The sequence below is a fragment of the Schistocerca piceifrons genome, chromosome 3 (genome assembly GCF_021461385.2).
Source record: "Schistocerca piceifrons isolate TAMUIC-IGC-003096 chromosome 3, iqSchPice1.1, whole genome shotgun sequence".
Lineage (NCBI taxonomy): Eukaryota > Metazoa > Arthropoda > Insecta > Orthoptera > Acrididae > Schistocerca > Schistocerca piceifrons.
In genome coordinates this window covers 652,650,963-652,939,320 of record NC_060140.1, presented here as the reverse complement: position 1 = coordinate 652,939,320, position 288,358 = coordinate 652,650,963, and positions in this window count along the sequence as shown.

Below are 288,358 nucleotides of genomic sequence, written 5' to 3'. Positions count from 1 at the left end.
GTTAGCCATTAGCTAGATGGCATCGGCATTTCGACAGATAGCACACACTTTCAGCCCCCCCCCCCCCCATGCAATTTATTATTTTTTTAATTCTGTTGCAGCAGTTGCACCATTTACTGCATACATTTTTTAATGAGATGACTTGTATAAAATGCAGCCAGCAGCAGAGATCAATCGGGAAAAAGAAGATTATCAATAGTTAGTACCTCTTTCTCTAGCTATTACTGATATTATTACTGTCACTAATGTGTTTTCTTTATTCTTAGTTATTATTATTATTTTCGATTATTCCCATTTAAGAGAGCGTTTGAACTTGAATTCCTTTATGATGATTGTTTATGTTTTTTCTGAGCCCAAATTTTCTTCATGTGTTCACTGTGTTGTTTCTTTCGCTCCGCTGTCCATCTGCATCCTGGTCTCTTCTGTGTTGTGGTGTAAAATTTATGTTTTTTGATGATGTTCCTGAATTCAGTTCTATTTTCTGCATCGTTTACTGTTATGTGTGCTTGTCCGAGGTCCTCTTCAACTTCTTTTATACATTTTGTTTTTCCCCAGCCTGAGTTGATGACTTTAATAATTCGCTTTGAAATTCTGTTTTCATTCATCCTGTGGATATGTCCGTAGAACTGCATTCTTCTTTTCCTTATTGTATCCGTAATCTTGTGTGTGTATTTACATAATTCTGATGTTGGTCTATTCTTCCAGATTCCTTGCTCTTGTATTGGGCCAAAAATTTTCCTGAAAATTTTCCTTTCTTGTTTCTCTATTTCTTTGATTTTGGTTTGCCCACCTATTTGTGTTGTTTCAGATGCATACAGTGCCTCCGGAAGTACGACAGTGTTGTAGTGCCTCAATTTTGCGTTAATGGATATGGACCTTTTGTTATAATAGTTCCACGTGAGTTTATATGCTGTCTGTAGTTTTTTTATTCTTTCCTCATTGGCCTTTAGGTTGATCCCTGATGGCTGGATGATTTCTCCCAGGTACTTAAAATGTGGTACTTGTACGATTTTCCCATGGGTTGTCACAATAGGCAATTTGTCTTGTGGCACTCTTTGTATGTACTGGGTTTTCTCATATGAGATTTGCAGGCCAGTTGTTTGTGCAATTTCGTGTAACTTCTCTATGGCGTTAGTGGCTTCTTTTCTATTATTTTTTAGGATTGCAAGGTCATCCTCAAAAGCTAAACACTTTACATTGAGTCTGTCATCTTTTCTAAGGCCAATTTGGATTCCTTTGACTTCTTTTTCCCATGTCCTGATAATTGTTTTAAGAATGATATTAAAGAGTAATGGGTGAAAGTCTGTCACCCTGTCGTACTCCAGTTTGGATTTCAAATGGTTCCGAGATATCCCCCATAAATTTAACCTTGGAGACTGTGTCAGTTAATGTTTCCCGAATGATTGCTCTTGTCTTTCTGTCAATGCTGAATGCTTCCAGCGTCTTGCAGAGCGCTACTCTGTCTATTGAGACTTAGGCGTTTTTAAAATCTACAAAAGTAACCATTGTGTTTCGGGTGTTTCTCATCTGGAGAATCATTTTCAGATTCCAGATCTGCTCTATGCCTGATCGTCCCTTGCGAAAACCAGCCTGGTATTCTCCTTTTTATGGGTCAGCTTGTTCTTCTAATCTATTCATGAGAACTTTTGATAGGATTTTATATGTGACCGGTACGAGTGAGATACCCTTGTAATTATTTGGTTCAGTTTTGTCCCCTTTTTTGTGGAGTGGATGGATGAGTGCGCATTTCCCTTCAGAAGGGATCTGTTCTGTTTCCCAAATGTTTAATATGATTTTGTGAATTTTTCTTGTTAATCTTACATCATTTAGTTTCCATAGTTCTGCAATAATTCCATCTTCTCCTGGGGCTCTATTGTTTTTCAGTGTCTTGATAATTTCTACTATTTCGTTGATGGTTGGCGGTTTAGTGTCAGGATTTGGTGTAGACGTCTCGTAGTGAATATCTTCTGTAGGTCTTTCGCAGTTGAGAAGTTTGTTGAAATAGTCTGCGAGGATTTGTCAGTTATTCTTCGTGTTAGTTTCTAGTGAACCATCCGGTTTCTTGAAACAAAGATTGGGTGGCTGGTATCCTGCAATATGTTCTTTGAACGTCTTATAAAAATTCCTGGTGTTGTTCTTCTTAAAATCTTGTTCTATCTCACCTAGTCGCCGTTTGTCATAATTCCTTTTTTCCCTCCGAATTGTTTTCGATGTTTGTTTTCGGATTACTAGAAATTGTTGCCATTTTTCTGATGTTTTGTGACTATTGAAGTTTTTCCAGGCTTTGGTCCTTTCTTCTATTGCTTGGTCACATATTATATTCCACCAACCGTGTTTCCTCCTTCTCGGGGGGTGACTCAATTTCATCGTGGATTTGAGGACGTCCACAAGTTCTGTCCAGTTTGTGGTGTTTGTCTGAATAATTTCGTGTAAGATGTTTTCCTTGTTGAGTTTTATGTATTCGGGATCTGGTCTCAGCACTTTGTTTAGATTTGGCTTTTTTCTGTTGGGTTGTAATCAGGTCTTTATCTGTAGAAGATGGTGGTCTGAGTCAAAAAATCCTCGTTTTCACATTCAGATTTTCGGCTGTGTTACTCTTGGAGATGGCCACACGGTCTATCTGGAATTCACCCAACATTGTGTTGGGTGACTTCCAAGTATACAGTTTCTTGTTGGGTTTTTTGAATTGTGTTGACATAATTACGAGGCCGAAATTTTCGCAAAAACTTATCATTATTTCCCCATTCTTGTTAGTTCTCTTGTGAGCTGTATGGATTCCGGTGATTTTCCTGTATATTTTCTCTTTACCTAATTGTGCGTTAAAGTCGCCTAACAAGATTATTACATGGTGTTTGGCAATTTTGTTTGTCGTCTCATCAAGGTCATTCCAGAAGTCATCCACTTTCTGGCGGTTCTTCTTGTTATGGTTATTTGTAGATGCGTGTGCGTTCATCAAGGTATATGCTTTGTTGGCCGATTTGACGGAGAGCGTTGATATACATTCTGAGGCAGACTGGAAGTCAATGACAGAGTCGCTGATAGATTTGTAGACTGCAAATGCTGTCCCAAACTGTTTCGGTCCTTTCTCATTAGTTTTAGCTGCTGGTTTTCCTTAGTAGTTCCTGTAGTTGTCTGTATCAAAATGGTTTTCGTCCGTAAATCGTGTTTCCTGGATTGCAAGGATTTTGATCTGGAATTTTTGCAGCACGTCTGTAAGTTAATTGATCTTACCCAGTTTGAAATGAGTATTAGTATTAAGTGTACCGATGAAGTGGCTTTGTTTTGTGTGTAATAATCTGGACGTCGTCTGGTTCTCAACCTTAGGCGTAACATGATGCTCCTGGTCCCCCGGAATCCGATGACGAGGTAAAGCCAGCCTTGCGACTGGTGCCTGTGGGAGTGGATTCATTCCTTGTGTTATCATCATGTTTGGTTTTCAAGTTGGTGGTGGTCCTTCCGAGGAAAGATCACGAGGAATACGACTTGATTGTTGAGATCAAGATGGTTGCTGCAGCCGCACCATCTAGGCGAACAGACGCTGACCCCTAACCGCTGGATAGCAGGCAGACGTTGGTGGATTTCGGTTGATAGTTTTGGTCCACCCCGGGTATTTTATTTCCCCGGTACCCTCCATATTTGGAGAGCATTCCCCTATCCACCGCCTGGGGAAACGCCCGATGGGAGACTATCAACTCCACACGGGTTAGTTATTATTATTATCACAGATCATGATATGATGGTGGACGAATACATGCTGGTATTCCATTATGCACTAGTGCCTCAGCAGCAGCAGTCACTATCAACAAAATGTCTTTGACTTATTGGAGCCACTGTCAATCAACTATTCCATAGCACAGCAACAGGAGCATAAATCTGAATATTAGCTAATTGCTGGAAGAATACCGCTATTCACCAATATGTACAGTTTGACTGGAAGTGTTTCTAAATGTGTTTATGTGAGACTAGTACTCTATAGTGACATTTACGTGATGATTGAAACAGACAACTTTAAACATATTGGTACTGAAGTACAATATGCATGGTGTGAATGGAACTCTCTGTGCAGCATGATAGAGACTATAACCACCACATAACTCTATTAACATCATACTGCTTAGAAATTCCGATGGAATGTTATCTATTCTTCTGTCTTATTTGATCTCAAGTCGTAAAAAGCTCTTGTAAATTCTGATTCTATGGATACCCTGTATCATCTATATGGTCTCCTGCTTTTCCTTCCATTACGTCATCACATCAGGTCTTCCCCTTATAGAGGCCTTCACCGTACTCTTTCCTCCTATCTGCTCTCTGTTCAGCATTTAACAGTGGGATTTCCATTGCACTTTGCACTACGCTGAGTCAGTTCTCCCGACAATCATTTCGATATCTTTACACTTTTCATGTAGGCATTTCGCCGTAATTTCTCTTCACTTCCTATATATTGCATTCCTAAGTGACTTGCATTTCAGTATCCTTGAATTTCCTCAATCATTTGTGTATTTGATTCTTTCTTCTGTCATTCGAGGTTTCTTTATAGTTACTTTCTTTGTACCTACGTTTTCTAATCCAACTTCTGTGTTGCCCTTTTTTAGAGTTGTCCATTTCTATTCAGCTGAACTGTCTACTGAGCTATCCATTATATCAGTATCTGCATCCTTAGAGAACTTCAAGCCTATTCTTTATTTCATAATTCTTCCCACTTCTTTGCGCAGTGCTACTTCACGACTAGTCTCTTAAACTTTAGCTTACTCTTCTTCTTCTTACTTTGTATAGGCCAACTAAGGGCCATAACATTCAACTATTGCGTTTGGAGTGGACGTTTTTCCAGTAGTTACGCATCCTCTGGCAGTGTTGTTCCTTCCTCTCCTGTGTTCAGACGGCACCAGTCTTCTTTTCTTGGTAGTCTGTTCTGGAACCTCTTTTGTCTAAGCTTCTTCTTGAGTACTGTCCGATCCTTCAAATTTCCTTCTGTTATTCCCAGTTCCTGAAGATCTTTCTCTACTTTCATCAACCATAGTGACTTTCTCTTCCTCTTCTGCCAGCAACAGAGAAGCTAGTTGGTCAGTCTGTCACGAGGCATCCCGTAAACGTATGCATAAAATGCTAGACGCCTTTTCCTAGCTACATCTGCGATTCTTTCACAGTACCCGTAGAGCTCTCGTTTGGGTCGCCTTTTATAATTGTCGCCTTCCTTGACTGGCCCCAGTATCTTCCTCATTACCTTTCTCTCCTAGATTTCGAGGTTTCCAGTAAGTCCCTTCCTATTAAGTATTAATCATTCTGAAGTATATAAGTCTTCAGGACAGATGACTGTCTGGTAGTTCTTCAGTTTAGTGCTACGGGAGAGACATTTTTTATTATTAGTGTTCTTGGTCAGCTGGTATGCCAGCTGTAGCCTGTTGATTTGAGTTGATAGTGCTGTTCCTTCAGATAGATTAGGTTCCAGCCATTCTCCCAAGTACGTAAACATGTTGGTTTTCTTGATCTCTCCCTGATCTAGACGCAGTGTATTAAGAGATTCACGTATGTTCGTGATGTACTGTGTTGTTTCAAGTGATACATGAAGCCCAACCTTTGTCGCTTGCTGTCTGAGAACGTATAGTTGTTTCACTGAAGTTTCTATTGAATCTGATAGAAGCGCTAGTTCATCGACAAATGCCAAGCCATCAACATTGAGCCCACTGCACTTATGTCCCAAGAGATACCATTTGGAATCGCCACTCGAGCTAACTCTTATGCCACTCTTTTATTACCTTTCCCAGGGTATAGTTGAATTGGAGAGGGGACAGACCATCTCCTTGTCCTACTCCCGAATTGATTTCAAAACTATCTGAGAGGATTTCTCTGAACTTTACTCGTGATCTGGTGTTGCTTAAAGTCTTTTGTATAAGGCTGTGAGTCTTCCCATCTAGCCCTAGTTCTTGCAGGATCTCCATGAGGGTAGGTCTATCAACTGAGTCATATGCCTTCTTTAAGTCAACGAAGGCGACAGCATACTTATTACCAGCCATTTTTACTTGTATCACTGACTTCAGGTTCAGTAACTGTTCAGGGCAAGAGCATCCTCTTCTAAATCCTGCCTGGTATTCCCCTAGCTGTGGGTGCAGTTGAGGTTCGGCTCTGTTTAGTAAGGCCTTGGAGAAAATCTTGTATGTCACAGGTACCAATGTGATTCCTCGATAATTACTGATGTCAGTCAAGTCCCCTTTCTTGTGTAAGGAATGAATCAAGGCACAGGTCCTGACACTAGGTAATGTTTCAGTCTCCCAGATATTTTTTGTTTAGGATTTCCGTCAACTTGGGTACAGTCTTGTCTCCCACATGCTTCCATAGTTCAGCCACTATTGAGTCTCCTCCTGATGCTTTGTTGTTTTTCAAGGACTGGGTGATTTCTATTAGTTCTTCTTTCGTCGGTGGTTGCGAGTTTGGATGCTTGGTGCTCTTCTGGTAATCAAATAATGTGTCAGGTGAGTCACATTCAACAGATTCTGGAAGTACACGGCCAGAAGGCAGTCGTCTGTATCGTTGTCGGCTAGCTTCCCATCTGGTCCTCTGAGGTGAAGATTAGGTGGACAGTAGTGGCTTAGGTTCCGTTTAAAACCTCTGTAGAAATACCTGGTGTTGTTTTACTTGAAGTCGTCATCCAGTTGCGTCAATTGGTCTTTTGCGAACCGCCGTTGTCTGATGGTTCTAGCAGTTACATTTCGTTGTTCTATAAACTTGTCTCTCTTCTCTTGTTTCTTCTGCGAGTTCCACTTCAGCCAGGCCATCTGTCTCAGCATCACTGCTTCCTAACAGGTAGTCGTCCACCTGCCACGTTTCTTTTGTTTCAGTAATGGTGCACTCTCTGTGGCCACTTTCACTATGTTGTTCCTCAATTTATCCCAATATCTACTTTCCAGTGTTTCCAATTTCTCTGCGAATTGGTTGCAAGTTCGAAGTTTCTCTGTATCTCACTTAGTAAGCTTGAGTGACTTGATTCTCTTAGTGTTCCTAGGCGGAATTCTCAGCTTTATTTTGGAGAGGTAGTCGTCAGAGTACAAATTTGCTCCTCTCAACACCTTTACATTGTTGATCTCTCTATGGGATTTCCTGGAGATGGAAAGATCAATCTGAAATTCTCCCAAGAGGTTGTTGTGTGACGTCCAGGTCATCAGCTCCTTTGGTAGTCTCTAGAAGGCCGCTGACTTCATTACCAACTTGAAAGGTTTGCAGAGTGCCACAACATGCTCTCCAGTGCTGTTGGTCTGTTTGTGGGTCGGGCATTCTCCTATGATGCCTCTAAATTTACGCTCTTTCCAGAGCTGCGCGTTGGAATCGCCAACTAGGATAATTGTGTGACGTTTTGGGACCTTGCTGACAGTGTCCTCTAGTTCTTCCCAAAACTTGTCAGTATTCTCCGCGTTACGCCTGTTGTCCACATTGATTGGTGCGTGAGCATTTACTACTGCGTAGATCTTGTTTGTGCACCGTAACGTTATTAGAGACACTTGACTATTGGGCGAGATGAAGTCAATTACTGAACCTAGCATCTTATGGCTTACAATGAACCAGGTCCCCCGGTGTGGAACATTCTCCATTTTCCTGCGTCTTACCTTTCCTTTGAAAATGCGATAGCCCTCTGAATCAAAGGCATGTTCATCTGTGTACCTGATTTCCTGTGTTGCTGTGAACAGTATCTAGTGGTGAGTCAATGTGTCTGTGAAATGTTTCAGTTTGCCTACTTTGAGTAGTGAGTTGATGCTCAATGTGGCAAAGTAGTTCTCTTGCGTTGTCTGATTTTCTTGTTGGTGGTTCCAGGACGCTCCGACTCGTCCTGCAAGCATATTGGTGTGGGCTTCCCAGAATCCAAAGACCCACAGACAGTGCCAAAGGCAGAGTTGGATTTGATACCACTTGGGGTAGTTACTTCCGTGAGGTTGTCCTCCATGCTTTAGTTGTAGATTGTCTTGGGGGACGAGAGGTTGTGGGTTCCGGTAGGTTTACTTAGGGTTTCTTCCAGGTGACTGGTTGACTTCCCAGGCAGAGGAGACCAATCTTCCTACGGTGGTTCTTCTGCCTTCCTTGCCGTTGGGATGATGCCAATCATCTTCGTCCGCCTCAGAAGCCGTTGAACAGTTTTCACATGTACCCTAGCCAGGGGACCTTACAGGAAGCTAACAGACAGGCCAGCTGGACCCTGTTTTTTTTATAAGGAGTAACAGTTACTCCTCCTGCTCCTCCTTGCTCTACTTAGAGGCCCTAGGCTTGCGACCAGAATAGCGGTGTTAGCATACTCTTCATGATTTCTAAATTTTTATCTGAGTCTACATCTGCCCCTGGGTACTCTTTATAATCCAGTATCTTGTATTGGCTTCTCTGATTGACCATTATGTAATCTAACAGAAATCTTCCCATATCTCCCGGTCTTTTCCAAGTATACCTCTTTCTCTCGTGAATTTTGTACAGAATATTCGCTGTTACTAGCTGAAATTTACCGCAGGACTTCCTTGTCTCTGTTTCCTAGTACGAAGCCCATTTCTCCCGCAATCTTTCCTTACACTCTTTGATCTAAAACCGCATTTCAATTCCCCATCACTATTAGGTTTTTCTCTCCCTTTAGGTACTGAATCACCCGTTCTGTATTTTCATATACTCTCTCTCTTTCTTCATCTTATTCTTGCGACGTCAGCCCTCGTTGTCGGTGTTTGTTTGCTGAAAATTCTGAAGAGAATAAAGCTATCACTGAAGAGTTCATAGGAACTCACTCTCTGTCCTACTTTCCTACTCAAAACTAATACTATTCCAGTTATACAATTATCTGCTAGTGTTAATGTTACCCTATACTAGCCGGATCAGAAATCGTTGCCTCCTTCCCACTTTTATTCGCTGACTCTACTATATATTAACTGAGCCTCAGAATTTCCCTTTTCAGATCCTCTAGGTTCCCTATCACGTTAAAACTTCTGACATTCCACGCCACGATTCGTAAAACAGTACCCTTTCTTTGAAAATTCGATCTTTTTCTCATGCTCGCCTTCCCCTTGGCAGTCCCATTCCGGAGATCCGAATGGTGAAATAGAAAGGAAGGATTTTCCTACGGAGATATTATCATGACACTTATTCTGTTAAATACACATTATGCGTATTCAACGCAGTGGTTTCCATTGCCTTTGCATCCTCACGTCGTTGATCATTGCTGATTCTTCCCCCTTGTATATGTAGTTTGCAAAACAAACTATGGTGGTCACACAACCGAGAATGCTCGTGCGTTTTATGCAGAATATGCTTTATCATCTGCAAGTGAGCATCCACCTGTGTCAGGAATTTATATTTTTGACGGTACTGAGCGACCAGCAATCGGTATTAATGGTAAAAGTACCGTGCGAATGCGGGCCTGCCAGTGCAGAGAATGGAGACACAAAAACAAGTACACTTTCCAGATGAAGTGTGTACATCAGTTCCCATGTTAAATCATTGGGACTTTACTGTGTACAAAGAGGTTACATTGGGACATGGCAGAAGGCTGTCGTGGACAACTTCCGCTTCCAACAATCTGCTGATGAAGCATCTAAAATTATTTCTCCGATTCTTCATTAGCTGCAAAGACAACATATGTTAAAGAAATGGATAAATGAATACAAAGTTTTTTTTAATACTTAGTTAAATTTATTATTTAAATTTTCTGTTTATTTATTATATGTTTTTACTATTATTAATTGTTAACTATCTGTTTAAATTGTACCTAGCACTCCTGGAAGAATGGATATTGCGGAGACTTGGCTTAGCCGTAGCCTGTGAGATGTTTTCAGAATGAGATTTTCACTCTGCAGTGCACACTCCGCTGCTAGCAAAAGGCAACGGTCTGGCACACAGTCTTCATCTGTCAGGAAGTTTCATATCAGTGCACACTCCGCTACAGAGCGAAACTCACAGCCCAGGCTGTGGCTAAGCCATCTCTCCGAAATATCCATTCTTCCAGGAGTGCTAGTTCTGCAAGTTTCGCAGGAGAGCTCCTGTGAAGTTTGGAACGGAGGAGACGAGGTACTGCTGAAGTAAAGCTGTGAGGACGAGGAGTGAGTCGTGCTTGGGTGGCTCAGATGGTGGAGCACTTGCCCACGAATGATAAAGGTCCCGGGTTCGACTCTCGGTCCGGCACACACTTTTAATCCATCAGAAAGTTTCATACCCCTATCCTCTCTACCATTCAAGCCACATAATCGACGTGCATGGCTCTACTGGTGCTGACAGAAAATCACTTGGTAGATGGAGGGCATGTCGTGGTCTTCAGTGATGAAAGTGGATTCTGCCCATTAACAAGTGATGGTAATTTTCACTTACAAAGTGGACGTTGTGAGCACTGACTCGTTCGACAGGGGCTGGGCCGCTGGATAGGATGTACGTAAGTCTTCATTTTGTATGCATTATTTATTTAAGCAGTTTGAATTGTCATAGACTGTAGCTCAATCCAGTATGTTCACTATGTGGTCCAGAGTCGGAATGATCTAGTTCACAACACTACCACCAGGGGGTGTTGTCGCGCATCCCTCTCTCCACTCCTGAGATGTTATCCAAGATAGGGGTCTTGAGGAAAATGGTGGAAAAAGGACACAGTGTGTGTCTAGCTGCTGGACTGCGAGGACAGACGTAATTGTTTACTGTGTTAAGCGGATGAGATGTCTGTGCAGGAGAAAGAGAGTTTATTAGCTATAGCCATGCATGTGTGGACTGTGTTGACAGCAATGATACTTTGTGAAGACGAATGACCTTCATGAAATAATGAAGATGTCGTAGGAAGAGGCTAAGTTATGCTTTGGAACTCATACTGATAAAAACGAGTGCTGTACCTGTAGATTATTCGATAGCAGTCAGTCAGTCTTCCGAAGTGAGAGAGACAAGATATTCACCCACTCTGGCATGGGTTGTCTTCCAATGGGTGTGGTTGTAAGGTGGTTATAATTTCGCAACTTACGAGTACTCATCCACATACTTTACCGTGACCTACAAACGCAATTAGGTATCATGTGATAGGTTGTACCTCGTATATATGAATATATAAGGGAGAATGACATCGTAGCATATGTCTTGTAAATAATTGTTAACGCTTAATGCTTGAAAGGTAACGGAGTGACTTTACTATAAAAGCGTAGTAATGAATGATTGCCTATAGAATTTTAGGTTGGATCGCCAGTGGAGATGAAACAGCAGCCAGAACTCAAGCTCTGGGTGGAAGGCCAACACAGGTGTTGGTCCTGCTTAAACACATGAAGTAGCTAGACTGACGCCATGGCACCTGAGCTCTGGAGCACAATAGGGTGATGGCCGGCCACTATTGTAGTAGGGGCCGGAAGGATAAACAGATAATACTTCCGAACGCTGAAAATCTTGGACGCAGGTGAGAGGAACGAAGAAGCGGCGCCTTGGAAATCAAGATGGGTTATTTCCAAGGATTTTTACTCGGAAGCGTACCATTGTATGAGCATAGGTTTTTACCGGCAAACTTACCGCGCTGGACGACATAATATTAAAATATGGTTGGTCGGCGTTTGGAAGAATCTGTAGATAGGGAGAATATTCCGTGGTTTCGGGACTATGATTCGTTTTCTGAATTACGATGGTGGGGAGCCAAGCCTTGCTGGGAAACCAGCGGTGGATAGGTCTTCCGTTATGAATGCCCCTGTGTGACGGTCGCTCGATATCAGCTTTGTTGGAACAGACGGTTTGCTGTCTTTGCTCTCAGGAGAGTTTATAGTTATGAGGGTAGTCCCAAAAGTAAGGTACATAGACCTGTTTATTTCTGCAATGGTTTACATCAGTTTACAGCTTGAACATTTAGCAATTTTTCGACATAATCACAATTTCTGTCGGTGCATTTTTGTAGACGCTGTTTTTGTATGCCCATGTCATGCCAGCTCGCCGCCATCTCCACAACTCTGGCGAAGAAGGATGCCGCCACTGGCGTGATTGTAGCTTGGTCTCAGGGGTAAAGTCGTGTGCCTAGGTTTCGTCACCGGTGACAATTGAGTCCAGAAAGTTGTCCTGTTCGGCTCCAAGGCGGAGATGAAATGCGCGGGAAGCATCAGCTCGTTGCCGCATGTGGTCCTTAGTCAGCATGCGTGGCATCCACCTTGCGCACACCTTCCGGTAGTTCAATGTTTCCGTTAAAATTTTGTGAGCGGTGCTTCGGGAAACTTCAGGAACAACGTGCAGAGATCATCCACGGTAATCCGCCGATCTTAACGCATGCTTTGCTCAACGTTCAACACTGTCTCCTCAGAAATTGATGGTCTCCCGCTCCTTTGTTCGTAGTGAATTTCGGTCCGACCAGCTGCAAACTCTCTACACCACTTAAGAACGTTTTTGACATGCAATCACGACTCACCATACACTATCGTCAATTGGTGATGGATTTCAATCGGCGTAGTGCCCTTTACGTTCAAAAACCGAATAACTGCGCGCATTTCGCACTTATCGGTAACATACAAAGGGAGCTTCTTTCTCAACGGCTGCCAAGCCAAGATTGAGCGCCTCAGTGCGCATGATTACACACAGCGCGTGAAGCACTCTTCATAACAGTGTGACTAACTGCCACACAAACAGAGTTCTGTACTTATAAGAGAGTAGGATACCTTACTTTTGGGATTACCGTCGTAGAACAGTTAGGCACTGCTCTGCTGTGAACTTATAGGATTCTTGACTTTACCTCCGAGTTGAAAGTCGTCGTTGAGTAATCAGCGTTCAGCAATTGAGAGCACTTCCTCTGTCTATACTTCCGTTCAGACGTTATTTGAACTCCGTCCTTATGGTTGGGAGTTTGCGTTTCTCATCTGTAGTAAACAGAGAGGAGGAGACAGTATAAGAGTACATTAGTCACAGGACCGCCTTCTGCCGTCCTAGTGTTTGCAAGAGTTTATTTGTGGCTGGAGATACGAGAAGCATCACTTCGACGCAGCGGACGCAGTACATAAGGTGATATCGCAAATTACTTCGGCTTATTATTGCTATAAAAGCTGAATAGCTGTGATCACTTTAGCTTATTTCCACTGAGGTTCCTCACCACCGTAGATCATCTTTGAATGTAGTGTCTTCTACTGTTTGGTATGTAGATGATGTAAGTCATTTCGTGTTACTGTTATTAGACTGTGCAGTCATAATAAGGGGCAGAGTTGGGCAACTGATCTGTAATTTTACTTAGAAAATGTAAACTTTGTGGTATAAAGTTTTTTTTATCTCAAATAAATTTATAAGCAGTCACAACGTTTACCATTTAGCAGCGTTAGTTGCCGTCATCATTCCTTTATATTTGGATTGTAAGTTATAGAATTAAGAGATCCTAACATCTGCTTCAGGGGGTAGTCGGACAAGGCCACATCTTCACTTTAGCGTTTACTATTTTGCGTTACGCACATTCATTTTTAAACTCGCCTAAAGTCGCATCTTTGAGTCTTGGAGGGAGCGGGCCGGCTCACGGCACGGTCTCGCGGTAGCTGCAGGGCCGCGTGCTCAGCACTTCCTGTTGCGTTGGAAATACCCGCAGCCCTCCTCCTCGTTCCCATCCCTGGCGCATGAATAACATTTGCGTTGAACACGAACTGCTTCAGGAGTTACAGTATTACATCTAGTGTTGCGGAGTATTGTTACATACATAACTTGCAGATGTCAGAGAGAGCGAGAGAGAGAGAGAGAGAGGGAGAGTCAGCTTTGCAGAAGACGCGAGAATATTTAAACAATTACACGTTTTATTCTGAGAAATACCGACACCGCCACACTTGAACACATACTCTAAGAAGATCGCGACACAGATGTGAAACAAATCTTTGAGCACAAGCTGCTTCAGGAGTTACTAAGTCCAACTGAATATGTCTCTAAGTACACTTTCAAAAAGACCGCTGCACAGTAGTTTGCGTCTATTTTTCGATGTACATCGTCGCACCTCAACACAGAATCTGAAAAAAATTGCAGTAGACGTGTGAAACATCTCTACTTCGAAATATTTGCATACATAAGCAAATTAGGTAAAGTGGTTAGCGACTAAATGCATTTCCAGGTGTTGCTTTAAACAATTTATTTCAAATACACTCGCACGCAAAACAGTTCACTGTTTTCCCTGGCGCAAATATAATGGAAATACATTACGGCAAAATACATTCGGAAAAATAAATACGTCGCTAAAATAAATTAGCGCAGATACACCACGTCGAAACTCTGAATATGAGCGTACGTGACGTAAAAACAATATTGCTAAACACGCTATCACAGTAGTTTGACTCACTGGGAACAGTCGTAGCTGGGAGACTCGCAAAGCGGCGGCGCGTTCGTAAGCGGCCGTAGCTCACCACAGAGTGAAGTGCAGACCCAAAGCATGGTTTTTCCGACTGTATCCACGAGGGCGCGATAACTGTAGCCGGCCATACCTGCACCAACTAGCCCTGTGTGCTCAGAGCAGCATTCATCTGCAAGTGACTTCTAAAGATACTATTCAGGACATCCCATCAACTACTCTTCCTGAGTGGTTTCCCACCAAATCAGTCAGTCAATATAAAAACACCCCCCCCCCCCACCCCGATCCCACTCCCAGTTTCATTCAGGCATCGTCAGTTCATCTGTATAGATGTGTGCCTGTATATCTCTCTGTCTCACATCAGTCAATAATGAAGTGCAGCAGCAGCACAACCACCAGCATCGGCGGCAATAGCAAGCGTTGTAGAATGGCTGGAGAAGAGGAGGGAGAATATGAACTACTAAGTAAGTGAATAATTTATTTATATGGTTACGGTGTTTAGGTGGTAAGCGCGGGAGGAAGAGACTGGGCCATCGCAAACTCCTCCTCATGTGGGTAGCCAGCGCCTAGCACAGTCACGTGAGTAGAGAAAAATTGGTTTTCTATTAGAAGTTCAATTTTCTTTCTGTATCGATGTTTTATTTCTTGTTAGCCAAAAGGGTTTTGAGACACTCCTGGAGGCTGGAAAAATACATCAGCTACACACTGTGGAAACGTCTCCAGTAGCAGCACGTATACGCGTCAACACTCGCGTAAGTATCCAAAAAAAAAAAAAAAAATGAAAGGGGAAATTATCTTTGTAGCAGAAGTGTAGTAGTAGTAGTGGTAGTAGCAGCTATATAATTAAAAATATTTATATATTTATGTTTCGTCGTGTTACAGCGACAGTTCTAGAAGTGTTAGACGGCTTACATAGACAGCTGGATGCAATTCGGCATTTGCACCAGTCTCGTGAGCTTAATGAGGCGGCAGAGCAGCCCCGTAAGTGTGAAAAGTATTCAATTTTTTTTAATGTACCTCTAGTAGCGTAAGGATTACTTTTCCACACACACACACACACACACACATATATATATATATGTGTGTGTGTGTGTGTGTGTGTGTGTGTGTGTGTGTGTGTGTGTGTGTGTGTGTGTATTTATTGTAGGTGAGACAGATCAGCAGCATGTCGGTACTCACAAGGATGAAATATATGATTGGGTCAGAGAAATGGCGGTAGGAGAGGTAAAAGGGGAGCATGACCTGGTCCTTTTAGAGGAAGATGACTTACCTGAAGGGCTATTAGAAATACCGGACAACATTGATGAGTTGCTCACACCGTGAACCCAGAGCGGGAAAGGTAATAAGATAATTACTAACTTCGCTTATAGCCATATGATCGTCTGAATTCTTTCTTTCTTTCTTTCTTTCCTTACACCTAATGCACTTAATTTTATTATTTTTTTCTTCTAGAGCGGACGCGTCTCTGCAGCTGCAGCTCAGCATGACGCGCATACAGGTGGTGGCTAAGCCCTCACCCTCGCCAAAGCGGTGTCCGGTAAGGCACGCATCGCCTATAAGGGCACCGCTACACGTAGGGCGAGAGGCCGCCACCGCTGCTCTAGCGCCCCCGCTCTGGCGTTCGTGGGCGAGCAACGAGCTACCATTCCTCAGGTTACTGGCTGAGGCTTGCAGCAGCAGCAACTGCAGCAACAACACTGGGAAGCATTGCCACAGCCAGTCTGCTCCCACTGGCCTGATCTGGCAGCACCGTCTCATCCTCCTCCTCATCCTCGTCAGAATCGTTAGCCAAGAAAGGTACAGGGCGGGTATCATTCAGCACCTTACCGACCCCGACGTTGACACGATGGAGATCAGCCTGTAGTAGTAGTAGCTGTGGTAGTAGTAGTGTCAGCAATAGAGATGATCTTGTGGATAGCGGCAGTCCCTTTTGGTGAAGAACGTCAGGTCAGTGACAAAATATTGAAATGAGAATACTCGGTGATTGTAGACGCCCTTGAGGAGCGAATCTCGTTCACTAGGATCGAAAGTACAGTAGGAAGGTATCACGACCCTGTTGCTTTTCTAAGGGCGCGCTTACTGTCTTGGGAAAGGAGACCCTCCAGGTACTCAACGACCCGCGGTACCGAGCCATTAAATGTAGTGCAGTGCTATGCGTCCAATGGTCGAACCCCTCCCCCCCCTCCCCCCCTCACAAAGTTGATTCTGACATTGAAGAGACAAGACTATATTGTCTTTGCGGGGGAAATAGCGTGATAACGGGGAAAACCTCAATCGCCATCTGGTTTCGTAAATCCACCTTGAGTGCAATACTGGTCCGGTTTTTGAAATGCAAGTGAGAGGGTCAGCTAAAGCACTCAGCATCCACACACGTGTCTATGATCCGGTAAACAGAGGGTGTGGCTACATCAAGCTACCTAAAGATACAGCTAATAAGCGGGTATGCGTTAACGCCGGAAAAAGAAAGGATCGGGCTTGTTTTGCATGGTCAATCGCGGCTAGCGAGAGAAATTACAATCATAGCGATCATCCTGATCGTCCCAGTACATACCATGTAGGTGATATTATTCGTGGGTGTTATAACCTTGATGGTATCGGTTCCCCATCAAGATCCAGAAAACATCTAAATTTGAGGCGTAGAAAACTGGAACATCGGTTCATGTTTAAGGCCTTGAGGAGAAAACAAGTGAAATGAGCAGGGTACCTATTTTGTCGCCGGCTCCCTCCATTTCTCAAAATCTGGCGGTGAGTTTCAGATGCACGTAAACACGCAACTCTTCTCTGAAGGTGATAATTATCATTATGTTTGGATCAAAGAAATGTCCCGACTCCTTTCCGCCCAACTCAGTGAGCATGATGGTAAACAGCATAGTTCGTTTACGTGCCTGAAATATTTTTCCTGAGACAAGTTATTAGTGGCACATCAAGTAGATCGCACTCCCAAGGATCGAATAGGTATTATTATCTCTAGTGAGGAAGACAAATGGATAAAGTTTAAAAATGCTCACCACCAGGTGCGATGACCATTTGTAGTGTACATCGACTCCGAATGGCTCCTCTCACCTGAGATCCGCTGTGAAGAAGACCCCGCGGCCTCACATACCATCTTAACAGAAAAATACGTACCATATGCTGCAGCATACCAAACTGTACCGCCCTATGATTCGAGTCTTAACCGCTACAAATATTTTGAAGGGGACAATCCTGCACTTTGGCTGCTCACTGAGCTCTAAAGGCTTTCATGGGGGATTGATAGGCTTTACAGTGACAACGTTCCATGAATAAACCGAAGCAAAATGAAGATTTCTACAATTACGTGGTTGACTGACATATTTCTGGGCTGCTGTTAGGCAGAGATGCGGAATATCCCCTTGGGGACAACTGTCACCTTACGGCGATCTTTCGTGGCGCAGCTCACAATACGAGGCATTTGAAGTACCAGCTATCAAGTCTCATACCAGTTTTCTTCCATAATTTAAGCGCGTATCACGCTCACTTTCCAGTTGAGCACTTGGCTTTGTTTGGCATGGAGGAAGATCAGCTCAGTTTCGTACCTGAGAGCGTCAGGAAATACATTTCATTCTTCAAATGAATGACGCCAAGAATTGCACTCCACTTCTTTGACACGCTGGTTTTTATGCAAGCGCCACTCCCGAAACTGGATGAAACTACCTCACAGTGGGGGGGGATATGAATTTCACTACAGCTGCATTTCTGGCGAGGAAAAGTTTCAATTTGTGGCTAGGAAGTTGGTTTTCCCATACGAGTATGTGCATAGCATGTCGAAAGTCAATGAAACCAGACTATCCGAGAAAACTGCATTCTCTAGCTACCTCACAGGCGATACCATAACGCACGCAGAGTATGACGATGCTGTCAATGTCTGGCAAGAATTATACACCTCCAGTTTAGGAGATTACATATGGCTTTACATGGATAAAAGCGTGCACTTGCTTGCGAACATTTTCGAGATATCCCGGAGTCTACGCATGACCATATATTCTCTGAATCCTGCATTTTATGAAATGGCACCAGGGTTGTATTGGAACGAAATACTCGAGAAAACGAAGTGCAGCATCGAATTAGTGTCCTATTCTGATATGCTTGTTTTCTTTGCGTGAGGGATACATGGGGACTTTGCCAACGCGTCCCTAGGCATGCAAAGGCAAATCACCCATGGATGGGTGACAGGCCCAACGGATCCCTTGATTCTTGTTACATAATGTACTTCTATGTAAATAACTGATACAGCCATGACAAACAATCACTTCCTATTGGTGAGTTTCAGCGAGTGCCTGAAGACGAATTCAAGGTTCAAATGGTTCAAATGGCTCTGAGCACTATGGGATTTGACTGCTGATGTCTTCAGTCTCCTAGAACTTAGAACTACTTAAACCTAACTAACTTAAGGACTTCACACAATTCCATGCCCGAGGCAGGGTTCGAACCTGCGACCGTAGTGGTAGCGCGGTTCCAGACACGAATTCAAGGGATTACTGGAAAAACCGTTGGGGGAGGGCGTATGGCAGCTGATTCTGATGTAGGGTATGTGGTGGAGGTAGAACTCACAAACCCTATTAGTTCTCACAACACGCACGCCGATTTGCCACTGTGTCCAGAGCAACTAGTTCTGCGAGGAGCCTGCACCCAAAAACAGATGACAACACTGTGGAATGAGCGGAGATACATTACTCTGTTGTGATCTCCGGCAGTGTCTCAACTTGGTGATGGATCTGGTATGATCATCTTGGCTATCTCTTTCAAGTGGTCCCCGTTGCTGAAGAAATATATTGAACTGAGCTTCTGCAACGTGTGACTAAGAGAAAGATTTTTAAGATTTTATCAACACTTTAATTTTCGTTAAAACAATGGAGAATTTTAGGGAACGACGTGAAATTTTGATTAGAACAGAATGGGACAGGCGTTATGTTGTAAGAAAATGCCTTGCCACATCAAATTTTATGCGGGTCACCATATTCAATAAGAACTTTGTTACTGTAGGGAGGGCAAAAACTGCAGTAGACTTTATGAAATTTATTTGTGAGGGATGTGCTTAATAGACCCATCCAAACTGCACATGAACCACCTTCATTATGAGTTTGTGAAAACTCGTTTCGCGAATCCTAAATTACTTTATATGTATGCAGATAGCTTCAGATATTGGGTGAAGAAATGCGAGTCATATGGAGTAATGAGGTAACACGGTAATGAATTCCACAAATCCTCATACATGGCCGATAATCATAATGGGATTGTTCCACAGAACAAGAAGGTTACCTGCCTTACGAAAGACGAGAATTACTGACTGTGGAGTTTGTAGGTCTACGATCAAAACTGTATGCTTACCACACTTTAAGGTGCCACCCAAAGGTGACCTAAGGGTGTGCATCGTATGGCATCGAGAGCCCTCTCTATCGAAGACTATGTGCAGTGTCTGTACAGCAATATTAACGGTGGTGTATCACAGTTGCCACATATGCACATTTGGTTTGGCAAACTAGTATTCAGTGGTTCAATTGAGAGGACACCTCAATCGGCCTGTCAGCTCATGACAAAAAATGGTTATTTATGATGACGGGACTGAAACTCTCCCATACTCACACTACTCTCTTGTAACAAGAGAGGGTGTTGGGGACTCTGAGTGATAGTGAGAGAGAGAGAGAGAGAGAGAGAGAGAGAGAGAGAGAGAGTCTGCAGAGTATTAGTATGAGCCTTTTGTCATAGTGTAAGCAATTTTGTATGTGTATGTGTGTGCATGTGTGTGTGTGTGTGTGTGTGTGTGTGTGTGTGTGTGTGTGTGTGTGTGTGTTTGTGTGTGTGTGTGTGTGTGTGTGTGTGTGTCTGTGTGTGTGCGTGTGGGAGGGACGGTAAGTGTAAATATTTATGTGTACTATGTGCACATGTATATCCACAAACATAGACAATGTGTGGAAAAAAGGAAAAAAAAACATTAAAATATATACACCACATGTGTGAATGAAAAAAGTTGAAAAAAGTTTTAGAAAAGCATAAACAAAGAATATACCTGCCAAAATAACCAGAAACAGAAAAATATTTCTATGTTTATTTATTCACACATGATTTATGTTTGCCCAGTAAATATATATCTAGGCCCCATGTGCATGTTGTTATTAGCATAGTTTCTAATTTTCTCTTCACTTGCCACTAGCCATCTAAGTCAGAACAGTTTTTGAGAATGTATATGTAGCTCACACAATCATTATTACTGAAAAAATCTTCGCTGTTAGGGAATTTCGATTCAAGCCGGCCGGAGTTGCCGTGCGGTTCTAGGCGCTACAGTCTGGAACTGTGTAACTGCTACGGTCGCAGGTTCGAATCCTGCCTCGGGCATGGATGTGAGTGATGTCCTTAGGTTAGTTAGGTTTAAGTAGTTCTAAGTTCTAGGGGACTGATGACCACAGCAGTTGAGTCCCATAGTGCTCAGAGCCATTTGAGCCAAATTAGATTCAAAGTGCAAAATCCATCAGAATTATTGTAAAAGCTTTGCTACTGGGTGAAGTTCAGTTGTAGAAAAGTATCTTTGTAGCAGTTCTTAGCATAGATTTATATATCTGGAAAAATTGTAATCATTCTTATCCGGTGCTACAGGAAGTGAACAAATTATTTTTTAAATTATTCTCAACCATTGTTACTGTTGTAGTAGGTAAGTCAAAATTATCTCTGCATTCGAACAGGTGAGTCAAATTGTAGCTCAAGAATTATATTCTAATATCAGGAACTGACCTGTAATCTCAAAAATAGAACTAAATAAACGAAAAAATTCGTTACCATATGTATGTTGTAATTATTTATGAAAAACCTATTACAGCAAGGAGGTACAAGACCTAGTCCACTTCGGACGACATATAGCAGACATAGCATCTGCACGAAACTAGACTGTCAAAGAGGGAACAGGACGATGATAAATCATACACATATTATGAGGTAATAATTCATGTATTTCTCATCCAGTTTAAAAGTAACTTTAGAGTTTCATAAGCAGGCACAGCAGCATTGCTTTCACACGTTTTCTTCTTGAATCGATAGAGAGCAGGATATCCATAGCATTCTGTCTCGTATAACAGCAAACTTGAACATTCTACACATCCAATAGATCCTCTCCTTCCCCTTCACGTAGATGATGGTATCCATGTGGTCGAATAATCGAAGCGACGTCACCATATCTTTATAGGGTGTTCCAGGATCATCCTGGTGAATTCCATGGTATAAATGTGTTAACCACTTTGCACCCCTCCGTGTTTTAGCGCACTTTACACCCTCCGAAGACCTCAGTGATGCAATATTTGCTGAGAATGTCTCTTTATTCCGGTAGCATCTGTGTACGCTACGAATGCCACATCTTTAAATATGAAGTGTCTACCCTCATCATCATAGAAACTTGATCGTCTGCAGTGATGTTCTCACCTTGATACATCATTGTGGAATGCTCTGGGTATGGCGCACCTGTTGATTTACAGGCCTACAGCTCGTTGCACAACACCAGTGAGAGGGCAGTAGATGATCACTCGGTTATGTAAAACTAGAGCATACACTGTAGTGTGTTCTGGGAAATTTGCTGAAGATTAAAATTCAGTTCGTACATCTATAGGTCCTGACTTAATTATCTTCTTCTGTTTAGAGCCGTCTATTACGATGATCGGTATCTCCTTAAATTTCCGTGACTGGGTAGACACACTCTTCCTTCTCCTTCAGCACATTCGTAGTAAGAAACGAGAAAATTCGCACACATGTTATATGCTAGACTGTATACATTTTCTTCCCACTGCCGATGTAAATTGTCATGTGGGTAGAATTTTGAATTCAGGAAGACTCTGGCATTAGTTAACTTGCAGTTGTCGAATACTGGAGAATCATTTGCTGGATTCCCTGTTCTGTCAATATGAAACGTGAGTATGATGAATCTGGACGTATCTAGATGCGAAGAGTTGTAAATTGCCCATGTTTGTCTGCTTAGAGTTGATAGTACCGGTACTGGAAAACCTACCAAGAGCGAAATGTTAGTGATGGATATGTACCGGAATTGAGGACTTTTAAAAGGCTCAGACGCTCCTCGTCTGATACACTGACGTGAGGCATTTTCAATATTATTTTGATGCTTGTGATCATATTCTCATCTTGAGCTCCTTCAATGTATGAGTTATTCTCCGTCACATTTTGTAGCAGAATAAGTTTCTCTTTAGCTGTCATAATAATCTGCTTCATGTCCTCAACGTAACCCACATGCATATTTAGAACTATGTATACCATTAAATCGTTTGTATACTCCACTGCTCTATCCGCCTGATAGTCTTTGAATCATCCCTCATTTTCTGAACCATCCAAATCCGTGGGTGATGTTGTTGTTGTTGTGGTCTTCAGTCCTGAGACTGGTTTGATGCAGCTGTCCATGCTAGTCTATCCTGTGCAAGTTTCTTCATCTCCCAGTACCTACTGCAATCTGCATCCTTCTGAATCTGCTTAGTGTATTCATCTCTTGGTCTTCCTCTGCGATTTTTACCCTCCACGCTGCCCTCCAATACTAAATTGGTGATCCCTTGATGCCTCAGAACATGTCCTACCAACTGATCCCGTCTTCTGGTCAAGTTGTGCCACAAACCTCCCCAATCCTATTCAATACCTCCTCATTAGTTATGTGATCTACCCACCTAATCTTCAGCATTCTTCTGTAGCACCACATTTCGAAAGCTTCTAAACTGTTCTTGTCCAAACTATTTATCGTCCGTATTTCACTTCCATTCATGGCTACACTCCATACAAATACTTTCATAAATGACTTCCCGACACTTAAATCTATACTCGATGTTAACAAAATTGGGTTGATGTTATGTCGACATTGCATTAACGGTTGATTTCAGACCCTCTGATTCATGGCGTACCTCTTGTAACAGGACTGCTAAGGCGATACGTGTAAGCTTGGATCCCAATGTAGCACCGTCGTCGGTTTTCTTGAATGATCCCTCCAAATATATGAAACTCTTTTGCATGCCAGCGTCAGCGCGTCTTGGTGCTAGAACACAATCCTAAACTCATCATTCCTGTTAAACGAGGTTGAAGCCTAAGGTATATGCAAGAAGTATTCCTGACGTCATTGCGAGGTTTCAAGCCTACTGATTTAAGAAACCGTAGTTTGCATGTGTTATGACCTTACGGTTCGCTAGCGAAGTGACGTGCTGCGGATTGCGTTCCCTATTTTTACACCGTATGCCCATACTGCCTTAGATATAATCGTACAGTCATTTCCTCACCACGAAAATCGACAAGTCTATTCTGGTCCAAAATACGCAACTCGAATGTCTGATCTGTCACAGGAAGGTATGTTACATTGGTGGGAGTCTCAACAAACTTATACCACGTTGCAACTGAGGGGAAGAATCCGCAAACAGTATGAATCAGACTGTTGTTGAGACAGGAGTTCGTTGTAAACGTTACATTACACCCGAATAGTGCCGACGGGCAGTATGTCCACAGTCTGATGTGATCTGAAAAATTTACTACGATCATTCATCCAAACCGGTCCTTTTGTGAAACACAGTAGGCGCCCTACTGAACCTTTCTGGTTAAAGTCAATCGTTGCTTTCACAGTCCTCATTTCAGATTAAAGTATATTGATATTTGTACCTAGCTCAATACCTTTTCCAGACTGTTTTAAGACTGTTTAAATTGTCAGTGTCGTACACACCATGTTCTATTTCCACAATTCCTTTTTCACCATTAGTATCGAGATACAGGTTGTTGTTAGCCACGGTGACATTTGAGGTGCAGTTGTACGTCTCAAGTCCAATCAACGCAATCCATTCATCAATGCTCAAATCAATTGACGGCATGTAATTTGCACGTAATACATATGATCTTTCTTTGAGAGTCAAAGAGTATGACATTGTATCTGAACCTCAACTGATGAAGGAATGTTGAAAGTACTTCGTTATATATTCTTCTTCTTTGCAAATGTCAAGAGAAACACAATACATAAATGTCAGCAGTGCTGTGTATTAACAGAATGATAGCGCCGAAACGTGTAGAACAAAAGTCTTCTGCGAGTGAGATTTCGTCGTAATTCTTCTGGCGGTTGCAAGTCACTAAATGAGTCGAAATAGTGGACTGTATCTGCAACTTTAATTACGTATGACACCCAGTGGTTGCCTGGACTTCCAGCAACATCTAAATACCCTATGCCACATTCATCAGTTTTCTTCATATCCTTCAGTAATGTACCCCGCATAAACACGCCACGAAATCATGGAATGTTTAATTTTTTTTTCTAACAAACTTAAGAATACCGGTATTTGTGAGTGGTCGATCTGATAGACTGCTAATGTTTTCCTTTTCTTTCTTCTTTTTTTATGAATAGACGAAGTCCGTTTCTGTACAGTTTGAAGTATACTCCCTCTTCAATGGCTACGGTTTCCATAATGCGGTTATGTCTTCTTGCTTTTCCTAACTGCGCTTGGCAGTTTTGTGTGTTTTTGACTCTTCGAGCAATAGTGAAGCTCCGCCAGCGAGCAACCCTACCGCTGAGAGAGCGGAAAGGGCTGGGATGATGAATGGAAGAAAACCAGCAGACGTCTTGCGTACTAGTGGAACTCGAAGTGCTTTAATCGATTATCTTCTCCTTCTTGCGTCCTTCTGCCTCCGAGTGATTTCAGCTGCATACATCGCTGTCAGGATACAGTTCTTCAAACACCTCTGCATCCCACACTACTTCTTGTTTAGTGCAAAACGTGTAATATTCATAACTCACTTGGAATTAATCGCTCCTAAACGCTGCTTAATGTTTCCAACTATGGGTTTATCATCTGCAAAATGCCGCAATGCGTTGACCTATACCAATATCCTTTCTTTTGCGTATCGCCCTAGCCTTATCAGCTAAAATCCTATCCGCAATGTGACTACTTGCAGATCTTCGTTTGCAGCGTACGCAATGTCGTGTTCCACACACGCTTCGTCGCGCAGATTGACCCCCTGATCACCGCGTACCAAGCGTTTCTGAAGCTTTGTGCCAGGTCCACAGTAATTGTATCCCGGAGGGTGTAATTCCACTGGCGGTTTGTCTAGAATACCACCACCCCTTCTAATGCGTCTCCGGGCATTCATGTCATCCTACTGCTGTGGCTGTGGACTGCGCAACCTCTAATAGCATCAATTCAAAAGTTTTGTGCTCCAGGAAATTCAAGCCGTGTGACTAGATCTCTATTTCCCCGGCATCTTATGACTCTCTCCACAAGAAACACATCCGGTTCTGAGCTCTTCAACAGCTCCTCGTTGTAGAACCGGAAATTTGTTCACCTTTACTATCATTCAAGATATAAGTTCCAAGATTCGTTCTTGGCACCTTTGAATCTGTAAATATGTGTCTCTGTTGATGCGTTCAGTAGGTATGATATCTCAAATGCTACCTTACGTTTCGAGAAATGTACCAAATTGCCTACATTAAATTTCCGTTTACGTGGATCCAGCATTATAATGCGATAGTACACCATGTCTATGACTTCATTATCACGAATATCAATTGGTCGTATTTTTATAAAGCTATATTTGGTTCTGTTATACAGAGAAACTATTTCTGGGAGTATATCTGTCCATTTTTATGAGCCACTTAAATTAAAAAGCATCCACATTTGACCCTTTATTGTTTCACGATACTCGCATCCAGGTGGGTTAATATTGAAAAATGATGTATTCCGTACCGCTGCATCACGGTCTTGAAATGCATTGTGAAACTCTCCACCGTCATCGGTCTGGAGGTTATGTGGACATCGATTCGTCCCTGTTTGTTGCATACACTGACACACACCCGTATCACTGCTATTTGTTTCTGTTTTAACAGTTTGTAATATGTATCAATATCCATTAAAAAGTATTTGAATCCATTACATCCCTCACATCTACAAGATCAGCCGGCCTTAAGTCATCCAAACCTATAATCATAACATGTCTACAAGGGTATGTTTTTCGTGCTGGTTTGTACAGTTCTCGAACTACTGTCACCATACTTATCCCATGATACCTCTCTGTCTAAGCTCAGAGATTAAGATTACTGAAACAGGCTCATTCGAATGATCTGGATTATTTGCAACAGCTGATGCCATTAGCAGCCGCAGTCGATCCGTGAGCTCGATGGGGTCGTCGTAATTCATCGCTTCCTACTCAACGTCACCAACATCGCCGCCGCTGCTGTTGTTGTTTTCACTATCAAGTATTGGTTTTGTATTTCTTTTGCTCAGGCTTTTTGCGATGTTACGTACATCAGCCAATGCAGTAATTTAAAGTACATTTTCATATTTCATATCATTAACTGAATAACATGTGGATTCTTTCGTGGGCCTTAGGAAAATGAGATTCATATCGACAGGTCTTCTATCAAACCTCCAATCAAGAATGTGTGTTGTGTCATCAGTTACAGTTATGGGCTGCGTGTCCAACACATACGGTCTTCCCCTGTTGACGGTGAATATCCTATCTATCTGGAAAGATTCATGACGGATAATGAATCTGTCAGTGGCAGCAGGCAACACTATAATTATCATGTACTTTTGTCTTTGTTGAGAGCCGCCTGAGATATTCAGTGACGTGCTTAAATGTTTCTCTTAGTGTTTTCTGTCGATCGATATGCCCTAACCTCAGCAACCGTAATTTCTCTCGAGCGGTTTCACTCGCGTGAAAGACATCCTGCTTCGTTGACTTCTCGATGTATGCTAATCAGACGTGTCTGCAGCAATAGGCTTCATATATCTGCTCTTCTTCCTCTTACTATGTGCCTACTCCCACTTCTCAACAACAAGGGCCTCTATATTTTCCCCTCAATAGCCTACAGCTTTTCAGTTAAGTTAGTTACCTTCTCACTGATTTGATTAACTAACTCGTTTAATGAAGTGATCATTCTCATAAAAGTGTCTGGTAACAGGTCTATAGCTCACTGCACTTACCTCCAACTTCATGCACTAAAGCCTGAATTTTCACGTCCATGTACAAGAGAATGTTCTGTCTATGTACACCCATTCCATCGAGTTGAGAGATAGACTAGCATGCGAATTGGTCCATGGCGTAACGTGTACTGATGTTCTCTCTTCTTTTACCGGGCTATATATGTAGACTCTTGGAAGTTTCGCCCATATCTACCATTATTCAGTTTTCTGGTTTTATGAAGAATGAGAAACCCATACTGTGAATGACTCCAGCAATCGGCACATTTCCTTAAAAAATCGTTGAGCTACATGTCAGTTCCTGCATGTGCATTGTAAATATGTTTCAAATTCAGATTGTCTTGTTTGAGGGCTATAATGATGATGTCTGGATTGTGGGGCGCTCACCTGCGAGGTTATCAGCGCCCTTACAAATACCCAATCTTCGCTCAGTCCAATCTCACCACTTGCATAAAGGATGATGAAAAGATAAGGACAACACAAACACCCACTCATCTCGAGGCAGCTGAAAATCCCGGACGCCTCCGGGAATCGAAAGCGGGACCCCTTGCTCGGGAAGCGAGAACGTGACCGCCAGACCACGAGCTGTGGACGGGCTATAATGATGTTTGCATTATCCGTAACCAACTGTTTCGGGATTCGACATAAAAGTTTTCTGGGTTTTGTACCACGTCATAATGTAAAAACTACGAGTACTATCGCTGTAGAAAAGCCAACGTTTCGGCCACGATTGCAGCGGCCTTCTTCTGGGTCTAATGACCATTATACCCAGAAGAAGGCCGCTGCAATCGTGGCCGAAACGTTGGCTTTTCTATAGCAGCAGTAGTTTTTACCTTATGACGCGGTACCAAACCCAGAAAAACTTTTATGTCGACTGACTCTGGCCGCGGAAGCCTACGCAATTATGTTTCGAGATTCTCCAATGTATTTGGCTTAGATGAGATTCATCAACACCCATATGATGACCGAAACAGAAATATTTTCGAGTTTAGTGTTGGTTTTACACAGTAACATCGTCAAATATGAAGACTGGGTATGGCTTAGTTTTTTCAGTTGGCGGGATATAACTGCTTTCATTGAATTTCGGGTATGTAGGGCCTCTTACAGCACTCACTATTTCCTGTAATAGATGATACTTGGGCTGAAACAGTGTTTTTGAGAATGCACAAATATGTTCAAATCGAATTGCATCTACATATGTTGGTACAGTCGTGAGGACATTAGTCTTACTACAGTTGGCTGGACCTACATTAATACCTCGTATATTATCAGGAAGAACTATTCCATTCTTCTTATCCTTCTTCTTCAGGTCTTCATTTGCATCTTCACAGGACCAGTCACTGACAATAAAGTCCTTGTGATGAGGATGTTTCACACTCCCTGCCTTGATACCAACTAGGTCCGTTACTATCCAGTAACTGGCGTATATAAAATGTTCACTTGTAAGGTGGTAATAGTATATATAGCCACTATTGCTCCATCACCTAACCAGTTGAGCTCTATTGGTTGCACAGAGAATTCAGCTATATATTTTATCCATGAAGAGTAACCCCATCATTCATTTTGTCAACAACTAGCGAGGAGATGTTTCAGGCAACTCTCTGCTGCTGAATGATTGTAGGTGCAGCATCGTAGCTAATGGTATTAATAAGTGTAATATTTGGACTATAATGCGAGAGGTAGGAAACAAAACACAAACACAGTTTGAGATTATGTATACACACATTATTTATTCATTATTTGTTTATTATTTCGGACACAGTATTTCAAAAAAATCGTCAGCCCCTTTCTGTATCTTCTTCTTCCCACCTATACAGTATTTCTCAAACAAAGCTTCCTGATATGCAATAAATTCCGTGCATACCTCCTTCAAACCAATGGGTACCTAACAATACTTAGGCTTTTCACGTTCACATTTAACTTGTTTCTCTTTTGTTCAGCGTTCATGTCAAACAAGGGTACTGCTCCAAATCATAAACACGTACACTATGCACATGAAGTAAGTTTGCAACATTACTGTATATTGAGTCTATGCTCAACAACCAATGACTCAGTCTCTTCAATGCAAGGTACAGTGCAATATCCACATCATATAAGTTCATAACTGAGGCATGCTGTACATAAACACATTTGTCACCCAGTTTCACACATAGTGCAGGGTCATCATACACTGTTGTAATAGATGATGTCACTCACGTAAGGATCTTCTCTGGGTTGGGGCAGGTGGTGGGTTACGAGTTGGATAATACTCTGTAGTCATCTGCTGATTGACATAGTGGACTACACGATATATTTTGTCCCAGTAGAACTCAGAAATAGGCACTTTAACACCCATTGCTACATTTTCAGTTTATATTCTCACATGCAAGCCCCAGTCATGATGTGCTCCTATACTCACGTATACATATATCATTCCACTAGGATTTACATTGTACGTAGAACTGAAAAGCATAGGTACACTTAATACCTTCTTATCCACAGCACCTGCGCTCTTTGCCTGCACTAGCAGAGGGATGTTCTGCTGGGATGGGTTGCATGATGGTGACCCGTATTGTCCTCCAATGTCCAGTTTTTTAGGACCAACAGCAGCATTCGGTGTCCTCGTCAGACAAATTATTGAGTGGCACAGACAGTAAGAGTTCTGTGTTCTGCTCTAGCAAGAGGGCTATGTGAGCTGCAGGACCCCTTTGGTCGCTACAGGTTCAGATATGCTGGAGGTTGTTGCTGCCACAGGTCCAGGGGTTAGTTCGCATCTCGACGAGATGGCAGCTGAGGTTCCTGCAGGTCCAGATGCGGCTGAGGTCGACATGTTAACCCTCGCCCCTGCAGGCTTGGATGTATTGAAGGCAATTTCTGAACAAAGAAAAGGAAGTGTTATATATGGACCAAGATACAAAAACAACCAATAACAATAATAATAATAATAATAATAATAATAATAATGCTACCTACAGACGAAGATATGTTAGAGGATATTTACTTTTCCATTTCTTCCTGTTGTACATTGCTGTTCTGGATCATGGCTACTGTTGATGCTGCATGGTTCTTCTTCTTCTTATGTTGCTGCTTTCAGTGTTCCTATTTGATCACACAACTTTTTGTGGACCGCCATCTTGGACTACGTAATGCGGCGGGATTGATGTGGGAAGCGACATTACACTCTGGTGATGGTGTTGTGAACCAGGTCAGTTGGCCTCCTAACCTCAAGGTGAATATCTGTAGTTCATTGTGGAATAGGGGGAAAATGCTATAGAGTACTAGTCAATTTCAAAACAGATAGGCAGTTACAGCACAAGCATCTAACCACCATGAGACTGAGACGCACCATTCCACTCTGTTGCCATTATTTTTAAAAAGTATTTGACACACACTTATCCATTATTTTTTCTGTCCACACATTGTGTAGGAGGCTATGGGTATAGCCCCCAGCTGTGTGCTTGCAAATAGTATGCATATTATATTCATACCAGTTCATCACCAACACTTCCTCCTCCATGGATACTTGTGCCAGAGTGGGTGAACATCTTGCCTCTTGCTCTTTGTAAGACTAACTGGACTTTTATTGAATGATCGACAGTTACGGAAAATGCATTTATCAGTATGAGTTGTGAAGCATATATTGGCCCCATCCTGCGGCATCTTCATTATTTCATGAAGCATATACGTCTTCTCCAGATATCATTGCTATCAACACAGTACTCATATGCATGGCTAAAACTAATATACTCGTCCTTCTCCAACACAGAAATCTCATCTATTGAACTCAGTAAACAATTATGTCTGTCCTCCCAGTCCAACAACTGGATACAAAACTGAGTCCTTCTCCCACCATTTTCACCCCATACTACACTGTTGGATAATGTCACGGGAGGGGAGAGGGCTGGTGGCGGTTTTGTGAACTACCTCAGTTGGACTTCAAACTTCATGGTCAACACACTGGATGGAGAACGCTCTACGGTAACCCAATTTGCTTAAGTAAACAATGCGAAATAAAGACTTATGTGTGTCCTATACAGCAGATCAGCACTGATCGTGTACTTTTCCCACCAGTTTCCAGATAGGGGATTTGGGAGGAGAGGGGAGGTGATGGGGAGGAGAAGGAACGGGGGGAGGGGTGTTATTTCAGTGGAGGTAGCCTAACTGATCCATTTTACCACTAAAATTTGAACTTCCCATCATGACATCACTGTGATGTTGCCACATATATGTCCGCCATCTTGGATCCTATATCTTGAAGAAATCTGGCAACACTGCATCGTGGAGTGATGCTATCTTTGTCCCATTACTCAGGTACTAATATAGATGGTTCAGCATGGGTTGATACAAGGTACCTCAGAACTGCTTGAGTTGTTTATCTGTAAAGGTAATCATTTCATAATCTACATATGCACTATTACATAGATAAATATTCAGTGAATTGGAAACCTGTAAAAGGGTGTACTAATTTATTTATCTCATAGTGTATGTTTCAGGACTGGTGACTGCAATACTCCACTCCTCCTGCTCGGATCGACTGGGAGGAAGCAGGTGATTCTTGATATCGACAAGCACTCTTCAGACGTAAGTGTGTATGATATCACATCTGAACCTCAAGTAACGTAGTGATGTGCATACTGCTTCATTTTATGCTTTAGACAGAATGTCCAGAGGCATATGAACTGAAGTCTTGGTAGTGTCGAAACTTGTAGAACATCTAGTACTTGTCAGTGAAATACTGGTGCATTACTTCAGATGGTCTTAAATCACTATACGAAACAAATAGTACATTGTGCTTCGTTTTCTGTTTTCATTTTTTAACATATACAAGCAGGTCACTGCTGTACCTCCTGCAAAGTCTAGAATAAGAATCCCACATTCATTGAATTTGCACATCGTCCTTGGAAACGCATTCTGAACAAACACTCCACAGAATCTATCAATTTTGAGTTTCTTCACGAATTTAGGTTGGTCTGTATTGGCGTGTATTCTGTCAAGTAGTATAGTTACGCGAATTTTCTGTTATAAGCAGTCCATGTCCTTTCTTGTATGGTTTTAAACAAAATTATTTACCGATAACGACGGCCTCTGCATCATTTTAGGACTTTTACCCTCCTGTAACTGCTTTTCTGCGATTTGTACATTCTTTACATTTGGGGCTATGGCAGTAGCTCCTCCTACCAGTGAGCCAATAGCCAATAACCGAGTCATTGCTGGAATTAGAAACCAAATGAGTTCACAAAGTGTCTTAAGTATTGCTATTACACTATGCAATTTAACACAACTTTTTCTTTCTTCCCGCTTCCGAGGACTGACGATACAATTTATTTTCAAGCACCCTAAGGGTTCAAAGGATTTTTTCTTAGAGTACAGCGAGCTGCGTTCATAAACTGCTTGTTTTTATTTTTATTACTCCTCAGTCTTCTGACTGGCTAAATGCATCCCGCCACCAGTTTCTCTCCTGTGCCAAGATTTTCACCTCAGAGTAACCCTCGCAACCTACGTCCTCAATTATTTGCTGGATGTATTGCAATCCCTGTCTTCATCTACAGTTTTTACCGTCTACAGTTCTCTCTAGTAGGGTGGAAGACATCCTCCGATGTCTTAGGGGGAGGTTTACTATCTTTGGCATGAAAAAAGAGGTCCTTTGAGAATTTTTTTCTACGGATGTGTTGTAGATATCAATATCAAATTTGGTCAAAATGTTTACTGATATTTCCTCTACCAATTGGATGTTTTTCTACCGGAAATGTCGAAGAGCAAAGGCGGAAGTGCCATCGGAAGCGAAACAAAAGTTCGATGTAGACCTCCACGCGCGGTATGTCACAAGTCAGCTGGCTCATCCGAAATCAAAACTGAGTTGACGTTAGCGAAGTGTATAAGATTATTTAGGAGATGTACCTCGCTTCAGTTATTTGGACCATAGGAAACAAAATGGCGGCCATTTGAAGCAAAATAGGGTTTTCTTTATCGATTTTTCGACTTCGTCGCCCAAGTAAAAATATTTATAGTTGATGCATCGGAATAAAAGTGGGACAACTCCTAGACAATTTAGTTAGCTTCGTCCGAAACAAAGAATCATGCCAATCTATTCAGTAGATTCAAAGTTACCATACCGCGCGGAAAAAAAGGAACGTCATTTCGAGAAAAACGCGTTTGATGTTTTGAGTACATATAAATGCAATATTATGCAACTTACGTTCAATCTCCTATTCCGGGTCCATAAAATAGTCCTTCCTCTTCCTCAAAGAGGGCGTTCTGCTGGATCCGGGCCATCCTGCGCTGCTCCGGAGCCGCTCGTACGGTCGGTGTCAAGCGGTTTTCGGCCACTTGAATCCGGTGATCGCCCGAATGCTTGTCGAACTGCGTCGAATAGAGTCCCAGGGTGGCGTCCATAGTTGTCGTGGTCTTCAGATTTGCTGAATACCCTTTGTTGAAGCTGCTCACTCCCAGGAAAGTCGCACCTGAGTGCAAATGCTTGTGGGCTAACTTCCAAACACACGCGGTCAAACTTTCATTTTAATTTTGTGCGTTTCCTCCCAAGCACCGGTACAATAGCCCGTCCTCCGAAAGAAGAAAACTGGTGTGAGAAAAAGAGCGATTTCAGGCTGGTGCATTTTTTTGTTCAACCGCGAATAAGAAACATTTTCGTTCCTTATTCGAAAAAAACATTTTTAGGGGTAGATTCTAAACACTTCCACGTATCCAAAAATGTAATTAAAAAAATGAATTTTTAACCAAAAGATAGTAAACCTCCCCTAAACAGATGCCGTATCATCCTGTCCCTTCTCTTTGTCATTGTTTTCCATACATTCATTTCCCCGCAGATTTTGCGCAGAATCGCCTCACTCATTTCCTCATCATTCCACCTAATTTTCAACATTCTTCCAATCGCCATGTCTCAAATTCGTATATTCCCTCTCGACTGTTTCTCCACAAACCATTTCTCAGTATCATACAATATTGTGCTCTAAACTGTCATTCTCAGAAATTTCTTCTTCAAATTAATACCTATTTTTGATAGAAGTAGACTTCTCTTGACCAGATATGCCATTTTCTCGAGTGGTAGTCTGCTTTTTATGTCCTCCTTATCCCGTCCGTCAGGGATTACTTTGCTGCCGAGGTAGTATAATTCCTTAACTTCATCTACTTCACGATCACCAATCCTCATTAAGTTTCTCACACCATTTCCACTATTACTCTTTACTTTTTCCTTTCTTCTATTTACTCTCAATCCCCATTCTACACTCCATATTTATTCTGTTTAAGAGATTCTGTAATTTTTCCTCACTTTCACTGAGAATAAGTGTTATTAGCTGATATTATATTGATATACTAGCACCATGTATTTTAAATCCAATCTTGAAATAATCTTTTATTTCTGTCGTTGCTGCTTCGATGAACAGAGTGAACACTAGCAGCGAAACATTACGTCCTGAAAAACTACATACCTGTTTTTCACCCTTTTTAATCCAAGAGCTTCGTTCTTGCTCTTCCTTTCTTATCGTTCCTAATTTGCTCTTGTACATATTGTATGTTATACGTCTTTCAATACACCTTACCCTATTTTTTCCTCAGAATTTCGAACGTCTTACACAATCAACATCGTCGAAAGCTTTTTTCCTGTCCAAAGATCCTATGAACGTGTCTTGATTTTTCATTGCTCTTGCTTCCATTATCAACCGCAACGTCAGAACATCCTTTGTGGAGCATTTGCCTTTCCTAACAACATACTGATCGTCATGTAAGACTGCCTCAATTTTATTTTCCTTTCTCGTGCATATTATTGTTGTCAGAATATTGGATGTGTAAGCTATTATGATGATTGTGTGATAATTCCTGCGCGCTCCTGCAAACTTGGCAACTGTATGGCAGTGTTTTTTCCGAAAGTCTGATGTTGTATCACCCGTGTCATTCCTTCTACCTCCTCAATTCCGGTTCAAGTATGGATCCCCTATCTCTGACCAACCGACTCGTGTTTCTTGTAACGCATCACAATGTATTCTTTCTTTCTATCCGCCTTCGCCTCTGCATTTAACAGTGGAATTTCCATTGTCGTGGTTTTTAATTTCACCGAACTAGCTATTCTGTATACTGAGTCAGTCCTTCCAGCAATCACTTCTTTTCCCATTTCTCCAAACTACTCACGCAGCAGTTTCCCTTTAGCTTCCCTGAAGTTTCTTTTATGTCATTTCTGAGAGTCTTTTCTTTTTTTTTTTTTACCCCTGAATTTCCCGGAGCACTTTTGCACTTCCTTCTTTCGTCTCTCAACTGAAAGATTTATTCTCTTATGCATGGTTTGTCCGAACTTAACTTCTTTGTACCTGAGTGTATCTCCCCAACTTCTGTAATTGCCCTTTTTAGAGATGTCTACATAGCTATTCGTTATTGCAGTATCTATAGCCTCAGAGAGCATCAAACGTATCTCTTCATTCCTTAATAATTCCGTATCCCAATTCTTTGCGCAATGATTCTTTCTAACTACCCTTTTCAACTTCATCCTACTCTTCACCATTACTAAATTGTGATCTGAGTCTATATCTACCCCTACGGTACTACTTACAATCCAATATCTGATTACGGGATCTGTCTATGACTTAATCTAATTAAAATCTTCCTATATCACACGGCCTCTTCAAAATATACCTCTCCTCTTGTGATTATTGAACAGTGTAATCGCTATTACCATCATTGCTTTATTAACTACAAATGCTGCAATATGTTGCCAATGTCCAATCTTCCCCGTATTTGCTTGGCTTTAAGGGTTAAAATTTGACCTGCAGCATGACTATCTTTATTTCTACTATAAGCAGTATCTTACCACTGGCAGGCATTGCCTAGTATATCAATTCTCTTATCATCAAGAGCTAGACGTTTTTTCAGCTTCGCTCCATCACCACAATAGTAGTACCCAGGTAAATGCACTTCAACTGGCGAGTTACACGGGATACAACCCCCACCTCGTGATATGCCTTCTTGCATTCATGTCACGCTGTCGTATGATCCGAGCTTTATGTGTTCTGTTTATGCATCAAATCTTGAACGTTCAGCCACCTGGCATTATTTGATAGGAGGCCTAGCCTAATTAAAGCCTTGTTCTTTCTATGTCTTCCAATAAACTCCATGAGATAACACGTGCTTCGGAGCTTTCCTGTGACTCCTCTGTGTAATAATGTCCAGCAGTTTCGTCACCTGCACTGTACTTCAAAATAAAAGTCGGGGAAACGTGCGTTCATCTCTGTTCTGCCGTTAGTTCGGCAAGTAAGACCTCTCCAACGTAGTTATGTATTTCTAAATACGTACCAAATAAGTACATTAAATTCACGCTTGCATGGATTCACCATCATAATACGAGTGTATATTCTACACAGAAGTCCATTATCATGTATATCAGTAGATCTCAGTTTAATCATATAACAACTAGTTATATTATACTACTCTGTTACTTATGGATGAATGTCTAACCATTTTTATGACAATCGAAGACTAAGTTTCATCCACGGTATGCTCTTTATCGTTCAAATGACTCAGTTCACAATTTAATAATGATGAAGTGTAAGCTGAAGTTCAACAGACTTCCCAGGAAGTATAAACGCCTAGGAAATTTGATACAGATGTACTAAGGAATGAAGAGTTGCGTCTGAAATTCTCTGAGGCAACAGATACTGCGTTGAGGTATAGCTCAGTGGGCAGATCATGACAATCACACAAGTTGGAAAGAAAAGAATAGGTACAAAGGAAATAACAGCGAAAGCAATATGCTTAACACAAATAATACTTCAGCTGTTCGATGAAAGAAGGAAGTACAAAAACATTCAATAAAATTCAGGAAGACAAGATTAAAACTAACTTGGGAGTAAAATACGTAGGAAGTTCAGGGAAGCAAGAAGACTAAGTGAAAAATGTGAAGAAATCTAATAAGAAATGATTGTCGAATGGACTGACTCAGTATGCAGAAAAGTCAGAGCAATTTTCTGTGAAATTAACACCAAAGGTGGTAACAATAAGAGCTCTATGAGAACTCTGTTGTTAGATGCAAAGAACAGATTGGTGGAAATAGTATACTGAAGGTCTGTATGAAGCAATTATGGAAATAAAAAAAAAGCTTTAAAGGTGGAATTAAAGTTCAAGGTGACAGGATATCAATGATACGATTCGCTGATGCCATTGCTATCCCCAGTGAAAGTGAAAATGTATTATAGAATCTGATGAATCGAATGAACTGTCTAATGAATGTAGGATGTGGATTGATAATAAATCAAAGACAGACGAAAGTAATCAGTGATAGTGGAAATGAAACCAGTGGAAAATTTAACATTAGGATTATTAAAGTAAATGAAGTTAAGGAATTCTGCTACCTACGCAGCAAATAATATATCATGGACGAAGCAAGAGAGCCTGAAAAAGCACTGGAAAAAGGACATTTCTGCCCAAGAGAAGTCTACAAATACCAAATATTTGCCTTAATTTAAGGAATACATTTCTGAGAATATATGTCCGGCGCTCAGCATTGTTTGGTAGTGCAACGAGGACTGTGGGGAAAACGGAACAGAAGAGAATCGAGGCATTTTAGGTGTGGTACTTTAGAAGAATTTTGAAAATTAGGTGGACCGATAAGGTAAGAAATGAGGAGGTCTTCCACAGAATCGGCGAGGTAAATAATGCATAAACACATTTACAAGAAGAAGGGACGAATGGTGGGACTTCTGTTAAGACACCAAGGAATAACTTCCATGTTACTAGAGAAAGCCCCAGTTTGCAAAAATTGTAGAGAATGACAGAGACAGTAATAACTCGAGGAAATAATTATGTAGATTACAAATGTTAATCAGAAGTTATGAGATTGGAACAAGAGAGAAACTCTTTGCAGGTCAAATCAAACTAGTCAGACTGACTGATGCCCCCCAAAAAATTAAAAAATAAAAATAATAATCATTCAAATACTTCACAATAATGCCGTGAGGATGCTCAGTAGTGTTTTATTCCTTATTCGATATTGTTACGGGCTTCAAACGTTTGTTGTAAAATTCACCTCCATGAAAAGTTTCAGAATTGTCAGGACACTGATCTGTCTCCACCGGCAGAAATTATTCTAACGCTTGTCTAACTTTCTTCCCCACCTTCGTCTTCACAGGCATGGCCAAGAGTCATTTGAAATTCCTGTTTATTATCAATAAAATACTGTACCTCTGAAGCCCTTATTCCAACGTAAATATTAGCTCACATCTGAAGGATCAGGATGCTATTTAACATCTTTATCTCATGTTATGACACATCTATTTGAGAATGTTTTACAAGCAGGCCTGTGACGCCCACAAATGACTGTCGCCATAACAACTTGACGGGGCTGTGCTCCTTGCTGTAGCCGATGTTGTGGTAAAAAATGGAAATGTCGTGTGGCTAGGGCCTCCTGTAGGGTAGACCGGTCGCCTGGTGCAGGTCTTTCGATTTGACGCCACTTCGGCGACCTGCACGTCGATGGGGATGAAATGATGATGATTAGGACAACACAACACCCAGTCCCTGAGCGGAGAAAATTTCCGACCCAGCCGGGAATCGAACCCGGGCCCTTAGGATTGACAGTCTGTCACGCTGACCACTCAGCTACCGGGGCGGACGATGTTGTGGTTAGCCATAATCATTCCTCGCTTTCGTTTGAGTCATTGTAGTACTATATTCCAGAGGTAGATTGTTAGTCTTCTATGTTGGATGTCAATGTCTTCGTCAGTGTTGTACATACCTTTCAAAGCGAGGTCAGTAGTATTAAAAAAGTCTTACTTTTATAGCCACTTATTCGTTCTTTTGTGTTGTTGTCTTTCCTACGTGAATTATACAAACGTAACATTTAATCGTACGTTTGGTCTTCCTTCAACATATGCTTGTCAGGACATAAAGTTTTGAAGAATGTTAGCTTTAACAAACACATTTTTTCTCAAATTTCCTACTCCTGACCTGTTTTCCATCCTCAGTTAAACGTAAATGGAGACCACCTAGCATATATGGCTCATCGTTGCTGATCATATACATGGAACCTAGCTGTCTATAACTGTGTTCGTTAATCTAATTGGCAGTTTTTTCTATACTTTTAATCCGCTTCTTCTTTTTCTTCTTATTTTCCTCTTGTTCTTCTGCTCTTTCTGCTGTCCTTCTGCTCTACCCATAGTTTGTGGGAGTCTCTTCATACTTTCTGTTACTGGTTTAAACGGTTCTCAAAGAGACTGCACTCATTGCAGCTATTCTAAATTTGTCAATCGTAATTTTCATCAAACGATTTCTGCACTTTAGTAACTTGTTCCTTTATCGCTGACACGCTGCTAAGCAAAAGCTCCAGAAAGTTTCGTTTGTATCGCCTTAACACAATTTACTCATTTTATTAATAACCAGGCAGCACTAGCGCATATCATTCAAGCAATCAGCGCAATTGTTAACAATTTCATTGAGCATCGTTGCAACCTGGTAATCAAGGAAGGCAGGACTCGGATACGATTGTGGACGGAGCCATAATCCGTTACTGTTCGTTCATTTTTGAAATTGCACGCATTTATTTTAAAAAGGTAATTCCAGACTCAGCAGTAAATAAAGATATCACACATTATTAATTAAGGAATAAGCAACTATGTAATTAATAGTACTTTCAGTGCGTTACAGTTTACAAAATGACCCTAAAATACAGACACAGCAAATAATGTTTTAAAGACAAGCCAGTGTGATCCCATTTAGAATTTTGAGGAAAGTAACCACAGTCACGGCTGAAGGCCTTTAACGCCAAGAACGGCAATTGTAAAAATATTTAACAAGCATACTGTAAAACAGCGAAGCAATAGCAAGGTTAATTTAAAAAGACAGGCAACTGATCACCAAACGAGTGAGACAAAATGATGGTAAACTAGGTAGCACAACCATTTACACACGATGTAAAGCCAAGAATAGCAATTATATAAAACATTTAAAAATATACAGTAAAACAGCAAATGCAGCAGCAAAGGTTAATTTAAAAGGATAAGCAACTGATCACCAAACAGGTGAGACAAAATGAAGGTAAATTTGGTAGCGCAAACATTTAAACCTGCTCTAGCGTTAAGAATGACAATTATATAAAAAAATTTAGAAACATACAACAAAACAGCAAATACATTAATAAAACACAAGGACCAGTCACAGTCAGTCCACCAGGAATCGACCTCTGAGTAGGTCCGGCAGAAAAACACTTTCACGAGCGATAAGATAGGCAGCCAAGAGCTGCATTCACTTCACAAGATGGTAACTCAGACTAGTGGCAGTCTAACAAATGACAAACGATAATCTTGCTCAGGCTACCTGACGTCCAATAAACCAAATGCAAAGATGTAAAAATTCAATAGAATCGGAACTGGTGGTCTGGACTCCACCAGCATAATATTGTGTTTAGAGCTCACAGAACGAGAAAGGAATCACTACCATCAGAGTAGAAGAATCGCCAAGCATACCTACAACGAAGGAAGCTGTCAAAACTACACGCCTCACTGGACAGCAGCGGCAAGGCGAGGAAATGTATGCTGCCGTTACATACATTAACCCCCAGGGCAGGTAACTGGGGCGTTAGCGGCCACGAGGCAGGAAAAATACCGCTGGTTGATTTTAACAAATAGTAACAAACTGAACGCAATAAATAGTATTAGAAGTCGAGGAAAGCTAATCAGATCCGACTTCCCCAAGCACTCCACTCGCTGCTCTTCGCCTCGGCATCACTACTAGCAGCAACATGAACCCAAGTCACTGGAGAATCGCCAGATTTCACAATGGTGGAGGTTTCTCAACTTGAATCCAAACGCACTCAACTTAAAACTTGCAGGATCTGGTTTACGACGAGGTCGTGCACTCTCGACCCGGCAGTCCATGCGTGCCGCCAGCGGTCCCGGCGTGTGGTCGCACTCTGCAGACTTGGCTCCTCCTGAGTCCCCAACCAAACTCCACACTCACACGACCCGGAAGAACCGCGACGTCACCCGAAAAATAGGGTCACAGTTACTACATATGGATAACCACCGCTGCTGCCACTAGCGGACAGGCAACGCTTGCGAATTCAAGTGGTGCCAGCCAACACGAGAGGAAGACAATCAACCGCAACCATGTCAACTAAACGATACTGTCTGGCCACCAACAGTGGACAGAAACCTACAAACAGCACCAACGCGAGCTGCAGCACGGCTCAATCATGTTAGCTTTTACATGTGCTTGGTGATAATATTTTAAATTCGTGTCGTCGTGTCTGAATTGGATAATGAAGTTATCATTGTCTCTTAACAACTGCTTTGGATTGCTGGAATACGTCTGGCTGAACCAAAAGACATCGTCTTTTTATGATGCCCGAAACGAAAATATTTGTGTGTCCCATCTGGGTTTTCCACGAAAACGTCAACAAATATGAATACATTCTTTGGTTTACAGTGTAATATCACTGCTTTCACTAATTGTCTGGTAGTTATTCCACGAACGCCGTGCAGAATTTGTGGTATTAGTTGATATTTGAGCTGAAAGTGGGTTTGAAAATATAGATAAATACTTCATGCAAATCCTCTCAGGATGTATTAACAGAGACGTAACAAGTTTATTTTTCCTACAGTCAAATGACTCCACAATCAAAGTGTATATTCTATCAGAAAGTATTCTCGTATTATTTTAGGACCAGTAGATTATTACAAGATCGTTGTGATGACATTGTTTCGTCCACTCAGTCATGGTGATGACTGTTCGTATATATTAGTGTATACAAGTTTTTATAAAGGATTCAGCAACACATGTGCAGCTCTTACACATTTCTTAATTTATAATTCTTCACATATTGCACACTACATATAAGTAAGTAAAGAATACCATAATTCTGTGTCTCTATCTACCACAGCTGCTTCACACGCTTCCGCTTGCATTGATGTACAGCAAGATGTCTTTTGGAGTTTAGATGTAGATATATGCTTCAGACTTCTCCATTTGACATATATGAGCGGGAAAACGCTGAGTTCACATGTGGCGATTATTTAGGAAACCATCAAAATGGATACCACTGATTGTCTGGTTTGCAATTTCATGTGACATGTTGCCCTTTACACATGCTAGTTGATTGTTTGATTTTCGCTATTAGTTACCAACACTCAAGGGATGTTGCGAAGAGCAATTGAAGCTGTGCATAGGTAGGTTTTCTGAGTATAAATTTTATACCTTTCTCAGTCCATATGGTGACATTTAAGGGCTGTGGTTACTGGTTTCTGAAAATCTGAGGATAAGAAATACTGTGGCGGGCATTCTTAGGGAAGTCTATGATTATTATTTATAACAATACGGAGATATGAACTGTTCCATAACCTTAATCGTGTGTACCTTACCATGTGCGTGAATTGTGATATTATAGTTCGTTTTGTAATCTGTTAATTTAATGATTTTGCTTTAATTAGATTTTAGTTTGAAGTAGTGTTGATAAGTGGATTTCATCTATTAATGGACATTCATAGTTAAACGCAAAATTATTACTTTTACTCTGATTCAGTCACAAATACCATCCAAATAGGAACTTTGTGAAACACAAATTTCTGTGCTTACAAATCAATATAGTCTGCAACATAAAATTCATTACACTACTTAAAGCCACAATTATAATCACCGATTAGAAACTCTGATAAGTTTCGATTATGTTAATGGAGGGCGTATCGAACTGAGTGAAAAAGATGTGTTGCAGAGATAGCAGAGAGATGTTGCATGAATATGCAGATGTGTACTATGTGAATCCCACTGCTGATTCAAAGAACCTTAAGAAAAGTGGAATACGAAATCAACAGCATAATAAACATTTTGATAAAATGAACTGGAATTATGTGAACATCAACCTACCATTAAAATTTACATTTTACACTGCAGTACAAATTTGTAAATCTACATGTTAAGTCCTCCCCCACGAACCATGGACCTTGCCGTTGGTGGGGAGGCTTGCGTGCCTCAGCGATACAGATGCAACCACAACGGAGGGGTATCTGTTGAGAAGCCAGAAAAACGTGTGTTTCCTGAAGAGGGGCAGCAGCCTTTTCAATAGTTTCAGGAACAACAGTCTAGCTGATTGACTATTCTGACCTTGTAACACTAATCAAAACAGCCTTCCAGTGTTGGTACTGCGAACGGCTCAAAGCAAGGGGAAACTGTAGACGTAATTTTTACGAGGGCATGCAGCTTTACTGTATGGTTAAATGATGATGGCGTCCTCTTGGGTAAAATATTCCTAAGTTAAAATAGTCCCCCTTTCGGATCTCTGTGTGGGGACTACTCAGGAGGATTTCGTTATCAGGGGAAAGAAAAGTGGCGTTCTGCTGATCGGAGCGTGGAATGTCAGATCCTTTAATCGGGCAGGTAGGTTAGAAAATTTGAAAAGGGAAATGGATAGGTTAAAGTTAGATATAGTGGGAATATGCAAATTTTGGTGGCAGGACGAACAAGATTTCTGGTCAGGTGAATACAGGGTTATCAATTCAAAATCAAATAGAGGTAATGCAGGAGTAGGTTTAATAATGAATAGAAAATAGGAATGGTGGTAGGCTACTACTGATAGCATAGTGAACGCTTTACTGTGGCCAAGATAGATACGAAGCTCACGCCTACCACATTACTACAAGTTTAAATGCGAACTAGCTCTGCAGATGAGGAAGAGATTGATGAAATTTATGATGGGCTAAAAGAAATTATTAAGATAGTGAACGGAGACGAACATTTAATTGTCGTGGGTAACTGGAATTCGACAGTAGTATAAGGAAGTGAAGGAAACGTGGTAGGTGAAAATGGAATGGCGGTAAATAATAAAAAAGAAGCTGCCAGGTAGAATTTTGCACAGAGCATATCTTAATCATAGTTAACTCCTCGTTCAAGAATCATGAAAGAAAGTTGTACACATGGAAGATGCCTGGAGGTACTGGAAGGCGTCAGACAGATTATATGATGGTAAGACAAAGATTTACGAACCAGGTTTTAAATTGCAAGACATTTCTATTGGCAGATGTGCACTCTTTCCACAATCTTTTGGTTATGAACTGTAGATTAAAACTGAAGAAACTGCAAAAAGGTCGCCAATTAAGGAGGCGGGACCTGGATAAATTGACAGAACCAGAGGATATAGAGAGATTTAGAGAGAGCATTAGGGAACGATTTACAAGAATGAAGGAAAGAAATACAGTAGAACAAGAATGGGTAGCTTTAAGAGATGAAACACTGAAGGCAGCAGAGGATCAAGTAGGTAAAAAGACGAGGGCTAGCAGATATCCTTGGGTAAGAGAAGATAAATTGAATTTAATTGACGATAGGAGAAAATGTAAAAATGCAGTAAATGAAGCAGGCAAAAAGGAATACAAACGTCTCAAAAATGAGATCGACAGGAAGTGCAAAATGGCTAAGCAGGGATGCCTAGAGGACAAATGTAAGGATGTAGAGGCTTATCTCACTAGGGGTTAGATAGATACTGCCTACAGAAAGATTAAAGAGAGCTTTGGAGAAAAGAGAACCACTTGTATGAATATCCAGAGCTCAGATGGAAACCCAGTTCTGAACAAAGAAGGGAAAGCAGAAAGGTGGAAGCAGTATCCAGGAGGTCTGTACAAGGGCAATGTACTAGAGGACAATACTATGAAATTGGCAGAGCATGTAGGTGAAGATGAAATGGGAGATATGATACTGCGTGAAGAGTTTGACAGCACTGTAAGACCTAAGTCGAAACAAGGCCCCAGGAGTAGAAAACATTACATTACAACTAATTACAGCCTTGGGAGAGCCAGCCCTGAAAAAACTCTACCATCTGGTGAGCAAGATGTATGAGATAGGCGAAATACCCTCAGGCTTCAAGAAAAAATATAATAATTCCAATCCCAAAGAAATCAAGTGTTGACAGATGTGAAAATTTTCGAACTATCAGTTTAATGAGTCATGGCGGCAAAATCCTAACACGAATTCCTTACAGACGAATGGAAAAAGTAGTAGAAGCCGACCTCGGGGATGATGAGTTTGGATTCCGCAGAAATGTTGGAACACGTGAGGCAATACTGACCCTACGACTTATCATAGAAGACAGATTAAGGAAAGGCAAACCTATGTTTCTGGCATTTGTAGATTTAGAGAAAGCTTTTTACGACGTTGACTGGGATACTCACTTTCAAATTCTGAAGGTGGCAGGGGTCAAATACAGGGAGCGAAAGGCTTTTTACAATTTATACAGAAACCTGATGGCAGTTGTAAGAGTCGAGGCACATGAAAGGGAAGCAGTGGTTGAGAAGGGAGGGACGGGGTTGTAGCCTATCCGCGATGTTATTCAATCAGTATATCTAGCAAGCAGTAAAGGAAAAGAAAGAAAAATTCGGAGTAGGAATTAAAATCCACGGAGAAGAAATAAAAACCTTGAGGTTAGCCTAAGGCATTCTAATTCTGTCAGAGACCGCAGATTACTTGGAAGAGCAGTTGAACGGAATGGACAGTGTCTTGAAAGGAGGATATAATATGAACATCAACAAAAGCGAAACGAGGATAATGGAATGTAGTCGAATTAAATCGGATGATGCTGAGGGAATTAGATCAGGAAATGCGACATTTAAGGTAGTAAATAAGTTTCGTTACTTTGGGAACAAAGTAAATGATGATGATCTCAGTAGAGAGGATATAAAATGTAGACTGGCAATGGCAAGGAAAGGCTTTCTGAAGAAGAGAAGTTTGTTCATATCGAGTATACATTTAAGTGTCAGAAGTCGTTTCTGGAAGTATTTGTATGGCGTGTACTCATGTATGGAAGTGAAACATAGACGATAAATAGTTTAGACAAGAAGGGAATAGAAGCTTTCGAAATGTGGTGCTACAGAAGAATGCTGGAGATTAGATGGGTGGATCACATAACTAATGGGGAGGTACTGAATGGAACTGGAGAGAAGAGAATTTTGTGGCACAACTTGACAAGAAGAAGGGACCGGTTGGTAGGACATGTTCTGAGGCATCAAGGGATCACCAATTTAGTATTGGAGGGCAGCGTGGAGGGTAAAAATCATAGAGGGAGACCAAGAGATGAATGCACTAAGCAGATTGAGTAAGGTGTACCTAGGCGCAAATAACCTGTGATAAACATTGCGCAAAGCGGAAGCTCCAGGTTCGAGACTCAATCCTGCTTAGATTTTCACTTGCTACCATTGAATTAATTTTAATGCCCGATTGTGGCTAATGTTTGAATTTTGTAATTTCAGCTTCGTCATATATACCAGGTGTCCCCCCCGCAAGCCGTCGTCTGTAGTTTTGGGTTGCCTCGTTACTGCTGTCCAAAGGCAAAGTGCCTGCGTGCATTTTCCTCGTGGTTTCGCTCTTGTAACGTTTCGTGGCCGTCTGCAGTTCGAGGCAGGTCTTACAGTCGAACAGGTAGCAGCTGCAATGCATTCCAGTGGCGACTGCATCAAAATGATACTGATCTATTGGGAGACGCACTGCAATGCAGCTGAGGCCCAGAGGCCATATTCACAACGTTTCCCCACGCGACGTCTAGCTTCGGTTTTAAGAAGTAAAGAGATGCGTTTAAGAACCAAGGGAGCTATCCCGGTACAACGTGTCGTGGAAAGACCAATCCGCAACGTACCGGATATTGCCCAGTACGTTATCAAATATTTTGGAGAACAGCCCTCGCACGGTAGCGTAGCTTAAATGAAAATAACACTCACGTAAAATGTAATTTTGTGTCATAAGAAGCTAAGTAGCACAGTCACCGTGGTGGAGTGGTTATGATACTAGATTGTTGAATTGAGGTTGTGAGTTCAGAAGTCACCTCCAGCGTAAAATTTTAATTTCTATATTCGGTTCGAGTACATTCTAAAAGTACCATTGTACTGCAATATTCTGCAACTTTATATATACCTATGTGATCTGTCCAGAGACAGTAAGCTCTGTATTCTTGTATGTTCAAGTGCTGAGTAAACATTCGTTAAGTGAATTTAGTGTTCGTCATTCATCTAATTACACCTTCTCCTACGTGACATTATTCTGGTGGAGACGCTGGGTACTGGCACATTATCGACGACACAGTGGCTCCCATCAGGCCACGACAGAGCCGCCGTTTACGTGGAGAGAAACCCCGAGTTTGGGCCATGTTCAACAGATCGCAATCTATCAGAGACAGAAGGAGATGAGGACGTTACGATGACAGCAACTGTGTGCCACCACATGAGACGTCATTTCGGGTTCTCTGGTGACGAAGGCCAAGAACCAAACAAGTGACTGACGGTATGTGAGCGTATAGCCAAATTTAACAAATGGGATGACACCGTGGGTTTGGCTAACACATGTTTCTACTTGGTGGGCACTGCCAAGCAATGGTATGAGAACAACGAGGAGAAGTTCACAAGCTGGGAAGTATTCCAGGCGGAACTGTGAAAGTATTTCGACGACCCACAACGACAGAAGTGCAATGCTGAAGATTAATTGAAGTCCAGGGCACAGCGTCTAGGAGAAACTACAGCATCCTACATTCAAGACGTCTTGGAGCTGTGTAAAATATTGGATCCTAGAATGGAGGAGGAAGATAGGGTTGCACATCTCATGAAGGGTGTTGCTGAGGCCATGCATCAAGCTCTACTCCTGAAGGAGGTTTCAACAGCAGACGACTTCATAAAATAGTGCCAGTATCTCGAGACAATGCATAAAAAAAAAATTACACGCTAGAAGTTCGAACAGCTTCCAAACGGGCCTATCGATGTCTGTGATGGAGGAAGCAACTGACTTCACGGGTGTTCTTCGTCAGATAATGAGAGAGGAAGGTGAGAAATTGGCTCTGAGCACTATGCGACTTAACTTCTGAGGTCATCAGTCGCCTAGAACTGAGAACTAATTAAACCTAACTTAACCTAAGGACATCACACACATCCATGCCCGAGGCAGGATTCGAACCTGCGACCGTAGCGGTCGCTCGGTTCCAGACTGTAGCGCCTAGAACCGCACGGTCACTCCGGCCGGCGAGGAAGTTGAGAAGCCACCTGGATTGCACGTCGAGCAAAATACCGAGACTCTTCGAGAGGTCATGAGGGAGGAGGTGGTACAGACATTGAACCCAATCTCTCGTCCTTCATTTCCATTTAAAACGGTGAAAAAGTAGAGACCCAGGAAACCAACCAGTGTGTTTCTACAGTGCCGCATGAGGAACCTGTTTGGGCACCAAGGAAGACTGACCTCTGGAGGACCCAGGAAACCAACCAGTATGTTTCCAATGTGGACGAACGGGACATGCGGTTCGCTATTGTTGAGAAAAACGGCGGATGTTTCATGACGCCTGCGCCAGAAGATAGCAGACCAATCCCAGCGGACGCCAACTCCGGGACGACGAAGATGACCAAGAAGATGTGGGGTGCAGGACGACGTAGGTCACCATCGCCGCAAGCTAGTCGCTGGAGAGGACGCTCCCAACACGCCGATCAAGGTCTCCACCTATGTTTAGAAGCTCCAGTCGATCACCTAGACGCCGCAACCTGGAAATCTAAAGGGTGCGACCTTCCTTGGAGGTGAGGCAGCCGAAGAGAAAAATCCTCCGCCGTCGATCACTACAAAAATATTAGGAAACTACGTCGATATCCTCATGGATGGCTAACCAGCTCAAGCTCTTGTGGACTCTGGAGCATGATATACAGTCATTTCGGAGAAATACCGTCGCTAGTTGCAGAAAACCGTATTCGTCGACCGCAAAACATCTCTGCAGAAGGTGGCGAATGGGAAGTATGTAAAACCTACTGGAAGATGTGTCATTCCAGTGGGTATAAGTGGACATACGCAGCCCTTAGTGTTCATCGTCTTACAAGAATGTAGTCATGACGTCATTCTCGGATGGGACTTTTGAAAACTTCTCAGGCAATTATAGATCATGGTCCCTCGAAGATTATGCTAGACGAGATGAGATCTGTGGACAGGAAGATGCGCATCCGAGGGTGTGGATTTTATGCGTGCTGGATGAAGTGATCATTCCTACAGTCAGCGCTAGAAAGGTAACTGTAACGTGTCATGCCATGCATCAAACCATGGATCTTGTAGTGGAATGTAAGAGAAGCATACCACTGAAGAATAACTTGGTCATCCCAGCCTCTGTCGTCTCGTTTAAGAACGGATTCAGTAAATTGTGGGTAGTTAACTGTTCGCCGAGAACCGCAGATCTTTCGAAGACGTATGTGCGTAGCAAAAACTGAACCGTTAATTGCCGAATAGCTGAGCGTCATAGAAACCTCCCATACCGAGCCTGTGGGTGAAATTGGCGCTACCACTACGAGACAAGATCTTCTAACTCGACTACCACCAGATCTCACTAAGGAACAACAGAAGAAGATACCAGCCATTCTTCAAGAGTTCTCTGAATGCTTCCAACCACAGGTGATGAGGGAATCAAATAAATTCACGGTGAAGCACTGGATTAGCACTGGAGGCCATCTACCAATAAGCCAGAGAGTATACCGAGTGTCGGCAATGGAACGTCGAATAATTCGTGACGAGGTAGATAAAATGATGAAGAATGCCGTCATTCAGCCTTCGCAGAGCCCATGGTCGTCACAAATGGTCCTCGTCAGGAAGAAGGATGGCAGTGGGCGCTTTTGTGTTGATTACAGGAAGTTTTATAGAATAACTAGAAAGGACATTTATCTCCTTCCATGAATTGACGATACACTAGATTGTCTGAAGGGGGCTAAGTTTTTCTCAACGATGGACATGTACTCGGGATACAGGAAAATCGAAGCAGATGAGGCTGAACGTGGGAAAACTGCATTCGTCACCCCTGAGAGTCTATATGAGTTTAAGGTAATGCTGTTTGGTTTGTGTAAGGCACCAGCAACTTTAGAATGGATGATGGATAATCTTCTAAGTCACCTGAAGTGGACGATGTGTCTTTGTTATTTAGATGACGTTATAGTCTTCGCAGAGACATTTTATTAACACATAAAAGGCCTGAGAGCCGTTCTAAAGTGTCTCCAACAAGCCAGACTGAAACGTAATCCAAGAAAGTGTCTCCTTGGAGCAAGGAAAACAAAATATTTTGGCACCTTGTGTCAAACGAAGGTGTGCGGCCAGACCCAGAAAAGGTGAGATGCATAACGGAATTTCCTATTCCTGAAAGTGTTAGAGATGTGAGAAGCTTCCTCGGATTATGTTATTATTGCCATCCTTTCAAAAAAGAATTTTGTATCAAAACCAGACCACTCCAAGAGTTGTTAAAAGCCGTTGTTAAATTTATCTGGGGTGGTGCTGAACAAGATTCTTTCGATGTGCTGCGAAAATCTCTGTCGACGCACCCTGTACTTGGTCTGTATGATGAGAGAGCACCTACAAAACTACACAAAGATGCCAGAGGGTATGGGATCGGTGCTGTTATAGTGCAAATTTCGGATGGAAAAGAGGTTATAGCCTATGCTTGTAGGACGCTTACATCAGCCAAGAGAAACCATCAACCAAAGAAAGAGAATGTCTTGCTGTGATCTGGACCATGTGCAAATTTCGACAGTATCTCTATGTAAGGCCATTCACAGTTGTTACAGACCATCACTCACTTTGTTGGTTGACGGGTCATAAGGACTCAACAGGACGACTCGCCAGGTGGACACTACGTCTTCAAGAGTAAGACATTACCAAAGTGTACAAAAGTGGAAGAAAACACCAAGATGCCGACTTTCTCTCAAGAAACCCTGTGCAAGACGAACAAGACTTTGATGAAGGTAGTGACTGTTTCGCTGCACTCCAGGATCTCACTGCTAAGCCGAAGAAGGACGCCAAGATATCTCAAATAATGCTTGCCTTAAATCTGTCAGAGGATGTGAAAGAACAATTGAAGGTAGTTAATGGATTACTTTGCAAGAAAAACTTTGATCCGTATGGAAAGAGGTGGCTACCAGTGATTCCTAAACACACGCACTCAGATGTTCTACAGAAATTACATGACACACCTGAGGCCGAACATTTAGAAATTATTAAGACATACGATAGGATCCGCAAGAGATTTTTCTGGTCAGGTTCATTTAGGAGTGTCCGTCACTATGTGTCGTGCTGTCGAATGCCAGAGGACAAATGCAGTTCCTCAGAAACCACCTGGCCAACTCATACACATTACACCAGCCGAAACGCCTATCCAGCGTGTTGGGATTGACCTCCTCGGACGATTTCAACGTCTGCTAGTGGCAATAGATGGATTATTGTTTGAACTGATTCTCTGACACACTATGCCATTACAAAAGCCGTGGAAATAGCCGAAGCATTCGAGGTTTCCAAATTCATCGTGGAAGATATTGTATTAAAACACGGTGCCCCAAGGTCGTTAATTACGGATCGAGATGAACCATCGGTGTAACATTACTCATCACATGACGACTGCCTACCATCCGTAAACTAACGGGTTTACTGAACGCCTTAACAAGACCTTGGTAAGCATGCTATCAGTATTCGTCAATGTCGAGCAGAGCAACTGGGATGAGGTGCTACCTTCCGTGACGTTTGCCTACAACACCGCCAAACAAGACACCACAGGATTTAAGCCATTTTTCCTGGTGCATGGGCGTGAGGCGACTAAGACTTTTCCGTTACATCCTAATGACGTGGACGACGACTACATCGGTCAGGTGCTAACCAGAGCTGAGGAAGCTGTGCAGTTAGCTCGACTCCGCACGATGCAGGCTCAATAAACCGATCGCATAAGGTATGACGCGAGCCACCAGCCTATTGTCTACCAGTCTGGTGACCTCGTCTGGATCTTCACTCCTGTTCGGAAGGTTGGTCTCTCTGAGAAGCTGCTCGGAGTCTACTTTGGACCTTATAAGGTTGTTAAACAGTTGTCTGATATTACTTATGAAGTTGCAGATTTCGACCTCGACGCAAGACGACGAAAGATCAGAGTTACAGTCCAAGTCCTTCGAATGAAACCCTATAAGGATCCTGCAACCCAGAGTAAATACGAAGCTCCAGCGACAGGCAAAGAGCTGAAAGGTTACGAAGAGCATAGCAGCAAAGGAAGTTCTAAGAAGACCACCGCCAGTCCGGAGCTCGTGGTCGTGCGGTAGCGTTCTCGCTTCCCACGCCCGGGTTCCCAGGTTCGATTCCCGGCGGGCTCAGGGATTTTCTCTGCCTCGTGATGACTGGGTGTTGTGTGATGTCCTTAATTTAGTTAGGTTTAAGTAGATCTAAGTTCTAGGGGACTGATGACCTCAGATGTTCAGTCCCACAATGCTCAGAGCCATTTGAAATATTTTGATCGCCGCCAGTGTGAACATCCATCATCGGGACTTGGAGTATGCAGCACTGATGACTCATTCCCGGAGTAGGATGACGCTGTTCTTTTAAGGAGGGAGGAAAGTGGTAAAAGCTCCTGAGGAGCATAGTCCCCGTAGTGTAGTGGTTACGGTACTAAACTGTTGCATAGAGGGACGTGGGTTCAAAAACCCCTTGATGGGTAAAATTTTAGTTTCTATATTTGTTTCGAGTACACTCTAGAAGTATCCATAAATGTCAAGAATCATTGCAATGAGATATTCTGTAACTGTATATATACCGTACATGTTCTGGCTGGAGGCAGTTCGCTCTGCGCTCTTGTATGTGCAAGTGCTGAATAAACCTCCGTTAGGCGAAGTTAGTGTTCGTCTTTCATCTAATTACACCTTATCCTACGTGACAATATAAACGAAAGCGTTATTTCAACTTAGCAGTGGTATTATTTGTTCCTACAAGAATAATTATAAAAATAATAATAATATTGTCATAATTATTAATGTTACGAAAATCTTTATCTCACTCAGTATTACCTGTTTGTCATCGTAATTAAGACAAAGTGTGGTGTGCGTACTGTAAGACCTTCGGTACACACGCCATCAGATTATTTGACTTGTCACTTTAACGAAGTAGGCGAGTGTCAGCAATATGTCTCGTGGTCTTATTGTGGCGTGTTTATCTTCTGCCGTTAGGTCGGACGACAGAAATGCCACTTGCACGCTTAGAGTAGCAGATTGACGGTGACCAACTTTAAACAGAACTTGATAAATTTCCACACACATTTATTAAAATAGTAACAAGCATAAACCTTTCATAACTTGATTCTGGATGCTATTTACAATTGACAATCTGAAGTTCCTTTGGTCTTGGTATATTAATCTTATTCTCACATATCTCTGATACTTGACAAAGTGTCTATACATTTATCGTCATGGCTATGTACGGGAATATGGTAATCTTATCAGGCGCAGACTGAAACTTGTCTATAGACTGGTATAGACTAATGCAGACAAATGCAGACTGACTAAATTGAGGTCAGTACACTCATTATAATACCTTGTGCGTTCATGTATCTCTGCGCGAGTGTGATCCGCGAGGAGAAAAGGTTCAACGTTAGCAGCAATCTCATTGGCTGCCTTACATATTAACATGCGGATCGGCGGAAGCAGAATTTGGTCCGTCTCTAAGACAGCGCCATCTCGTACTGGGGAGACGGACGAGCGCTGTGCCTGCGCTGTTGTACTTAGCGGGGCGCGCTCTAGTGGGAAAGTTGTGTACGCGCTGACTACGTGGAACTATGTACACAACACAAAGGAGAGCTGCAGTGGACATAGGGATATTGAGGTCTTCGATACAATGGAACTGGAGGAAGCAAAATGGCATCCATTTAAGTTGTACCTACACCAACAGCCATATGGAAACGATTTCTAAATTCTTGACTCATTGTGCAGACGTATTGTAAATAAAGTAGCCATAGATACGGAATTAATCAAGCAGATTTTATGGAAGATGCATTTCGCCAATGACACCACTATTAATAGAAACCACCTGCATTACTGGTATCCTGGAAATCCCCACTGGTTACAAGCACATTACATACAAGCGCCCTAGGGTGTTAACGTATGGTGCAGCATTTTAGGAGACCACATCATTGGACTAGTTTATTTGGCTCCCAGAATAACTGGTCGGATGTATTTGGAGTTCCTGCTGACTTTTGGCATCTCCTAGAAGACCTCACACTTCAGTTAGCTGTGAGGCACTCTTTTCAGCACCATGGTGCATCGCCCCATTATTGTAGAAATAATATAAATATCTCAACAATGTGTATTCTGTACGGTGGATAGGCCACAGTGGTAGGATTCGAAGACCAGCGAGATCGCCTGGTTTAATGCTATTGGATTTTTTCTTACGTGATTATATGAAATCCAGGATTTAGGAAACGGAACCAGAAAATCCAAATGTGTTACAAGAACGAATACGTCATACTTGTGTTTCAGTATCTGCAAAAAATGATAAGAGGTGTCCACGCTAAAACTGAGAGGCACTTATGTCAATGGATCCAGTAAGGCAGACATGCATTTGAACACTTGTGTTACGAATAATGCAATTATGAACATCTGTTAATCCATAACGTAGTTTTAAAGGTGCATTGTTATACTTATTGTTCTTTATTGCAGTGAATGATACAATAGCATTTATGTAATAGTGCAAATTGTGAGGCACGAATTAGTCCATTAAGTGTTGTTAATAAATTAACTGTCATATGTTGGTATGCCTTTAAAACAAAATTTATATGCTTTGACGAATATGCGTATTCTTTTGGCAGGGACAATGATTCTTCTACACAGATAACATTCTCGAGCCAAGAATCGAACCTGGCATTCTTCCTATACCAATCAAGTTCTCTAGCGACAAGGTGTAAGACCAATTATAGCTGTAGAGAGTTTGTTTTCAAACGCTGGGCTTACGTTTAGAAGGGTCTTGGTGTGGAGCACCTTTACTGTTCTGCTTAGCCAAATCTTCCGGCGTCTGCGGTTTCCAGGATTAACTAACGTCAAAACAGGATGGCGTGCGTGAGCCACCTGGAAAACATATGTATGTCTGAAGTGATGCGGGATCAGACACGAAATGTGTCTGTTCTTTCAAACATCTCCGAAAGAACAGACACCTTTCTTGTTTCATCCCGCAGCCCCTCAGCATGCTCAGACCGCCAAAGCAGTTAAGCCGAATGATCGCGTAATGCGAGAAATCTGAGTTCGAGTCCCAGTATAGCACAGATTTTGTCTTCTCACCATAGAATTTATTTCAATGCAGCAATTGCTGCTGTTGTCGGGATTTCAATTACGTGATACTACTTTCTGTTTGTGGATTCCGTGTTTGTCTCTTACGCCGTGAGGGCATTTGGTGGTTGCTGTAGGAAGAGGTCTTCTGTCCGCCTTGATGGGCTTTTGTTGTCATAATCCTCCTAAGCTGGCAGTGAATCGAGCTAGGCTGACTTCAAGATCGAGTAATTTTTCCATGTCGAAATATTTTCCAACAGCCCTAGTGGTGAAAATTCTAAAATTCTCCGGAAGAAGCAACATTTTACCGAAGCACTCTAAGCGGGACAAGTAAATGGCTAATGAAAACGCCTGTTTTCTGCTACTTCTTCTGGTTCAAGGTAAACACTAAGTGTAGTCAATTAGGTGGAGCAGTTTGGATCTCGGGCAACCCCAAAGTCGGACAACAGCCCTCACGGATGTATGTGGTCGTCCGTAGTGATCATACAGCCTATTTTTTGTTGTGTACATAGTTCGGCGTAGTCAGCGCGTACACAACTTTCCCACTAGAGCGCGCCCCGCTAAGCACAACAGCGCAGGCGCAGCGCTCGTCCGTCTCCGCACCATGAGATGGCGCTGCCTTAGAGACGAACCAAGTTCTTCTTCCCTCCATCCGCGTATTAATATGTAATGTAGCCAATGAGATTGCTGCTAACGTAGAACCTTTTCTCCTCGCGGATCACACTCGCGCAGTGATACATGAACGCACGAGGTATTATAACGAGTGTACTGACCTCAATTTAGTCAGTCTGCATTTGTCTGCATTAGTCTGTACCCGTCTATAGTCAAGTTTCAGTCTGCGCCTAATAATATTACCATATTCCTGTACTTAGCCATGAAGATAAATGTATAGACACTTTGTCAAGTATCAGAGATATGTGAGAATAAGATTAATATACCAAGACCAAAGGAACTTCAGATTGTCAATTGTAAATAGCATCCAGAATCAAGTTACGAAAGGTTTATGCTTGTTACTATTTTAATAAATGTGTGTGGAAATTTATCAAGTTCTGTTTAAAGTTGGTCACCGTCAATCTGCTACTCTAAGCGTGCAAGTGGCATTTTTATCGTCCGACCTAACGGCAGAAGATAAACACGCCACGATAAGACCACGAGACATATTGCTGACACTCGCCTACTTCGTTAGAGCGACAAGTCAAATAATTTGATGGTGTGTGTACCGAAGGTCGTACAATACGCACACCACGTTGGCGATGAGGTACTAAGGAAACAGACGATTTCAGCACAATTACGGATGACCACGTGTGAGCCTGAAATAAAATAGAATACAGTAGCCTTCTGGAAAATACATACTTGACTGCTAACCTGCTCTCTTGCAGCTAAAATATCATTATTGCAGTAATCTAGTCGCACTTGGAATTTTCAGATAACCATGGACCTCACGGTGATGATCGTAAATCTCATGGCACAAATACTACAGACGCAACAGGCGTTGCTTACAAGAGTGTAACGTTTGGAGTAGCAGCCTGCCGTAGCGTCTCCGCTACAAATTAAACTTCCGCCACCACCTTTGGCAGATTACAACAGCAAGGAAGAAGCGTGGCCGGACTATGCAGCACGCCTGGAACAGCGCTTCCTCACCCACCAGATATCAGGTGATGTAGAAAGAAGATCTTATTTTTTGGCAAATTGCGGCCCAGCTATCTACAACATTCTCTTAAAACTGAGTCCGACTTTTGAACCGACAAATTTGTCATTGCCAGCTATTAAAGACTTGCTCGAAAAATACTTCGACAAGCAAACGCATGTCGCTGCTGCAAGGCATAAATTTTACTTATGCAAGAGAAAGACGCAGCAGACATACACGGAATGGATTACACAGTTGCAATGATTAACTAGGAGCTGCAAATTTATTTGTGAAAACGAAAAGTGTGAGAAGTCCTTTGCAGATTCTTTAATACGTGATATGTTCATAATGCATTCAACAGACGAGAAATTAAGGAAAGAGCTCCTTAGTTTAATCAATGCGACCTTGCAAGATTGTTTACCAATCATTCGAGCACACGAACAAAGCCAAGCTACTGTGAGTGTGGTACAAGACGACGGCTGTGACGTGTTCGCGACACACGCACGCGACACGGGACAACGCGGCCCGCGTACCCAAGACCGTAAACAGAACAGTAAGGCTAGGTTCACGCGATCTAAGAACGGATCTCACACCCAAACTCAAAGACTAAAGTTGAAATCGTGTCTTAAATGTGAAATCAATAGTCACAGAGACAATTGTTACTATCGTAACGCACATTGTGACTTTTGCAAACGAAAAGGGCACAAATCAGAAGCGTGTAATAAGAAAAGTGTACAGTCTAGAAATAAGTTTATCAATAAGAAAGTGCTTAATCTTAAGAAGTATACCTCCAATGCGTGTGACAATGTGAATAGGCAAGACTATCTTCAGGTTTCAAAAGTTAAACACGAAGTTAATGCTATTGTACAAAACAGTAACAAATCTTTGTATGTCACATTACTGGTGAACAAAATACCTATCAAATTCCAGATTGACACAGGATCGTCGATCTCTATCATAAATCTGCATGCGCATAAACGACTAGGTTCTCCTAAATTGCAGAATTTTGAAAGCTCACTGTACAGCTACAATAATGAACAAATTCCAGTCAAAGGTGCACTGACGACGGAAGTAACTTACAAACAGTTTACCAATACAGCTACTTTAGCAGTAGTTACCACCCATAAGGCATCAAACTTGCTGGGTCTGGATCTCTTTAACGAATTAGGCTTCACAATCCATGAAGCGAAACAGGTCACACATGAAGTTCCGAAAGGAAAATTACAAACAGTGTTGCAGAAGTACGAAGATATTTTTTCTTCCGCGACAGGCAGTGTCACAGATTACCAGGCACACATTACGCTGACACCGAATGCAGTGCCGAAGTTATGCAAAGATAGAACTGTCCCTTGCGCAATGAACGAACGCGTAAAACAAGAACTTGACGGTTTAGAAGGCAATGATATTATCTAATCAGTCACATGTAGCGCCTGGGCAACACCAATCGTTGTAATAGAAAAGCCAAATGGATCATTACGTATCTGTGGAGATTTCAAGACTACTGTCAATTCACAGTGCATTATAGATACATACCCGATTCCGAAACCGGAAGAACTGATGTTTAAATTAGCAGGAGGTGTGTATTTCGCCAAACTGGATTTAAAGGAGGCATATCTGCAGATCCCTTTGGACAAAGATACAGAAAAGTTTATGTTAATAAATAATCCATTTGGATTGTACAGATACAAGCGCGTACCATTTGGTATCGCTAGCGCACCAAGCATCTTTCAACGTTACTTGGAACAATTAATTAGAAACCGCCCTAACGCAGTTAATTATCTCGATGACATAATCGTCTCGGGAAAATCTACACATGATTTACTAGATAACCTGGAAGAACTGTTCAAGGTTCTTGGGAAGGCCAATCCCAGGTGCAACAAGAACAAATGTATATTTTTTCTCAATCAAATTCAGTATTTAGGACATATATTGTCAAATAATGGAATCAGTCCGACACCACATCATATAGAAGCAAAACAGAAATTGCCAGCTCCGAAAGACTTAAAGCAACTAAGAGCTTTATTAAACCAAATTAATTATTGCCGGAAATTCATACCGAAGGCAGCTGAAATTTCCGACCGTTGCACAGATTGCTTCGCAAAGGAGTCGCATGATATTGGTCCAAAAAATGCCAGCGCACATTCGACAAACTGAAAGAAAGTTTAGTAGACGCAAAATGTCTTACGACATATGACCCGCAAAAGTTGATCACTATTGCAGCGGACTCGTCAGATTAAGGGATCGGTGCAGTCATGTCCCATAAACATCAAGGAATTGAACGACCGATTGCATACGCGTCGAAAACATTAAACTCAAGTCAACGAAACTATAGCCAAGTAGAAAAAGAGGCACTAGTAATTATCTTTGCAGTGAAGAAGTTTCATGACTATATATACGGAAGAAAATTTGTTCTGCTCACAGACCATAAGCCATTGGTAACAATATTCGGACCACTTAATAGTGTATCCAGTAAGACAGCACAGCGCTTACGACGCTGGGCATTGCTACTGTCTAATTACAACTACGAGATCTTATATAGATCGACGGCAAAACATGCCAACGCCGATGTACTTTCACGTATACCGGCGGGTCAAGATGAACATTTGGACAAATCAGAGGACGTACGTTATCAGATAGACGTAATCAGTGAGGACGTCGTGAAAAAATTCCCTGTCAATACCACCTTAATAGCTAAGTTACTGACCAAAGATCCAGTGTTATCAGAGATAAAGCAGTATATTCTTACGGAATGGCCAACCGATATCAACATGTTAGCTCATCCAGAAGTGAAATCTTACTGGAACATGAGACATGCTCTCACAGTGCACAAAGGCGTCATATCAGTTCACAGTGAAACGGGAAAAACAGGAGTAGTTATACACAAAGCTCTCTGGATTAAAGTGCTAACAATGTTACACCAATGTCATCTGGGCATAGTACGCACGAAACGCATGGCCAGAGAACATTGCTACTGGAAGAACATTGATAAAGATATTGAAACAATGCTTTCTAACAGTAAATCATGTCAGACGCATCAATCAGCTCCTCCAAGACAGTATTTTCCGTGGCTACATGCAACAGAACCTTGGTCAAGATTGCATATTGACTATGCATGTCCTTTTCTTGGAACTTCTTGGTTAATTGTTATAGATGCATTTTCAGAATTCACTTTTATACTACAAATGAGTACAACTTCGTCAGCGACAACAATTCAAGCGTTGTCAAAGATCTTTCCCATTGAAGGATTGCCTCAAACCATAGGTACCGATAACGGCACGCAAATTACATTGCAAAAATTCCAGTCATTCTGTCAGACGAACATTACAGGACGGCATCATTTCACCCTGAGGCTAATGGACTCGCCGAACGATTCGTACGAACGTTCAAGGCACCCATGACAAAGTTGGTGGAACAGTACAACAAAGAGACTTCCTTATTAATTTTTTTGTCGCCACACAGAGCTACTCCGCACGAGGCACAGTCACCAGCAGAAAAACTACATGGGCGACAACACTGGACTTTGATATCTATCCTAAAACCCACAATGGATCGAGAAAATGATCAACGATCGAAAGGACGACGATTCAATGTAAACGACAAAGTCCTCGTAACTGTCTACAGTCGAGGAAAACGTACTTGGACACAAGGAATCATTGTAGAATGCTTTGGAAATGTCATGTATAGAATAAGAATGCAAAGCGGCATAGTTATTCGCCATACTAATCAATTACGGCAGCAAAGACAACAGTCACACATAGGCAGAACTCCTAGGCTGTTTCACTTTGTAGACTCAGAAGAAGATGTCAACCCCGAGATGACGCCGCCGCTGCCGCCGCAGCCAACGCCGACACCGCCGCCGGCGCCGACGCAGCACCTTCATGGGCAGCCGACTACACCAGGCGTCCACAGCCGACATCCCCAGAGAAGATGGACGTCAAAGAGGCATTAGATTTAGGCTATGACCACTGTACCGATGTTGAAATGCAATTGTATAACAAAATTTTTGCTTCTCCGGTTCCCTGTTCCGTAGGTTTTGATTGGATTTTCCTAGCAGACCGCAGGCGAATGCCACGGGGAGCAACATGTGTGCACCCACAGACATACGCACGTCAGAAAGCAAGGAAGCAGAAAAGAAAGGCTTTCGAAGCAAACTTCAAAAGCTTTCTTCCTTTCCCCGGAAGGGAGAGATTTTGTGTACATAGTTCCACGTAGTCAGCACGTACACAACTTTCCCACTAGAGCGCGCCCTGCTAAGCACAACAGCGCAGGCACAGCGCTCGTCCGTATCTGCACTACGAGATGGCGCTGCCTTGGAGACGGACCAAATTCTGCTTCCTCTCATCCGCGTATTAATATGTAACGCAGCCAATGAGATTGCTGCTAACGTAGAACCTTTTCTCTTCGCGGATCACACTCGCGCAGTGATACATGAAAGCACGAGGTATTATAAGGAGTGTACAGACCTCCGATTAGTCAGTCTGCATTAGTCTGTACCAGTCTATAGTCAAATTTCAGTCCGTGCCTAGTAAGATTACCATATTCCTGTACTTAGCCATGAAGATAAATGTATAGACACTTTGTCAAGTATCAGTGATATGTGAGAATAAGATTAACATACCAAGACCAAAAGAACTTCAGATTGTCAATTGTAAATAGCATCCAGAATCAAGTTATGAAAGGTTTATGCTTGTTACTATTTTAATAAATGCGTGTGGAAATTTATCAAGTTCTGTTTAAAGTTGGTCACCGTCAATCTGCTACTATAAGCGTGCAAGTGGCATTTCTATTGTCTGACCTAACGGCAGAAGATAAACACACCACGATAAGACCACGAGACATATTGCTGACACTCTCCTACTTCGTTAGAGTGACAAGTCAAATAATCTGATGGTGTGTGTACCGAAGGTCTTACAGTACGAACACCACTTTTTAAGTACAGAATTATTTTTATGAGGTGTCTTTCTTCTCTGGAATTACTTTAATTGTTTAATTCGCGGTTGAATTTTTTAAGTACTTCGAAATAGAACTGATATGCAAATAATGAATACAGAAGCGGTTCTTCCCTCATCAAAAATTGACGAATCTGTCACTTGGTATAATATCCACTGATTACTTCTCGACTCATCCCTTGTTTTCGGCGTTGCGCGCCCGCCCACGCACTCGTAACGGCACTAGGCGTTCTTTGGAGGGTTCGTTACATGAAGTGTTGCAACTGGATACAAAACAGCGCTCATTTTATTTTCAGTAATATAACGTAGAGAGCAGTTTTTAAATCGCTGTGTGATGCTACTACTATAATTTACATCAGTAATTTGTATTTTTATACAAGTGTTGTTTTTTAGGGACAGTGCGTTTTGATACATCAGCTACTAATCAAAAGCCCTTGTTTGATTTGGATGCTGATTAACACAGTTTTTCAGAGGACATTTGATTAGCTCCCATCGTTACGAAAACCTGTGAACGTTTGTGCTGAACGATAGAGCTCGGCATCCTAGGCTGCATAAACACACTGAAATTGACGGCGCCTCCTTTTTTAGAGAAGGAACTGGCACGATATGTAAAAACTGGTATAATCTCTACGAATCAGGACCTGGTCGGTTTTATTTACTTCACTTGTTTCAACAAAATAAAGCCTTCAGTGTTTTCCAATCGTGGAAAATTCATTAGGAGGTGGCAGAACGCGCTTTATTTAATGCCGTCTACATTTAGTTCCTTATATTAAGATGTTAGACAATGCAGTAAGCTTTTTTCTGAAAGAAGGAGGAAGAAATGTCAAGACGTAACTCCCCGTGAACATCGATGTCGTCAGAGATGGAGCCCATGCTCTGCGTGGGCTAGAAAGAAGAAGCAAACAAAGGAAGTTATTTCGGAGGATTCATCCTAGCCTTCGTTCTAATCATTTACGTAAATCACTGAAAACATGAGTATAGATGGATACTCTTCCTTCTAAACTCTGCGCCTTAAAGATGCGAGTTAGTAACATGAGAAGCAAGCATGTGATTGGAAGAGCCTGAAATGGTTTTAGTGAAACCACGAGAGCTTATTTAGTCATGTCCGTACGTGAGTAAACAGATCACCTACTGATGGGGACGTAGGTACATTATCACTCGTTACGTAGACACTCCTAGCCCCTCCCCCTCTTCACCCCATGAACCATGGACCTTGCCGTTGGTGGGGAGGCTGGCGTGCCTCAGCGACACAGACAGCCGTACCGTAGGAGCAACCACCATTTCGGTAGTTGCAGCGGCAACAGTCTGGATGGTTGAATGATCTGGCCTTGTAACACTGTAAGGTGGCAGAGTAAAGGAAGGTCAGATTCGCACCGTACGTGAAGGCTGTACTGTTTCTGGATCGAGGGAAACCTTAAGTGTAGTTAATTACCTGGAGCAATTTGGATCTCGGGAAACCTCCAAATCGGACAACAGTCCCCACGAATGTATGTGGTGTCGCGCGCCTTCTGGTGTGTTTATGTAATCAGAAACTGCTCGTCCTTAGTGATCATTCAGTCTATTTTTTAAGTGCAGAATCCAGGAAACCATCTAAATTGCGTTACTGCAAGACAGAGTGGAATTCTGGCTAGGTGCATTTCCGTATTCTATCCGACTGTTACCTTTAAGGGAACGTACGTATTACACTGAAGCACAAAAGAAATTGGTTTAGGCATGTGTATTCAAATACAGATATATGTAGAAACGCAGAATACGGAGCAGGGGTCGGCAACGCCTATATCACACAACAAGTGTCTGAAGTAGTTCTTACATCAGTTGCTGCCGCTACAAGGGCAGGTTGTCAAGATTTAAGTGATTAAGAACGTGGTGATTAAGTCGACGCACGAGCGGTGGGACACAGCATCTCCCTGGCAGCGATGAAGTGGGGATTTTCCTCTATGGCCATTTCACGAGTGTACCTTGAATACCAGCAATCCGCTAAAACATCAAATTTCCTACACCGCTGCTGCTGGAAAGAGATCCTACAAGAACTGGACCATCGGCGAATGAAAAGAATCGTTCAACGTGACAGAAGTTCAACCCTTCCACAAATTGCTACAATTTCAATTCTGGGTCATCAGTGTCAGTGCACGAACCATTCAACGAAACATCATCGATATAGGCTTTCGAAACTGAAGGCCCACTCATGTACACTTAATGACTGCCCGACACAAAGCTTTACGAATTGCCTGGGCCCGTCTCCATCTGCATTCGGCTGTTGATTACTGGAAGTAAGTTGCCTGGTCGGACGAGTCTGGTTTCAAATTGTGTCGAGCGGATGGACGTCTACAGGTACGGAGACAACCTCATGAATCCATGAATACAGATGCATGTCAGCAGGGGACTGTTCAAACTGGTGGAGGCTCTGCAATGATATGGGAATGTGCAGTTGGAGTGATATGGGACACCCGATACCTCTAGATACGACTCTGATAGGTGAAAAGTACGTAAGCACTCTGTCGGCTCACCTGCATTCATTCATGTCCATTGAGCATTCCGACGTACTTAGGAAATTCCATCAGGACAATGCAACACCCGACACGTCCAGAAATGATACAGAACAGCTCCAGGAACAATCTTCTGAGTTTAGACACTTCCGCTGACCATCAAACTCCTAAGACAACAACATTACTGAGCGTTTCCGGGATGCCTTGCAACGTGCTGTTCCACTCCCTCATAATCTTACGGATTTATAGACAGCCCTGGGCTCTGCAATGATGTAGGTATGTGCAGTTGGAGTGATATAGGACACCTGATACGTCTAGATACTATTCTGATAGGTGAAAAGTACGTAAGCACTCTGGCGGCTCTCCTGCATCCATTCATGTCCATTGTGCATTTCGACGCATTTAGGCAATTCCATCAGGAGAGCCTAGAAGGTATCAGATAGATTATATACTGGTAAGACAGAGATTTAGGAACCAGGTATTAAATTGTAAGACATATGCACGGGCAGATGTGGACTCTGACCACAATCTATTGGTTATGAACTGTAGATTAAAACTGGAGAAAATGCAAAAAGGTGGGAATTTAAGGAGATGGGATCTGGATAAACTGAAAGAACCAGAGGTTGTACAGAGTTTCAGGGAGAGCATAACGGAACAATTGACAGGAATGGGGGAAACAAATACAGTAGAAGAAGAATGGGTAGCTTTGAGGAATGAAACAGTGAAGGCAGCAGAGGATCAAGAAGGTAAAAAGACTAGGGATAGTAGGAATCCTTGGGTAACAGAAGGGTTACTGAATTTAATTGATGGAAGGAGAAAATAAAATAATGCAGTAAGTGAAGCAGGCAAAAAGGAATACAAACGTCTCAAAAATGAGATCGACAGGGAGTGCAAAATGGCTAAGCATGGATGGCTAGAGGACAAATGTAAGGATGTAGAGACTTATATCACTAGGGGTAAGATAGATACTGCCTACAGGAAAATTAAAGAGACCTTTGGAGAAAAGAGAACCACTTGTATGAATATCCAGAGCTCAGATGGTAACCCAGTTCTAAGCAAAAAAGGGAAAGCAGAAAGGTGGAAGGAGTATATAGAGGGTCTATACGAGGGCAATGTTATTGAGGACAATATAATGGAAATGGAAGTGGAGGTAGAAGAAGATGAAATGGGAGATATGATACTGCATGAAGAGTTTGACAGAGCACTAAAAGACCTGAGTCGAAACAAGGCCGCGGGAGTAGACAACATTCCATTAGAACTACTGACGGCCTTCTGAGAGCCAATTCCTGACAAAACTCAACCATCTGGTGAGCAAGATGTATGAGACAGGCGAAATACCCTCAGACTTCAAGAAGAATATAATAATTCCAATCCCATAGAAAGCAGGTGCTGACAGATGTGAAAATTACTGAACAATCAGTTTATTAAGTCATGGATGCAAAATACTAATGCGAATTCTTTACAGACGAATGGAAAAACTGGTAGAAACCGACCTCGGGGAAGATCAGTTTGGATTCCGTAGAAATATTGGAACACGTGAGGCAATACTGACCCTACGACTAATCTTAGAAGCTAGATTAAGGGAAGGCAAACCTACGTTTCTAGCCTTTGTAGACTTATAGAAAGCTTTTGACAATGTTGACTGGGAGACTCACTTTCAAATTCTGAAGGTGGCAGGGGTCAAATAGAAGGAGCGAAAGGCTATTTACAATTTATACAGAAACCAGATGGCAGTTGTAAGAGTCGAGGGACATGAAAGGAAAGCAGTGGTTGAGAAGGGAGGGACGGGGCTGTAGCCTATCAGCGATGTTATTCAATCAGTATATCTAGCAAGCAGTAAAGGAGAAGAAAGAAAATTTCGGAGTAGGAATTAAAATCCACGGAGAAGAAATAAAAACCATGAGGTTCGCCGAAGGCATTGTAATTCTGTCAGAGACCGCAGATTACTTGGATGAGCAGTTGAACGGAATCGACACTGTCTTGAAAGGAGGATATAATATGAACATCAACAAAAGCGAAACGAGGATAATGGAATGTAGTCGAATTAAATCGGATGATGCTGGGGGAATTGGATTAGGAAATGCGACAATTAAGGTAGTAAATAAGTTTCGTTACTTTGAGAACAAAGTAAATGATGATGATCTCAGTAGAGAGGATATAAAATGTAGACTGGCAATGGCAAGGAAAGGTTTTCTGAAGAATAGAAATTTGTTTACATCGAGTATACATTTAAGTGTCAGGAAGTCGTTTCTGGAAGTATTTGTATGGAGAGTAGGCATGTATGGAAGTGAAACATGGACGATAAATAGTTTACACATGAAGGGAATAGAAGCTTTCGAAATGTGGTGCTACAGAAGAATGCTGAAGATTAGATGGGTAGCTCACATAACTAATGAGGGGGTATTGAATAGAATTGGGGAGGAGTTTGTGGCACAACTTGACAACAAGAAGGGACCGATTGGTAGGACATGTTCTGAGGCATCAGGGGATCACAAATTGAGCAATGGAGGGCAGCGTGGAGGGTAAAAATCTTAGAGGGAGACCAAGAGATGAATACACTAAGCAGATTCAGAAGGATTTAGGTAGCAGTAAGCACTGGGAGATGAAGAGGCTTGCACAGGATAGAGTAGCATGGAGAGCTGAATCAAACCAGTCTCAGGACTGAAGACCACAACAACAACAACAACCTGCACGGTTCATGGTGTTTATGATGTCAGTTCCCTCCAGCACTACTTCAGACATAAGTCGAGTCCATGCCACGTCTTGCTGCGGCCTCGCGGGGGCCCTACACGATATTAGGTTGGTGTTTCAGTTTCTTTGATCCCCCGTGTATAGCACTACCGTATGAAAATCCAGAAAAAATGACTAATTTCGTATTAGTCAGATATAAAGTGCTTAAATGAAGTTAACCGCGAGACATGTATTATTGCGTTCAAAGATGTTTCTTTATGCCTTTTCATATATCTCTTTAATCAAGAATGCATTAGAATTCTTCAATTGTCTCCTGGAGACTCTCTCACGTTCTGCTGTGTCTTTACGTGGGTGGATATAAGGATTCGGCATCTGAGATGTAAATGGTTTATTTAACGATTACCGATTTAATTTATGTAACACTCTTTCATTTAGCGGAAATATTTGAAATACCCATTTTTCAATAAACAAAAATTGGGAGCCATCCACAACGCACTGGCCTGAACATCAAGTGATGAGAGATTGGCAATGAAACCCTTCAATCTTCAAATAACTTTTTCTTACTGAAGATACTCAGAGAAAGTGTAAGAATGAGATATAATCCCATCACAGTTGCATTTTCCTTTGTTGACGTTGTACGTACGCGAATCTTTTGAATTCCGCCCCACTTTAAATTTACTCAGAGAAAGTGTAAGAATGAGATATAATCCCATCGCAGTTGCCATTTGCTTTGTTGACGTTGTACGAACCCGAATCTTTAGAATTCCACGCTACTTTAAATTTCGCTTAACCGGTGTACTTTCTCAGTCTGTAATTTTCTTTAACAAGGTGGCACATTTCAACGTGTCCTTCAAAATAGTCAGCAGAGCCAGCAGTTAACTACATGGTTGTGTTTTAGTGAACGACATGGATTAGGTAAGGTTTAATAGAAGGTAATATATTATATTTAATAGAAGGTAATATATTATATTTAATAGAAGGTAATACGAGTACATTATATTTGTAGTTGTGGACATTTGAGATGACGTTTTTGTCTGAGTTTTCCCACACTGATGTTGAACCGTATTTTATACGCAGTATTCATCAGGTCGGTTTCCTGACTGCCTGTCAGGTCAGTACAATGTTTGGAATTGATTTTCATCTACATCCCGATGAACAGCAGACTTGAAATTTTAAACATAGCTCGAAATTGTATGGCAGTGTGATATTAACTCGGTTCCTTGTCTGGAGTGTGGCGGAGGGTACTTTTGTACCACTTCCATTTCCACCATTTCCTGTTCCAGTCACGAATTGTTCACAGGAGATACGACTGCTGGTAAGCCTGCGTGTGGGCTCGAATCCCTCCAGTTTTTGCCGTCGCGATCCCTTTCGCGAATTGGAAATACACCGATTGAGTGAAGAGAAGGGAAACTGAAATAAAACTGAAAGTTACCTCATGTCTCTGTAGCACTCTCATCAAAACGTTTGAGTCTTATTTGACATGGTTAGAATTGGAGACTGAATCTTGATATTTGGTATGGTCAGAACTGGAGATAATCATTCTGTTGTCAATTTTATTGCCGGCCGGAGTGGCCGAGCGTTTCTAGATGATATCCTTCGGTTAGTTAGGTTTAAGTAGTTCTAAGATCTAGGGGACTGATGAGCTCAGAAGTTAAGTCCCATAGTGCTCAGAGCCATTTGAACCAACAATTTTATTTGATTATTAGTTTTAGCTTACTACAAGCCACCATCAGATCATTCCATAGCAGATTGCTTGGTGTACAATTGAAGAATGGTGGGACACATTTACATAATTTGTGTGAGAAGGTTCATTTGTTATGCAACACAATGGGACAGCGATGTAAATTATCTCAGAATAATAGCTTGTCATATGAAACGCATTAACGGTATCAGATAGTTTCATATGTGGACACTGTCATTATATTTGGTACCGTAATTTATCATAAAGTAACGTCAGAAGTAGTGACTGTTACCGAATCTGTATAACGAGATCCCTGTTCCACACTACAAACTAGTACTTACTCTGTAGCCGCCGAATGTGAACATCAGTATCATGTGCAAGAAATACATTCGCATTTGTGGATACGGACAATCGTCATATGCATAAGAGAATGACGTGAATGAAAATTTGTACCAGACAGGGACTCGAACTCGGATTTCCCGATTCAAGAGAGTGGTCACCTTTTCTGGGTTTGCTATCCGTGTAAGACTGACGGCGAGACCCAGAGTTCCATATGTCGTCGTTTCTGCGTCAGAACCTGTACTCGTACACGCATCACGTACAGGGGAGGACATTTTAAGTGTAAGTCGCTGCCTGGTATTGGAGGATAAATACGACATTTCAATGCCTGTGTCGCCAAGCAGAACGTTGCAACGTTCCTTCGGATATGCACGCATGTCCGAATGAACATCGTATCGTTTTCCTTAACAACACAGGCAATGCTATGTCGTATAAATAGCACGTGACGCTCGTGACAGAATTAATGGATTAGGATTGGCTTGTCCTGCGGCTCACAGAACTACTGTACAAATGACCTCCTTACTATTGCATGAGTCCACCGTTTTTCATTTTGAATCAACACAAGTATTTCCACAGCTATTAGTGCATGTATCCCACGTTTTCCATTTTAAATCTAACAAGAGTATCCATTGTAATTTAAAATTGACAATCACAAATTTTCCATCTACACTCCTGGAAATTGAAATAAGAACACCGTGAATTCATTGTCCCAGGAAGGGGAAACTATATTGACACATTCCTGGGGTCAGATACATCACATGATCACACTGACAGAACCACAGGCACATAGGCACAGGAAACAGAGCATGCACAATGTCGGCACTAGCACAGTGTATATCCACCTTTCGCAGCAATGCAGGCTGCTATTCTCCCATGGAGACGATCGTAGAGATGCTGGATGTAGTCCTGTGGAACGGCTTGCCATGCCATTTCCACCTGGTGCCTCAGTTGGACCAGCGTTCGTGCTGGACGTGCAGACCGCGTGAGACGGCGCTTCATCCAGTCCCAAACATGCTCAATGGGGGACAGATCCGGAGATCTTGCTGGCCAGGGTAGTTGACTTACACCTTCTAGAGCACGTTGGGTGGCACGGGATACATGCGGACGTGCATTGTCCTGTTGGAACAGCAAGTTCCCTTGCCGGTCTAGGAATGGTAGAACGGTGGGTTCGATGAGGGTTTGGATGTACCGTGCACTGTTCAGTGTCCCCTCGACGATCACCAGTGGTGTACGGCCAGTGTAGGAGATCGCTCCCCACACCATGATGCCGGGTGTTGGCCCTGTGTGCCTCGGTCGTATGCAGTCCTGATTGTGGCGCTCACCTGCACGGCGCCAAACACGCATACGACCATCATTGGCACCAAGGCAGAAGCGACTCTCATCGCTGAAGACGACACGTCTCCATTCGTCCCTCCATTCACGCCTGTCGCGACACCACTGGAGGCGGGCTGCACGATGTTGGGGCGTGAGCGGAAGACGGCCTAACGGTGTGCGGGACCGTAGCCCAGCTTCATGGAGACGGTTGCGAATGGTCCTCGCCGATACCCCAGGAGCAACAGTGTCCCTAATTTGCTGGGAAGTGGCGGTGCGGTCCCCTACGGCACTGCGTAGGATCCTACGGTCTTGGCGTGCATCCGTGCGTCGCTGCGGTCCGGTCCCAGGTCGACGGGCACGTGCACCTTCCGCCGACCACTGGCGACAACATCGATGTACTGTGGAGACCTCACGCCCCACGTGTTGAGCAATTCGGCGGTACGTTCACCCGGCCTCCCGCATGCCCACTATACGCCCTCGCTCAAAGTCCGTCAACTGCACATACGGTTCACGTCCACGCTGTCGCGGCATGCTACCAGTGTTAAAGACTGCGATGGAGCTCCGTATGCCACGGCAAACTGGCTGACACTGACGGCGGCGGTGCACAAATGCTGCGCAGCTAGCGCCATTCGACGGCCAACACCGCGGTTCCTGGTGTGTCCGCTGTGCCGTGCGTGTGATCATTGCTTGTACAGCCCTCTCGCAGTGTCCGGAGCAAGTATGGTGGGTCTGACACACCGGTGTCAATGTGTTCTTTTTTCCATTTCCAGGAGTGTATCATTATATGTGTCTAGGAATCATGAGGATAGAAAAAATTATTTCATGCATTCTAATCTGGTTTAAAACATGCTAGATTAAAAACTTATTTTAATTTTAGCAATTGAACTGAGGTGACAAAAATCATGTGAACCTCCTAATATCGTTCCGGACTTTCATTTGTCCGGCATAGTACAGCAACTCGACGTGGTATGGACTCAACAAGCGGTTGGAGGTCCATTGCGGAAATAATGACCCATTCACAACTGCCAAAGAGTGGCCGGTGCAGGATTTTTTGCAAGAGCTCACCTTCAGATTATGCCCCGTAAGAGTTCGATAGGTGGCCACATCAGTCTCTGGAACTGTCCGAAATCTTCTTTGAAACAAATTGTGAACAACTGTAGTACGGTGTCACGGTGCACGTCATCCATAAAAAACCTACTATTTAAAAAAAAACAGTTGTAGGTTGTAGAATAGTTTTTAGATAGTAGCAGGAGGAAGTTTCTGTACCACCACGTCAAAACGGAACGGAATAATTTTCATAAAAGTTCCAGCGTTGTTTTGCGAACGTGAAGTCAATGAATGCCTGCAAATGGTCTCCAAGTAGCTGAATACAACATATCCTTTTCCAGTCCACACCGTGATGACGGCACCACCAGCTTTCTCAGTGCCTTGTTGATGACTCTGGTCGTATTTTCGTGGGATATGCGGCACTTTCGAACCCTGCCATCAGCTCTCACCAACTGAAATTAGGACTCATCTCATCAGGTCACGGCTTTCCAGTCGTCTAAGATCCAAACGATGTGGACACGAGCCCTGAATCAGCACAGCAGACGTCGATCGTCTACTACCAGAGCCCATTACCGCCTAAATTTACTCCACTTTTCTAACGAATACGTTCGTCGAACATTGATTTCTGCTATTATTTTAAGCAGTGTTGCTTGTCTGTTGGCAATAACAACTCTACGGAAACGCCGCTTCTCTTAGTAGTCAAGTTAAGGCCGACTGCCACTGCGTGGTCTCTGGTGAACGACGCTTCTCTCAGTAGTCAAGTTAAGGTCATCGGCCACTGCGTTGTCCCTGGTGATGAATCAAATTTGGTATCTCGGAGTACTGAACGGTCTAACGATGTGCCAAATGGAATGTCCCATACGTCTAGCTCTAACTCCGCGACCGGTCGAGGTGGCGCAGTGGTTAGCACACTGGACTCTCTTCCGGCAAGACGACGGTACAATCCCGCTTCCGGCAATCCTGATTTAAATTTTCCGTGATTTCCCTAAATCACTTCAGGGTAATGCTGGGATGGTTCCTTTGAAAGGGCACGGCCGCTTTCGCTCCCCATCCTTTCCTAATCCGATGACCACGCTGTTTGGTCCCCTTCCCCAAACCAACCAACCAAGTTTAAGGTCTTTTCATTCCGGCCGTAAGGCCACAATTGCGTCTGGCACTGTTTCATATGAATCACCCAAATGCAAATGACAGCTCTGCCAGTGCACTTCCCTTTTCCACCTTGTGTACGCGATACTGTCGCCATTTTTATATGTGCATTTTTATATGACTTTTGTCACCTGAGTGAATTTGTTCCGTGGAGGTAATAGAAAAAAGTGTTTCAGTTGCTGTTGGTGGCAGTGTGGTATGTACTTATTCTCTTCCAGTGTTCGCATCTCGGAATCCTTCTGAAAATGGTTGGATTGATACAGTGCTTTAAATTATTAACTTAGCCTTAGTGACACGTTTATCGCTGCCTCAGTGGTCAAAGTGAGGCAAGCGACACTTACTTAGATCGTTTTTATACGTGTATCACTGCAGAGAATTAAGCCGAGCGCGCCAATAAACGTTTCCGGTTAAGTGTATAGAGCACTACGTAACGTAATTTGCAACACGCGCTGCACATCGCCAACAGTGGGCGTATTTTGGCCGCGGTCGCCAGTCCCACTTCGTGCGAAGCATGGAATAAAGGAAATACGACGTCACAACGCCTTTTCACAACTGCAAGGCACCGAGTGTTACCTACATCACCGTCAACACTACAGTGTCCAACGACTGCTACGCAGCAAGCCTTCGCATGAACTTCTGTGGTTTAGCTCAACTCAACAGGGCACGGGTTTTAGCGCGACATTTCGATAATAGTGTGATACATGAAATGTGATCCCAATTGCGAATATAGACAAACATCAGCTGTGTAATGGAATGACGACAATGAAAATTTTTTGCCGGACAGAGACTCCAAACGTGATATTCCACTTAATGCTAGCAGTCACCTTACCATTTCTTTTCCATTAGGCTAACCCGGGCGCGACCCACGGCCATACCCAAACCTGCGTATTGTCAGCCATTTGTCTATAACCTGCACTCGTACGTTTATCATGTAGTTCCTGTACAGGGAAGACATTTTAACCAAGACGCTTGTGCAGTGTCGGCGGACAAATACTATACTGTAGTGCCCGTGTTGTTAGGTATTGCGATGCACCGTACTTCTGAAAAACAAAGGCACTGCATCGTATTTACTCATCAGCAGTAGGAGAGCCAGATACAGTTAAAATGTCTTCTCTCTACGGGAATATGTGTGATGAAGTACAACTACGGGTTGTAGACACATGGTTGACGACACAGGAATTTTCGGTCTGGCAGTGAGTCGTGCTTTGATAGCCTAAGGTAAGTTGACAACTCACGATATGCAGGCCATCCGGGTTTGAGTCCCAGTCCAGCACAAATTTTCATTGTCGTCATTCCGTTGTACAGCTGATCGTTGTCTATATTCGCAACTGCGCATACATTTCACGTATCTAAACGTCGGCGGATGACCTGCAATAATAACGTATGATGGCCAGCCTCCGACCTGTTGTGGGCGCGGGAAAGAAGGCTACCTTCGATATATATTTCTAGAACGGCGCATTAAGCAACTTCCGGCCGCCGACGGACCACCCGCGTCGCAAACTACGGTGCTATCGGTGACCTACGCCACTGCTCTCGCTTCTCCTTCCTCCTCCCAACGACGCCCGGACGCCACGACTGAACCAGATCATACCCCAACAGAGGGCGCCGCGGTCGTTGACCCCACTATAACGGTGCCGACGCTGCCGGCCGCTGACCCCGCCCTCGGCTACAAGATGGAAATACACTGGCTTATCAACCCTAAAATGATCTTCTTGTCACAACGACGTGACTCCCTGCCGTCCTCGGATGTGAAAGGTTTGTAAGGCAACAATGTACACAAGAACCTCTTAGGAGAAGGCGTCAAACCGTCTATAGCGAAGAGGAGACGTTGTAGGCCGAAGTCGAGACAGATCTCGACCCGAACGACGTCCACGAAACACCGACCACTGAAGGAGACGATGTGAGTGCGGCGAAATACACCTGCTGTCTCTCTCCTCCCACCCCCCAGTCCCACCAGAAAATACCATGAGGATGCCGAACTAGTTAATGGACTAAACCACGAACCAGTTCTCGACCCTCTGAGATCATAAAAGGCGATCACTGCCTCCTCGGCAAGATACGAAACGGACCTCAAGGAGCAGGGACCATTACGGTACCATGCATCGTCAGCGGCTCTCCACTTATCATATACTCTCCCTTGATCCACCTAACGTGGCAGGGTGGGGGGGGGGGGGGTAGGGAACCGGGAGACGGATAGCGTTCCACCTCAATACTCTCGTCTTTCCGTTGATGCTACGGTGGATCAGTGTACAGTGGTTTGCCACCAGGCCATCGGATAGCAACAATCAGCACCAACTACATACGTTCAAGAAGGAAACTCCACCTTTCATGAAGATATTCTGATACTGATTTCACCATCCTGCAGGAAGTACGCTTGGGCAGTTTCCTGAATGTAAATGTCTATACCGCCCACACCTCTGCAGATGGGCTTTCTAGTGTCCACCCATGTCTGCGAAGGGATTCCTGCCACTGATGTCACCTTCCTTGCTTCATCTCGAGGCATGGCATGCACTCCCATGACGACACACTTCATTAATGCCTACGCCCCATCGAGCACTGACCAACGGAGTGAAATGGCCCACTTTTATTCTAAGGAAATTGTTCCCCCTCCACCCCTCACCCCACCCCCCCACCACCACCCCGCACACACGCACACGCACACACACACACACACACACACACACACACACACACACACACACATACACACACACACACACACACTGCTTGTATGGCGATACGAATACTACCTTATAAGAGGTGATTTTAACTGAGCGCTGCTCCCCACTGTCCTGCATTCCAGGAACTACATATAGTGGTGCAAGATCTCCTAATAAGTGCAGTATGGCGACTGTTCTGGCTGTATCTTTCTTACCAGTTATTCTGCAAGCCACCTATACATCTGTGTTACAGAATAGCAAACGCTGGTCACTGTCTTTTTCTAATCATTGCACTTACATCTGCTTATTATTCCTTCCACCCCAGTGTGTATGGCGCAGCCTTGCACCTTGGAAACTGAATACTTCACATTTGCATGACCTAACTTGTCGCCAACAAGTCACTGAGACATGGGCAGCCTGCGAACGATGCCTTCGTAGCTACTGCTCGTCACTGAACTGGTGGATCGACTGCTCCAAACTGGAAATCCGGAGAACACTGGTTAGATACGGTAAGGACTTGGCCGAATGGCATCACAACACCATCAGATTCTACTATGTCATTCTCTAAGATCAGGACGCTCAGCCCCTGACCCCAGAAAACGAGATAGAATGACAAATAACTAAGACGAGGATAATTGCGATGGCATCCCACAAACTGCATAAGATGGTGATACAGACGTGGTGCCATAATCGGGAGGGATTGAAAATTCCGCCCATGCATCACATAGTGTCCGATGAGCTTATCAACAGCATGGTCACGCCTTATCACCTGCAGGTGACCAGTCAGAATTACATCGTTAATGCTGTCGTTGAACACTACTGATTTATCTACAGGGAATAAGTTGCCGATGCCGTTGCCTCTTGAATTACGTCATGTGCGCACCCATGCACACAGAGACAGATACTTTTACATTGGATGTGACACAAGACAAATCTACGATATACTCAACAAGGATGAAATCAACAGATCTCCTGGTACGGCGGCTTCCCAACTGATTTTTACCAAGCCTTCCAAGGGTTCATGTCAATGCAGTGGATGACGATGTTGCAAGAACTGATGACATCTCACCAAGCAGACGCATCCGACTTTGTGCGGACGTCATCATTCCAGCCCAAAAACCAGTCCATGATTCGATGGTCACGAACTACAGACCATTCAAGCTACTCAATGAAATTTACAAGATCTTCATCTGGTTATTGGCGATGCGTCTCCAGACCAGGCTCCATAGAGTCCTCTCACCGCTGCAAACGGCGGCGTGTGGGGGACGGATTCGCATACAGATTGCAGCAGGCAAATGCGACGACTAAATTGCGATGGTGGTGGCTCTGTACAGCGGGGCTGCTTCTATAATCTGTAGCATCACCCTCGATAAAGTGCGCCACCGTTTCGTGTTTTCGGTGGCAGCCCGCATCAGTATCCTACTTTTTTTCATCGACGTCCTCCAAGTCCTTTATGGTGGTGACACTTCAGGAGTCCAAGTCAATGGGCATTTGGCAGGCTAGTATCCAAGTGCTACTCCGGTCGGCAAAGGTGCTCTCTCTCTACCCTCTCGTATGCTATTGCCTTGATGCTTCTCATTGGGGGCCTGACGACGTAGCTCTCTGGACTCAGCCTACGACAACACACCTTTCGCTGACGCTCATACTCTGATGACGTTCTCCTCATCTGCTCAGGCTCTGAGATTCGGGCCGTCCTCGAATAGATTACGCTTCATGGAGCTGCTGCAGGTAGTACCAAATCTTCTGCTATTACATTGAGCTAGGCTTTCAGGATGGCGAAGTGGCATCCCTACCGCTAGTGCGGACGTTCTAGTAACTGGGCATTACGCACAGCCGCGACGAATTTTCGCCGCCTATTACATGTTATCAGCAGCGACGTCCACCAGACATCCTGCGCCACCGGGACGTACTTCAACGCATTAAGTTTCTTAATCGTTAAGTGGCATGAAAAGTGGGGCACGTCAAGCAAGTGCTTTCTGACAGCGATTAGGCGCTAACTTCGGTGGCCATTGGCTATTATCTTACAAATTGTTCACGTTTAAAGTCCGTTATAAGACTGTGCCCCCCGGGAGAACTGCTTTAGCCGCGCGGGATTAGCCGAGTGGTCTTGGGCGCTGCAGTCATGGACTGTGCGGCTGTGCCTCCATCGGGCTTGGGTGTGTGTGTTTGTCCTTAGGATAATTTAGGTTTCGTAGTGAGTAAGCTTATGGACTGATGACCTTAGCAGTTAATTCCCATAAGATTTCACACATATTTGAACGTTTTTGAACTGCTTTAGACTCGTCAACATCAGTATGCGAGCTGCGACCTCATATATGATTGCTATATATGAGTACCTTGTATATGAGTGCAATAGACCGGAGGGAGCATATCCCTAATACACAGCTGACATGAGGCCCTCCTGCCGGTGTCTGTCGGCCATATCGCACCTCGTTTTTCGCACTTTCAGCCCTTTTGTGTCGACTAAGGTTACGCTCATATCAGCCTCCAAGATACGCGCCCACCCAGGGCCAAGAATTTTTACCACCTACTTTTGCGCCATGATCCCTGTAATGTGCTTGATACTGAATACCACTCTAGCCGGTGGCCCGTAGTGTGGAGTACTATCTACCAGCCTTTCCATCCTACAGACGTCCGGATAACATGGTATCACTTCGTCAACAGGAAATTTGCCACAAAACAGCGACTACACAGCATCAGTTTGACGGGTTCCCTCTCTCTCTCCTCTGGTGGCAACTCGACACTCATGACCATGGTCTGACCTCGCTCGACGTCTGGCGACTTATCAGGAAACGACTGCCTGCGGCATCCATGAACCACCAGTTGCGATCATACCGTGAATGTTTCTGTACCCGGAGGACACATAATTTCCCGCCGCCAAATTTCATACGGTGGTTCAAGTGATGGACGGTCATTTTCCTATTTCATGAGGGACCAAATCCCGTCTCCACTTCTGGATCTGTTTATGAACAGCTCTACCCGCAGTGCTGGAACAAATGCCACGTTACCTAATTTTATTTGCCAACTAATTTCGATTGGTCTTTCTTAGGCTCCATTTAGTTCAGGTGCACCGGCAGCTGAGGGCACCTATCATCCATACGACGCTGTCTGAGATTCAGACGACTACAATCGATTCCATCCCCGACCTCCGGGGATGTACAGATTTTTTTTTACCAAGTATTTTCCACGTAATTTGTTCCACTTCACTTCATAATAACAGTAAAAAATTCCTAAAAAATAAAAATTTTTAAATAAGAAGCAGCCTTCCACCTTTGCTAGGCCTCGGGGATTCGATCCCTGATCACTCTGCCCCATGAGTCTCCAACCTCTAAGGAAAAGAAAAAATTCATAAGCTGACCGCTAGCAACAAGCGGGAAATACGGATTCGAGTCCCAGTCCAGCAAAAATTTTTGTTGACATCGTTCCATTATACAGCTGATAATTATTCGTATTCACAAATGCGAACACACAACATGTCTTTCATAGCTGCTGTATTCTAATCTTTATACAGCTGATAATTATCCGTATTCACAAATGCGGACACATAACATGTCTTTCATAGCTGCTGTATTCTAATATTTATACAGCTGATAATTATCCGTATTCACAAATGCGAACACATATCATGTCTTTGATAGCTGCTGTATTCTACTCAGTGCCTGTTCCTCGGAGCATGAACACAGGACTGCGATATCGTAACAGTCAGGATATACACTCCTGGAAATTGAAATAAGAACACCGTGAATTCATTGTCCCAGGAAGGAGAAACTTTATTGACACATTCCTGGGGTCAGATACATCACATGATCACACTGACAGAACCACAGGCACATAGACACAGGCAACAGAGCATGCACAATGTCGGCACTAGTACAGTGTATATCCACCTTTCGCAGCAATGCAGGCTGCTATTCTCCCATGGAGACGATCGTAGAGATGCTGGATGTAGTCCTGTGGAACGGCTTGCCATGCCGCTTCCACCTGGCACCTCAGCTGGACCAGCGTTCGTGCTGGACGTGCAGACCGCGTGAGACGACGCTTAATCCAGTCCCAAACATGCTCAATGGGGGACAGATCCGGAGATCTTGCTGGCCAGGGTAGTTGACTTACACCTTCTAGAGCACGTTGGGTGGCACGGGATACATGCGGACCTGCATTGTCCTGTAGGAACAGCAAGTTCCCTTGCTGGTCTAGGAATGGTAGAACGATGGGTTCAGTGTCCCCTCGACGATCACCAGTGGTGTACGGCCAGTGTAGGAGATCGCTCCCCACACCATGATGCCGGGTGTTGGCCCAGTGTGCCTCGGTCGTATGCAGTCCTGATTGTGGCGCTCACCTGCACGGCGCCAAACACGCATACGACCATCATTGGTACCAAGGCAGAAGCGACTCTCATCGCTGAAGACGACACGTCTCCATTCGTCCCTCCATTCACGCCTGTCGCGACACCACTGGAGGCGGGCTGCACGATGTTGGGGTGTGAGCGGAATACGGCCTAACGGTGTGCGGGACCGTAGCCCAGCTTCATGGAGACGGTTGCGAATGCTCCTCGCCGATACCCCAGGAGCAACAGTGTCCCTAATTTGCTGGGAAGTGGCGGTGCGGTCCCCTACGACACTGCGTAGGATCCTACGGTCTTGGCGTGCACCCGTGCGTCGCTGCGGTCCGATCGCAGGTCGACGGGCACGTGCACCTTCCGCCGACCACTGGCGACAACATCGATGTACTGGGGAGACCTCAGGCCCCACGTGTTGAGCAATTCGGCGTTACGTCCACCCGGCCTCCCGCGTGCCCACTATACGCCCTCGCTCAAAGTCCGTCAACTGCACATACGGTTCACGTCCACGCTGTCGCGGCATGCTACCAGTGTTAAAGACTGCGATGGAGCTCCGTATGCCACGGCAAACTGGCTGACACTGACGGCGGCGGTGCACAAATGCTGCGCAGCTAGCGCCATTCGACGGCCAACACAGCGGTTCCTGGTGTGTCCGCTGTGCCGTGCGTGTGATCATTGCTTGTACAGCCCTCTCGCAGTGTCCGGAGCAAGTATGGTGGGTCTGACACACCGGTGTCAATGTGTTCTTTTTTCCATTTCCAGGAGTGTATATTGCAGGAGATGTTGGAAATTGTAATGTGGCAAAATGAGTAAAAGGAGAAGGAGGGAGTAGAGAGGGTAAAGAAGAAGATGGAGCGAAATGGAAAAAAGCGAAAGAGAAGAAGGAGAGAGAAGAGGAAAATCCTACATAGATGAGAGGAAAAGGAAAGGAAGGATAAAAACGTGATAGAAACGTTCAAGTCATAGAAAATTGTAGGGTTCAGTTTATGTAATTTAGGGAGAAACTGTCCTTAAAAATAAAGAAACCGCTGATGACAATCAGACAGAACTCGAAAGGGTTTACGAATGTATAGAAAGAGGTAGCAGGGAACAAAACTGTATGAGCTAGAGCAGAAATAGTAACAATAGTGTTAAATACCCTTGAAGACAATTACGATGATATGTTCGGTGGCAAGCAGTATGTTCGGTGGCAAGCAGTCAGCCTTTTTAATTTGATAAATTGTCAGGAGAAGGGTGGCGACACCTGATAGAATTTTTTAAACATTTGAATCGTTTCTTCAATACTAACAGTTACTATGATGCGAACTTAAACGGATGCGTGGTACAGCGTCTGACTGGTGAAGCAAAAGTAATAGAGGAACCTTAGAAACTGGTTTCCCGAGTTTCGGAAGAAAATTAGGTAACGGCTGTGGTCGTCGCGTTGTTAGGATTGATGGTGTCGCAGTATTCGCCTGTGGTATCATACCATAATAGATATGAAACGCAAGAATATTTCGTTTTACAATAAGTTGAGAAAGCACGGATATTTGTCGTGCTTTTTGAAGAGAGACATTTAGTACGTATTAGATTAGAAAAGCATCCAATCAGAACGCACGTGTTAGAGGTGGTAATAGAATCTGCGGCATCTGAGAGTGCGTTAAGATATTTACACGAGGTAAGAACGCATCCTGACTGTAATAAATACTCACTAGGGGCCCAGGGACGTAATCTCGGAGAGAGAAACTGTTCAGTTGGCCACGTGCATATGAGAACGACACAAATAGGGAATTAAGTAGTATCTCTCAAAACCAGACACCGCTTCGATAAAGTTACGACTGACGACAATTTTCCCACTCTCATTCTCAACGCGTCCCAGGAATATTTCGAGAAACGAAAAGGTGCTGAAAAAGCCGCAAATGGCAGAGTTTCCTATTGCAGAGTTTCCTGAAATCTTATTAAAACATCAGGGGAGGGGGGGGGGAGGGTGCGGAAACTCGGTAGCATTAGTAGATTGCATTGTATTACACTAAATAATGTGGGCCTTTCCTGTGTTACAAAAACAAACATTTAGAATGCAGTGAGGAAAAACGCAAGGAACTGAGCAAGTCTACTGGCGCGACTTGGAGAATGCAGGATGAATTCAGCAAAGAGGTCTTTGAGCCACGACAAATTGCCAATTCCACTCCTATTAAGAGCGGCTTGGCTAACACAAGAACAGGGATACTTTGAACTTCAAGAACGGGATATCTGTTACCAACAAATTTAAAGTTACTTTCCGGTGCGGGCAGCAAGCAGTATTGACGGAAACCTTAGGAGATAAAGGTTTACTGCGTCCGGAACTACCGGAAAATAAAAAAGAAAAGGAAATGAAGGTCCGCAAGTTACTAACAACGGACTGGTAAGACTGTCGGAACAGACCATAGAGCAGTAGGAGGCAATCGGATGCCAGTGACGCAAAAGGAAAAGGGTAAAGGGCAAAAATGTTCCCGTGTTCTTACGGTCAGACAGAGGACGGGTTTGGCGTGAGAGACGGAAACAGAATTTCGGTGGCTAAACGATCAGTAAACAGAGGATATCGACCGTAGGCCATCACGTATAATCACACGAGACATTATTGACCCACAACCCACTCTCCAGCTTTCCCGGCGTCAGAGCAGATTCCAAAATCACTCTACCTCAGTATACACTTTGTGCGAATGGTTTCTTCACTCTTTGTCATGACCGAGAAAATACAGAAAAAAGTGAAAGGTGTGACCAGATTTTTTGAGGTGTTAGGACTGTGGGCAGTCTGTCAAATACTCCATTTTTAAGAGACTTTTATTGTAGCTCCCTTGCTTTATATATGAAACATTTCGTATGTAGTTATTTCGAGAGTTACGTTTTGTGCCGTGTTTCTGTTCTTCTTATATTTTATTGATGTTATTTGCGAAGAACTATTTCTTTTTCTCCCATTTTGAGTGATAGAGATTCCTCGTTTCCAAACTCCTTTTCCGCGATCATTTTGGATTTTTTTCCTTTAGCTGGGATATACTTCATTACTTGGAGATGTTCATTACTTGGAGTTGTTTGAAGCCAGTATTAGGCAGTGTCATAGTTGTAAGCAGTATACTTATTGCAGCCAAGTGGTCGGATATTGATATATTTCTGGAAGTTGTGGGACTGTTATGTAGATTTAAATTATTAATTTTGGCGTAGTGAGAAGATTATATGTTTCGCTGGTCAACGTGAGACTGTCTACATTATTTATACAGACTTAACTTTTAGGGGAGAGCAGAGAAGTAAATCTTGTTGGTCAGTAAACCATTCTCGTTAAGTGTGTGGAGCAGTACGCTGCGTAGTTTAAAATGTCTCGGAAGCCGCCTATCGCAAACACTTCGTGGATACTGACAGAAACTGTGGGTCAGATTACGCGCGTTGTTAAGAAATCTGTGAAGTACGAATGGAATAACGTTCCATACATCTTAATGCTTTAGGATCTGAATTTTTCATGCAACTCTCAACAAACCTCCATATGAACCATGATTTCTCTGATTTTCTCTTCATGGCAATTTCGTGAGACGTATGTGGGAAGAACAATATGATCTGCGATATTTCTCAGACGGTACGCTCTCTGAATTTCTACAATGAACCTACAAAACGAATCTATTGTAACATTTGCCACTAGTATTTCTAATCTCTGTAATAATCTCGCCTTTGCTAACCGATCCCATGGAAAAACATTTCCCTCTTCATAGGATTTTCTCCAATATTTCTTTTAATCGTAACTGGTAAGAGTCTCTTGCAGATGCGCAACAACACTCATGAACTGATCTTACAAGTGTTTTGTAAGCCGCTTCTTTCGTGCATTAATTACGATTCCTATCTGTACCTCAAGTGAAACTAACTTCTTCAGCTTTTCTGTTATTATTATTAATCAACTTCAAGTTTACGATTACGAGTATTCAGAATAGCTTTTCGTCAGTATCGTAATCGAACAGTAATTGATCTCTTCACGTATTAATCTGCAATACCTTGTTGAAGTTTTACGGTATAGGTCATGTTGTCATGTAGACGCTGAGACCCAATTTATTTCGAAGATTTATTTTATATTTCCATTTGCTCAAGTGTTCGTATTGGCATTCCATGACCTCATTATAACTATTTTATTTTGTGTCTTCAGTTTTATGACTGGTTTGATGCGGCCCGCCACGAATTCCTCTCCCGTGCTAACCTCTTCATATAACAGTAGTACTTGCAGCTTACGTTTTCATTTATGCGCTGGATGTATTCCAGTCTCTGTCTTCCTCTACAATTTTTGCCTTCTGCAGCTTCCTCTAGTACCTTGTAAGTAATCGCCACAAGTCTTAACAGAACAGAAAAGGGAGGTAATGACAGTGGCACGTAAAGTGCCCTCCGCCACACACCGTTGGGTGGCTTGCGGAGTATAAATGTAGATGTAGACTATTATCCTGTCGGTTCTCCTTATCAATGTTTTCCACATATTCCTTTCCTCTCCGACTCTGCACAGAACCACCTCATTCCTTAGCTTATCAGTCCACCTAATTTTCAACAATCGTCTGTAGCACCGCATCTCAAATGCTTCGATTCTCTTCTGTTCCGTTTCTCCCACAGTCCATGTTTCACTACCATACAATGCTGTACTCCAGACGTACATCTTCAGAAATTTGTTCCTCAAATTAAGGCCGATATCTGGTATTAGTAGACTTCTCCTGGCCAGGAATGCCCCTTTTGTTATTGCTAGTCTGCTATGTACGTCCTCCTTGCTCCGTTCGTCACCGGTTATTTTACTACCAAGGTAGAAGAATTCCTTAACTTCATCTACTTCGTGACCATCGATCCTGATATGAAGTTTTTCCCTGTTCTGATTTATATTACTTCTGATTACCTTTGTCTTTCTTCGATTTACTCTCAATCCATACTCTCTACTCAATACACTGTTCATTACATTCAGCAGATCATGTAATTCCTCTTCACTTTCACTCAGGATGGCAATGTCATCAGTGAATCGTATCGCTGATGTCCTTTCACCTTGAATTTCAGTTCAACTCCTGAACATTTCTTTTATTTCCATCATTGCTTCCTCGATGTACAGATTCAACAGTAAGGGTGAAAGACTAAATCCTTGTCTTAGATCCTTTCTAATACGAGCACTTCGTTCTTGATCGTCCACTCTTATTATTCCCTCTTTGCTGTTGTACATACTGTATACGACTCGTCTCTCCCTACTTTCTTCTCCATTCTTCTGTATATTATTGTTATCAGCAACTTGAATGCATGTGCTGTTACGCTGATTGTGCGACAATTTTCGGACTTGTCAGCTTTTGCCGTCTTCGGTATTGTGTGTATGATGCTTTTCCGAAAGTCAGATGGTATCTCGCCAGACTCATACATTCTACACACCAGCGTGAACAGTCTTTTGTTGCCATTTCCCCCAACGATTTTAGAAATTCTAATGGAATGTTACCTATCTCTTCTGCTTTATTTGACCTTAAGTCCTCCAAAGGTGTTTTAACTTTTGATTCTAGTACCGGTTCCACTATCTCTTCTATCACATCATACAAATCTTCCCCCTCATAGAGGCTTTCAATGTATTCTTTCCACCTCTCCGCTCTCTCGTCTGCATTTAATAGTGGTTTCCCGTTGCACTCCTAATGTTATCACCCGGGCTTTTAATGTCACCGAAGATTGTTTTGACTTTCCTGTATGCTGTGTCAGTCCTACCGACAGTAATATTTTTTCGATTCTTTACATTTTTTCATGCAGCCATTTCGTCTTAGCTTCCTTGCTCTTTCTGTTTATTTCATTCCTCAGCGATTTGTTTTTCTGCATTCCTGAAACTCCCATAACAGTTTTGTACTTACTCCTTTCATCACTCAACTGAAGTATTTCTTCCGTCACTCATGGTTTCTGTTACCTTCTTTGTACGTAAGTTTTCCTTCCCAGCTTCTATTAACACCCTTTTTAGGGATTTCCATTTCTCTTCAACTGTATTGCCTACTCAGCTATTCCTTATTGCTGTATCTATACCCTTAGAGAACTTCAAGTGTATCTCGTCATCCCTTAGAACTTCCGTATCCCAGTTTTTTGCGTACTGATTCTTCCTGACTAGTGTCTTAAACTTCAGCCTACTCTTCATCACTACTGTGTTGTGTTCATGGTCAGACAGAGATTCCAAAATAAGATATAGGATTTTGGAATCTCTGTCTGATCATAATGTAACTATTACAAGTTTCCTGCTCCTCTTGTGATTCCTGAACAGAGTATTGTAACTGATTTTGGAATCTCTGTCTGACCATAATGTAACTATTCCAAGTTTCCTGCTCCTCTTGTGATTCCTGAACAGAGTATTCGCTATAACTAGCTGAAGATTATTACAGAACGCAGTTAATCATTCCTCTCTCTCTCATTCCTTGTCCCAAGCCCCTATTCTCCCGTAACCTTTTCTTCAACTCCTTCCCCTACAACTTGTAAGGGATCCGTGATCCCACGACCATAGATGCTAGTATCCGACCCCCAGGTCGATAGTAGACAAGAGTCGATTGTCGAGTGCTGCAGGAGGCAGTGAGACGATTGTTGAGTGGGCAGTAGTACTAGAGAGTGTCGAGTGAGCTGTAGTGCGGGAAAGACGGGCAAGAATGGTGGTCGAGAAGAGTTGTAAACGGTAAAATTCACCGGAGCATGACGAGTGAGCACGTCCCCCTGATCACTAATACCGTTTCGCCAGTGATATGAAACAGAAAGGGACAAGTGCCGAATTACGTGTTTCGCGTCAACCGCGTCGACCAGCAACAACCATGGATTGCAGTGAGAATTGTTGTGAATGTTAACCATCAGCATTGCGTGTGACGAAGTACTGAAAATCAGCAACCACTAAAAAGATGTAACTGTAATTAGACGTGTAAGGTGAAGGTAGCAACTGCCTCAGAATTTGTGTGTTAGTAGGAAATATATATCAGTTGGTACATCGCAACCTTAATGGTCCTTAATAATAGACAAACTTTCAATCATTCCACTATTCAGTTGCAAAACAGCCACACTCGGTTCAAATACCCTCGAAGCCGCAGGAGAAAAACCGATAGCCATTCATCCATTAAGCACACGGTCATATAATCATAATAATTAATTGTTTGGTGGCTTCGATAAATTACACAAAATCCAGTAAAAGAATTTAAACGGGGGTGTTTCAAACTGCATTCCAATCCCCCATGACTATTAGATTTTCATCCCCCTTTACATTCTATATTACCCTTTCAACAACCTCATACACTTTCTCTTTCTCTTCATCTTCAGCTTGCGACGACGGCACGTATACCTAAACTATCGTTGTCGGTGTTGATTTGCTGTCGATTCTGATAAGAATAACTCTATCACTGAACTGTTTACAGCAGCAGAGTCTCTGCCCTACCTTCCTACTCATAACGATCCTACTCCCGTTATACCATTTCTACCGCTGTTGATATTACCCCATACTCATCTGGCCAGAAATCCTCGTCTTCTTTCCACTTCACTTCACTGACCCATACTATATCTAGATTGAGCCTTTGCATTTCCCTTTTCAGATTTTCTAGTTTCCTTACCACGTTGAAACTTCTAACATTCCTCGCCCCGACTCGTAGAATGTTAAAATTTCGTCGATTATTCTATCTTTTTGTCATGGTAACTTCCCCTTGGCAGTCCCCTCCCGGAGATCCAAATCTGGGACTATTTCGTAATCTTTTGCTTACGGAGGGATCATCATGACACTTCTTCAATTACAAGCCATGTGGATACACGTTACGTGTCTTTAAGCAATCGTTTCCATTGCCTTCTGCAGCATGCCGTTGATCTATGTTGATCCTTCCGTCTTCAGGGGCACTTTCCCACCCCAAGAACAATAGAGTGCCCTAAATCTCGCCGGCCGCGGTGGTCTAGTGGTTCTCGGCGCTCAGTCCGGAGCCGCACTACTGCTACGGTCGCAGGTTCGAATCCTGCCTCGGGCATGGATGTGTGTGATGTCCTTAGGTTAGTTAGGTTTAAGTAGTTCTAAGTTCTAGGGGACTGATGACCTGAGATGTTAAGTCCCATAGTGCTCAGAGCCATTTGAACCATTTTGAACCCTAAATCTCAGTCCGCTCTTCCGCTCTCTTTGACAAGGCCGTTGGCAAAATGAGGGCGACTTCTTACGCTGGAAGTCTGGGATCGCCAATGCTCATTATTAATGAAGATGTAAGCAGCGGCGGGATTTGATCCCGGGACCGAAGACGTTTTGATCATGAATTAAAAACAGTACCCTAAGACCACCAGGTCACTGAATAACTGATTCTTATAAAGATACACAACTACTAGATGCATTTGCAGTTGTAAGACGTAGGTAATAAGTGGTCAGGCTAATCGAACTCCAAACGCATCACTTGACAATGGTTCTGATACACCATGTGATCAAAAGTATCCGGACACCTGGCTGAAAATGACTTACAAGTTCGTGGCGCCCTCGATCGGTAATGCTGGAGTTCAGTCTGGTCTTGGCCCACCCTTAGCCCTGATGACAGCCTCCAATCTTGCAGGCACACGTTGAATCAGGTGCTGGAAGCTTTCTTGGGGAATGGCAGCCCATTCTTCACTGAGTGCTGCACTGAGGAGAGATGTCGATGTCGGTCGGTGAGGCCTGGCACGAAGTCGTCGTTTCAAAACATCCGAAATGTGTCCTATAGGGTTACAGGGATGTTATTGTCGTGTAACCACTCCGCCACAGACGTTGCATTATGATCAGGTGCTCGATCGTGATGAAAGATGCAATCGCCATCTGCGAATTGCTATTCAACATTGGGACGCAAGAAAGCATCCATGTAGGTCTGTGCTGTATTAGTGTCACGCAAAACAAGAAGGGGTTCTAGCCCCCTCCATGAAAAGTACGACCACACCATAACACCACCGCTTCAGAATTTTGCATTTGGCACTACACTCCTGGCAGATGGCTTTCACCTGTCATTCGCCATACCCACACCCTGCCATCGAATAAAATAATGGCTCTAATGGCTCTGAGCACTATGGGACTTAATATCTGAGGTCATCAGTCCCCTAGAAATTAGAACTAATTAAACCAAACTAACCTAAGGACATTACACACATCCATGCCCGGGGCAGGATACGAACCTGCGACCGTAGCGGTCGCGCGGTTCCAGACTGAATGGCCTAGAAACGCTCGGCCACGTCGGCCGACGTCATCGAATCGAAACATTGTGTTCCGTGATTCGTCACTCTACACTACGTTTTTCCACTGTTCAGTCATGTAATGTTTACGCTCTTTACACCAAACGAGGCGTCGTTTGGCATTTACCGGCTTGGTGTGTGGCTTATGAGCAGCCGCTCGACCATGGAATCCAAATTTTCTCACCTCCCGTCAATCTGTCATAGTACTTGAAGTTCATCCTGATGCAGTTTGGAATTCCTGCGTGATGGTCTGGATAGATGTCTGCCTATTACACATTACGACCCTCTTTAAATGCCTCGGCGGTCTCTGTCAGTCAACAGGCGAGGTCGGCCTTTACGCTTTTGTGCAGTACATGTCCCTACACGTTTACGTTTCACTATCACAGCGGAAACAGTGGACCTAGGGATGTTTAAGATTGTGAAAAACTCGCGTACAGACGTATTACGTAAGTGACACCCAATGACCTGACCACGTTCGACGTCCATGAGTTCCGCGGAGGGCCCCTTTGTGCTCTCTCACGATGTTTAAAGATTACTGAGGTCGCTGATTTTGAGTACCTGGCATTAGGCGGCAGCGCAGTGTACCTGATATAAAAAAAACGTATGTTTTGGGTGTGTCCGGATACTTTTGATTACATGGTGTTAGTTTACCGCACAGTTTGGGCGCCTTTTCTAATATCAGTGATTGATATGCATTCGGCTCTCAGGCAATATAAGATTATTGTGTCTGTTAAATTTTGCAAGGACTTATTCAGCACTATCACATACTTTTAGAACTAAGACGGACTGTTCACATACTGTGAACGCCAGGTTTGCTGAAGCCAGATCAACACTTTCATTAGATGTAGGTCACGAAATACGTAATGAAGAATTTAGTACGTAGCACAAACGCAACCTTATCTGTTCTAAGAGGTTCTTTGAACGCTATAATCAGTATTCTTAGAATAAACAACCGTATACAGAAGATAACGACGCAACACAACAATACGACAGGAATATCGTACGATCTAATCTGGTTTCGGAAATAACTGTTTTGCTCTGGGGCTATGTTTCTTGTTTTACGTTTCTTAATGTCGATTTTGAAGCAGCTATGGTTTCATCTTACGTGCTTCGGCTCTGTTCTCAACAGATCTGTTCACACCTCAAGCATATGCTGTTAATATGGTCCAGCATCCTGACGTCCAAACGGGTATGATTCGTGGCTTTTGTTCCAAGGGTGGAAGTATTTCCGAAACGGCTATCTGTTTGCGTGCTGCCGTGGTTAAAGCGTGCTGTGCATGGCAAAATGGTACTATCCAAAAACACCGCCGAGGCAGCTGGTGCACCGTGGACCAAAGGTGACAGTGGTGTACGACGGCTGCGTAGATGTTTTCGGGCGAGCAGGCGAGCAGCTATTGGGCAACTGATCACGAAGATGAACCAAGGGATTCAGAAAAATATCTTCTCAAGACAGTTCAACTAACGTTGCTGTTTATGGGCCGCTGCAACAGACGATGGTTCAAATGGCTCTGAGCACTATGGGCCTTAACTGCTGAGGTCATCAGCCCCTAGAACTTAGAACTACTTAAACCTAACTAACCTAAGCACACACATCCACGACCGAGTCAGGATTCGAACCTGCGACCATAGCGGTGGATCGGTTCCAGACTGACGCGCCTAGAACCGCCCGGCCACACCGGCCGGTCGGCTGCAACAGGTTACTGGTTCATGCAACCCTGTTAACGGCTGTTCAGGTTGTAATCTGCACGCCAATAACGCAGTTGGACGTTCACTGACTGCCGATTGGTTGTCTTTCCAGACGAATCGTGTTTTACACTTCATCGGACTGAAAGATAACACTCTGCTACAATTGTCGGAATAGTCCAGACTGGAGGATGGAGCGTTATGATCTGGGAAATGTTATTGTGGAGTGCCTGGACAATCTTTTCAAGATGACTGGCACAATCGATCTATATAAGTATGCAGCTATCGTCGCGTACTCAGTCGACCCCTACAACAAGTTTGTTTTTCCTCGTCATGATGGCACCTACCAGCAGGCACGTAGCTCATCGTGTACGTGTGGAGTTAGAAGAGCACCAGGGTGACTGTACCACATCATCCTCGACACCAAACTGCCAAGATTTAAATGGAATCGAGAATATATGGGACGTCCATAATCAGGATGTAAGCGCCATTGTTCTTTAACAGAGAAAGCTAGTGCCGCTGGCCGCGCCACTGGGGGAACGGCATGTCTCCACGTGACCGTCGATACCTTCTAGACCTCCACCGAATCTCTCTCCCTGCACATCTCGCAGCAGTCCGCGCTGCAAGAGGTGGTCATTCTGGCATTCAGCAGGTGGTCTCCTTAACCCATATAAGCGCAGAAACTTCTTTGTCAAGGAGTGGTATCGTTTTTACTCCCACCGTTTCTTAGTAACTACGAATAACAACCGGAAAAGTTATTTATATTTGTCATTTCCGAAAGGAGGTTTCCACACTGAGCCATCAGTGATCCTACAGGCACGGTATGACATACACTACTATCGAACAAGGATAATCAAAATAAAACGTATCTTACACTAATCCGATGAAATTGAAATTTGATAATCAGACTTAATTATTACGGTTTACGAACTATCAAGCCATCATTTCGCGTAATATAATTTTGCATGGTTGCAGATCATTCGTCATGAGAATATGCGTCACCTTTGTGGCACTATTTGACAGTTTCATTTTTACAAACGGCAAATATTCCTGACACCTGACCTGTCAGAATAATACGTTGAGCTAAGTTTCTACTAACAGAAGGAGGTACAGACCTCCTAATGTGTCGCTATGGCCAAGGCTGAGATTTAGCATTGCAATATTTCTGGAGGCCCGCCAGAATGCTCGATGCTGCCCGCCGGGCACATGTGTTGTGCGAGTCGGCCTGTGTCCAGATGACATCGTCAGGTCTCAACAGGGTCGTTTTCGACCCTTGGTCATAAGTAGGTTAATGTGCCACGACTGTGTAGCTACCTAGACGATGAAATACTCTTGCAAGGTGACGCTCCACAGCCACAATACGTTTAACAGGAAACATCTCTCTTTACATCTTCACCAGCTGAAGGTACGTATGAATACATATTTCGTTAACCACCACAAGATCATGGGGTCTATTAACAGAATATATGAGACGTAATCATAATACATTAATTATCTCCGCCGAAATATCTTTGCCTGACGCACTTGTTATTAGTGTGCAGGTACTTGTTTGTAATCCTAATACACACTGAACTCGACTCGTGGTAGTGCCGTAGAAAACCGCTAGAGGAGCGGAAATAAAACGGCGTGTCCCATTGATACGGTGGAGTATCGAGTGTTGATTCGCTTTCGGCAACAGCAGAAATGTTGCGACGGTCTCAGGCAATTCCAGACGGATGAAGAACTAATAATAGCTCCTCTAGTGGCTAGCTACTGTAAACTGCTCTTGGAATTTCATCTTGAGCCGACTGCAGACTTCTACTTGCAAACTGTAGTGGTTAGCACACACTGGACTCGCAATCGTTAAGATAACGGTTAAAACCAGCGTCCGATCATCATGATATAGGTTTTCCATTAACTCCCTAAAGCGCTTCTCGGAAATGGTAGGTTGGCAGGGCTGATTCCATTCCCAATCCTTCCCTAATCGGTGTGCTCCAAAAAATGGCTCTGAGCACTATAGGACTTAACATCTGAGGCCATCAGTCCCCTAGAACGTAGAACTACTTCAACCTAACTAACCTAAGGACATCACACACATCCATGCCCGAGGCAGGATTCGAACCTGCGACCGTAGACGTCACACGGTTCCAGACTGATGCGCCTAGAAACGCTCGGCCACACCGGCCGGCTTTGTGCTCCATCTATGACCTAGTTGACTATGGGACGTTAAACACTAATCCCTTCCACTCCCTCCTGTAGCTGCACACAAACAAACAATCAATTACGTAACATTCTTTTTATAGAGTGATAATTAAAACTTTACTGTTACTTCTCGTACTTGCAATGGTTTGCCTTTTATCTTAGGTTTTGCCTTTTATCTTATCGATAATAGGGGTAAATGAAGTTGTAGTGATTTAGAAATCGACTGTAAATAATTCAAAATAATAAATGTATGGAAATGGAAGAAAAGCAGTAAGAAAATAGTCTTCGTTCTCCCTAATACAATTTTTCACAACTGACGTCCCCAGGTTCCAGAGCCATGTAAGCAACAGGATATCAACTATGGAAATTAAAAATACGTGGTACGGTACATTGTCAGCCTTTTATAATTAATTAATACATAAATTTATTTTTTTTAAGTGTGAATTATTGGGTGCGTACGCCAGAACTGAATATCACGTGATCCACGGGCGCCGGTTGAGGCGGTTGTACTGGGCGCATCTTGCGGCTGCGGACAGTGCAGCCGTGTGGGAGAGTGCGCATGCGCGGGGCCCGGGGCGCGCCGCGTGCTCAGAAGCCCGCTTCGCCTTCCAGCCGGGCCACGCCAGCGTCATGCGCCAGCGCCGCTGCAATGAACGGGTCCAGCAGCGGCCCTCGCGCCTGTAGCGCAGGCTTCCCGCTCTGCACAGATGTGAAGGAGAGAGCCATGCGGCTGCTGAATAGGTACTGCTGCTGTGGCCGTTCGTTATTCAAGCTTGATTAATGAACTTTTGCTTTGGGTCCACAGATTCACTTTCTGTGGAACATGAAATCTCACTGTTTATCAACCCTTTACACCTCATTTCTTTTCAAGCAAAGTTCGCTACACCTCTCAGGGCCCCGTAACAGGTAGGACGGAAAAAGTTAGGCCCGTCTGTTGGACCTCTGCCAAAACCGATACTGCACAGATGCGTGTTTACTAGGGATTCCCACGACAGGGGTTTGGCCCACTCTATCGACGTGTCAGCGACCAATCTTTTAGCAAAAAGTAAGATGGTGATGCTTCACGTTCTTATCCCTGAACGCAATCTAGATTCGAAACCGCCCCTCTCGGAAGCCGAGTAATCAGACATAAAATTTATCTATACTTCAGCCTATAATCGCAAGTCTGTTTTTTTCAAATGATTACCGCTTTTGTACCAAAAACCAAATCGGCAAATGCTGTACTCTAAGGCATCAATGTAAACATTTGAAATGTTAGGGGAATCGGGAAAAATGTATCTTTGCTTTAAATTCAAACAGTTAAATTGTTAACAAGTGTTTATATTTAACCAATCAAGTAATGATCATTGTTATTAAGAACCTTTAGCCTCCTAGTGTCGAATCGATAAAAATTAATCAGATTTTGAGTAAAGTGAGTAGAGATGGCACTTTGGACATCATCTACATTTTCACACTTTCTGTTACTTAGAAAAATTTTTAATTCTTGGAATACTTGGAAACCAGAGGGCGCAATATCGGGTTAGTATTGTGGCTGAGGCAATACCTCCCATCCGCTTTCATTATTTTTATTTCGGGAATCGTCTTGCTCAGTGTAGTGTTGCATTTTTGTGATTTGAAATAACACTTATTATGTTGACAGCCGCAGGACACTTTTTGATTAAGTATTGATTTACGCCATCCAGTTGTTCACAGAAAAGGTCTGTATTCACGGTTCGTCCAGGTTTCAGCACTTGAGTATGAAGGACCCTGCAAATATTTCAGAACACTCAAAAGATCCTATTTAGGGTGTAAACCTGGCATAGCTGTACTTCGTGGAGAGTAATCCGCTGAGAGCCACTGTTTTTTGCATTTTTGATCATCATAAAGGACCAACCTTTCGTCTCCAGCAATCAAGCGATGAAAAACGCTTCTGTACTGCGCCGCCGATGAGACAGAAGGGTGTATGTGAGGGACCAGTTAGCTCTCGTTGTCTTTACGAGTTCGCTGCAAATATTCTTGGATAGTCGACCAATGTTGGTTATGAGTTTTTGACAGTCCCTCAGTCGTCTGACTCGGATTTGCTTCCGCTTTCGCCTTTAACATGCCATTGTGTAAAGGTGATACTCTTCCTGATCGATACAAATCGGTAAGATGAAAATTGCCGGATTTGTAGAGAACTAGCTTTGGCACTTACGCAAGTCTAATTCACTTGGATAAACATCGCTAATGTTTTTTGTTAGCTACTATTGCATTACCATCGTTGAGAAAATCAAAAAGCACATCATTCGGATAAATACATATTCTGCTATTTATCCATGTAACAAAATTAAAATTAAAATCTTTTACTATCAACCCGTAAGCAGGAAACTCTAAGCTTAAAATATCTTCGGCTTGACTTTGAAGCGTACAGTGAGCTGATACACAACAAAAGAATATCGATATGCGCAGGAACGACATTACTTTCCTGTCCCCACCCACCTCCAAAACTTTTGAAAAGTATTGACCTGTATGACAGAATGTGCAACCGTAAAATGTAGACATTCCATTGCTCCTGCCAAGCAGTCGTCACAATTGCTTGCCCCAATCATTTTCTCACTATGCTAATAAGTAAAGGCGAATGTTACCCATTAAATAGACGTAACTTGCCGCCAAAGGTGACAAGGATACATGCAGTACTTTTTAATAGAGGCGCGTGCAAAAATAAACTAAAAATTAAGTATACAACGTAAAAATATAAATAGTAATAAAACATAATAATGGAAACAATCTTCACTGTAATGAATCATCAATGGCAGAATAATCCTAAGTTACTTTTTTTATAAAAAGGGCAGTCTCTGTTGCAGTTCACAGTTTTAAAGGTGGCATCGTCCATAACCATATTGTTATTTATTAACTAGACAGAGAAATTTGTACTGAAAAGATTACGTAAGTATCAGTTAGCCAATGCATTTAGAGCATCCAAACAGCAATACCTGTAATACCAATTCATATTCGTAAGGATTAGGTTCTACCGGTATTTCGTTTCCTAGCTTTTACGGACTGTCTAACTCTGCCGTTCATAGTAATTTCATGAGTTTTCTACTACCTCACATGTCTGTCGGAAACGGAGATGAACAGATATTTCTTAGTGTTGCAGACATTGCTACTTTCCCTCATGGAGGAGGAGGACTTGAAATCCACTAAGTAACAATGATTTAAAATGTCCTTGGTTTTGCAAATCATTTCAGCGAGTACTTGGACGCTGACTTCAACCAGACAATGACGAATATTCTCCTAGATCATAGTCAAACAGAGATAATGAATCACTTATGAAAGCCATTACATATTTCAAACCTAACCTTACTTTCGTAAAGGGGATGTCCTACTGTGCGGCCAAGCGGTTCTAGGCGCTACAGTCTGGAACCGCGCGACCGCTACGGTCACAGGTTCGAATCCTGCATTGGGCATGGATGTGTGTGATGTCCTTAGGTTAGTTAGGTTTAAGTAGTTCTAAGTTGTAGGGGACTGATGACCACAGCAATTAAGTCTCATAATGCTCAGAGCCATTTGAACCTTTTTCTTTTTGTCCTACTGTGCGCACAGAAACATATACTTTAGTACTGAATAATCTCCTTGGTTGCAGCGTTCTATTATTACCTCAAGTAAGTCCTTAAAATGCTTATTTTCATTTTCGTTTAATTTTGTATTTCCTGTTAATTTAGTGCATACCAGTTGTAGACGAAAACATTAACTTATGCAAAGAACAGGAACAGAAGCGTGGTACACGTGTTACGCAAATGGTTTTGGTGCTATTACCTTCACAATTTAGAAATCTCATAATAAGTCGCTTCACTTGTAATTCGTTTTATTGGTACAATCACTATCTGTTTAGGGCAATTATAAGCTCAACTTCAGCAGAACAACAAACGTGAGGGGCGTGGCCGAAGCAGACTGAACACTAATCTGCTTGCAGCTGACAGTCGCACCTGAGGCGGGGTCCGGTCGTATTGAGACATTTTGCTGTTGATTTACTATTGACTCCAAGATGAAGAGTTCTGGGTGTATTGTTAAGCAAATTCTGTGCTTCACAATTCAATCTCAGTTTATTGCAACAAATTCATTTGAAACTCGTTCTGTGTGTTTGCTGCATTGAAATGAACGATAATGAAAACCCATCCGTGATTCACAAATTATGGTGCACTATTCAGTTAGCACTTTTATGGAGGTCATCATTTAGAAATATCGATATTGAAACAAAAACTCGTACTCCAGTCCGTTTCATTGTTTGGTAATGAATTTTGCTACATATTTTCTTATTTTACTACCTTACACCTACATCTACATTTACATACATACTCCGCTAGCCACCAAGCGGCGTGTGGCGGAGGACACAATTCACGCCAAAGGCATATTTGCCCCCCTGAGTTTCAATCGCGGATCACTCGAGGGAAAAGCGACTGTCTGAACGCCATAGTACGAGCTCTTATTCCCTTTATCTCTGAATAGTGATCATTGCGCCATGTGAAAGTTGGTGGTAATAATATGTGCTCTACATCCTCGGTGAAGATCGGATTTCGGAATTTAGTGAGCAGCCCCTTCTGCTTAGCGCGCCGTATATCTGCAACTGTGTCCCACTTCAATCTTTCTATGAGATTTGTAACGCTCTCGCGATGGCTAAATGTCACGAATCTTGCCGCTCTTCTTTGGATCTTCTCAGTCTCTTGAATCAGACCAAACTGGTGAGGGTCCCATACAGACGAACAATACTCAAAGACTGGTCGAACTAACGTATCGTAAGCTATTTCCTTTGGTGAAGGGCTGATTCTATAATGTGATGCTACAGTATATAAAATTACTTCTTTGCAGTTTCTTTATTCAGTTATGGTATTACTAGTTTCATATCACTATCTTTTTGTGTCATGTAATATTCTCACCACCTCTGAGAAGCAAATTATTATTCTGATTAAAACAGTATAATCTTTAACTGCTTCTACAACATCACCCCTGTGCTGCTACTTCAAAATGAACTGTCTAAACTTTCATTCACTGGTAATATTTCCCGTAATATCTTCCCAGGAACCCTTGTTTTAATAAACAAACAAAAATAAGGCATCCGATCATGGGAGCCCGGTTGCAGCTGGATATCCCTCTCCGATACAAAGTTGACATATGGGGCAATGAGTACGTCACCTACTCTCACAGAAAATTCTGTAGCTTAATCGCCTAGTTTCACCCAACTATACATACACGGAATATGCTCATTACATTTTCTGAATTGAAGGTGCCTATAGTAACATAGTAGTTCTTCCTGAGACTGTTTCACAGACTCAGTATTACTTCCAAGTTCATAAGTTCCTGTTATAAATATGTTTTCGGTCTGGCCAGCCCCATGGAATACGTCATAACATGACCTTTTATAATGAATAACTCCATCTTAATTAGTAATGTATCTCCTTTGCTCCATGCTTGTTTCAGTTGTAGCGCCATTTTCGAGTAAACTTGTAGAAGTCATGTTTGGTGAGTCTACCAATGTTTGTACAATTTGCACATAAAGATCAGTCAGCCCATACACTTACATCTGGTTGGACCACAAGGTCCACATTTAATCAGTAAGTAAACTGTCGACTGTGTATTTTTTGTTAGATTCTTAGAATTACAGAAGTTCTATTTATATAGGATATTGTCGTGAAATACTTTTGGCAGCTTGTTTGACATTATATTCTCGTTGATGCTTTATCCTTACAGTACACTTTTTGATTGCCAGTGATTTTAGTTTGGTTTCGTTGATATTATAATTCTGTAATGATTTGTATCTATGGTAATTTTTTTTTCTTATGTACTGTATTCTTTAATCGTTCTCATTTGGTTGGAATAATGTATACCCAAACATAACATCATACAAACAATATTCGTACATTCTGGAAAAGAGCACGGACTAAACACTCAGGGAACAGAAAACAAAAGATAATCATAGATACAAACCGAAATCGTGTTGAACTTCCACACACTTATGTGTGTGTGTGAGTGTGTGTGTGTGTGTGTGTGTGTGTGAAGTTGATGGGAGTGCACTTGGTAAAGAGAGTTAAAGCGTGGGGAAGTGCGGAAACTGAACCCCATGATCAGCCATGAGAGTGACGTTCTGCCACAGCCTGATCCAAACCACAGCCTAGACATTTCGCTCTGGGATTATCTGCTATTTGGTCCACTTACGTGTCTCTGCTGAACCCGCAACACACTTTGAAGGTGGGTAAATAATGTAATAAAAAAAAACGAGCGCAGGACAAGAGTCTTAACCTACAGAGAATACATGCCCTTATACAACTTTGCCGTAAGTCCGGTGAACGTGATGGAGACCATGGCACATGTGAAAGATATATTGACTGATATCAACAAATTCTAACCAGTAAGAATAAATAAGCAACGCGAGGCAATAGATGTTCGGCATTATGACGGGTATCGTTAGGTTCTAATTATTACCCTTACAAATGTGGTGGGGAGCTGGTATCGATTTTTTGTTGTTAATTATTCTCTACATACTCGACATTTATACATTTTTCCAGCGTTTCGTGACTTTCCGAATGCTTTTACTGTATAAGTCTGAAAATTTTGCGTTGACTCTCTTTCCATTTCTATAATGATGTCATCTTTATTGTGAAATCGCCGACCACGCAAATGATTCTTCATTTCTGGGAACAAGAAAATTCACTTGCTGGAGAATAATGCGGATGCCGAAAGATCTCAAAGCCACGAATTGTCATTTTGTCAGCTGCATTGTCATCCAGAATTGTGTTTCTGTAGGGCATACTATGGTTTTTCTCAGAGTTACTGGTAAACTGCAGTGTCTGCCAGTTATAGTTTGAGCCCTGGCGAGGTAATCTGAGGATGACTCCGCACCAGTCCCATAAAAAGTAAAACAGTGACCTTCACAGCTGAGTTTCGCACTTTTATCTCTCTAGGAGCGCGGCCATGGACATACTTCTAGGTTCAAGGGTATAGTCATTGGTTCATACTGATAGATTCATCATCATTCTCATCATGAATAGTTTTCCATACATTACCATAATTGTGCTGAGTTTTATTCGTGATCGTTTGCGTGGTTGCTCGTCTGTCTTCTATGATTAAACTCACCACTTTCTTCACCGTCACCGTGTAAGTAGGCTGTTTATGTTTTCTTATTGGCAATGTTACGTAGCGCTCAATATGAAAATCACTGGCTGTGCTGTGTGCAGTCTGTGGCTGCTTTGCATTGTTGTAATACTCGCCATTGTAGTGTTAGGCAGCTGGCTGTGAACAGCGCGTAGCGTTGCGCAGTTGGAGGTGAGCCGCCAGCAGTGGTGGATGTGGGGAGAGAGATGGCGGAGGTTTGTAATTTGTCATGAACTGATATATATATTATGACTTGTGATGATATCAAGGTAAATACATTGTTTGTTCTCTATTAATATCTTTCATTTGCTAACTATCCCTATCAGTAGTTAGTGCCTTCCATAGTTTGAATCTTTTATTTAGCTGGCAGTAGTGGCGCTCGCTGTATTGCAGTAGCTTGAGCAGCGAAGATTTTTGTAAGTGATTTGTGAAAGGTATAGTTTAATGTTAGTCTGGGCCATTCTTTTGTAGGGAATTTTGAAAGTCAGATTGCGTTGCGCTAACAAAATATTGTGTGTCAGTTTAAGCACAGTCGTGTAGAATTGTTCAAAGGGGAAGTTTCATAACACAGATTAGAATTTATGTGTTCAAAGGGGACGTTTCAACCGCATCATCTGTCAGACATTGGCTCGTCTGTCAGGGACTTGTGACCACTTTGGAAATTTCTTTAGCGCCTCAAATTTAGCCTCACAAGGCGTGCAGTCATTTTCATAAGCAGCCGACGTCTCTACATTGATTTCTTTGACTCTTTTGGTCTTCAAATGAGGGAACTTTATCACACCATAAGGTCAATGTTCTGCATCTTACATCTCAACCACTTCTGAAACTGCCTGTAAAAACGAAGGGATATTAATTAACTTAAGGTTTTAAACGTTACGCACTGGGACCAGCGATGACAGTGACAAAATATCATCAGTATGGCAAAATAATTGCTGGGCGATAATTAGAACCACACAATACGCCCTCGTATTTGTTGACCAAGACATTTCAAATATGCAATGGATCGCTGCCAGATCTGAAAAAATTGATCCCTTGATAGTCGTGTGGCAAGTTTTTCCCAGCTATCGAATTTCACTTTCCAGTACTCATCAAAAGTCTTTGTTTTATTGTTTTTCAATTAACTATTTCGCGTCAGTGGAAGGCTGGATGACATATCGCAGCGATGTGTAGAGGCGCTGGCGGCAACGTGAAAGAAGCGCGGCGGCGATACAGGCCGGCTTGATTGGCGCGCAGCTGCGGCGGCCGGGAAGGCGGGCCGTGACGTCACGCGGCGTGCCAGTGGCGGCGGCGTCGCGACGCGGCCGTCAGTGGGCCGGCGCACGTGGACGAGCGCGGCTGCGGCGCTGCGCGGCTACAGGGCACACGCTGCGATGGACGCTGCTGCTGCCACTGCCGCCTCCAGCCGTTCGACGCGACGCAGTGGTGCTCTCGCAACTCCGTACGGTTAACACCGTTCCAGACGGGCGCTCGTTGCCTACGGCTCTCTTTACGATGTGCTACCGCGGACTTATTCGGAAGACAAACAAACCTCGAGTGTTGTGATGATACTCGTGTTGCGTGAAGGAACAAGTGTACGAATTTATTCCTAATGTATTCCGTTGATATCCAGTGTCACTTTACCAGAATTCATACCTCACAAATCACTGTAACTAATACGAAAACTGCATAACAACGAGGTGCATACTCCGGTTCTTCAGCCATTAATTTACTCTGAGGCGGGTTAATATTCTTTTTCATACCCCTTGTTAGGTATTGAACGCTGAAACTCCTTACGAGCGGCATATCTGTGCTCATTCTCGTAAAGTCACCGAACTGTGCGCCTGACAACGAGTCCTGTCTCCTGTGACTTCAAGTTGTTTACAACGACACTCATACGTTACATATCTTAGTCATTGATACAAGTAGTCGGTGAAATCAGCCTGAAGTGTACAGTTCAAAAACAAGTGCAAGGTAGCAGATTTTAAGAACAGTGTACAACGCTGCTCTGAAAAACTAGTTCTTTCTTATAAACATCAGTGATCATCTACACAAACACTGTCAGTCTGTAGCGTGTCTGACGAAAGAGATTTAGCAAGTACTTAGAAATTCCTATCGATCCAGTTTTGTAAAGCTGGTGCATTTGGTACATGACAACGAATTTCCGCGTCCTGTGCCTGCTCCTTACTTGTGCTCCGATTACTTGTGAAGTGGATCACGTCCAAGCTGTATATTCCATCGCGCTTGAGGGGAAACGTAGCATTTTTGAGTGTCGATGGATGAACTTTAGTGTACATGCAACAATAGACTCAGCTCATGACAGTAGACGCAAATCTATTGAAGACCTCGTGACGAGAGGGAAGCATCGTGGCGTATAAGCCTGCCGTAGTGCAGGAAGGTCACTCGGATTGTCGTCAAACTCAGGTTGGGCTGTTAGGCTAGCGGAACGAGTCTGAGACCAGGATGCGACCCCAGGTGGGCGTCGCGGCGCTGCTCATGACGCTGCTACTGTGCTCCGCCGCCCCACTGTCTCTGCGCGGCAACTCGTCGTCGGCGTCCCGAGGGGGCGGCGGGGGCGGCATGTCCCGCTCCCGCGAGGGCGGCGGCGGCGTCCGCATCGGCCAGGGCTCCGGCCGGACCCGCCTCCAACTCGGCGGCGGCTCGAGGGCCGCCGCGGGCGTCACGACGCCGACGCCCGCCCCCGCGTCGACGCGCCGCGTGGTCACCGACGCGGGCACCGATTCCGACGCGACCACCTCCCCGCACTCCAAGATTGTTGTCGGTGTGGTGGTGCCGCAAATGGCTTTCGGCATCCGCGAATACACGCGCGCGATCTCGTCGACTCTCAACCAGCTGACTAGAAGCAAGCGCGGTCGCTTCCTCGAGTTCTTCAAGCGCTACGAAGTCTACCCTCAGCTGACGACCATGGCGCTGACGCCGACGCCGACCAGTGAGTACCTGTGCAACAGTTCCCTTTCTCGACAGTTTTCTTGTTATTATGAGACACTAGCATATAGAACTGTTCACTTGGTAATTCTCTCCCTATTTACTTGTAAATGTGCTATTGAAAATTCGGGTTTGTAGCTATTGTGAAGTCACTCTATGGCAGACATGCTTGTTTCAGCGTTAGCATACATTTCAACGTTGCTCTTTATATGTGATACGTGTAAACAGGACGACTCACGTAAGACGTAGCACCCCTCTCATTTTGTGAACAGTTTAAGGGGGGGGGGGGGGGCGGTTGGACGTCAAACGGGTCGACTTGGAGCAGGAGAGGCACCACAGGACATTTTAATTTCCACTGTCTATACTTTTACAAGTAAATTCACAGAACTTTGTCAGTATGAGCAGGAAGGATTCAGGATTCACAGTCGTAGCAGAGCAAGTTCAAAAACATAACAAAATAATTTTTTTACATGTGAAATTTCATAATATTTTCACTTACTATTGGCTGCATTTGTTGCTATAGGTACACTTTTCTTCATACGTAGGAGAGACTGTTCGATGGATTTTGCACAACATACAAACCACACTTACAGGTGTCTCAAACTCTAGAATCTATTTAAGTTATGAAAACATGAATGAGCTGTTACGTTTTAAACTTTATGTTTAGAAAAAAATCTAGTTTTGTCGTTAATTATCTCAATTTTTACCACAGTTTTTAATAGATTTGGAAAATTCTAGAGTTTCATACAACTGTAAGTATGGTTTGTATGCTGTGCAAAGTTCAACGAACAGTCTCTTTTATTTATGAAGAAAAATGTACCTCTAGCAACAAATGCAGCCAACAGTAAGTGAAAAAATGATGAAATTTCACATGTAAAAAAATTATTTAGTTATGTTTCTACACTTCCACTGCTATGAGTGTGAATCCTGAAACCTTCCTCTCATGGTGACAAAGTTTTATGAATTGATTTGCAAAAGTATACATAGTAGAAAATAAAATGTCCTAAGCTGCCTTTCCTGCCCCAAGTCGTCCCGTTTGACGTACTACCCCACTTAAGGTAATGAAAAAAAAAATTCGGCTGTGGTAGAACATAGTGGATCTCTTATTTCCTCCTTTATTTTCATTTAATTCACCCCCACCCCCCACCCCCCCACCCCCCATTTGGGCGGGTATGACATATCAGCGGATGCAAGTCGCCGCTCTTCAGTTTAAAACATAATATAAAATCGTAAATGAATTTTTGACACAGTAAAAGACGTAGATTCAATTGCATAATTTTCAACACAAAAGTTAGAAGGCTGATGCACAGGTGAAAACGCAAATGAAAGTTTCACAAAAGATAAAAGGGTGACGGACAGTTCCATAAGTTACAAAAGATGAGAGCCGGTGTGTCGATAGATTAAGACAGAGACACAGAGACATAAATGACTGAAGCGATGAATGTGACTATACTGCCAGGAAGAGGGGTATCGTGGGAACATAGCAGTTGGGGTAGTACGTAAGAGAGTGTTTGTATGGGCGGAGGTCTGGAGCAGGAAATGAGCCTCGGTATTTTTTTGAATATGTAACACTCGAAGGCCTGGTTTTTAGAAGGAGTGATATGCTATTTTTAACAGCACTCGAAAGCTGTTAAAATATGTGTAAATGTTTTAATAGTAATTAATGTTGGTGCTTAAGTTCCTACACCTCCCCCTGAGGCCCTTCTTTCAGGCTCCGCCGCTGTAACAAACTTTTCAATTGTTTTCTAGATATCTTAAATGACAAGATTCACTACAACTGCAATTTTTTTTTTCCTGAAAGGAAAACAAAACCTGGATTCGGGACCTGTATGTCATCTTCAGTGCATCTGCAAAGCTATAAATAAATAACGACGCTTATCGCAAATGTTAGCATTACAAAACCTACACACAGCTCATACTAAACTCCCTGTATGTAGATAGATTGTGTGTACGTAAAAGCTGAATAAGAGAGATTAAACCAGGCTAAAACACTGCATCGCGAGTACATGGCAGAAAACAGGAGACCCTATTAATTCCTAAGACTACGTGAAAGCCTATCACCGGCAGGACTTAAATAAAATGACATGGTTTCGCTTGTTCTGCAGTTGTGTGAAAATCTGCACATGTCTGAAATAGGTTTCATTAGCCAAATCTGTTATGTTATGAGTTATCATATAGGCTTACAACAACCTTAGGTGACAAATCTTTGTCGTAAAAAGTAGGTTCAAGAAGAGATACGTTTTGTCTTAGCAGCATATGCCTATCTTCTGTAGCACGTAATGACGCAGCATGGCATGTAAGCCCCACTTGGCTGTGTTTACGCCGCAGTAACCGGGTCTCGCCTTTGGCCTACAAACTATGCAAATTTCACGGACATTTTTGTAAAAAGTTTCAGTACCAACACTGGAAAGTGAGACATTGCTCTTGTCGTCCACTCTAGAGCTTTCGAATACCATAACAAAATTTCTCTTCCTTTAAAAATTACCTCTTTGCTTCATTATCACGATTGATGCAGTATTTACAATAATAACTTTGCAACGAATTTTAGTCCCCTATTCGTAAAAACATTTTCTAAAAAATCGTCTGAATATCTTGAACCGTTCACGACATAAAAGGGTCTTACATGTTACGCGGCTCATACTGCATTCTCTATTCCTTTTAAATGAAATACGTTTTTCTAAGATAGAATACAGCTGCATTATTTTCAAGTGATTAGACTATGATATCGGTCTTAACATGTTTGACTTATTTATATTACATTTAATAAAAATTTAAATAATCTTCATTTGCTATTGGTAAAACTATTTCTATGAGTAAAATTCTCACATAAAGTATCCTGTTAACATCTATATTATTTAAAATCTAACTGCCAAAGCTGTACTTCATGTAAGATGTCATTGTACAACTATCTTTGGTCTTTGTGTAAAAGTTCTCTATTGTACTTTCACTTCCTTCTGTGATAAACCACTTAATTTGCATTGATATGGCGATCGCTATATGGTTAAATTAGAAATCGGTTGTTTTTTAACATCTACTGGGACATCAAACCTAACGAATTTCGAAAGGACATTATGGTGTATTAGTTTCACTTATTAACAGTATACTCAGGTCAACTTCGCACAGCACAAACCAAAACGTTATAACAATGCACTAATGCTGAAGTACGTACGTTTATCGTAGAATCATTTAGCAGTGCCGACGAAACGGGAATTCCAGTTGTGATTTCGGAAGGAAATGAGTAAGAGTCTAATCACGAAAGCAAAAGCATTTAGAGTGCATGCCATCGCTTTCTGTTTCACTTTCTTTTCTTGCTGGAATATATATTTCTTTTGGAAATCTGAATAGATGTTTACGACTGTAAGGGACAACAACAACTATATTTCCTTCGGAAATTCGAGTAGATCGTATCTACCAGGGTTGTCCAGAAAGTAAGTTCCGATCGGTCGCGAAATGGAAACCACCGGGAAAGTCCGGTAAGGCTTTGCACAGATATGTTGCCCAGTGTCTCCAGTCTAGGAAGTAATCCAGAGCCAGTGACAGCTTTCGAACAACAAGATCAGACCCCTGAAGTTTAGTAGAATCTGACGAACCGTCTACAAGGTTTGCTATGCAGGTACGCGACTTGTCCAATGTCCCATATCCCAAGTGTTGCAGTGGAGGGGAGGTCCTATTGCACGGCAACCTCACTCCCCTAATCTGATGTTGCTCTTGATTCTTTTTGACATACACAAAACTTTGTTTATATGGCATTAGTTCCCACCGAAGTGCAATACACAACATCCTTGAGTAAACACTACATTATATTTGCTGAATTTATTGCGCGTGTGCACAGGTTGGCCATTCTAAATAAGTAATACGATCAGGATTAATTCCAAGACCATGAATTCATTTACTAAAGTAGTTGCATTTCGTCTCCTCTATTAGCTATTTCAATTTTTGTGGAAACTTTGAATGACTTTGCACTTTCTTAGATACGGAATCAATACACCCTTCGTAGTGGTACATATCGTACAACAGTCTTGTTATGCTGAATGTGAAGGAACTAGAAAGGATATTTTCGCGTGAGGTAAGTATTGTATTTGATTTATTTCACAATTCCATATGTATATAATGCTTCATGACTTCTGGCGTTTGCTTTTCCTTGTCGTCGTGACTTCTCTTCATATCCTCGCATACGAATCTTGTCGCACTCATATCTGGGAAAGAAACTACAGTTCTCACATTTTTCAGAGCATGAATATACCTAGCACGCTGCTCTAAACTGGCTATATGTATTTGCATATATGATTACGAAGAAATTTGCTTGTAGGAAAATCAACAACGAGATCTGATGATGACCAATAATTGCCAAAATTGGCCAGAAAGCTATCCCATATAAACGTAACTTCGATGCAAAACTTTTTGTCAGATCCAGAACGAAATATTCCGTTTCTTCGGCCCTCCATATACGCATTGTTCCTGGAAGATTCAGACTTTTCATGAGAAATGACAGAGTAGACTAATTTGAAGGACATAACTAAATTATTATTTTTTTAGGTGCGGTGATTTAATACTCACTCCATTTGCAGTGCACAAATGAGTGAATGGAAACCCGAAACTTCTGCGGTTAGTAACTGGTATTGCGTCTTTTGAAGTGTTCTCATTTCTTATTGCTCCAGTTAATGTAGGTAAGCTAATTATCTATGTATGCTCTGAGCACAGTTCGGGGAGAGTGTTCGTTTGACAACAAGGAGTGAAATAATCACGACCAGTGACAAATTACAGTAATGAAGTTGATCCCAGATTTTGCATCGATCGCTGAGGGCTAAACGTTGCTATCATGGTCATCCGAAATTTTCTCCCTAGTGCATTGTTCTGACTTCGGTTGAAGACCAGTATCTATAGATAAGGACTGCATTGCTTGTTCGCGTGCTAAATGACTTCGTGCGTATTAACGGAGAAGATAAACGTTAGATGAAATTATCAAAATGAAAACTCTCGGGATGCGTTGGGAAATACGTATAAGTTACAAGTGGCATTTTCATACGCATTTTTTTTCATTTCTTTAAGACTCAGTCAAGAAAAACGTCACACAAAAACTTATGCATTTTGACTTTTTCGGTTTTGAATCGCCCAATATTTGCGTCTGACGTGTCTGCTTCAGAAGCATACTCTCTATTATCGAATGTGACATGGACACTACTAATAAGCCGTCAACCATTCCTTTCAGTCAATGCTTTTTTCAGCTGGTAATACGCAAAGCGTTATGCTAGTTTCAAGAGAAGAGCAATGATCTAGTAAGTGGTTAAATCTAAGGAAGATGTCTACGTATAAGCAGGTATACGTTTCACAAACACTGAGGACAACTTATCGGGTTCAGCAATGTTGCATTTTGTATACGTGGTACCGCCATTGAGGTGCCGAGTTGCTTTTGGACATAGAACATTTTGTTGGCTGTTGAGGAACGACTGGTAAATTAAGTGAAAGAAAACTGTTGTAAATATTTACTACCAGTCGTTCCTCATTGGTTTGGTAATACGTTACTTAACATCACTCACGAAAATCAAAACTAGTCATTCTACGTATTGTCCTTCCATCTCTTCGTTGCTTTCGGTAGGGGATCTGAGAAGCGTAATTTAAGCTTATTATCTCTAAGGCGCAATAATTGCCAATCGTACTTGGCAAGTGGAATGAAAATTACAAACTGTTCTCTCCTTAACAAAAATCAAGTACCATCAGTAATGTCTCTAGTGCCACTGTGTCAAACTAGAAGAACCTTTTTTTTTTTTCTCAACTGGGAAAATCTCACCATGCATCACGTACGATTTTTCCCTTGAAACCAAATGGGTTTCACGCTTTAATGGTGTGTATATTACTTTAATAGCGCTGTCGCATATTTATAAAGCTACGATTCGTTTTATGCCAACTCTGTCTTCTTCTATTGTTGAAAATAAAAGCGATTACCAACCCAGATGGAAAATAAAAGAAAAATGTTAGCTAAGGGTAGTGTAACACGACCGTGTATGATTACACTGCAATTGCTGGTTTGCAGATATTACTCATCCTCCGATAACCTAATCCAGTAACATGTCCAAATACACCAGGTCGCACGCTTTACTGCTGCCTGACAATGCATCTGCTGTTCGTGCAGCGATTTGAAATATCGTATTACGTTACCCGCACTGCCAAACTGCGTCTGCGGGCACCTGTCTAATAAGAGGTGAGTCTACATGAAGACTAGGGTGTGCAAGCTGGTAACAGCATTATAAATCACACACTGCTACGACTGACAATGTTATCATGAAGCAGCCTACGACATCGTCTGTAAATTTCTTATTGATGTAACTCTGTTACTAACATCACTTAAAATGGTAAGCGTGAAAGGTTTGTTGTGCTACCTCTGGTGTATGTGTATGTGTCGTGTAGTCCATTTGTGTTGCATACAGTGGCACTTTTAGAAGATAAAAAGATCTGGCAATCCGCCAGTTATATTCAGACAAGAAAATGAAAATAAATTTGGTATTAACGAACCACCCAAACGAAATTTTCTTCGTATTATATGAACAACATAACGCCGCAATGAAACGAAATATAAGGAAACAATCGTGTCTACAGTAGGGTAATGTAGTGCATTTTGATTTATTTTAATCACTCGACATTTCACGACAAGGAGTGAAAGGATTCATGTCGCGGTGCCATTTTATCAATGACTTTTATTTAGTTGTTTTTTTATGAATACTTGTAAAATGCCGCTGTATGACTCTTTTAACTCAAAGAAACATTAAATAGAAGAGAGAATAAACAGGTATAGTAATGAAATAGTATGCTCGAATCTATAGCTCTGACGTCATTTTTATGAATACTGAGGGAAGTGAGAATTTCAGTGAAAGATCTAAATACAGAACATCGATCTGGTATGAGAAATTTCTATACTACACATACTGAGCGTATATCCTCCACGTATAAGAATACTACAAAAATGCAATGGCTACGTGTTAAACTGTTAGTGAAGTTTCCTCTAGCAGTCCGCAGCGAGCACATCTGCGAAAGCTACTTGGGAATTCTCAGCAAACGTTCTTCCACTGGGCCATACACATGCGACGTTGCCAAGTCTTAGCTGGCCCTCCGCATTGGATGGCAAAACTCCAGGCAAACAAGTCGCGCCTACGCCTCCGTGCCAGCGGCTTCGCAGTGGAATTTTTTATGCGGCTAGCGAACCACTACCCTTACTCGGATCAGAGGTAAATTTCACACATACGGAGAAAATTACAATTTATTTTGTCTGAAGATAACTACATGCATTTTGTTTTATTCGTGAATGAAATTCAAGGCACTAAACGTATTTTATATTTACGACTTAAGAATGTTAATAAACTTCAGGTCAGGTTTATGTTCATTCACCTTCAGTAACTCTAAAGGGACTTAACTTCCTCCTATCAATATACATTGTCTGATCAAAAGTATAATATGAGCTGTGTCCACCCTTGACCTTCATGACAACTTGAACTCTACTGGCTCTGCTGGAGATCTTTCAGTGAAGTTTGCCAATATCTGTGGAGGAATAGCAGAAGATTCTTCCTCAAGAGCCAAAACCAGAGAGGTAGTGACGTTGGGTGATAGAGTACAAAACGCAGTCGATGTTGTATAATTCATTCCAAAGGTGTTCAACAGAGTTCAGGATCAAACTCTTGGTACTCCAGTTCATTTTACACATGTTATTGACCTCAAACCACTGCCTCATTGCTACTGCTTTGTAACAAGAGCATTGTCAGGCTGATACAAAGAATCGTCGTCTCAATCCAGTTCTGTTCAACTACAGAATAAATAGCCAACGCTCCTATTAATTAACTTCTAGATGAATACCAATCTAGTTTCTGGCAAAACCACAGCACGAAAGCTGCTCTTATGACGACTATTATGTGCTTTTTGTATTCTGGGAAAAGATTTTGACGATGTTGACTTCGGCATCCTATTTCTTAAATTCGCAAGCGAGAATTTTTTCTACACGTGTTGCGCAATGCTTCCATTCTTTCCTTACATCCAGCCCATAGTGTGTAATGGTTGGAACTGAAAGTCACAACGGAGAGATGTAGTATCAGGGGTCTCACAAGGATTAGTACTGGGCCGATTACTTTTCCCACTCTATGTTAATGACGTGCCATCTATTCTCTCCCACTGCAAGTATCACCTGTACTACGCATGGGGCAACCTCTGGTGATCCGTGGGCCTGATTCATACACTTACTTAACCATTTCGTGGTTAATGGCATACATGTGCCCGACTAAAGTAACAAGCAGTTTTGAGCGTTGGCACGACTTTATCTCATATCTGTTTTAGTGTTAGCACGTAGCGAAAAGCTTTCGGAACTTGGAGAAAAATGTTACAGGCCATGGGGTAGATACATAGAAAGCTATGAGCAAACAGATGGGCATCGTGTGTTTACGGTGGCACAATGCGTTTGTTTCAAGAAATCACGTCGAATACCATCTTCTCCACTGTAAGAATGTCTGAAGTAACTAATTGCGTTTTCTTATACATCATACACAGTTTTGAAACATTACTACACAACTCAGTAATTCTGACGGTTTGTACATAAATTGCGTTATTCTGACTTATATGCCCCATAAAACTTCATAGAATGTTCGTAACATTCGTGCGTAGTACTGTCAATGTCATCTTCAAATGTTATTTTGAAAATTTGTGTGCGGTATCTCATGTTTTTCGTTGACAAGAGAAGAAATGTGCTTTGGTTCGGATCTGTTATACAATTTTTCATAAACGCCGTCCTGATAACATCATTTTAAGGTTAAAAATCTAACTCTGAAAACTTGGGTTCATATGAGAGCGTGGATCTACTTAAGATCGTGGAACACATGTATACAACTTCACCGACATTCACAATCAGCCAGCCAAATTATTTCCTTCGTAGTGAAAGTCTATTATTTATCACAAAGGAAGACATTTTTGACCTTTTATCTTTCAGAAATATATAAAAATATTTAACCACGAAAGGGTTAAGCTCACGAACCGCCCTGTCACGTAACGCAACAGGACTGCTCCCAAAGCACAAACTCAGAACTATAGTCAGTGACTTTAGTGCTTATGGGGTAACGCGCCGGTGTGAATGACACCCCTTTTCCGAGATGCCACGCCAGCAAATTATGTCTCAAAACATATTTTTGAGAGTACCTTCATTTGATTTTCACCCCATCGTCAGATCTCTTCATTTATTTAAGCTTCGGAAACTTTCTTTCTTTACTTACTACGTTTTACACAAGTTATCTTAAAAACTTCTGTTGCTAAATTCTGCAACGTCGTTGGTAAGGAAACAACATCCAGACCCGTAAATAAATGCAAACATCCGAAAATGGGATGCTAGGCATCTCGAAAGGTCACCATGGAAACGTAAACACCTATAAAAGCAACTGCTTGCCGCTAAAGCACAATAAATTACCTTTAGTTTCAAAAATTGTAGTTTTATAAAACGACCACAACAGGCAAGAATTATTTACTAATGCTAAATGCTTATTGGTAATGCTGAGACCATTTTCGTCGACATCAGTTCTGTTTGTCAACATCTCTAGGACTGAAAATACAATACTCCGATTCACTTGATTACTGTATCGACGTTTGACAATATTATTGAACGAGTGATGGCTCCTTATCTACTGTAGGAGAATTGTACCATAAGAAATGTAGTGGAGGAATCACATGTTGTTATCACTGCACAAAATTGCTGAAACTGCTCAAACGAATGAGAGCAGGATCACTGAACCATTTACAGGCTGTAAGAGTAACAAGAAATCAGTATTCATGTGACTTGGTAGCAGCACCATTAACGTGTTACGTTCGAAGGTACAGCAACCGTCATGTCTACGTTTGTCAGTAATAAAACGCGGCGTTAAGCTTGCCGACATGCCATCGCGATAAACTATACTTCAAATACACGGAATAGGACATTAAGATTATTAGATCTACAACTTTGCTTCCGCTGTTTTGCAATAGACGACAGTAGCGGCAAGTGGGGTTCAGGTGGTTGGTCATAGGTGTAACACAATACGCCTGGGCATCTGTAAACATAATGTCATAAAAATACTAGTCGATTTGTGATTGCATCATATGGTTATTATCGATTAAGTACGTCAACTTACGTACCCATTTCTCGCCATTTCCGAGAAGTTTAAATTTTCTGGTTTAACATGAAGGAACCTGCGGCTGTGGCTCTTAAAATGCTGGGTAATACTAATAGTGAGGGAACTATTAGTGGAAGAACGTGCAGAGAATGTTTTCAACACCTTATGAACGGTGATTTTGATGTCAAAGACTTGCATGGCGATGGAAGACTGAACGTTTTCGTAGCTACTGAAACAGACGAAGACAGTCACACGACACCATTATCGAAAGTTTGATGCGTTCGAGCCCAGCACTGAAACACAAACGGCCACAATACAGCGATAGATACGTAAAGGTGATTTTGCAGCATGTCAGTGCTCGACCCCATGTCGCAAAGCCTGTCAAAATATACATGGAAACGTTGAAATGGGATGTCCTATCCCTCCCGCGGTATTCTCCATACTTTGCTCCCCCGTGACTACCACCTTCTACGATGAGTGGCATACATTCTGGCTGACCATCACTTCCGGTCATATGAAACAGTGCAAAGTTGAATCGATTCATAGATCCCTACAAAAGATGCCCAGTTCTTCCGCCACGGGATTCATATGCTATCCGAAAGATGGGCGGTTGAGGTGGCCAGCGATGGGCAATACTATGAATCGTAATTTTTTTTAAGTTCTCACAGTAAACCGAGGAACTTTGTGAAAAAGGCGGAAGCAAAGTAGCCGACCTAGTATCTCACAGAGAAACTCTAAAAATGAAACACAAGAATACAGGACAACAAAATCGCTCTTTCCCACGGATTGAAACCAATCGCGTGCCGGAACCGCCCCGCTGGTCGCCGGTTGTTCATCCGTGACCTATGCGCTGACAACATTTATTTACGTCTAAGTGCAAGTCCAACATGTGTACACCAATCCAGCACATAAATACTGATTTACTTTTCCTATCAGAGTGCGCGCAGAATATAGGTTTGATACTTAACCTATATCAACTGCAAGCAAACGTAGTCGCCCAATAAATATTTATTACCTCTCGGTTCGGAGAGTCCCTTCCACCCATGATCTTAAATAATATAGAAATAACCTTTACTTCTTCTGGAAAAAACATGGGGATAATTCTGGATAATCACTTACACTGGAGTGAACATAAAACTGCTGTCTGTAAGAATGTGTCTACATCTTTTCATTCACTGCAGATATATAAATGAAGTATATAATTTGGAGCTTAAGAGGAACGTCGTGTAGTCACTAGTATCCCCCATTCTTGACTATTGTGGTTCTATTCCCCAAGGAATGAAGCTCAAGTAGGCTAGCGCTGGCGACGAATGCTTGTACACAATAAATTACTGAGGTTCGTTTTTTGGACCATATCAACTACTTCGAAACAGTTATCATGACTATGTGTCCATTAGCGTGAAGACTTACGGTATGTTTCCTGTAGCATGTTTTCAGTCATTGCATTCCGTCGTACTTACCTTAAACTCTTATACTAAACACGTAATAAGTAAATAAATGAAATACAGCGGCTTCCATAATACACTGAAGAGCAGAAGAAACTGGTGCACCGCGAGCACGCAGAACTGCGGCAACACGACGTGTCGTGGACTCGACTAATATCTGAAGTAGTGCTGGCGGGAACTGACACCATGAATTCTGCAGGGCAGTCCATAAGCAGTAAGAAAACGAGTGGGTGGAGATCTCTTCTGAACAGGACGGTGCAGGGCATCCCGGATATGCTCATTAATGTTCATCTCTGGGGAGTTTGGTGGCCAGCGGAAGTGTTTAAACTCAGAAGAGTGTTTCTGGAATCACTCTGCAGCAATTATGGACGTGTGGTGTGTCGCATTGTCCTGCTGTAATTGCCCAAGTCCGTCGGAATACACAATGGACATGAATGGATGCACGTTATCAGAATGATGCTTACGTACGTGTCACCTGTCGGAGTCGTATCTAGGCGTATCAGGGGTCCCATATCACTCCTACCGCACACGCCCCACACCATTACAGAGCCTGCACCAGCTTGAATAGTCCCCTGCTGACATACAGTGTCCATAGATTCATGAGGTTGTCTCCATACCCGTACATGTCCATTCTGCTCGATACAATTTGAAACGTGACTCGTCCGACCAAGCAACATGTTTCCAGTCGTCAACGGCCCAATGCCGGTGTTGACGGGCCCAGGCTAGGCGTAAAGCTTTGTGTCGTGCAGTACACGAGTGGGGCTTCGTCTCCGAGAGCCTCTATCGATGATTTTTCGATGAATGGTTCGCATGCAGAAACTTGTTGATGGCCCAGCATTGAAATCTGCAGAGATTTGTGGATGGGTTGCCCTTCTGTCACGTTGCACGATTCTTTTGGGTCGCCGTTGGTCCAGTTTCTATAGGATCTCTTTCCGACCACAGCGATATCGAAAATCTTATGTCTTACCGGATTCCTGATATTCACGGTACAATCGTGAAATGGTCTTACAGGAAAATCCCCACTTAATTGCTACCACGGAGACGTTGTATCTCATCGTGCGTGCGCCGACTATAACACAGCGTTGAAACTCACTTAAATCTGGATAACCTGCCATAGTAGCAGCAGTAACCGATCTAACAACTGCGTCACAAACTTGTTGTCTTGTATAGGCGTTGCCGACCGCAGCGCCATATTCTGCCTTGTATTTGAACACGCATATACCACTTTCTTTGCGCTTCAGGGTATGAATTTATTACTGGTTTTTAATTTGTGGTTGATCACATGATGAATGTGATACTGAATTCCAGAGGACACTTCCTGTGGGATTTCTGGAATATTCGTTTTCTGGCGTACGTCAAAGCTAAATGACGGATGCACTTCAATTACTAAGTAATATTTGGTCTGCTCCCACTGTTATGGGTGGTACGACCCAGTTGTCCGTATGATGAATTTTTATTAGTCGAAACTGACTGTCTCATTGACACCAATTACTAAAATCGAATCAGATGCTTCCAAGAGCACGGCGTACGACACCACGTTCTTTGTGTTTCCCTTGTTAGTGAAAGTGGTACGTAAACGAGATACCCCCTTGAACTACGTGGCTACGAATCCATGTACACCACCACGAATATATGTGTCTTCTCATTCAAGGCCAGGAGTTTCGAATTAAGGGGAGGCCTATAATGTTGAGTAAAAGTTAAAACACTGAGTTTGCCTGACGCCCACTCGAAAAACTGAAAGGACGCGATCAGTCTCAGAGGTATTTGTAACACGGAACAAATGCTCTCTTATTACTTGCCTATGGAGTATTTTGAGACAGACATGTACTGACACCTGCTTAGCATTCCGTTGTTCCACCCGTTAATTTCACTTTTTCCAAACAGGAGTCGTTACTGCCGTTTTAAATAGTTCGTTAGTTGTGATAACTAGCATATGTGCACCCTTTTACAAGGCTTGTACTGAATACGACTCACAGGCATTAACAATTCATTATTCGATAAGTCAGAGATATGGATTGGAAAATATTGACGTAATAATGGCTAGCATTCTTCGGCCAAAAAATATCTTCTAGCATTTATAAGATGAGATCAATTAAATATTAGATTACTCTTCCTCTCTAACTATTACAATTACAAAGGGTTATACAAATGTTGGTTAAAATTTGAAAATTCAAAATTTCACAGAATACATTAGGCATAGAATTAAAAATTAATACACACGTTACAAATGATATGATGTTTAATTGAAACAAAAAAAAAAAAAAAAAAAAAAAACGGAGGAAATAGCCAACAAATGGCTGCCCCACTACCATAGCAATTTATTTTCTGCAAAGACGATGATCTTTATATCAAATGATCAGCATGTCGACCGGCGATCGTCAACAATACCAGTATTCGAGCGCCGATGTTGTACGACGTTTCAGTAGGTATGGTGAGAAAGCGCCCTCGGATCTCATAATGAGGTTGGACGATTGCGGTAGACTTGAAGTTTCAGGTGTCGCTACAAACAGTTACCACCAGTATTCATGCCTATGGACCTGGGAGGCCCAGTGTAACGGAAATGGCGGCTCAGCAGGTGGTCATCGTGAAACGATGTACGCAAGACACCTTTCACACGTGTAGCAATATGTGGTGGAACATCATCCTGCATAAAAGTCATCTCTTCGAGCTGGTGTTTATTAGCCATGATAGGATTCTGTAACATTTCGGCATATCCCGCACTCACCACGCTGCAGTACATCACATTTTCTCGACGGAAAGTGGTTCCATCAATTGATGCGATAAATGCACACCACACCGCGACTTTCTCATCATGCAATTATCCACGATAGTTTTAGGATTTTCAGTAGCCCAAATTCTGCAGTTGTGGGTACTGACGGACCCTCGGAGTGTGAAATGGGCTTCGTCAGTTCACAATACTTGAGAGAACCAATAGTCATCTTCGCACCTCCTCTTCCCCCCCCCCAACCGCCCCCCCCCCCCCCCCCCCCGCTTTATTAAAGGTCCCCACACCACTTATGCTGTCCGCATCACCAAACTGGTGGCTAACAGTTCAAGATGACGCTGAGTTTTGTACGGGTAGCTTTGAAAGGTACACCTTAGTGTTCTCCAAATGTGGTGGACGGAATGCCAGTACGATGTGCGACTTCACGAGCGCTGATTTCATCATGCGGATCCGAACCCACTAAAGTCTCCATATCTTCCTGAGCTCTCAGAGCAGCAGCAGCACATGTATCTGAATGCGTAAACAGCCCGTGGCTTCGAACTTGACAGCGACACTCGTTACAGGACATGTACCCATTCGACTACCCTTCTAATGGCTATAGGATCGTAAGGCTGCAGTGGAGGGTTCTCCATTCAAACAGTAAAGTTTCCCTAAAAGTGCCTTTTCTGCTGCGATTGCAGGCGTATCTGACTCCCTCTCTCACTACATGTCTTTCTATACGCCATTCTCATTTTGTGCGACTTACATGTTGCTGTCCTGCACCATCCGTTCGTCAGTTTTTGCACTGGTTTGTGGTTTCAATAAAACGGTACGTCATTACAGGGATGTGTGACAATGTTTACCTCTGTAAATACGTGATTCCACGAATTAGTACATTTCCAAATGTTAACAGAGTTTTGTGTCACCCTGCATTTTAAGAAACTCTTTCTCTTACACTGTCCGGCTCCGCTGCATTATAGTCGCGGCCGGAAAGCCACAGCGGTGGGACGTTTAAGGTGCGTGCATGCTTCAGTTTTCGCCGCATGCCCTCGTTTTCGTCAACGCCTATTGGAATATGCAAGTATTTCTCTACACACGTATAATCGAGTCTAAATATCGGAAGTATAACTTGAAAATTGTATTCCAGTTTCGTTGTGAACGACCAAATGTGTTAAATACTGACGAAAGCCTTTTCGATCATCGAGAAGACGACGTTAAGGGTTCACTCTGCGACTTATTAACATATTCTTCGTATGTTGGTTTGGTTCAAATGGTTCAAATGGCTCTGAGCACTTTGGGACTTAACATCTGTGGTCATCAGTCCCCTAGAACTTTGAACTACTTAAACCTAACTAACCTAAGTACATCACACACATCCATGCCCGAGTCAGGATTCGAACCTGCGACCGTAGCGGTCATGTGGTTCCTGGCTGAAGCACCTAGAACCGCACGGCAACACCGGCCGGCTTAAGTTGGTTTACAAGACGATGAAGCATGTCACAAAATTATGACGAAAACAGGATGCTCGTCTAATTTTCATACATCGAAAAGGGAAATTTCGAATGTCCGCAAAAGTTGTGGTGGATTAGGTTTGCAAACAGTTCGCATATTTAATTTAGCGTTGGAAATGGAATTTGAGCTCAGCAAACGAACTCTTGAATCCTTCGGATCGGTAATTCTGATCTATGGCAAAAAATGCTAGAGTGTGTGACAGTTTAGCCTTGACAATATGTCAGGAACGTCAAGATTTACTTGAACAGACATACACTGTCCTTTATAGTGGTCTGGCGATTTAAGGCATCAGCCGTCTACGAAGGTCAACTGCTAACTTCTGTTACATGTGAGTCCCCTGGGCATATGGAAGCTGGATGTCCACATATAAAACCGCAACATAGAGACCCTCTCCTCTGCGGAAAGTAGCCACTCGGATGGAGTGACGTACGCATAGGGGTATATGTGAAAGCTTATGGGACTTTCCTGCTGAGGTCATCAGTCCCCAAGCTTACACACTACTTAACCTAAATTATCCTAAGGACAAACACACACACCCATGCCTCAGGGAGGACTCGAACCTCTGCCGGGACCAGCCGCACAGTCCATGACTGCAGCGCCTTAGACCGCTCGGCTAATCCGTATGCACAGGTGTTGTTAGATCCGCCTTTACCGAGTCGCAACATGGATCGTCCGACAACACCGACCACACTGGGACTGGGCTTGCTGGTGAACAACACCACGCAACACCCAGCAAGCTCGGCCGGGGTAAACAGGTAAACAGCAAAAGGCAATGGATCACTAGCAACCGGAGCTGGAGCCTTCGGCGGCTGAGTGGCAGCCGGCACGATAGCTCGGCGTGTTCGGTCAGAGAACTGGTTGGCCTCTGTAATAAAATACTGAGTGCAAGGATCAACAACGAACTTGAACGGATGTCATGGGACGTCCACAACGACCAAACACAACGATCAACAACGAACAAAATGAAAAAAAGTGGTCTGCGCGGCAGAATGTCAATTCTAACGACCCGGGTTCGATTCCAGGCTGGTTCGGAGATTTTCTCCGCTCAGGGACTTGGTGTTTAGTTGTCCTAATCATCATCATTTCATCCCTGCAGACGCGCAAGTCGCCGAAGTGGCGTCAAATAGAAAGACTTGCACCCGGCGAACGGTCTACCCGACGGGAGGCCCTAATCACATGACATTTACATTTTACCAGGAGCAGGAAAATCTGCCTGACGATAACACAAAAGGCCAGTTACGAACGCGAGAAGAGATCAACGCTTGCCGGCTCCTTTCTCGGATTCAGTCGGAGAATCTGTTTAGCGTCACAACAAAGTAATGCCCTGCCATTAGTTTTCGTTTCCACCGAGGAAAAAATTCGCTATGCTAGCGCAATACGACATCATTTGGTGTCTCAACGACCAGTGATAAATCCACTCCATCACATTCGACCTGAAAACCTAAAAGAGCATCTCGGAAACGGAACCAAGTAAGAATTCAAGAGCTCGAAAGGAAATTGTTACGCGCGGATAAATTCCTCAAGAGAAACACCCCAGGAGGGGTTGACACTGGAATTAAAGAGAGAAGTCAGAACCAAGCGCCCAAGAACAACACGTCCCCATAAGTGTCGACAGTCCCTCAGACTTAGATGAACCTATGAAAACTACGAAACCGTATGTGCCTGAGGCGACCATTCCATGGTCGGATGACGTTGATCAAGATTTAAAGTTTCTAAGATGACGCAGGCGTACAAGACACTGACAGTCAACATCAACAACACTGAATCTGAAGCAAAGTCCACGTGGTTGCTACAATGCTGCAGACATTCATACAGCCGCCTTACAGGAAGTATTTTTAAATGAAACAGCAGATATCAGGAGATATGAAGCAAATGCGAACCTAGTCTACGAATGTGGGACGGAGGTAACGTATAAAGCTCATATGCGATTTGATGTTGACACTGTATTTGAAAGTGGACGAGGAATCGCGACGAATCTACTTATTTTACTGTTTGTCAAGATATAGGGTTAATCACCTAAACGTTGAACCTTAAATACTGTAGAATTGGAAAGTTCTGTTGGTGTGCGGTTTTAGCAGAATGGGATGGTGATCAGGGGCTCTTATTGTTAGCAGATAAACAAATGGCAAAAATACTTAAATAGCATATTTTTGTACAAACATACACTTTTTTTAAATGGAACCATGACTGTTGACACTAACAAAATAGAGTAGGATAAAAGAGAATACCAGCGATGTTTGTTGCAGGATTCTAGCGCTGGTCGTTTAGGAAATATCGTATTTTGAAAAGCTCTGGCACTGATACTTGCTTTTGCTATTCAACTTGCGTGGTTGTTAGGTACGATATTGTCATGAATGCTTTCAGCGAGCTTGTGTGTTCCCTGAGTGCACTGCGACTCGGTAGCCATTTAGTGTCTAACAGTTCAAGCAGTAGGTCATGAGTGGACGTTGGTATTTACCAATGCAGAGAAAGGCGACATGCTTTCCGTGTATGAAGAATGTAAGAAGAATACAGTTCGTTCTTTTACGATGAATGCAGGAAGACATCCCAATACACCTCAACCATCTCGGAAACTATTTATCAACGTCTTCAACCGTTACGTAGAAGTGGTAGTTTAACACCTAGACAACATAATAGAAGGAAACAAGTGACGACAGAAGAGAGGGAAATTAATCTTCTTGAGGCAGTTGCAGCTGATTCTCACTTTAGTCCCCGCGCAGTCACACGAGGAAGTGGCACAGTCAAAAATGGTTGAAATGGCTCAGAGCACTATGGGACTTAACATCTGTGGTCATCAGTCCCCTAGAACTTAGAACTACTTAAACCTAACTAACCTAAGGACATCACACAGATCCATGCCCGAGGCAGGATTCGAACCTGCGACCGTAGCGGTCACGCGGTTCCAGACTGAAGCGCCTAGAACCGAACGGGCATATACGCCGGCAAAAGAAATGGCACAGTCACTCAAGTGTCCTAAACATTCTCCATAGAGGTAGGTTCCATCCCTATCACATCTCTCTCTCCATCAAGGGCGGCATGGAAACGATTATGAGAATCGTGTTAACTTATGTGCATGGGCATTAAAACAGGATACTCCAAATGTATCATGCATCTTGTTTAGTATTTACCAATCATGGTCAGGTGTACCGCCGAAACATACCCTATTGGTCAGACTAGGACATTAGTCTGGAAAAACTTTCAATTATCCGTCTTATACGAGAAGACGAACATGGTAATCTAGAAATAATCCAGAGCCTTCTAGACGATAATGGTCACGCGTACACAGACCAAAAAGAAATAAGAAATTATGTTGCCACCTACTATGCTAATCTTTATGCGGATCCGGTAACACATCCAACGATAGAAGAAGTCCTTTTCACATCGAACAGGCAGTCGATGCAGAAGACAGTAATGATTTCCTAGAAGTTATAACTAAAAAGAAGTAAAGATTGTAATAAGGAACGCGCAGCGTAACAAAGCAGATGGCTTAGACGGTCCGCCCTAGAATTCTACACGAGATTCTGAGGAATCATTAGCGACGAACTCACTACGGTTACAACGACATTATGCAGAACAGCCACTTTCCAAGAGAATTTAAGTAATGTCTCGTAGTCTTCATCCCCAAGAAACCGCATATCACGTCTTTGCAGGATTTCTGACCACGTCATCGATTTGAACACCGATTTCAAAATATCGATTCGATCGATAAATAGCAGAATGAAATCCTTTCCAACAAAGCTCTTGGGCCTCACCAAACGAGTACAGGACAAGACGATCCATGTCGACCTTTTTACGCGCATACAAAAAACGTTTTGCATTTATCTTTTATCTGTGAGTGTGATATTTCTACTAATATTTTTAGATTCTTACAAGCCTTGGATACGATCAAGCACAAGTCATGCACAGAACGAGGTTTAGTGGTCAGTTTTTACAACCTGATGCAAATATATGTTATTGCAACAACGTCAAGAGTAACGGTGAACTCTTAGCTAACCAATACAGTGCTGACAAATCTATCTGTTCAGCGGGCAAATTAGCAGGTTTTTAGGTGTTAAATGTAAAAACAGTTCTCATGCGTGCGGAGACGATATCAGCATATTTATCAAAAGACTGAAAATGTAGAAAAGGTACGAGATATAACGCAAGATCTTCATGTGTGAAATTAAATGAACGGTATCAAAATTCATACCTATTAGATCGCTCGGTGAACACGTGGAAACATCACGGCAACAAATAACTGACAGGATAAAACAACTAGGAATAGTTTTGCTACGAAGCACATTCGAGGTGACAGAGGGGAATTGGGAACTTAATGTTGGCGATGTCAGAGCGACGCTTCAGGATAACGAGAGCAGATCGCTCAGTCGACTGCGTCACCGATACTGGGCGTTATTGCTCGAAGGTTCCTTGTGGCGTCTTATTGGTATGTGACAAGGGGAAGTATTTTCAGAAACTCTGTTCAAATAATAACATTGCCTCCATAGGCAGGTGGATTAGCAGTGTAGGATGTTTGGAGGCAACATAGGAGCATTGCAAATAATGGAAAGCGATCAGAATGTGATGTCCGAGAGCTTATTCGTCACCTTACAACCCCAGGATGTTAGGGCATCAATCAATGTCTGCCACAGCAATGTTCATTAGAGATACGTCCGCGAATAATAAATGGAAATCAATTGTCTGCACCAGCCTTCGCAACAGTTCACTTCATCTCCACTTTATCCTGAAATGATAAAACAGCAGCAGCGACTGCAAAGAAACATCATGATAATAAATGGAAACAGATTTTGACTAACTTCACCATCTCCATCCTTATGTCAGATATGACTTCAGTACGGTATGACTTTGTCAATATAAAGACCACTACTGGCGAGAAGTTACGTAAAATTCACCTACGTCCTCATCCATTCTGCAACCACTGCAAACACGTCAACATCCTGGCGCATAATTTAGTTTGTAGTGAGAGAATCATGATCTGGACGCGGACGAGGAAAAAGCTAGCGAGTGTGACAGAACGAACGAGAATGCGATTAATATAGAATACGTTTTATTCTCGATCTGGTATTTGTTTCACATGGTGAAAAACGATAGTTACGCCTGGCTCCTCGGACTCGGGACTTACTATACCGAATGTCTCTCCTTAGAGTTGTGAGGCGCATTTACCCTGGTGTTTCGGCAGATGTTTTCAGTTTCGTTTTGGCATTGTATCATTGGAATTAGGCTAAACAGTGCTCGTCCTGTGTTTCGTGCCACCCTCAGTTTCACCAGAAGCGTCGGTTTGTTTCCCATTACAAACTAAATGATTTTTAAAACGGAGTTTTACGCCCCCATTCAACAGAGCGGTCCCAGATTAGTCTACTGCGTATTTTTTTGTTTATATGTATTAACAGAGAGAGTAATTCACGTAGAATAAACAGAACCTCGATTCGTACAAAAACATTGTCAAATGCCATTCCTGCCCCCAGTGACGTCGTTCACTACACCATTGCCGTGTAGCACGCCTCTGCATATTCGTCAAAGGCGGGCGAAGAAGTGGACGACGCGCACGTAGCCTAACTTCTGCAGTAATAAACGGCGACGGACTGTCACTCCTGATAGTGTACGATGTGGTCAACTGTCACGCCAGAGCCGTGGAGGACGCAGATCTGTCCTGCAGTGCCATTCGAATGAGGTGCCAATCTTCTCAAGTGGTGGTCTGAGTGGTGCGACCTGACCGGTATCGTGGTGCTCTACGGCCTTCCACGGACCATTCCGCACACACTCGTTATACTGTCGACACACTTCCTCTCACACGAGGAGCACTTTCCCGGATGGATGCATCACATTCTCTCACGCCAGTAATGCGACCCCTTTCAAACCCACTAATTTGACGGTACGGTTCGCGCGTACTCGTAAGCCTGCGAACCATCCTGAACCTCTGTTCAAGTCACACTGATCCATTACTTTGTGTTCATAGCGACAATGAGAGCCGCAGGAAAATTTCTCCACGATATCTGCGTTGACCTTGAACCCGCAGGCCGACATAATTCATATGCTAATCATCTCTGCAGCAAATATTAATGTTTATCTCCTGTGAGTATGGAAGTCCCATCTCTAATCATTGAAGGTGTTCTGTTTTTTTCTGAACATGAGTGTACATCTGAAGTTAATCTATCGAAACTGGATCATCACTTTCTAAAAAAGAAACTGTTAAGTGTAACTCAGACAACTTATAGAAATTTCTTTAAGGTTTTAAAACTTTTAAAGGATGTTGTTTTAATATTTTTATAATTATATGTTTTATTTTGTGGTGAGTGGTTGATGTTCTGACGCCGATGTTCACCTGCCTGGCATTGTGATAACTGCCTGGCATCAAAGTGGCAGTTGTTGTATCACCAGACGGACCCTGATGTAACAGCGTCGTGTCGGCTCCAGTCCGACACACTTCTATGGCTTGTGGGTTTAGCCGTGGCTGCGTCGTTTTTTAGAGATAAGTACCAAAACATAATGATGGCGCTACAGTAGGAACAGAGTGCAGCTGCCTACTCTATCACTAACAATTAAACATAGAAACTTGTTTATTTTGCTTATTTGTTTATTACCAGCTAATCGCTGATTGTTCAACGAATGCAGATCTCATTTACAAAACATCCTCAAGCGTCTGATTAGTCAAGAAATATGATAATGTGTTACATATAATGTTAAGCATGTAAACGAAAAAAGTTTAGAAAAGGTTTGAAATTATGTTCAAAGTTTTCCTGGAAGTTTCTAACTGCTCCCATTGTGAAATACTTGATATATATAGTCTGGGTAATTTGGGCTCCGTTTTATGCAAGAGGTAGTATATCAGTTTTATGACGTCGCACACGCTGAGCTATGTGGTGTACAATAGTATAACCCTGCAGGAACTACTTGCAAAATGTGTTGCAAATAGAATGTGCAGTAAAGCAGTAATAAATTAAAACGTCATTCTAGGTGCTAAAATCTTACTAAATGGACAGCTAAAATGCAGTAAGATACATGATTTCTTTACTTTTATCGTTCTAAGAAGTGTGTCGGTGACTAAATATTTGGTCAAGGTTTCAAATTATGTCTAAAGTTTATTGGAAAAGTTAAGTGCTCAATTCTCTTCCGAATTCCACCTCCATGGTAACCATCGGATTCACTTACATTTCGTTGTTGCTGGCGCCACAGTCTACGAGCTGTCTGTGGTATCTGACATGCGCTTCTTCGTGCCTGCCTCCATGCCGGCACGTTTTAACGCCAGCCTCTGTCGGAGCTCTGAGAGCGTCTTCCGCTGGGTGGTGCAGCACATCGATACTCGCACGTCCTCTCCGTGGAACCTGCGTCGCTCAAGCTGTGTCTTTGTCGGCATCCGATTTACGAGTCTTCTGCAAACCTCCACAGATGGAAATCTATATTCTCACAGCTGATTATCATTCGTGGTCTCTCGTGTACATATTTTTACTGCATTTTGACTAAACCTTCGTTATGACAGCTGTTTTTTATAGTGTAACTTATCTATTTCTGAATTTGTTATTAACTATTTGTATAACAGTTCTGTGTATGTCTCATTGAAACAAAGATTTTATTTCTTGCATACGTAACTGGCCAATACTGACGTAACGCGGTATGCGGCGGCCAGAGCACAGGCTACTTAAACAACAATTCCTTTACTATTTTCTGCAGGTCATGGATCCACGATATCTTCTCTGCTCACTGTCATCGCTGAGCGTCAGGCATATAATTTATTTCTTTTAACTTTGATTTTACTGTATGTATTTTATATTTTATTGTTATTATAAGATTTCCCTCTAAATCCATCGCATCCCTATATTTAACTGTAAAACGGTCTAAAGGTGGACACACTTTGACCAAAACCGGTTATCATTGCCAATAAATATTTCGTTACGTCCAAGACTGTTTTTAATACAATTTTAAAATATTTTATGAAGACGTGTGATGTTCTACACGAGAAATTTTCTGAAAAACGTATTTGGGAAATATTGAAATTCAATGTTTTGTTTCCCCAGGAAGCCATTAGAAGGGCGATCTGCAACTGCCTCTTAAACTGGGTTAGCCGTTTAGTGATACAGATTCTGTGTTACATGACAAGCCTGCTATGAGTGTTTATGGAAGATGTTCTTAGACACCAGGTCGGATAACATAAGGACCTTCGTCGCGTTTTGATAAACTTTGCAAATTTTGCTAATAAAAGAAAGGAAAAAAAGGTTAACCATCCGTTGAAAATCCAATGAAAATCGTCCATCCTGTTTTTAAAGGAGCCACCCTTGATGGTTAAAAAGTGGTAACAAAAAATATTTGTTGTTGCCAGTTCTGCACAAGAACAATAAAATCTATACATTTTATTGCTTTGGTCTTTTTACTATTACATAACATTGAGCCTAAAGATGTGCTCCACCATCACTAAATAATTAATGGAAACGTACATTAATGCATCCGGCTTACAATAAATGGCTCGCCTTTGCCACACTGCCTCATAAGGCAACGTAACCTTATGGATTGTCCAGGGTATTGAACTGTACATATATGGAGACTGAAACATATGGAATGCTCTCATAAGACGTGGAAATGGATAAAGTAAACGCAATAATAATACGAGGACATCTACAGATTATACACAGAGCAGAAATAACTTTCAGAATTGGTTCAAATGGCTCTGAGCACTATGGGACTTAACTGCTGAGGTCATCAGTCCCCTAGAACTACTTAAACCGAACTAACCTAAGGATATCACACACATCCATCCCCGAGGCAGGATTCGAACCAGCGGTCGTAGCGGTCACGCGGTTCCAGACTGTAGCGCCTAGAACCGCTCGGTCACTTAGGCCGGCCTTTCAGAATTCTGCCTTAACATAAATGAGAAATTGATAATATTAGGAAATAGTGCAACGTCCCAGAGCAATCGAACAGTCAGTATAGCACAGAAGGTAACTGAAACAAATACCCTATCATACGACCTGAACTGCCACTTTTATTCAAAGACAAAAATTGCACTTAATTCGCCGCGATTCATGATGGTCCCTGGCCATTATAAAAGAAAATATTTGGTTCTTAATAAAGTATGTGATCGCGACGGACGGCAGTCCCTGCTCTGAACCTGGTTGGTAAGGAGTACTTGTATTAAGGCTTTCCATTCGTCAATCAGTATGGTTTACAGCCAATGTATGGTCGTTGCTGCACATGGACGTGCTGTAGCGCGTCTCCCCACCGCATCTCACGCCGTCTCGAAAAAAAGACAGGCCTGGGTATTCGCCTAAAATGCTCTCGTTCCAAAAGCTGCGCAGGTCAACGCGGTCGCATATTGTCATCCACGACATTGAAGTCAGTATGTCGAAATTCGCCACTGGAAAGACTCATGGCGAAGGAGTACAGTGTCACAACAACATTTACATGTGAGTGCAACGTTTCCAAAGACATGGAGGTCAGTAAGACCATGCAATACTATGCCGACGCCCCACCTAACACCTGGGCCACCAAAACGATCATGTTCGACAATATTACGCGACTATGACGGTACCTCCACAACCATTACTCACAACGAATCTGCTCTGATCTGGCAAGAGCACGCGAAACCACTCCTCGTTGGTCCTCTCCCAATGTTCCTGGCACAATCACAAACAGTACCGCATTTGTCCAAGTGTCAAAGGTAAAAAACGTACTGGTTCACGGGCGAAGAGACCGCAACCACACTGCTCCCGAGCCATTGTGTAGCGTGAAACTAGTTAAACACATCAGAAATTGCGTCCATTATTTGACGTGGGTCGCTTCTTGCCTGTTGCAGAGTGTAGCGGTCATCTGCTTTTGTAACTGACCGTGATCGGCCACCTCCTGTCCTTCGGAGAACAGTGCCTGTGGTTCGGAACAATCCCCGTCCACGCGAAACATTGCCGTGAGTAGCGTCAATCTCCTGGGCTACACTCGTAACTCTTCCCGCTTCCTCCTGTTTCTCGATGATTCTACCCAATGTGGAGTCATCTAGATGTTTTCTCCGGGCCATGTTGTAATGAATAGCACCGACACAGTGAATTGTAACTGTTCACTAACACACAATGTATTTTTTCCGTCACTTCAACTGCCTCGTATTCTGGGACCAATCTTCTCTAGTGACGCTGACCTCATGACATGTGACCTCCAACTTTCTGTGCAGGACTGGGAAGTCTCTTGAAACATGCTCCATTGGCACCGAGAAGTCAATTTGTTAAGCTACTCTGTCTGTTCACCCTTTCGTTGAGTAGAAAAGCGTATCATTTTACGACATATTGTTCTGGAGGTATGATGTTTTGTACATGGGAGTTCGATTCTTTAACGAAAATGCTATTTTAAAATACTGCCCGGTGGAACTACCTATTTTTACAATTTTATTGAGGTTGTAGTGCACGTCCAGCAGCAATTGAAATAGCCGATTTCTTCATGCTATCTTTGGTATCCCGCTTGGGTAGGCAGCGCTTGGATCTTCTCCTGTGAACTGCTTCAGCAAAATAATCCGAGCGTGAAGGACGCGAGTAGGAGCTGGAAAAGGGGAAGTTCTTCGGTACTGCCTGAACATTTTACAAGTCTACTATAGGTATTTTTTGTTTTCTTTATTGTTATTTTAAAACCTGTACAACAGGCAGGCTGTCAGCAGCACTCTACGCTGCTCTTCAGCCATAGAGTAGACAATGACAAAACAACAGAAACAATATACATAAGTTACATAGCGGTGGGTAATAAAACAGTAGATACATAAAGACAAACACGGAGCCGTTCACACTCGACGATAATCCACACTACGAACTGTTGTCACGACGCGATAACACTGAAGATGGCGATGGCACAGGTGAACGATGGAGCGTGACGGTGAACACTGAGCATTAAACACGACGGCACACACGAGACACTGATGGCGATGACCTTCGGCGCGCGAATGTCCACTTAGCGTGTGCGAGTCCGGGGACCTGCCAAGAGGGGAAGAAGGGGGACGTGGGGGAGAAGGGAGAACAAAGATGCCAATGGCTGTGGAGATGTGGGGAAGAGGAGAGGGACATGGGAGAGGAAGCCTGGGGGAGGAGTCCGGAGAAATGGAGGAGGGAGGGAAGAGGGAGAGAAGGGTGGCAGGGTGCCCAAAGGAGCAAAAACAGGAAGAGGGAGGGAGGATCAAAGTTGGTAGGAGGGGTAAATGGAGGGGAGGAGGGCATCATCAGGAAGAGGGAGCTGGCGGAAGCCACCTTGGGAGAGGGTAAAGAAGGCTGGAGAGATGGAGACCGGGTGGAATGTGGGAATACAGGCGTGGCAGCGGGCAGGGTTGGGAGATGATGGGTGAGACAAGCGGGTGAGGAGGATCGAGTTTGCGGGAGGTGTACAGGATCCATATCCTTTCAAGGAAAAGGAGGAGGTGGGGGAAGGGGATGAGATCGTACAGGATCCGCGTGGGGGAGGGGAGACGGATGCGATAGGTGAGGCAGAGACCATGACGATCAAGGATTTCGAGGAATTTATAAAAGGTAGAGGGGTGGAGATCCAGGCCGGATGGGCATAACAGAGGATAGGGCGGATGAGGTATTTTCTACTATAGGCAAAAATATTGATACATATATGGTTACTTAACTTTGGCTGAGAAGAGCACGTAGGTGCGAAGCCGTACAGATATCAAAGCTAACAGCTACTGGAAGCTACAAAGGCAAAATCTGTAGTGGCTCGCCCACTATGAAATAGAAACAATGTTGCTTGGTCGTCTACTCGTGACCAAATGGGCTGAATCTGGAGCGGCGCTCGTCGAGCTCTACAGCGTCTGCTAGAGGGCGCTGTGGTCGGCGTAGTTCGTCTGTTCTCGCAGTGTCAACCAACGAGAGCGCACCTACGTTGTGGCATCGTAACAATCGATACGACACTACCGTCGTGGTGTTGCTATTTGAATGACTAGTTCCGTAATAGAACTGCCGACCCGTACAGAAACACAAAAATTAGATTAAGTTTGATTACGATATTTACATATCGCTACCTCTCTGAACCAGATGAGTATACCTGCAGGCCGATTAAAACAACCTGATAACTGACATCTGTGCCTTGCCACCACATCGAAAGCCGGCAATCGCTCGGTTATGACTGACGCACAAACACGGCCATTCAGTTCACAAATGCTGTTAATGTGTAACGAGGACAATGCTGGAAACAGCCACCGCCGGATATATCGGAAATGCGAGATGCTCTGTTGACAGTTGATTTTAAGTTATCAATGATTAAACTGCCTCAGCCGACTCGATTTGTAGCCCTGAATTTACACTCGTTTTCTAAGCTAACGACAACCACCTGACCAATGTACCCGAGAAAACGGTGGTCAACAGTCTGCGACGGAGCTAAAATCACGATCGTTTTGTTAAAAGAAGTAAGTCTAACCTCTACAAGCAAACTCAAGAAAGGAAAATTTCAGTTTCAGTGCTAAAATCAAAATATAATTCCTCGCTATAATTGGTTACCTGAAGCCATCCACACAATGTCTACACGAAATGCAGTTCTGTTTTTCACTTGGTTTGCAGATTATAGGCAACACAGGGAGATTCCAAAGGAATAAAAGAATGATAGGAAGAAAAACAAGAGCAAATAACGTAGTCAATACCATACTGAAAATGAATAACTGAATTTACAAATGAGAAAATTTTCGCTATATTTGATGAGATTCGAACCTATGACCAGCTACACGTCCGGTTCATGAGTGAGCCATTTTGCTATGGCAAAATTGTGGGTCAAATAATTATTCTTATAAATTTGGTGACCAAGTAGCAACGATGAATTGTAGACTTCAAAAACTGGACTTTGCGAAATCTTGCGGCAAGTAATAGGGTGTCCATTATTTGATTATATGAAAAAAAAGAAAGAAACGTAAATTAATTACAAAGTATGGCGTGCACACGCTTTATTCAACATGTAAACGTCGCTAAAAATATTCGAATTAAGGTTATGACATGTTCGATACGCCTGCCATCATTGGCGATGATGTGGTGCAGACGAATAGCGAAAACCTGCTTGACCCGCTGAAGTGTCGGGATATCGATGCTGTCGATGACCTCCTTAACGGTTGTTTTCAGCTCAGCAATAATTTTGGGGTCACTACTGTACACCTTGTGTTTAATATAGCCCCACAAAATGGAGTCGCATGTGTTCATATCCTGGGAACAGGGAGTCTAATAGAGGCCCATGCCAGTCCGCGAAGTGCTCCTCCAGAACATCAAGCACTCTGCTACTTCGATGGCGTCGAGCTCCGTCTTTCATGAGCCACATCTTATCGAAATCAGGGTCAACTAGGATAATGGGGTAAAATCCTCTTTCACAACATTCACCTACCGTTCGGTAGTGGCCATCAACGAATATCGCACACCACATAGTCACCCGTTGAGGATGAAGAGACTTCTCGATCACGAAATCGGATTCTCAGTCCCCTAAATGCGCCAATTTTGCTTACTGACGAACCGATCCATATGAAAGTGGGCTTCGTCGCCAAACCAAATCATACCACGCGCATACTAATTCCCATCATACCCCGCGGCCAACTGTGCAGTTTGAAAGTCCTAATGCAAACTGTTTAGAAGTTATGACGAGTTTATTTCATGTAGTTCAAAAGTTGTCACCCTCTAAATAATCGTAGCCGATCTCTGTTATTATTAGATGTGTGTATGTGACGATTGGTCACGTGTTTTACGGAAGTATGCAGTAGTGTTTGGATTTCACTGCGCCTGAAACTTTGGTGGTTTACTAGTATCGGTGTATGTGAGTGTGTTGATTTTGATGTGGTTATCATACGTAAAGAAATACGAAATAAAAGTGGCATACCCATGGTTTGGGATCCAAAGACATGAAGAAAGAAAGGTGTATAAGTACGTGGAAGTGAACTGAACAACTGTTGTGACACTGGGTACGAACGGTTTGGTGTGACGTTGAGCGGTTTGATTGGAGACAACCAGATCCAACGCATAAGTGGAAACTATCAAGTAATTTTAATCAGGCTCTGTATAGTCGCTCCCGTGCACTAATCAGTCGCCCGCCACGGCAACAAACTGAAACAATCGCTGCGCCGTGCGAGGTTGGGTTGTTCCTGGCAGTGCGGGCGGCAATAGCCGGTACCCGCCATAGGCCGCCCTGCAGATGAGAGGCAGCCAGGTGGGGGCGGAGGGACTCTGAGAATCGGAGGGGTGGAGGGGGGGAAGGGAGGCAGGAAGGCTTCATAAATCGAGTCGTTTGCCGCTGCGCCTTCTGACCTCATAAACGAGGCCACAGGTGTGATATAATTCCCGGGGAAGGAGACCGGAAGGGAGTCGTATGAACCATGACTGCGTCACATGCGTCATTGCCTGAGCCGCACCGTGCAGCCAAATTGAAATGGCTTCGTGGTTTCCAGTCTGATAAACAGTGCTTCCGTTATCTGTTACATAAAGTTCTGGTCGACGGGGTAATATTTTCCAAAACAAACTTTCTTTATCCTCATTTTCGCAATGAGCTGGAGCAGAAGTTAGTAGGTGAGGAAGTGAGTATTGAACGAAACTGTCTCAAGCGTGACATCCAACCGTTCTACTACCAGCGAAGCACAAAGAGGGTGAGAACACTGATAAGCCAAAACATTATAACCTCGGTGGATGCCGCCTGAAGTCACTACGGGCACATGAAGAGGTAACAAACTATGTAAGCGGACCAGACGCGGTCGGGTAATCACTCTAGCGAAGATATGGGCTGTAAATGGAGAAATAGATGTAGATAAGCGACTCTGACAAAGGTGAAATTACTATTACGCACGTGAACGAGTATCTCGAAAACGGCGAAGCTATTAGAATGTGCAAACGCTTCTGTCGTGAATGTCTAGGAAAAGAGGCAGAAGGGCGGTAAAACTACCATTAGGTGCTAAGTTGTTGCACGTCCACGCTTCACCGGACGTGGGGTTTAGAGGCTCATCTGCTCTGTAAAGTAGGACAGATGGTGATCTGTGGCATCTCTGACAGTAGAGCACAATGCTGGTGCGGCCACAAGTGTTTCGGAGCACACCGTTCATGGTACAGTGTTAAACATGGAGCTTCGCAAGGGAAAACCACTACGTGTTCACATCTTGACCCCCATCAAGTAATCAACTACGACTGCATTGGGCACGGGACCATCGGAATTCGACTGTCGAGCAATGGAATCATGTCGGCTCTTTGCTACAATAGGTCGGCGGTCGTCTCCAAAGACGCCGTAATCGAGGTGGACGGCGGCTCGAAACGTGTACGGACGCAGGCTGGTGGGAGCAGTATTATGTTGTGGGAGACATTCTCCTTGGCTTGCTTGGGACCGGTAGTAGTAATCGAAGACACGCTGAAAGTTGCGAACCACCTGCACACCTTCAAGCTCGATGTCTTCCACGACGGCGATGTCATTTTTCAGCAGTACAGTTCTTGTCTCGAATCCATAACCTTGTTACAGTGGTCTGGCCGACCAAATTAGCCTGATGAGAGTCCTTTGGAACATATCTGGGTTGCTATTTGGCGCCATCTCCGCACATAGAAATTAGCTGCCCGTTATTTGTGCGAATTACATGATCTGTGCGTAGACGTCTTATGCCACGTACCTTCACAAACCTACCAACAAACTGTCGATCCCTGATACACAGAATTACTGATGTGTTTCTTTCTGAAGACCGACAAACAAGTTATTAAGCAGGTGGTCCTAATGTTTTGGCTCATCAGTGCATGTCCCTGGTTAGGAAACTCTGCCAGGAAAGTGGGAAACCAGGTCCCTCAGTCATCATTCTACCTTTCTCAGCAAGAATTTCAGCATACTAATGTATCAGCGATTTTTCATAAAGGTGCGTTTACGTAAGCTGTTTTTGTAGTTAAGCGTTGATAGTCAGCATCTCCCTCTCATTGCCATTTTCTGCCCATGTCTCTCTCCCACTGTCTCGCTCTTTCTTTTATTGCTACTGTCTTTCACTGACCATTAGTATCCCTTCCCACTTTAGCTCTCAATGCTATTGATTTCATCGATCTCTCTCTTTTGCTCCCATTTTCTCTCTACCATCGTCACTTACTGAAGCGCAGGCGCTGACGGCTTTCTTTCCGCCATCACTGTCTCTCTCATACTCTCTACTCTCTTTTAGTAGAAAATAGCTCCGGTATTTTCCCGAGGGCATGCAGCTTTACTGTATGATTACATGATGATGGCGTCCTCTTGGGTAAAATATTCCGGAGGTAAAACAGTCCCCCATTCGGATCTCCGGGCGGGGACTACTCAAGAGGATGTCGTTATCAGGAGAAAGAAAACTGGCGTTCTACGGATCGGAGCGTGGAATGTCAGATCCCTTAATCGGGCAGGTAGGTTAGAAAATTTAAAAAGGGAAATGGATAGGTTGAAGTTAGATATAGTGGGAATTAGTGAAGTTCGGTGGCAGGAGGAACAAGACTTCTGGTCAGGTGTCTACAAGGTTATAAACACAAAATCAAATAGGGGTAATGCAGGAGTAGATTTAATAATGAATAGGAAAATAGGAATGCGGGTAAGCTACTACAAACAGCATAGTGAACGCATTATTGTGGCCAAGATAGATACGAAGCCCACACCTACTACAGTAGTACAAGTTTATATGCCAACTAGCTCTGCAGATAACGAAGAAATTGAAGAAATGTATGATGAAATAAAAGAAATCATTCAGATTGTGAAGGGAGACGAAAATTTAATAGTCATGGGTGACTGGAATTCGAGTGGAGGAAAAGGGAGAGAAGGAAACATAGTAGGTGAATATGGACTGGGGGACAGAAATGAAAGAGGAAGCCGCCTGGTAGAATTTTGCACAGATCATAACTAACATTTGGTTTAAGAATAATGAAAGAAGGTTGTATACATGGAAGAACCCAGGAGATACTAAAAGGTATCAGATAGATTATATAATGGTAAGACAGAGATTTAGGAACCAGGTTTTAAATTGTAAGACATTACCAGGGGCAGATGTGGACTCTGACCACAATCTATTGGTTATGACCTGTAGATTAAAACTGAAGAAACTGCAAAAAGGTGGGAATTTAAGGAGATGGGACCCTGATAAACTAAAAGAACCAGAGGTTGTACAGAGATTCAGGGAGAGCATAAGGGAGCAATCGACAGGAATGGGGGAAATAAATACAGTAGAAGAAGAATGGGTAGCTTTGAGGGATGAAGTAGTGAAGGCAGCAGAGGATCAAGTAGGTAAAAAGACAAGGGCTAGTAGAAATCCTTGGGTAACAGAAGAAATATTGAATTTAATTGATGAAAGTAGAAAATATAAAAATGCAGTAAGTGAAACAGGCAAAAAGGAATACAAACGTCTCAAAAATGAGATCGACAGGAAATGAAAAATGGCTAAGCAGGGATGGCTAGAGGACAAATGTAAGGATGTAGAGGCCTATCTCACTAGGGGTAAGATAGATACCGCCTACAGGAAAATTAAAGAGACCTTTGGAGATAAGAGACTTGTATGAATATCAAGAGCTCAGATGGAAACACAGTTCTAAGCAAAGAAGGGAAAGCAGAAAGGTGGAAGGAGTATATAGAGGGTCTATAAAAGGGCGATGTACTTGAGGACAATATTATGGAAATGGAAGAGGATGTAGATGAAGATGAAATGGGAGATACGATACTGCGTGAAGAGTTTGACAGAGCACTGAAAGACCTGAGTCGAAACAAGGCCCCCAGAGTAGACAATATTCCATTGGAACTACTGACGGCCGTGGGAGAGCCAGTCCTGACAAAACTCTACCATCTGGTGAGCAAGATGTATGAAACAGGCGAAATACCCTCAGACTTCAAGAAGAATATAATAATTCCAATCCCAAAGAAAGTAGGTGTTGACAGATGTGAAAATTACCGAACTATCAGCTTAATAAGTCACAGCTGCAAAATACTAACACGAATTCTTTACAGACGAATGGAAAAACTAGTAGAAGCCAACCTCGGGGAAGATCAGTTTGGATTCCGTAGAAACACTGGAACACGTGAGGCAATACTGACCTTACGACTTATCTTAGAAGAAAGATTAAGGAAAGGCAAACCTACGTTTCTAGCATTTGTAGACTTAGAGAAAGCTTTTGACAATGTTGATTGGAATACTCTCTTTCAAATTCTGAAGGTGGCAGGGGTAAAATACAGGGAGCGAGAGGCTATTTACAATTTGTTCAGAAACCAGATGGCAGTTATAAGAGTCGAGGGACATGAAAGGGAAGCAGTGGTTGGGAAGGGAGTAAGACATGTTTGTAGCCTCTCCCCGATGATGTTCAATCTGTATATTGAGCAAGCAGTAAAGGAAACAAATGAAAAATTCGGAGTAGGTATTAAAATTCATGGAGAAGAAATAAAAACTTTGAGGTTCGCCGATGACATTGTAATTCTGTCAGAGACAGCAAAGGACTTGGAAGAGCAGTTGAAAGGAATGGACAGTGTCTTGAAAGGAGGATATAAGATGAACATCAACAAAAGCAAAACGAGGATAATGGAATGTAGTCTAATTAAGTCGGCTGATGCTGAGGGAATTACATTAGGAAATGAGGCACTTAAAGTGGTAAAGGAGTTTTGCTATTTGGGGAGCAAAATAACTGAGGACGGTCGAAGTAGAGAGGATATAAAATGTAGGCTGGCAATGGCAAGGAAAGCGTTTCTGAAGAAGAGAAATTTGTTAACATCCAGTATTGATTTAAGTGTCAGGAAGTCATTCCTGAAAGTATTCGTATGGAGTGTAGCCATGTATGGAAGTGAAACATGGACGATAAATAGTTTGGACAAGAAGAGAATAGAAGCTTTCGAAATGTGGTGCTACAGAAGAATGCTTAAGATTAGATGGGTAGATCACATAACTAATGAGGAAGTATAGAATAGGATTGGGGAGAAGAGAAGTTTGTGGCACAACTTGACCAGAAGAAGGGATCGGTTGGTAGGACATGTTCTGAGGCATCAAGGGATCACCAATTTAGTATTGGAGGGCAGCGTGGAGGGTAAAAATCGTAGGGGGAGACCAAGAGATGAATACACTAAGCAGATTCAGAAGGATGTAGGTTGCAGTAGGTACTGGGAGATGAAAAAGCTTGCACAGGATAGAGTAGCATGGAGACCTGCATCAAACCAGTCTCAGGACTGAAGACCACAACAACAACAATGTTCGCACGCCGAAATTTTGGCGAGGAAGGTGGAATGAGGACTGAGGCAGCTGGTTCCCCACTTACTTGTTTTTTTTATTAAAAGAGATTCAAATTTGCCATATTTGTGCTCCAAAAAAAGCTTTATTTTGCTAGTACCCTTCTTTTTCCTGAGGAGTGTTTGCTACTTATATAAAACAAGTTGTATAGGTCGGTAAAGTATTGACAGTAGATCTACATATTTATATATTTTGACACAGGTAAACAACGATAGGTACGCATAAGATAAGGTTAATACAAGATCGTTCGCCCTAAATTTTTTTCTTGATACTTCGCTCATCCCTCACAATTAATCAAATACCCTCAGTTTAGGATTTTTACATTAAAATAGTGAATATATTAATACTAATATTTCACTCAATTTTTTTTCAGGAATGTTAAGACCCTTTTTAGTCCGAATTTACTCGTTGTAGTACGACTTTGGTCATATTTGGATGAATGTAAACTGCCTATTTTACCGTCATGAAGTTTTATTTGGTGTTAAAATCCTGAGTAAAATCATAATTGAGTTAGCTGAGAATCCATGCGATGACCCTAGAACCGTTGTTATGTGTACAAAAGGTCATTTAAAAGTACACTTACATCGTAGTCGGGATACTAAATGTATATTTTACGAGCAAAAGTGCGGTAACTTTGAAACTATGGTTCACGCTAATGGATTGTGATACCAGAAATTGATTCAAGTTTCGACGATTTCCGACGAATATAAATCACAAAAGTAACCATCACCACAACTGGTACTTTTGGTTAACAAAAGTCATGGTTTTTCGTGTGTATTTTGATAATTGGTACAGATTTCCGAAAACGGGCAAATAGAGTTGAAGATTCGGAAATCTGTGGTAAGTTCCTATGGGACCAAATTGCAGAGGACATCGGTCCCTAGGCTTATACACTACTTAATATTACTTAAACTAACTTGCGTTAAGGACGAGGGAGGACTCGAACCTCCAATGGGGGAAGCTGTGCGAACCGTGGCAAGGTGCCACTGACCACGCGGCTACCCGACGCACGTGGAAGTGAAGTTCTAGGTAAGTCTCTAAGAAATGTACAGTTAAAATTTCTGCCATTCGTTGGGGTTAGTTGTTCAGATAATTTCGACACTTGGTGCAAAACGGCTAAAAATCTGTTTGTGCTGTGTTCTGCGGAAGTACCGCCACTTTAAACCTCTCCATCTCGGACAACGGCATCGAAAAATTATCGATATTCCCTGAGAATATCATCCTAGGAGCATATGGTAAAAATTTCGCAGATCTGCTATGAACAGAAATTACAGAAGTAGCATTCCCGAGAACTGGTAACTTTCGTAACCAAAAACCCAGATTTTTCAGTATTTTCTGAGTAGCTGCCGACGAACAAATAGTGCTTTTATAAGCTGCCTAAAGCCCACCCTAGACTTACCTAATGCAGAAGAAGCAACCGATTTGCTAAACAATCGTGGGCTAAAGGAAGTACGCAATGTTTAAATTTTGACCCTGTACCTTATGATATGACCGTTCTGTCGATAGGTAGGCCAGGGCTGTCTAAAGCACTTCACCTAACATCTGTGTCATGAACTGGACCCGTGAAATGACCCACACTTTTGGGCGCGGCTTTTTGGAACTTATTGGTACCGTACAATATCGTACACGGACCGATACAGGGTGCCCCAGGAGGAGTGGTCAGTATCCAGTATCCATGATCATTCGACATGTAGATCCAGTAAACATAGGCTCTAATATTCATGGGCTCTTCATCATCGATACTGTGAAAAATAGAATCTCTTCGAGTGTGAGTTGTTTGTCTTCCATATTTCGAGAGTTGATGGTATCGACCAAAATTTGATCTTCCATTTTTTCTGGGGCACCCTGTATAAACTACGAAACGGCCAAATTTACAGAGAGTAGTGTTTATGTACTGTTGATTACGTTCATTTAGCATTGTTGATCACAGTTTCGTTTAATAGCTTTTATCTTCGAATATCTGAAGGAAACATGCAAGTAAGACCTATACGCGAAAGTAGAGTGCGTAGTGCTCTAAAGACGTGACCACATTTCTATTAACCTTTTTTAAACATTATAAGGTAGATTTTCCATAAATCAGTTGAAGCATATGGAGAAATTGTTTCTTAAACGAGGTCAAGAACGCTTTTCACTTTCATCCTTCGTTGTTACAAGTCTATGCCCAGGTTCTCATGATATCGACTCCGACACGCCGCTGAATACTAACATTCCTTACTTTTCTCTGTGTGATACCGTCCTCAGCCGCTAGTGGTCACGCTTATGTCAACTGGTCTCAGGTACGGAAGGACATTCGCAACCAGCAGCTTACGTCAGATGTTAGGACAGAATGGTTCAAAATCGTCAATGAAATTACTGCAATGCGCCGAAAATGATATTATATCCATCTTGAGAATTCAGTGAATTGTATAAGTGTAATGAAGTGGATATACTTGTATATCGGTTCGCATGTCAACATGCACATGGAATCTGGGAATGGACTGAACAAAAACTTGCATCACTACTGTGGATGGCACAACATGTCTCAAGTTACAAGATATTGTGACACCAAACAAAAAGCGATATCAGGGCAAGAAAAACAATATGGTAATCTGGCTGTCGGGTCAATTATTACATTAAGTGATACCATCAAAAAATCAGAGACTAAAGTAATTACTTTTAAACTGACCCCTTTACAAAATGAAATTGCAGAATACCTGAAATTATTAGAACAATTTTGCATATTACGCAGGAGAATGGTATCTTTGCTTCTGAGATATTTAAGACCATTATATAGATGGCCAGTCCTCTCCTTTCATTATTTAGCTAAAAGACTCCTACTAATTATGTGACTTGTATTTTAAGTCCACCAAACTATGTCGATGTGAAATACAAGCAGTGAAAAGAAAATATGCCGCAACAAATGTGAAGAAATTTGTTTTAATTCTTTCGCCAATTTTCATGAGAAAGAAACAAGTGCCTCAGATTCTATAGATAACAAGCGACTGGATTTCGAAAAATGTATCATAGTTCTTTATTTTATAGTTTTTAGAAGGAGAAGACACGTAAGGGAATCCAGATGAAGGAGACATTATTTTACATTTTAAGGATGAAGCAATACATAGCAACGAATAGGAACTCCACGTCATTTAATTCACCATTAAGAAGAAATTTAGTTTGAGTAAATGACAAAAAAAGAAGAAACTTACTTTAAATACATGACAAAGGAATGAAGAAGTTGCCACTTCAAACGAATTTGATTCGTTAGTTAATGTTTTTCATTTTCAAAGAGCGTTATTTTATTCTAACAAACAAGGTGAAAGGCACTGATGCCAGGCCGAGAAGGCAACTAAAGGTGAGAGATAGGAAGGGCTGTAAGGGGAGGGAAGGAGGCCCAAATATAAAAATAAATATATCAACAAAATAATTTTGAAGAAAGTGGTTGGCAGGATTGCAAGGTCCCGGATTCGATTCCCGACCGGGTTGGAGAATTTCTTCGCTCGGTGAATGGGTGTTTGTAATGTCCTAATCGTTTCATCTCATCTTCAATTACGTACAATTGTTGGAATATATGTCAAATAGAAAGACTCACACCAGGGAGCCTGGACAGTAATGTCATGTGAGCATTCAATTTCATCATGCAGTATATTGATCCGTTAACACTTTGACACAACACCTGAAATGATGAGTTACTTGATAATAAAAAACGACTGAAGGCATCTACATTCCAAAGATTGGTTGGAACACCGCTGTACTTTAATGGGTGTGGTACTGTTGCAGACTATATAGGTCTGGTTTCCACTTACCATCTAATAGACATAGCTAGTCAGTTACAGAGGTTGGGAGTTGGTAGGGGCTACTATCTGACGTGTACTCTGCCGTTAGAAGGAACGATTTTCTGACACATGAACATTGCTGTAGCTGGAAATGCGTTAAATGACAGAAAAATAGACTCGAAACGTTTGTAGTCTGACGCATAGCCACTTAGCTATCAACCCACCCTTTATCAGCAATAATGAATCCGCATGGTTTCTCACTCGTAAACCAGCTGCATATAAAAAAATTACACTAATATATTACACACGTAAACTGTTCATGAAGTTGTTTAGTCATGCATACTTCCTAGACATCCACAGCGCGTTTGTGTCGTTCAGTCACCGCTTTATGAATGTGGAATCATATAGGGTGTGAACGACTTGCTCTTTGCATGCGTCAATCCGCATTGCCCACCTGGGCAACTCAGTTATATGAATTCGTGTGTCTGTTCTTCTGGAAGTCCTTCAATGTGGATGCAATGCCAAGTACGTAAGACCTCCTACGGCGGTCTCACAGCAGCGAGCATGGAGGAAATGGAGAAGGACTACGGACAGGTGGCGCTCGGTGGAAGTTTGGATCGGCCCTGAGGCATGCCCAGATGGTCCGCGCAGTTGCGATAACACTGTGTCCCGGATGGTGCAGTAGCAGTGTTAACACACCTGCTACTAAGCAGGAGATCCCGGGTTGGAATCCCGGTGCAGTTCACATTTTCACTCGTCGTCTTCGTTTCTGCGCTATGTACGATGCATCTGACCACAATAATCCCTTTCCATTCATTTCATTTTTCCTCACCTCCAATTCACATATAAAATGATCTCTTCCAGGACCTGTGGTGACACTCGTGGCGAGGAGACACTACAGGGTATACACATAGATTTTTTAAATATATGAAATAGATACATGCAATCAGATAAAGCCCTGTTAAATTCCGCAAGAAGAAACTTGAAAATCTTAATCCACCTGTTAATTTACACCCGTTAATAGAGTTAACGATAGCTGTAAAAGCTGTCTCTTTTGGGACTCGTAACAAGTATGATGGTAACACTTCTCTTAGTAATGTAAAGCTATTAATTGTCTAGTAATGTAGCATGTTCTTAAGAGTTGTCTCTCTCTATTTTACTTTTTGTTGTAATCGATCTTACTAAGTTTCACATACTGTGTGAACTCTGAACTTTCGATTTCACTTTTGACATCTCACCTTGTACTCAAGCAATATTGTTGTTTACTGCCTACCTATAACAGTTGAAGTGACATGCTAAGAATTTATAAGAATTAAGGCCCAGCTCATAGAAATTTATAAAAGGGGTAGATAATCGGATGCACATAATTACCGGACAATTTCACTGACATCGATTTGTTGTAGAATCATGGAACACATTTTGTGTTCAGGCATAATGACCTTTCTTGACTCTGAGAAGCTCATCTGCAGAAACCATCAGGGTTTTAGGAAACAGCAGTCATGCGAGACACAGCAAGCCCTCTTTGTGCATGATGTACCACAGGCTCTAGATAACGGATCCTAGTCTGATGCCGTATTTCTCGACTTTCGATAGGCGTTCGACTCAGTTCCGCACTGTCGCTTGCTCCAAAAAGTGCGCTCTTACGGTCTATCCGATGACATTTGCTCTTGGATAGAAAGTTTTCTTACAGACAGGGAGCAGTATGTCATCCTGAACGGGGTGACTTCAACAGAAACAAGTGTAACTTCAGGTGTGCCCCAGGGCAACGTAATAGGTCCCTGCTTTTTGCGATTTCCATAGACGATCTGCTTGATGGTATTGACAGCGGCATTAAATTGTTTGCCGATGGTGCTGTAATCTACAGGAAAGTAGTATCACACGAAAGTTGTGAACAAATCAATGAGGATTTGCAGAAAATAAATGCGTGGGCCAACGACTACCAGTTATATCTCATTATTAGTAAGTGTAACCTACTGCGTAGAACAATGCGGAAATCCCCATTAACGCATGAGTACAAAATAAATGCCCAGTCTTTGGAAGCGGTAACATCCGTCAAGTATCTGCGTCTGACTATTCGAAATTATCTCAAATGGAATGATCGGATTACACAAGTAACGAGTAAGGCGAACTCTAGACTGCGGTTTATTGGTAGAATCCTGAAGCGATGCAGTCCTTCAACAAAGAAAATAGCTTACAATACTTTAGTTCGTCCAGTCTGTAAGTAGACTATTTAGGTTTTCTTATTGGTAACGCCACGTAGCGCTCTGTATGAAAATCACTGGCTGTGCTGTGTGCAGTCTGTGGCTAGTTTGCATTGTTGTCTGCCATTGTAGTGTTCGGCTGTTGGCTGTTAACAGCGCGTAGCGTTGCGCAGTTGGAGGTGAGCCGCCAGCAGTGGTGGATGTGGGGAAGTCGGATGGCAGATCTGTGAGAGCGGATGATCTGGACGTGTGTCCACCAGAAACAGTACATTTCTAAGAATGGATGTCATGAACTGCTATATATATTATGACTTTTGAACACTGTTAAGGTAAATACATTATTTGTTCTCTGTCAAAATCTTTCTTTTGCTAACTGTGCCTACCGGTAGTTAGTGCCTTCAGTAGTTTGGATCTTTTATTTAGCTGGCAGTAGTGGCGCTCGTTGTATTGCAGTAGTTCGAGTAACGAAGATTTTTGTGAGGTAAGTGGTTTGTGAAACGTATTGGTTAATGTTAGCCAGGCCCATTTTTTTGTAGGGATTATTGAAAGTCAGATTGCGTTGCGCTAAAAATATTGTGTGTCAGTTTAAGCACAGTCTTGTATAATTGTTCTAAGGGGACGTTTCCAGTCTTATAGTATTGTTCATCTGTTTGGGACACCAGTTGGGTCTGATTCAAGAGATTGAGAAGGTCCAAAGAAGAGGGGCAAGATTCGTGACTGGTACATTTAGCCATCGCTAGAGCGTTACAAATCTCATAGAAAGTTTGAAATGATGCACATTTGCAGATAAACGGCGCGCTAAACGGAAGGAGCTGCTCACTAAATTCCGAAGTGCGATCTTCACCGAGGATGTAGAGCACATATTATTACCACCAACTTTCAAGTCGCGCAATGATCACCATTCAAAGATAAGGGAAATTAGAGCTCGTACTGAGGCGTTCAGTCGTTTTTCCTTCGCGCTATTTGCGAGTGAAATACAGGTAGGGAAATATGACTTTGGCACTAGTTGTGCCCTCTGCCAAACACCGTTTGGTGGCCAGCGGAGTAAATATGTAGATGTAGATGTAGAAGAGTAAGAACTGTATGTAGATGGTTATGTGGTTGTACTCTTAACAAAATAACCATTGTCGATAGTTCTCTAATGACAATCTTTACTGCGTTACAGGGTGACGTAAAGTTTTCAAGAAGTTCAACAGTTCATTTAAAATTGTTGCTTTTCACCCACTTCTCCACTTCTCTCCATCTCCCTCTCTCTCTCTCTCTCTCTCTCTCTCTCCCTGAGTCTACGTTTTCGAAAAATAAAAAATTATGTGAACTTTCTGCAATGAAATTATGGAAGTTATCCAGTAGCTCAACTTTTTTTTATTTATTAGTTTCGCTCATACATTTTAAGCATGACAAAAAGTCCTGAACATGTAGAACATTTATTACATAAAAACACATTTATCCCTAAATTACAGAATATGGTCTGAAGATGATACACATGGGGTCGAAACCAGTAACCATTTATAAATTATGCATACAATATTTTATTACTGTCAGTAGGTAACATAAAAAATACTCACAGAAGTCGTCAAGCAAAGGTAATTGTTTAAGTTCAATTATGATTTTCATGAATTTCACCTCTGACTTCAGTGAACTATCAAATTCTCTTAATGGTTCGTATACCTTTTCCGAAGTGGTCTTGGAGCTTTTTAAGAGGGCAGCACTATTTGTCACTCGACCGATCGATTCATCTATTGTGTTTTAATTACCTTTGTAGACGTCGCGTTTTGAACCAACGCCACAGGCGGTAAGGTTATGGCGTCATGTCTGGGACTCTGGTGGCCGAGAAACGTGACCATTTCCGTCGACCCAGCTTCAAGGGAAAGTTAGATTTAGATGAAGTGTTACTTGATGACTATTATATTCACAGTGGTTCCGTCGTCCTGGAAGAACAAAGCCATCTTTGCAGACAAAAGAACCTTTTGCAATAATCCTAGAAGCTCGTTTTCGAGAAAGTCTCGAGAACGTGGTCTCATAAAACGACGCGGTATCACAATTGGCAGAATTAAATGATTGTTTATCATACCATGCCAAACATTTACACATAAATGTTCTCTAAATTTGTCTCCTAGAGTTATTAACTGGTTGAAGATCAGTTTAATGACAGGTATCCTTCAGTTTCAACGTTACACCACCTGACTCTTTCTTGAACTACAATGAAGTATTAGGATAATAAACCGAACAAAGAAACGAGAACTACATGCTTGAATATAAATGCAGATGCTAACCAAGCGCGTAGGTTGGGCAGTTGCATTTTAGCACAGACGTCACCTGTGCAGTGTCCTCAATACGTTTCAGGTATCTGTCGTGTTGAGAACAGTCCTCTGTGTAAGTGTGAGTGAATTATACAGGGTGATTCACGAAGAATACCACAACTTTAAAAATGTGTATTTAATGAAAGAAATATAAAATAACCTTCTGTTATACATCATTACAAAGAGTATTTAAAAAGATTTTTTTTCACTCAAAAACAAGTTCAGAGATGTTCAATATGGCCCCCTCCAGACACTCGAGCAATATCAACCCGATACTCCAACTCGTTCCACACTCTCTGTAACATATCAGGCGTAACAGTTTGGATAGCTGCTGTTATTTCTCGTTTCAAATCATCAATGGTGGCTCGGAGAGGTGGCCGAAACACCATATCCTTAACATACCCCCATAAGAAAAAATCGCAGGGGGTAAGATCAGGGCTTCTTGGAGGCCAGTGATGAAGTGCTCTGTCACGGGCTGCCTGGCGGCCGATCCATCGCCTCGGGTAGTTGACGTTCAGGTAGTTACGGACAGATAAGTGCCAATCTGTTGGCGCTCCATCTTGCTGAAATATGAATTGTTGTGCTTCTTGTTCGAGCTGAGGGAACAGCCAATTCTCTAACATCTCCAGATACTGTAGTCCAGTTACAGTAGCACCTTCGAAGAAAAAGGGACCAAAAACTTTATTGGCTGAAATGGCACAGAAAACGTTCACCTTAGGCGAGTCACGTTCATACTGTTTCCCGCGGATTCTCAGTGCCCCATATACAGACATTGTGACGGTTGACTTTCCCGTTATTGTGTAAAGTTGCTTCATCACTAAACACAATCTTTGAAACGAAAGATTCATCTGTTTCCATTTGAGCAAGGAGAAAATCACAGAAATCGATTCTTTTAATCTTATCAGCTGCAGACAGTGCTTGAACCAATTTCAGACGATAAGGTTTCATAACTAACCTTTTTCGTAGGACTCTCCATACAGTTGATTGTGGAATTTGCAGCTCTCTGCTAGCTCTGCGAGTCGATTTTCCTGGGCTGCGAACAAATGCTTGCTGGATGCGTGCTACATTTTCATCACTCGTTCTTGGCCATCCAGAACTTTTCCCTTTGCACAAACACCCATTCTCTGTAAACTGTTTATACCAACGTTTAATACACCACCTATCAGGAGGTTTAACACCATACTTCGTTCGAAATGCACGCTGAACAACTGTCGTCGATTCACTTCTGCCGTACTCAATAACACAAAAAGCTTTCTGTTGAGCGGTCGCCATCTTAGCATCAACTGACGCTGACGCCTAGTCAACAGCGCCTCAAGCGAACAAATGTACAACTAAATGAAACTTTATAGCTCCCTTAATTCGCCGACAGATAGTGTTTAGCTCTGCCTTTTGTCGTTGCAGAGTTTCAAATTCCTAAAGTTGTGGTATTCTTTTTGAATCACCCTGTATTGGAGTTAAGTTAATTCGAATGCGGAATAGCTGTTGGTGATCATAACGAAGATAGACAAAGTGTTTGGTATTTCGAGGTGTACCATATCGGAGATTTATACAACATACGGTAAAAGCGGAAAAACGTCATCCGCTAAGTCACAACTCGGACGAAAGTGAGTGTTCAGTGGTCGTGACGGACGGTCGTTGAAGAAGATTGTAATCAAATACACGATGTCTGTTCCCCAATGACGATGCTGTGTTCAAGACGACAGGGTCCATGCCTGTTTTCTGTGGGTGAGGATCGAACGTCGTGGCTAACGTGGCGATCAGTCACCAGATCTGGATGTTATCAAGCCTTTGTGGTCTACTTTGAAGAGAAGGGTGCGTATCACTACCCACATGCATCATCGTTACCTGAAGTTGCCACTATGTCTCAGGATAAAATGGTATAAGCTGCACATGAAACCCATACAGGAGTTGTCTTTATCCATTATTTGATGGCTGGAAGTTGTTTCGAATGTTAACCGTTTTCCTACGTTGCATTATGCACGGTAATGTGTCGTGTTGTTGCTGCGTCCATATTTTTGTCCATCTCCTGTGTAACAGATTTTCATGAAGTCAGATGACGGAAATAAAGTTTTGTCTCGTAAGGAAGTCGTAGTTACTCCTGTAACCAACGCAACTTAGTGTCTGCTTAAACGTACTCCTCTTTGCTCCAGGAACTAGCGAAAACAACATAAGAATTTAACGGGTGGTATTTCCCTCTTTTGCGCCAAGTTTGTGCACTACGGCAGAGCCTTCCCACGACAAGAATGCGTCACCCGATGGCCACTCGACAGACATATCCCGGGCAGCTTGTGTTTCACACGCGCTGAGACAAAGGCTGCAGAAGCGTTCCCTACTTTGAGGAAAAGTGAAATTCTCCTAATGGAGAAGCAAACATATCGTTTTCCAAAGATGTGCGTATATTCCACAGACGTAAAAGTCTGTCATATCGTTGACCTCAAGATCTTCACGGAATCTATACGTAAAGGAGCAGACAGATAGCTCAGAGTCAGCCAACATAACGGTGGTTACGATATTTTTCAGCTATGGTCTCTCTTAGTAACCTCAGTGAAACGACAGAAGTCTCATATGCCTTGACATTGTGTCATTGTACTAACTGCAAATAATTTGCTGTTACGATAAACAACCCTATTTGACGTATGATACTTCGTTACTTACATCAAGGTGAGAGCTGTGAAATAGGACGTTATCTCATACTGAGTTGCCCGAGTGTTTCAAAAGTACTGTTTTGAGAAAAAATAAAGAAGAATTATTTACGATAAAATCAAGTCCTTTTTAGTTCGTTTGACTTCTACAGGTTTAAGAAGCTGTGTCGGGTATAAAATGAAGCAGTTTAATATAGAAACTGAATTAGTTAATACAGTGGACTCTGCACGTTTATAAACAACCTAAAAATACGTACAAAGTGGTAACCAAGATATATACGTCACGCTCGACTCAAAATACTACACTCAAGATTATTTCCATCCGCTGTCACAATAACTGACAAATCTAAATCAGTTATGGTCACATAAATTCACTGCACTCACCACTGACGCATATAATCATTACCAGAATTACAGCTACCATAACTACACAGTAATTTCCGTATATTTCAGCCAACTGCAGTATTATTGCGTCTACATCTGCATCATACTCCACAAGTCAGCTAAGACAGTGTGGCGGGCGGTACTTCCAGTATCACTAATTGATCCCCCTTCCCTGTTCCAGTGCGGTTCTAGCGCTGCAGTCCGGAACCGCGGGGCTGCTACGGTCGCAGGTTCGAATCCTGCCTCGGGCATGGATGTGTGTGATGTCCTTAGGTTCGTTAGGTTCAAGTAGTTCTAAGTTCTAGGGGACTGATGACCTAAGATGATAAGTCCCATAGTGCTCAGAGCCAGCCCTGTTCCACTCGAGAATAGCGTTGCAGAATTACTGTCGGTAAGATTCTGTATTTCCCTAATTTCTCGAATACTCCCGTCGTGGTCATTTCGCGAGATGTATGTGCGGAAAAGTAATGTTGAGTGAATCTTTCTGGGAAGTATTTTCCCGAAATTTCAACAGTAAACCAGTCCGTGACCACAGCGCCTCTTTTGTAATATCTGCCACCAGAGCTTGATAAACTTTTCTGTAACGATCTTGGTCGTGCGGTAGCGTTCTCACTTCCCGCGCCCGGGGTCCCGGGTTTGATTCCGGGCGGGGTTAGGGATTTTCTCTGCCTCGTGATGACTGGGTGTTGTGTGCTGTCCTTAGGTAAGTTAGGTTGAGGTAGTTCTAAGTTCTAGGGGACTGATGACCATAGACGTTAAGTCCCATAGTGCTCAGTAACCACTCTTTGTAACGATATCGCGCCGACTAAACGAGCCCGTGACGAATATTTCCCATGCCGCTCTGCTTTAGATCTTCTCTAGTCTTCTATCAGAGCTTCCTGGTAAGGAGCCGACTGAAGAAAAATATTCAAGAATCTATCTTCCTGTGAATCAGTCTGGCATCAGATTTTGCTACTATTTGTTTTATGTTTTTATTCCACGTTAAGTTGCTCTGGGTAGTTATTGCCAGATATTTTACGATAGATAGGCTACTGTCAGCAGAAATGTGGGATCAGTGGTGTATTTGTACAATAGTGGATATCTTTTCCTTCGTGTGCGCGGTATTTTACATTTATGTTGTCATAAAGAGCATTAATGACTGATCGAATCTAGATCACTTGCATACCCGAACTGTAACGCTACTTTTGGTCCAATATCGTGTCATTAAATTTCCCATATGATAGCAACCTCTATTAACATTATGATATTTACATGTGCAACCGTATAAATACCAAGGAAAGCGCGAGGAAATACTGTCCCTATGACTCATCTTAGAACATATATTCAAGAAAGCCACACCTACGCTCATATCATTTGTACATTTAGACCAGTCCCTTTACAAACTTGATCGGAATATACCCTTTCAAATTCTGGAGGTGAAAAGGAGTAAGATACATAGAGCGAAATACTCAAACCTCACGTGAAAGTGAAGCAATGATTAGGAAGGCAATCGAAAGGGGTTGCACGCCTTACCCAATGCTATTTAATCTGTACAATGAATGAACAGTAAGGAAAACCAAAGAGAAATGTGGAAATCTATTAAATACTCAGGAATAAGAAAAGTTTGACGATGAGACAGCAATTTTGTCATTGACAACAAAGATATTGGAACAGATGGTGAACGGATTTTATAGTGTCTAGAAAAGAGGCTAAAAGAGGTTCTAAGACGAAAAAAAAAAAAACAAATTAAAACGTAACAGAATAGATTAGGAAATAAGACACTAAAAATAGTATATGAGGTTACCTATTTGGGCATCATTTTCGTAATAGAGGGAGACGTGGAGGGTGAAAATGGTAGAAGCTGACAAAGGGATGAACTTAGTGACCAGTTTCTAATATATGTAGGTCGCAGTAGTTACGAGGAGACGAATAGTCTTGCACAGGATGGACTACCATGGAGAGATGCATGAAGCCAGTTTGGGACTGACAACCACAGCAGCAACAACAACAACAATAACAACAACAACAATACTCGTAATTTATGTTCCTAAACAGCTAAACGCAGTTCTTGCTTCATGATTCAAAGTCGGTGTTACTAGTTGCCTTTATAACGGCTACCTAAGGACCCACAGTTTGATTTTCAGTATTTCATATACTTCATAATCCTTTCATAATCTACTCACCAAGTGGCGTAATATTGAGTTACGGTTTAACAGATTAAGACAACAATTACGGTTAAAAACTGTGTACATGACTTGAGAAAGCGTTAGTAACAGCGCGCAGTCACACAGTCTATATTCGTCCACTATTTGAGAAGCAATGCACTTAGCGGATTCCCACAAACGTAATAGACTATCCAATTTCCAACCCTTAAGAAACCCTCCATTAAATGCTGAAAGCAAAAATGTTCTTCTTTCACTGCATTTTCACTATTCTTGCCGGGAAATTACACGATTTGCCAGGACATTTTAATTTAATGCTCCTTTACTGCCAAGTCTATTCTCAACAGAGTTCGCAGACAGAATTCATACGTACCACTGAATGTACCAGGACAATTGTATCATTGTACGATAAATAGGTCAGCAGATATGATGCCTTAAATACTCAGATGCGTATGAAACTAGGGTTTGCCTAAAATGGCCCACAAATTACGCACACACACTCATCCAGTTTTTGATACGAGAGCGCACAACCACTTACAACAAACTTTAGACGTTTCAGACTTTTTCTAAACATTTCTCGATTACCACTTAAACGCCAAATGCTTAATTTGTCAACTCAGTTGTAAAGTAATGAGACGTTAGGAGCTGTTTTATACATGGATGTCGTGTCAGGCTACAGCCCTACGCAGCTGAAACCGTTAACACTGAACAATGTTCCAGGTCCCGATGGAATTCCTGTCAGCTTCTATGCTGAATTTGCAACCGAATTAGACCCTCTTCTAATTATAATCTATCGTAGATCCCTTGAAGAAACAACCATGCCCAGTTCTTGGAAGAAAGCACGGGCCACACCTGTCTACAAGAAGGATAGTAGAAGTTATCCACACAACTACCGTCCAATATCCTAAGCATCGATTTTTTGTAGAATCTTATATTCTAAACTCAGACTTAATGAGAAATCTTAATCCGAATGTCCTCCCCAATGCCAACCACCATGATTCTCGGAAACATCTTTCATGTGAAACCCATCTCGCAGTTTTCTCACATGACGTACCGAAAGCCTTGGATCAAGGCAATCAGGTAGATGCAGTATTTCTTGATTTCCGACCAGAATTTGATTAAGTACCGCACCTACGCTTCAAATTTATGGCTGGATTAAGGACTTTTTGGCAGGGAGGACGCAGCGTGTTATCTTGGATGGAGGGTCATCGTCAGATGTAAAAATAGCTTCAGATGCGTCCCAGGGAAATGTGTTGGGAGCCTTGCTGTTCACGTTTATTAATGACGTTGCAGAAATTATTAATAGTAAACTGAAACACTTTGGTGATCTTGCAGATATGTACTATGAAGTACTATCTGAAGGAAGCTGAACAAATATTCAGTCAGATCTTGATAAGATTTCAAAGTTGTGCAGAAATTGAGAAATTGCTTTAAATATTCAGGAATGTAAAATCGTAGTATCCTATGACTACAATATCGATGAGTCACTGTTACCGTGGGACAGCTCGTACAAATACCTGGGTATAACACTTCGTAGGGCTTTGAATTGGAATGATCACATAGACTCAGTCGCGGGTAAAGCAGGTGGCAAACTTTGGTTTTTTCGTAGGAAACCAGGGTAGTGCAATCAGTCTACAAAGGAGATTGCTTACAAATCACTCTTGCGACCGGTTTTAGAATATTGTTCAAGTCTGTGGGACACGTACCAAATAGGACTCACAGGGGATATTGAATGTATAAAAAGAAGTTCAGCATGAATTGTAGTAGGTTTGTTTGATCCTTGTGAGAGTGTCAGAGGGTTACTGAAGGATTTGAACTGGAAGACTCTTTAAAGTAGATGTAAACTGTCACGACGAAGTCTATTAACTATGTATCAAGAACCAGCTTTAAATGACGACTCTAGAAATATACGAGAGCCCCCTACGTATCTCTCACACAGGTATCGTGAGGATAAGATCAGAATAATTACTGCACGCACAAACGCATTCAAACAATCATTCCCGTGCTCCACATGTGATTAGAACGGCAAGAAACCCTAATAACTGGTACAATGGGATGTGCCATCTGCCATACACTTAACGGTTGTTTACACAGTATAGATGTAGATGTAGACGCAAATGAGTACCGATGTAAATGTAGATGACTCGCCTTTTCATTCATTACATCTCGATTATTCAGGTGCTCGTGTTTGAACAGGGTCTTCCATCGTTCATGGACTTGGTACTCTTCCCTCGAAGAGAAGCCAATCCATATCTGTATTTTTGATTACCAAACTAATTTTGCATGTCTTCAAAACGTCTTTCGCCCTGATGATTGATACAAATCTCGAGTAGATTTGTGTGACATAAAACAGAGTACGGTCTATTTTCCCACTGAATTACATTTTCATTACACAGACTAGAATTACAGCCGAAGTGGAGAACAATGACCATCTTGTAAGTAATTCTTTTATTTTATTTTTCAGCCTCAGGTCCCCTAATAGAATCATTACTCGTTTCAGGTGAGCTGAATACATTATATAGTAATTTTTTAATTCACAAGAAGCCTGGAGAGTCGCATTATATTGGACGTGTAACTGCTATCTTGTCCTGTTACAAGGTACCATTTTATATTCAGCTCACCTGAAGATGACATGTTAAGAAACTGAAACTGATAATGATAAAATTTTGGAGATCTGAGGCTGAAGGAAATATTAAAGTAATTGCAATATCGATCACTTGCACTCAGCCTCGTGACGCCAATTGAGGAGCTACTTGACCTAATAGTAGCGGCTCCGGTCAAAGAAAGCAATCATAGTGACAGAGAGAGCGGTGCGCTGACCACAAGCCCCTCCTATCCGCATCCTCACGTGAGGATGACGCGGCGGTCGGATGGTCCCGATGGGCCACTTGTGGCCTGAGGACGGAGTGCAATATCTATCACCACTGTTAACTAATCGGTATATGCGTCGGACACTGCTACAAACACACTGATATTAACTTGAAATGCGGCAGAACATGTTCATCGCAATTTATGCCAACATTTATTCGAAGCACAGGTTCACAAAATATTGTTCTTGTATATAAGACTGTATTGTTTTTAGATAAAGTAATGAGTGATCCGCAGGCGATCACAAAGTAATCCCGTTTTCCTATATTTCCAGAAGGAGTTTGACTTCGTCCCTCACAAGCGGCTCCTAATGAAATTGTGCACATATGGAATGCGTCTCATTTGTCCGACTGCATTCATGATTTCTTGTCACAAAGGTCACACCTCGTGCCAATTGATGGGAAGTTATCTAGTGAAAATGGAGATAAAATTATAGGCTCTATTCTCTTCATAATCCATATAAACGATTTAGGAAACAATCAGAGCTGCCGTCTTAGATTGTTAGCAGATGATGGTATCTTTTGCCGTCTACTAAAGTCATCAGGAGATCAATACAATTAAAATTGTTCCATAAGATATCTGCATGGTGCGAAAAATGGAAGTTGACCCTAAACAATATAAAGAATGAGGTCCTCAACATGGGTACGAAAAACGATCCCTTCCGTGTTAAAATTCATGTTGAAACCTTCAACTGCCATTTATATTGCACAGTTCACTACTAGTTTCGGTCAGCGACCATTATCAAACTTAGATGGCATAAACTTACAGTCGAGTTACAAAATAATTCACAGTCCTGGTCAACTCCAGGGTAATCAGTTCGTCAATGGATCTGATGATGACAACATGGTCACTTGCCAAAATGTTGGGCGTGATGGAGACGCTGACATCTGTCTTTGCAACAGTGAGCTATTACCTCAAAAATCGCACGAATTTAAATGTCGTTCATTCAATTAAATACCAAGGGCTTTCAAATACGAACGTCTCAAATGGGAACTATCACGCAGAAAATATTGTAGGTGAACCATAGGCAACGTTTTATTCGTAGAACACCCCGAACACGTTACATATATGCTAACCAGATGGCCTGCACTTCGAGTTTACGTTCTCCTTCTGGAGTAATTCTGCACGGTTTTGCATCCTTACAACATGTGATAAAAAGTATCCGGACACCTGGCTGGAAATGACTAACAAGTTTGTGGCACCGTCCATAGGTAATGCTGGAATTCAATATGGTGTTGACCCACCTTTAGCCTTGAGGACAGCTTCCACTGTCGTAGGCATACGTTCAATCAGGTGTTGGAAGGTTTCTTGGGGAATGGCACCCCATTCTTCACGGAGTGCTGCACTGAGGAGAGGTATCGACGTTGGTCGGTGAGGCCTGGCAGAAAGTTGGATTTTTCTATAGGATTAACGTTAGGACTCTGTGCAGGCCAGTTCATTACAGGGATGTTATTGTTGTGTAACCACTCCACCACTGCCCGTGCACTATGAACAGGTGCTCGATCGTGTTGAAACAGGCAATCGCCATCCACGAATTGCTGTTCAACAGTGGGAGGCAAGAAGGTGCTTAAAACATGTGTAGGCCTGTGCTGTGGCAGTTCCACGCAAAACAACCAGGGATGCAAGTCCCCGCCAGGACAAACATAACCACACCATAATACCATATCTCCAAATTTTGCACACTGGCAGATGACGTTCACCGGGCATTCGCCATACCCACACCCTGCCATCGGATCGCTACATTGCGTATAGTGATGCGTCACTCCACACAGCGTTTTTCCACTGCTCAGTCGTCCAATGTTTACGCTGCTTACGCCAAGCGAGAAGTTGTTTGGCGTTTACTGGCGCGATCTGTGGGTTATGAGCAGCCGCTCGACCATGAAATCCAAGTTTTCTCACCTAACACGTAACTGTCACTGTACTTGCAGTGGATCCTGATGCAGTTCGGAATTCTTGTGTGATGGTCTGGATAGATGTCTGCCTGTTACACATTACAACCCTCTTCAACTGTCAGCGGTGTCTGTCAGTCATGGATGTGTGTGATATCCTTGGGTTGGTTAGGTTTAAATAGTTCTAAGTCTAGGGGACTGATGGCCTCGGATGTTAAGTCCCATAGTGCTTGGAGCCATTTTTTCTGTCAGTCAACAGACGAGGTCAGCCTGTACGCTTTTGTGCTGTACGTGTTCCTTCACATTTCCACTTTACTATCACACTGGGAACAGTGGAGCTATGGATGTATAAGAGTGAGGAAATCTCGCGTACAGATGTGTGACACAAGTGACACTCAGTCGCCTGACCACGTTCCGTCCATGAGTTCCACAGGACGACCCATTCAGCTCTCTCACCATGGCTAAAGACAACTGAGGTCGCTGATATGGAGTACTGGCAGTATGTGATCACACAATGCACCAAATACTTTTCATAACTTACTGTAGATAACGTTACAAGAAGAACAGCTCCTTCGCTATTATGTGAGTGTCACTGGTGTAGTAAGAGAACTCTACATCTACATTATGCAGCCCGCCTTACATACAATCCAATCGCGTATGGTTTGTGGGTAAGTGAAATCACTAAAGCAAAGTTGTTTTTCTCAGCAGTGACACCTTTTAACGAAAATTCACTCGCCAGTTTTTTTCCATCGAATACAAAATATTTTGTGAACTCCCATCTACGTCGGGAAAAAGAACCAACGTAATAAAATAGGAACGAGTATATTTAACGTGTTCAGTTTCCTGTTCGACAAACAGAAAGTGTGCCAAGCACTTGAGTGCAAACTGAAGAGTAATTATGTAGATGTAACTGTCTTGACCACGCGTCTTTATCATTAATGTCGATTTAGGCTTCCATCATCAGATGGGTGTGCGAGTTCTGTTTTGAGAACCAAACGTTCAAAAATCTCAATTCCAGTGATCAACTCTTTAAAGGTGAAATGCTGTTTCTTTACGTTATGTTAAACTGTCGATACATATTCAGTTTTTGTGTTGCTCATGTTCATTAGACTCTGTATTTTGGTTCTCCAAAAACTTAAAAAGTAATAAATCAAACATCCCGACATACTCATATTTCAGGTTGTGGGGCGCATTTTTAAATTTGTCATTGAAGTTTGTGTTGTTGCGGTATACGTGCAGACACTAAAACGATGACCTTTGTTTGCACATTTATTCCACGAAACACTACTTTAATCACGCTCTCAAAATTGATTTACAGTTAGGTACTACTCCACACTTCATCTTCCACTCACGCAGAATTTGTGACCTTTCGCCTGCCTGTCGTTAGTTTTATACGGAACTGAACAGCATCTATATTTGTAACTTGGAACTCATTTCAAACTGCAGAGAACGCACTGACCCCTACTACTTTTGTACACTGCTCGATTAGGAATTTGCATTACTTTCAAAAAATGGCTCAGAGCACTATGGGACTTAACATCTGAGGTCATGAGTCCTCTAGAACTTAGAACTACTTAAACCTAACTAACCTAAAGACATCACACACATCCATGCCCGAGGCAGGATTCGAACCTGCGACCGTAGCGGTCGCGCGGCTCCAGACTGAAGCGCCTAGAACCGCTCGGCCACTCCGGCCGGCCATTACTTTCAAGTTTCAAGTGTTCTACTACTATAAGTCACACGTACAGAAGATGCTAATAGGGTTTTTGTTTGCTTTTTACCACTCTGTTTGCAAATTCCTACCTATCGCTCGTGGATTATTCTCATGTATTTGACACGAATAATTTAATCTCCTCGACCATGCCGCTTTGACAGTATTATAGCCCCCACAACGTAAGAGCATGTAATTATAATTCCTGTAAATATTCAACGTAAGAACGTTGCATAAAATCCAATCTGTTTTCCATAAACCGTACTGCTCAACATCTGCCTTAATAACACAAGGAAATAACGTCAAGCTTGCCATGGGTGCACAAGAGAGGTGACTATCACGTTCTTCTTAGACTGTAGCAAAGCCTTTGACCCTATATACTTTGAAATTTTACTGGAAAAACTTCGCATCTAAATTTATCACAAAATGCAATAGAATTGTTTCACTCATACTTGATGTTCCGCCAGCTGTGCGTCTTGCCCGGAACTGTAAAGTCACAAGGAAGGCACATAGCATATGGCACTCCCCAGGGCTCGGTTTTAGAACCAAACCCTTTTCCTTCTGTGTCAATAATGTGTCATAAGTTTTGTCCTACTGCATATAGCACATGTACGCTGATGACTTCCAGGTATATCTAAATGGGAAATTAATAAACCCGAAAACTGTTACTTAGAGACTCTGTACCATATTGTGTACACTATGAAAATGAGAGCAGGATGTGCGATTAAAGCTCAAGCCAGCCAAAACCCAAGTGGTACTTGTTCGTCACTCTAGGCTCATTAGCCTGAAATATCGGGAATTCCTGGAATCATTAACCATAAATGGTTCAAGCACCCACATCTCTCCATCAACAAAAGTATAATAATAATAATGGATGAAAATTTGAAATGAACTAGAACGTAACTGCAGTGTGACAGAAGGCATCAGTATGCCCTACAAAGCTATAAGAGAGCTCTTCCCTCATGATCTGAGAAGGAAAGTTGTACAGACTTTATGTGTCCAATTATTGACCACGACGACGTGATCCTTCAAAGTATTTGTCAGGATAGCTGATGGCGTCTAGAACTGCTTATGAATGCCTGTGTTCGTTATATCGTCGATGAGCAGTCTTTAACCATATTTCACCATCATGTGCACAGGTATCTGGGCTGTGTGCAAACAACTGCTGATACATCGATACACTTTGTATACTCTACTGTCTTATCAACGTACACTGTCTCACATACGCTCTTATCTGAAAGAGGCAGAGAACCCACTCCATCAGAGCAAACTCCTTGCAGTCCTACTCCATTGTTCAGCTACTTTCTCGAACCCAACTCTGGAATAAACTTCTGCATCATAATAGAGAACTGAATAATATCTCCAGCTTCAGAATATAGGTAATAACAAATATACTGCAGCAACATTAATAATTACCATTGTCCATGTAAGCACACACTACCCCTGCAATTGATTGTTATCAGTCAAAACTTTCTCATTTACCAGTATTCCTTTCTCGTGCAGTCTCCTTAAATTTCCTTTCCCCAAAATTAGTAGTATCGGAAAACATCTCTTTTGTACACCTGTAAATTCTTTTTATATCGGCCACTATCATCATCGTTATTATTATTATTATTATTATTACTCTTAGTATTATCATCATTACTAGTGACAGTAGCTCCAGCAGTAGGTGTAATGCCAGTATTAACTTTATCAATTCGTAATCGGTGTTAATTACTCACATTGTTATTACGGACATCAAAATCCTTTAAGACTGTTTTTCACATTACAATTTTTTTCTTAAGAAGTTATGAAGCAAAAGGATACTGTACGCGTGAAACCGCGGTCTGATGTAAAATAGAAATAAATAAACAAATAAAAGTAATAACAGTCGATCATTTTAAAGGACAATGGTGGGGTAAGAAGAAACTGAATGGTACCATCGAATTCTAAAAGTAATTTACGTATATCCTGTCATAAATCCTGACACTTGCTTTGTTGCGTTCTCTTTTTACAGTCCCATAGTTGTCAGCTAAGATTCGCTGCCCCAGTGCAGCGCTATCACATCAGTTGTCGTAATGTCTGATACTCTTGTATCCTGTCCGCCTGTTTGAATAACTCTCTCTTTAATCTCGCAGGGAAAATCAGACTAGCCACGCCATAGCTCATCGAGCAGTGGATTCAACAACAGGAAGCCACTGCATCCTATCCGTTGCAGCTGATTTCGTTCATCATGTTTTACGACTAACTAGCTGACTACGTGAACGTGCTGCTGCCTCACTAACTTACGCAGATGTCTTTTATATTAACACACGCTACTAACCAGGATGTCTGTGCGTATTCAGTCAGTGAAACTGCAGTTAGACAAGGAAGTTACAGCAAATTATCAGGTGAAATGAGGATAAGTTACCCCAATTTGTAAATGTGTAGAACAGATTTTAAATGAAGTGTTTGAATCACTGATACCTACAATATCCACTGTGTTTCCTACTTTCCCAAGACACGCAAGACATTATAACATATTCACGCTACAGGATACAGTTAATGATAAATACATGCTCAAGGAAGAGCACCCGACAAACGGAAAACATATTCTTAATGTTCAAGACAATTCTAACTGGTCAAGCCCACTACACTGTCTGATCATCTTTCGCGGTCACATTTTCCGTAAGAAGTTAATTACATTATTATTAAGCAATAGAAAAGTTATAACGTAAATTTGCAAAGCAGCATACACACATCAAAAAATGTTTTGCATCACCCCGGTTCATAGAAACCCCTGAATATAGACGTTAAATGTGGATATTTTATCATAGATACAGTCCCTTTAACTGTTCAGAGATGTCACTAAACCCGGCCAAAGAAGTAAACAACCATGCATGAGCAGTGCTTAAAGACGGAGGGGGTCCAACAGATGATCAGTTCCAGTCATTCCACCAGGAAGGAGGTACACGTCTCGTGATGTGTGTAGTTCAACCATGCCTAGACGGTCTATACCGCGGTTCGATCGCGTCCTCATTGTTACTTTGTGCCAGGAAGGGCTCTCAACAAGGGAAATGTCCAGGCGTTTCGGACTGCACCGAAGTGGTGTTTTTCGGACATGGGGGAGATACAGAGAAAGAGGAACTGTCGATTACATGCCTCGCTCAGGCCACCCACGTGTACTACTACAGTGGATGACCTCTGCCTACGGATTACGGCTCGGAGGAACCCTGACAGCAACGCCACGATGTTGAGTAATGCTTTTCGTGCAGCCATAGCACATCGTGTTACTACTCAAACTGTGCGCGATAGGCTGCATGAAGCGCTACTTCACTCCCGACGTCCATGGCGAGGTCCACATTTGGTCGCATATGCCTTCAACCAGACAACCGTCGTGTTTGCAGGCAACCCGGTCAGGCTGAACGTCTTAGACACACTGTCCAGCGAGTGCAGCAAGGTGGAGGTTCCCTGCTGTTTTAGGGTGGCATTATGTGGGGTTGACGTACGCCGCTGGTGGTCATAGAAGCCGCCGTAATGGCTTTACGATACGTGAATGCTATCCTCCGACCGATAGTGTAACCATATCAGCAGCATATTGGTGAGGTATTCGTTTTCATGGACGACAGATCACCCCCCCCCCACCCCCCCCCCACCCCCATAGTACACATCTTGTGAATGACTTCCTTCAGGATAACGACATCGCTCGAGTAGAGCCTGGGATTGATTGAAAAGGGCTGTTTATCGACGGCGTGACCTACCAATCACACTGAGGGATCTACGCTGAATCGCCGTTGAGGAGTGGTACAATCTGGACCAACAGTGCCTTGATGAACTTGTGGATAATATGCTACGACGAATACAAGCATGCATCAGTGCCAGAGGACGTGGTATTGGGTATTAGAGATACCGTTGTGTACGGAAATCTGGACCACCGCCTCTGAAGATCTCGATGTATGGTGGTACAACATGCAATGTGTGTTTTCATGAGCAATAAAAAGGGCGGAAATAATGTTTATATTTATCTCTATTCCAATTTCTGTACAGGTTCCGGAACTCTCGGAACCGAACTGATGTAAAAGTTTTTTTGAACTGTGTAATATCAGAAATACTGTGCGGCTAGTGCAGTACTGTAAAAATTACTGTGATGAGTTTTAAACACGTAATGCTAGCTGAGTATTGCATGATGCGCAAATACGGTCCTCTCAGTACTATCATTTTAAAATGGTTCAAATGGCTCTGAGCACTATGGGACTTAACATCTATAGTCATCAGTCCCCTAGAACTTAGAACTACTGAAACCTAAATAACCTAAGGACATCACACAACACCCAGTCATCACGAGGCAGAGAAAATCCCCGACCCCGCCGGGAATCGAACCCGGAAACCCGGGCGTGGGAAACGAGAACGCTACCGCACGACCACGAGTTGCGGACACTATCATTTTATTGCAGTGCAATGGTTAATTCTTTCACTCACTGTTCCCTAATATTTCGCCGTAGACCTAATTTTATCAACATAAGCAGAACACTCATTGAAGCTCTGCCTTATCCTTTCAATACTTACATTTCATTTCAAAAATTATAGTTGTTGAAGAACTGTCTTGATGGATCTACAGTAGGACCGATGTGAACAAACACGAAATGTAGCTCGGGATTGCGCGATCTTATGATATATCCAAACTGTATGTGAGTAGAATTTGTAGATTATAATATAACATTATGTGCCATGGCGTTTTCAGACGTGCTGGAATTAGGCTGTGAATAAAGAGTGGAATTTAGTTTTTACATAAGACACAGCTAGGTCATTTGTAAGGCGGTGGTGTGGTATGTTATCTCTTAAGCACTGTCCGTTTCTGCGCTGATGCTGTGCCTGTCGAAAATTAGAAACTTATCAGATTCGGATGTAAAAGGTGACACTGAAAATGTGGACTTTTCAACTGCGGAATTTATTCTAGTATGTGATTAAACACCCGAAGGAGACTTATCTTCCTGAAAACCGTTTGAGATTCTTCTTCGTTTCGTGGGCGGTACTGGATTTGAGACTGGTGTGGCCAAGGATTTTGGAACTGACTGGACAACAGTATGTAAAACAGTGTCTGATGTTATAGATCATATATTTTTGGATGCTGACGACTGGTTTCTACTCCCGTCTAAAATATAGGAAATTAGTACGGATAAGCTAGAAAGGCAAAAAACAAAAAGTGTTTTGACTGCCAACAGCTATATAGGTGTTTTGGATTGCACCCAAATCGAAATTAGAAAACCAAAATTGCATGATGATGAATACACCAATCACAAGGGTCTGCCTCTGTTAATGTGCAGCCCAGCGTAGATGCTGGTGAGAAATTTACTAGCATAACTGCAGACTGGGCCAGTAGCGCGTGCCAATGATAGATTAAGGAGACGTATCCTAACCAGAAATAGAATTTCGGCATACAACCGGGATGCGTGTTTACTTAGTGATACATGGTACGGAACATCTCGATGGTAAGACACTCCGTTTACGCAGCAAGCAAGGCTGATCGGCGACGACTCAGTTTGGTCAATGCCGGAGCAATATCGATAGTGGAGAGAGTCTTCAGTCAATTGAAACAATTATACCTCATCATCTGTACCTGTGCAAGAATTCCTATCGAGAGGTAATATTTGCTGTGCTATCAACCATCTCTAAGCACCGAGAGGTCACGCTCAGTATCATTTGGTGGACAGGAAAGAAGCAGAAGAAGAAGAAGAAGAAGACGATGGAAGTGAGAAACTTGATGAAGACGAACCTACGGACAGTCAGCTGGAAACCAATGGAAGCAAGTTTCGTTGTGAACAGAAGCGGCAGCAAATGCTCGGATTTATTTAGGTGTTGTTCCTTGATTTAACTACGCACTTTTGTAATGTAAAAACAATGTACATATAATTTACGTTGAACGTTATACCAAGAGAGCAAGAAAAATGTAGAAATGCTACTTTTATTTCCTTCTTTCAGATATTAAAAAAGGAATCGAAAGGTAATGGTAATAGGAAACGTTTAAAAAGACCGTGTTTGTGTTTCGTATTAACAGTCTATTCTTGTAGATTTGTCATCAGCAATTGTTTCAGCTTTGCCTTTTCTTTTCCGTTTAAAGGTTCGGTAATTGCAATTGTTTCAATTGTACAGGTCTCCGAAGTTGCGGCAGAGACAAATTTTTTGTTTCTTCTGTTTCATATGCTGCAAGGGTTTTCACTCCAGGTCGAATGTACATCGACGTTGTCGGTTTTTCTGTCGCAGGAGTAACAACTGGGCACGTACCAGGGTGTGACATGTCCCTCTGATCTTCATTTGTATCTCAGTCTTTAGCAGCGTGTGATGGGTGCTTGACACCATCTCAAATAGCTCCTAGAACCTCCCTATAACAGGATTATCTTCCTCGGAGAAGTCCCTGTCCTTAAGATTAACCGGTTTATTTTCTGTTTCCTTCAGATCAATTTCTTTTCTTATTTGACGCTTCAATTTAGTGAGCTGCCTGTCAACCTGTGCAACTCCGTACCGTTTACCGGTTCCTTCGAAATATTCTTGCGTAATAGTGTTCCATGCATTTTTCTTTTTTGATGCTGCTTTTGGCACTCTTGGTTTTTGTAGAACTATCATGCGCTCAGATATCAAATTTGCGAACAGTGCTTTGTTAACTAGGTATTGCCCGCCTCTTCACTTTCACTGGGAGACATGTCGATGGCTCTTATACTAGCACGACCTGCGCGTCATGATCATATATATCGAACGTTTGAGTACAAGGGATCGTGATGATGGTGGGGCGGGGTGAGGTGTGGAAGGGTGGGAGGGGAGGAGAAACGCCGGGATATGTCGCGAACACGCGAGCGTTGACTAGCAGTAAAATACCAGAACAATGTTTCCCTTGGGTCGCATCTCAAAATGGTTCAAATGGCTCTGAACACAATGGGACTTAACATCTGAGGTCATCAATTGGCTAGAACTTAGAACTACTTAAACCTAACTAACCTAAGGACATCACACTCATCCATGCCCGAGGCAGGATTCGAACCTGCGACCGTAGCATCCGCGCGGTTCCGGATTGAAGCGCCTAGAACCGCTCGGCCACCGCGGCCGGCGTGTCGCATCTATCCGTGAAGCGTCTACTTGCATTTTCAGACTGAATAGGATACACCTTTCTAGACGTAGCATCTAACTGTTCACGTCGTAAATAGTCGGCGCTAAAATAAGTCCGTACAGACTACTTAGTAGTGTTTGTGTTTTATTCATATCACTCGTTGTCGAAATAGATAGCAGAAGTTTAGTGCCGGATTGGCATTTCCCTCTCTCTCATATCATCTCTGGGGAAATTCCGTGACTAACTCTACAAGATATTAGACGGCTCCGTCCACCTTCCTAACATATTGACAATTTATCAACATGGAGCCTTAATCTCTTCAGGTGGATTTTTCCTTTACACACCACTATCGTTCACAGACGATGTCGGCAACAGGCATAAAGTATCTTGGCCTCACATTATGCAGCCTTCTCTAAAATATTAGCAAAATATTTACTAAGAAACATTACCTGTCGTCCTATACAGTCAAATGTTTTCGTATAATTTAATTTTTTTTTTACAAAGAAAGTGGAAATCTGTTACTGAAAAATAATGTTAAGACACTACAACTTTGCACAGACAGTACAAAAACTGAAATGGCTCAGCACGCTACTAACATGTGGAACCTATCGTAGCACATTGACACATGTACTGAGATGTTTGAAAATAAATGCATACATATTAAAACAATGTATCTACGTGTGTATGTTTGTGTGTGCATTTCTACGTTTGTCCCACGTCTCCCCCTAACCCAATGGACCGCATTCAACTAAACCTGGAAAGAAACGCTGTAGGGGTAAGAACCACCTACTTGTCACATGGTTGGCGCCGAGAAATAGGTGTATCCCATGCCGTGTCAATGACCAGTTTATTTGAGAATGAGTACACATAGTGACTTACAACCAACATTACACATCATTTCAAACCTTTACAAGACTTTTCTCGATGACAACCCCACCAAAAGTTTATCTCTTACTATTAAATTTATATGATGTTGTGGGCTTTTGTAGAGAGACTGGTTTGATGCAGTTCTACATGCTACTGTATCCTGTGCAAGCCTCTTCAACTCCGAGTAATTACTGCAACCTACGTTCTTCTGAATGTGCCTAGTGTATTCTTCTCTTGGTCTCCCTCTACGAATTCTACTCTCCACGCTTCCCTCCAGTACTAAATTGGTGATCCCTTGATGCCTCAGAACGTGTCCCACGAACCGATCTTTTCTTCTAGTTAAGTTTTTAGTCATTTTCTACTTATCCCCAGTCTGTTCAGTACCTCCTCATTAGTTACATCATATAGCCATCTAATCTTCAGCATTCTTCTGCAGCGCCACGTTTCGAAAGCTTCTATTCTTTTCTTGTCTAAACTCTTTAATGTTCATATTTCACATCCATCCATACATAGCTACGAACCATACAAATACTTTCAGAAAAGACTTCCTGACACTTAAATCTATACTCGTCGTTAACAAATTTCTCTTCTTCAGAAACGCTTTCATTGCCATAGCCAGCCTACATTTTATATCCTCTCTACTTCAACTATCATCAGTTATTTTGCTCCCAGATAGCAATCTAATTCCCTCGGGAACACGTGATTTAATTCGACTACATTCCATTGTCCTCGTTTTCCTTTTGTTCAAGTTCATCTTATGTCTTCCTTTCAAGACACTGTTCATTCTGTTCAACGGCTCTTCCAGAACCTCTGTTGTCTCTGGCAGAATGAAAATATCGTCGGAAAACCTCAAAATTCTTATTTCTTCTCCATGGGTTTTGATTCCTACTACAAATTCACATACACTGCCAAATACACGTGCCAAACTTTATCATTCTATGACGCATGTTTCAGGAGATATGACGTCCTAAACAATGATCTGCGTGAAGACCACACTGCAAACCGAAACTCGCTAGGAATGAACGTGAAATATGTGCACAAATATGTGTGAAATATATTAGTATATAGGATATACATGTAGCATATGCGTGTTCCGACAAAGCTGCGGGAAACAAACTGTACGTTAGCTACTGGATCAACTTCAATCGAAATTGGAACACATATTATTCACTATATGGAAAGAAATTCTGTGGGGTTAAGAACCAGCAACTTCCAATTTTGGTGGGGGTCACAACATGGGAAGGGGAGTGATAGGAGATGATCAGATCGAGAAGAGGGAGGAGGACAATTACGTATGTATGAGGAAAGAGGAGTAGGACAGAGGAAGAGAGAGGGGGCAGAAGAAAGCGGAGAAGGTGGAGAGAGAGAGTTGGGGACGATGATATGGACTAGAGAAGGAGGAGGAGAAGGAGGACAAAGGTTCAAGGAGGAGACAGTGAACAGAGAAAAGAAAGAAGAGATGGACAGAGATAGGGGCAGGGTAGAGGGTGAGGAGTAGATGGACAGAGGATGGAGGAGGAGATGTGGTGAGGAGGAAATAGAGGGGGGGAAGGAGACGGACACAGAGGTGGGAGAAGGAGAAGGACAGAGGGAGAAGAGGGAGCTATGAATGGGGTGTGGAACAGATCGACACAGATAATGGAGAGGAACAGTTGGGCTGAGCGCTGGGGGAGGTGTACAGAGAAAGAAGGCAGAATATGGGTAGAGAGAAAGTTAGAGGAGATGAATGTAAAGAGGGAAAGGAGATGGACTAGTAGAACTGCAAAAAATACATAGCAGGGCAACGAAGAGTACTCAGCTGGTTGCTTTGCAATATGAAAAAGTAAACTAAACTGCTTTTCTGATTTTCTCTGCCTCGTGATGACTGGGAGTTGTCTGATGTCCTTAGGTTAGTTAGGTTTAAATAGTACTAAGTTCTAGGGGATTGGTGACCATAGATATCGAGTCCCATAGTGCTCAGAGCCAATAGTGCTGATGTGGAAGAAATAATCACATAATTCTTTACTGCGGTGTGTGGTCATTCATACGCCCTTGTTTGTTATGTCATTATCTATGGGAGAACGTTTGCTACCTATAAGAGCGTTGAGGCCCCAAACTTGATGCTTCAGGGACGGGACCGCACGCCCACGTACAAGAGCGACCGTGTGCACGCGTGTATCGTCCGCTGCACTCATTAGTGCTGAAAACAAATAAAAGGGGGTTGCAGAAGAAGGTCAAAGAAGTGTAGTGTGTTTATGTACTGCGGAAGGAGTTTTGGAAACGGAAATTCACTGTAGAATGACTTACGTGATCGAAGAGCATTGGGTGCCCGTTGCTAGGGTCAAGGCATGGCACAAGCGGTTCAAGAAAGGATGGATGTCGTTAGCCGATGACTCACTTCCTCGAACGTCACGTCACGTTACCGACAGGATCTCCGGTGGGTGGATATCCTCGTATTTAAAGGCCTGGCATCTCCTCACAAGTAGGATCCAGAGTCGGAATTTGAACGGACATGCAGTGCTCCCCGCACATTAGCGCCTCTCTTAAATGAATTTCCGTTCCTAGCACTCCTTCTGCTACAATGAAAGACCCTACACCCGTTTCCTCTTCTTTGGAAGCGTCCATTTCTCTATTTCCAGCATTAGTGAGTGCTCGCTCCGTGATGACGGGCGTATCCGCCCTAGTTACTCTCTTAGCGAATTTGGGGACAGATTTCCCGTACAGACCGAAGGTTCTTCCGTAGGCAACGACCTTACGGTTCCTTCAGAGGTGTTCGTTTCTTTTTCAATTAACGTTATATTCGTTCTAGATGAGCCAGTTATAGTATAATAGAAACATTTTATTGGTAGCAGGAAAACTTTTTTTGATGTTTTCTAGCCATGACTCAAACGATAGGTCAAGTAATGGTTCAGATGATCGAAATTATGTACATCTCCATACATACTCGGCACACCACCGTACGAGCTGGGTGAAGTCATTTCCTTTCCTGTTGCACTCTCAAACAGAACGAAGAAAAAGCACCTGTCTATATGCCTACGTGCGAGCTCTAATTCCCCTTATCTTCGTAGTCCTAACTCGAGATACACACTGATGGTAGTAGAATCATTCTGAAATGAGCTTCAAATGCCAGTTGTCTAAATTTTTTCAGTGGTGTTCTTCGAGAGAAAAGACGCCTTCCCAAAGCTGCTCCCCATTACTTGTGAGTTATTGCAACTACCGGTAACGAATCTAACAGCCCGCCTCTGAATTTCTTCTATGTCCTCCTTGAATCAAACCTGGTGCGGATTCCGAACACTCGAGCAGTACTCAAGAATGGATCGCTACACTGTCCTACACTGAAGAGCCAAAGAATATCGTACAACTCCCTAATATCATGAGGGCCCCAGCGAGCACGCAGAAATGCCGCAGCACGACGTGACATGGACTCGGCTAAAGTCTGAAGTAGTGCTGGAGAGAATTGACACCATGAATCCTGCAGGACTTCCCATGAATCTGTAAGAGTAGGAGAGAGTGGAGATCACTTCTGAATAGCACGTTGCAAGGCTCGTGTCTGGGGAGTTTGGGGGCCTGCGAAAGTGTTTAAACTCAGAGGAGCCACTCTGTAGCGATTCTGGACGTGTGGGGTGTCACCTGTCCTGCTGGAATTTCCCAAGTCCGTCGGAATGCACAAGGGACATGAATGGATGAAGGTGATCAAAATGATGCTTACGTACGTGTCACATGTCATAGTCGAATCTAGACGTATCACTATGTGACTTAACATCTGAGGTCATCAGTCCCCTAGAACTTAGAACTACTTAAATCTAACTAACCTAAGGACATCACACACATCCATGCCCGAGGCATGATTTGAACCTGCGACCGTAGCGGTCCCGCGGTTCCGGACTGAAGCGCCTAGAACTGCTCGGCCACACCGGCCGGCCTGGATCCATGAATTCATGAGGTTGTCTTCATATACGTACACGTCCAGCCGCTCGATATAATTTGAAACGAGACTCGTCCGACCAGGCAACATGTTTCCAGTCATCAACAGGCCAAAGTCGGTGTTGACGGGACCAGGTGAAACGTAAAGCCTTGTGTCGTGCAGTCATGATGGACACACGAGAGGGCCTTCGGTTCCAAAAGGATATATCGATGATGTTCCGTTGATTGGTTCGGGTGCTGATACTTGTTGATGGCCCAGCATTGAAATCTGCAGCAATATGCGGAAAGGTTGCATTTCTGTCGTGATGAACGATTCTCTCCAGTCGTCGTTGGTCCCGTTTTTGCAGGACTCTTTTCCGGCCGCAGCGATGTTTGAGATTTGATATTTTACCGGAGTCATGATATTCACGGTGCACTCGTGAAATGGTCGCACGGGAAGCCCCCCCTCCCCTTCTTCATTACCTTGGAGATGCTGTGTCCCACCGCTCGTGTGCCGACTGCCGGCTATAACACAACGTTCAAACTCACTTAAGTCTTGATGACCTGCCATTGTAGCTGCAGTAACCGATCTAATAACTGCGCCAGACACTTGTTGTCTTCTATAGCCTTTGCCGTCCGCAGCGCCGTATTCTGCCTGTTTACATTTTTCTGCATTTGAATACGCATGACTATATAAGTTTCTTTGGCGATTGAGTGTATATGCAGTCTCCTTTACATATGACCTTCACTTTCCTAAAATTCTCCCATTGAGCCGAAGTCGACCATTCACCTTTTCTACCACAATTCTTAAATGTTCGTTACATTTTATATCCCTTTTCAACGTTTAGCCTAGATATGTAACCGACGCTACTGCGCGAAGCAGCACTCTACTAACGCTGTATTCGGACGACACGGCATTGTTTTCCTTACTCATCTGCATGAAACTACACTTTTCTACATTTAGAGCTAGCTGCCATTCATAACACGAACTAGAAATTTTATCTTTCACCTTGTGTTCTCCTATTGTCCCTCAGTGTCGACACTCTCCCTTATACCATAGCATCATCAGGTTGCTACTCACTCTGTCCATAAGATCATCTACATTTACGGAGAATAACACAGATTCTAATATAGTTGCTTGGTGCATTCCTAACGATGCGCTTGTCTAAGGTGAACACTAGCCGTCGAGGACAACATACTGGGTTTTGGTACCAAAAGTCTTCGAGAGAAACACCTGGGATCCTATCCCGCATGTTGATACCTTCGTTAACAGTGTGCCTGTGAAAGGTCTCATCATATGTGATACAAGTGGAATTGTCTCATCAACTTCAAGAGCGTAAAGGAACTCGAGTATGTGTTTCGTATTGTAGTTGTAACGCCGGAAATGCATATACTCGTATTTACATCTATTGTGCTATAAATTCTTTTCCTTATTTTGTTACTTGAAGATATGACATTTCTGTGTCTTTATATATTGTAATTGTTTTACTATTCGTATATATATATATATATATATATATATATATATATATATATATATATATATATATATGTGTGTGTGTATGTGTGTGTGTGTGTGTGTGTGTGTATTTATTTATTTATGCATTTATGTCGCTGTATGGTTGGTACGTTTTGTAAATATTATTTGTATTTTTACGCTGGGTCTTGCCTAGGGATAACTATGCTATCGAACGATTACATCGGTAGGTCGTGTGGAGAACTAAAGTGTTTAGGGTCTTTGGTAGTATTAACTCTGCCGCGTGGAGCGCGGGCAGAGCAGAGTCTAGCTGGAGTAGCTCGATGGAGCAGGTGTGTCGCTTCCGCGAGTTGCCGCGCTTTCTGGGTTTGGCAGCCTGAAATTGCGCTCAACTTGCTATGATTGTCTCTGACACGGTGTCGCGGACGGGAAGCATTAGTTGGTGCACATCAAGAGCCCGTTTCGCCCGGTGACCGTGTCGAGAAGAAGGCGTGCCCACATCCAGCTTCTGCAACAGCTACGGCTGAGAATGAGTGATTGTCGCCACCTTCTCGATAGACGACTTCAAACCTTCAATCAGCCAACAAGAAAGACTGAAAGCACGTATAGTTTTAGAACAGTATGGCAGTCCTCAGCTTTTCAAACCATTCCATTAGCATCACTAAAATACAACAACTTAGCATGAACCTTTGTTCCTGATTGTCCCAATTGCATTACCAAGCAGGGTCCCTTTCTTTTCCGAAATGAACTCGAGTGTCGTTGAAATTCAAATGCCAGCATTAAAGTAATATCATACGATTTCATTGCTTTAATTTCAAAGTTCAGTTAAGGTATCCTTAGCTGGCTACAATATTTAGATTACACAGGCACAAATTAAGAGTGCTAGTTTTGTTACCATATTTTAGCTTACCTGTGACTGCAGCTCAGCTTGGTACGTACTAAATTTTACTATTGTTAATTGTTCAGAATCATTTAATTCAAGTTGAAAGTTAAATCTCTTATTTCTAAATTGCATAGATTCAAGTAGCTTTTGAAATGATTGTTGAGGTAGACCAAGACTAACCTTATTTTATTGAATTTCGTAGTGCTTCAGAAACAAAGTTCACTATTAATTTCAGCCACTAAATAAACTTTCAATTTTCCTGTTTTATTAATTATTTTGCTAAATTAAGTCAGAGCGTAGCGAAATTTATTACCTCTGACAAACATTCAGTTTTCACACAACACGGTCAACCTTCAGTTACCTCGCTTTTAGTGCTAATTATATATGCATTAACCTTTCTTTTTCAGTTATTATAGTAGTTGTCCATAGGACTGACGACCATAATTTTCCCCAAATCTCAAATATCTAATTAACGCCAGTTAATTGTTACGTAACGAACGCACATTTACTTTCTTTATTAACTTTACCCTTTTTCAAAATTAATTTCCACCAGTGTCATTTGCATTTTTCCTTTCATTAAGATGTAACCCTTTCCTCCCTCTTTACCGGCAGATTAACTTCGGTTACGATTGCCTTTCCCAAATTTCCGTTAGCTACACGTGGTATAATTTTTACTGTCATTAAGGTCGATAAGTGAGGGGGAGGTTACATAGTGACTGATAGAACATTATATCCATTCTTCTGTCCGGAATCTGCGTTGAACACCTTTAGAGGTGCTCCTGGGTGTGCTGAGTCTTGCATACCGATGGGTCGGACGTCCCTGTCGTTGACAGAACTTACGCATGTCGGTTTGATAAGGTCTATACTTGAACTACGAAGAGAAGCTGAATACACTTCTGAAGGAACAAAATGTCTTTTGTCGTCTAAAGAAATGAGTGAAATAATCGGTAGCGGTTCGTGATCATCAGTCTGGAAACAATGAAGTGAAGTTATCCAAAATTTTCTCTGCTTTGACGGACTGTTATCTGCCATTGTATAAAGCGATCTAAATACGTAAACTTAGAGACAACTTTAAAATATAAAGAAAAATACGAGATCTATTGTCAGTACCTCAACATAATCAATATATATCTTTTATCTCTGACAGTCAGTAGTTCGATTGCTACGTTTCATCTTTGACAACGATTATCTCTGCCGAGCACTTGTAAACGACTACCACGTTCCCCCTGTCTCCCTATTTTTCACAATGTGTATGTCGCTCACTGACGTCCGACACATGAACTGGCAAGACCTAACGGAAGCAGTAGCGTTTCATAGTGCTGCCAGATCCCGCCTCCTAGGGCTATTTACCTGTTTCTATGTTTGTAGGCCGTTTAACGTCTGGTTGCTTGCCTAACAGTTTAGTTATCCATCGCAGTTTTTACCGTTTGCTCCTGCTGCCGCGAGGAGGTGGCGCTTCTCACCGCATGTTTACTTCAGTGCAACTTGTAGTAACAGTGCTCACTCCCCGTTCAGTAGGTAAATGAGACACACTGAAGCTTTATGAGATAAATTTGTATGTGACAGACGTTGCAGTGGCATTGTTTTTGAGACATTTGGTTGCTTAGTTACGGATACGTGAATAGTGCTTTCATTTGTTACAGGTATGTCAGTTGCATGGTTCCTGGTATTTCGTGTACTCTCTAATCCGCCTCTGTTCCGATTTATTTAGACTCTTAGGACGTTTCCGGCGCTTGCAACATATGACTGATATACATCAGGCATCGCCGAAAATTGGGTTTAGCTGTTCCACTTATCCATACTGTCTCTGATGAGTCAAGCATGTCAGATATGCTGCCTTTTAACAGAGACTGGACATGTACGCTTTGCACAGATTTTAGAGTGTGCTCTGTATAATTTTTGACCTTATTTACTTTTGTACTACCGGTAGCTTTCTCATTGATTGTACGGTTCAGGCAAATAGTTCATTTTTAATTTACGTTCGCACTTGAAGATGGGGCTGAGTTACCGAAACCTGTGTGTGTAAGATTTCAGCAATAAAAAATGTATACAACTGTAGCGGAAGTTTCAGTTATAAACCACCTCTGAAGATTTCCAACACAACTTGTAAGCGTATTGTCACATCGCTGGCTTACTTGTGGAGTATCTTTGCGGGCAGCCGCCTCGGTAGAGAGTCGAGCACCGGACACGGAACTGTTATGTTGTGTATTGTGTAGGTCTGCATGTGATAGGCATTGTTAGTATGGAAGTTGAAGTGTTGCTACAAGGGCTATAATAGTAAGGTGATGAAATATGGAAATGGTTCAGAGGAAAGTGCGTCAAGAAGTAATTTAAAAATGTGCAGTGCTGCTGATAACGTATTTGTGTGTCCTCTCGTTGTGTGCCGTACCGTACAGTATCAATCATCCGCGCCGTTTTCGGTCTCCCAGAATGAACTGATGTGAGTCAGTAAGAAATTAGTTACCATTAAAGAATGCAGTCAAGTGCCAGTGATTTGTAGCGAGAGTGAGGACGTGCGTTCGATCATCGTTTCCGCATTATCAACAATCAGCCGCGCCGCGACGGTTAGGCGCACGCTCGTACAACTCAGAACTGTAAATTTAACTTTGTAAATAGTGTTAAAATATCATTACTAGTGTCAAGGAGGACTGGTACCAAATATCTGTGTGTGCGTGACGAGGGCAAGAACTTTCGTGCGATCATTCGGCTTCCACATCAACAACAATCACCGGCGTCGTGTCGGTTACGTGTGCGCTCGTCCGAATGATATTGTCGACTGTTAATCAACCATTAATTGGGATAACACTACTGAATTACAATGTAAACAGTGCAACCTGTGACTTTCTTTTATCGTCTCAGAATATAGTTGTTCATACCAGACGTCGGACAGTGTTGTTGTTTAACGTTGAGTGGCTCCCCTTGCAACGTTTCCTGGCAGCACACACGCTGTTAGTAAACTGAAATGACGTTTAATTGTACTATGTACGCCGCTATGAAGCAATTCGTATGTACTGTAATTGTTTAACAAAAAATATTATTTAATTATTTAATTATTATTTAATTTTGTATAAAGGACGTTGTTTATTATTGTAATATTTTCTGTAATAATATTCTCGATGTATTTATGATTGTAATTTTTCAATACTCATAATGTAATTACGAAATGTAAAATGTTAAATATAGTCACAGAGGAAAATAATGTTGTAAGATTACAAAGAGACATTAATAATGAGCAATAGTATAAATAGCACTACATAATGTTCATTCTTGGTCATTTTCCTCGAGAGCTGAGAGAGAGAGGAACCTATGACGTAGCATTATATGCATGAGTAGACTTCTTTTGTCTATATCTGTCTTTAGCCGCCATTAGAGTAGAAATTATAAAGGTGTGTAATTTTAATTATTGTTGTGGTCTAAATACATTATAATTTATCAAAATTGTGTATTAATAATGTAAATTAACTTGCCCATGTCATCTATAATATTTCTTTAAAGAATTTTCAGCACTTTTAGCGATTATCGTTGGTGTTGCTGGACTGTGCCGCGACCGAACGATTTGCAGCGCCGGCACATTTAAAAAATTGTTCCGCTATAAAATTAACCAAACCCGTAAATCGGGAGCAGGTAAAATTAGCAGTGAATTACGAAATATTTTTCTTTTATAGCTATCCTGAGGCTGACTGAATTTATTACTGGTTTTACATTTGTGCATTCATAGACGTATAATTAACGTTGAAGTTCTTAATCTGTAGGTTCTTTCAATTTCTAAAGCAAATAACTTAAACGTATATTGAAGTGTGTTTTGTCAATGGTGATTAAACGTTCATTTTATGCTAACACAGACAGTCTTGTGTTCCATAGCTAACGCCGGGAAAGAATTCAGTGAATATTTAAAAACACACTGCATTTAGAAAATGTGTGGCACGGCCGAAATATGTAAAAAATGTAATTTAAATAATTTTCTAAGTCATAAACATTATTAATGAGTTAGTTTGAATTTATCAGCATGAGAGGGTTGCTAAAGTTCACGTAATTTTAAATGTGCTTAATTCTGTCTAAATGAATTTTTATTACCACACGTAAAAAAAAGGGTTCTACAACAAAGTTCGTACTGAAAGAGTAAATAACAAAAATATTTAAAGTCATTTCTTCCTCATTTTCATCCAATCATTTTACATAATAAATATTTTTTAATATATATATATATATATATATATATTGTTCATTAAACCCTAAACCCGCTTGCATATTTCGATAGATAATTTCAGGCAAGCCAGCAGCAGTGTGGAGCAGAACAGTACGACCGCCGCGGGATTATCAGGTACGTGGTGTGGACAGGGCGCACCGTTACGAAACGAGAAGTCAGTATAAAGTACCCCACCCATTCGTACTCCCGGGCGTGTTACAAGCTCTGAACGAAGCGTCAAGAACAAATCGCGGAACATTCGCAAACAAGTAGTACAACCAGTCCTATAAGCTTTCCTTGTATGATTCTTTAGAGCTGCCGCAACATTATTTATGCTGTATTGAAATCATCTCTAATGAAGGCGGCGACGTCACTCTCTAGTCACGGCTGTGTATTGACCTCTACGATGAACTTGCGGATAACAGTGAGGTCGCATTTACGTGCCATCAATGGGCACGGATTGTGGAGAAAGACGGAATGGACCTGCGGTAAGTGTTGGCTAAGTAGGTGCAGGCGTGGAGGGGGCGGGTCGGCGGCTGTTGTGCGGCCGGCACCAGCCGCTGGTGATGAGCGCCCGGCCCGCATCCCGCGACTCCAATCGATACCCGGTGCATAACGCGCCCGCGGGCGGCCCGCCGTGTCGCCGTAGGTGTCGCTGGGCCAGCGGCGGCGTGGGCTCAGGGTCACCGCCAACGTCACCGGCCATCCGCCTCTCAATAATGGACGCTCCGGGCCCGGCGACGGTGTCCGATTCGCGCCCCACTTAGTCGCAAAAGCGCTAGCGAAGTTAGCTATGATTTAGCGCATTGAAGATCGAACGGGACTGCGAATTCTGTACAGAAACGTGAGTAACGTCTAGTGTACGTCGACAAAGCGTCGTAGGATCTCCATTGTCCTAAATATATATACTCGATACATCAGATGGAATCAGAATCGCTATAACATAGTTCACCGATGAAGACGATGTCTACTTGAAAGAATCATTGTTAGGAAATGCAGAAAGACAACGGTAATGTTTCCACTTGGAATAATGATTGGTGGTACCCTTCAGTTGTGCATAAATGTGCAATAACAGCATTGGCACGTCGCGTAACTTTTTCCAGCTAATAATAAGAAGCATTGTCGGATGTGGTGATCATGCAAAATTAGAATCACGGAAGGTGAATGGGAGTCTTCGACTCTTTGGAGGGGGTACTATTTTGAATGGGTCCAGGAAACAGCATATGCAAAGGAAACAGCCCATAAGACGCTTATTCGACATCTGACGTCTACATCATTACTCTGCAACTCAAAATTTAGTGCTTAGCAGAGGACTCATCAAACCACAATCAAGCTATTTGTCTACCGTTCGAGTCTCAAACAGCGCACAGGGAAAACAAACACTTAAATCTATTTGTGCGACCTCTAGCTTATTTTGTTATGACGATCATTTCTCCGTAATTAAATCGGCAGTTACAAAATACCATCGACTGACTGTTCCGTCGGTAATTGGGAGAATATTTTATACAATGTGGGTCAAGACTCACACAAAACTGGTGCAATATTCTACAATATTTATTATTTGTTTCACGAACCGCTTTCTGCGTTACGCTATCATCAGCTACAAAGATAAGTAGGCAGTTCAGTGAAATTTTCTGAGATCAAATATTTTAAACTAGTTCGTCTGTGGAGTATCTCCATTTCTAGAGATGAAAAATGATAGTGTAAAAACTAGGAATGATACAAGAAGGGTTACTTCAGTGTAAATGCGACGTTGTATTATTTAACTAAAATAGCTTTTGAGACACATTAACTAATGAACTGTAGACAAATTACTAGCCGGCCGGTGTGGCCGTGCGGTTCTAGGTGCTTCAGTCTGGAACCGCGTGACCGCTACGGTCGCAGCTTCGAATCCTGCCTCGGGCATGGATGTGTGTGATGTCCTGGTTAGTTAGGTTTAAGTAGTTGTAAGTTCTAGGGGACTGATGACCTCAGACGTTAAGTCCCATAGTGCGCAGAGCCATTTGAACAAATTGCTACATAGATGAAAAATAAATTAACAATAAACTTTGGAGATGTATCCCAAAAATGCGACTGAACAAAATAGTTGCTCGAGGAATATTGAAAGTTGTCTGGCAGTACCTGCTCATAAGGACAACAGATAGTCAAGATACCTAAACCAATATCTAACCTTGGAGGAGAGTGGATTATTTTCCAGAAACTGTGTTTTAAAGCTGTCCATGAAGGTTTCAGCATGGACGGGACTGAGGGGAGAGGCCCATAAGTAGACCATATAACTATTTGCATATCCTACCAATGATACGGAAATAATTTTGTGTTAGGCAATTGTCATCAGTGACAATCTACTGGGGTCCTAATTAATCTAGTAAGCCTATGAGAATGTTTAAGCACTCCTGTACAGGCATACTAGTGAATAAGATGCCAACATCAAAAGAAACTAGCTTGGCCCTAGGGGAGATTTCCATATTTTTTAACATTTCACTAGGTCAGTTGAATTAAATATAGCTTGACTAGGTCTGAAGATGGTTTTCATTTTGACAAGGTCAGTTTAACTAACCTCACATCGCATTTAAGCTGAAATAATCCGTCTTGTTATATTCCTGATTCTAACATTAACTTTTGTCACCTCTGTAGATTGACATACTCTGTACATGCACTAGTTTAAAATCTTTGATCCAATATAATTTCACTGAATCACATACTTACCTTTCTATCTGATGATGGCCTAACAGCCGAAATTCAGTTCGTGAAAGAAATAATAAGTATTATAGAGTAATACATTAGTGTTGAGTGTCTTTTAATTCACAAGGTAATAAAATAATTTTGCATTCAGAGGGAAATGTTGCCCAATGAAAAATGCCTTGGTTTTAATTATTGCCACCCCAAGTAGCGTATCATATCCGTGATTCTGTCCGTCTATTTTGCGATAGTACAAAACGGGCATCCTTTCCATGGACTTTTTCTATGTCCGCCATCCACGCTGTTTGATACGAATCTCACACTTTGCAACAGTACCCTAGAAGAGGACGGACAAGCGTAGACCACAAAGCCTCTTTAGCAGACACGTGTCACATCATCTAAGTGTTTTGTCAATAATTCCCGGTCCGTCGTTAGCTTTTCCCATAAAATTGTCTATGTAGTCTTTCCAATTTAAGTTATTCGTAACAGTAATGCCTACGTATTAGTTGAATTCACAGCCTTTTGTTATGTGTGATGTGCGTGAAACCGAAATTTAACGGATTCCTTTTAGTACCCATGCGGTTAACTTTACACTTTCCATTATTTAGAGTCAACTGCCAATTCCCACATTTTCTACCTCTCTGGAGGTGTGCTCTAGGGCTCTGTCCTCCCCCCTCTCCTCCACCTCCTGTACACAGCAGATTTCCACCAACTCCACCCCCCCCCTCTCCAGTACGCCTTTTGCAATATGCCGTTGACACCGCATGCCTCGCCCTCGCTCCTACCCTCCAACGGTCCCAGCGCCTTCTCCAGAATCACTTTGACCTTTTTGCCACATTGTGTAACCAGTGCCTCCTGAAAATCAATCCTTCCAAGACCCAGGCAATCATCATAGGTCGTACCACTCGTTCCTTCCGGCTTTTTAAAAAGAGATGGGGCCCCTCCACGCCCGCACCAACGTGGTGACCAAACCAAAAGTTCTACTGTCACCTCCGTAAACATGTTAGTTATCTAGTAAGTGGATCACAGGATGCTGGGCTGTGATGTTGTCCGTGCGTCTGGGTAAGGCTACGCATTAACACGGTCCATCAGGTGATAGATAGTGGACGAAACGCGAGTGAGGGTAGCGATTTGAAGAGCAGAGGGAAAAAAGTGCCATGGCTCGTGCCGTGGGAATAAAACCTCTGCGACAGTGGGATGGGTAGTAAGAGCAGTAGTGGCTTACTAGCTGCGATAGCTCATGCAAGGTTGGATTTGTTAGTATAGGAATCATGCATCATTACCGTGACAAGCGATGGCGATGTGTCCCAGTTGCTGCAGCTGCTACATTCCTGGAACAATCAAGATCATTATACAGTAGTGGGAGATCGGCCATAGATCGTCTCACTGTGTGGGGGATGTGTGGAGCTTGTTTGCATGCAGTGTACGGTACGGCTTCCCTGTGTGGTGCCAGTTATTCGGCGTTGTATTTCAGCTGGATATCCAGTAAATGCGTCTGATTAACAGGGGCTCGCCTGTGCCGTTATGTTTGCGTATGCTTGGCCATAGATGTTATGTCCTTGCAAGTATGTCTTTTGGTCTTTTATGTTTCCATCTATGATTATGGTCGTAGTTCCCCACATTCAGAATAAACGGGTTCTGCGAATTTCTGGAGTTTCTGTATAGTGTTGTGGTGAGTTTGTGGATTACCTCCATGAGAGTCTCAGGTCGGTATTCCCGGTGAAGGTCCGCGATGCGTGTGTATCGTGGAGCATTGCTTATGATTTTGAGTACTTTGTTTTGTATGAGCTGCAGACGGCGCAGGCGTGTAGGCGCAGCGTATCCCCAGACGGGAGCTGCGTACGTCATCAGGGGTCGGATAAGTGTCATGTACATGGACCTCGACACCCTTCAGTTCAGTGTGCTACGCCTGTTGAGCATAGGATAGAGCTGTTTGAGCCTCGCGTTAGGTCGGTTGGTCATGTGTTGTATGTGGCCCCCCCAGAGTAATTTCCGGTCCAGCCAGACACCGAGGTATTTGACTTTCTCGCGGAAACGTATTGGACGTGCATGTAGAGTTATTGGTCTGCAGTAGCGGTGTTTGCGCAGTTGCTTCGGTCTTTTAGTGAACAGAACGGCTTCACACTAGTCGACGTTTACTCTAACTCGCCATTTCTCCAACCAAGGCTCGGCCACTCTGAGTGCAGTCTGTAGGCGTGACGTAATGTTTGATGGTTTCCAATTTTGCGCAAGGATGGCGGTGTCATCCGCGTAGATTGCCATCATTGTGTTGTGTGTGGTTGGGAGATCGTTTATGTAGAGGTTAAACAGTAGGTGTGCTAGGATGTTTCCCTGGGGTACTCCCGCGTGTATACCGTGTCGTGTTCATTGTTTTCCCTGCACGTCAGTGTTGAAGCTCCTGTCTGTGAGGTATGAGTGTATTAGACGCAGCAGCCCGTCGGAGAATCCCGCGTCGCTGAGTTTGCGGATGAGGCCGTTGTGCCTTTTCGATGTCCAGGAACACTGCCCCTGCAGCTTTGTTTATGTTGAAGCCATGTGTTATATGTTCAACAGCCAGTAGGAGTTGTTGTGTTGTGGAGTGGTGATTCCTGAAGCCGAATTGCTCCGGTCTCAGGATGTCATTTGTTATGCAGTGCCTACTGATGCGTTTGAGAATCACCTTCTCAACAACCTTACTGAGCGAGCTCAGAAGGCTTATGGGTCGGTAGTTTTGTGGGCGGCTGTGGTCTTTCTCCGGCTTCCTGAACATCAGGACCTTGGCCGTCTTCCAAAAGGCGGGGAAGTGTTGGTGTTTTAGTATGGCATTCGTTTTGTGTGTTAGGTACTCAGTTGCTTTATCCGTGAACTCCTGGAGGCCACGGTTTTGAATGCCATCATGACCAGGGGCTTTCGTAGCAGCGGAATGCATTATAGCCCAGGAGACTTCGGCTGTGCTAGCATGTCGAATGTCGTCGCGCGATGGTTGGGCTAGAATGCGTGTAACCTCTTGGTCAGTAGCAAGTGTGAACGCTGGATCTGATGGTACCAGGTTCGGTGTGAATGACGCTGCGAGTGTTCGGGCAATTAGTTCTGCTTTCTCTTCCGCTGAGTATGCAGGTCCGTCAGGCCCTTGAAGCGTTGGGGTGTATATTTTCTCCCTGGTGAAGTGTCTGGCTAGTTGCCACACGCCAGGTCGTGTGGTGTCCAGCCCTTCGAGTTTTTGGTTCCACTGTTGTGTTCTGTGTGTTTGTATTTTATCATGTATGATGCCCTGTAGTCTGTTAATGTGCCGTTTGAAGCACGGGCGCCTCGTGCGCTGCCATTGTCTCCTGAGGCGATTCCTCATTGAGATTAGGTCCAGGATTTCCTGGGGCAGGGCCGCACTGCGTTGTTGTGAGGTGCGATCAGGTATGGTGCCTGCCATTGCGTCCTGGACGGCGTTGGTGAGGGTTTCTACTGCCTCGTCAATTTGTGCTGTTTCGTTAATTTCGTGTATAGGTGGGATGTGGCTATCAAGCGTTTGCTTGAACAATGTCCAATTCGCACGCCCGTAGTACTACATCTTGCGTTGTTCCGTGTGCTGCAGTGTTTCCTCAATGTATAGTATTACAGGTTGGTGGTTTGAGGGCAGATCGTTTTCAACGGCGACGTTGAGTGTCGCTGTAATGCCCTTGATGAGGGCCATGTCTATCACGTCGGGCCTGTGCCCCCTCTGATAGGGAATGTGCGTTGGTTCAGTCGGCGCTAGTATAATGTAGTTTCTGCCTAGCGAATGTTCATACAGTTTTTTGCCGTTGGGATTTCGTATGCGTGAATTCCATTCTGGGTGTTTTGCGTTCAGATCTCCAGCGACTATTATTCGCGGTGAAATGTTGAGTAATGTGCTGATATCGCGTGTTGAGATGCCTACAGGGCTGTTGTATACCGATATCAGTGTGGTGTAGGCTCCGTTGAACTTGACTCTGACGGCCGTAGCCTCGATTTTTTCCAGTTCAGGGAGCTCTATGTTTGTGTGCTCAATGTCTTTGTGTATGACGATTGCAGTTCCACCTGCCACGGCGTCGCCCGGTCGGTCGGTACGATAGACACAATAGCCAGGAAAGTTTAATTGTTTGTGCGGTTTAAGTTTAGTCTCGCTCAGTAGCGCGACAAGGATTCCCTTGCGCTCCATGAACGCGACAAATTCTGCCCTTTTGTTGTGGATCGAGTCTGCATTCCAGAACAGGATCTGTGATAGTGTGTGCGGGTATGCGTTATGGGCCGGGTGTGGCATATTATTCATGTAAGAGTGTGAAAGAGTGTTGTGATGGCAGTGTGTATGACAGCCCAGTATTGCCCGGGTTCGGCGCTCATGAGCTGGGTGATGAGTGTAGCGACGGCCGTCAGCACCTTGGTAAGGATTTGAACGGTCGTGTGTCGGGGGAATAGTGTTTCCAGTATTCCCCCTGGTGATGTGTTAGTGTTGGGTGTGGCAGCCTGAGGTACTGTTGTGGAGTTAGCGGCCGCTTGTGCGGGTATTGGCGTGTTGTTAGGAGCGGCATTTGTGCTTTGTGACAGCGGTTGTGGCACCTGTGTTACTTCTGTGGTGAGGGGGATGGTCCTGGATTTCTCCCTTACTGTCTGTGCCTGTCCTGTCCGCCTCACCCCCACCCACACCTACCTTGGCTTCACCATTGACCGTCACCTCCCCTGGACCCTTCTACTCCGTTCCATCCAACCCAAAGCCCACAACTGCCTCCGACTCTTCAAACTCCTCTTTGCCGGACATGGGGGTTGCACCCCTCTACCATCCTCCACACCTACAAATCCGTAATCCGTCCCATCCTCTGTTATGCCAGTCCCACCTGGATATCTGCCCCCCCCCCCAATTCTATAAGTCCCTCCAGATAATTGAGCGTCATGCACTGTGCCTTGCCTTCCATATACACCTCCTGTCCCCCACGCGGATCCTCTATGACCTCATTCCTTTCCCTCATCTGCTCCTGTTCCTCGAACATATCCGCAAACTCTACACCTCCTGCTGCCTTGATCCCCCTCACCCTCTGGTTGCTCCTCTCATCTCCCAACACCACCCCCTGCCACGTCTTCACTGTTGTGTCCCCCCTACCCTCCATCTCTACACCCTTCATCTCCTTTCCCAAGGTGGCTTCCAGCAACTCCCCCTCCAAGATGATGTCCTCTCTCCCTCCATTTATCCCTCCTATCAACTCTGATCCTCACCCCCCTCCCTCCTTCCCTCCATCCTTTTCTTGGGTTCCCTCTCTACCCTTCCATCCTCTTTTTTCCTCATCTACCCTCTCTCTGCCCCTCTTCTCTCCCCTGAGTCCTTTTGCATTTCTCTCCTCTGCGTTTTCCCCTTCCCTCTCGCATCTGCCCTGCCCCTCCCCCCCCCCCCTTATGAGTCGTCTCCCTCCTTTGGTCCCCGTCCCCCCCCTTTCGATTTTCCTCTCCTCCCTCCTTGTTTTCCCCCTCATCTGTCCTGGTCCACCCCCCCCCCCCCCATCTGCCTAGGCTATGGTGTGTCCTCTTTGTGCCAACATTTTAGTCCAGTGTGGACAGTGAGTGTTCAATGTTGTGTATCTTTTCCGAAGTGTTACGAACGGTCATCATACTGTCGCTGGGTGTGATTTTATATCTCTTGCGAACAGAAAACAGACTGTTTCCATGTTTTTTTTTAATTGTCTGTGCTACTATTTTACCTGTCTGCATCCTGTGTATTTTTATTCGCTTTGCCAACCCTTTGCTTTATGTTTTAACTTTCCCCAATTTTCCACCGTTTTACAATTTAAGTCCCCGTTTTATCGCCTGCTTTTATTGTTTCTTAACTTCTCCTTACATTTTAAAATGTCTGTAGGCTGCAGCGCAGCGTAATAGGCTGGACGTTGTGTTGATTTTGTGAGGTTGCCTCGCGTGACCCCATTGCTTAATACTTTGTTATTGATTTTGGTGTCTTGCTCGGTTTTCTGTCGTCGTGCTTGTCCTTCCAGTCCCGTTCGTCGGTCTTCTTTGTGCGCGGGCCGCTCCAGTCTGGTCCCGCCACGTTTTCAATAGCAGCAACCCCACGACCGTTCCTGTCTCGGTTACAACACTTCCTTACTGGTCGAATGTCCAAAAACACTGAAACACGTAATTTTTTATTTTAATCCGAGTTGTGAAGTAGCAGTTTAGATACATATAACTCAAAAAAATTGTTTATTTAAATATAAACTTTCACCAGTATTCCACCACGCAGGCGTTAAACTTCTAGAAATGCTGAAAAACTATTAATTCAGACAGAGAAAACAAACACCAATTTTCGTACGTCTATCTTCCAAATTGCGGTAATAGTGACAGATTTCCAATTAAAAAAAAAGTAATGCCGTATTTCACTCGCTTAACACTGGAATTTCGAAAAATCATTTCATTGTAAGATTAATACTCTATCCAGATTGCTAGTTTCTATCCTTAACGGTTTGAGCTGGATAATAATGAGTCAGTGAGTGAGTCAGTCAGTTAGTCGTGACAGTTCCTTTTATGTACGGAGACAGCTAAGACAACATATGAAAATAAAGTAGATAATGCAGGATTTCTGCAGAAAGTCATGGTAATATGAACTGCAAAAAGGATTTACCGCATAGAAATTCTATTTCCGTAAGCATTTTGCGGTTAAAAGTGTTACACACTGAATTCAGTTACATTTCAGTGCTTTAAATTACTGGAAGACTTATTAAACTGATGTAGCTATATGGTTACTTGAAATACATAACACTGAGAAACTAAGCGTGTGAAATAAACATAAACACTCCGGTTTAGTAAACAAGGGATTATTGCATTATGAGCTATAACTTTTGGAGAAGGAAACTTTGGTGAGGGAAACAGCGAATTTTTATCTCACACTGACGGTCCACAAACATATTCCAGTAACTTTTATCGTTTTTAAATAACGCCGCCGCACGGCTTTCCGATTATTCCACGGTATTATAGCTAACAACGAGAGGCACATCGATACATTAAGGTTTTCACTCTGCCATACCCGTTTTGCTTTATAGATCGCCCGTTAATACACCTTCATCAGTGTTGTGGCCAAGCCGCAGCTTTGGTAACATTCCATGGAAGTTTAATCCAGGACGTGTAACCTATAAATACACTTTGACCATTATTTATACCGCCCAGAACACATCAGAAAACGATCTGTATGACAGCGGTTCCAGCTTCGCCATCCATGCTTGGTGTACCGGCCAACAACTAATCTCTCATTACAGTTGTCCTCCCATTATTATATCAAAACTCCCTACCAGCCGTTATGCATCTGAACAGTCTCTCTCTCTCGCAAAATATTATCGTTCTTAAGTCTTGTTACAGATTTTAAATTTACACATACACAATTTATTTGAAGATTAAAAATAGATAACTTTTTTTTCTTAAATCAGTAAAACCAGCGAAATGATATTCATTCATATAAGTTTGTAGGCTTCCGCGGCCTGTGTCATTTGGGGTAGCATAGTTCCGGATATTTTGCCACTTCTGTGTAACCTACTAAAACAATTCAGTTGCCGATGTTTCGACTGACTTGTTGCTCTGAAGAGAACCGTACGAATTCGCTCGAAACGTCGGCAATTTATTTGCTTTAGTAGTTTACAATGACGCGGCCCAGTACACAAAACTGTTAAATCCAAAACAGAAATCCATTGAGTCTCAGACACACACAGAGCGTACACAAGCTGTGACGCATTCTATTATAAAGAAATATTAGTTTTCGAAACCGATACTGAAGATTAATGTTCATGTTCTTAATAACAGCTATCTCGGAATATTCAACGGCCCATACGAGACTACTCCGCTAATTGTGCATTCTGTCTCTGGTGAAAAAGCCTTCATCAGAGACATGGAGGGCAGGTAGGATCGATCAGGCAGCGCCGCAGCATCTGCTCAGCACGAAGCGAAGTGGACTGTAGTCAGGGATCAAAGCTCGCACAATCTATGACTGGAAGAGTTGTAACTGCATTCTCGTATTACTTTATACGCAGTTCATCCGTAGTGGGAGCCCGTACATTCCGTTTTACTCTTAGTTTTATTGATTGGGAACTCCATGGAGTTTTGTGTGCACCACGACCAAATAGTGGATAGAATTGGAAGGAAGAACAGTATTGGCCGTATTTTGTTGTTTTATTGTCAGCAAAATCGATTTTCAGTCACATAGTGACCATCCTCGGTGCTGTAATATACAATTAAAATTGGTAGGCACTGGTATCAAGCTATAACCACTAACTTAGAGCGATCACATAACTCAGATTATGTTATCGCTCTAAGCTTGTGGTTATAGCTTGATACTAGTGACTACCAATTTTAATTGTATATTACAGCACTGAGGATAGTCACTAAGTGACTGAAAATCGATTTTGCTGACAATAAAACAACAAAATACGGTCAATGCTGATTTTCCTTCCAATTCTACTTTTACTTTTGGTTGTTGTGGTGGAGTTACATTCTTTTTTTCCGTAAACCGATCGAACATCTTGGAAACGTTACATGTCTCGATCATTGATACTTGTACGAAAACCCTTGATGGTAAGGGGAGGGGTGTGGGGGTGTGGGCAAGTGTTTGGGTGCTGATGTGACCACCGCCAAGGAAGGCAGGTTTTTGGAGGAGGCAAACTCTTACATTCTCATGTGGTCCCAAAAGGATGTATTAAATAAGACAATGAAAGTTTCGCATAAATGATGAAGTGTGAGGATACGTTGGAAGTACAAATTACTCATAAACTCTAGTTCTTACTTGAAATTTGTAACGATGTGAAACAGATGATAAATGAAACACTAGTGTTGGTCACCTTGGGTGCGTCTTTCAAAATAGCAAAGCTTGCTTTATTTTCTACCATGAGACTACACTGCAGGGATCTATTTGAAATGTACTGTTCCTACGTCAGCGTGTTAGCCGCTAAAGAAGCGAAAACCTTAAAATATTGAAGTAAACATAAATGTCAGCGTATTCTGGCTCAAGAGTTCCGTTAAACATATTTAGAAGCGTCGCTGAAATATGGAGTTTTTAATAAATAAATAAACAATAAGTAAATTATGCACAGTCTTTTAAATCCATAAATTGTCATTTGCCAGCGTTTAAACGTGGAAAACGCATGACAACCTTCCTCCACCATTCCCCATCCTCTGAGGAGCTGTCATTAATACCACGTCAATTACTCTTGTTCTTTAAACGCCCTTCTAAAATAATTTTTTTGCATTGTTTGTGACTTCTTTTAAGTATTTTTCTCATTCCCTTAGTCCATATTGTTTAAGTTCCAGAAAATTTATTTGATATGCAACTTTTATTTTTCCTACAGTAAATGAAAATGCATTAAAAACTACGTGCTTTGAGGATTAAATTACGATCGTGGCATATCGGAAAGCACGCCTCTTCAACATCCGACCACACCTTTACGCACTACGGATATACATATTGGGCTTTTGTGGTTAAAAGGATATTAAAAAAGAATAAGTCATACGCTGTCCTATGACCTTCCACTTTGTACAGCAGAGGCGTCAATGATTTCGAAGTCAATGCAATAATTAGCTGTGAGGAATGATCCAGGTTTGTTTCCACAATTGCTGCCCCTGTACTGCCGCTCCGTCTCCTCGGCGGTGCTGCAAATACTCCTCGTCAGGCTGCTAGCAGTCGACTCGAAACGATGTTGCTTAATTCTATTCTAATCAGATGATGAATCTTAGATACAAAAGGTATTTCTGTGAATGAAATGAGGAACGAGGCCATTGAAATACTATTGCTGTAAGAGATCTAGCGGTAATTTTATAACAATGGATAACGTAACGAACATTTAAAGTTATATCATATCAATAATTTCATTTTCGTAGCTGAAAGGTCCCTACATTTCTTAGTCTGCTCGTCATTTTCTTCAGTTTTGCGTCTTTCCCTTAGATGCGCTAAATCCGTGGAGGTATGTACCGCATATACAAATAAAAGAAGGCAGTTGGTTTATTGCCATACACGTTTCATTTCTTTTGTTTGGGAAGCGTCATCAGTATCCTGAAATACGTGTTCTCTTTTATACGGACAATAAACGTATAATGCGATAGATATAATATGCTGCTACATTACATTTTGTCGTGTTTTTATCTTGTTTCTTAGGTTGGAAGCAACTTTTTTAGTACAAGTTCCGTACTGAGAACGTATCGTTCGGCGTTACGTAAGATTTCCAGCGCTGTTAACTCATGTGTGTGATCCTGTGGATGTATTTGTTGGTTTTCATATTCCAGCTGGCCAATTTCTGGTGTTCTTTCATCCACATTTGTCACACTGCAAGTCCCACTTGCACTTTCCGTTTTGTGATCAACATATGTGAGTTTGTGGTGTGTAGTGCTGCCAGCTGTTGTGTGTTTGTCCGTCCTTTGTTTGTGTTGTCTTTGATCTTTCCATTTGTTGTTTGTTTGTGTGTGTGTGTGTGTGTGTGTGTGTGTGTGTTTGTGTGTGGAGAAGGGGAGAGAGAGGAAGCGCGTGCGCGCGCGCGCGCGCGCGAGAGAGAGAGAGAGAGAGAGAGAGAGAGAGAGAGGGAAAGAGAGAGAGAGAGAGAGAGAGAGAAGAGGAGAAGGAACTTCATTAATTATTTAATCTGTTTACATTTGGGTTTGTTACCCTTTAGTATATTTTGCTTTGTATTTCTATGAACAGATACTGAGATTACACCTAGCTTACTGAACAAGAAACACACTTCAATAACACTTACAAATAACAGACAAACCAGATAAATACCAAGGAGCAGGTATGCACCAACTAGGGTGCAAAGAATGTAAATCGGTATATCTCGGAATAACAAGCAGGAACCTTAAAACTAGATATATAAAACATATAAGAAGTTGGAAATATGAAAATAGCCATTCCACCTCTGACGAACACCTGGTGAAACACATGAACCATCCAACATGGAATGTGGCATGACAGTTATCAGAGTGAATAATCACAACAAAAAGCTCCTGACACTGCAAGAAAACTTTCACATACAAAGAACCATTGCAATGGAAAAGAAGTTACTCAATGACCAAATCCATATCCACAATAACTCTCTGATCATGCTAGCCACCAAACTAATAACAAACCGAAATGTAAGCAGGATATCTCCTTCCCCTCTTCTCTCTCTCTCTCTCTCTCTCTCTCACACACACACACACACACACACACACACACACACACACACACACACACACAGAAAATGAACAACATCAAACACAACTCAACAAAAGACAGGCAAACACAAAACAACAGTTGGCTGCACAACACACCAGAAACATACAAATGTTGATCACAAAATGGAAAATGCAAATGATACATTCTATGTGACAAATGTGGAGGCCAGAAATCGGCCAGCTGGAGTGTGAAAACTTAGATCTACAGGACCACACACATGAGTTAACAGCGCTGGAAATCTTAACACCGAGCGATAGATTCACAGTACATAAGTTGCGCTACAGAAGTTGCTTCTAACCTAAGAAACATGAGAAAAACACGACAAAATGTAATATAGCAGCATATTATTGTACCACATTATACGTTTATTATATGTATAAAAGAAAACATGTATTTCAGGCCACTCATGAAGCTTCACAAATAAAAGAAGCGAAACGTGTTTGACAAGAGAGAGTGGGGACTAAGGGCGCCTATACGACATTTTGTAGTGTGTGTGTCGGTGGGGGGGGGGGGGGGGGGGGGGGGAGGGGGGTTGTGCTGGGGATGGGGTATTAAGTATTTTTAATGTTTTAGAAAGCGAATGATGACTTTTAGGTATTCATAAAAGATGTCGTCTCCGACCCTGTTAAAAAGCTGCGTAATACCGGCTATTAAATCATTTCCTTGAAGGAAAAACATCTGACTAAATTACATTTTTTCTTTTCCAGTAGAGCTAGCCTTGCACCCCGGTAGGACATGTTCCTAAGTCAGGTACCCACTGCGGGTTGGTTACTTCTATGTGTTGCACTTACTGTGTTCGTCTATGATCGTCTCCTGATATATCAGCTCCCCACGCTACGAGAGCGTGGATAATAGTCATGGAAGGTCTGCCTTCAACACCTTGTATGAGGGCGAGCTGAAAATAAAAGCCTTCCAATTTTTTAAGTGAAAACTCATACATTTTTAAAAATAAAACGAACGTAATTCACATCCAAATCCTTTGTTCTTCAAGTTTACATGTTAATTATTTCTCACCCTAGTCACCCTGGTGACGAACATATTTCTCCCAACGAGGGACCAGTTAGTTGATACTTATCGAAGATAAAGTTGAGACTCAGAATGCCTCTACGAAAATGTGATTACATCAGGTCACTTCAGAATGTTTGACTGTGTTAACAGGGTAATAGTCTCACCTCTCCTTGCAACACTTCTTCACAATGAAAGTAATGTCTTCGAAGGTGTTCTTCAAGATGTGGAAACAGATGAATCTCGGATGGCACCAAGTCGGGACTGTATGGAGGATGGTCGATGACAGTGAAAATTTAAATGGCTCTGAGCACTATGGGACTTAATATCTGAGGTCATCAGTCCCCTAGAACTTAGAACTACTTAAACCTAACTAACCTAAGGACATCACACACATCCATGCCCGAGGCAGGATTCGAACCGGCCGGCTGATGACAGTGAACCCTGAGCGCTCGTGTGTTCTGGCATTGTCATACTGAAGGAGGGGATGCTCCATGTGTGCACGAACTCTTCCAGTTCGAAACTCGATTACAGCACTCTGTGTCTAATGCACCGATGTTGTTACGGTACACACTACCATGCTACACTCTACAATTCAGAGCACTCTAGAGATAGAGGATTTTAAGTTGCGTCAGCGAAGCGGGGAAGTCGATCGAGTAACATGCATGACATGTAATACCTCAACCATCAAATCGATATTGAGAACAGAATACAAAACTGGGAGGCGTTACTTCTCTGCTCGACGTTGTATAATGCGATCATTGTGCTTCTCCCTCCACATCGGATCCTGCTCTCTCCACACGGAGCGAGAAAAAGAGAACAAATTTTAGTTACATGATCTGCAAGTGACGTAATATAATTTTCGCTGACATGATTTGCATTTATAAGTCAAAATCTATTCCACAGCAAACGCCTCACTTCTGTTTTACTGACTTGTATCCCATACCTAACTCTGGTCTTAAGGACGCATTCACTTGAATAAAACGTATAACTAAGTACTACATGTGAAAATAAGAGACAGAAAAGAAGAATAGAATTTGCTGTTGTTGTTTTTTGTGTCATCATTGGGTCCTCAGTCCTAAGAGTCGATTCATGCAGCTCTCCACCATGTGTAAGCCATTTAGTTTCCACATTTCCGCTTACTACTGTCAAATCTTCATCTCTCCCAAAAATTCCCACTCTCACACTACACTGATGTTACCTTGAAACCTCTGGATGTGGCCTATCAACCGACCACTACTTTTAGCCAGATGGTGTCTTTCATTTATCTTCTTCCTAATTAATTTCATTACTTCTTCCTTAGTTATCATACGCACCCATTCGTTAATAACATTGCGGTATAGCATACTCATCGGCGTTGCCACAGCTGTGACACCGGTTCCCGTCACATCACTGAAGTTAAGCGCCGCCGGGCTTGGCTAGCACCTAGATTGGTCACCGTTTAGGTCTGCCGGGCGCTATTGGTTTTCACATTCCAATGGAAGGCAAAAATATTTCCGTGGAAAACTGCTACTCCGCAACAAAAGAACAGATTTTTATTAAAAATGAAACTCCTCCAGCTGTACTTATGCTGTATTTACTTGGTTACTAGTTTCGACGTTGCGTCAACGCCGTCTTCACTTTTGATAATATCAATTGTGTGTGGCTGAGTACTAGAAGTCCGCGGTGAGCCCATCCAAGTGTACGGGCCTGAAGATGGTGTTGACGCAACATCGGAACTAGTGGCCAAATAGATACGAAATCTTAGGTACAGCTGGAGGAATTTCATTTTTAATAAAAATTATGCTAGCTGATATCCCACCATCATCCAATTTGTATATGGATGTACGAAGACAGAACTGATTGTTTCCGTCAAAACGTATAACTGCTTAAGGATTCTATAATGTTACTTTAAATCCGTCTTGATTGCAAATTTTTATATTATTCATATGACCGGTTTCGGTTCATTCAGAACCATCTTCAGATCTGTAAAAATAATTATACTAATTTACTATTTCACGAAAGCAAATCTATTTCATCCTATCTAATCAACATCAAATGTACCAGAACGTACCTGATATTTAAGTTACAGGAGTAACCCGTCCAATTCAGCAACTTTCACATGCTACGTCACATAAAATTGGTTGGCAGAGTGCACGTCATTTATATTAATTATAACACTGTTACCGACAGGTGGCGTCTGGACATTTGTTACATTCCATTTGCACATACTGTATTCAGTAGATCTTTTTTATATTAAAAATATTTAATTTAAATATGTAGATGTCAAAGCTAAAATCTGTACTTGTCAGGATTAAAATACAGTAAAATTATCATTTTTATACGATCTAAAAGGCATAGGGCGATTTATATATCTATGGTGCTGGTGTGAACTTGTTTTCTTCTACGGTCTGCTTCCGTGGTTCCCGCCACTTTGGTGTTGTGCCGCGGTCCGCTCAGTCGTCTGCTGTCCATCGCCGCGGGCAAGAGGGCCGCACAGGAGGGCCCCGTCAACGACGCCAGGCGTTGCACGCGTCTTCCGGCTTCTCCACCGCGCACCATCTCTCATCCCTCGGCCTGGATCGCCATACGCAACAGTTGTCATCTTAGTAGGTCGTCATAAATGCTAAAATAGGCGTTATGATTGAATTCGCTTTGTTCGTTGAGGATTAAATCCGTATCTATATTTTTGTGGGTGTATATTTCGATCTCTTCTAAAATGTTAAGAAACCGTCCCTTGTGAGCTCTATGCAGGATGTCTAAGTTGTTTTCAATATTCGTGACTGAGTGCTTTGTCGCAGCCATATGCGCCCCAAAAGCTGTTTTGTTTTGAGAGTAGGTGTGCTCCCTGAATCTGGTTTCAAAGTTCCTACCAGTCTGCCCTATATATTGTTTACAGCAGTCATTACATTTGATTTTATATACACCTGAATCCTGAAATTTATTCCTACTATTACATATTCTATGCCGGAGCTTCAATTTTAACGTGTTATTTGTTCGGAACCCTATTTTAACGTCGGATTTACGAAAGCATCTTTCAATTTTGTCTGCAATTCTTCCATTGTAAGTGAGAGCTACATATTTTTTCTTGTTGTTCCTCTTAACTGCTACTTGCCTTCCTTCTGTTTGTTCCATTTGCCTCTTCTTTATCTTCCTATAAATATTCATCACCTGCTTACACGTATATCCGTTCGCTACGGCCACTTGTTTTAAAATACTTAACTCCCTTTCTACTTCGTGTTGGCTTAGTGGCAATCTTAGTAGCCTGTATACCATCGAAGTAAAATATGCCCATTTGTATCGCGGTGGGTGACAAGAGCGCTCGTTGATAACTTGATCTGTATACGTAGGTTTTCTGAAAATGCTAAATTCATGCTTCCCATTTTTCTTTATTAGAGTTAAATCTAAGTAATCTATACGGTTGTTTTCTTCAAATTCCATGGTGAATATAATTTTCGGGTGTTGAGAGCTTATTTTTTGTGCTAAGTTTTCGATATCATTTTTATCTCCTTTGTACAATAAAATGGAGTCGTCCACATATCTCCTGTAGTAATATACAATTTTCTCAGCGATATTAGGATTTTCATCAAAGAATTTGTTTTCTAAGTGATTTACAAAAATGTCAGCCAGCGTCCCATGGCCAGCCCGTCTTTCTGTTGATAAATTTAACCATTGGAAGTAAAGTAATTGAACGACAAGACTTGTTCCAACATTTCCACTAGTTCAATCACTTCCCCCAGTACCTATTTACCATGAGTGAGGAGATTGTTCTTAATGATCTCAATCGTTTCTTTTACGGGAATGTTTGTGTACAGATTGGTGATATCCAAACTGAAAGTAATGAATCCGCGAATCCCCGAATTACGATCACAAATAAAGCTCCATAAAGTTGAAAAATCGATTCGCCCAATCGTTAATAACACCAGCAGCCCAAGTTATAAATTAAATAAAGAGCTAAATTACAGATTGATGGCGGCATATACATATCGTCGGACTTTAAACATTAGCAACAGCTACGAATTTGCCGAGCAAATTAAAGACGTACTTATACCTCAGAATGCGTCACTAGCTTCATTGGATGTCACCAATCTGTACACAAACATTCCCGTAAAAGAAACGGTTGAGATCATTAAGAACAATCTCCTCACTCATGCTAAATTGGCACTGGGGGAAGTGATGGAACTAGTTGAAATGTTGGAACAAGTCTTGTCGTTCAATTACTTTACTTCCAATGGTTAAATTTATCAACAGAAAGACGGGCTGGCAATGGGGAACAGTTTAGCTGGGACGCTGGCTGACATTTTTGTAAATCACTTAGAAAACAAATTCTTTGATGAAAATCCTAATATCGCTGAGAAAATTGTATATTACTACAGGAGATATGTGAACGACTCCATTTTATTGTACAAAGGAGATAAAAATGATATCGAAAACTTAGCACAAAAAATAAGCTCTCAACACCCGAAAATTATATTCACCATGGAATTTGAAGAAAACAACCGTATAGATTACTTAGATTTAACTCTAATAAAGAAAAATGGGAAGCATGAATTTAGCATTTTCAGAAAACCTACGTATACAGATCAAGTTATCAACGAGCGCTCTTGTCACCCACCGCGATACAAATGGGCATATTTTACTTCGATGGTATACAGGCTACTAAGATTGCCACTAAGCCAACACGAAGTAGAAAGGGAGTTAAGTATTTTAAAACAAGTGGCCGTAGCGAACGGATATACGTGTAAGCAGGTGATGAATATTTATAGGAAGATAAAGAAGAGGCAAATGGAACAAACAGAAGGAAGGCAAGTAGCAGTTAAGAGGAACAACAAGAAAAAATATGTAGCTCTCACTTACAATGGAAGAATTGCAGACAAAATTGAAAGATGCTTTCGTAAATCCGACGTTAAAATAGGGTTCCGAACAAATAACACGTTAAAATTGAAGCTCCGGCATAGAATATGTAATAGTAGGAATAAATTTCAGGATTCAGGTGTATATAAAATCAAATGTAATGACTGCTGTAAACAATATATAGGGCAGACTGGTAAGAACTTTGAAACCAGATTCAGGGAGCACACCTACTCTCAAAACAAAACAGCTTTTGGGGCGCATATGGCTGCGACAAAGCACTCAGTCACGAATATTGAAAACAACTTAGACATCATGCATAGAGCTCACAAGGGACGGTTTCTTAACATTTTAGAAGAGATCGAAATATACACCCACAAAAATATAGATACGGATTTAATCCTCAACGAACAAAGCGAATTCAATCATAACGCCTATTTTAGCATTTATGACGACCTACTAAGATGACAACTGTTGCGTATGGCGATCCAGGCCGAGGGATGAGAGATGGTGCGCGGTGGAGAAGCCGGAAGACGCGTGCAACGCCTGGCGTCGTTGACGGGGCCCTCCTGTGCGGCCCTCTTGCCCGCGGCGATGGACAGCAGACGACTGAGTGGACCGCGGCACAACACCAAAGTGGCGGGAACCACGGAAGCAGACCGTAGAAGAAAACAAGTTCACACCAGCACCATAGATATATAAATCGCCCTATGCCTTTTAGATCGTATAAAAATGATAATTTTACTGTATTTTAATCCTGACAAGTACAGATTTTAGCTTTGACATCTACATATTTAAATTAAATATTTTTAATATAAAAAAGATCTACTGAATACAGTATGTGCAAATGGAATGTAACAAATGTCCAGACGCCACCTGTCGGTAATAGTGTTATAATTAATATAAATGACGTGCACTCTGCCAACCAGTTTTATGTGACGTAGCATGTGAAAGTTGCTGAATTGGACGGGTTACTCCTGTAACTTAAATATCAGGTACGTTCTGGTACATTTGATGTTGATTAGATAGGATGAAATAGATTTGCTTTCGTGAAATAGTAAATTAGTATAATTATTTTTACAGATCTGAAGATGGTTCTGAATGAACCGAAACCGGTCATATGAATAATAAAAAAAAAAAAATTGCAATCAAGACGGATTTAAAGTAACATTATAAAATCACTGATTGCTGTTATCCCATAAGACATTATGTCTGTTTTTGCTTAAGGATTCAATTTAAAGCGTAATATCATCCGGCACTAATGCACAACGAAATTAAAGTACGAACACTGGAACCCTCCACTGGCTGCTCTTTAGCTGATTTTGTAAGCATATCACTCAATAAATGAATATAATCCGGAAGTGGATAGAAATATGTTACCACTGAATCGTTCATTTTTGTAGACTCACTGCTTTCCAGTGGGAGGGAAACAGCCCAGGAGATCCTCACTGGGGTAATCACGGTTGTGATGGTGCTCTTAGGCTATTGGTGCCGAAGCGGCTTATTTCTTTCGGCACAGTCCTTGTGTGAAATGGTTCCTGACGCCCCAGATTTAGATCGAATGCGATATGACCCATAGTAGACTGATCGCTGGCTCTGTGGAATCTAAGTGACGTCCGTGCGTTAGACCCATTCGGTCGTCTTATGCTCCTGTATGTTTCAAGAAACAGGAACTTTGCGACGTTGAAGAGACACCCTAGGCACTATTGATCTCTGAAGCCAGCAGTCTTGTGTAATGTCTTATGCTATGACACAGTATTCTACTAATTTTCGTCTCCCTTTCTAATTCGGTTATCTCACAGCATGCTGCCATTTCTTGTTTCTAAACTCACTCCACAGGCTGTATCTATCCGACACATTTGCGCGTCGTACACCATCTAATCCGGACACCCACTGGTAAATATTAATACGGGATGTATCCACACTTCGGCTTAATCATGGCTTTAAATCTGATGGAAACATTTTCAGTGACTCTGCAAGTCCATCTTCATATTGGATGGTTGCGGGAGCTCGGCTGTTCGGTATAAAAGCATATAAATTTAAAGTTTTGTTTTACTTCCCTACCAGTTTCAGCCGTCCTCAAGCCCCCTGACCACGAAATGTAGGAAGAATACGATCTTATTAGCCGGCCGGAGTGACAGAGCTGTTCTAGGCGCTACAGTCTGGTACCGCGCGACCGCTACGGTCCCGGATTAGAATCCTTCCTCGGGCATGGATGTGTGTGATGTCCTTAGGTTAGTTAGTAGGTTTAAGTAGTTCTAAGTTCTAGGGGACTGATGACCTCAGAAGTTAAGTCTCATAGTGCTCAGAGCCATTTGAACCATTTTGAACCATCTTATTTACAATCAAAATAGGGGCAAGCAGGTAGTCATGTGTTTCCGTGTACTTGTTCATAGAAAGTGATCCCTTCGATCATCACCCACAGATTGTGCAGGTCATTCCATGTAAACACAGCCCACACAGTTAGGGATCCACCACCACCTCGCACAGCGCCTTGTTCTGAACTTGGCTCCATGGTTTCCTGGGATCTGAGCCACACTCGAAGCCCACCATCAGTTCTTACCAACAGAACTAGGGGCTCATATGAAGAGACCACGGTCTTCAGGTAGATTAGGGTTCGTCCGACGTGGTCACGAGCCCTGGAGAGTCGCTGTTGGCGATGTCGTGCTGTTAGCAAAGAAATTAATCAGTCGCCCTTCAACGACAAATTTCTCCGCTCGGTCCTAACGGATACCTAGATGTTCCACAATTATTTCTGCAGTTATTTCACTCACCGACACCTTGACGCGAATGCCACTGCCCAGAAAGGATACAAAATATACAGGATGATTCAAGAGGAATACAATATAATCTTTGAGGTGATTCTACACTCGAAAATAAAACAAAAAAGTCCTATTATCATGGGTTCCACTTTCGATCGTTACGGAACTGGAGCAGCTTTAAGACTACACACATCCATGAATGTATACGAAGATAAGTGTGAATATTACTTACCGAAATACTGTGTAGGCGCTGAGGTGGGCAGAATAATGGTGGGACAGATGACTGATGCGTCATGTGGGAGTTCTCCAACAAATGTCAACACTGTAATGTTGCACAGAGGCAACAGCTGCAAGTGTAACCAGTCTGCAGTCATGGGTTGAATCAGTGAGCAGTCGTGAGGCCGTTTGTGTGTCGTGCTTGAGCGTGTTTTAAATGAGCAGTTCAGCTGTGTCCATCAATACCAATATGCCTCATACCTTCACCAATGCAAAATACACAAACATGTTCCTTGTGTACGGCTACTGTAGTGGCAATGCCCGTGCGGCTGTCACACAACACCAGGGAGGTTTCTTTAATGGACTAATCCCCTATGTCAGAGTATTTCCCAGGGTTTTTCAAACATTATGTGAAACCGGAACACTACCCAATTAACACGTAACATCTGAATATGAGGCCAACCAGTCAACTAATGAAAGAGAAGATATTATTGCATTAGTACAACGGAGCCACACCAATAATACACGGCGCTGCGACCGTCGGCTCGATGTCCCACAAACGCGATGGCTTGTATCCATTCCATTTGCAGTCCGTGCAACAACTCCATACAGATAACTCAGTAACCATGTAGCTATTTTGTGTATAGTTTGCTGTACACAGAGACATCGTGCAATACACTTTATTTATAGATGAGGCTACATTTACACGCAAAGTTATCGTATACACCTGCAGTTCTCTTTTATGGACGATGGAGAACTCACATCACAGTGGGGGAACAAGATTTCAAGTTAGGTTCTCAGTGAAAGTCTGATGTCTTATGAATGATGACCGGGTGATATGGCCTGTGTCTTCCTGACAGAAGACCTAACTGCAATTCTGGAAGACGTGGCATTAGAGCAATCACTCCAAATGTACCTGCAACATCATGGATCACCGATTGACTGTATCCTACAGAATCTGAACAGCACGTTTCCTCAAGGGTGGATTAGCCTTGGTAAACCAGTTAACTGGCCGGCCAGATAGCCCGGTCTAACTCAATTAGACTTCTGTTTCTGGGGCTGCTTAAAGAGGGATGTGTGCACTACACGTGAAGAACTTGTCTCGCGCATCACAGACACTGTTGCCACCCTTAAAGCCCGCCGCGATGATGTTCGATGTGCATCAAAACACACGCTCCAATGCGTGAAAATTGCATTGAGATGGGAGAGAGATATTTCTTATCCCATTCATTCTGTGACGTGGCAGGTACTTGAACATCACAAGATAGGTATCCGTTTTTAATAATATTGCAGTATACACGATTTACCTGCACATCTCCATCCCTTTCAGCAACGTAACGCCTACTGTGTTATTAACCCTGCATAAATGACAGTTAGTCGTCTCGGTTAATGTTTGTGATGTGTATCACACTCCTCAGGAGAACGACAGTTTGAGAAAGCGAGGAACTATCCCTCCACATCCTCAGAAAATTTTGCTTCATCTTGCAGCTATAAATCTTCATTAGGCAGGAGCGCTTCATTGCCGATTTATTACTCCCATCGCTACGTCATGATGGATCTTGCTGTGACTCATTCCTGACGTGACCTGGATTCAAGATACAATAAAAATATTACGCAGATGGCCTTAATTAAGCTCTCAGCCCATGCAGCAGCCGATATTCTCTATTATCACGCCAATGATTCAAACGTTCTCCAATTACACTTAAATGCTCTGAAGTTGTCTCTAAATTTGTAAGCCATCACCATATACTTGGATGGGATTTTTCATGTTATGTTCTGGCAGTCTATAACAACTTATTCTCATACCTGCAAATGCAGTAAGCACAGTTTATAATGATAACTAACTTAAAAAGACTTTATAAATGGAACAGTTCCCTTTCATATACTAGTGGACTTAATAGTTGAAAATCTTCAAGTAATTTAATGTTTATTTCGTTGTACAGACAAAAATAGTTCCACCTTTGACTTATTTTTCCGTACCAGATCTAATGTAGTAGTAGTTTCTCCCAACTGACGGGTTACGTTTAAACATTTCACTGCACATTCCCTTCACTGTAGCTCACATGCTTCAGGGCTAAATAGTGTCCTACAATAAAGGATATGTGCAGTGAAATGTTTAAATGCAACCTATCACTTGGAAGAAAGTTGTACTGTAAGTACCTAGTGCATACAAAAGAACACCCAGGATGCCTGAACATAAAATAACAATGAATACCACTGAAGATTTAAAGCCATGGTGACTGCTGCTCGCTTGTGACTCTTTGAAAAGTACGGAAAGATGTTATAGATTCCGTTACTAGTCACAAAATTTTTACTACTTCAATTGTTTAACTTCCAACATGTTTCAGTGATGTGACAGAATGACGGGCAGAAGAGTTGCGAGACATATCCATACTCACTTCTAACTAAGCTTTCTTTTGACGCCACCTTGTTTTCTACGCCGTTGAATTGTTTGCGATATCTAATTTAACTTACAAAATCTGTTCTTCAGACATGCATGTATCAAGGAAGAGACGTTGTTGACGATCCGCACCTTAGTATATCAGCGGGATATTCGGGTTCGAAGCTCGATCTGGCACCAGTTTTGGTCTGCCACTAACAGGTAATATATTTGTACCTAATACATGTGATGTCAGTAGAATTAGACATTAATGAATAATTTCGTAATCGTTTGTGATATCGTGTTACGATTTACCTTTACAAGTTCGTGAGCAACGGCCAATAAGTTCAAATGAGGCACATCCTAAGACGGCTGACAAACCACAAGGACAAAGGAGATGATTAATTTAATTTTTTTTTTTTTAAACAGACCGACATACGAAGTGACATAGCCTCTTTTTCGGCTGTCCATTTCTTTCTCCACGTAATGACAATAGAACAGACCAAGACAGAACACAGAATCATTTGTATCTAAGTGTATTCGTGTTAAATGTTTTGTACTGCCACTTTAGCCTAATCATGAGATGTAGCTCCGAAACATGTTGCTAATTAAACAGTTTAAGTAGTTAACTAATTTAGCGACAAGTAGTGGTATCAGTACGGTCTTTCCATACTACTGAAGATGCCTACCATAAATGGGTGAAACACAAATGTTTCCGATACAAGGAACGAAATTTTTCTCATCAATATGATTAAGCATAATGGTAGATGGAACTGAGGAAACCGATTGGAAATGTAAACCTTATAAAAATAATGGAATTTTCTTCCGCTCACATTTACGGCGTGCTGTCGTTAGGTGCATTTCCCTTTCGAAAAAGTGCTTTGTATGGACATAATAATATTAGAAACGCAGCTATAGAAATTATTTACAGAAACATGTCGATATTTTATAGTCGGCAGCGGTTTACTCTTCATTCTTTCATATTATTTTGCATTTACACTTCAGCAACAGATTTATGTCACCAACTCTCAGTATCTGTCACATTCACATACTCCTTCAGTTTCCGTGTACAGTATGTTGCATCACGAGAAACTATAAGGACTTACTTGAAGTTGTATGTGAACTGGATGATCATTTGTCATACCTGAGACAGGGAAATCACATTGACTGAAATATTCAAAGAGACAGGTCGTTGTATAAAATTTTTCAGTACTACATTTATTCCACATCTGGTGAAATAAAGGGCATCCGGATAGAAAAATAATTTAAATTAATATAATATCGGAGAAAAAAAAGAGAAACCACTGAGAACGCACAATGGGATAAACGTTAGGAAAGAGTGCTTGTGTGTGAGAGAGAAAGAAAGAGACGGAGAAAGAGAAGGGAAAAGAGGATTTCCTTAATTAAGTTGCTACAGCATTAATTTTCACATTCTGAAAAGTAAAATGTACGTGGAGTTATAGATAACTGAGAAAAAAGGGTTTGTAACGACCACTTTCACTTACTGAAAACTCGTTTCATGTTGAAACGAGGCGTATAGCTTCGTACTACCAAGCAGGTCGATGGGTCACGCTTACAGTTACCGGTGTGAATAGTCAGCGGCGAACAGTGGCAACGAAGAAAGTAAAAAATTCTGCCTTCTGAGTAGTGCGCTTAAAGAAGCGGCGGTTGGTTGTATAAATATATCTCTTTTTACCGCTACCGCCTTTGATTTTGAGCATTCTTTCCTGCACTCATTTACGCATTCCTTTTTAATTCCCGGCTCATAATTGTTTCTTTATGGGGATGTTCCAGAAGAGAAGTCGCATTCTCCCTCGTTGGGTTAATGAGTTTTCCTTTCCAAGGCGTAAACCTTACTCTGCCGTGATTTTCCTAGCAGTCGTGCCTGCTTCGCTATTCCATTACCATCTGCATTCACACACAAACACCTACGTAGTGGAGAGACGAGTTGGACGGAAACAACACTCGTGTGAAGAGTAACTTCGTTTCGGACTTCACCAGAGGACTTTGACTTTCTCGATGTGTCAAGACAAACGCTAATTTGAGTCCTGAAGATTGACAATTCATGTGAATTTACACTCTGCTCAAAATACTTGGTTGCTTACACGACTCCAAAATTTTTTATTTAAGAACGTAAATATGACTCTTTTAATTTGAGTTAGAAATTAACAGAATAGCTCTAGAGGAAGTGGAAGAAATCTTAAGAAGTACTGAAGAAGAAACCATCCAAGATCCCAACCAATTATCATACTCCTTGGATGCTTCATTGGTCGATCCTAGAAAGACAGTACGTTCAGCCCATAACAAGGGTAATCCGAACGCAGAACGACGTGCAAATTTGCAAGAATTTTTACCTGACAAAGAAAGAACAGCCGTTAAACATCTTCCAAGAAGACGGAAAACATAGGTATCTTCAAACGCTTTACTAGGCTCTCCAAATTAATCATGTGGCGCTGTGGAGTTTTGAAGAGAAGGAAATACACAATGTGGAAGTTCGCAGGGATTCAAACGTAGATTCACATCACATGCTTTTCGAAATTAAAGACAAAACTCTACCAAGAATACAGAAAAACTACTCGTAAAAAACCCCACCTTTACGCGGATTCTGATACAGAGGAACTTAGAGCCAGCAAAGATTTTAAGATCATGAATCAGAACTACTATCAATGACGGGAACAGGCCTTTATTTATTTATTTAGTTCTGAGTCATCAGTCTTATGACTGGTTTGATGCCACACGCCACGAAATCCTCTCCTACGTCAACCTCTTCATCTCTGAGTGGCACTTGCAACATGAGTCGTCAGTTACTTGCTGAATGTATTCCTCTACAGTTTTTACACTCTAAAGCTCCCTCCAGTATCATAGAAGTCACTCCCTGCTGTCTGAACAGATGTCCTGTCATCATGTCCCTTTTTATTGTCGCTATTTCCCGTATTCTCCTTTCCTGTCCGATTCTGCGCAGAACCTCCTCATTCCTTACGTTACCAGTCCACCTAATTTTCCACATTCCTCAGGAGCACCACGAAAAAAATTCTATTGAGTTTTTCACTCGGTCGATGATTCTGTAACACGAAATAATGTGTTCCAAACGTATATTCCCAGAAATTTCTTCCTCAAATTAACACCTATGTTTGATACTAGCAAACTTCCGTCGGCCAGGAATGCCCTTTTTGCCAGTGGTAGCCGGTTCTTTTGTGCTCTCCTTGCTGCGTCAACTATGGATTATTTTGCTGCCTAAGTATCAGAATCAACGTCATCTACTTCATGATCCCGAGTATTGATAACTTTCTCGCTGTTATCATTTCTGCTACTTTTCGTTACTTTCGTCTTTATTCGATTTATTCTCAGCCCACGTTCTGTACAATTTAGACAGTTCATTCCATTCAACACATTCTTTAAAACTCTATCACTGTCACTGGGGTTGGCATTGACATCAGAAAATCGGATAGTACGTAGCCAATCTAACATATTCTACAAACCAGCCTGAATGAACATTTGATTCCCACTGCCCCCAATGGTTTTAGGAATTTCTACAGCATGTTGTCTACTCTTTGGTATCCACCACTGAATGGGACGTCTCCAGACATACCTTCGCTGGACATCAGGACTCATCAGCGATGACAATTCTACACCAGTCAATGAGATTCCAGCCCGAAGATGTCTGGAGAGGCACCGAACAGCATTTTGGTACCAACTTGTCGTCCACCACATGGTTTGACAGCCAAGAGTGATGATCAGGAGGGCAATTTCCTTTAGTAACAAGACCTTTTTGGATGTCATCTGCGGCACCCTTAAAGCACAGCAGTACGTCGAAGACACAATACACCCGTGTTATTGCCCTTCGTGGCTAGCCATCCTTGGTTTACATTTCAGCAAGATAATACCTGACCACTTACGGTATGAGTTCCTAAGGTTTGTCTTCGTGCCTGCCGGACTTTAATTTGGATAGCAAGGTCACCAGATACCTCCCAACTAGAAGCTCCAACCATCTCGGGATTTTGACACTATAGTGCGCCAGTATGAGAGATTCTGGCACGCTGTGCCCAAGAACGACATCCAACAACTCTGTCAAGCATTGCCAAGAGGAATAACTGACTCCATAAGGACCAGACGTGGACCTACGTGGTATTTGCTTGCCCAATTTGTGAAGCCCTTTCTCTTGAGTAAATCATTCATTTTATCTGAAATTGTTATATGTTTCATTGGACATGGACATGTACATAACATGTAAATATTTCCGTACCGTTCAGCAGTTCAAAATGGCTCTAAGCACTATGGGACTTAACATCTGAGGTCATCAGTCCCCTAGACTTAGGACTACTTAAACCTAACTAACCTATGGACATCACACACATCCATGCCCGAGGCAGCATCCGAACCTGCGACCCTAGCAGCAGCTAGGTTCCGAACTGAAGCGCCTATAACTGCTCGGCCACAACGGCCGGCTTAAAGAGCAGTCTCAAGTTGAAAGCTTTGCACAGACTGGTCAACCTTTCACCATTTCTGTTGGTTCCCTTGTGTGCTGGGCAATCCCCGACGATTATTCCGAACGCTTCCTTATTTCCAATTTGAGTATTAAAGATCTTCAGGCAATATTTTGACACTTCCATTTGCGCTTTCAGCTTTCAGAAATACCCTTCTTCAAGGTTCCCAAAAATGTATTACACCTTATCTGAGTTCCTATTGCTGTTTCCTTCCATAGAAACAGGGCATTGAACAAGCGTATAATTCTTTGTTTCCACATCGCAATTTTGAAAGACAATCATTCTGATGGAGAATAAAAATTATTCACATCGTTCATCACTTGACAACTGACGGTAAAATTCACACCTAGATGATTACCTCGTTTGTAGCTAATGAGTGTATGCGCTTTAAAATTCTATAATTATCATATTCCATCAGTGAACTACGTTTCCTGTAAGTCTTCTTTCAAAAACTGTATGAGAGTAAATCAAATATTTTGATTTCAATAACTTCCTCCTCGTGTAATGTGTACTTTAGGTACCGTGTTCATTTGCTGAGCAAAACAGTTGATTAGCCCTGTGCTGCGCCTGTGGATAGTGAATTTCATGAAAGATAATATCTGAAATATAGAAAATGAATGAAATTTAATACCAAAGGAAACTAATTGTATGCTCAATGAAACCTATGTAACGAAAACTGAGTACCCAAGTACATTATGGGCATTGTGTAATACGAAATGAAATGTTTGACTTGAAATAGCCATAAAAATTACTGCTTTACTCGGAAGAAAACAACTGTTTGAAATTACCAATATTGTTCAATGAAAATTCATCTACTTGGTAGGACGACACCTGACCACACACTGATTGCTCAGACCGCAAAGTGAGGACTGTCCCGAAATAAGTGACTTACCTCATGCTTAGCATGTTCTTTTTGTGTTCGGAGTGCTAACGTTCTCGAAAGCAAATACAGATCAGATGCCGCAGATAAAGCTAAATAATCTACTCTAAATTTTTGTTGTTGTCAAAAACAGTATGTTGCTGCGTGTGGGGTACGATGCAATGCACACACTACGGAATATTTAAAAATCTCCCATGAATCACCGAGGTGTGCTTTACTTTAAAGAAAATCGTTTTTGAGAAATCAAACTCCGGTTATTGACAAAAGGACCGCACAGCATAAGAATACCAACAATTACAAAATACTCTCATTACAAAGAAACTACGAAGACGCCTTTAGAATTATTCCGGAATCTGCATCAGTGTGTCAAGAAAGTATTATAAATGGGTTTTCCTCTCCACAATCTATTCCAGAAGGATTCTCAGGATTCACAAACAATAGATCTCATTGAAACTTCCGGGCAGATTAAAACTGTGTGCTGGACCGAGACTTGAACACGGGACCTTTGCCTTTCGCGGGCAAGTGCTCTACCAACTGAGGTACCCAAGCACGACTCACGCCGCTTCCGCACAGCTTTACTTCTGCCAGTATCTCGTCTCCTACCTTCCAAATTTTACAGAAGCTCTCCTGCGAACCTTGCAGAACTAGCACTCCTGAAAGAAAGGATATTGCGGGGACATGGCTTAGCCCCAGCCTGGGGGATATTTTCAGAAAGAGATTTTCACTCTGCAGCGGAGTGTGCGCTGATATGAAACTTCCTGGCAGATTAAAACTGTGTAGCGGACCGAGATTCGAACTCGGGACCTTTGCCTTTCACGGGCAAGTGCTCTACCACTATCAAATAAGGATGCTGCACTACAGACAGGCGAGCAAGTTAATCACAAATAAAACTAAACACAGAGTTACGATTTTATTCACTACTCATGCAGTGCCCTCATTCATCTTTGTTCGAGTACAGTAAAGATGAATTATTAACAATAGCAAAAACTTTAAACAATCTTGCACCAGTATGCCAAAATGTTCATTTAAAGCTTTTTGATAGTTGTTCTTCAGTTTTTGAAACAGAATTTATAGGGCGATAATAAATGAACTACATAAAAAAACGTAAATTACTTACAAACTGCCGCGTGCACACACTTTATTCAACATGTAAATGTCACTATAGATATTCAGGTTTAAGTTATGGCAAACCTTCCATCATTGGCGAAGACGTGGAGCAGACCAACAGCGGAAGTCTGTAAGACCCGCTGAAGTGACGTAACATCGATACTGTCAGTGATCTACTGAATGGCTATTCTCAGTTCAGTAATGGTTTTGGGGTTATTTTAGAAAACGTTTTCATTAACATAGCCCCAAAAAAAGAAATCTTATGTGTTCAGATCTGGAGAATATGGTCACCAATCGAGGCCCATGCCAGTGGCCTCTGGATACCCCAGAGCCGGAATGCAGTCCTCCTGGACATCAAACACTCTTCAGTTTCGATCAGTGGAGCTTAGTCTTGCGTAAACTACATATCGTCGAACTGAGGGTCACTTTGGAAAATGGGTATGAAATAATCTTCCAAAACATTCTTTCACCGTTCGGAGTCACCTTTCCGTCAAGGAAAATCGCACCGGTTATTCCGTGACTGCACACCATACTGTCACCCGTTGAAGGTGAAGAGACTTCTCGATCACGACATGCAGATTCCCAGTCCTCCAGTGCTTTTTGATTAACCCATCCAAATGAAAGTGAGCTTCCTCATAAACCAAACCATATTCACATCAAAGCCCTGTTCGTCAATTCTGTGGACATTAGTGTTGGCAGAACACAACCGCTGTTCCATGGCCCTGAGGCTTAATGACTGATGCGTTTGTATTTTGTACGGTAGTACATGCAGGTCTTCAACGATAATTTGTCTCAGTGTCTCCCGGTTGATTCCCGTCTGTTGTGAATCTCGTCTGATCAACTTTATGTGGCTGGTTTGAAACACTGTACGCGTCTTCTCGAAGTTTTCAGGCGTTTTAATAATTTTTTGACGATCTACATAGCCAACATTGTCATCGCGAACGCTACCCGTTCTCCCAAACTTGCGAACTAAATTTTTGATATTAGCACGCTTGGACCGGTTGTCTTCAGCTTGAACTCGGTCGCAAATTTCCCTTCAGGCGCATAGTAGGCCTTCACAAGCGCTATACGTTCACGCACGCTGTTCCGTGACATTTTCACGTGAAAATGGCCTACGACAAGGCTCGTGTGCTTGAGCATACTAATTCGCATCATGCCCTGCGGCCAACCGTGCAGTGTGAACGTCCTAACGCAAACCGTTCAGAAGTTACGACGATTTTATTTGATATAGTTTTTAATGCGATTCTCTCTGTTTTAAATATTCGGGCGTTGACCGTCTGGTTTTAAACATTCTTTGCTTTTTCCGTTTAATTTGATCGGGAAACCGTTGAGACTGAACTTAACATATACATGGATCGACATGAGAAATGAAAGTTTGAAATAAATTTTTCATCTGTGATTATTATTTTACGTATGAAATATTTTGTTGCAAATTAATAAAAATGAATTTCTTTGAATATTCCAAATTATTTATCCAAGTTTTACTTTTATTCAAGTACTAAAGCTGTTCGTGCAAGAATGAAAATGTTATTGTCCGTCGAACTTAGCAAACATTTTCACGTTGCAGTGGATTTTTGTTTTACTGGATATACCACGACTAGCTTTGAAGCATAAGACTATTTACTATATGAAAAAGTTCTCTTTTTGTATTGCTAAGCTCTCATGAAAATTATCCAGTTTTAAATACACTTTACGATATGTTCAGAATTTATCACTTTTTTGATTGAAAATTTACAAAAGCGGCAGCTTGTATCCATCTGTGAATGCACAAGGTAAAATCTACTATCTCCTTTTATTCTGCGTCTGGAACGCTGTGAAACACTTTATTATTTTCGTTCACCTCTACCTGTACGCTTTTTAGGATGTGGTCGTTATTGCGATCGTATATTTAAATCTGTCGCTGATGCAGACTGCTCGCTCGCGGCGCAGCTCCACACCGCCAGCGATATCCAATAAAATGCTGAAATTTCTTAAATAGTATGGGTACTGTCCGGTGCGAACTTTGCAGCATTTGTGACAAACCTTTTTTACTAGATAGATATATTTTAACAGAAACAATTAAAATCTTTACACTCCTTTTACAGTCCCAGCTAAAATTGTCATCGATCATCGACTTGTGACAAATGAAGACTACGAAAGAGCCTAATGCTACGTCACGGGTTCTTCTCTCATTCGGTCCGTGCAGAAGACAAGCGATTCTATTACAATATACTGCCTATTTATATCTTAACTAATTCTTCTACAGTCTTTGTCACTTCTCGTTACATATCGTTTCTTCTGTGGCGGTTTTCACATCCTCCTCCACAGATAGTATTTCACACTCTTTGAATAATCGGTTATAGTAGCAAAATTCGTAATTATACTTTTCCTCACAAAATTAAGTGTCCTTTTGAAATTAAGTTAACAGAAATACATAAAAATTATTTGTTACAGTGAGCATTACACATCGAAATGTTCTTTTAACTTTCACTTCGGATGTGTGCTGCCAGAGAACGTTACATGTTCAATAACTGTCATCCTGTGTGACCAACTCAAAGAAACTACTCCTTCGAGTTGAATGTTGACAGGGCGATTTCGAGATGCTTCTAGTCGTTCTGGGAAGCTGCAATATGCTCTCCAGCATCCGCAAGGCGAACTGCGTCGGCTAGAGCCGCGCATGATTCCCTCTACCGGAGACCACCCGGACCAATTCTTTCTTGAGATGTTTCCTTCATGCATTTAGACGGGCGAAATGAGTTCCTCCATTTCATTCTTGAAACTGGAGTTATAAGTCCGATTCTGTCCTCTTGAACATTGGATGGACAACCCTGATGACACTGCACTAGCACTAGCACCACCCATGTTACGTGCTGCATGATCAACCACAGAACCAGAAACCTCGTCAATAACTTCCACCGGGATAGGACGCGTTTCTGTTCCAGGTGCCACACGAAGTTCACCTGTGTTTTCGGATTTCATTGTCATCTCCTTTAAGTCATTTAATAACATCTGGCCTCTCCTCAGACCACTCAGTAAGTGATTCTCTTAATCCAGCACTGTTATTACTGCCGTTCACAAAAAACAGTGTCACTAACAGCAAACTGCCTCTCTTCTCGGTAGCCACACTGTGTACTTAAGTTATGGCTTGTCAAATACAGACGGTCTGCTGTGCCAGATTTGCGCCTCGTGGCCATAGCTGAACTAATTTGTTTTCCAACGGGAGTCGGTTCTGCATTAAAGCTTTAGCGTGTCTACGAAGTTTCGCTGCCACACGATAATCGCGTCCGACACTGGATCTCCGTGAATAGTTGCATTTTATTTACAACCACCGCGTAGATGTAGAAGTGTAAATTACTGTGAATGGCTTTACAAATGGCGTTACAAATTAAGAGTTTTCGAATAATACCTGAACTAAACATTGAAAGTTTAAATTTTCTTATAAATACTGTTCATTCTTAAGAAACAGATAGGAGAATAAATGTGTATAACGGAAATGTTCCCCAGGTTACGTGGCCTGTTATCTAAAAATGGTTCAAATGGCTCTGAGCACTATGGGACTTAACTTCTGCGGTCATCAGTCCCCTAGAACTTAGAACTACCTAAACCTAACTAACCTAAGGACATCACACACATCCATGCCCATGCCATGCGACCGTAGCGGTCGCGCGGTTCCAGACTGTGGCACCTAGAATCGCTCGGCCACCCCGGCTGGCCCCGTTATCTATTCTCATACATTTTATAACGGTACATTGCTTCCGGTATCTAGAGAAATGTTCTAAGACACTAATCACACACACAAACAAAGCTATCGAAAGGAGGTAACGCCCAATAGATACCCAACGGACCTAATGTACGAGTAAAGCCATTATAATCATAAATGGCCAAATACCGTAGTCTCTATCTGTGTGAACGTCCAAGGAAGCCTATGGTAGTATTATAACTCCAACACCGTCGCATTGTTTCAGCCTACTCGTATTTTCCTTGTCATCGACCAGCGAAAGCGTGTGGCGGTGTTCACGTCGAGCGGACCTTTACCACCGAGTGGCAGTATTTCTACTCCATTGCTGATCTCCAAACTCTATGACACATGGTGATTCAGAATTCGTGGCATATTGTTGCCCGCTGACAGCAGTTGCCCAGATCCAACGGGCGAGTCACTTGCTGCACTGTGTGCGGTGCTGATATCCGCGATATTTGCGGCGACCCCGATCATTAATACATTGTTCACCCGTGGTGAGGACCGAGCGAGGTAGTGTAGTGGTTATCACTCTGGACTGGCATTCGTGAGGACGGCGGTTCAAACCCGCATCCGGCCATACAGTTTTAGATTTTCGGTGACTTCCCTAAATCGCTTCAGGCAAATGCCGGAACGTTTTTTTTTAAAGGGCACGGCCGACTTCCTTCCCCATACTTCTCTAATCCTTGCTGTTTTGTCTCCTCGCTCAAAACTACTAACCAATCAATAAACTCGTGTTGAGACTTTGCAGTGCCGTCCGCTGTGAAGGAGCGGTTATAGCAATTCAGTCCGGAACCGCGCTGCTGCTGCGGTCGTAGGTTCGAATCCGGCCTCTGGCATTCATGTGTGTGATGTCCTTATGTTACTTACGTGTAAGTAGTTCTAAGTCTACAGGACTGATGACCTCAGATGTTAAGTCCCATAGTGCTTAGAGACATTTGAACCATTTTTAGACTTTGCAGTACCTATCCTAATCTAATTGCCACAGTTTTCGTATCCCTGGTGGCTTGAATGAAAAGATTTTGTCCCACTTAGCGGGCGAGATATATATTGACAGTCCATCGGGATCTTATATTATTATTTTACGCAGTACCGGTCTGTGGGATTGCATGGACTACGGCTCTACTTGCAGGCAATCATTTATTTGAAAAGCAACGGACGAAAAGTGGTATAAATTGCAACACAAATATAAGTTTTAGAAACTGACACAAAGGGATATATATTCTGCAGTTATCACAAAACCGCATAATATTGATCGACGGCAGCCTCCACTGACGTAGACACATTCACAGAACTACATATAGAGACGGCATTCACCTATAACTACACAAGTTTAAGTCAGTCGAGAACATTTCAGACAGAGAAAGGGGTCACGAGAATAGAGTTTCGGCAATTCAAAGGGGGTGGCATATGTCAGTGAATGCTGCTGCTCCCTAGTACTGTCGCGAAACACTCGCGATCTCCAAAGGACCGAAACGGCAATCGAATCCGATTATCATTACTAAACTGTGCTTGATGTAACGAACGGTTAAACTTTACTGAGCGTGCGTATCGACAAAAGGCGGTCGCGGCGAAAGGGCAGCTAGTGGACCTTCCAAGAAGATGTTGTAGAATATGCATGGAGTGGCGATACTCAGGAGTTTTGTTAGCTGCTCTGCACCTCACACTAATGTGCCTACGGCTGAAAAAAGTTGTTCTTGTGCCAACTTGTTGGATGGTCAAATGGCTAGCTGTCGCATACAACTCGCAGCTTCCTTTTTAAATCGGGGGATTCCTAACATGATGCTAACTTTGCTCTGTTCGTGCACGCCTCTAGACCAGCAAGATGCTCCAATTCAAAATTCATTTTTTTAACGGCTGTGGCCTTATTAACAGTTTAATTATTCCTCTCAAAATGACGTCAATCGAAATCTCTCTACAGGTTTGGATTCTTCTGTATGTAATTTTTTCGTTTCTGTAATTATGTTGGTCCTTTAATTCGCGGCTGAAGCTTTAGACACATCGAGGTAGAACTGATAAGGAAATTATGGATAGAGCTGCTGTTTAATCCTCGTCGACGGATACCAAATCTGTGCCCAGATTTCATGTTCATTAATGACTTCCCACCTTGTCCTTAGTTTGCTGCCTTGCGCGGCTGCCAGCGCGCTTGTCACTGCACGTGGCGTTCTTGGAAATGTTTGTAACACGATGTGTTATAAGTTGCTTTGAACATCATTGAGATGGAGGCACGTGAGGAGCGCAGTGCCTAAACGACATCACAGATGAAGTGTTCTTACCACGGGGCACTCATTGCCTAGCCGATCATTTGAATTGATGGCGCACGCCTGAGACTTCCTTCATTCATATGCTACGGCGGCGGCAGTGCAAAACCCGATAACAGGACATTCAGATCAATCACCCCAAACATTCCATTCGCAGTGGCGAGTTGACCGATATCTGTCATCATTCATTTTTAAACACGGATGTTACTCAGCAACGGTATACTAATTTCAACATAGGATTATACAGCCAACCGGTTGCACATAACTGGTAGGTTCATTGACCTATGTTTCGGCACCTATTAGGGGTGTCCTAATCGGAATGAAATTTTGAAAAATTTGCTGCAAGTAATCTGTTAAACTTCGGTTGCACGGTAAATCAGCCAAATCAAAAGGTTGCAAATTCAATGAAATACCTAGGAATTACAATTACGAACAATTTAAACCGACAGGAACACTTAGAAAATGTCGTGTGGAGGTCTAACCAAAGACTGCGTTTTATTGGCGGGACACTTAGAAAATGTAACAGATCTGCTACGAAGAATGTCTACACTACGTTTGTCCGTCCTCTTTTAGAATACTGCTGCGCCATGTGGGATCCCTACTTGATAGGATTGATGAAGTACATCGAAAAAGTGCAAAGAAGGGCAGCACGTTTTATGTTATCGCGGAATAGGGGAGATAGTGTCACTGAAAACATAGAGTATTTGGAATGGACATCATTAAAACAAAGGCGTTTCTCGTTGCGGAGAAATCCTCTCACGAAATTCCAATCAGCAACTTTCTCCTCGAAATGCGAAAATATTTTGTTGACACCTACCTATATAGCAAGAAACTATCACCATGATAAGGGAATTCAGAGCTCGCACGGAAAGAGATAGGTGTTCATTCTTTCCGCGCGCTATACGGGATTGCAATAATAGAGAATTGTGAAGGTGATTCGATGAACCCTCTGCCAGGCACTTAAATGTGATCTGCAGGGTATGCGTGTAGATGTAGATGTAGATTTATCAAAATTTCATTCTGATGAAGATACTCCCAGTTGATATCTAAATCAGGTCAATGTACCTACCAGTAAAGTGCAACTGGTTGGCTGTAGATTGCTATGTTGAATCAATCGCCAGTGTTGTGTGTAATGTTACAGCTCATGTGTCTGTATTTCTACAGTCTACGAGTTGATGTTACCAAGTAGAACGATGCAACGTAATTGCCGGAGGTAGAATCGGCCAAACGAAGTAAATTTTTCTTTAGCCCGGCATACTTTTCCGGCATAATGGTTGAGGATGGTTGGGCATCCGATACGATTACAAAACGGAGCTAAGCTTCCTCAAGCATACACAGTATGATTTTCATTTTATTGTAAAACCGGTTTTCGAAATGTGGATACTGTTGGAAACTCATAGAACCTATTCCCACAGTGGTTTAGAATAAAATGATACCTGTAGCTAGTGTAGTTTTTGGAAGGTATAATGCATTTCCTAAGGTCTTCATCCACATTGTACAACAACAACATTATTTGCAAACCACAGTGAAGTGCATGGCCGAGTTTATATAGCACGGTTCTATACAGCACGGTTTCATCCCGTTCAAATCACATCTGACGCGTGGGTAGAATGAATGTTTAAATATCTGTATGAGCGGCCTGATCTCGTGTTACTTGATAACTAAGTGAGTGATACGTAGGGGCTGCAGAATATCTCTTGATTCTTCAGTTAAAAATGGTTCTCCAGCAAGCTTTCGTAACATTTCCGTTTATCTTCAACGATTTGACAACTCAGCATTTTCAACATACTTGATGATTGTATCCAATGAGTCAAATAAATACGTGAGCACTCGTGTCGATATTCTTTGTTTACGTGCTGTATCTTATATTAGACCTATTTGGTATGGGCAAAAAATTCTGTCACCTGTCTCATCCACAACGGAGCCTACGTCACCTACCCACCTCATATCCCTACAAATACATACTCTCAGGTCTGTTTGTAAGTTGACTAATTGCAGTTGTGACCCATGGAAGTTGTAATAGGACATTTTGTTTCATTTTAGGTGTAGCAATGTACACATTTCTAAAGATTTGTTACTCGTTCTTATCACGATCCAGCTTTATTCAAAAACGGCATCAGCATTGCTAAATGCATCATTTGCTTGAATACTATTAATACAGCATGCAAGTTTATTAACATTTTTTTTTACAGCACCTATTCTAGATTACAGTAAGTCACTAATTATTGTTCTCCACTCTTCTCTATTTGTCCATAAATCTTCAGAAATGTTGTTCTTCCTCATTGCTGATTGAACTCCCTGTATCCATGTATCAGGTGGTCGTCCCCTTTTTCTTCTTCCAATTGGTACCCAGTCGATTATGCATTTTGGTAGCCTTTCCTGTTCCATTCGTCTGATGTGTCCATACCATTTAAGTTGTTTGTGCTCGATGAAATCAATAATTGAATTTTTACATTTCATCTTGTCTCTGATTACTTCATTTCTTATTCTTTCTCGTCTTGATATTCTTGCTGAACGTCTCCAGAAATCCATTTCTGTGGCTAATAATTTTGATTTCAGTTGCCATTTTTGTGTCCACACTTCTGAACCATATGTAATAATGCTCCTAACTATTGTTTTAAAAATCCTTATTTTGTTATCAGTTGTTATGTGTTTTTCCCAGAGAATTCCATTCAATAAAGAGATTGTCGTCTTTCCAGAATTTATTCTTGATCTAATTTCTTTGTCCTGTTTCCCATCATTTGTAATTTTCACACCTAAATATTTACATTCCTCAGTAGCTGTTATTGTTCCCATCCCTTCTTCTAATATTAAGTCTCCATTCACTCCACCAATTACCATGTACTTTGTTTTATTCATGTTTACATTTAGACCAGATTTTTTATATTCTTGAATCAATTTTCTGGTCATATACTCTATGTCCTCATAGTCTTGGGCTATAATCAGTTGGTCATCTCCAAATTGTAACTAGTATATTGTTCTATCATTTATTGGTATTCCCATAGTGTGACATTTTTTCTTCCAATTCTGTAAAGTTACTTCTGTATATATTTTGTACAATGTAGGTGAGATGCTACATCCTTGACGTAATCCTTTTGTGACTTGGAATCCATGTGATAGATATTTACCAATTTTAATTTTTGAAATAGAATTTTTTTATAAATTTTGAATTGCATTAATTATTCTTGGATTTATTCCTATTGATATTAAAGCTTTCCATAAACTGGATAAAGGTACACTATCATAGTCTTTTTCTATATCTATGAATACTAAATGTATAGGTTGTGCCTGAACCATTTTTTTTCAATAATTTGTTGTAGGCAACAGATATGATCAATTGTTGATCTTCCAGCTCTAAAACCTTCTTGTTCTTCAGCCTCCTTTTCTATGTATTCTTGTTCTAACAAATATTTAATAATTCTTCCATATAATCTACTGAAGGTATTGGTCACTGTTATTCCCCTATAATTTTTACACTCATCTTTCGCTCCTTTTTTATGTATCACTGAAATATATCCTACTTTCAAAACATTTGGGACATCTTCCCCATTTAAACATCTTTCGAAAAGGTTTCTTAACAATTCCATTAATATCTTTGTTTCTAATTTTAATAATTCTGCAGGAATACCTCCAATGCCTGTAGCCCTTCCATTCTTTAAAGATTTTATTGCAGTTTTTACTGTCTCTATTTCCAAACGGATGTAATTCTCTGCTTGTAGATCTATCATTTCATTATATTCAGGGTTTCTCAAGTATTCTTCCCTGTTTTCTGTTAATAAACTTTTAAAATATTTTTCCCAAGAGTCATGAGTAATATATTTAATATGTGTTGTTTCTTTGGAATTCCTTCTTAAATTTTTTATAGTTTTCCATGGTTCTGAGTTTCTTTTACCACCAATATAGGATTCAATTTTTTGACATGACTGTTCCCAAACTTTGTTTTTTGCTTCTGCAACCTTTTTCCGGATTTTCGCTTGTTGTGCATTAAGCTCTATTTTATCTTGAAGATTTCTGGTATTTAACCATTTTAAATATTTTTCTTTCTTTAATTTCACTGCCTTTTTAATTTATTCATTCCAGTAGTATAATGGATGGTTTGTACGTGTTTCTTCTGTTTCTCCTAAAGCTTCCTCGGCGGCTTCATGTAATTTATTTACAGCATAATGATATTGATCTTCTGTATTATCAAACTCTGTTTCTACCAGTTTTTCATCTAATCTCTTTTGATATAAAAATATTGTGCTTTCATTCTCAAAACTATTCAAATTATATTTAGGAATTTCGATGTGTGTTTGTATATTTTCTATAGGACAATTTCGATTTTCTTCAGTGCTTTTTCCTCTGAAGGGGAATAAAAATTTGGAATTTACCAAATAATGATCGCTAAGAGTTACCCCTCTGTATACTCTTATGTCATGTATTTTTATCCTCGTTTGCTGTTTAGTTATAATATAGTCTATTATTGATTTTTGATTCAATGTATCTTTATGCCATGTGTATTTATGTATTTCTTTATGTTTATAAAAGCCATTTAATAGTTTCAATTAATTTTGTTCACAGATATCAATAAGTCTATTACCATTATCATTTATAACATTTTCTCCAAATGGTCCTATAATTTTATTTCCAATTTTACTTCCAGTTCTACTGTTAAAATCCCCTGCAATAATAATCTTCCTGGTTTTCCCGATATCCTCTATTATTCCATTTAAATTATTATAGAAATCATCCTTTTTACAAATTGGTTCATCTTCGCTTATTCCATATACTCCTATAATAGTAATTTTGTATCCATGAATATCCATATTAATTTTAATCAGATTTTCATCAATAGGTTCCCAGTTTGTGACCATTCTTTTAAATTTTTTTCATCAATATCGATATCCCCCGTTTTGCTCTTTGATTTTTTGGGACACCACTATAGAAATGTGTATATGATCCTATTCGTTCAATACCTCGTCCTTTCTTCTTAGTTTCTGGGAGTATAATAATATCTTGATTTCTAGCCTCCATTTTTTAAATCACTTCTCCTACTTTATTTTGTAATCCTTGTATATTCCATACACCAATTAAGACAATCCGTTTTCTTAGCCTTTTTCGTCTCCTATTATATCCATGCTGCTGTAATCTTATAGGCTTTTTAACCAGTGAGATTTTTCCAATGAATGGGGAGTTGGCCCATCGCATTAACCCCCAACCTGTAGGACCAGGTAATTTTTGCTCAAGGTTTTCTTCCTTTAGCCTTTGGTAATCCAATACCTAAACTACAAGGCAGTAGTGCTGGAAAAATGTACTCACATTGTAAATCCAGAATAATAATAAATAAATTTATTAACATACGACTTGAACAACAAGGATCCAAACATATTTCCTTGGGGCACACTACAATATATCTTTTAATAAAGACGTACAGGTGAACTCTTATGCCTAAACAGATAACCCTCAAGGGACGTAATAATAACAATGTCAAATGGTATTCCTGCTTGCAGACTACCACATAAAGGCTACTAATATTATTTTTGTTAGTATCTTTGCGAGTTTACGTCAATTCTGTTGTATAAATGATAAAAAGCTATTTATTTTGTATTATTTTATTAATTTTTTTGCAAGGTGCTACAAGACAATATTTGTAATGCCACATGTCTGTGTGTGCGTGTGTGTGTGTGTGTGTGTGTGTGTGTGTGTGTGTGTGTGTGTGAGTGTGTGTGTGTGTGCAGTGTAGTGGTTGTGTTGTACCATGAAGATGATGTTGATAATTATGATGATGGTGGTGATGATGATGATGACAAAAGGGTGAGGATGAACCTCGGTGCCGGCACACAGCCTATTACTCGCGAATAGCGCCACGGAGAACGCCAGGCTTGACGTCCCCATCCGATGGACGGATCACCTTCAACAGTATCACACGCGCTCACCTCACGAGACACTGTGGAGACGTTTGGTGTTTAAATCAGAACGTTGGCGTTAAGTATGGTGATCAGGAACTGTACACCACCACCTCTCCACACTTTGTTGGCCAAATACGGGCAGTAAAAACAGTTTCCACCACCAGGGTTCGACTCCGTGATCGGGCGCCACCCCACAAGCGTGCGTTAGCGACATCGGCGACGAAGGCCTGTTATTTATTTTGGTTGATCCTCTGCAAAAGCAAATTCTTGGAAAAATCTGAATTTTTACCACAGTGATGTCATACCAAATTTTTGTTTCCGATAATTGTTCTGTCGCAGAAATATGCGTCACATCTTGTTCTAGTATCAACACGAAAATGATGCGAGTTGTACTCGATCGATGTATGTCCTAATAACAATGTCGCTAATAGCAATGTCGCTTTTGAAACGCCGGCCGCTGTAGTCGAGCGGTTCTAGGCGCTTCAGTCCGGAACCGCTCTGCTGCTACGGTCGCAGGTTCGAATCCTGCCTCGGGCATGGATGTGTCCGATGTCCTTAGGCTAGTTAGGTTTAAGTAGTTCTAAGTCTAGGGGACTGATGACCTCAGATGTTGAGTCCCATAGTGCTTAGAGCCATTTTTTGCTTTTGAAACTTGTATTATTCTGTAAAATGACAAACCTTTCGGGTCACTTGTTTTAATTTATTAAAGCACTCAATATCTGCACTTACGAAGTAGGTGCGAAGAGGCTAGTTTGGCGACGCAGCGACTGAGCGCCAGAAGTGGCTTGTGGTTAGTTAGATATCTCATCATTAAAGAAGTCGGACCAGTACCTTGTTCGAAGTTCAATTAACTTTTTGTAAAATAATCTCTTTTGTATGAACACTAAGTACTTATACAGTCATCCTTTTCCAAGCTCACAGTTAGCCAAAAACAACATTTTGGCATCATGCTAATTTTCATCAGTCTATATAAGTCAATGAATTTGATTTCAGTTGAAGTAAAGGTAATTAGCATTCACTATGATTTCGATTAGAAATGAGAATCTCCTTTGGGGTGAATTCTGTCCTTGGTCGGACTCATCACGAAATGTCGTTCTATGTAGATATCTACCCAAAACCATAACCAATTACTGCTTTAATCTCGAGCTATTGTTCTTCTGCATCCAATGATTTGAGTTTCTCTTTCCGATCTGACATGACTTTCTCAATCTGTACCTTCCTATGTGTTTCAATTTTACTTCAGTTATCATTTTGGTAGCGAATTTGAAAAATTCAGTTAAGCAACAGATTTCCCTTGCTACCAGAAACAGAGACAAAGGGCCTCATATAAATGAAGCGAAATGTAGCTTACACCAGAAAAACCCAAAGAAACCCACAGAGAAATTGGGTAAAAATCAGAACCGGAAAAAAATCTGTTTCCAGATAGCACTCATGGTATAGGCCAGCAGGTACAGGAAAAATTACACAGACTACCAGGTCACAGGTTTTGTGGAACGAAGTGCCAGTAACCGAAAACGTGGGTCAAATGTGCGAAGATTTAACAAAGAAGGGATTGAAAGTTTGGGGAGCCGAAAATACCCTAAAGATGAAATTAGCGTGTTAGGGTGACCTGAACAAACTAGAAGCAGCTACTGAGCACACAAATGTGTATTTTGTGGATGTTCTGTGGCTCCATCACCAGTCCTGGGTTAACTATACTAATAAATATTGGTCTGTGGGAGATACTTCAGATGAATGCAAAAATCTCATATTGGTGCTATTCTAGTACTTTCTGAGTGAAGATGGGCATATACTTTCAAGTTATATCTATTAGCATAAAATATAAGGCTAACCACCACACACAAATATCAGTTCCTATGGTTATTGTGTTCAGTTGAGACACTGACATTAGGTAATTCCAAATGCAGAAATAACACAGACGGCAGTAAAGGAAATTTAATTGATAGGCTCCCAGTCCACCTTATAATAAAAAGAGAAAGTGAAAACAACATGATTTTTCAGAATACTGGGAGTGGGAGTAAAAAAATTAGTAAGTGATTTGTTAATTTGTTTGCAAGACCTTAGTAATTCGAAAGAGACTGATATCATCTGCATATAACCACAGGTTAAATCAGCAACATATTTATATAGATCCAATATAGATAGAGGTGGATTTGCCAGGTTCTTAAAAAAGTGATGCAAATACAAAAATATATAAGTAAGTAAATTCCATATTTAAAAAAGCATGTGCTTGTATGTTACTACCAGTAAATGTAATGTTTGTGAGTTTGGCAGTAAAAACGTCTCCAGTGGTTAATTGGTAAAACTTTTGTTGAATATTATTTTCCTCTGTCAGATATGAGGAATGAATTATTAATTCTGATGATTTTAATGAAGAGTTCTCGAAGAAATCTCACATAAAAAGTGATCTAGAGGTGCTTTTAGCCAATTAAAGTTTAGTATCCGCCATAAATTTCCCTACCCGAGTAATTCAAGGTAGTTCTATCGTTACAGACAATGTATTCATTCAACAAGCAGAAATTTGATAACCCATATCTATCCTGTGGTAAATGGATTGTCATATTTCGATGCACAGCTACTCACATCATATGACCCAGCTCCAAGTACAGTTTGGAGACACTAAAGAAAACGGTCTGGCTGATTAACGCTATAAATATTGACGTTTTTCAAAGAAAGCTTAAAAAATGTTGGCTGGAGTGAAGTTTACAATGAGCCTATTGATAACACCAAATTCAACACATTTCTTAATAATTTGGTAAATTTAAAATAGTTTACCTAAAAAGAGAACTAATAATAGTAAAAGCAAGTCATTAAAGAATACATGGGTACTACAGTATCATGGCGAAAAAGGGATTTGTAGGTAATAGCCAGTAACAGTAACGACCCAGAAATATTTTCTCATTTTTGGCAGTTCTATAGTATATTAAGCAAATTTGTTGAAAAGTCCAGTAGTATGCATACGTTGGGTCAAATTCTTACATCATATAAATAAAATTAGTATGCTGGATTGTTGAAAGAAAGACAATAAAGATCCATAGCAAATGACATATCTGTTTTATTTAAAAGAGGGCCATTCTACTGAGTCGTCTATTATTCGTTTACTGAACACACTATAAAATCCTGTAATTTTTCAAAGGGATTTGATTTTGTCAATCACAATATTTAATTACATAATGTATGTTTCTAAGGAATAAGTAGTTTATCAAATGAGCGTTCTAATTTTCATTTAAGGAACAGAATGGTGAAAATCAGCCTCAGTTGTTCCAGTAGTTCAAAGAGGGACACCATATTATCTGCATGGGAGAAACTGCAGTGTGATTCTCACAGGGTTTGATCGTTGGAACACAATTGTTCTTGCTTTATGTTAATGAACGGCCATTTTATTTGAGGCAAGAGACAAGGTCAGTCCTCCTTGAAGATGACAAAAACATTCTTGTGAAACCGAGCAAAGAAGCATCAATAGAGGAAATAGTAAATGATGTTTCTGTGGAAGCTGCTGGATGGTTTCTCATAAATGGATAAGTTCAAACTTTGAAAAACATATTTCACTCAGTTTCGTACTGTCAAAAATATCCCGCCTCCTATTAAGGTAGGGTATTGTCAGCAAGTAACAGAGTAGAAATATGTGCATGTTCTGAAAACTGAAACTGAAATATCAGTATAGTGGACCTTTGAAAACGTTCATGTTTGACTGCTTTTGATGCAGGAATAATAGCCAACTTCGAGGTTGGTCAGTTAACGTAATTGCATGGATTCATTCACGGACGTCTTATGGAATAATATTTCTGGGTAACTCCTCACTTAGGTAAAAACTGTTCATTGAACATATGAAAGTAACCACATTAATGTGTGAAATTCACACGCATATACCTTGGTGGCGTCTCTCTAAACAGCTGTAAAAATGTAACCAGAGTCTGACAGCGCTTTTACTCACTTAGAAATTTTTTTACCAACAAAGCGTCTGAGACAACTGAGATATTTACAAGTTCAGCATTAGAAAGGAAAATGCTCTGCATTACCCTTTAATGAATCTGATGTTGGCAAAGAAAGTGGTGAAACATGCAGCTATTAAACAGTTTTGTAATCTGCCCATGGAAATAAAATGCCTGAAAGATAGCAGAAATGTTTTCATATGTAGATGAAAGAGGTTTCTCCCTAAAAACTCCTTCCATGCAGTAGTGGAATTCTTTGGTGGAGATAGTTATTCAATAAATAAACCAGTCTGTGACCTGCTTGCAACCGTTTAAATATTATTCTTTTATTTTTTATTTAGTTGTATATATGTATTCTGTTGAAACGTTCCGTATAATAACGTTTATCCTGAATTTTATCTATGGAGCAAGTGCCAAAATACTGACTGACTCGCTATAGGTGTCTCATGGTGACTGAGTATCCTCAAAGAGGTTACGTCCATTTGTTGCCATTAGTTATCTTCACGCCCTGAGCTGTCTTCAGATTGTCTTTTATACTCAGTTTTATGAGTTGTTTAATAATTTTTCGCGGGATCTCTTGTCGTACAATGATGTATATTAGTAAAATCTGATAATAGGAACGTGTGAATAACGGTTATTCATGGAAGGGAATTGGAGAAATATGGAACTGAAAGCGTAAAAATTATCTGGTTCTAGGAATTAGTGGTACACAGTAGGTGTACTAATTGCGGAAGAAAGAGATCACAGAAATAGCGAGCGAAAGGTTGCTTGAGATTAAGTACGTTTGTCAGAGAACCACGTTTGTCAGACATGTACATCCAGTAATTCACTTGACGCTTGTAACTTCATAATTCTTAATATTCAACACCACTACACAATTTGCACATTAGTCGAAACCACAGTGGATTTGAAGCAATTTTTGGTTATTAGAGAATGGGAAGCACAATAATATCGGAAAATACTTAGCTTCTGCTTCTGTCGAGATCTAACTTCATTCTTCGTGTTTCGTAGTAGTTTCCCCTTTGTTAATTATAACAGATTTCAGGCAAAATTGGTTTTGGCTGTGCGTTAACAAAATATATCTTCCTTTATGTAATGTGTCATATTAATTTCTTTCAGTTATCACTCAGGAGACAATCATCATAGATACAGTACACTAACCGCCAATCCGTCATTCGTCACATCTCGTTTTACTTGCTTTTCGTTTCCAATTTGTTTCCTCTACTACTTGTTCCTGCCTGCTGCTTGGCTGTGATTCGCACCTCGACTATGTAGAAACCAAAAAAGCATCACAAAAGAAGATGCTATTACAATTTTGATTTCTGAATTTTTAAATTTCTGTACTTCTGTTATAAATCATATTTTCGTTTGTCTACAATACTGAGACTTTGATTTCATTAAGGTTATTTTTATTTTTATTTATAGCTGTGTTTTTTATCGACAACATAACAGCGCAGGCTTATATAATTTGCGGATTTTGAATAATATAGCCCAACAGATTCGATTTGAAAGTAAAAATATTTATGTAAATCGTCTCCAAATGACTCATGCGTTAAAAATCAAAGTGCTTCTCGAAAATATGCATACTGTGTACATCTGATGGCGAAAGCTATTCAATCACAGAACTGTAGTAAATTAGCACAAAACCGATGTAGGCAGATCGTCTCACAATTCACGTCTCACTTTAATAACTATCAACTCAAGAGCTGTTCATAGCTGAATAGGGCACAAGACATTCCTAAATAAATAGATTTCTGGTGGTAGTAGTGTAGTGGTTTGTAGGGGAATGTAGATTAAATAAGACAGTAACAGAATGAGATTTTCACTCTGCAGCGGAGTGTGCGCTGATATGAAACTTCCTGGCTGATTAAAACTGTGTGCCGGTCTCATTCTGGAAACATACCCCAGGCTGTGGCTAAGTTATGTCTCCGCAATATCCTTTCTTTCGGGAGTGCTGTTTCTGCAAGATTCGCAGGGGAGCTTCTGTAAAGTTTGGAAAGTAGGAGACGAGATACTGGCAGAAGTAAAGCTGTGAGGACGGGGCGTGAGTCATGCTTGGGTAGCTCAGGTGGTAGAGCACTTGTCCGCGAAAGGCAAAGGTCCCGAGTTCGAGTCTCAGTCCGGCACACAGTTTTAATCTGCCACGAAGTTTCGAGACAGTAACACTTTGCAATTCAGCATCATAACAGTCGCATGCAGGTTACTGAAAGAACTCATTATCGAGTGTGGGCTATCGTGTGTACTGATTGAAAGGAATGAGAGGTTCGAAGTGCGTTTATCTGAGCATTCACCAGGAAGTTTTCACAGTGTACAGCAAATGAACTTTCCGCCCGTGTATGTTAGTCCCCAAACGAACGTAAGGATTTACGGAAAGTATCAGTGTCTTCCGGAAAACTTCTCTGGTTAAATATCTGCGGCTCCTCCCCTTTATGTTCCCTATGGGCCCATACTCTCTGCCTAGACATTCGATAAATTCTTTCAGTCGTTATCTCCTGGACTGGAATCGTGCCGCTCGTTCGTCAGTTGTGAAACAGAACATTTTGCGTAACACACAGAGAACATCACAGGTCTGAACGCGGTATTGATTTGCCTGTACAGTGCAGTAGTATCCATTACAGATGGCATCTGAGTGCCTCTCTAAGAAGAAATTACGAAAGTACGCCAAGAAAATCTTTAGTCTCTGTAGCACTGCTCTTTTGGGTACTGACGCTTCGCTGATAGAGGAGTGGAAGTGCAGGTGCCATGTTGTTTTAGTTGGGAACGGGCGCACGTCTTTTTTTTTTATTCATTTGTTTCTCTGTGAACGAGCCTTCAGAAGGGCAGGGCGTGCGACATTGGCTCACGGCTGACCGGATACGCGACCGCACGTTATTGGATCTCGGGGGGCCTTGGTCGTGTCGTCTCCTGGGTAACAGAAACAGGGCAGCCACTTTGCCACCGGCGAACTCCTCTCCACGTCGCGAGCTGCAAGACGGGTATGCGCTGCGGTACTTCCGTCGCTCCCACTTACGACAAGCACTGCAAATGTGGCACGGAGTGGCTCTTCGTTTGCCGCTTCTCATGTTGCGACACTTTGCTCTGATGACCCACTTTGCTATGAAGCATCATTTTTCCTAGAACTGTCAAGGGAACCACGCCTACTTATCAACACCGATCTCCTCAAAATTTTATGGTACAAGCAGGACTTGGCCAGAGAGAAGTGGGAGTTCCAGATGGTCAAGCGTTTAGAAAAAGAAACAGTACTTCAGGCGCAGGTCGCTCGGAACATGAGCTTTTTACGTTACCACAGTTTCCAGGCAGTCGCTGGCGCAACGGAAAGAGTGTAGAACGATCATGCTATAGTATTATATTGAATATCTCGTGAACTAATGTCGATAAAGAGTGCAACAAAAGGTGTATATCTTTGAAAGATTTTTAAAAAATCGTGATTCAAAGTTGTACGGAGGTTTTGAAATAGTTCGAAACGCTGCGTAAAGATGGCGTTGTACACTATGCAGCTCGTACAGTGACAGCATTCGTAATTAAACTCATTCTCTGCATGCAGTCTTCGCAATCACATCAGTCGTTTAGAATTGTGCGCCACTCGCAGTACTGCGCCAGTGCAAGCCAACAAAGAAAAAATTCCATAACATCCAGCCGTGTTTCAACGCAAATGGATTCAGATGCCACACAGATCATCGATTCAAGATAGTCCATCGTTGTGGGATTTTTCGGGTAGACAGTAGTCCCAAGGAGTGCCGCGCTTGATTAGCCGAGCGGTCTGAGGTGCTGCAGTCATGGACTGTGCTGCTGGTCCCGGCGGAGGTTCGAGTCCTCCCTCGGGCATGTGTGTGTGTGTGTGTGTGTGTGTGTGTGTGTGTGTGTGTGTGTGTGTGTGTGTGTGTTTGTCCTTAGGATAATGTAGGTTAAGTAGTGTGTAGGCTTAGGGACTGATGACTTTAGGATTAGGAGTTAAGTCCCGTAAGATTTCACACACATTTGAATCCCAAGGAGTACTGTCGGGCGAATAAGGAGATCCAAATGGTTCAAATGGCTCTGAGCACTATTTGAACTCAACATCTGAGGTCATCAGTGCCCTAGAACTTAGAACTACTTAAACCTAACTAATATAAGGACAGCACACACATTCATGCCCGAGGCAGGATTCGAACCTGCGACCGAAGCAGCAGAGCAGTTGCCGGCTAAAGCGCCTAAAACCGGTCGGCCACATCGGCCGGCAATACGGAGATCAAACCACGCTTTGGACAGTAAATTTCCAATAATCGAATGCAGTGTCTCGTTTCCCGAAATATTAATCAAGAAATCGATACTCTTGTTCGGTGCAATGTGGTCTGGCCCCATCTTGCATGAATCACTCGGTACCAGGTCGATCCTCCAACGCTAGCTCACTGGTGATCCTTTCTCGCATGACAGGAGGACCAGTAATGCCTTCGCTGCATACTGCAGCCCGAACAGTAACTTTGGGATAACACTCTGATTTTGCTTCACAGAAATGGGTATTCTCAGAACCCCAAAATCGCCTATCCTGTTTAGTCAGGCTCACCGGTGGAAGTGTGCTCTATCTGTTAATTTGTAAACCAGATGCATCCAATATAGAATACTCCATTATCAATCAATGCGTGAATGCGTTTCTCAAAATCAGCCTTCTGTCGCCATGCTCGTACAGATACGGCCGGTGTCTTTGGATTTTGAATGGCAGTATGTGTAGGCTTTGCCTCACCATTTTCTGCTTCAAACCAGTCTCTGCTGCAATTCTTCGGACGGTTTTACTAGGATTTTGCTGACTAATTTTAAAAACCGTGGCGACCTTTTCAGGAGTAACTGCAGTTTTCCTAGAGCAAACATTCCCAGCTTGATCATCCGCCAATCTGCCTGTCCGTGGGCTTTGGCGAAGCGCTTGGAAACTGCTTCCGCATTGGGTCTTTTCACGTTTCAGCGTTGGAAGTGGTCGCTCTGACTGCGATGCGCTATTTAATGCGATTATAAGTGCCTTATGTAAGCTGATTTTTGATTTTTTTCGAAGTTTCTCTATAAAGTCTGTACACAAAATAAACGTTTCGTTCGTAGCACACGTCTATCGACATTAGACTGTTTTTTATACCAGGGATACCTTCTATGCGCCCCTGCCGCTTCACGCAGAGAACTCTGGTTATTTCGGAAACCAATGTGCATCAGTACCAGTGCGAGTAGAACGTCACACCCGTATAAGCTATTCTGCGCTCTTCCTCTTTCTTTAAAAAAACTATTCCGTAAAGCAGAGATCCACCTTTCATAACTTCATTAGTAAGCTTCCTCTTAGTGTTTATCTTATCGTTGGTAATCTTAGTAATAGTAGTACTAGTGGAGAAACTCGGCGTTACCAAGGTATTTATTTGTAGCTGTGCGTCCACGCCCATACAAACAGCGTCCGGCCCCGTGCTTAATGTTTATGACGTCATATCTCCTGAATTGTGTGTATATTAAGGTGACAACAGCCACGGGATCGCGATATGCACGTGCACAGACGGCAGCAGTATCGCATACACAAGGTATAAAGGAGCAGCGTACTAGCAGAAGTGTCATTTTTACACAGGTGAGTCATGTGAAAATGGTGGTTGTAGCTTGACGCATGAGACATTGCGTTTCGTAAATAGTTAGGGAATTCAGTATTCCCAGATGCACAGAGTCAAGAGTGCGTGGAGAATACCGATTTTCATGCATTATCTCTCACCTTGGACAACGCAGTCACGAACGGCCTTCACTTAACGACCACGAACAGAAGTGTTCACGTAGAATCGTCAGTACTTAAAAGTCACGAAGAAGTGCGTAATAGCGGCAGAAATCACTGTTGGACTCACGATGAACTTACGTGTTAGGACAGTGTGGCGAAATCCGACTGTTAATAGACTATGCCAGCAGACGACCTACGCGAGTGCCTTCACTAACAGCACGACATAGCCTGCAGCGCCTCTCCTATCTCTTGACCATATCTCTTGTACCTTAGGCATTGGAATCGCATAACCTGGACAGATGTCCAAGCATCAGTTGGTAAGAGCTGATGGTAGGGTCCGAGTGTGGTGCAGACCCTACGAAGCCATGGATGGACTTAATACGTTGAAAAGACTCCGTGCATGGTGATGGTGGCTCCATAATAGTGTTGGCTGTGATTAATAGGAAATGACGGGCTCCTCTGGTCTTGCCAGCTATCTGGAGACAATTGGCAGCTATTAATATTTATATTCATAATCTTAGTAACAGTAGTACTAGCGGAGAAACTCGGTGTTACCAAGGTATTTATTTATAGATGTACGTCCACGTCACAAACAGCGTCCGGCCCCGTGCGTCATTTTTATGGATGACAAGGCTTCAACTCACCCAGCCACAACAGTTGGCGATTACTTCGGAGAACACTCTGGACAATTCGAACGAATGCTTTAGCCACCCAGATCACCCGCGCTCTACTACTCACAAACGTATAAGTACGTGGTATCATGTAACATTCCGCCAGTGCGGACAGTATTTGCTTCGTGATACATTACCCGTGTTAAAATGGACCGTTTACCAATTGCGGAAAAGGTCGATATCGTTTTGATGTATGGCTATTGCGATCTAAATTCCCAACGGGCGTGTGCTATGTATGCTTCTCGGTATCCTGTACGACATCATCCAAGTGTCCGGAACGTTCGCCGGATAGTTACGTTGTTTAAGGAAACAGGAAATGTTCAGCCACAAGTGAGACATCAACCATGACATGCAACAAATGATGATGTCCAAGTAAGTGTTTTAGCTGCTGTCGCGGCTAATCCGCACATCAGTAGCAGACAAATTGCGCGAGAATCGGGAATCTCGAAAGCGTCGATGTTGAGAATGCTACATCAACATCGATTGCACCCGTAACATATTTCTATGCACCAGGAATGGTATGACGACGACTTTGAACGTCGTGTACAGTTCAGCCACTGGGCACAAGAAAAATTACGGGACGATAACAGACTTTTAGCAAGCGTTCTATTTAGCGACGAAGCGTCATTCACCAACAGCAGTAACGTAAACTTGCATAATATGCACTACTGGGCAACAGAAAATTCACGATGGCTGTGAGAAGTGGAACATCAGCGATCTAGGCGTGTTAATGTATGGTGCGGCATTATGGTAGGAAGGATATTTGGCGCCCATTTTATCGATGGCAATCTAAATGGTGCAATGTATGCTGATTTCCCGCGTAATGTTCTATCTATGTTACTACAAGATGCTTCACTGCATGACAGAATGGCGATGTACTTCCAACATGATGGATGCCCGGCACATAGCTCGCGTGTGGTTGAAGCGGTATTCAAATGGTTCAAATGGCTCTGGGCAGTGTGGCACTTAACTGCTGAGGTCATCACTTTACTACAACTCAGAAGTACTTAAACCTAACTAACCTAAGGACATCACACACATCCATGCCCGAGGCAAGATTTGATGGGTCAAATGGTTCAAATGGCTCTGAGCACTATGGGACTCAACTGCTGAGGTCATTAGTCCCCTAGAACTTAGAACTACTTAAACCTAAATAACCTAAGGACATCTCACTTATCCATGCCCGAGACAGGATTCGAACCTGCGACCGTAGCGGTCTCGCGGTTCCCAACTGTAGCGCCTAGAATCGCTCGCCCACTCGAGCCGGCTGAAGCGGTACTGAATGACATACTTCATGACAGGCGGATTGGTCGTTGAAGCCCAATACGGTGGCCCGCACGTTCACCGATTCTGACGTCCCCGGATTTCTTTCTGTGGGGAAAGTTGAAGGATATTTGCTACTGTGATCTACCGAAAACGCCTGACAACATGCGTCAGCGCATTGTCAATGCATCTGCGAACATTTTTTTTTTTTTTTTTTTTTTTTGGTCATCAGTCTACTGACTGGTTTGATTGATGCGGCCCGCCACGAATTCCCTTCCTGTGCCAACCTCTTCATCTCAGACTAGCACTTGCAACCTACGTCCTCAATTATTTGCTTGACGTATTCCAATCTCTGTCTTCCTCTACAGTTTTTGCCCTCTACAGCTTCCCCTAGTACCATGGAAGTCATTCCCTCATGTCTTAGCAGATGTCCTATGAACCTGTCCCTTCATCTTATCAGTGTTTTCCACATATTCGTTTCCTCTCCGATTCTGCGTAGAACCTTCTCATTCCTTACCTTATCAGTCCACCTAATTTTCAACATTCGTCTATAGCACCACATCTCAAATGCTTCGATTCTCTTCTGTTCCGGTTTTCCCACAGTCCATGTTTCACTACCATACAATGCTGTACTCCAGACGTACATCCTCAGAAATATCTTCCTCAAATTAAGGCCGGTATTTGATGTTAGTAGACTTCTCTTGGCCAGAAATGCCTTTTTTGCCATAGCGAGTCTGCTTTTGATGTCCACCTCGCTCCGTCCGTCATTGGTTAATTTACTGCCTAGGTAGCAGAATTCCTTAACTGATGTTAAGTTTCTCGCTGTTCTCATTTCTACTACTTCTCATTACCTTCGTCTTTCTCCGATTTACTCTCATACCATACTCATTAGTCTGTTCATTCCGTTCAGCAGATCATTTAATTCTTCATCACTTTCACAGAGGATAGCAATGTCATCAGCGAATCGTATCATTGATATCCTTTCACCTTGTATTTTAATTCCACTCCTGAACCTTTCTTTTATTTCCATCATTGCTTCCTCGATGTACAGATTGAAGAGTAGGGGCGAAAGGCTACAGCCCTGTCTTACACCCTTCTTAATACGATGACTTCGTTCTTGATCGTGCACTCTTATTATTCCCTCTTGATTGTTGTACATATTGTATATGACCCGTCTCTCCCTATAGCTTACCCCTACTTTTTTCACAATCTCGAACAGCTTGCACCATTTTATATTGTCGAACGCTTTTTCCAGGTCGATAAATACTATGAAAGTGTCTTGATTTTTCTTTAGCCATGCTTCCATTATTAGCCGTAACGTCAGAATTGCCTCTCTCGTCACTTTACTTTTCCTAAAGCCAAACTGATCATCACCTAGCGCATTCTAAATTTTCTTTTCCATTCTTCTGTATATTATTCTTGTAAGCAGCTTCGATGCATGAGCTGTTAAGCTGATTGTGCGATAACTGTCGCACTTGTCAGCTCTTGCCTTCTTCGGAATTGTGTGGATGATGCTTTTCCGAAAGTCAGATGGTATATCGCCAGACTCATATATTCTACACACCAACGTGAATAGTCGTTTTGTTGCCACTTCCCCCAATGATTTTAGAAATTCTGATGGAATGTTATTTATCCCTTGTGCCTTATTTGACCGTAAGTCCTCCAAAGCTCTTTTAAATTCCGATTCTAATACTGAAACCCCTATCTCTTCTAAATCGACTCCTGTTTCTTCTTCTATCACATCAGACAATCTTCACCCTCATAGAGGTTTTCAATGTATTCTTTCCACCTAACTGCTCTGTCCTCTGCATTTAACAGTGGATTTCCCGTTGCACTCCTAATGTTACCACCGTTGCTTTTAATGTCACCAAAGGTTGTTTTGACTTTCCTGTATGCTGAGTCTGTCCTTCCAACAATCATATCTTTTTCGATGACTTCACATTTTTCCTGCAGTCATTTCGTCTTAGCTTCGGCCACTCCGGCCGGCTGAAGGAGAACAGATCACTCGCCTAAAGCGAGAAGTCTTCGTCTTTCATCATTGACTCGTGGCCTCTGATCGCTGAGAGACCGATATTTCTCTTTGTCACATCCATACCACACGCCCACTCTCACAAGGTCACTGTATTAGAAGCGAGCAGAGAGAAATCCCGAAATGAGCTATGAGCTTCCTATCACAGACACAGGAAAAAGCAACTATCCAAACGTGCTACTGTGGTAGAAAAGCCAGGCTTATCATAATTTAAAAACAGCCTTTCCTGCTCCTTTCCTTCTCAAAATGTGGCACTCTTTGCACATAAGTATCGTATAGGGAACTGGTATTCCACAGGCTTTATTACCGATGATTTCTTACATTTTCTCAGTGGAACGCAAACAGATGTCATTAAACTGGCGACAAAAGAAAACCTATTGCTTGTATACATATGTTTTCTTCTTCCTTCGTTTCTTTCTTAACGTGCCTGCACAATCTGAAACGCTTTGCTGTGGTTTATTACCCTTATCAAAAGAACATAGACTTCATCATGTCTAAAGTTGAGTGGATTTACATGGCGTGTTAAATCGTTGCACCCTTTTATTTCGTACCGCTGTCTAAACCCTATTAAGCAATATTGTTCATAAGCCTGTAAAATTCTTTAATGATTTTTTTCTGTACTTTTGTAAGAAATATTTCACGTGTGAGTCTGTACCTGACTTTGAGATATCCCTACTTATCTACGCTTATTTATATTTCTGTTATCGCTGCTAGTGCTGATGCTTGTTCGGATCAGCCAAATTGTAATGTGGCAACCTGGTGTCGTCACTGCCCAGAAGTAGATTACTTAGGTAGTGATGAAAAATTGGCTGATGCAGGTGGAAAAGCTTCGGAATGATACTGTGACCCGGGAACTAGTAACAAACAAAGAAAGAAAAATGTAAAGAAATATAGCAGAGGGAGTGGTACTTGCAAATAAAGAAACGTCTTCAGAATGTCGACTTTCACTCAAATGTTACCTCTATGTGTACACGTTTTCCAGCAGGGTGTGCCTGATATTTCTATAAACCATCTACTGCATATTAAAAATCTGATTGAAAGACTGCTTGCGAAGAATGTGTGTTTCCTGTATACATTTTTAAACAGCGTTTTGCACTTAATGCATTACATTTGAATACCTGGCTGTTGTATTTTTACGTAGGGAACGCGGGCCAACACAATATGTGTTTCCAATCTGAATTTCATCGAAGTAAAGATTTGCATTGTATTTCATTTCCTTTCGGCCCTCCTGCAACGCGTCTGCGTATCACTTATTCCCGACACCACATTTTCCTGCTTTGGGTTAAGTTGCTGTTCCACTACATACAGTTACCGACAAAGGAATAAATAAAATCTAACATTACCATGAATATCGAGATCTTGCGAGACGGATGATATGTTTTGACAGAGTAAACATTTTAGCAGTGATATTATTTTTTAGTTCACATTACCTTAGGAAGTGATGAAAAAAAATAGAATATAGAATAAAATTACACCACCATCTACCCTTTAATCTTCAACACCCCAACCCGTTTCTGCCTTTGGTTATGTATCATAGCCAAAACCAGTAGTGCTATTTAAAACGAAAGTAAATGTCCAACTGGTGCTGTCATTTTGTTCCAAATCAGTACCGCAAGCCCAAGACCATCAAATAAATTGCCGTAACTAGTAGTTATAATCTGTTGTCATAGTCTCAGGCTCTTCACAGTAACATTACTGGTTTTATGGCTATAAAATTCCTAGATTCCGTAAATTCATAAATGTAGATAGGATGCAAATAAAGCGACTATGTGTAACACTGGAAATGGCCTCGCATTTGTCTTCATAACGTTTTAGATTTATGATATGCATCATCATTACCATGAAAGAATATCAAATTCCTGTCTATTATTTTACCTAAGTTGATTTTGAAGTCTACATATAAGAAGAATGATTTTTCTTTTGCACTATTGTAATGAACTGTAGACTCCTTAAGGTCTATTGCATATTGAAAAGGAACATCCAATGTCTGTCCGATCTCTAAATAAACAATTTAGATTAATTCTGCTCGTAGAGCTAGGGTTTCCAAGAGTTCAGCTTACTAGCTGTTGTGTGGCTCACGTGCAGTAGCTGCAGTGCGTCGCTGCACACTTCTCCCGCTGCCATACCACGCTGTGTGACCGTGAGGAGGGCGAAGAGAAGGGGAAACGGTGAACGTGACGTATTTGGAAGGCAGTGCACTCTCGCTGCGTAGCAGTTGTTGTCTTATTTCACATTTCTCAACAATTCTGATCACAGATGAAACCAATTTCGAGTGTTATTTAACTACATTTAACTACTTTTGGCCTACTAAAGACATAATATAATTTTTATCTGATACGAACTGTCGGCATTTTTATAGAGTTTGCACTCAGGTTGCCACGTAATCACGAGTTATTTAGTTTCATAACCGGAATGAGATCTTTCACGCCCATATGTTTTGTTCTTTTGAAACCTCATTACGCAAACACGGAAACTCTGCCTCAGGAAAACAATTTGTCTTTAAATTACTTTGAAAATCAGTCAGTTCCTTTTCCACAAGCACAGGGTCACTGTCAATTACACTGACGAACAGTCTCGAAAACAGATGTAGTATTGAGAGTGTCCTCGAGCAGTTTAGAAGTTTGTAATTCTTTCGACGCCACAATACATCCTCCAAACCTTACTTTTTCTTTAAAGCCAGTGAACAATTTGCTCCATCTACAATGCGATTTTCTTTTTAAATGCATCCCCATCGAATCAGAAATAAACTCTCACCTTGGAATGTGTTACTGAGTGGAGTGTGCAGCTGAATTCAACTAAAAAAGTAAGGTCTGCAATCCTGCTCTCGTTTTTCCTTCATAGATTCAGCAATTGTCCTTTCTCAATCGAAAAATCGGTCCAAGCATGCGCCTTGAGGAAAAAACCGTTCATTGCAGTAATATGTGAAGTCTCCATACTTTTCTTTCAGTTTCTTCGAAAAATGTGGAAGTGACGGTGGAATGCATGCGGCTTCAGAAAATTTACCGTTCGAAACACCAAGTTCTTCACATATACTATTCAGAGGGCCCAGAAGAATATACGTACAACACGAAATATTTCTTGACCTACTGAACAGTGAATCCCTTCGGTCGATCGTTGCAGTCTTTTGCTCTTCATTATCACCTACATTTTAAAATTCTTTTGTAGCTCGTTGTAATGTCGGTTCGTAGCAAATTTACAGTACCCGTCGATTTTAGGATTGCTTAATAGGTATTGAGAATTCTGTCATTCACATTCAATTTCAAAGCTTGTGGCGACAGATGTCTAGATTGCCTCTTTTCGTGCAAACAGCCACTGGACCGGTGTACGTCCTTCATATCACGAACACAAAGATGAGGGTAAACAGCGTTGACACCCCGAATTGGCCGCAGTGAAGAGAATCGTGCCTGCCGAAAACTGATGCTCTGTAATACTACATGAAATGTCGCGTTCCACCGGGTACTTTCGAGAAGGACCGAAAAAAGTCAAGACAGGCCGAACCACAGGCTACACACGTCGGGTTTGTGTGCCGTTTGGTACGCCACGGTGCGCCCTTTGACAACGTTTGATTATTTCAAGATTACGCTACTACAGACTTGATTAGCTTTGGTATCTCATTATATGTCTGTTAACGAGAAGCTTTGAAAAACGTATTTGACTTTACCATCAGTACTGAAAGGGAGTGAGCGAGTGAATGTGAATACCGTATTTGATTGTTGCATGGCATATTCTTCAGACATTCACACACCTAAAGAGTATATACATTTTGTGTCCGCACCAACTGGACGCCTTATGAGAGAAATATACCGTACTAAAATACCTAGTATGAATCCTCCTTCATCCCTACGAGGCATATACACTACTGTTTGTGAAAACTGTGTCGCCATGAAGAAATGGTCAGAATCATTAAAAGATCGGCATAAGTGCTTACGTTTGTAGACACAAAACATGCGTGGATGACAAGCGACTCCGCGTTTCGTGTGACTGGAAACCGACGTGCTAGTGCTGGATCGCACAATGTGAACACAGTGCGGAATTACCGCCACTTTGCCCACATGGACGTATGCGACAGGACTGCTGCATCTATAGTGCTGACTCGACACTGTAGCACTGAAACAGCTGTCTACATGTCTGCGTCGATGGTTAGATGAGGTCTACAGACGGCTGTACTGATGATAAACAGGCCATGGAACTGCTTTCCAGTGACCAGAAGCGACCCACGGTTCTGACTGCCACGTGCATATCAATGCTATCACATGTTCCCTGAGTGGCAGAATGTGTCTTCAGACTATTCAACTTCTCCTTCTGTGGTGATCATGTACGTGTTTGATACCTTGGCAAGTGCAATCACGTTGACTGCTTCGTCAATCGACATAGGAAACCAACGTCAAATACAATGATTTGGGTCGCCATTGGCTGCAACATGCTATCTCGTTCCTACGTATTGAAGACAATCTGAACGGTAACCACTACATGAGGGACCCTTTACAGCCTGAAACACTGCGCATCCTACAGGCATCTCCACATGCCATACTTCAGCAGACCAATGTTCAGTCACATGTGGTGAGGAATGAGCAAGCCTTCTTCGAAGAACGAAGGATTTGCAAGCTTCCTTCTAAGAACAAGGAGTATCTTTACGACCCTGGCACGTACACCTCGTATCGCTTAGCGAGTGCTTCTGTTTTATGGCCAGTAGGTAACTAATTCGTTCTCATCCTTCTACAGCTGCCGTGGATGGCTCGTGAACACGCGTACTGACCACATGCCAGTGAGTTTCTCAGCAGCATATCGAGGCCTTCTGTGACTCAGTTCCACTGACTGTAGAATGTAGCAGGCTCACATGCTCCTTAATTCATTTGTTAATTCCACATAAATGTACCCATAATTATTTGTACATTAAATTACCCTAATGTGTGGCACAAAATTCATTGCAATCACATGCCCACTGGTTGGGTGATTTTCACAAACGATACTAAGATATGTACAATAGTCTGCTAAAATTAAGGACAAAACTGAATTGTTTCATGTTGAGAAATCAGGAGTGATCTGTTTCACTTGGTAAAAACCTTCTAAAGCCAAGATCGTATTAATATTTATTTATTTACAAACAACCTATCTCGACAGACTTGGGTGTCATCTCTAGGTGTTCAAAATTTTCCGTTATAAATTGTGTTCATTTTAAGTTGGACCTCACGTCGGGTTGTAATGTATGAGTAGATAGAATGTGGCATATTATATAAAGGTCCATCATAAATGCCGGCCGAAGTGGCCGAGCGGTTCTAGGCGCTACAGTCTGGAACCGCACGACCGCTACGGTCGCAGGTTCGAATCCTGCCTCGGGCATAGATTGTGTGATGTCCTTAGGTTAGTTAGGTTTAAGTAGTTCTACGTTCTAGGGGACTAATGACCTCAGCAGTTGAGTCCCATAGTGCTCAGAGCCATTTCACTTATGCTGGGCGCGTTTTAAGATGGGGAAAAGGACAGGGCAGTCTATTTACCGAATATCCTCCCCTTCCTAAATCTCATCCATCCACATGTCATGCACTGCCAACCGTAAAAGTTAAGTCAGGGCCAAATATGCCCCTGAAAAGACGCGCAGGGGAAAGAGTACGGGGTTACAGTAACGTTGTTCGGGAAGTGTATCGTTCTTAAGGATTGGAGGTCAGTATACCAACGCAGCTGTAAACTTCTCAACACCATACAACCAGGACGATCAAAACGATCATTTTCGACGGTTCCTGGGTGCACTATGTGTTCCACTCTTCACCATATGGGAGTACATCTAGCAGTGTCCAGCATGATCGGTTTGGTGATCCATATAGTGTAATATTGCACGCATGCACTGATCAAATCTCTGAAGATGGTGCACTCACTGGTAAACGTTGTTGTTACAGAGTGCTACTTCCCAATGCACGTCTTTTCAGAAATGAATTCTGACATAGCATCATTTAAATCGATGACAAGATGTGACCACAGCGGACATCGTAGTTGGAGGATCTCTTGTAACGAGAGGATATTCGGACGGAATTGCGTTCCCCCAACTTAAGACTCATCGAGTGTGGGGCGGGGGAGGGGGAGGGGGGCAGGGACGGTTTAGAAACGTGTTGGAACCCATCCACATTGTGCACGCTCCAGCGACCATATGGCAGTTGTCAACACCGCGTTCAAAATAAATTCTTACCTAGTATGTCGCCAAAATTGGAGCACGTTCCAGAGCAAGCATTCCATCCATGCTGATCACAAACTCTGCGCCCAACTTTCTGAAATGTCGAGGTGACAGTCATGAATCGCGATGGCTCAGTGTAAGTACTGTGTTTCTTTCTGTGCGTAGCCTTAAAAATTTAGACTATCAAAACATGCTTCACGGCCAGCTCTTTCCTAACATATGTGCTACGACAGCTCTCAAGAAGCTGGGATGGTACCAGTCACAATCCCCCCAAATTTTGAAAATCGTCATTCCATTATAGAGCAGAAGATTCTCCATACTTGCAACTACGATTACATTTCATGTATCTTCGGAAGGTGAGTTACCTAGCATTTTGCTCTCATTTAGGTATATGGACAAAAGAGTCAGCCTTCTGGAACTGTGAAACGAACTCTGTCGTCCAGAACCGCTTGCCACACACAGTGCAGATTCACCACGAGATGGGGGAACTGACAGGCGTCTACTGTCTATTGTGGCCTAAGCGCTGAAGTGTGCGAGTGAGACAGACGAGAACCTAGGGTATAGGGAAACCCAGTAGAAGCCGTTTGTAGCCAAGGGGATGTAGCAGTGTTAAATATGGCAGGCCTAAGTTCGGCCATAAAGGGTAACATTTATGGAAACTAATTCTGTACAAATGCAGGGAATTAAGCCACAGTAGTTTTAATCTACCACCCATCATAAACCGCAAATGTGTGGCCTACATCATTTATGGGTCGTTAATTTAGTCCCCAATATAATTATTTGTGGTATTATATGTTATGTTAACTTTGTATTTCGCAAATTTGCCAGACAAACAATTTAACCAAAGAATCACAGGTGTCTAATTTAGGGCATGTGATGCGACACGTGCGGTTCAACCCTTAGACGTGTTTGAGCCAAGACATTTCTATGAAGAGAAACCGCATATGAGCCTGAATATCTTTGGGATGTTAGCTCGCAGTCCATGGCGGAGGAGGGTGCGTTACGGTCTGGGAAATATTTTCATGGCAGTCTTCTGGTTGATTTCGTCATCCTGGAAGGCGCAACGGATCAACACGAGAATACGTTTACCTTAGAGACAATGTCAACCCCAACATGCGGTTTGTTTTTCCTCGGTACGAGTTATACAGCTTGCAGTGCACGTGCATGGTTCAAAGAGCACCAGGATGAATATACTGCAGTGCCCTAGTCACCAGATTAGGATATTTAAACCCAGTCGAGAATCTGTGAGACCACCTGTTCGCGCCATGGATCCTCAAAGGAAACCTAGCGCAACTAGCCACGACACTGAAGTTGGCATGGTTCGACACCCTGTCAGTAGCATTCCGAATCTCATTGACTCTCCTGCATGTCTTTCAGCGGTCCGTGCTGCAAATGACGGTTATTCCGGTTTCTGACAAATGGTTGAATTGTTGTGATCGGACATTGTAAAAATATTCACTTCAGTCTTGTCAAGCTGTATCTATCTTCTTGAAATACCATGTATATCTTCTAGCACCAAATTTTATGAAGCGTAGGAAAACTTTGGTGCTGGTGCTTGCGTAGTTGTTTCCCACCGTATGTTTCAGTCCAGTATTGCTTGTCATTTGCAAATTCTCCTTAACTTTGCCTAACCAACAATTCTTGCGCGGCGACGGGTCGGAAGGCGTCTATGGTCGCAAGGAAGGACGATCTCTGCCGTGGAGTTGTCATAAATTCTGCAGATTTGTTCATTACGTCTAGAGAAAGTATCTCTTAATTTGTTGTTATTTTATACCATTCTCGTGCGTTGACGATACGAGTTTCTCTCATCATTTGTCCAGCTCCCAGGAATAATAAATTCCATGGAAGTCTTGAAAGCCGAAAAAGGAGAAATTAATAATAAATATTATCCGTCAATAACGGTAAAAGTTTGTCTGGTTGGTGGTTGTGTCTGCAGAATAGAATTTAACTGTACGTAATAAAGATTACGTGGCGGAAGACCGTAACGTAGCATTACGTGTATCGTAATTCTAGTATTAACGTACACTCAGGTACATGAACTCGTGGTAAATATAACCTGAGGGTGTCTTACTCTTGAACACGAGTTAGAGCCAGTAGAGTGCGTTAGTGATGAGTTAAGGTAATTGTCTTGTAGCCCATGTACTATATTTTAAATCTGATATTCGTAGTCATTAAAAAGAGGTTCATATGGCTTAAGTGGATGTCTATAACATTTAGGAATACTGTGAGCAGTGGTGGTGCAGAACATACTTACATCACGAAGTAACCCCCTAATGGAATCAATGGCTCCTCAAGATGAACCACATCAAAATCTAGGCAATAATTTTAGGACGAATCACCTGCACCTTCCATCTCCATGACATACCATTTTCGACAGTCATATAACGTTAACAGTTACATTGAAACATCTTGGACTAACCATCGATAGGGAACTAACAAGGAAACCTCACCCACCAACCATCCAACGGAAGGCCCACAATAAGCAAAAACCACTAACTGATCGAACTTGAAGACTTCACTCCTCACTACCCTCAACACCTGTCCTATGCTAATGCTGCTTGAATATCCGCCCCACCAAAGCTCTGTAAGTTCCTCAGAAACCGTGAATGCCACTTACTTCGTTTCGCTTTCAGCATCCGTCTACCATCCTCCATGTGCGTCTTCTACCATCTGAATGCAAACCCGCCTCTCAACACGCGCATCTGAGATCTCCCCATCTCCTTTGCTATCCGCGAACTGAACTCCATTGTCTCCCCTCTGATTACGAACCTGGTATGCTGCTGAGCCTTTATTAAACGCCCCACCATCGCTAACCTACACACTTCAAACGACTCCGTCTCGCAGACAATGAAATCCTCTTCCATATATATCCATCCTGCCAGCTACAGCTTTTCTCACCTATTTCCACTCCATATCAAGCCTTCTTCCCCGATTCCCTTCCTTCCTCTCCTCAAACCACAGCCCTGTCTACCCACCAAACTCATCCTTCCTTTCCTTTCCGTCTTTACACCTTGCCACCTACCGACTTTCTACAAGCAGCGACCACCGGCCGATTAATTTAAACCCATAATCACCTTAACGTTTAATATTACCTCAGCTTCTTCACCCAGGACAAATCCTTCGGCCTTCAGGTGAAAGTGCATGCTTCTTTTTAATGACGTTACCGTTTCATTTAAAATGCCTATTTTGTCTTTCTCTCTGAGACCGGTTTGATGCAACTCTCCACACTACTCAATCCTGTGCAAGATTCTTCATCTCCTAGTACCTACAGCAACCTACATCCTTCTGAATCTGCTTAGTGTATTCATCTCATGGTCTCCCTCTACGATTTTTACCCTCCACGCTGCCCTCCAAAGCTAAATTGGTGATCCCTTCATGCCTCAGAACATGTCCTACCAACCGATCCCCTCTTCTAGTCAAGTTGTGCCACAAACTTCTCCCAAATCGTATGCAATTCATCCTCATTAGTTTCGTGATCAACCCATCTAATCCTCAGCATTCTTCTGCAGCACCACACTTTCAAAGCTTCTATTCTCTTCTTGTCCAAACCATTTATCGTGCGTGTTTCACTTCCGTACATGGCTACACTCCATACAAATACTTTCAGAAACGATTTCCTGACACTTAAATCTACACTCGATGTTAACGAATTTCTCTTCTTCAGAAACGCTTTCCTTGCCATTGCCAGTATACATTTTATATTCCGTCTACTTCGACCATCATCAGATATATTGCTCCCAAAATAGCAAAACTCATTTCCTAATAAAATTTTCTCAGCACAACCCGACTTAATTCGACTACATTCCATTATCCTCGTTTAACTTTTGTTAATGTTCATCTTATATCCATCTTTCAAGGCACTGTCCACTCCGTTCAGCTGCTCTTCCAAGTCCTTTGCTGTCTCTGATAGAATTACAGTGTCATCGGTGAACCTCTAAGGTTTATTTCGTCTTCAGGCATTTTAATACCTACTCCGAATTTTTCATTTGTTTCCTTCACTGCTTGCTCAATATACAGATTGAATAACATCGGGGAGAGGCTTCAAGCCTGTCTCACTCCCTTCCCAACTACTGCTTCCCTTTCATGCCCCTCGATTCTTATAACTGCCATCTGGTTTCTGTACATATTGTAAATAGCTTTTCGCTCCCTGTATTTTACTCCTGCAACATTTAGAATTTGAAAGAGACTATTCCAGTCAAAATTGTCAAAAGCTTTCTCTAAGTCAACAAATGCTAGAAACGTAGGTTTGCCTTTTCTTAATCTAGCTTCTAATCTAGGGTCAGTATTGCCTCACGTGTTCCAATATTTCTAGGAATCCAAACTGATCTTCCTCAAGGTCGCTTCTACTAGTTTTTCCATTCGTCTGTAAGGAATTCGCGTTAATAGTTTGCAGCCGTGGCTTATTAAACTGATAGTTCGGTAATTTTCACAACTATCAACACCTGCTTTCTTTGGGATTGGAATTATTATATTATTCTTGAAGTCTGAGGGTATTTCGCCTGCCCCATATATCTTGCTCACCAGATGGAAGAGTTTTATCAGGACTGGCTCTCCCAAGGCCTTCAGTAGTTCTAATGGAATGTTGTCTACTCCCGGGGCCTTGTTTCGACTTACGTCTTTCAGTGCTCTGTCAAACTCTTCACGCGGTATCATATCTCCCATTATCTTCATCTACATCCTCTTCCATTTCCATAATATTGTCCTAAGGTACATCACCCTTGTATGGACCCTATATATACTCCTTCAACCTTTCTGCTTTCCAAACTTTGCTTAGAACTGGGTATCCATCTGAGGTCTTGATATTCATACAAGTGGTTCTCTTTTCTCCAAAGGTCTCTTTAATTTTCCTGTCGGCAGTAACTATCTTTCCGATAGTGAGATAAGCTCAACATCCTTACATTTGTCCTCTTGCCATCCCTGCATAGCCATTTTGCATTACCTGCCGATCTCAGTTTTGAGACGTTTGTATTCCTTTTTGTCTGCTTCATTTACTGCATTTTTATATTTTCTGCTTTCGTCAATTAACTTCAATATTTCTTCTGTTACCCAAGGATTTCCACTAGCCCTCGAATTTTTACCTACTGGATCCTCTGCTGCCTTCACTACTTCATCCCTCAAAGCTCCTCTTTCTTCTTCTACTGTATTTCTTTCCATCATTCCTGTGAATTGTTCCCTTCTGCTCTCCCTGAAACTCTGTACAACCTCTGGTTTAGTCAGTTCATCCAGGTTCCAACCCCTTATATTCCCACCTTTTTGCAGTTTCTCCAGTTTTAATCTACAGTTCATAACCAATAGATTGTGGTCAGAGTCCACATCTGCCCCTGAAAATGTTTTACAATTTAAAACCTGGTTCCAAAATACCTGTCTTACCATTATATAATCTATCTGAAACCTGGCAGTATCTCCAGGCTTCTTCCATGTATACAATTTCCTTTAATGATTCTTGAACCTAGTGTTAGCTATGATTAAGTTGTCTCTGTGCAAAATTCTACCAGGCGGCTTTCTCTTTCATTTCTTACCCCCAATCCATATCCACCTACTACGTTTCCTTCTCTCCCTTTTCCTACTACCGAATTCCAGTCAAACTTGAGTATTAAATTTTCGTTTTCCTTCACTATCTGAATAATTTATTTTATTTCATCATACATTTCTCGAATTTCTTCGTCTTCTGCAGAGCTAGTTGTTATATAACCTTGTAGTACTGTAGTAGGCGTGGGTTTCGTGTCTATCTTGGCCACAATAATGCGTTCGCTATGCTGTTTGTAGTAGCTTACCCGCACTCCTATTTTTTTTATTCATTATTAAACCTATTCCTACATTACACCTATTTAATTTTGTATTAATAACCCTGTATTCGCCTCACCAAAAGTCTTTTTTCTCCTGCCACATAACAATGGAAAAAAAATCGAGAAGTAATTAATACAAGGCGTTGTGTGTAATACGGTTAAATGAAAGAGGGACTATTTAATTAAATGTATCGATGGTCGATAACGTAGCCATTGGAGATATCAACAGACGCAGCCTCGTGGTCTCTCTGTGGAATGCTTTGTTCACGTGTGGCAGTGCGTGCCGGAAGAGATGACTCTCGATGCCGCCAGTACACATGGAGCACTTCATGTAAAAATTTCTCAAAAATTAGTGTTTCGTAATTTCTGTGCTATGAGACCTAGGAAAGACTTTTCCAGAACAATAATGTATCTGCATACTTTGTAAAATGAAATATCTTAGCTACAATACAATGTATAATTTCGGTGATACATCCCAGTCTTGTTCATTTAAGCAGTCTGTTTATGTTGGGACTCGAATTCACAATTTTCAGCTTGAGGAACCTCCTTAATCCATCCTCGGTTTGAGAGTGGTAGATGTAACGTCTCATCAGGAACGTTTTGCTGTTTTTCTTTGGCCTAGGTCTCATATCTGTTATTAATGGATCAGATGTCAGAAGCAACTTTTTTATTATCTCCAGATTGTATTCCAGTAGTGAAAATTTCCTGGAAAACGTTTGTCTGTTCAGATGATAGTGCTTATTGCTAGGCCTGGCTGCTTGTTCTGATAAATTGCCTATGGGTGAGAGGGCATGTTCAATGGCAGTTGGGCCATGCACGAAAATATTGTGTACAGTAGGAGACATAGGATTGTATGGGTATAAATCAATATATAGTCTCGTTTCAACGTATAAGCAGGAATTTTTTTTATATCTATCTTATGTCGACAGCAAATAGCTTCTAGAAAAACCCTCAATATATGAGTTTAAAATGGTTCAAATGTCTCTGAGCACTATGGGACTTAACATCTGGGGTCATCAGTCCCCTAGAACTTAGAACTACTTATACCTAACTAACCTAAGGACATCACACACATCCATGCCCGAGGCAGGATTCGAACCTGCGACCGTAGCGGTAGCGCGGTTCCAGACTGAAGCGGCCACAACCGCTTGGCCACCAGCCGCCGGCATATGAGTTTCAGATCTACACCTGTTATTTCTGCTTATATTTCAGATCTGCAACAAATCTTCTACTGGTACTTCCATCATTTCACCATTTGTATTTTCCTAGCCTAGCTTAGCAACATCTACTCGTAAAATTAATCCCAATCTCTTCCTAATTATTTCTTGTGTGACTTTTTTCTTCTCTTGAACAAGTTTATTTTCCTCTTTTGAACAGATCTGCCGTTTCTTAACGTTTTTTCTATAGGAAAAATGCAACAAAATTTCGAAGCGTCTCATTCAGACACAGAATGTAGAAAGGCCAAACTATAGAGCTTCTGTATTTAGTACTTTAGTCTTTTAAGGTAGCCTTGTAAATGTAGCATCTCATTGTCGGTGCTGTCTCTGTTGCTGCATTGCAGACCTTTGCATCTACCGTAGTAATCAGCAATATGTGTTTTATGGATAAATCTTCTTCTATTCTTGCAATTTTTGTCTCTCTAGTGTTTCAATTTGCGTGTTAATATAACCAGTTTCTTCATAAGTAACACCAGCTGTTTCATGAATAAATGTAATTCTTATTGGTTTTCGATAGCGAAGAGATTATTGTGTAAGATTTTTCCAGCCAATTAGTTCTTTATTCTTTGGAAAGATAATAAAGATGATGGAAATAATTTCAAATCTGAATCACAGTTGGCGGCGCTATGTTGCGCTCTACATTAACAACTCTGACAAGGCTGTGCGCACTCTGTGAGAGACTCTGTGGCTGGTCGGAGTCGCAGTAAGGGGTGAATAGTTAGCAGTGATGGCAGCTGGAGGTGAACAGCCTGCAGTGATGGAAGTTGGGAGTGAGTAGTCAGCTGTGATGCAGGTTATAGGTTAATAATTAGCAGTGTTGGAGGTTTGCAATATTAGTGCGAGCGGACGGTCTGAATGTGTATCCGTCATGGAGATTTATTACTGATGGCCAGATAATTTTCTTAAACTGGTTGTCACATGATTGAGGTAAAATCTGCTAAATACATTGTTTGCTCTGGAACAGAATCTTTTCTTTGCTAACCACACGCCTATTAGTAGTTACAGCCTACAGTAGTTAGAATCGTTTATTTGGCTGGCTTTACAGGTGTTTGCTGCACTGCTGTAGTTCGTGTAATGATGATTTTCTGTGATGTAAGCGGCTTATGAAATGTATGGGATATTGATAGGATTCGTTCTAATTCAGGGCCATTCTTTTGTATTAATTATTTGAAGTCAGGTTAGCCGCGTGGTTTGAGGCGCCATGTCGCGGACTGCGCCGCCCCTCCCGCCGGAGGTTCGAGTCCTACCTCGGGCATGGGTGTGTGTGTTGTTCTTAGTATAAGTCAGTTTACGTAGTGAGTAAGTCTAGGGACCGATGACCTCAGCAGTTGGGTTCCTTAGGAATTCACGTAAACACGCTATCATTTTTGAACAGTCAGATTGCGATGCGCCATGATATTGTGTGTCAGTTTTGAGATGATAAGAATAAGTAAAGAGAAAGTAGTCTGAGTACGTTCAGTTTCACTCAGCAGTGTCACAATTAAATTATGAAGTTCTATCTTCTCAGTTATTTCACCTTAAGTAAAAATTTAACAAACAAGTTTGAGCTGTTTAGAGTACTGCACTGGTGTTGCAAAACTTAAGGTCAGAAATAACTTTACCATTACGTGTTTCTGACTAGTAACATAGCTCCATGGAACAAGGACCATGCACAGAAAGAATTTCTACAGTATAATACTGAAGACAACCGAAAAGAATTTTGCAGTGAAACGAAGAAAAATTTGCGCTTCTGAAGTCACAGCGATTTATGATGCGCTACTGGAGATTATAAAAAAAAGGACATGCTTCTTAATATGGTGTGTGACCATCACTAATGATGGTGTGTGTTCTTCCTTATGCTCCCACGCTGGCCACAAGGTTAGTAAGGAGTTCTTAGGGTAGGGTGTTCCATTTCCCGACCAGCGCGATCGATAACTGCTGGATGATCTTCAGTGTACGTGGACGTGCTACAACACGCCTCCCTAACGCATAGCACACGCGCTCGACGCTATTTAAGCAGGGGTAACCGGCAGGCCAGTCCACTTGCAGAATACGAGGAGGAGGAGGAGATTACTGTTTAACGTCCCGTCGACAACGAGGTCATTAGAGACGGAGCACAAGCTCGGATTAGGGAAGGATGGAGAAGGAAATCGGCCGTGCCCTTTCTAAGGAACCATCCCGGCATTTGCCTGAAGCGATTTGGGGAAATCACGGAAAACTTAAATCAGGATGGCCGGACGCGGGATTGAACCGTCGTCCTCCCGAATGCGAGTCCAGTGTGCTAACCACTGCGCCACCTCGATCGGTCCACTTGCCGAATATCCTCATGCTCCTTAAGCACATGTACCTGCTCTTCTCGACACTGTCGCGCAATTTTATCCGTAAAAATTAAGTCAGGACCGAATACACATCTGAAAAGAAACACATGGGGAAGGAGCAGTGTCACGGCGTTCACCAGTGAGAGTACAGTGTTCAAAGATTTCGACGTCAGTAGCCCATGCAGAATTGTGTGTCCACATGCCATAACACCTGTACCACCAAAACGATTAAGTTTGACAATGGCGAACGTACCCTCATTTGCTGAGAGTTCGGAAGGCGCAATTCACGCAAGAACTTCTGACCCTTGTACATAGGGCAAACACAGCTACGAGTATCAATCTTTGGAATTAATAAATCGTTTCAGCTGTATTTAGTCCTTTATTTTTATATCACTAACCAGTTTTCGTGGCACTAAAAGCCACATCTTCAGCTGAACATCTGTGTAACAATAAATCATGAAGGAAAACCAACTCTGAGACATGCACTGACACGTAATTTTCTAAAATTACTTTTAAGATTTTTTATTTTAAGAGTTTAAAAAATTATTAAACACATTTACTTGTGACTATTAAAATATCTGTACATACATAACTAAAATATTAAAATAATTTTAAAAAATTATCATGTCAGTGGATACCTCAGAGTTATTATTCCTTCTGGATTTATTATTATACAGATGTTTACCTGAGGATGTGGCTTTTAGTGCCAAGAAACCGGCAGTGATGTAAAAATGAAGGACCAAATGAAGTTAAAGCGGTTTATGAACACCAATATGATCACGCAGGAACATTGTCGAATATGATTGGTTTGGTACTCCAGGTATTATGGTGTTTGGAGAGAGAATTTTGCTGCAAAACGTACTAGCATGTAGTACTATAAGAGACGACATTCATTATTTAATAATTCGCCACTGATTGACAGCCAAGAAAATTAACACTCATGTTTAATTTCTAACAGTAGCAACAACAGATGCTTTAATTTTGTTACTACAGAACAGTAACTACGCAAAATTTATTTAAATATCATGTTGTACTTATCAAAAATGTTAGCTCCTTCAGTTAGTTATCTAGTGGAACGGAAAATTACTTTACGATGTTACCATCGATCTTGTAGAGTCGAATTTGAAAACTGTATTCACACAAAAGTAATGGTGAAACTGTCTTTACCTTGAGGATTGGTTCCAACACTATATGCTTTAGCAGGAGGTTCCTGTTGGTACTGGTATACCGTGGCCTTTCTCTGGCTTTTTAGCTGACATTTACTGGGAAATCTACACTTTAACAGGTACTCATAGCCTAGGAAAACTTGCCACAAAAAAAAAAAAAAAAAAATTGTGGTGTGGAATGGAATTCTGGCCAACACACAACTGTGAATATTATGAACAAACTCCTTTTTGATAACATGTGAAAAAAATGCGTCAAGATTTTAACAAACCCGGACTATTTTCTACTGAGAGTTTTTGCAGAATGATTCTAAAAGAACTTTACAGTTTCACTTACATATAGAATATTACTGAGGCGATTTAGACATTTGGTTAAGGTGCCACCTTGTAGCAAAATACTTCAAGTTTCATTCAGTTATCGTTTTAGTACCATGTGCCGCCACTGCAAATGAGAGAAAACTTAAAATCTCATAGTTGAGGTGCTATTGTGTTGCAAAGTTTCCGTCACTTATTGTTGTGCCGACTTCCGCGACTAGGAGCGCCACATTTTTAAATCAGAACAGCAGACTTATCAGCACCTGAACGTGCTCATTGCACGTTTCGGATTGAGGAAACTAAGTCAGCACCAAGGGAAATTCAAGTTTCGTACCGAGTACAATAAGCAACTTCGTAGCAGGCCTACAGTTTACTCCTGGCATCAGAATTTCTTTCAGATTGGTTGTAGCGTTCGTAATAACACATCTCCATATCACCCAGGAGTGTGTGGGGTTGTAGAGCGAGTGAGAGAGACAGGTTAGTCCGCAGTACCAGGAAATCAGAGCTTCGTGAGTCGCTGGAGCTTGGAGATTGTTACGATAAAAGATTGCGCATGATGTCATAGAGACTGACACTGCAGAAATAACACCAGATGTGTTGAATAGAGCAAGAAACTGACTTCGGATCGGACGTTTGCGACGACGAGTTGCTGTCTCTTTTAGCCAAAGTGGGAGTTAAAGCGTATGTACGGAGTAAAACTTGCACTATTTTGCTACAAGACACCTCTACTACCTCCATAAGCATTCTCAAGAAAATTCTGTGAGCAAGTGAAGCTGTAAAGTTCCTTTAGAATCACCCTAAACATACTATACAATAATTTTGCGACTTTTATTTAAAAACAGGTTATGAAATACTCAGTTTCGCTGTGTTAACGTTACTATTAATCGCTTTTCTAAGCTAACTGAAACTCCGAAGATGAATCGTTGCTTCTAAATACATACTGACGAATAACGTATTCTACTGAAACAAGAAAAGATATAATAAACAACATGCAGTTGGCTATATTTCTCTCAGGCATGACTGTCCACCTTCGTGTGATGTTAGTTTTTAAGACAGTATGTAGAATGGGTCGTAGTTCTGTTATCAGGATGTCCTGTATGCTGATCTGCGGGTTTTAGTAAACTGTTACGTGTAATGGTGAGATTATAATAAATTCGCTGAACAGTGTTTGGTACCCGTGTTTTGCTCTAGATGGACAGCGCTTGTGGTGCTAGGATCTGCCTCGGTGTCAGGGGAAGTTGGCGAGTGCAGCGAGATGCAGCTTTATTGCAGCCGACAACGCGGTACACCGCAACACGAGCCGTTGCCATGGTGACGGAAAGCCAGCTGTTGGCCGCTGCGAGCATCAGTGTCGCGGTCAGCTCGGTCGGTCCGTGAGCCAGTTCAGCAGACTGGAATTAGCTGGCGCTGAAATCGTGACATGCCTGCCGTTGTTAGCGTGTGTAGGGCGATCAAAGAGACACTTTTGTTGGTCAAGCTCTAACTAGAGCGTTGTAGCTGACCTCGCATCAAAACGTAGCCAGAGCCCATAGCCAAGATAAAGAAAAATAGAAAATAATAATAATAATTATAGTAATAACTAACGGCGGCACAATTAGCGTAGGGAAAGCGATGCACGAGTGGTTCCTCACTTACATTGTCACACGAACGCCAGAATGAAAAGTGAGCGCGGGATACAAAATAAACTAGAATCAATGAACCGACATCAGGTGACTGCACCTAATAGGATATACCTAGTACTCGCGAAAGACCTTTCTCCTCAACCAGCGGCAGCATATTGTAGGTCGTTGGAAGAGTGAATGTTCATACCGAGACGAAAAATGTGCAGGTCTTTCCCGTTGTCAAGAAAGGCCATCTAAAAGATGAATGCAAATGTATACCTATACCACTGATGCCTGACTCTAACAAGATTTGGAACACGTTTAACACTGATATATTATAAATTACTTGGTAACCGAGATTCTCCTCTCTCCAAGAATCGTGTGAAAACCAGTTCGCTCTTTTCGTCCAATTATGTTAAAATTTCGAGGACTGGGCGTTTTTGCAAGAGTCATTCGATACATCGATTTCTCCTACGTATACATCACAGCAAAGATATAGGTAAAAGTACAGCTTACACGGAGAATTACAAGCATTCGTTCGTTCCACGTATCTTTCGCGACTTAAATTGAAGTAACAGTAGTATATAAAATACTATAAGCTTTCGCAGTATAGACTAGATGTAAAACTATTGGTAACAATGAGAAAAGATTTACGAGTCGTACGAAGAGAATGTCTCGGAGGATTAAATCTCCCAGTTTTATTTATGAAACAACCAACAGTTCTGCCGAAATTTTTACAAAGGTACAGACGGTGTTTAGAAAGGATAGATTGCATGCAACCGGTGGTGGAGTGTTCATCGCTGTTAGTAGTAGTTTATCCTGTAGTGAAGTAGAAGTGGATAGTTCCTGTGAATTATTATGGGTGGAGGTTACACTAAACAACCGAACTAGGTTAATAATTGGCTCCTTTTACCGACCTCCCGACTCAGCAGCATTAGTGGCAGAACAACTGAGAGAAAATTTGGAATACATTTCACATAAATTTTCTCAGCATGTTATAGTCTTAGGTGGAGATTTCAATTTACCAGATATAGACTGGGACACTCAGATGTTTAGGACGGGTGGTAGGGACAGAGCATCGAGTGACATTATACTGAGTGCACTATCCGAAAATTACCTCGAGCAATTAAACAGAGAACCGACTCGTGGAGATAACATATTGGACCTACTGATAACAAACAGACCCGAACTTTTCGAATCTGTATGTACAGAGCAGGGAATCAGTGATCATAAGGCCGTTGCAGCATCCCTGAATATGGAAGTTAATAGGAATATAAAAAAAGGGAGGAAGGTTTATCTGTTTAGCAAGAGTAATAGAAGGCAGATTTCAGACTACCTAACAGATCAAAACGAAAATTTCTGTTCCGACACTGACAATGTTGAGTGTTTATGGAAAAAGTTCAAGGCAATCGTAAAATGCGTTTTAGACAGGTACGTGCCGAGTAAAACTGTGAGGGACGGGAAAAACCCACCGTGGTACAACAACAAAGTTAGGAAACTACTGCGAAAGCAAAGAGAGCTCCACTCCAAGTTTAAACGCAGCCAAAACCTCTCAGACAAACAGAAGCTAAACGATGTCAAAGTTAGCGTAAGGAGGGCTATGCGTGAAGCGTTCATTGAATTCGAAAGTAAAATTCTATGTACCGAATTGACAGAAAATCCTAGGAAGTTCTGGTCTTACGTTAAATCAGTAAGTGGCTCGAAACAGCATATCCAGACACTACGGGATGATGATGGCATTGAAACAGAGGATGACTCGCGTAAAGCTGAAATACTAAACACCTTTTTCCAAAGCTGTTTCACAGAGGAAGACCGCACTGCAGTTCCTTCTCTAAATCCTCGCACAAACGAAAAAATGGCTGACATCGAAATAAGTGTCCAAGGAATAGAAAAGCAACTGGAATCACTCAATAGAGGAAAGTCCACTGGACCTGACGGGATACCAATTCGATTCTACACAGAGTACGCGAAAGAACTTGCCCCCCTTCTAACAGCCGTGTACCGCAAGTCTCTAGAGGAACGGAGGGTTCCAAATGATTGGAAAAGAGCACAGATAGTCCCAGTCTTCAAGAAGGGTCGTCGAGCAGATGCGCAAAACTATAGACCTATATCTCTTACGTCGATCTCTTGTAGAATTTTAGAACATGTTTTTTGCTCGCGTATCATGTCATTTCTGGAAACCCAGAATCTACTATGTAGGAATCAACATGGATTCCGGAAACAGCGATCGTGTGAGACCCAACTCGCCTTATTTGTTCATGAGACCCAGAAAATATTAGATACAGGCTCCCAGGTAGATGCTATTTTTCTTGACTTCCGGAAGGCGTTCGATACAGTTCCGCACTGTCGCCTGATAAACAAAGTAAGAGCCTACGGAATATCAGACCAGCTGTGTGGCTGGATTGAAGAGTTTTTAGCAAACAGAACACAGCATGTTGTTATCAATGGAGAGACGTCTACAGACGTTAAAGTAACCTCTGGCGTGCCACAGGGGAGTGTTATGGGACCATTGCTTTTCACAATATATATAAATGACTTAGTAGATAGTGTCGGAAGTTCCATGCGGCTTTTCGCGGATGATGCTGTAGTATACAGAGAAGTTGCTGCATTAGAAAATTGTAGCGAAATACAGGAAGATCTGCAGCGGATAGGCACTTGGTGCAGGGAGTGGCAACTGACCCTTAACATAGACAAATGTAATGTATTGCGAATACATAGAAAGAAGGATCCTTTATTGTATGATTATATGATAGCGGAACAAACACTGGTAGCAGTTACTTCTGTAAAATATCTGGGAGTATGCGTACGGAACGATTTGAAGTGGAATGATCATATAAAACTAATTGTTGGTAAGGCGGGTACCAGGTTGAGATTCATTGGGAGAGTGCTTAGAAAATGTAGTCCATCAACAAAGGAGGTGGCTTACAAAACACTCGTTCGACCTAAACTTGAGTATTGCTCATCAGTGTGGGATCCGTACCAGGTCGGGTTGACGGAGGAGATAGAGAAGATCCAAAGAAGAGCGGCGCGTTTCGTCACTGGGTTATTTGGTAACCGTGATAGCGTTACGGAGATGTTTAATAAACTCAAGTGGCAGACTCTGCAAGAGAGGCGCTCTGCATCGCGGTGTAGCTTGCTCGCCAGGTTTCGAGAGGGTGCGTTTCTGGATGAGGTATCGAATATATTGCTTCCCCCTACTTATACTTCCCGAGGAGATCACGAATGTAAAATTAGAGAGATTAGAGCGCGCACGGAGGCTTTCAGACAGTCGTTCTTCCCGCGAACCATACGCGACTGGAACAGGAAAGGGAGGTAATGACAGTGGCACGTAAAGTGCCCTCCGCCACACACCGTTGGGTGGCTTGCGGAGTATCAATGTAGATGTAGATGTAGAATGGTAATAGGAACGTCGCTGTGTTATTAAAATCGATTTCCATCACTTTTGAATACATCTTAAGGTAATCTGTAGCAAAGTAAAATGCCCCTGCTAGATGTTCATACATACGCACTACTTACATATTACTCAGTTAAAACAAATATTTCTCTGCATTTATATCAGAGACAATTGCCACGCGGGGTTGCCTTACGGTCTCAGGCGCCTAGTCACGGTCCGCGCGGCTCGCCCCGTCGGAGGTTCGAGTCCTCCTTCTGGCATGGGTATGTGTGTCGTCCTTAGCGTAAGTTAGCTTAGGCTAGATTACGTAGTGAGTAAGCATAGGGACCGATGACCTCCGCAGTTTGGTCCCGTAAGACCTTACCACAAATTTTCAAAAATTTCAGAAACGATTCGGTCGTATTCTCACATATAAATTGTGAACCGTTCTACCGCAATAGAAATACAAAACGTGCAGAAAATCACCCACGACATTTCGACACCATTATGGTAATATCAACTCAAGTAATGTTCTCAATCGACTATCTTTACAATGTAGGCAGCAATGTAATTATCGAGTGAAATTTCTTAAACAGCCGAAAGCTATCCAAACCTTCCTACATTGAATATTACTTCGCTGAATGCTTTACGAGAAGGAGAAAAAATATTTGCAATAAAATATTTGATGCTACAGTTGTCAGTTAAAGGTAAAACCCGTAAATGTTACTGAAGCTGACATTTTAGAAAACTAGATGATTCTTTTAGCATCGACTGTGAGGTGGACAGTGTCTCCTCTACAGTATTTACCCATTCTAGCTCCCTCTACTACTGTGGAACTTATTCCATGATGTGTTAACAAATATTGTAAGTGGTTTCCTTATATTCCATTCATCACCGGTTCTACGGGGAAACTCCTCATTCCTCACCTTATCAGTCCATCTAATTTTCAACATCCGTCTGCCACATCACATCACAAATGCTTCGATTCTCTTCTGTTCCGTTTTTCCCTCAATCTACGCTTCACTGCCATACGTTCTCAGAAACTTTTCCTTCAAATTAAGGCCTATGTTTGATACTAACACACTTTCATGGTCAGGAATGACCTTTTTGCTATTGCTAGTCTATGTGACAGAACACCGTAACATCTTCTACTTTGTGATCATCGTTCCTGATAAGTTTTTCGCTGTTCTAATTTCTGCTGTTTCTCATTACTTTCATCTTTCCTCTATTTACGATCAATCCATATTCTATATCCATTAGGCTGCTCATTCCATTCAGCAGATCGTGTAATTCTTCCTTACTCTGTCGTTAGCGAAACGTATGATAAATATCCTTTCCCCTTGAATTTTATTTCCTATTACGAAATTTTTTTCTATTTCCATCATTCCTTCTCCTACGCATACACTTAATTGCAAGGACGAAAGACTACATCCTTCTTTAGCACGCATTTTAATTCGAGCACTTCGTCCTTGGTCTTCCAGTCTTATTATTCCCTCTTGTCTCCTGCTCGTAGTGTATATTACACGTTTCTCCCTACAGCTTACTCTCATTTTACTTGGAAGTTCGAACATCTTGCACCATCTGACATTGTCGACAAATCCTATAAATATGTCGTGATTTTTTCTTTACTCTTGCTTTCATGTCAACCGCGACGTCAAAATGCCTCTCTGGTGCATTTACTTTTCCTAAAGCCTAAGTAATCATCATGCAACACATCCTCAATTTTCCTTTTCATTCTTGTGCCTTTTAATCTTGTCAGCAGTTGGGTGCATGAGATGTTAAGTTGATTGTGCGATAATTCATGCATTTGGCAAGTCCACCAGTCTTCGGAATTTCGTTGATAATATTCTTTCCCAAAGTCAGATGGCATATGGCCAGACTCATACATCGTACATGGTAACGTTAATAATCGTTTCGTACCCAAATATCCCTGTTATTTTAGACATTTTGGTAGCATGTTGTCTATCTCTTCTGCCTTATCTGATTTTAAGTCTTCCAAAACTCTTTTAAATTCTAATTCCAACACTGGATCCCACATCTCTTCTTCGTCGTCTCCTGTTTCTCTTTCTGCCACACCAGGCAAACCTTCCCCCTCATAGAGGGTGCGCTTTCCACCTATGCACTCTCACCTAAGCATTTAACAGTGGGATTGCAGCTGCACTCTTAATATTACCACCCTACCTTTTAATTTCACCGAAAGTTGTTTTCACTTTTCTATATGCTTAAGCAGTGCTTCCGGAAATTATTTCATCTTCGATTTTGTCACTCTTTTCATGCAGCCATTTTGTCTTAGCTTCCAGGCACTTTGTCTCTTTTCATTCCTCAGGGGGTTGTAGTTCTGTAGTACTGAAATTTTTTCTTAAATCCTTCTTTCATCGATCAATCGAAGGATTTCTGCTGTTACCCATGGTTTCTTCGCAGTTACCTTCTTAGTACCTATGTTTTTCTTTCCAACTTCTGTGATTGCCCTTCTTAGAGATGGCCATTTCTCTTCAACTGTACTATCTACCGAGCTGTTCCTTATTGCAGTACGTATAGCCCTAGAGAATTTCAAGAGTATCTCCTCATTGCTTAGTGCCTCCGTGTCACACTCCTTTGCGTAGTGGTTTTTCCTTACTAATCTCTTGAACTCCAGCCTACTCTTCATCACCACTACACTATGATCCGAGTTGATATCTGCTCCTAGGTACACCTTACAATCCAGCATATGATTTCCGAATCTCTGCCGGCCGAAGTGGCCGCGCGGTTAAAGGCGCTACAGTCTGGAACCACACGACCGCTACGGTCGCAGGTTCGAATCCTGCCTCGGACATGGATGTGTGTGATGTCCTTAGGTTAGTTAGGTTTAAGTAGTTCTAAGTTCTAGGGGACTTATGACCACAGCAGTTGAGTCCCATAGCGCTCAGAGCCATTTGAACCATTTTTGAACCGAATCTCTGTCTGACAATGATGTAACTGAAATCCTCCCGTATCTCATGGCCTTTTCCAAGTGTATCTTCTCCTCTTGTGACCTTTGAACAGAGTACGCGCTATTACAGAACTCAATTAGTCTTTCTCTCGTCTCATTCCTAGTACCAAACCTGTAAAGTCCCGTAACCCTTTCTCTTACTCCTTCCCCTACAACCACATTCCAGTCCCCCATTACTATTACATTTTCATCTCCTTTTAAGTACTGACTCAGTCGTTTAATATTATCATATACTTTGTCTAACTCTTCATCTTCAGCTTGTAACGTTGACATATATATCTCAACTATCATTGTCGGTGTTGGCTTCCTGTCGTTTCTGATGAGAACAACCCTAATATCGAACTGTATGTCCATCTTTTTAGAGATGGTTGCGGAATTTGTCATTTCGATAGAGGATGTCAAATTTAACACATTTAAGTCGTCAATTATCAACGTTATTTTACTTGGCAACCAGTTTCAGCGTTTTACTACGCCATATCCAGGTCCCTGACCGACGTTGGGAAGAATATACCTCGCTTGTAATCAAAACAGGGACGAGCAATACTGGTATCTGTAGGTACCAGTCGAATCGACAGGTGATGGCTGAAGTGATCACTGTAGCAAACATCTACTAATATCAGTATTGCTGGCACCTGTTTTGACCACAAGCGACGTAGATTCTTCCTGCAAGTCGGTCAGGGGTCTGTAGATGGCGTAGTAAAACGCTGAAACAGGTTGGCATATAAAATGAAGTTGAAAATTGAATGATGGAAGGTGTTTAATCTGACGCCCTCTTACACCAAACAGCTCACCTTTTTATTCATAACGAATCTTACTCACGGTGTACCTTATTCTGCTGCTGATTGTACTGTCCTATTCTCATCTCACCAGATATCCTTGTCTTCTTTCCATTTCACTTCACTGGTCCCTAGTGTATTTTGATTGAGCATCTGCATTTCCCTTTTCAGACTTTCGAGCTTCTGTACCATGTTCAAACTTCTGACATTCCACGCACCGACTGATAGAACGTTGTCCCTTCTTTTTGGTTATTCAGTCTTTTTCTCACGGTCACCCCCCCCCCCCCCTGTTGGCAGTAGCCGCCATATGGGGACTATTCTGGAATCTTTTGCCATTGGAGAGATCATCATGAGGCTTTTTCAGTTACAGGCCTTGTGTTCTGAGGACACACATTATGTGTCTTCCATTCAGTCGTTTCCGTTGCCTTCTGCAGCCCCATGCCATTTATCAATGTTGATTCTTTTCCTTTTACGGGGAGCTTCCCAAACCAAGGGCAAGAGCGTACCTGAACCTCTGTTCGCTCCTCCAACGTCAACGACAAGGCAGAATGAGGGTGACTTCGTATGCCGGAAGTCTTCGGTGACCAGTGATTTTCTTATTCTGAATTTAAGGATTGTGGGCCTTCGAACACGGGGCGGGGGACATTTTGATTACTAACCAAGGACGCTACCTCTGAACGCTCTTGATTTCTTTGCTTTGAAACTTATTTTCGCATGCTACTGTGTTCACATGATCGCCTTGCACTGCATCACTTCATTTTCAATCCTTAGTTAGTTATTGTTCAATGCTTTGTAATTTTTGTTTGCAATAATCTGTTCGAGGCCACCATGAGCAAAGGTATGCATATTCATTCAATAAATATTCTTTGGAACTTAAACTTAAGCCATTTAGTTTATCCTAATTTTGTTAACCTGTGGTGTTTTGTTCTTGCATGTCTCTCCAACAGCATTTAATTTTAAACAACGTACAGTCACAATTTCAAAGCCACTTATTATCCGTAAACAATTTTGTTCCGACTGAAACTCAGTTGTTTACAATATTTCCTGGGAAATATCGCTAACTCTTTACGGTAGTCGATAACCTATTCACATTTCTACATCTTACAGGACTGAATACTTCCTGGCCATAATTATTTCTGACAACAGTATTTAGTTAACATTTCACCCTTAGTCTGAAATTTTAAGGGCACATAAATACCACATTTAGGACAAAACCCTGCCTTCAGCTAATTTCTAAATTAGTCTCAAATGATGAGTGCCTGTGGCAATTACTTACGTGGTAGTGAAACATTAGTGATACTCGTATGAGACTTTAGACTTTAAAATTGACCCGCTGGCCTCTCTGGTCATAAAGTAGCATTCGTATTAGCGCCGTGCAACATTTAGGTATTTTAGGCTGTATTCCCCAGTTCCTATCATTGAGAAATGCACTTCCGGAAAACCAGTTGATACGCCTGATTACACGTGCCGTCGTTGCTTGCCATGCAACGTACCAAGACCTTTAGCTAGAGATGAGTGTGACGATATCACGGAAAACTTGTTTATTCGTATTGGTTATCCGTTCACGCAGCGAGTCGGGATATCATGATACGATCGATACCCAATTTCATCGACAAGGTTTGGCTCACGCAGCTGCAAACTTCACCAATAACATGATACACGTGTTCTTCTCGTTTCAGCCCCAGGAGTCAGCTCATATCGGTGTAACTCAAATTTAGTAACGATATGGTTGTCTAGTGAGAAATCGCCATGTTCTCTAGGCATGTACCGACTTTTGTGTGTAATTCTCAGGTACGACACGTGAAGGTACTTACGTAACGTCACGCCTGTCACCCTTAGATAGGCATATGCCAGAGATCATGCAGAATTTAATAGCTTTCACGACCCACCAAACTTTGTAGTAACTGCGGAACACGGGACATGTAGAAATGTCTTGCGTATCATGTGGGTGCTGGCAGTGGACGTAAGGAGTAGTACATTGCCTTTCGCGTATATACGTCGGACGACAGCAGATACCTCACACAGATGGTGAGTCACAGCTTTGTGACAGATTTGCACTACGAACCACTAGCAATTTCTAATAGTGAAGGCTGCCGCCGAAAGGTGTCAGCATCCTATGGCCTATGATATCATATGTAGTCAAAATAATGTTCCCAGGAAAAGAAACTTCATCTCTGGCGAATTGCGTGAATTCTGTGAATTATTGCTGATTTTATATTGTTAGTTACTAATGTGAGTGAAGATATGAAAGCGAAGTAATAAGATAAATGAAAATTGTTATGTCTGTTAACTGTGTATTAAGTTACCCTGAGCACTATATCCAAACAGCATGAGTGAGTCACTTGTATAGTGGGAATTTCGTAAAGTGCAATTTACCATTTAATTGTATGGCGAAACAAGAGACGTTTTACGATGGTCCGTTTATTTTAAGATGGAATTCATTTGGTATTTGTATGTTCCATAAATTTGTTCCTTTAATAAACCGCTGTGGGAAGATATGTTGTGACTGGTTCACAGTAAAAGATGCGAGATTGCGCATCATATAACCGATATCGATTTGGTTATTATGTAGATCAGCTAATCAAGGGACAGTACATTCGTCGGCTTCAAGCCATCGAAATTCACATCAGAGTAAAAATAACATCAAGTCAGTAATGCTTAAAGCTGCAGCAAATATCTGAGCGGATGGAGACTTCTCCTTATGTCTCAGATTCGATTCTGTTTTACCAACCTGTCTAGCAACCTGCAGTGTGCCTCATGGGGTATGGAAACAAAGAGACAGCTAAGTGGCTTTGCGTATAAAAGCAAACAAACGTTGATTTCGGGAAGTCAACGAATTCAAGGCTTTGCAATGGTCGGAGTCGTATGGATCGTCACACGGTACACTCAACTTTTCTTTCATTCGTAACATACAAGTAACTGTCACGAAAGAAAATTTTACGGATCGAACTATCAGATTAAACGGAGCACGTTGGTATAATTTCATCGTTTTCGGTCCTATTTCTTTCTGGCGCAGGCGACAGTAAAACAGTGCTTGACGGTTCGCCTCCCTCAACGATAGAAAGAGGTATTCTGTACTGAGGATTGTGGGTAGGTACTTGTTGAAAAGAAGAAGTGCGTATGTCACTGGTTTTGTTAGACGACGACCCATGTCTCATCGCACGTGTCGATTCTGAACATGAACTCATTTGTCTCTCGTGCAAACCGTACCAAGTGATAGAGAGTAATTCCAGTTCTATCACTCTTATGATCCGGAATCAGGTTTCTCTACACCCTCTTGTAGACACCTTTCTGTATGACAACACGTCATGGAGCATTTGTGGGTCCGAATAAGGCCAACTCACAGTGTGGAAGCCACGTCTGGCACGGCTATGTGCCTTTTTCCGGTAACTTCTTGCCCTGTACTCTAGCGATGTTGTTTCCATTCGTGGGTGTGGAGGATCTCCCACTTCGATCTCCATCCTCCTCTCTCAGTTTTACTTTCTCTAAACATGGAACTTCAGCGACCAACCGTCTGATAACACTTGACGTCTTCACCTTACGCTGTCTGTAGGAGTTCATGAATGACAGGCACCCCGTCCCACGTGCCTGTTCATACTGTGTAAGAGTACGCACTTTCACTGGCGACCGCGTTATCAGTACATTTATGTCTGTCGTAGTGTTGTGTACTTGAATAACATCGGGCACGCCGGTCTGCTGCTGTTCTCTCTTCTTCTACGTTCGACGTCATTTCTTCTCCACCGACGCCCCTTCCGGCGTTGAAGCAGCAACGGGTTTATTTTTTTGTGTCAACTGGTGTACCATCTTCTCTTTCAAAAGCAATGACGAAAACTACTTTTGGAAAGTCCCTCATATCTTGTGCGGAGTATCTGATCCTTCGTTTATCTTCGATAGAGCGATACTTGTGATGACTACAATCATGAAAGAAACATTATCTTCATCCTCGATGTTAAAAGCAGCAAAGTTTCCTGCTGTAACACTGGAAATAAATGTTGAGCCACCAATAAAGTGATAGCATTGCCATAAATTTTTAGAGATTCATGAGCAGCGCGTGGCTCAAGTTCAAGCCATCACGTGTTTTACACCCTGTTTTTAACGTACTTCCACCTCACTACGTTAATTTAAATTACTACTGTCACTGACCAGGAAAGTACTTACGCTCTAACAAACAGATCTGTATGAACGTTTGGTTACAGGACCATTATGTACCTCTGAAAGTGCTGGTGGGTGTCGTTTTTCTGCAAATCTCTGCCGTCATGCTGTAGATATCACTGTAGATGTAATTGTAGACGCCATACGCAATGCAGCAATCTTAACTATAACTGTAAATGCGGAATGTCAATAAAATACTCCGAACAATACGAATGACTGCAAAACGCACAGTGAAGAAATGCAAGTTGATGGCATGGCGTATTTGTACATTCTGTAATATCAGTGTTGAACGCCACGTCAATGACGCTTTTGAAGTTGTTCACTGGTTCACCAATATCGTACCCAGTGTTCTGCCACTTGTAACGAAGCATTGGTCTGTGTACTCCCGCAGATAACTGATTGTAATTGACAGAATGCATATTCTCGATAAAGATTCTGTCGTGCAATCTCGGCTGCATACTACTGGAACGTAGTTTAATGAAGTCTGTTATTCTCTTTTATTTTGCCTGAAGAAATACACATCCAGAGGTTGTGCATATTTTGTAGTTTTAAGCGGAATGATTTTTAAATCTACATGTTTTCGGGCAGATGCTTCCAGTAGTACTCGTTCATACTTATGTCCAGACCAGGAGTCACAAAGTACTAATGACTTTCTCGACAAATGTGGATTCAAAACTGACAGAAAAAAACGTCTTCAGATGTTGTTTCGTCATCTTACCACTCACACTTGCATCGACGTCGACATTTGGAGGGCACTGCGTTTCTATTTCCCTTGACACGTGGTGTCCAAACTTTCCGCTGGGTTCTTGGAAGCAAATATAGAGTTTGTTTGCCAATCATCCGTCCATTGATATAGCAACATCGATCGTGTAACTATGTGTTGCACAGTTAACTGATTGCAACATCGCGACGGTGTTTCTCTCCCCTTTCATGGATAGTGTTCTGTCACAAGAAAGTTCATAGTTGAACTGACTCTGATCACAGTTCCATACAGAACTAATATCAATGTTTTCTCTCGTGATATGCTCATTGACGTCAGCGACAAACGTTTGAGCTCTTTCAATCAGCTCTTCTTCGTCATCCTTATCTTTGCGTGCTTGGAGCATAGTGATACGGCGTGATGTTATCCTGAACTCTTTTTTTAAATTAGTAATAAATCCTAGTGAAGCTGTAAAGTTTGTACACCCGAGATTTCTGGCTACGTCCAATGCCCAATGTTGTAAATGCCAATAATGAACGGCGGAACCGCATTCTCGCGCTTCATCGAATTTCCCCATTACACGCTCCTTGAGGGTCTTGAACAGCAGTATACGATATCCTTTGAAAACTTTATTCCCTTCTCTTTTCTTTGCCACGTAATCCAGTATGTTTTTAATATTGCTTTTAGACTTCAGTTTAGGGTAGCTTTTCATAAGCTTGTCGTATGTGTCGAAACCTCTTACGTAATAATCATCGCACATGTTCTCCAGTGTGTTGTCATCAAACGCCGTGATGATACCTTCTTCTTGGGAGACGGTTGGTATTCACTATCACTGCTTCCATCGCCTCTTCCTGCACGAGCCGTAGCACACCGTTGGCAATGACTTGTTCGTCATTATCATCCCTATCATCATTATGTGTTAGTGCTACAACAGTATCTGTTTCTAACTTATGCTCATACGTCTGCATTATAATAGATACCAGAAAACATACGAATGATTCGTCTTCTACACCAACACCATCTTCACGAAGAAGGGTCCTTCGTAGCTTCATTTCAACCAATCGCAATACATTAGCAGGATTGATTACCAGTCGCCGAGCCATCTGACGCTTCAATACACAAATAATGTCACAAAACGCAACTTCAGAGGCACACTGCACCGTCCCTACTGGTCCCGACTGGCGTACCGGCAGGTCAGTGTGCAATGCGGTATGGCATACGCAGAGGCCTCTAACGGACGACTGCCCAGTTTTGCAGATGCGGGAGTATCACTAGTGCAATAAGAGACCTTTACATTATTTCTCACACGATTTTGGTGTATTTATGTTTGTTCGAGCCCAAGTAGTTACCTGGTGAGTTGCTGTTTTGCCTGATCGTCAGCGGCGTTAGCAGTGCATATCGATATATCCCTTCTTGTAGTATCTTTGTTCGACTGCTAATACTTCCCGGTCGTTGTCTGTCGTAAGTGAGTTGGGGTCGCGAGTTCTGGCTGCCAGAGAGTTGGAACGCGTCTGCAGCGCAGTCCGGACAGGGCAGTTGGGGAGTTGCAATGCGGCGCTAGTGCAGTCGGGTTGGAGCAGCAGTGAGGTCTGCGTCGACATGGCTCGCTCGACCATTGCCGCCACGCATCAGTTGAGCCGGGCCACGGTCTTGGTGGATCTTCGGTCGGTCGGTCGTCTTACCGGACGACGCGTTTTGGCTCGCCGATCGTTCATTATTTAGCTGTGTGTGTGTGTGCGCATCGACTGCCGATTTGTCTTAATGCGTGCTTAGTTACTGTTGGGTATCATTCAAGTCTTCGTGCAGTGTTTGTCAGGTTGTGTGGATAGTTGGCGTTATTTCCACTGACGATTATTTTAGGTATTGTCGGCATTCTGAGAGGAGTTGGTCGGCTGCTGTGAAGTAGGGAAGTTGTCTCCACGCGTTGCAGTCGACTGGGTCCGCTGTGTGGAGCTGTCCAATCACTACGAGCTTCGTGGTTCACCGACCCAGGACGTCAAAGTTGAGTAGTGGTTTCAACTACCCAAGCCACGTCATTCATGTTGTGGTGGTTCGTTTGGTTGGTTTACTGTTGGGGAGGTTTTCATGTAAGCAACACCGAGTGTTTCTATTACTGAAATTTAGCCGCCATTCGGTGTAATTAACTATATTGGTTGATTAGAATTCAAGTGTACCAGCAGAATTTTCTGCCTTGTGGCCATTAGTGTTCCAGTTACCTGCCCTCGCCACTAACGTAATTTCAGGCGTCGTCCTTTCCTCACCTGTATTTGCTGTCCAACATGGCGTGTACGTATTTTTGACTGCTGATACATACTTCATTGTGGATTACAACGTTTGTAACCTTTTGTGTTTGAGTTCTCATGTAATGATTGGTGGCAAGCAAGTCGTTGTGTCGATCAGTCCGTGGCTGTCCTCTGGTTGGGTTCCGACGGATCAGGTGTAATTGGGCTCACCATCTGTCTCACCTTAGTGAACGAGGGCAGACCGAACTCTCTGGAGGCTTGTGAGTGTCGTTTTCTTTATTGTCCTTCTCACCGGTGTTTAATTGTCTGTTAATAATCTATCATAGCCAATGATGTAAAAATTCTTGTTTTTACTTAACTAAATGCATTTTCAATTTTGAAACATCAATTGTGTGCCTTAAGCCGCTTAAAACCTTATTCTTGATATTACCTTTAAGAAAAAACATTAAAGCCTTCTGCCTTAAAAGATTATGGTAATATATTTTAAAATTTTCAAACTTAATTGTGGCCCTCAGCGGCTTTTATTGCACCTTGCATATGTTTTTTCTATCTATTTTTGCCATTAGGCTTTCCAGCCTAGCTGTGATATATAGCCGGCCGAAGTGGCCGAGCGGTTCTAGGCGCTGCAGTCTAGAACCGCGCGACCGCTGCGGTCGCAGGTTCGAATCCTGCTTAGGGCATGGATGTGTGTGATGTCCTTAGGTTAGTTAGGTTTAAGTAGTTATGAGTTCTAGGGGCTGATGACCTCAACAGTTAAGTCCCACAGTGCTCAGAGCCATTTGAACCATTTTTTTGTGATGCCATATATATTTTGATTATTTTATTTGCTATTTTGATTACATTTTTAATTTGGTGGCTTTTAAGACTTCTTGTTTGGAGGCCCTCAGCCGTGAAATAATGGCCTTTTTGAAACACGTAGTGCTAAAGGTTCGGCTATGTGCCGTTTCGGTTTAAAGGTGTTATTTAACAGTAATAAATTACGGTTTTGAGTGAACCTGACCGACACCTTCTGCCCTGCAGGTTTAGCGAGCGTTTCAACTTAGACGTATTCGCTTACTCTGTAGCCTTTTGCACAGATACGTGTTTCTGGTGCGTTGACATCGCAATGAAGGTCACTACATAACAATTGAATCCATGATCATTAAGCTGTGACGTCTAAATGTTCAATGGCGAAGCGATAAGCGCATCTGAAGAGCCAATGGATACATATATATTTTATTTTTATTATTATTAGTATTATTTATGTTTGGTCCTCATTGGACTATTCCATGTACTACAAATGAAACATTCAGAGATTGGTTTCACTTTATCTTTACGTGTATATTAGCTTCATTTCTCAGAACGGACTCTTTTTGCTTTCATAATACCGAGCAGTGAAGTGGTTTTCTTTTTTTTGGGGGGGGTGGGGGGGTGGGGTTGGGGGGGGTGGGGGGGGGAAGAAACTGCACAATCTTGAATTTTGTACTTAATATTTTTCTGTTACATCTAGATGCTTTAGGTCTTCTTTCATTACAACGACCCACATTGTTGTTGCAATTTAGCCTACGGTTATTCATGTCCGAATAAATGTTGGTATACTCTTCAGTTTATTTTCTCTTAGCCTGTATGTCCCTTCTTGCAACTATCACCTAAACTTTTCCTTATTACTTTTCATACTCTCTTGTACACTGCTTCAATGTACCTCTTGTCTTTAAAATAAGTGTTTCAACCTTAACTAGATTCATTTCACGAACATGATGTAATGACTCAGTTCGTTCTATTTCGAGACTCACCTTTTTTTGTTTTACACGACATTTTAACCGTGAAAGTTGTATTCATTTTATGGCGACGAATTTCGTAATAAGTTTCTTCCAGGCCAGTTCCCTCAATGACTTCACCAAGACATTTGGACTGAGAAACATTCTCAACCTCCCGTATTTAAGTTTTAGAATTTTGTGTGCAGTGTAGTTACTATACATGAATTTTGCGTTTTCAGTCAGTATTTGGCGCCCAAATACTCCGGCTGTCTCTTGAAAAAAATCTACATTTTTTTTCGCTGTTTCAGTCTCCTGACATAGAACCACCAAATATTCAGCAAAAGCTAATCTGTCTGTCTTAATATTGGTTCTTCTCAATTCGACTGGTTCGTCAGTTTTAAGCTGAGGTTTCAGGTTTTGCCGCTCTTGGATTTCTGTTTCGAAGACGCTGTTCGAAAGTGACAGAGACAATCTATCACCTTGTCTCACTCCCATTTTCAAAATGTTCCCAAATTTCTCCCCTAAATTTTAACTTTTATTTTGTACGATTTATTGTTGAGCTAATAATTGCAGTGCGTTTGATCTACAGACTTTTGTCTTTCAGAATCTGGAAGAAAGATTTATGGTTCTCTCAGTCATAAGCTTTTCTAAAATCTATTAACGTACAAATGGCATTTTTACTATACATTTTTTATACCTGATAATTAGTTCCAGGAATAAACTTTTTTTTCTGGGAAAGATCTTTCATTCAAAAACCTACCTGATATTCAACAGTTTTACATTCGAGTTGTTACTGTGTATCAAACACAATGAAGGAAAAGCCCTCTGTGATTTTGACACCCAACTTGCTTCCTTTTTTTTATTTTGTGGATATGTATTGACAGAAAACAGTAGCAACACCAAGAAGGAGTTGTACGACATAAAAGAAAATTCGTAATCGTTTTACGACATCTGAAACGTCGTCTATTCAGATTTCGCACCAGTCGCATAAGAGTGGCGCTGGAAGTACATCTATCACGATACATATTATGTTTGTTTTTAAAAACATGCTGTGGCAGTAGTCAGCGTTAGTTATCTTTAAGAATGGACGGGCTGAGTTGATACTAGTCAAGAATGCCTACAAAGACCTCGTTATCAACACCCTGCTTAGTTTGAATGAGGTCGCGTAAAAGGGCTGCGAGGAGTTGGATGTTCTTTCTGCTATATTAAAGAAACACATGGCACGAATGTAGCCACTGTATATGATTACTAGCAGGGATGGTAACGAGAATGTACGGTCGCAAGAAGACCATCTCTGGACGGTCGCATGGTTCTAACGGGAGGAAAGACCGTCGTGTTCGGTGTACGGCTGTAGCGCATTCACCTGCATCTGCTGCAGCACTCTGAGCAGCAGTTAGAACCACAGTGACACAACGAAGTGCTAAAAAACGGTTACTTCTAGAACAGATCTCAGCCAGACGCCATGCTTTCGACTGACCCCAACTCATAGCCACTTGCGACTTCAGTGGAGTCAAGCCGGAGCTTAGGCTAGGTGGAGATCTGGTATGTCATCTCATGAAAGCTGGTTCTACCACAGTGTCAGTGATCGCCATGTATTGGTTAGAACAAGGCCATTTGAGAACCTAAACGCAACCTGTCTGCGTGCTAGAAATGCCATACCAACATCTGGGGTTATGGTCTCGGGTGAGAATACGTATGACAACAGGAGCACTCTTCCTGCTATCCCATGTTCCCTGAATGCAAAGTCGCACGTCAGTCGGTGATTGAACCTCTTGTACTGCCATTCTTGAACAGCGTTCCTGTTAGTGTTTTCAGCAGAATAACGCTCGCCCACGTACCGCCGTTGTAATCCAACATGCTATACATAGTGTCGACATGTCTCTTGGCCTGCTCGATCACCAGAACTGCCTCCAATCGTGCACATATGGACCATCATATATGACAACACCGGCGACATTCAAAAGCAGCATTAACCGTCCCTGAACTCACACAAAGTGCAACAGGCATGGAACTCTATAGCAGATACTGACACCCGGCAGCTCTACAACACAGTACATGCAAGTCTGCAAGTTTGTATCCAATGTTCTGCCCTTTATTTCGCGCTAGCCTTAACCAGTGATCTTTTGATGATAATTATTACATATGTTAGCCGGTCGTTGTGGCCGTGCGGCTCTAGGCGCTTCAGTCTGGAACCGCGTGACCACTACGGTCGCAGGTTTGAATCCTGCCTTGGGAATGGATGCGTGTGATGTCCTTAGTTTAGTTAGGTTTAAGTAGTTCTAAGTTGTAGGGGACTGATAACAACAGATGTTAAGTCCCATAGTGCTCAGAGCCATTTGAACCATTAAATATGTTAACTGGACAATTACCGACAGTTAATGACGCTACATTAAATACTTTTTGATGTTGTAATTTTTTGTCAATGTATTAATGCTGTTTTCTGACCATTCATAATTTTTCCAGTGTGCCAAGCTGTTGAGAGATCAGTGTAATTTTTCAAAACTTTTGAGCCAACTGATTCCAGGGGATACGCTACAGTTCCTTCTTCACTCTAAGAATTTCCTCTTAATTTGGTGTCTGTGAATCTGGACTGGCTTTTACAGGCATAATTCATAGAATTACTTCTGTGGGTTCAGAGCTTCGAAGTTCTTTTAAAATATTCACAAACTTCTCTGTAGCTTTGTATTGTAAGTGCCAACTGTCTTTTTACGTTCTTAAAGTCGATGTTTCGGGGCTGCCGTTCATGTAGCTTTGCTTTAAAAGTTTTATAAGAGGTACTTTCTTCCAAGCTGTTTTCATTTCCTTGGAATAGACTGTTATCATATTACCTTCATTTTGCCTATTTAATTGTGAACAATCTTTTAGTTGTCAGGAACATGTCAAGTGCATTTTATGATTTGTAACACTTGCACGTTTCGAACGCCTTGCGTCATGACATTACAGACTTTTCACAATATTCGATCCACTCGGGGTATTTCTTCCGCTTTTGTGAAACAATTTCAGTTTGGGCATTGTTGGTAAGTTTGTGGTTTCGTTGTACCGAATTTTGTAAATATATTTGCACAGTTTCTTCGCTAATAACTGTAGTTGGATTTTGCTAGAATCAAATTTAGGAATCACTGAAATAATGTTCATGAATTTTTGAGATTTTAAATTTAGTTTCACTCGGGTTTGTTCTTTGGCGTATTTAAACATTTAAAATATTCTTGTGATGTGGATACGAGATTACAGTATTATCAATTTCCAATTCGCCTATATTCTTGTTCGGTGACACCCATGTTATCCTTCTTTCTTTCTTTTTAAGAATTTTTTCTTAAAAGAGGTTGACGCAATTTTGAGGTTGAAATTCCTATACAGTTTTAGAAGCCTCTTTCCATTTTGACTGGTCCGGTTTATTGTAGGGAAAGTCACCAATTGTTTTCCCGAATTTTCCCTCACTGTGCATTATAATAACCCATTTTGAGTCAACATTTGATTTAGTGGAACTTATGTGTTTGTGTTTTCTACCACCTTCCATGTCTTATTTAGTTTCACTGGGTTTGTTTCATTTTCTTGTTTGATCTATATATGTGCATTAATTGCTGTATACATTTTACTTGTGCCTTTCAAGGATATTTTCATCAATCTGATTTTCACAGCGTTCACTTCAATTACGTATATCAGAATGTCTTGTGGAACTGAAAATTCAATCCCCAGATGAAAGTTGTTTAATTGTTTTGTCCGTTTTAATTATATGGATTGTGTAATGTCCAAAAGCCATAGTGTTCTCATGTAGCAGTCTTGTTCCCTGCAGGGCTTAAGTTCTATTTTTTTGTTCTTTGAGAGTTTATCCTAACAACTTCAATGACGGAGCAGTTATGAGACAAACAGGGTGTTTTAAACACCTAGTGGCATATAATGACAAGTCCGCTTTTGTAGTTGAGCAGTCAGCGTAGATGGCTGTCTTGTGAGAGACTGGGGTTCGATTCCCAGTACTGACAAGGATTTTTCCTTGTTGAGAGGACTCGTGAAACCAGCCTCTTGTTGCCAATTGAGCACCTACTTGACCGAAACGTGACGGTTCCACAGTCTGGAAAGTATGCAAAACGGCTAAGAGAGCGGTATGCCGACCACAAGCCCATCCATACCGCATCCGCATGACGCTGCGAGGCAGAATATGAAAAGGCCGCCGGTAGTCATCCGTTGTGCCTTCACGGCCGGACGAGGAGTTCATTTAAGTACAGGGTGAGTCAGTTGCGCTACTGCCGTCGTTCCATGGATACCTGCAATGTTACTGCTGGCCCTAAAAAATTACGCGAGAGATTTTCACATTCTCTCGCGATCTAAGAGTGAAGTATTAGTCGTACAGAAATTTTACTGGAACTATTTTGTAGGAAATGTAATGTAGCTTTTGCTGGAGGCCACGACTTGGGACTTATCGAAGAGAAACGTAAAAGCGTCTTTCAAACCCACCTCCTCCACACACTCATCCCGCACGAGTGAGGACTTCTAGTATGTTGTTCGTGGCACTCCCTCCTACCATTGTACAGATATTACCAACTACACGAACTGTTCCCGATATTGGACAATGTTTGATGTTTATCTGCTTTAGTAGGCGAATAAAATTCACAAAATTATTAGGTACAACTTACAAAAACGTCATTTGTAAGATTTGTAAGAACTCGACGAAGCGGGTGGCGTAATAAGTCCAGCCGATTATGACCAAGAAGATCGAATGTGGGCTTGAATAACGCAAAAATTGCTAGCGAAAATGTTTACCGGTACAAAATTTAACTACATTAAACGTCCCCACCAGAGGGCTTACGGTTCCTTCGTTAGTTCGTGTGTGGCGCACACGGGGCCCCGAGCAATTACAGCCAATTCTTCCTTCCCTGGCTGCATTTCCTTCACCCTGCCTTTCGTCCCTACCCTCGCTCCTTCCCCGTTGCCCTTTCCTTCCCCTCTCTTGATGTTCTGATTTACGTCGACCTGGCTATCCACCTGGTTTCCTGTAGTGGTTGCACTTTTGTTCCTTCTGCCTGTCGTTTCACCCTTCTTGGCGTTTAGGTCCCCACTTGAGGTCTGACCTCCGAATATTTGGGGAAGAGCTCACTGCCTAGCAACTGTGGTGTGGTTTCCTCTCCCCCTTTCCTTCTCCTCTCCCTTCCCCGCGGTAGCCCCCTTCTGCTCTGCACGTTTAGCCAGTCTGTGTGGTGGGACTCTTTTATACCATATGGTTGAGCCCATTCACACTACTGATACCTGAAGCGTCCACTCCCCATGTATGCCAAAGGATGGTTGCTTATCTTCTTGAAGCATCGAAACTCCTGGCAACAGCTGCCTTGCCAGACAGCCCTTGCTGTGGCTGGGTGGCGCCCGTATGAAGAGCACCTGGTCAGAGTGGGTGTTATCAGAGCGGATGCTTGGCGCATGAAATATTTAGCTGGAGATATACGGCTGTTCTCAAACGGCCGTCTCTTCGAATGGTGAATGCTGCTTCATAGCCCAGCAACCTTTCCTTCCCTGGCTACACCGTAGGTCGAGGGCCAGGATCACCATCTTAGGATGAAACCCCTTCCCCATTACCCTGTCTGTACTCGGACGGATGGGACATATTCATCACCACAAAGCCATCGCTTTTCGTGAAAAATATCGAGGACAAGTTGGTTGAAGTGGAATCTCTTAGTAAGATGTACTCAGGCTGCCTGTGGATCAAAGCATCTTCTGCCTCCAAATACGCAGCTCTTCATGCCTGTGATCGTCTTGGCAATGTCCCGGTGTCAATTATCCCTCACCAATCTCTGAATATGGTCCACAGAGTGATTTTTTCATAGGGAACGCATCCCGAAAAACTGTTGAGGAACTCCGGACTAATCTGGAGCAGTGTGGCGCTCATTTTTTTCGTGTTCAGAAGAGTCGCAAAGACAACTGCGCAAATACTGGCGCCTTAATTCTGCCTTTCGAGGGGTATATCCTCGCAGAATTGGTCACGTTTATGTGTTACAGATGTGACTTGATGCCGTACATTCCTCCACCTATGCGGTGCTGGTGCTTGCGTTTTGCTCATACCTCTTCCCGCTGTAAGGCTTACCCACAGTGTGCTGTTTGTGGACACACCCTCCACGAGGGAAGCCCTTTTTTCGTTACCTGTGTGAGTCAATTGTGCTGACCGCCACTCCCTTCGCTCGCCAGATTGGCAGCGTACAAGAGAGAAAAGAAGATCCAAGAATACAGGTCCCTAGATTGGAGATCTTATGCCGAGGCTCGTCAAAAGTATGAGACACTCCATCCAATGTCACTACATTCAACTTTTGCTTCTGCTATTTGATTTTCTCCTCCTTACCCCAGCCACAACCCTCTCTCCTCTCCCTCTCCCCTGCAGTTCCCACAACCTGCCATCCGGGAGCCGCTCCCCTTCCCCGACCAAAGAAGTGCCTCCCTTCTTCGGCACCCTCCAGTGATCAGGTTCCCTCCCTGGCGTCTCCAGGAAGACTCCTACCACCCATTGCCACAGGACACTCCATCTGTGCGCCCCAAGATCGGCCGCTCTCTTTCGATTCCAGATCTCTCAGATACCTATCCTCTCTCTGTGCCCTGCCGTCCTTCACATCTGAAAGAGAAGAAGAAACATCAATCCCAAAACAAGGCACTCCCAGTCTCCGCTGAGGTGCCATCTCCCCACTTTCAACCTGAGTCTGCCATTTTATTTATGAATGTAATCCTGTCCTTGTTGGTGACGACTACTGACCGAGTGAAATACTCTTGTCTCGGCTTCTATAAGTCTACCTTGCACATTCCCACGATCATCCAGTGGAATTGAAACTGATAAATCGCCACCTACCGGAAATGCAACGTATTGTCTCCTCCTATTCTGTTTATTGTCTTGTTCTTCAAGAAAAGCATTTCTGCGATGACCACTCTCCAACATTTCGAGGTTATCGGGCGTTCTGTCGGAACTGTGCCAGCCCCGCGGTAGAATCTGGTCAGGTCTGCACTTTGGTTCGCTCCAGTGTCATTAGTGAGTGGGTCTCCCTACGTACCTACTTGGAAGCAATAGTCGTTCTAGTGCAGACGCCTCTGGCAATCACCACTTTCCATGACTACCTCCCTCCAGGTAGGCCACTTCCTTATGCTCATCTATCTATCCTAATCCAAAAACTCTCGCCCCTATTCGCCCTCTTTCGGAACTCTTGCCCGCCACCCACCCCACTATGTGGGAGTGTCACATCAATGGGAAGGGTCTCTTAATTGACCAACATATCACAGACCTCGATTTGTGTCTCCTCAATGTTGGTTCCCCTAAACACTTCAGTGCCTCTCATGGCACCTTCTCTGCTATCGCTCTCACGATCTCCTCCCCTGCCCTCGTTGCTTCCATACATTGGTCATCCCACGATTACCTATGTAACAGTGACCACTTTCCGGCGATTCTATCGTTCCCCTGCTGCTACCAGGGAAGCAAGTCCCCATGTCGGCGACCACACAGCGCCAATTGGCCTTTATACACGTCTTCTGTTCATTTCGACACCTCCCTCTCGAATTTCACTGATATAGTCTTTCAAGACGTCTCTGCTAGCACTCCTGTCCCGCTACGCTCAGGTCGCCTTCGTCGTCGACCAGTACTGTGGTGGACCAATAAAGTCACTACCGCTGTGCAGTACCGCTGGTGGCGCTGCAGCGATTCAAATGACACCATTTACAGAACACCCACGTTGCATTTAAGCTTCTCCATGCTAAGGCTCGTTATCTTGTTAAGTGGAGTAAAAAGGAATGCTGGGAGCGCTATGTTTCCTCCCCGAGGACGTATGCCTCTTCATCGCAGGTTTGGTCCAAACTCTGTAACCTTCTGGGCCGCCAGCGACAGTCAACTGTCCAGGGTCTTAACCTCCAAGGTACTCTGTGTACTGATCCATTAGTCTTTGCGCAAAACTTCGCGACACACTTTGCGACAGTATCGGCGTCGTCTTCCTATCCTACTACCTTTGTCTGGCAGAAACACTGAGTTGAAGCAATGCCCCTCTGTTTCATCTCCCACCCCTTATGTTGAACTCTGTAATGGACCCTTCAATGAATGGGAATTGTTGCAGGCTCTTAACTCTTCCTGGGACACAGTCTCTGGCATGGATTCCATCCACAATCTGATGATCCTACACTCTCCTCAGAGTCTTCAACCACAATTGGTTTGTGGGTGCTTTTCCGTCACAATGCCGACACAGTAAAGTTATTCCCATCCTTAAGCCTGAGAAGAACCAACGTCTCTTAACAGCTACTGGCCTATTAGCCTGATGACCGTACTTTGCAAACTGCTAGAGAGAATGGTCAGCTTCAGATTATGCTGGGTACTCGCATCTTGGGGCCATTTGTTCCCGTATCAGTGGGGCTTCTGGACAGAATGATGACCGTTTACTCAGATTGGAATCTGCCACCCAACAGGTTTTTACCCCCGCCGGCACATTGTTGGGTCTTGTTTGACCTACATAAGGCATACAACATGGCTTGGTGCCATCACATTTTAGTTACTCTTCATGAATGGGGTTTCTGTGGTCAGCTTTCGATTTTTATTCACGGGTTCTTATCTCACCAGTTCTTCTGGATTCGAAGTAGCACTTCATTCAGGACACCTCAGATTCAGGAGAATGGTATCCCACAGAGTTCTGTGCTGTCACACTTTTCCTCATTGCCATCAGTGGGCTTGTGACCTCTGTTGGGCTTCTGGTTATTCACGCGTTGTACGTCGACGATTTTTGCATCTTGTGCAGCATCCACTTGGTAGCATCTGCTGAGTGCTGGCTCCAAGGTGCCATCCGACGGGCCTCTGCGTGAGCCACCTCCCATGGCTTCCAGTTTTCCGCCTACAAAACGACTTTTTCGTCGACCTATCGTACACTTCGATCCTGAACTTTATTTAGGCGACCAGCTCCCCGATGTTATAGCACAGACCTGTTTCTTGGGCATTATGTTTGTTAACAAGCTGACATGGCTGTCCCACATTCACCACCTAAAGACTAAATGTAAGTGGAAGTTTAAAGCTCCAAATGTGATAGGAAATGGAGCTCCAGTGCGACGCCTCTTACGCTAGTTCCGCGGTAGCGAGATCGGTTCCCCCCTCTATCACGTCCGTTGAAGCCTTTGCTGTCGCCATAGCAGGACGCTTCCAGAGGGTTCTACCAAAAGGTGAACCCTAGATTTTCCACTAAATTGTTACTCTTCTCTCTATGCTGTTCTCATCACTTCCATAATTAGGTGTCTTCATTTCAGTTTTGGCTAGAATAGCAACCGTGACTACCACGACAATTATGATGACTGTTGAATCTGTGGATCTATTCATTTAAAAAAAAAATACAATCTCTGTCATAATTTTTAAGTCAACATAATACGTAACCTCCAGGTGTGTAATTTCTAAACTATCCAATATCGGGTTTTCCTGGTAGAAGTTACAATTTTAGGCCCTACTGCAGCTACACAGTTGTTCAGACTTGCTCCTTGGAAGCTACTCTTCGCAAATCGTCCGTTACTGCAAACTACTGTACACCGAATACGTTTTCAGGACAAGCACTGGAGTATACGAGTGATGGGTGAGGCACTTTTCCAGCGAGGAGCTTTTGGACGCGTTGCGGTAGCACGCTGTAAAGCAAAATGCATTCGTCAAAAATATCATTACAGTCGTCGGAGAGTGAAGTGGGGCAGCAGCATAAAGAGGTCTCGAGGCAGGAAGCGAGCAAGATAAAATTCCTGCGGGAAATCAGGACAGAAGGCGGAAGCGACCGTTTAGATCCCTCAGAGCAACGGGGTGAGGAAGCTGCCGCACTCGGCTGAGAGGACATAACGTAAAGTCAACACAGTGGCGCTGGCGCGGCTCGCTATTCTGCGAACCTCTGTTCATCCGCAAAATGAATATCGCCGTTCAATCACGTTCACTATAGCAGCAAAGTGGTAGGAAAAGACAGTCAACATTATATCCCACTCTGTAACGTATCTTTAGTCTGCATGTTCGCAAAATGTAAGTAACTTTGAAAAACTTTGACCGGCCATAACGTTTCAAACATGATAATACGGCTCCTCGAAAGAGGAAGACATGGTTTTATGGATGCACAGCATGGACAAATTCCAACACCAGAGGGGAAGACTATAGTGCAAGGAGCTGCACTGAAGGAAAAATATCGCAGCACCAAATAATAGTTAATGTGCAGTCATAAAATGTTTTGAACCCATTGTCTGATTAACGTATGAAAGTGAATAATATTGCAAGGTCACGGGTTAACGTAAGAGTGAGTTAAGCCATTGTACCAAGTAAATGGGAAATGCTGATATATTAATAGCTGGTGTAACCGCAAGATAGTCATGCAAACATACATGCCGGATGTCAGATGTCGGATGTCAGTTTGTGGGATGGCGGTCCACGCCTGTAGCACTTGATCGATCAATATGTGAACGTTTAATGCTGCTTGTAGATGACGCTGTAGTTGTCGTCCGTTGATGTCACATATGCGCTCGGTTGGCGAAAGATCTGATGCTCTAACTGTCGTAGGCAACTTATCGACACTATGTAGAACGTGTTGGGCACGTGGGCGGGCGTTATCCTTCTGAAAACACCCCCTGGTGCGCAGTTAATGAATGGAAGCAAAACAGGATGGTTCAGTAGACTGATGCAGGAATTTCCAGTCAGGGTACGTGGGATAACAACAATGATCCTGCTGTCAGATGTAGTGTCTAGCGCGTCCAGAACGCAGACAAGTTTCCTGTAGGTCCTCAATGGCCTACTAACAAATACAGAGCCATCACTGGACCCAGGCAGAGCCAGCTATCATCAGATAACAGAACAGACCTTCACTCGGTCCTAGAATGATCTCTCGCCTGACACCACTGAAGTATCGGATGGTGGTGGTTTAAGGTCGATGGGACGCAGGCTACAGGGCGGCTGGCTCGGAGTTTTCCTTGAAGTAACCGATTTGTAACAGTTCGTTGGGTCACTGTGGTTCCAACAGCTGCTCAGATTGGTGTGCAGATGCTGAACGATGTGCCACAACCAAGTTCCGTAGACGATGCTCTTCCCTCTCGAAAGTGCTACGTGGCCGTCCGGAACCCGGTCTTCTTGCGACCTCACATTCTCTTCACCACCGCTGCCGGCAGACATACAGATTGTTTACATTTCTGCCAAATATTTGTGCAGTAATGCAGAAGGAACATCCAGCTTCTCATGGATCTCTCGTACAAAGTCAGGTGCTGATAACCGTGTCTTTGTCTCCTTGGTGGCATTGTCGACTAACATCAACTCACCGATTCCATTCTGAAAGGTAGCTAACGCCCACGACTGATTCAGAATGTATTTTAAGAAAATCTTATTGGCATTATGTAAGCGGCGCTACCAGCGACACTCTTCCGCGACAGGTGCGAAATTGGGACAAACTTCTTGTTGGTGTTGTGTTTATTTGCCGTTAGTGTATTTCTATTTCCCATGGGGAATTTCCCATCCGTGAGTATGTATATGTGTGTTTCCTTGCAGTTGGATTGTTATCTGCTGATGGTCGATAACAGCAAAATTTTTCTTGGCCTATGACTAACCTGAGAGGAATTTACAAGTAAAAACTCTAAATAGAAAATGAGTTCTAAGGTGGGCCTGTCATTTTGATTTTCGTAAGTTATCGATTTGCACGACAGAGAGAGAGAGAGAGAGAGAGAGAGAGAGAGAGAGAGAAAGAGAGAGAAAGAGAGAGAGAAAGAGAAAGTTATGTTACTGTCAAGCTATCTTTAGTCTTGTTATAGCACAGTCTTTGCCTCTGCGCAGTCTGAGACTTTCTCAGTCGCAGTATGGTACGTGATGAACGTATTCAGTAGTGCTGTGTTGACCTGTGATTGTTTCTGTTAGATGAAGGAAGATTTACTGTGAAGGACAGCAAGGATGAATTTGATGTACATATAGAAAGACGAATACAATATAAATTTTGACTAATGTTTTTCTTAAAAAAAGAAGATAAGGAGTTGGGAAGTAAGGCTTCTGCACTGCGCAGCTTGTTTGTTGGAATGATTATTGTCAGCCATTTAACTTGGTTCACTCGCTCAGAGCTGAGAGAAAGACCATCCACGTCCAAGAGTCATGTATGAACGTATCAACCGATTAAACTGTCTGCTTTTTAGAGAAACACATTTTTAGGCATAATATTTGTTCAACCTAATGTTATGTGTGAAGGTCACGCGAAATTTTACTCTGTCTTTATGAAATCATATTTCAGTCTAATATCGTTGTCTTGGAGTATCATTTCATAAAAGTAGTTACTTTCACCATCCCAATGTTTAAACGTGATTTATCATTACGAGTTACTACATTGCACCGTATGGTATGCAACAGTTTCAATATTGTCTGCAAATTTTATTGAAAAGAATAGAAATCTAGTGCAGCCGCTGCCTGCTTGCTGTTTGGTTTTGTGCTTTTGAGAAATCTGCAACAATGTTGTCAAGACGCAATGTAAGTGGAAATTTTAATTGTGACCAGATAACTGTTTTATGTCAGTTGCGCATTTAATATAAAAAGAAGTTGTATTCAGACGAGTTACAGTTCAAATTAGGTTCTGTTCGGTCAAAGATTAGCATACGAGTTGGATAACAGTTTGTGGGTACATAGTTCTGATTATACGTAAACCTTGTATAGAGTGGGAAGCAAATTTAGGCAAAATTTCATACAGAAACATATAGTAGGGAACTTACAGTGTAGCAAACGGTGGACGATATTTGAGTAATGAAATGCTATGATTAAAAAAACGAAAATGAAGAGGGCTTTGGCTGCATGCAATAAAATTAGGCAGTATTTATCGGTACTACTATAAGAATAAGGCAGAGTGGGCTACAACTATAGAGACAAAACCTCATTTGGTGTAACACTAGAGGAGTTTTATTGATTTTGAAAGAACTAGAATGACTCTCAGTGGCTACAAAGTGGTTCTATATGTAACGTATATTCCCACTACATTAGTACCTCGAACGCAGGTACACAGTTGAGGACAGGAAACAAGGGTACAGAGCACGTGCTGCAGGGCTGTGAAAATGCCCCTGCCTGTCGCTAAATCTTTGTTTACGGGTTTAGGCGTTGTTTACCTTCGGTAGCGAAGCCGAAAGCTCGCTTGAGAGGCTTCGGCATAGAGGCCGGGATCTAAGCTGAAGGGCCATCATCTTATCACCATTACACAGTCACTCTTTGAAAGAGTATCGAAAACAGTCACTCTGTTTCTTTTGTATTTTTCCTACTTACATGACTCCTAAACCGATGGAATACTTAGCAGCAGTCCCAGTGTAAAAGGAAACACTTAAACTTGGATGGACAGTTGCAGCAAAACAGTCGTCAAAATGAACGCTACATCATTTCAGTCTTTTACGAGCGAAAAAGACAAAACATCTTGATCTTGGACAGAGACGACATCTAATGAATGAGCGTGCGTTTCGTTATGATGGTGCATAAACATTAATAACGTGGATGAAGTGTCAGTATGATATGAGCAATTGTTTGGTTGTGTCATGACGCCCGTGATCCGTTCATAAGCTGTACCATTTGGCAGTAATCCTTGACTATCAAAAACGCGTCCTCTAATTCTTTAGACTTGGTAGACCTCTTCAACGTACTATTTTCTTCCAATTTCGTCTTCGTCTTACTTTTACTAATAGGAATGTGGTGGTAAATGTCCTATATCCTTTTGTTCGTGTTTTACTTGCAGCTAAAGCGCCATGTCGTTGGCGTACCCGTTCACCTCGCAATTTTATTCGCATTTTGATAATCTGTGTCGCTTTTTCCATTACTTCACTGATGTAGCAGCTAAGCAGCTCAGGCTTAGAAAATATTGACCTTTCTGTTTTTCCACTTACACACTGCTTGTTTTATTGTGTACCTCATCCTCATTCACCTTCGGAAAGATAGGTTATCGAAATTGTTATTTTTACCTTGAAAATTAGTACAGACATCAAAATTTAATACCACATGGCAGGTTTTGAATTCAAGCAATTCATTGTGAGACGATGAGACGTATTCTCACAGAATGAAATTCTTGTGGCGAAATTCCACAAGGACAGGAAAGTACTGTCAATGGGAAAGCATTATCATTGTATATCCTGAGTAAAACCGTAAATAATATTGTTGTTGAAGTGCACAAATTTTTCACATCAAATTAATATCGACCTTATATATGTGTAGTGTCTGTTCGAAACAAGACACTGTTGTCGTTGTGGTCTTCAGTCCATAGAGTGGTTGATGCAGCTCTCCATACTACTGTCCTCTGCAAGCTTCTACACCACCAAGTGACTACAGCAACCTACATCCTTCTGAATCTGTTTAGTGTATTTATCTCTTGTTCTTCCTCTACGATTTTTATCTTCCACGCTACCCTCCAATACTAAATTAATAATCCTTTGATGCCTCAGAACACGTCCTACCAACCGGTCCCTTCTTCTAGTCAAGTTGTGCCCCAAATTCATTTTCTCCACAGTTACACTCCTGGAAATTGAAATAAGAACACCGTGAATTCATTGTCCCAGGAAGGGGAAACTTTATTGACACATTCCTGGGGTCAGATACATCACATGATACCACTGACAGAACCACAGGCTCATAGACACAGGCAACAGAGCATGCACAATGTCGGCACTAGTACAGTGTATATCCACCTTTCGCAGCAATGCAGGCTGCTATTCTCCCATGGAGACGATCGTAGAGATGCTGGATGTAGTCCTGTGGAACGGCTTGCCATGCCATTTCCACCTGGCACCTCAGTTGGACCAGCGTTCGTGCTGGACGTGCAGACCGCGTGAGACGACGCTTCATCCAGTCCCAAACATGCTCAATGGGGGACAGATCCGGTGATCTTGCTGGCCAGGGTAGTTGACTTACACCTTCTAGAGCACGTTAAGTGGCACGGGATACATGCGGACGTGCATTGTCCTGTTGGAACAGCCAGTTCCCTTGCCGGTCTAGGAATGGTAGAACGATGGGTTCGATGACGGTTTGGATGTACCGTGCACTATTCAGTGTGCCCTCGACGATCACCAGTGGTGTACGGCCAGTGTAGGAGATCGCTCCCCACACCATGATGCCGGGTGTTGGCCCTGTGTGCCTCGGTCGTATGCAGTCCTGATTGTGGCGCTCACCTGCACGGCGCCAAACACGCATCCGACCATCATTGGCACCAAGACAGAAGCGACTCTCATCGCTGAAGACGACACGTCTCCATTCGTCCCTCCATTCACGCCTGTCGCGACACCACTGGAGGCGGGCTGCACGATGTTGGGGCGTGAGCGGAAGACGGCCTAACGGTGTGCGGGACCGTAGCCCAGCTTCATGGAGACGGTTGCTAATGGTCCTCGCCGATACCCCAGGAGCAACAGTGTCCCTAATTTGCTGGGAAGTGGCGGTGCGGTCCCCTACGGCACTGCGTAGGATCCTACGGTCTTGGCGTGCATCTGTGCGTCGCTGCGGTCCGGTACCAGGTCGACGGGCACGTGCACCTTCCGCCGACCACTGGCGACAACATCGATGTACTGTGGAGATCTCACGCCCCACGTGTTGAGCAATTCGGCGGTACGTCCACCCGGCCTCCCGCATGCCCACTGTACGCCCTCGCTCAAAGTCCGTCAACTGCACATACGGTTCACGTCCACGCTGTCGTGGCATGCTACCAGTGTTAAAGACTGCGATGGAGCTCCGTATGCCACGGCAAACTGGCTGACACTGACGGCGGTGGTGCACAAATGCTGCGCAGCTAGCGCCATTCGACGGCCAACACCGCGGTTCCTGGTGTGTCCGCTGTGCCGTGCGTGTGATCATTGCTTGTACAGCCCTCTCGCAGTGTCCGGAGCAAGTATGGTGGGTCTGACACACCGGTGTCAATGTGTTCTTTTTTCCATTTCCAGGAGTGTATATTCAGTGCATCATAATTTACGTGATCTACCCATGTAATCTTCAGCATTCTTCTGGGAATTAGTGAAACAAAATAAAAATAGCGTTAATTAAAAATGTAAAGGGTACTTCGAGTGTTGAGACAGGCTTGTCATACGAGATAACGTATTTCTACCCCAGAAAAGAAAACAATGTTGTCAGTCTGCACATTTGCCTTCAGAGTTGTTACTCTACAGATAACCTTATGATGACTTTTAAAGGGTTTCCCACAAATGCCTCAGAAAAACTACAACACGTCTTCAGGACTCTAACGGTCGAATCATTTTCCTCCAACATACCTGTGGCCTACACAATCTGAAATACTATACGACCTTGCCATAGACCAAGGTAATTATCAGTGGTGTAAAATCCAGTAAGTATCCGCAAGCTGATACCATCCCCATTACTAATTCCTTAATCAGCAACGACCTACTGAAGTGGAACAAGTGACCATGCCTTGAGAGTAACGTGGAACAGCAATGTGCTATTTTACTGCATATGGTTTCCTCATGTAAGGACCTAGGGACGGGCGATGACGAGGAAAACCTTTCCATAGCCGGTTGAATCACTGAACAGTTTTTGATCCATACAACAAACACTGAGACAAATATTTAAAGTTAGTTTTTTAACTTAAAGTTTTTTAACTTAAACTAGCTACACATTTTATTCTTCAAGTCCTCTTGCCTCTCACACTTTAGAAGGAGCTGATTAGTCCGTCAATGAATCTCAGTTCCATAGCATTATACACAAAAGATGATAACCACAACTGATATTAAAATTCTTACAACAAGGAGGTTGATGGTCCCTATTAGTGTCTTACGTAATTCTTTTTATCAAATTACATTTTCGTGGGATTTAACTATCTGGTTCCATGTAAATCTGTCAAATGGATTTTAGTATATATTATTATATTATATTATTATATTATATATTTAGTATATATTATAACAGCCCCATGAACCATGGACCTTGCCGTTGGTGGGGAGGCTTGCGTGCCTCAGCTATACAGATGGCCGTACCGTAGGTGCAGCCACAACGAAGGGGTATCTGTTGAGAGGCCAGACAAACGTGTGGTTCCAGAAGAGGAGCAGCAGCCTTGTAACACTTACAGAAACGGCCTTGCTGTGCTGGTACTGCGAACGGCTGAAAGCAAGGGGAAACTATAGCCGTAATTTTTCCCAAGGGCATGCAGCTTTACTGTATGGTTAAATGATGATAGCGTCCTCTTGGGTAAAATAGTCTCCCATTCAGATCTCCGGGCGGGGACTACTCAAGAGGACGGCGTTGTCAGGAGAAAGAAAACTGGTGTTCTGTGGATCGGAGCGTGGAATGTCAGATCTCTTAATCGAGCAGGTAGAATAGAAAACTTAAAAAGGGAAATGGATAGGTTAAAGTTAGATATAGTGGGAATTAGTGAAGTTCGGGGCAGGAGGAACAAGACCTTTCGTCAGGTGGATACAGGGTTATAAATTTAAAATCAAATAGGGGTAATACAGGAGTAGGTTTAATAATGAATGAAAAATAGGAGTGCGGGTAAGCTACTACGAACAGCATAGTGAACGCATTATTATGGCCAAGATAGACACGAAGCCCACACCTACTACAGTAGTACAAGTTTATATGCCAAGTAGCTCTGCAGATCATGAAGAAATTGATGAACTGTGTGATGAGATAAAAGAAATTATTCAGGTAGTGAAGAGAGACGAAAAGTTAATAGTCATGGGTGACTGGAATTCGAGAATAGGAAAAGGGAGAGAAGGAAACATAGGTGAATATGGGTAGGTGGAAAGAAATGAAAGAGGAAGCCGTCAGATAGACTTTTGCACAGCTAACACTTGATTCAAGAATCATAAAAGGTTGTACACATGGAAGAACCCAGGAAATACTAGAATTTATCTGATAGATTATACAGGGTGTTACAAAAAGGTACTGCAAAACTTTCAGGAAACGTTCCTCACGCACAAATAAAGAAAAGGTGTTATGTGGACATGTGTCCGGAAACGCATGATTTCCATGTTAGAGCTCATTTTGGTTTCGTCAATATGTACTGTACTTCCTCGATTCACCGCCATGATTTGATACGGGATACTCTACCTGTGCTGCTAGAACATGTGCCTTTACAAGTACGACACAACATGTGGTTCATGCTCGATGGAGCTCGTGCACATTTCAGTCGAAGTGTTCGTACGCTTCTCAACAACAGATCCTGTGTCCGATGGATTGGTAGAGCCGGACCAATTCCATGGCCTCCACGCCCTCCGGACCTGAACCCTCTTGACTTTCATTTATGGGGGCTTTTGAAAGCTCTTGTCTACGCAACCCCGGTACCAAATGTAGAGACTCTTCGTGCTTGTATTGTGGATGGCTGTGATACAATACGCCATTCTCCAGGGCTGCATCAGCGCATCAGGGATTCCGTGTGACGGAGGGTGGATGCATCTATCCTCGCTAACGGAGGACATTTTGAACATTTCCTGTAACAAAGTGTTTGAAGTAACGCTGGTTCGTTCTGTTGCTGTGTTTCCATTCCATGATTAATGTGATCTGAAGGGAACTAATAAAATGAGCTCTAACATGGAAAGTAAGGGTTTCCGGACACATGTGTGTGAGGAATGTTTCCTGAAAGTTTGGCCGTAACTTTATGTAATACACTGTATAATGGTAACTTAGAGATATAGGAACCAGGTATTAAATTGTAAGACATTTCCAGGGGCAGATGTCGATTCTGACCACAATCTATTGGTTATGAGCTATAGTTTAAAACTGAAGAAACTGCAAATATGTGGGAATTTAAGGGGATGGGACCTGGACGAACTGATTAAACCAGAGGTAGTACAGAGTTTTAGGGAGAGCATAAGCGAACAATTGACAGAAATGGGGGGAAAAATACGGTACAAAAAGAATGGGTAGCTCTGAGGGATGAAGTAGTGAGGGCAGCAGAGGATCCAGTAGGTAAAATTTCGAGGGCTAGTAGAAATCCTTGGGTAACAGAAGAAATATTGAATTAAATTGATGAAAGGAGAAAGTATAAAACTGCAGTACATGAAGCAGGCAAAAAGGAATATAAACGTCTCAAAAATGAGATCGACAGGAAGTGCAAAATGGCTAAGCAGGGATGACTAGAGGACAAATGTAAGGATGTTGAGGCTTATCTCACTATGGGTAAGGTAAAAACTGCCTACAGGAAAATTAAAGAGACCTTTGGGGAAAAAGATAACCACTTGTATGATTATCAAGAGCTCAGATGGAAACCCAGTTCTAAGCAAAGATGGGAAAGCAGAAAGGTGGAAGGAGTATTAGAGGGTCTATACAAGGGCGACGGACTTGAGGACAATATTCTGGAAATGGAAGAGAATGTAGATGAAGAAGATATGGGAGATACAATACTGCGTAAAGAGTTTGACAGAGTGCAGAAAGACCTGAGTCGAAACAAGGCCCCGGGAGTAGACAACATTCCATTAGAACTACTGACAGCCTTGTTAGAAACAGTCCTGACATAACTCTTCCACCTGGTGAGCAAGATGTATGAGACAGGCGAAATACCCTCAGACGTCAAGAAGTATATGATAATTCCAATCCCAAAGAAAGCAGGTGTTGACAGATGTAAAAATTACCGAACCATCAGTTTAATAAGTCACAGCTGCAAAATACTAACGCGAAGTCTTTACAGACGAATGGAAAAACTGATAGAAGCCGACCTCGGGGAAGATCAGTTTGGATTCCGCAGAAATGTTGGAACGCGTGAGGCAATACTGCCCCTATGACTTACCTTAGAATATTGATTAAGGAAAGGCAAACCTACATATCTAGCATTTGTAGACTTAGAGAAAGCTTTTGACAATGTTGACTGGAATACTCTCTTCAAATTCTAAAGGTGGCAGGGGTAAAATACAGGGAGCGAAAGGCTATTTACAATTTGTACAGAAACCAGATGGCAGTTATAAGAGTCGAGGGACATGAAAGGGAAGCAGCGGTTGGGAAGCGAGTGAGACAGGGTTGTAGCCTCTCCCCGATGTTATTCAATCTATATTTTGAGCAAGCAGTAACGGAAACAAAAGACAAATTCGGAGTAAGTATTAAAATCCATGGAGAAGAAATAAAAACTTTGAGGTTCTCCGATGACATTGTAATTCTGTCAGCGACAGCAAAGAACTTTGAGGAGCAGTGGAACGGTATGGACAGTGTCTTGAAACGAGGATATAAGATGAACATCAACAAAACAAAACGAGGATAATGGAATGTAGTCGAATTAAGTCGGGTGAAGCTGAGGGAATTAGATTAGGAAATGAGACACTTAAAGTAGTAAAGGAGATTTGCTATTTGGGGAGCAAAATAACTGATGATGGTCGAAGTAGAGAGGACATAAAATGTGGACTGGCAATGGCAAGGAAAGCGTTTCTGATGAAGAGAAATTTGTTAACATCGAGTATAGATTCAAGTGTCAGCAAGTAGTTTCTGAAAGTATATGTATGGAGTGTAGCCATGTACGGATGTGAAACATGGACGATAAATAGTTTGGGCAAGAAGAGAATAGAAGCTTTCGAAATGTGGTGCTACAGCAGAATGCTGGAGATTAGATGGGTAGATCACATAACTAATGAGGTGGTACTGAATAGAATTGGGGAGGAGTTTGTGGCACAACTTGACAACAAGAAGGGACCGATTGGTAGGACATGTTCTGAGGCATCAGGGGATCACAAATTGAGCATTGGAGGGCAGCGTGGAGGGTAAAAATCGTAGAGGGCGACCAAGAGATGAATACACTAAGCAGATTCAGAAGGATGTGGGTTGCAGTAAGTTCTGGGGGATGAAGAAGCTTGCACAGCATAGAGTAGCATGGAGAGCTGCATCAAACCAGTCTCAGGACTGAAGACCACAACAACAATGTATATTATAAAAGGAAAAAAGTCACTTCTTCTTCTGCCTTAACAAGCATTGAATGTATATTTATTTTTTCAGGTTTCAGCCAATCTATGTAGATATTCCAGAAAGTCAGCTTTCTGTTATTTACATTCTGTGAAATTCCACTCGAGTAGAGAGTCTTCTAAAAGAAGGTATCTTGGTGGTTAAATATGACATAAATATCTCGCTAACAAATGTCGCCCTTCGATGGTCTTTATCTCTTTGTTCTTCATGATTCAGTATTTCTCCTCGGCTCTTTCAGGTTCATTTCCCATCCATGAGACGTTCTGCAGGTATAAGAATTCATTCGGATCTTCTCTAATTAACCGCTTTCCTTACACGCAAACAATGCAGGCTTCTTTCATGTACGCTATCCTTGACCGTTAAAATCACTTTACA